The sequence below is a fragment of the Pholcus phalangioides genome, unplaced genomic scaffold, assembly GCF_987345545.1.
Source record: "Pholcus phalangioides strain wild (caught in Gottingen) unplaced genomic scaffold, Ppha-v1.0 ptg000042l_1, whole genome shotgun sequence".
Taxonomy (NCBI): Eukaryota; Metazoa; Arthropoda; class Arachnida; order Araneae; family Pholcidae; genus Pholcus; species Pholcus phalangioides.
Window position 1 is genome coordinate 36,155,143 of NW_028301628.1, and position 218,648 is coordinate 36,373,790.

General features: G+C 37.7%; 1 protein-coding gene across 1 annotated transcript; it reads left to right on the plus strand.

The window, feature by feature from the left end:
• The first annotated feature begins 9,734 nt into the window (after positions 1-9,734).
• On the plus strand, positions 9,735-200,160 carry LOC149064951 (uncharacterized). Its single transcript, XM_089254598.1, has 4 exons — positions 9,735-10,649; positions 95,535-95,651; positions 182,324-182,506; positions 198,669-200,160. The coding sequence occupies exons 1-4, from the start codon at positions 10,378-10,380 to the stop codon at positions 199,078-199,080; spliced, it is 984 nt and encodes a 327-aa protein (XP_089110724.1). The 5' UTR covers positions 9,735-10,377; the 3' UTR covers positions 199,081-200,160.
• The last annotated feature ends 18,488 nt before the right edge of the window (positions 200,161-218,648 follow it).

Below are 218,648 nucleotides of genomic sequence, written 5' to 3' on the forward strand. Positions count from 1 at the left end.
CATAATTTGTTGATTCTTTACAGAGCAATTAGTTCATCTTATATTTTTTGGAAAAAAATGTGTGGAAAATTTTAATACTCGTTCTATCTTTTAACTAGCATGAAAAAGTATTTTTTGCTTTTAAATCCGGCTTGACCATCAAAAGTAATTCACTACATCTTTGGTAATTCACTAGAAAATCCTATCCCTAAATGCTGTTTATCTTTTACGTAAGATACGAACACTTGCCAATTGCTTATTATTCACGTGCATTTTTAAGAGCAATACTGATTCGAAAAATTATAAAAATGTGACTGAACTTTCGTTAAACTTCAAAAATATGCACTTATTCTGGAATTCTTCAATTTTACACATTTCTGTGCATTAACTCTGAAAAATGGTCAAAATTTGCAGATGCATATGCACGTATGCATTCGAGTATAACCTGGGCTCTGGTTATGGAAAAAGTTATTCCAACTCACTCGATAAGTTGTCAACAAAGAGAGGATCAAATATATTAATGGCATAGTAGCTGTTTGTGAAGTATTACCGCTATAATCCGTATTAATAAAAGTTCCGTATTAATATTTATTACCGTATTAATAAAAGTAATACGTCGCTCCTACAGTTGCTTATTTAATGTTACCGTCCATTGGTTAGTTTTTTTTTATGTTCAGAATTTCAGACCAGGAGGAAAGAGGGAGTAGGATGATGACGGCGGGGGGGATCAACCACAAGGGGCAATGATCAACCAAATGACCTAGGTTGAAAAACACTGCTTTATTGTATTAAGAGATGGTATTTTTTTCGGCCCAAAATATACCGAGAAATTGAATTTTCTGAATTTTACGCCGAAACTAATATTTTGAAGAAAAAAAAAGTGATTTGTCTTCTCCAGGAATCGAACCCGAGTTCCCATGCATAGCTGTGCCTCTGGTGTAGACACTCATAGACACACAAAAGAGACAAATCACTTTTCTTTCCAAATATAACACGGCATAACATCAAGAAAATTCAATTTCTCAGTATATTTCGGGCCGAAAACATACCATCTCTTGATAGCATTGGGTGTTATTTGCATTCTATTTTTTTATTATTTCTGATTGGATAATAGGTACCCCTTCCCCCCCCCCCCTCTTCAGTACACGGTATCTGCTGTCGGTGAGCAAACAATGGTATTCTAGAAATAGATATTGTGGTTTTCTTCTTTCAGAGCTGTTTTCCCCCACTGTCTTTTTCATGTTATCCTCGGGTAAGCTGGGCCATGGTTAGAATAGCATCTGCCCTGCTTGGAGGCAACTTGGACTGGTTTGGGAATTTCGAAGGGTGTCGGTCAAAGCGTGTACAACTTGTGTGAGAAAAAACACGCTCAAACACTCTTACCAATGAAGAGATATGTGTTTCAGATTGAAAAAAAAAAACAAAACAATTCCCCTGAAAAAAAAAAAAGAAAATGATTCTGGAAACAGAAAAAGGAGGACGAAAGGACGAATTTTCCGAAACGTAGGAGGACGTTCCAAATGACACCAAAAAGGAGGACGGTTAGTAACCCTACTTAAACATCAAATTGTTACTTTGCTGCCATCTGTGTAAGCTTCCTTTTGTTTCACTGTTTTCGAAATCAGGTGATTTTCTCTGATTTTCATCTAATCATGACGCCATTGATAAACACGCTTTTGACTCTTGAGCAAGAAATCAATGCAACGCAAATTAGTCAACACTGTCCAAATTAGATTTTCTCTTTTGATCAAGCTTGAAACTTCAGTGCTTTTGCCAATCGTTTTCCTTAAACCTTTAAGTGGCACAGCAGAAATCACTAACCCCCCCCCCCACCCTTTCAGAGTGCCTTATCTTTTATTGATGAAATAGGATTTCTTCCGATTTTAAGCCAGTACAAACTAAGGGGTATAAAGAAAAGTATATTCCATCTAGAAATTACTTTAGAAAATATCTTGGCTTGTCAATGCTAAAATAAGTCTTTTGTTAAGGTAAGATGCCACTTGAATGCCGTCAATGCCGCTTGAATGGTTAATGCTTGAGAAATTCCACGCTCTTCGGAAATTTCAGTTTAAGTTTCTTTTCATTGCATCCAAAACTTTCAATTTGTTGCATGAACTCAAATCCTTTCTTTCTTCCCGTTCATTTTTTACTTATTTCTGGACATGGTTGAAGCCATTGCTTTTGTGCAGACTTTTTGAGATTTTTTTTTTTTTACTTCCATCTATGAATTTAGCGTCCTCTATTGACCAACAAGGGAACGAAAATAAAACAATTGGACGTACTCAAAACAGCTTGAACACTTCGGGCTTAAAGATCTCTCTCTTAACTAGCAATGTTATAATTTTTTAATGTCTTATATGATAAAATATTATGTATCTGATGGTTAGTATACATTTACAGTAATATAAATCATAATATTCAATCAAGTAAAAAATAATTAATGAAGAAATCAGTGTAATAATAAATTCAAATAAGTTCTACCAGAGGGTCTCACCACCCTTTAAGTGGAATTTACAATAACGACCTTCTAAAAGTATTCCTGTCAATTGCTAATAAAATACTAAAAATTTCGTGTCAATCGGTTGATTTTTCAAAATACAAGAAAGAAGTAATTAATTACAGTGTAAATGTAAACAAGAAAATACACTGCGAACGTGGTTTTCTCAGACTGTAGTTTTTAAGTTTATTCGTAAAGCCGGTAGTATTACACTACAAAAGTTTGATGAAAGATCATTTACAAAATTTGGGTAAGCATATCGGTTACATTCGCTCGTATGTAACCGATATGCTTATTGGTTACATTTTTCAAGTTTAATAAAAGAACTTTTATAAAACATGTGTAGTATAATCCCGGCCGAAAATGAAAAAAAAAATACTACAACAAAAATTCTGAAATGTGTGTGTTAGTAAAATGGATCTCGAACTCGGATGTCTGACTATTTGTTAGAATTTTAAGAATTTTTAAATTTCGAATAGTATATAAATTTCTAAATTCAACATTTTTTAAAAACACTTCCCATAAGTCAATTGCTAAATCCCCATTCAATTGCTAAATCCCATTTTACTACCATATCTCCAATAAAAATTTATGCAAAAAAAGGAAGATAGACGGCATCTTTCTCAGCCCAGTATGTTAGGGAAACAGATATTTTCTGGATATTACGGTGAGGTGAACCAGCACCTCCTAGACATAGAAAGCCTCTGCAGTCTGCTTGTGACGTCAGTAAGTAGTCCATTTTCCTTCAGAATATTCAGGGAAAAAAATTCCCTGCTCTTGCCAGTATCATCGTTGTGAGGAAAAGAAATGATCGGACTTAGAATTGGCGATTTCTATGTTCCACATCCAATCACTATGCGGTATTTGTGAGCCAATCAGGAAGATTCTACGCCAAAATAAGAAGAAACGAAATAGGATGCTGTGTTTCAAAATGTGGCAAACTTGCTAGGTAGTCTGAATGACGTTTATGGCAAACAGTGCAGAGGCCTTTAATCTCTAGGAGGTGCTGGGTGAACTCGGAATGAGAAGTAATCTGGCCTCTGCCGGGACTCGAACCCGCTTGCAAACCGGGCAAGCATGCTACCATCTACATCTCTACACTACTGTAGTGGCGGAGTAAATACGGATGAACTTTAAAACTGCAATCTGGGAAAACCACATTGAAAGTGATTTCTTCTTGTATACATTTACACTACAATTCATTTCTTCTTTTATTTTGAAAGAACAAATTTACCGAGACACGAAATTTTTAGCATTTTATTTGCAATTGAATGAAATATTTTTCGAAGTCTTTTTTGAAAATTCGACTTCAAGGGTTGTAACACCCCCTTAAGCAGTTTTACCCGCTTAAGCCTGTGTATCCGATAAAGCATGGCCGACTGTATCCATATCAATGTTCTTCAACCGCTGGTCTGTGGGAATTTCCTGCATTTTCGCGAAACATTCCGGTAAATCCTTGAAGCAACTACATGATAACGGAGCTGCGTTGCTGAGAAAGATGCTTTTGATGATTTTCTATTTATGTGATAAAGAAATTGTTCAGCCGTGTCTGTAATGAAAACTTTACAAAGGATTCGAATGGAAGTTGTTACAGTGCTTTATATCTCAAAGAAAAACAGCGCTGAAGCCATGTTTATAATTTCTATTAACAAAAAGAAAAATAATAATAATAATAAGCGGATGTCCAACCACTAAAAAATGGAACCGTGAACCTCAATTCGTTTATCGGGGGTACCATAGATGAGCGTATAATACAGGAGTATTCAACATTTCAGACACGACGGGCAAAATTGAAACTACCCACGAAGCCCGCGGGACAACAATTCATGTGGTGACATTTAAACTGAATTTAGTGGCATCTATATTAAACGGGCCGATGGGACTCCGAGTTAAAGAAGAATTAATTGAAGACTTCTCTGAAATGATTTCTTCTATTAACTACTAGTTTTGATTAGTTCTGAAACAATTTTTTTCACTAATTCCGAAAGTTTTTGATTAATTTACTGATTAAATTCATTAATTAGTAAATTAATTTTAACTTGAAATTCCTTTAAATGATTCTTGAATATTTCGATAATAATGAAATTGTTTCCCCTTCTCAATATGTCTTGAAATTTCTTTCAATAATTACGCAATTATTCTTATGTTGAGTGCGGAATAATTTCTGTCAGAAATTACGAAATCTCTTTCATTGAATTATAAATTATTTTTTCATTCATTCTGAAATTATGTGTATTATGAAATTTCTTCAGTAATTCTCACCAATTCTGAAATTATTTCTTTCATTTTTTTTGTACTTATTTCTTTCATCAATTCCGAAGTTATTTCTCTCATTACTTCTAGAATTAACTGTTTTTCAATATTTTCTGAAAATTATAGGCGGGCCACGACAAAAAGTCTGAGGGTCAAATGTGGCCCGTTGAAAACCCCCTCCTCATACCCCTCACCACCATCGTTCTGCGAATTAATTGCAGTGGTCCATTAAAATCACGGTTGTTATACGATTACGCAACCAACAAGCGCATCGGTTACGTTCGAGCGAATGTAACCAATAGGCTTAATGGTTGTTTTTTTTTTTTTAAGTTTTATAAAATAACTTTTTAAAACTTTTAGAAAGTGTGCAATCCCGGCCTTAGTGTCATCTCGCACCATCAAATGGCGAAAGTTGAGAAGAAATGAGAATTCCGACTGGGAAAACATTTAAATCCACATTAAAATCAAACCCACCTCCTCGGGAATGGAATTAAAATAACATTAAGTAATGTGAAAATGCAGGTATTGATGGTATATGAATGAGTTCGAATTCTATTCGCTTTCCAGTTCCGAAATTCTCATAAATGTTCGTTGGAATAGAAACATTTTGCGCTGGGACGCCTGCTGCCACCTATTAAATATGAATGAAACTATTTGTTGAAAATTCTTTGAATACAATTAACTGATGTTAACTTAGTTTTATACCGGCGTGCAACATGAAAATAAATAGGACACGGTATGGTGCCGCATATTGTTTGTTCTCATTCTGCATATCGATGTAAAATGCACTATAATACCGGTTACTATATTTTATTCAGGAATTATTCCTGTGATTAATTCGGAGTTTTCATCAATTCTAAATTTTTTTATACCATTTATTCTGAATTTTCATGAATTGCGGAATCATTAACTTTATTAAAAAAAAAAAAATTGTTGATTTTTATCGATTCTGGAATTAACTTTTTCATTAATTCTGAATTTAAATTGGTGCTGGGAAATATTTGTTTCAATTCCCCAAGTCTAAAATTTTCATTAGTTTCGGAGTTGGTTTCTATCATTAGTTTAAAATTACCTTCAGTGTTGAATTTTCATCGATTTTTATGTTAATTTACATTTAATTGTGTGTTCAAAATTATTTTATATGAAAGTTTCTGGGCATTCCTGTATATTCTGGGTCTCTCTGGGCGGTAAGCGGTCATGTCTGTATATTCCGGAACAATAGATGCTGATTTCCCTAACTACAAAATATATAAAATTAGGATAAGAGGGTGCCTAAACATTTTTGTCTCTCCGAAATTGTTGAGATGCACCTGGCCTCCCACGTCTGGTAAGGGTGTGGCCCTGCCTATCATTATATTTTTCCCCCGAACTGGTCATTAGGGATATGCAATTTTCGTATTAACGCATTAGATGCGCTATAAATCTGAAATTTGCCATTTTTCATGAATAAATGCAAAAATTGGATTTTTACTATTTTCCGTGAAATTTTGGTAATTCGCATTTTTTGAAGCCAAAATAGCTAGTAATTTTGCTGAGCACTTGAATTAAAGAACTTTCAAGCACAGTACTTCAATACTTGGTCCCTTAACTGAAACTATAAAATGTTTTAGTTTAGTTCGTTCATGCGAATGAATGCGAAATTTTTAATTTGAAAATTTTTTTTTACAAGTGAATGCTAAATTTTTTTATTAAAAAAAAATATATTTTTGCAGATGAAAATGCAAAATTTGTGATCCGTAATAATTTTTGGGAATGAATGCAAACTTTTTTGATTCGAAAGTTTTTTGTGAATGCAAATTTTTTTTTTTTCAAAAAGTTTAAAAATGCAGTTTTGGACTTTAGAAATATTTTTGTATATGAGTGTGAATTTTTTTTTTTTGCGGATGAACGCAAAATTTTTTGTCAAATTTTTGTTTTTACGAATGAAAACTATTTTTGCGAAAATTCGAAATTTCCGATTGAGAAATTTGGTTTTTTTGCGAATTTTGGAATTTTTATTTGTGAAATTTACATATTTCTAGCCATACACATGAACAAGGTGATTTTACTTACATTTCTCTCACCTACAAAATTTTTTTTTTTCTGATCTGATCAGACATCAACAACACATAATATTATAGAAAAACAATCCGAAAACGAAACAGAACAAATCTCTACGGATGCAGAGCATTACAGCCCTTTAATCATGAAATATTAATTTACCCCAACATGGTGGAGAGAGAAAGAGATGACTCCATACAAAACATACATACCTTATAATCCACCTCCACACAATGAAAAAAAAAATTAATCACTTTACGATCAAAGACGTAATATTGCGTTCGAACGCCAGTGGAATAAATTCAAACATGTCTCTGTGTTTTCTTTCCTCATCATCACGAAAAACTTTGTTGCAGCCCTATGAAATGAAAAATAGTTCTTTTTACCTCCGTGATGAGGAGGTAAAAAGCCTCTACTTTATGGTTAGATAGGTTCTACTATATACATGTACATAAGAGGGAATAGAGATCTGGTAGGTGAGAGTAAAAAGAGAAATATACTTCATACCCACTCCCTCTTATCTATAATACTTACAGAAAGATAAGAGAGTCAGTTTAATAATATACTGTTTTTTCTTTCATTTGTTTTTTTCTTCCTTTTTCTAACATGACATCACGTTAGAACAAAGTTATATGTAGGCACTAAAAAAGTAGTGACATATGCTCGAAAAATATGCAAATATACACTTAAAAATCCCAAAATATGCACAAAAATCCTGAAAAGTTTAATTCCGAAATATGTACCAAGTATGAGAAAATATGCATTAAAAAAAGCACCATGCAAAAAAATAAATATATATATATATTTTAAAATTTAAATTTTAAAATATATATTTTTTACTGGGATTTTTTTTCTCTCATTCATTCTGAATTTTCATCATTTTCCGAGATTTATATCTCATTAATTCTAAATTTTCACCGATTCCGACATTTTTCTCTCATTAATTTAAAATTTGCACAAGCCCTGGGGGTTTTCGGTTCATTAATTCTGAATTTTCATCGTTCTCTCAACATTCTGGATATTCATCGCTCTCTCAACATTCTGGATATTCATCGCTCTCTCAACATTCTGGATATTCATCGCTCTCTCAACATTCTGGATATTCATCGCTCTCTCAACATTCTGGATATTCATCTTCCTATCATCTCTCAATTCTGATCTTCATCTTCCTAACATCTCTCAATTCTGATCTTCATCTTCCTATCATATGTCAATATTCTGGATATTCATCTTCCTATCATCTCTCAATTCTGATCTTCATCTTCCTAACATCTCTCAATTCTGATCTTCATCTTCCTATCATATGTCAATATTCTGGATATTTATCTTCCTATCATCTCTCAATTCTGATCTTCATCTTCCTATCATCTGTCAATATTCTGGATATTCATCTTCCTATCATCTGTCAATATTCTGGATATTCATCTTCCTATCATCTGTCAATATTCTGGATATTCATCTTCCTATCATCTCTCAATTCTGATCTTCATCTTCCTATCATCTGTCAATATTCTGGATATTCATCTTCCTATCATCTCTCAATTCTGATCTTCATCTTCCTATCATCTCTCAATTCTGATCTTCATCTTCCTATCATCTCTCAATTCTGATCTTCATCTTCCTATCATCTGTCAATATTCTGGATATTCATCTTCCTATCATCTCTCAATTCTGATCTTCATCTTCCTATCATCTCTCAATTCTGATCTTCATCTTCCTATCATCTCTCAATTCTGATCTTCATCTTCCTATCATCTGTCAATATTCTGGATATTCATCTTCCTATCATCTCTCAATTCTGATCTTCATCTTCCTATCATCTCTCAATTCTGATCTTCATCTTCCTATCATCTCTCAATTCTGATCTTCATCTTCCTATCATCTGTCAATATTCTGGATATTCATCTTACTATCATCTGTCAATATTCTGGATATTCATCTTACTATCATCTGTCAATATTCTGGATATTCATCTTACTATCATCTGTCAATATTCTGGATATTCATCTTACTATCATTTCTCAATTCTGGTCTTCATCTTCCTATCATCTCTCAATTCTGATCTTCATCTCTCAATTCTGATCTCTTCATCTCCCTCTCTCTCAATTCTGATCTCTTCATCTCCCTCTCTCTCAATTCCGAGATTTTTTCTCTCATTAATTTTAAATTTTCACAAGCTGGGATTTTTTCATTTCATTAATTCTGAGAGAATTTTCATCTCTCTCTCTCAATTCTGAATATTCATCTTTCTCTCATCTCTAAATTCTGATTTTAATCTCTCTCTCAATTTCGAGATTTTTTTCCTCTCATCAATTTCGGGATTTTTTCTTTGAGTAGCTCTAAATTTTCATGGGATTTTTTTTTCTTTCACCAATTCTTAATTTCCATGGGATTTTTTTTCTTTCATGAATTCTGAACTCTCATCTCTCTCTCAATATTGAACTTCCATCTCCCTCTCGGAGTTCTGAGATTTCTCTCCCTCATTATTTCCAAATTTTCATGGGAATTTTTCTTTCATCAACTCAAAATTTCCGTCAACTCAAAATCAATTTTTTTTTCAAGCCAAATCTGAACATGAACTTTAATATACACCCCCTATCATAATTTATTTTTATCCCTGAACTGATCAAACATCAAGCTTTAATCAAACGTAATATTGTAGATAGACAAATAAATCATTCATAAACGACCGAATCGAACGCTAAAAACAAAACAGAACAAAATCTCTACGGAAGAAGAGCATGTAGTCACCCCCGATCATGCAATATTAATTCACCCCAACATGGCAGAGAGAGAGAGAGAGAGAACTCCACACATCATACATACCTTATGATCCACCTCCACAATAATGAATAAAGAACCAAAAAAAAAACCAACCGGGCTAGGCGATCGCAGTGCCCCCTGCCGGCGCGCGGCCGAATCATCATCATCATCTCTCTCTCTCTCTCTCTCTCTCCGTATGTGTGTGTAGTCCACTTCTCCACAAACACTTTCCAGACTATGATCATAACGAGTGTATGACGTTAACTAGCCGGTCACTATTTTCGTTGGGGGGTTATTATTGGCAAGGACGGGGGTCATTCGGTTTGTGACACATCTAAAGTGACCGTCAGAGAATGATATCTTGATCCAGATAAAATTATTCATCGTACTTACCTGGACATTATGTAATCACCTTCTTGGATTTGTGCCAACTTTTATTTGACAGACTACTGTGACTACTACTGTGTTGTGATTTTTTATTATTATTAGTGATTGATGATCATCACACCAGCTGTGTGTGTATATGTGTGTGAATGTGATTTCTTTGCATAGTGATCAGTGAATATCGGAGTGACACGGTGAATGTTTATTTACTGTCTAGTGTGACCTTGGAGATGTGACAGCCAGCGGCTTTCCCGCCACAATGTTTTTATAATTGACCGGAGATAGTGTCCAATTGGGAATTTTTTTTTTCATTTGTGACTTACTGGTGCCATCTAATGTGATCATCTCGTTATTTTTATGGATAGTGACAGTGCGGAGAGGATGACTATATGAATGTCTCTTTGGCGAGTGGATAATTATTTTTATTGATTGATCATTATAAAGAAACATAATAATCGAAGATGACACCTTACGTTTTAAACGAAGACGACGCAGAAGTTGCGCAGAAGCCGAAATCTATAATGGTGAATAACAATAACAGTGGTGTTGGTGGTGGCAATAATAATAATAATAACCATCACCAGAACGGTGGTGAGTTGAACGGGAACGTTAAGACGACGAACGGTGATATCGCTGACACTCCGGATAGCATTCCCTCGCGATCATCTGCGTCCAGTAAAAGCATCATCATCGTCGGCAATGGCAAGAACGGCAAGGCCGGTGCTCTCAAAAGGTAAATATAATTTTACTTTACATCCATATCTCAAATAGTGATTATCAAATATTAGATAATATTTTGTTTTGTATTCTGGGGGTTTCAGTATAGATATAGCTAATTAATTAATCGGATTTTTACGCCGACATTTCAATTTTACCGATAGGATAATTCACAGCTAGGAAAATTCGCTGACGGAAAAAACGCTGCTGAAAAATTTCATCGACAGCAGTGAGTGAGTGACCGAGTGATTGTGCAAGTGAATGAATGTGTGAGTGACAGAGGGGTTGTGCAAGTGAATGAATGAGTTGGGGAATGATCTAGTGAAGGAGTAAATAAATTTATGAGTGGAGGGGTGGGAGGCTGACAGACCGTATGTATGAATGACCGAATGAGTAACTTTCTTAGTGAGGGGGTGAGTGAGAGATTGAGCAGGTCAGTGACCGTACAAGTGAGTGTGTGAGTAACCATATGAGCGACTGACTGAGTAAGCGATTTAGTGACCGAGTCACACGCTCGTCTGCTCACTCCTGGACTCCCTTAATCAATCACTCATTTGCTCATTAACTCACTCACGTTGTCGGTGAATTTTCTCCGTGGGGTCTCTCTTGTGGTCTTATTCACTCATAACGAACACGAATATTACAAATTTTCATATGCAAGGATGGTTTTTTTTTTCCATTTTCCTTGAATTTCGTTCTGCTTATCTATATTTATCAAGCCGCTACGGATATAACGAAGATCACGTATAACAAATATTTTCGTTGTTTTTTTTTACTTCGTTATAAGTGGGATCAACTGTGAGGCCGCTAATAATTAAACAATATTTTGTGACCCATTGCGGCTGAGCCTTTCACATCTACCAATGTCCAGTCCTGACCATGAAGTATCATCAGTGTGTTTATGGACAGTGGCGTATTTATGGGGAGCTTACGGGCTATAGCCCGAGGCGGCATGTTCAGATACGAGGCAGATTTAAGGAATGAGTGGCCAAGAATATGATGAACTTTGGGGAGGGCTGCCAAATTTGGACAACCCTCAATAAATATACCTCCGCCCGGACACTAGGTCAGTGAGTGACCAAAAAAATTACCTAGAAAGTTTGCAATTACGAGAGTGAGCAAAAGAGTGACTTACAGTGTGTGCAAGTATATGAATGGCCTACAGCATGAGTAAACGCGTAAATGATCGAAAGAGTGGCCCATAAAGAAAGAAACCGTGTCAGTGAGCAACCCTGTGCCCGAGTGGCATGGTGGTAAGATGCTCGTCTACCATCGTGAAGGTTGTTGTTAGGGTCCCGGGTTCGAACCCAAGGGAGGATATAGATAAGATATTTTCCCTAACGAACTCGAGGCGACCACCGATAGACAACGCCTTCACTTCCAACCCATCTCACTAATGGCAGTAAATTGCGACATAGCGATATGGCCAGAGTTGGTGTTTGGTGAAGTAGTGAGCAACCCTGACCTAGAGCGTGTGCAAGTAGCAAAAGACCAAAACAACTTTCAAGCATGTGAGTGACATTGGTGGAGATAGGCACGAAAATGTAGGGAAGAGGGGCACGGTGGCGGCATGATAATGAGGATGTCAATTCATATATACGCATATACATTAGACCAGTCGGCTCCCCTTTGACACTGGAGGGGAGTAATGCCCACTTCCCATGCGCCCCCCCCGTATCTCATTCCTTTGGTGAGTGACCAAAACAGTGTGAAAGCATGTAAGTAATCAAAACAGTATGAAAGCACGTGAATGACTAAAAGAGTGAGCTAGAGAGTGTGTGAGCATAAAGGAGTGACCGAAAGAGTGACTCAAAGACACAGGTGCACTTGCAGGAGGAGGGAAGGCCAAGCGAGTTATAGAGTAGGGTGGCGGAGTCGAGAAAAGAGTAGTCAAAGAAAATTAAACTAGAATGGGAGAAGGGCGACAAAATTCGTGTAGCCCACAGGCAGGGCCGTAGCATACTTTCTCGGGGGCCCCGGGGCAGACATTTTCTTGGGAGCCCCTTAAAAAGGAAAAAATTACACAAAGTAAGTGTACATTTTCTGTGAGGCCCCCATTTAACTCGGGAGCCCCAGTTACCCCCATCCTACTTACGGCCCTGCCACAGACAGTAAAACCATAAATGCGCATTTGGACATTGAACACTACAATCAGTCTTCAAATTTTGATTGTAAGTTTTACGAATATGTATAATATTCATCGAGTTGCTTTTTCTTCAAAATTTTCTCATCCACTAGATGTCAAGTCTCAAGGATGTAACAAAACAACGGGAGCGACGTATACAAATACAAATACAAATACAACGCCACAACAGGCAAAATGCCCAACGAGGTGGCTGATAAAAAGATGCCCATAAAAATATGGTTGTCATATGTTTCAAAAATACAGCAACCCAATTAAAAATGCAATTAACACAAATTACAAACAATATATACACATGATAAAATATTATACAATGCCCATAAAGAATACTTATTACAACGTAATTAGACCTTCAAAAAAAACAACACAATGAGTTATTATTGACTGTTATATCCATTGCAATACCTATGAAAATGTTCGTGGTCATCCCGAGAGGGTCAAGGACCACAACGCAACCTTCATCCCAATAGGTGTATATCATGAAGATCACGAAGAACTCGAGGTTGAGAGTCCAAGGATGAAGAAGACTTAGAAATAATGGAATTACACATAAATTAATCAGTGGAATGCCCGTTGAAAATTATAGCTTACGATTTTTGAGAAATAACCGAGAATATTAAAATTGCTTGAGGGTTCCCAAATTTTTTGAATCAAATATACGAAATTCACGTTTAAGGCCGGCATCACACTATAAAAGTTTTATAAAAGTTTCTTATAAAACTTGAAAAATGTTACAATAAGCGTATCGGTTATATTGGAGTGAATGTGACCAGACGGCTTATTAGTTGTTTTTTTTTCAAGTTTTGTGAAAGATCTTTTATCAAATTTTTATGGCGTAGTTCAGGCCTAATTTTGAATTCTGCGCACTGGAAAAGCATCGTGAGAATAAATACAGATTACCCTATAAATATGTAAATAGTTTGAAAATGCATAAGGTCATGATTAGGGTATAAATGTTTGATAAAAGATCTTTTAAAAAACTTGTAAATCAACCAATAATCCCATTGGTTGCATTTTTCGAGTTTCCTAAAAGAACTTTCATAAAACAACTTCACCAATAGAGCTTTATTCACTTATGTCAACATCACAATGAAAACCTTATGCGAGTGACAGAGAAGTTCAGAAATTAGCTGTGTTAATCGTGTTCCTTGCATTTTATAGGACTCTGATTTGCATATTTTTTTTTTTTAGATTTGCTTTCGTGCAGCGCCCTCTATCGACAAAAATTCGAACTGAATATTTTAATGTAAAAAACACACACACAAGCCTTTTCAGCTGCTGGAACTAGAGAACGAGGGCCAGTGCATCGGAAGACTTCTCTTAATGAAAGGGTAGATTAGACTCTCAATCTTTTGAATCCTCCACAAGTTGTAAAGAGAACCTCAGGCATACATGCCCCTCGGAATCATCTGATGTGGCCCGCGAGAAAATATTGAACCATTCAAGTAGCTCGCGGTACATTTCCAGATCATTTAAGTGACCCCCAAGCACATTTCCAGATCATTTAAGTGACCCCAAGCACATTTCCAAATCATTTGAGCGACCCGCGGCACACCCCCCAGCCCACTGAAGTGGCTAGCGGTGCATTCGCAGTTGGCTGGCGGCACATTTCCAGATCATTCGAATGACTCGCAGCCCACTCACAGATCAGTTAAGCGGCCCGCGGCACGTTTCCAAACCAATGGAGTGGCCTGCACTCTCCTAATCGTTGAGCACATTTGACTTAGGCCGGTATTACACTATAAAAGTTTGATAAAATCCATTTTATAAAACTTGAAAAATCTAACCAATAAGGTTATTGGTTACATTCTAGAAAATGCAACCGTTGACCTTATTGGCTGCATTTTTCAAGTTTTATAATAGGACTTTTATCAAACTTTTATAGTGTAATACCGGCCTTAGGAGGAGAAGAAGCAGCTTTCTAATCGTCACCATAAATTGCATCAGCATTGCCCTTGTGGAATATGTAACATTACCGGCCACACAGCAGTATCTTGCTTTATGCAGCAGTCACGATCAAACTCTTCGGTCAGGCAATTCAAGCATACGAATTGGCAGTATCCTGGTAGGTATTTGCATCTAAAGTTGTGCCAAAAAAGTAAAAAGAATGCCGGTTGTTTTCTCGTTGAATATTTCCGTAGGATACAGAAGTGACTCGGCGAAGAGAATTGTGTTTTTAGAGTTCTATATTGGGTAAGTTTAGCTCATAGGCGGGGATAGACTTAGAAGTCTGGGGGGGGGCACGACGATGATGATGTCAATTCATATATACATTTATACATTAGATCAGTCGACTCCACCTTTGACGCTGGGGGGGGGGGGGCAGGGAGGGCCGTTGCCCCCCCCCGGAAAAAGTTGAAATCACAGCCCTGCGCTGGAGGGGGGGAGAGAGGAATGCCCCCCCCCCCCACACCTCCCCGTATCTCCGCCCATGGTTTGGCTACACAGACATATATCTACCAAGATGAAACCACCTGTGAAAAAAACACATGACGTAAATTGGACATGTTCCCATGAATTTATAGTCATTCAATATACTCTCATCATTTAACACGGGGAAAAGAAACTATCAAGTATTCGTCAATAAGCCGAGTGCGATACAATTTCGAATACACGCTCTTGTATTTCTGTGTCCATTACGTAAATGGTATTTAAATTACCTCATATAAGAAAAAAGAGTCTGTTCTATTCAAAAGAAGCCGACGAAATAAAACACTTAGGTAATTGGTATTATAATTGTAAACGACGCGTCACGTGATGTTATCGCTCACTGAAGAGCCGAGAGAGAAGTAGAATCATTTAATGAAGTGGTGAATTACGGTTAGAGATGTGGTTTAGAGATAAAGCTGGTAGGAGATTAATATAATCATTGTATTTTTCTATTTGGGATAGGGCCTAACCCGTTCTGTTAAACCCCGTTCCTCGTTTGTTTCTTGTTTCGGTCTCTCATCAAAGGAAAACACTGTAGTAGCAAGCTAATAGTGCCAAACAGCTGATGCGATGTATCAAAATCTTGGACTGCTGTTGTACGCGGGGGCGTAAAAGAAAAAAAAAAAGGGGTGTCATCGGCCTTTTTTCGGGCATCCAGCCAAGCTACTGTGCGCTCACGGAGTAGGCTTAAAATTGGAAAAAAAATTGGCGGGAAAATGATGCGCTAGGCTGGAATTCAGCCCGATGCGTAGTAACACTTCACAGGAACAAAAAAAGACGTATTATTTAAGAGAGAAATCTGTAAGGACTTTCTTTATAAAGGATGTTGAAACCTTGTTGTTTTCTTTTCGTCCTTATATCTTCAGCTTGTCAATTTCACTTCTGTCCTCATCATTCTTTATCAACACTTTTCAACTAGTTTGGAGGCCTCTCTGAGCATAAACTCTTCCTACGCGTGGATTTCACTCCTATTTTTCGGTCCTTTTTCTCATACGTTCTCTTTTTCTTTTGAATAGAGGAGGACGCATTTAGATCTTGGTCTTCTTTTGTGCCACTTTAGAGCATGTCTTTTCCATTTATCATTTATTTTATGGAATTTTTTTTTTCTTTTTGAAGCCTTTCTTTCACATTGTCTATTTCGCTGTTGTTGGCCTTGCGTTTTCCTTGTGAGGGACAATTTTCTTGTTCGAGTTTTATTTTAGGCAAGTTTGGAATATCTGCGCGATTTTTTTTTTTATACGTGGGAAAAATCCTATTCAATGTCTCCTTGGATATTTCCTAGCGACTATTTATAACATTATTGCAATTAGCGAATTAATATTCGTTATTGAGATACAGTATATGTATATCTGTCGGACGCTGAAAATACATTGACTTATAACTCGGAATTTCCGATTTTTACTGAATTTTCTCATTATAATGAAAATTTTGGAATCTATGGAATTTTTGCATTGTAGGTTAGTTAACGTGTACTTTCGCAGTGATTATTTATGTAGTAATGGTTTTAAGGACTTTTAGATGTTCTCTGATCATTAATGATTTTTATGACGATCTTTAGACACTGATATGGTCAAGAATGTTTTTTTTTTACGATTCCATTTTGTTATCACTCGCAGGGCAACAATACTATTTTTGTTATTTATCGAGGAAACAATCACTTTTAAGGTGGCTTTTAGATTACGGGCAGCGTTGATCTTCATGATAGCCTCTAGATATCAGTCCAGTGAAAAATGCTTTCCATGATGATTTTATTACTTAGTCAAATTAAGAGACTTCATCTTTCATGATGGCTTATACATATCACTTCGGGCCACAATGATTTTCCTGATGGCTATTGGACATCAATCCGGCTAAGAATGCTATTCATGGTGACTTGATGACTATTACAGTTAAAAGTGGTTTCTATGATGGGTTTAGGTCTCAATCCGGTCAAGAATGCCTTTCATGATAACTTGTATAGACGGTCAACAAAGGTTTTTATGATGACTTTTAGGTACCCGTATGATGGATATACATTTTAGGTATTTATCTATGTATGTTTTCGGACACTATGAATCCGTTACTCTATACCAGTGACTCCCAACGTGGACGTTAAGCCCCCTTGGGAGCTATGGAAAGTTCCAGGGAGAAAGATGGAAATAGATGGAGTAAAAGATGGAAAGAAAGAAATGGTAGAAGCTACGGGTATAACCACAGAGTAATGGGTATAACATAGGATCCTATGGGTTAGATTGCGGCGGGGGCGATGGGAGAAAAATATTTCTGAGGAAGGGGGGACGATGGGACAAAAAAGATTGGGAAACTATGCTTTATACCATACTCGTGAAAGATTTTGTAAAAATTATACTGCTCATATACATAGCACAATACAGTAATAATCTGTGCAAATTCTTTCAACTCTTTATTTCAAAAATCGCACGCTCTTAATTTTGTAAATCTATGCATTGAATCTCAAATGCGTGATTAAATATCAAAATTTTTAACTGAAGTAACACTTTGAAGAAAACTGTAAAGAAAATATGTATTTAAGCTACGGTATGCCAATTTCTATTAGCACGGAAACTGAGTAATATTCTTACCAAATAGCAAAGCTCCTTTTAAAAATTAAAAGGTTAGTTTAATTATAAAAAAAATACTCGCAAAAACAATCAACAGTAAAAAAAAATTCAGATCAAGGTACAAGGTATCCCACAAATTTGTAAATAGTTTAAAAATTTCTAAAAATTGAAGAAATTGGTTTAGATATGGTTTACGAAAAAGTTATTCTCACGAAGGGGGGACTTTTTTTTGGTACAGGAAAGAAATTTCAGTTCAGATTTTTGTCGATAGAGGACCAAAGAAACCAGCGCGGCAGGAATGATTCGACTTAATCCTCTTCTCAATCCCTTCCGTGTCCAAAACGTTCGTAAGACTTCAGCCGGTGATTTCATTTCTGAAGTAAAACACTTTCACCAATAGTGCTTTGTACATCCATCAATGTCAACGCCACAATGAAAAAGGCACCTTCTGTAAGCGCCAGTAACAGGAAATTTCATAAATGATCTGATCATCGTACACCCTGCATTTTACAGGGCTCTGTTTTCCAGTGATTTGTTTTCGTGCAGCGCCTACGATTGACAAAAACTGATTTTTTTCTAAACCAAAAAAAAATCCCCCTTCGTAAACATGAACGATTTCTTCAGAGCCCAAAGGGGAATGACAGCGTTATTCGCTGATGATTCTTGTGTTATCCAGGTTGAAAGAAATCCTTCAAAAAGCCCTGGATATAATTTACAATACACAATAGCTGAGGTCATAGGCGTACGCAGAATTTTCTCGGGGTGGGGGGGGATTTAAAATTTTTTCTTTTCAAGGAGGGGGAGTTAGAACCCCAACTCCCCCCCCCCCTTGCGTACGCCAATGGCTGAGGTAGAGTCATGGCGCGAAAGAAGCCGTATTGTTCTAAATCCTACAAACTTAGTATTTATGTGGGTAACCCGCGCGTCGGAATATCCTTCCCACGAACGCTCACATCACTATCGATGGAATTAACATTTTCCCGGCAACACAAACCAAATATCTCGGCTTCATAATAACCAAAAGCCAAAGCTTTCGAGCACACTGCAACAGTGTAATAAACAAAGCAAAAGTTGCTTCAGTGATGATCCGCCGAGTGTTTTTTTTTTTGCAAACCGAATTCGAACATACAAATTTCTTCAATTTTTTTAAATAAATTTTTAAACCATTTCCGCATTTAAGTGGGACACCCTGAAAATTTTCTCTTCAAAATGAACTTTTTTCTTAAATAGTTAACCAGCAGGAAAAAGTGGCACTCTCCCGAACAGGGCGTATTTTAATCCACACGTGTGCCGTCAATTTTTTTTAATATTTCTTGTCGTAAGAATTTCCACTTCCTTGACATGTACGTGGGAAGCATACGCACACATTTCGTGTCAAAGCGACGACGTACGTTTCATATGAGGAGCAAGGAAAAAAAGGATTTAAAAAAAAAAAAAAAAAAGGCAGAGACTTTTCCCATCTTGCGCTGATGAAGAAAGCTTCTACTTTGTGCAGGTTTTAAAACTACATTAAGATGCGGAAGAAATGGAAGTGAAGATGGCGTGTAATAACCAAGGAGAAAAAAAAAAAAGAGTGGTTTAAGAGGAGGCGAGTGATAATAAATCAACGTCCACACTAGAGTGGAAAATCGCGACAATTTTTCATCCGTCACCCCGACATGCCATAAGTAACACCAACATCAGATAAAGAGTAATTTCCAGGAACTGAACAGCATATGGCTATCTATATCTCCATGTTGTTTAGGCAAGTGGCTTCCCTTAAGTGTGAGAGAAAAAAAAAAAATGCAAAAAAAATATAGTTTTTTTCTTATATGTTTTCTTTTAGGAACTCTTCCAAGCTTCAATAGATCTTTGTGAAGCATTTTAAATTTAGTTTCGGTTTTGATGAGGAGCTACGCACGTGAGTTTAATGTCTGTATTGGCTTTTATGATAATAAACCAACGAGTTCAACTTGGACTTTGAAATTCCTCACGAAGAAAAAGCAGGTTGTCCTATAAATTCGCAAACACGTAGTAAAATCCTTAAAAAATTGAGATCGTTTGTATATTTGAATTCGGTATGCGGAAAAGTTCAAATTTTTGTCGATAGATGGCACTGCGGCAGGAGTGGTTGAAGTGAAAAAGACATATTTGTAGAGAGAGTTTTTTGAGCTGACATTTGTTAAAATGTTATGCAAAGGTATGTAATTTCAAGCATTCAGCTCGAAAAATTCACTCTACAAAAATTTCTTTTTCACTTTCTGTAAAAAAAAACCTGATTGGCGTTTAACGAGTTTTGCAACTGGATGACTCAGGTGTATATTACGTATAAATTGATGGAATTTATAGGGTGTCCCATAAGTTCGTAAATAATTTAAAAATTCATGAAAATCAAAGAAATTGGTATATTTGAATGCGGTTTGCGTGGAAGTTATTCTTGCGAAGGGGAAATTTTTGTGCAGAAAATAAAAGCTCAGATTTAAGTCGATAGAGAATACGTTGCATGAAAGAAAATCACTGGATATGTGCAAATCGGAGTCCTAGAAAATTGCAGGGTATATGATTAACAGCTCATTTCTCGGGCTGATATCATAAAAGGTTCTTAACTTTTTGTTGCCCATGGGCCCTTTGCACCAGTAAGGTGATTGCAATGGTTTTCATACTTACTCTAAAAACTGTTAGTATCAGATCTCATTATCATGGAGGTATCTCTCATCCTCATACAGCTCCTTCGAGCTTTGCCCGGGTAGCCGATCCTACAGCTGAGTAGCTAGCCCACCAACCTCCGGTTTCCATCCAGACAGGTCTGATTCAAGTCTCTGCAAGGCAGCATATAGTCATTCAGAATGAAAGTTCGTAAATACTGTACTTAAAAAATTCTTCAGAATTGAAGTAATTGGTATATTTGAATGCTGTGTGCGAAAACGTTTATTCCCAGGAAGGTAAAAAAAAACGTAATTCAAATTTTTGTCACCAGAAAGATCTGTACGAAACAAATCACTGGAAATATGCAAATCAGAGTGCCATAAAATACAGGGTGTACAATTAACGTCTCAATTCAATTTCAAGTAATTAATATGTTAGGTGAATGATAACAATAACGGATCATTTCGGACTTTTCCTGTTGCTGGCGCTTACATAAGGTTTTCGTTGTGGTGTTGACATTGCTGGATAAATCGCTATTGGTGAAGTTGTTTTACCGCAGTCACGAATCGCCGGCTGAAGATTTATACAAATACAAATACAACACCACAACAGGCAAAATGCTCAGCGAGGTGGCTGAGAAAAAGATGCCCATAACAAATATGGATGTCATATATTTAAAACGGTATTTGCGAACGGTACGGACACGAAAGGGATTGAAGAAGGGTTCAGGTCCAATCACTGTTACTATAGCGTCCTCTATCGACAAAAGTTTTAATTAATTTTTTTTGTCCAACAAAAAGAATCCCTGTTCGTGAAAATGACTTTTTCGCAAACCGCATTCAAATAAACTAATTCCTTTAATTTTTATGAATTTTTAAACTATTCACGAATTGATGGGACGCCCTGTCCATTTGTGAGTTGAGTTTTTGGAAAAATAGGCAGTTGTTGATATACTGGAAGCAACCAAAAAAGAAAAGCGTGGCATCGAATACCGAAAAGCTTAAATGCAGAAATAAAGTAAATGAATCATTCCATGAGCATGCAAACCAGCTGCGTACATAAATTCTCTCACTGTCTCCGAGCAAACAGTGTCGTAACGTGTTCACGCGCTGCGCTAGATGCAGTAAATTTACTTTATATTTGTTATACGCGTGACTTTCACTTTGAAGTGAATATTCAATTGTGAAATTCTGTGCAAGATGGGGGAAGCTTTACAACAACAAAAAAGAAGAAGAAACCTCACAATAGAAAAATCCTTCATGTTTTATTACTATTCTATTTTGACTCCTGAACTACATAGAGACTCCATTTTTAGATTCAGGCCATGAAGAAATAAATCTTCTGTATTTTGGCCAAGTGGCATTATTTGGTGTTTTCAATACCATTACGTACGATTAGACACGTGTTACAAAAGGGTTTGACTGCGATGTTCATAAATGGCAGCTGAGTAGTGAACACTCCTGCCTATTATTGTAGAGCTGATTCCCATCTTAAGTAAGATAGGGATTTTATTAAGGTGGTCCGTTGACCCTTTAGGGATCTTTTGTGGAAAAGCCTCAAGATATTCTTCGAAGAGAGCGAAAATTGAAAGGTAATTTTTTAAAATATATATATATATATATATATATATGTATATATGTATGTATGTATCCCCTCCTTTCGGAAGCATCTTTGTCTTACTGCTTAGATGGGCGGGAGGTGTCACACATCTTTGGTATTCTCTGTGATAGAAAAAGTGATCCTTGATTAGTGAAACTTTACCAAATACCATCGCTTTATCACCATTTACTGCCTTTGCGGAGCTATTCAAACAATATGTTTTATAAGGATCCTTTGGGGGTCAACCCTAGAACATTAAAAACTTGACTATTATTATGTTTTGACTCTAGAGCAGCGCTTCCCGAAGCGTGCGTTTGAATGGGTCCGGGGTGGGGAAAGCAGTAGAAGCTACCTATAGGTTCGCCTGAGTTGGGGGGGGGCGGCGGCGATGAAAAAAATTCTGAACGGGAGGGGGTGATGGAACAAAAAAATTGGAAGCTTTGCTCCCCCTAGCACATAGTTTCCCAAACTATCTTGTTCATCACCCCCTCCCCCCCTTCTGCTCACAAACTTTTCCCTTATCACTCCCTTCATGAAAGACCCCTTAGGATCCCATATTGTATCCGTAACTATTGCCCTCTCCCTGGGAAGGACAATGCCTACTTTGGGAAACACTGCTCTTAGAGCATGGGTTTACAACTGGTGTTCCGCGACGCACTGGGGGTTCCGTGTGATCAAACGCCACCTAACCCTTAAAAATCCCGAAATTCGGTAAGCTTTCAAAGAAGAAAACTTTCTTGTTACTAATACTCGCAAAGCTGTTCATTATTATGAATCTTAACGAGATAATGTCTCTCAAAAAAAAGATAAATATAAATCAGCAGATTGAAAGAACAACATAAATCAGGAAGAAAAAGCGTTGTCTGTTAATTTACGCTATTTTTCCCAACTTTCCTCCAGTTTTTGAAATCAAATATCTCTGCGAACATTGCTCTTGGAAACAAGGAATGTTTTTGTTGGCTTAAGACAACATCTTCTACAGCAGAAAGCCTCTGCGCGAAGCTCGTGACGTCACTGAAGTCATCCATTTCACCTACAGTCACTGGATATACTGCAAAAAAAAGGTAAAGATTTCTCGTACGTCGGACTGCTATATCCAATGGCTACAGGTGAAGTGGACGACTTCAGTGACGTCAAAGCTTCGTGCGGATATAGAAGAAGAAGAGGTTGCCTAAGGAGAGACAAGGCAACAAATTTCTAATTTGGTTTTTGGCCACAGGGTGTCCGTATAAAAAGTTATTCAGGAAGGGAAAAAACTCATCTCTGCCTAATCGCCTATTATGCATAATCGCCGATGAAAGCGTTAATGTTTTCAGTATTTATCAAATTTACCAACGACGCTTGGGTATTATGCACAATCTCCGATGGAAGTGTCAGTTAACTCGGTTATAACGATACCGAATTCCACGACTTTTTGTTGTTGAGGATGAAGTTTTCGAGACCTTGTAAGTATTTAAAATATAATCACACACAGTGGAAAATGAAATACTGTACAAGAAGCTGTTGTTTCATTATGATTAAGATAACCATATGTTAGGGAGGAAAAAATGCGGGAAATGCATAAATACGGAATATTGGCTATTATGCCGCCAAAAATATGTTAACAGTTTTAGACGAAATTGCCAATTATTGTGTATTATTAGCCCTTAGCAACTACAGCAAGTATGCATTTCATGAAAAAAATCTTGAACGTGACAAATATGAGGTATAAATATTTAGCCATATTCATTATAATATTATTCATTAATAATGTAAATTATCTCCAATTCCAATTTCAGTGACGATCGTGAATTAAAGAAAGTCTCTCATTGAAAAACGGGACGTTTTTATAAAAAGTCGGACAAAACTACGGGAAAAAAAACGTAATGTCCCGTATACGGGTCATACCAATTAGCAAGTCTAACCGTCCAACATATAACAGTTTGTTTTTTATTGTTAGGTATCTATAAAACAACAGACAAACATTCTCTCAATGTGCTTGTTGAACTCTTATTCCAGTAATTTCTGTGGTAAATACCACAAAAGCGTGAAGAAAGTGTAGTGATAGCCAAGGTCTTCGTATTTTATCGACGTTATAATGGAGTCTATTACTATTATTCTCTACGGGAACCGATCGAGACCGCCAATTTTTGACTTCATAGCCGAGTTTGACTGTAAATGAACGTCAGAAAAATCTCGAACAACTTTTATCATCATGTTCATGACCATACCGTTACCATGATTATGAGTTATCTTTCACGGCTATTTTCAGTCATTATGTAGGATGTGTTCTAACCCGAGTGGAACATTACATAAGAAAAATACGCTACACTGACATTCAAGCACTTAATGTTAAGACTGCGACGCAAAAAATATTTTTAGAAATCAATTAACACGAGATTTCATTTCCGAAACAAAACAAAAAAAAATAAGATAAAAAAAAAACCTGAAGATAAAGCATTATTATATCTTCAGTTTTCTCTTACACAACCTGACATCTGCTGTATTTGCAGAAAACTTCTTCTTGCGAAAATTATTTGCAGTGGATGTGGGAAGCTTGAAATCCAAACTAACGGCGGAAATGTCTCTTTAAAAAAAACCGCCATCAGCGTCTTAAGCTTTTCTTGACAATTCGCCAAATAAACTACTACTTCTAAAAAACATCATCTAAAAACACATCAATGTTTTATTTTCCTCTTGTGTCTTTGACAATTCAACTTCAGAATGTCGGAGAATATTTCTTTAGTTTTTTTGAAGGAAACTTATAGAAGAGCATTTTATTTCAATTCAGGATAAGTTTAGAAGTTATTTACATTCATGAAAAGATTAGAAATTTTATATACATTTGGGAAAGGGTCAGAAATTATTCACATTCGAGGAAAGTATAGAAATTATTTGCATTCAGAAAAAAGTTAGAAATTAACCTTCAGAAACATTTAATTTACTTAATGAATTTACATGAATTTACCTTCAGAAAAAATTAGAAATTATTTTCGTTCAAGAAAAGGCTAGAGATTTTTTGAATTCACTATAAGTTTAGAAATTATTTACATTCATGAAAAGATTAGAAATTATATGCATTCGGGAAAAGTTAAAAATTATATACATCTGGGAAAAGGTTAGAAATTATTAACATTGGAGGGAAGTATAGAAATTACTCACATTCGAGGAAAGTATAGAAATTATTTACATTAAGGAAAATGTTAGAAATTATTTACATTCAGGAAAATGTTAGAAATTATTTACATTCAGGAAAATGTTAGAAATTATTTACATTCAGTACACATTGTATTACATACAATGTTAGAAATTATTTACATTCAGTACACATTGTATTACATACAATGTTAGAAATTATTTACATTCAGTACACATTGTATTACATACAATGTTAGAAATTATTTACATTCAGTACACATTGTATTACATACAATGTTAGAAATTATTTACATTCAGTACACATTGTATTACATACAATGTTAGAAATTATTTACATTCAGTACACATTGTATTACATACAATGTTAGAAATTATGTATCACCATGGAAAGTTTAGAAATTCCTCACATTGAGGAAACGTTTAGAAATTGTTTACCTTCGTCGAAAGTTTAGAAATTATTCCCATTTGGGAAAATCTTCAAACATTTTTTTAATTGAAAAGAAAGTCACATTTTCTCAAGTTGTAGAATATTTTGCAATAAAGCTTAAGTGACATCTTCCATAATAAATGGAAGCTCTCCGTTTAGTACGATTTTCAAGAATAGACAATGCATAGACATAACCCAAAATGAATTGGATATTTTATTTTTAAGGCATTACACGAACAAATCCATGGGCTATTGGGAGGAGGAATAAGTTCAATATAGATAAAATATATATTTTAGTAGTCGCATGGAGTCGGCAAATAATCGGTTCTCGTGATGATGGCGATGAGGTATAGGAAGGCTTCGCGTGTTCTCTTCTCATCCGTTGACGTCCATTCAACGCGTGTCTTGACATAAAAAAAAAAGAAATGCTTTACTATTATTACAACCACATCAATTCCTTCGCACATCAAATGCTAGGCGAGACGTGAAATCCATGTACATCGAAAGCGTTGTGACACGAGACCGTATAATGACTGTTCTCTGTGTGTGCACGCGTACGCAAAAAAGATAAGCATCTCGGTGATGGTGATGGTTTAGATCAGTAAGCGTAACGTCCATCTTAAATCGACTTTTTCAAAAAAGGAACTAGTTCTTCCTTTACGTTTATTTCAAGGACGTTTTTTCTTCTTATTCTTCAGTTAAGCTCAAGGCTAATTAGCATTCGAAGGACTTCAATTTTTTCCTCTAAGAATATACAATTTTTTTAACCGTAATAATTACCTATCTTGTTTTATCTGTGGATTCAATAATCTACATCAGTGGTCTTCAACCTTCCTGACACATCGCGGGCTAAATTAAAATTGCCCACGAGGCCCACGGGCCACCAACTCATACCGAGGTAATTATAAGAAAAATCCATAGAATTATGTACAAGGGCTTATAGTGACATCTTATTGAAGAAGCCAATGCCCCCCGAGTTAAACAGGGGCAAAAATAACTGGAAATTATTTATTTTATGAATTATCAATGTTGATCAGTTCTGAAATCATTTTTTCACTGATTCTGGAAAGTTTCTGATTAATTACTCATTGCTTTTAATCTGAAATAACCTTAAATGAGAGATTCTGTAATTATTTATTTTGATTATTCTAAGATTATTTTCTTCTTGATATATCTTGAAACCATTTTTTTCAATAGTTATACAATTATTTTTCATTGATCATAAATTACGAAATTATTTCCCCATTAAATTATAATTTATTTTTTATCCACTAATTCTGAAATTATTAATTTTTTTTAATTCTGAATTCCCATCAATTCTGGAATTATTCGTCAATTCATTCTGGAATTATTTGTCAATTCATTCTGGAATTATTTGTCAATTCATTCTGGAATTATTTGTCAATTCATTCTGGAATTATTTGTCAATTCATTCTGGAATTATTTGTCAATTCATTCTGGAATTATTTGTCAATTCATTCTGGAATTATTTGTCAATTCATTCTGGAATTATTTGTCAATTCATTTTGGAATTATTTCTGTCATCAATTCTAAAACTATTTCTTTCATTAATTCCAAAATTAATCGTTATTCATTGTTTTCAACTATTTTTTGAAAATGTTCAGTGGTCCACGACAAAAAGCTCTATGGCCCGCGGACAATGCGTTGAAGACCCCTCATCCACATTAGAAAAATGTAGATTTTTTTTAGTTTGGTCCTTTTTTTTATGAAAGTTTCTTCATAATTTACGATGTTTACTGATTTTGTGTTGTATTTTTTTAACAGGATAATTTCACTATACAGTAGAACCATGAAAATAACTCGGCACTCCAAAATTATCAATGAGCATGTCAACTTAAGCGATGTCAAGTTAACGAGGTTTCATTTGATCTCTCCCTTTTAATTTTTAAACATCTTTTATGCCTTGTACTTATACATAGTTGAACAATTCCCTTCCATCATCTATAAATTAATATAAAAAGTTATCTGTAATTTTCCACGAAAACTTTCCGAATAATCCCGAAAAAAGCATGAGTGTATCTAAATATCTGTTATTTGCGAACGAAAGAGAGAGAGAGAGAGAGCAGTGCAATCTCAGTAAGTTAGGAAAAACTTTAATTTTTTTTTTTTTTTAAATTTTCGATCTAAAAATAATTTTTTTTAAATTTATCACTCATCTCTCACTCAAAAATTTCAGATATCATCCGCGTTTATTTGATTTTTGTAGCCCTCGGGTCGAGATTCCAGGCTCCAAAAAATGGAAAGTTGCCCTACCCACAAGATATGAGGAAGTACTGTATTTTCGTCCATCAAACGACAAAAACAATGAAACGGAGGAACGTACAAGGAAAATTTATTAACTGGCCGATCCACGGGAAATTTCGAAAAATTAGTTGTGGTAGCACATCGCGAATCGTAGTCGATTAAAGGGATCTCATGTACCTTTCAACATGGTAAAAAAACTACGCTGTAATAGAAATATGATTAAAAATACTATTTAACCATGGATTTATTTCAAATTTTTTACACCTGTTCTTGATTGCATGTGCTATCCTATGCTGATATGAAGTTTTACATATCTTAAATACTTGAGTTTTTGTAAATTTGAAAAAAAAAAACCCATTAAAAACAGCTTGCGTGCATGATAAAATACCACGACATCGATGTAATTGAATAAAAATTGATTCAAAATGAAGGAAACTCTGTTCAGTTCATGAAATGAAGCAAAATTTTGAGATTTCACACACACATTGACACAATCTTATTTCAAATTGAATTTTATAATTTAAGTTTTAAATTTATTTAAATTTTAAAATTTAATTTTAAGTCGGAATGAGTCTGAAATCTCAAACTTTTGCTACATTTCATGAACTGAACAGTTTCCTTTATTTTGAATCAAATTTTTATTCAGTTACACTGATGTCATGGTATTTTATTATGCATGCAAACTGTTTTTTTAATGCATTTTAATTTTTTTTAATTTATAAAAACTCAAGCATCCAAGACGTGTAAAACTTTATAACAGCATAGGATAGCGCATGCAATCAAGAACAGGTGTAAAAAATTTGAAATAAATCCATGGTTAAATAGTATTTTTAATGATATTTCTATCGGAGCGTAGTTTTTCACCACGAGATCCCTTAAGCGGAATTTAGCTATCTTGTGTCGAGTTTAACAGGTAAATTTCAGTTAAATTTTAATTTTTAGTTAAATAAGAATGAATTTCCCGATCTAGTTTTTTACTCAGTTTCTTCTAACACATGTCCCACGGTATACGCACCATATTTCCCAATCAGCTGGTACCAGATCGGACATAAATGAAGGCATTGACTTTATATAGACAAAAAACAGACTTTCACACTATATTTTTCACATATAAAAGGATTGAATAATACAAAAAAAAAAACGAGATAATTGAAATAATCGCAGCATTTCGGATAACGTTATGGTTGAATGGTGCAAATTTCTACCTTTTTTTTGTGGACAAAATGAAATTTAGAAAAAATTTGGGGAAAAACTATTTTTTGCTGATAAAATCAGTAAAAATACAGTATACAAAGGAAATTATTTACTTACGTTTTTCTTGTTTTCGGGGAATAGCAGTAATTTTTTATAGTATTTATTTTCAACAATACTTTTCTGTAATAAATTTCTTTTCAACAATAACTTTTGAATAATCATTACAAAAATATATAAATTTTTTTCAATAAACAATGATAAATACGAACAATTTCGAGTTGTTTCTAGATTTAAACATGGGCAAAACTAATGGAAAAATACGTCATCGTAACAAACATTATTTAACATCATGCTAGGTTTTCAAAGTGAAAAAAACCTCATGAAAACATTTTTTTGGCAAATAAATGAAATTCGAAATAAAATGACTATTTATTTTTATATTTTTAGTTAAAAAAATAGATTTTTTCGATCTAATTTTCGGCACATTTCCGAGGGATGTCACACGTGTTCATGCCATATTTTCCAATCCAGGTACCAGATCGGACATGAGTGGAGTCATTGACTTTATATAGACAAAAAAAGGAATAGACTTTCACGCTACAGTTTTCACATATAAAAGGATAAAGTAATACAAAAAAGCAACAGATAATTGAAATCATCTCAGCATTTCATTATGGTCGAATGGTGAAATTTCCGCCTTTTTTGGAAAAAATTGGGAAAGAAACAAATTTTTTTAGGGTAAAATCAGTAAAAAAATGATCAGAAAAGGATGTTTTTTGGTGTGAATTGAGTGAAGCTTTTCCTTGTTTTCATAGGTAACAATAATTTTTTACTCATAATATTTCTTTTCAACAATAATTTTCTATAAATTGTTTACTGTAATAATACTTTTTTTTTGAACAATGATTTTCTATAATAGCTTTTTTTCACCAATGATTTTCTGCAATAAATTTCTTTTCAATAATGATTTTCTGCAATAAATTTCTTTTCAACAATGATTTTCTGCAATAACTTTCTTTCCAACAATGATTTTCTACAATAACTTTCTTTGCAACAATGATTTTCTGCAATAACTTTCTTTTCAACAATGATTTTCTGCTATAACTTTCTTTTCAACAATGATTTTCTGCAATAACTTTCTTTTCAACAATGTATTTTTTTAATACACAAAGATGAATATACCAACATGAGTTAAACTGATGAAAAAATACATCACACCAAGTTTTCATAATGTAAAACAGTTTCCCAACTTTTTTTGTCCTATCGCCCCCCTTCTAACCCATTGAATCCTATGTAATACCCATAGCTTCTACCGCCCCCTGGAACATTCCATCCGTCCCTAGGGGGCGTTGACGCCCACGTTGGGAATCACGGGTGTAAAAGCTCAAAAAACATTTTTTAAGCAAGATCAATCAAATTTCAAATATAATAAATATTTTATTCACATTGTAGTTAAATAATAGTTCTAATTTTTCCAGATATAATTTTTTACTGTTCTTTCCAAGCAGGGAAATAACACATGTGCATACCATATTTCCTAATCAGCTGGTACCAGGTAAGAACATGAATGGAGTCATTGACTTTATATGGACGAAAAATCAGAAATAGAAATTCACATTACAGTTTTCACATATAAAAAGAATAGAGTAATACAAAAAAAAACAACGGATAATTGAAATCATCGCAGCGTTTCGGACGACGTTATGGTCGAATGGTGGAAATTTCTGCCTTTTTTTGAAAAAAAAATGAAATTTAGAAAAAAAAATTGGAGAATTTTTTTTTTTTTGGGATAAAAATCAGTAAAAAAATACGAAGGAAATGATGCTTTTTTGGCGTGAATTGTGTAAAGTTCGTCTTGTTTTGGGGGAACAAATAGAAACTAAATATCAATTCATTCTTTTTTCTCCACATATCAGTCAAAACTAACATCCGTTTTTTTTTTCGTTATTTTATAGTATTTTTACTTTTTCCTCCACTTTTTTATATATACAAATAAATTTTTATCTGCCATGTTTGTTCACCTGTTTTTATATATTTTCGTTTTTTCTCGTTCACCGATGTGACTTCCGCGTTCCGAATGCGCTATTTACGGATATCGATTACTTATTATTTTTTTTTTTTAATCTTATTTTATTGTGAAATTGATGTGGAAAAACGTTAAAGTTATCAATTTTACTGGAATCGTTTTTCGAGATGAATTTCTTTCTTTCTTGTAGTTTTACGTATAGATGTCGATATCATGGATTGCTTCCATTCTTTATCATTTTTTGTTGTTTTCAGCAGAATTTTTGGTGTCTTTTCCTGGTTTTTTTTAGTAAAAATGCATTGAAAAAAATTGGAAGTGTCTTTTTTTGTTTTGAAGATCTGGTATCTACACGCTAGTTCTCTTCCATACCGGCTTTTCATAACAATGTTTGAGCAAACAGTGCTTTTTGATAGCGTTGTTTCTCGATAAACACTGCTCTTCATAAAAAAACGTTTTTCACGGTTATTTTCTGCTTTCAGTGATAATGTGACTTTTAATCGATATCATTGTGAATGTTAATTTTTAAAACATTTACAGTATACGCTCTTCATAGCAGTGTTTCATCATGAGCGTTTCTCAGTAACGGCGATTTATAAACGATGCTTTCGTAAGAATGTTTTTCATCGTAACGATGTTTCGTAAACAGCACTTTTCATAACAATGCTTTCTGAACAGTGTTGGGATAAATATTTTTTAAAAAACGCTCTGATAACAATGATTTTCAACAATGCCTATTCATAGCAAAATTTTTTTTCATCAATACGTTTCATGACATCATTTCCCCAACAATACGTTACATTCTTTCACTTTCTTAATAAGTACGTTTCATAGTAATGTTTTCCCAATAATACATTAGCAATGCTTATTTAACAATATATTTCATAGCAATGCTTCTTCAACAATACCTATTCATAACAACATCTTAACAATACGGTTCATAGTATCGTTTTCCCCAACAATATGTTGTTTCATAACACCATTTTCCAAACAGTACGTTTCATAGAAATGTTTCTTCAACAATACGTTTTACAGCAAAGCTTTCTTTACAATTTGTTTCGAAGCAATGCTTTCTCTACAATATGAGTCACAACAATCATTTTTCCACCACAATATGTGTCATAACAATCCTTTTTCCACCACAATATGTGTCATAACAATCCTTTTTCCACCACAATATGTGTCATAACAATCCTTTTTTCACCACAATACGGGCTCATATTTTTCAAAAATACTTTTCAATGCAACCATTTTTTCAACAATATATTTCCTGACAGCGTTTTAACAATACGTTTCAGCAATGTTTTCTCTGCAATTAATTTTAGAGCAATGCTTTCTCTACAGCACGTTTCATAACAGTCCTTTTTTCTACAATACATTTCACAGCAATGCTTCTTCAACAATACATTTCATAGCGATGTTTCTTCGACAACACATTATATAGCAATATATACAAAAGTAAAAAAAAAAAAAACTACTATAATAATGATGTATGATCAAGTTATCCAAGTTAATAGCTTGAAAAAATTTATATTCTAATAAAACTAATAATTGAGATGTTGATACTTGAACTGAGATTACGATTCCGGATAAAAACCTGTAAAACAAAAAGAAAACCATTAAATTCATGGTTTCTTCTTTTACAACAAAAATCGTGAGGAATGTTTTTTTCGTGAAAATAATGAGAAAAACTCACGAAGTATTTTCTTGGTAACTTTTTTCCCTTCGAAATCAGAGGGAAAAGAAGCAAAATAAGGGCCAGAGCCAGCAGGTGTTTGATCACGAAAGGGTTCAAATGTCAGCAGGTGGTATATTCACGACGCTCCAGAAACCCGTGGCTGGTGCTAAAAAAAGTCAAGTGCAGCTCCTTGAAAACACTGGTAAGAAAAAATATTAAATGAAGAGAGAAAAAACCCCCTCCGATTTTGCAATACTGAAGGGTAAGGAAAAATAAATAAATAACCTCCTACTTAGCTGGATGCAGGAAATACTGTATATTTAAGCAAATAGCTGGCAGCGATTATTTCCGAATGAGACCTTAATTCGTATGCGGGCATTGCTGGTTAATAACGATGATTATGATAACAATACCGAACTTGTTGCGTCATAAAAACATGTCTCAAAAAAACTGGGTTATTTTTTTGTTTGAAGAGCTATTGATAACTATCCGACACTATTGTTAACTAAATACCGCGGTTGGGAAAATTGCACGTCTACCAAATCAACAATAAATTTTTTTTCTGATGTATTTTTTGCCACTGATTTCTATAAGTTTTCTGACGCAATTTCCTACTACTATACATCAATACAAGGCTAACCATATTTCCTCGAAAAAAATACGGGAAGTTGGTATTCCAAATACGGGACGTCGCCAATTGTCGCCAAAAGTAAACAAAGTTGCCAAATATTGGGGAAATTACGTTAAAATCGAAATGACGGGAAATAAAGCATTACTGCGAATTGCAGTGGATTTAAATGAATCCCACGAAATAAAACGTTCACCAAGACAAACGTGAGAGATTAATATTCTCATTTATAATTGTAATTATCATATAATTTATGAGTGGGAAAATAATTTCATTCTTTGACTTCAATAACGAATAAAAATTCTGATAAGCTTCGTGTAAAAAACGGGAAAAACCGGGACACTTTCGCTAAAAAGTCGGGACGGCCAAAAAAAACAGAAAAACCGGGACTGTCCCGGGGAATACGGGACGTGTGGTCACCCTAATCAATACCCAAATAGCGGCATCAACACTCAAAATGAATATTAATTGCCGCAACATCAACATCCAATGCTGATAAGTGGAGTATCAACACCGAAATATTGATTACCGTACGAAAGTACCCTACATGCACCACAAGCAGATACAGGCTCCTAAACAGGGAGGAGCGAGAACGAATCACTAGAAGAATGAACGGGGTTGGGGGCGAATGGCTAACTCCGCCCTAACGGAGCCAATAGTACAATTTTTTCACTGAGCAAGGTATGGGGTGATCTCCCCTGTCGTCCTCTCCGTATTCGCCAATGACCTATAGGCGCTACAATTCCAATACCAGGTATACGAACATTCATTATCCTTAAAATCAGTGGTTCTCAACCTCTGGAACCCCGCGGAACGGTTTATTTCTTTTTATGTGAGTGTAGGGCCCGGTCATACACAACTGCTGAGGGTCAAAGTCCATTGACCATTACTCACGCTTTTACTCGTTCACATCATCGTCATCATTTTACAACCGCTTTTGGTCAGAAACACAGAAACATCTCTCACTTCATCACATTTTATCTGAGCATTGCGATGCATCTCGCATTTTTAAGTTCATCAAAGCCATTGGTTTATATGACAAATTATAGTTTTTACAATCTATGTCGTTGTTTTACGTTCCATACATACTTTCACCTATTGACATGACAAGAACAAGTCTTCTCTTAGTTTTGCATGGTCATTTGTTTTGGCGCAGCTTGACTTAATTGGTCCTTTTTGCACCAGTAAAATTTAAACCCAATCCAACTGATGAGGAACAAATGGTAAAGTATGTAACAGTGGATCACTCCCGGCCCGGTTTGACTTATGTTATGGCCCAGTAGTTGAGAATCACTGCTTAAGGTAATAGGTTTCAAACTGGGATTCCACAAAAAAAAAAAACTTTTCAAGGGTTTCGCGGTAGCAGAAGCTTCTAAAAAATTATTACCAGTTTCCTAGTAGAGTAACTAATCAATCAAAACACACGTGAGTCGAATTTGTTTTTATAAAAAATAATAGGAGATGAAAACAACGAGCTACCATGTAGAGATCTTGATTATCTCATTACTTTCCTTGTAACTGCTGCTTGTTAAAATCTGTTGTCGTGATTTTTTTTTGACCCGTAAATCCGTGACCGAGTTCATTACGCACTTAATATTGTTTAGAAAATGAGCATAAACGATGTTCCGTGAAAACATTTTTCTACTTCGAATTTCTTTAAATAAACGTCCTTGAAACGCTCAAAAATTTTGATAATCAAGAGTAAGATAATTATTACAGCGCTTGTCTTCCAATTTTAAGCTGGAAATTTGTGTATTGTTCGGGTATGGTATCAAAGCATCGACCAGCGAAATCGGCAAAAATATCAACACCAAAATCATTGTCAGCAATAACACCAGAAACTAGTAGCTTGAAAACATCAATAACAAAATAACGACCACCGTATCTCTAACATTTTCTGTGACTTACAGATGAAACACTAATAGGGGGCGCGGTAGCCCAGGTCGGTAAGATACTCGCCTAATGTACCAAAGTATGTTTTGCAGGTGTCGTGAGTTCGATATCCGGTTCGTCCTTGTCAGAAAACTTTCCTCGACACAGGGGTACAACAGAAACGGCGATACGACCACAAAAAAAAAGATTGCTACCGCAGGGAGTCCCACACCGAGGGGTTAGCGCACCAACCTCTCGATGAGTATAAAAAAGGCTGCCGTGTTCAGAATCGGCAATAAATTGTAGGTCCCGGTCTAATTAGCCCTCGCGTGCAGAAAATGACAGCGGTGCGACAAAAATGATCAAAATAATCAATGAAACACCGGTATTGGTCATTAACAGCTGCAGCATCAATACTAATGCCCATAACACTTATTAAATTAATGCCTTTCTTGGACACATCAAGGAAACAAAATATAATTTGGACTTAACGACTTTTACACCTGTCCTAAGCTTTCAGAAGGTATCAATGAGACAAAAAATATATTATAGCAAATTACTATAAACTACAAAAAAATAGAACTAACAAAAACAATCGGAGAATAACAGACTAAAATCTCTCCTTTACACATTGACGTTCCCATAAAGTTAAACACATCCTACTTCTCTGTCAGTACTAGAACTTTTTTCACCACATACGTGCCTGCCACCACTGCCTTATATGTACTATTCATAAACAGCTTTCATTGACTTATATAATATTAATCTAAATTTTCTTGATTTTATTCTTTTCTCCGAGAATATAATGTTTCTTTTCCTCTCATTCGAAGTTGTGATAGCTAGTAAGAGCAATTTAGCTCCTTGGTTATTATTGTTATTGGTTTCTTCTGTATTTGTGTTTTTGAATAACTAATAAAGTGTATAATAATAATACAAAAAAAAATAGATCTATTGCATCTGTGCGGAAAAACTTCCAGCTCAGCAATTAATTTATCAGGAGGCACGCATGCTATCGGTGACCAGTCATAATTTTGGGGATTTTGACAAACCAATATTATCAAAGTAGGTTTTTTGTTGTTATTCAGTTTTTACATACAGGGTGGGCAAAAAAACCGTAGAAACTTTAAAAATTCATAAAAACCGGAAAAATAACCGAAATAAAAAACGGTTTGCAGGGTTAGTATCGCTAAGTCACGGGAATTTATTTAAGACAGGGGAATAATTAACTCAAAAAACAGCCGATAGGTGGCGCTGACTTACAGAATTTATTTAGAAAAAAGATACGCAAATAACGAACAGAATGACTCCAAATCGTTTAATACAGCAGTATATGTCCACATGACCACCACCACAGGGTTGGTTCTGGTTCACGTAAAACAACTTCACCAACAAAGCTTTATCGTTCGCACTCAGCATCCTTGTTCACATACACGGTTTACAACGGTGAACCGCTTGGGGATTAGGAGCGCAAGTTCTTATCTCATAACCGTCTCATTCGCATATTTCCACCGAAGTCGCTCGTACCAGCACCACCTATCGGCTGTTTTTTGAGTTATTTTTCCCCCTGTCATAAAAATTCCCGTGACCAAGCGATACTAACCCTGCAAACCGTTTTTATTTCTGAAATTTTTCCGGTTTTTGTGCATTTTTAAAATTTCTGTGGACTTTTTGCCCACCCTGTACAAATAAGAAGTGGTAGTTTGATTCACGACTGTCGCAGTGATTGCAAATTGGTGAGTCTATTTGATTAATTTTGTGCAGGAGTTTTTTTTTAAACATAGTCTTTTGTTGGAGCTTTGTTGGCCACCAAACGGAAGAAACAGGTTACGTACTTACGTCTTGTGAAGTAGGAGGAATATTTTGCTACAGTTGATACAATTGAGTATATTCTGCTTGTTCATCGATGGGTGGCTTATTACGTTGATCCGACGCTTTCTTTTTTTTTTTCTTTCAAACTGAGCGCAACTCCGGTCTATCTCCATGGTCAATTTACTGTCGAGTGAGTTGTGCCGGAAGCGTGAGTGTGTGTACCTAAATAGTCTGAGTGCGTATGTAGTGTTGCGTCTAGATTTTTCTGCGCTGCTGTCTGTGACGAGAGTTTTTAACGGGGAGATCGGCTCGCATTTGCACCTCGAAGTTGGTTCCCAATTTTAGCCGACCACCACTGCGGCACCGGTGGGGTTCGAACCCGGGTCCTCAACCACCACAGCGGCTGATTCCACACTGACTTACATAAACTATATACTTTCCTTAGATAAATTGTTAAATTTTTTAGCCGTGCCCATGTATGCCCTTTGTGTTACGACGGCCCTGGTTGAGTAGTTGGTACACCAACCTCCGATTTTTAGTTAGGTTCTGATTCACGTCTCGGTAAGGGATTATAGCTATTGAATGGCTATAATCTCTTTTGCTGAGACTTGAATGGATTTTAAAAATGTAGGTCTTGATTTGATAACGTCGTCGTGATATCGGCCCGAAATCGGAGAAAAGTAAAAAATTAAATATCCGAATATAAGCCTAACAACACAATTGACGTTGCCAATCTAGAACAGTTTGTTCTGATTCATAAGAAAGAAAAATGAATTAATACAATAGAAATTGGTTCATGGTGACGTTGCAATACTGCATTTGCAAACAAACTGCTTCAATATTATTATTTTTTTTTGCATTTGAAACATTGTTTTTAAAATTGTTTATGGCCTTGCAGTTGCTGGTTACGACTTGTATTGTTTGGTTGTCGGCACTCTATCCTTGCGTGCCGATGGAATAAGGGTGGAAAATCGAATTTATTTCATTCGTATAAATTGATTCTTTCCCCCCTCTCAGCTGTTGATTGATCTGATCTATCATTATTGTGATAAGAATGTATTATTTTTTTTTGTAAAGAAATTTGTTCCATCGTGACTGTCTTGCTGATACCAGAGAGCGAGATTGGTTCTCGCAATCTTGGGGAAAAAACACACACACATTAATTGATTTCTCTATTGATTAAAATATACTAGCTTCGAATCGAATCATACCTTATCATCTATGATACTGTTGTACTTATCTATACGATACAATGTCTTTTTATACTTTTCTGATTACATCAATCATTGGAACAATTGTTGCGATGTCTCGATTAATTATATTCAATTTAATTCAATCAATGGTAAAATCGCCTGAACAATCGTGTCCGAAGGTTAACTATCATCGAAGTTTACGTATTCTACCTATCCTGGTTTGATGGAAACGTAGTAGACACATAATGCTTTTATTGTACAGGGTGCCCCATGCGTTCGTAAATAATTTAAAAATTCATAAAAATTGAAGGAATCGGTATATTTTAATGCGATTTTTGAAAAGTTATTCTCACACGAATGGGAATTTTTTTTTTGCTAGTGCGAATTTTTGTAAAAGAAAACTGGTAAAGGCGAAACTGGTAAAAGACTCTTGAGTCGATAGTCAGCGGAGGGCCGATTCGAGATATAATCATAGCCGCCGGAACCTAGATGCCCCCCCCCAATAATTTAAGGAAAAAAATTCAATGTACCCTCCCCCTCTCCTGTGTGCGCACCTAAGTCGCGTAATTACAGGGCGACCAGCAACTTTGAGCCCACCAAATGCTTTCTTCTTGTCGGCACCTCTGGATATAATGCCAATATCTTATTTTCCACGGACGTGTCTCTTGCCTAGATACACATTTTAGACCTTTGGGCCAAACTTGTGTGGGCACCAGTCAGTGCTATAGCACCAAGACTGTAAACTGAATCTGTATTATAATTGTAAATGTTCATCACTGATAAATGTGTTTTGATAAATGTTCATCACTATCCCCATTAACTTCAAAATTATTTTTGCATTAGTTCTGAATTTTCATCAATTCCGAAATTATTTCTTATATTTTATTCTGAATTTTCGTTAATTTTTATTTTGTGTGTATATTTTTCGGTAGGTATTGTGAAGGTTCTACATTTTTCTATACATTGTGAAGCCCTGTTTTTGATGTCATCGTCTTCCCTCCAAAATACTGTATATAGAGTTTGGGTTCGATTGAGCCTCAAGCCCCATGAGCTTGTGGAGACGCCCCTGTTTGTACCTAGTCGATAATAACATCCGTTAACAAGGAATCCAACCTGTGAAGAAGCCCATACTGCGTCAAGGTCATGGGCATAATAACGGACACACCAGTGAGCGTTGAAAAACGCTATTCACCAGAAACCGAAACCCGAGACATTCAATCCGGAACTGTATCTGAACACCCTTAATTTTTTTTATACATGTTTCTTCACAGAATTCACTCTCGAGTGATGACGAGGAAAGTTTGGACCCAGACATTTTTCAACGGCCCACCCTAATCTCACACAAGAACCCGAGAGAAGAGGCTTTTCGAAATGCTGTGGGCGGCTACAATGCGTCACAAACTTCCACATCCGGGTCCTCCATCGGAACAAAAGACGAGACATGGCAAATACAAAATTAAAAGAAAGCCAAAAAACATGGAACGTATCCAAGTGACTCAAAGACGAAATGTTTAATTACGTTAATGGCGTGGGAAAATAATCCTTTTACGGAGGCATTTTTGGATACTACGTAAAAAAATAAATGTAGTAAATCCTTTAGACCAGGAATCTTCAACGCATGGCCCCGCGAGCCACATGTGGCCCTTGGAGCTTTTCTGTCACTGCAAGTCGGCCATTTTTTTAGAAAATACCTAGAAATGACGATTAATTGAAAATAGTTCGATGAGGACCACTGAGAGAGTTTGATTGCGTTTTGTAGGATGGTGGGGAGATGTTTTCCAGATACGCCGTGGCTTCGATGCATTTTTCAGGGCTGTCTCTACAAATTGTGGGGTGGGGGGGGGGGGTTGCCCGGAACCTAAACACTTTTTGGGGATGTTTTTATATTTTTTAGGATGGGGGGGAAAGTCAGTTATAAAATTATAAAAAGCATGCATAACTAAAGCATTTACAGATATACTGAAAAAATACGTTCCTAAATGTGATATTTTCGAAGTTTTAGAAAGAAATAATTTCAAAATTTTAGAAATAATTTCAGAACTAATGAAAGAAATCACTTCATAATGGATGGAAATTTATAATTAATGAAGAATAATTCCAATATTTTTAAATAATAATTTCAGAATTAATGAAAGAAACCATTCCATAATAAATGAAAATTTATAATTAATGGAAGAGTAATTCCATAATTTCTAAATAATTTCAGAATTAATGAAAGAAACCATTTCATAATAGATGAAAATTTATAATTAATGGGGGATTAATTCTGAAATTATATACAAATTACGGAATTACTCTTCCATTAATTATAAATTTTCATCCTCTATGGAATAGTTTCTTTCATTAATTTTGAAATTATTTTGAAATAATTATGGAATTAATGAAAGAAACCATTCCATAATAGATGAAAATTTATAATTAATGGCAGAGTAATTCCATAATTCCTAAATAATAATTTCAGAATTAATGAAAGAAACCATCCCATAGTGGATGAAAATTTATAATTGCCAGAAGAAATAATTTCAAGAATTAATAAAACAGTTAACCAAAAATCTTTTTCCATAATTGATGAAGAGAGGATTTAAAAATTTATAAAAATAGATAATTAATGAAAAAAACCATTTCAGAGTAAATAAATGTCCAAAATCATTTAGGGCCCCTGCTAATCTCGTGGGCCCGTTGGTTCACCCGTTAAGACGTCACTGTACATTACATTCACAATCTTTATGAGTCCAAGTGCGTTTACAATTCTAAACATCGCAGTATGACTTGGTGGGCCCCGTAGCGTCCGGAATGTTGAAGACTCCTGGGACAATCGCAGACTTATGTTATAAAAGTTCTGAAACAGGCACGGACGTCTGGCAACCCTGTATTTAAACGCCCATTTGAATATCCATCACGAAAACAACCGAATTTCATTATTATTAATAATCCACGATTCACGCAATTACGTAAATTTAAAGATCCAATATAAATACACACACACACTCGTTAGAACTTGTTGCTGTCGAGCCAAACCACAGGTGCTTGTCTTCACGATTCACAAACGTCTACCATCTGTCTTTGAGACCCCTTTCCAGGATATCGGACGGTGGTCAGTGTAATGTATTCGTGTCTATGATATGCCTATGCAGAGGGATGGTCAAGTTCACGGCCAAGGGTATTATATTCATTTATGACAAGAGTCTTCAACCTTTAGGAGAGCGCGGGTCACTTCGTTGGTTCCAAAACGTGTGGGTGCATTAAGTGATGTGTGGAAAAAGTGCCACGGGTCACTTGAATAATCCTGTAAATATGCTGCGGATCATTTGAGTGATCTGAAAATATGCCGCGAATCACTATCGGCCATATTCACCGACAGAGTTCAACTGCAATTGCAGGTTAAAGGATTAGAGATCGACAAGGATTGGATAAAATCCCGAATTTAACGAATCTGTTTCGATCTCTAATCCTTTAACCTGTGATTGCAGTTAAACTCTGTCGGTGAATGCAGCCGTAAGTGATCTGGAAGTGTGATGCGGGCCACTTCAGTGATCTGGAAGTGTGATGCGGGGCACTTCAGTGATCTGGAAGTGTGACGCGGGTCGCTTGAGTAATCTGGAAATGTGCCGCTTAGTTAATTTTTTACAAAATTAGATTTGAGGTCGCGGGCCCCATCAGATGACGCTAAGGGCCCATCAGTTAAGCATATATGATTTATGAGATCGCTGGTCGACTTTAAAACCCTTTCCAGGATATCGGATGGTGGCCAGGGGAATTTATACTTTTACATATGATGCACAGACACAGGGGGATGGTCAAGTTCACGGCCGAGGGTATTAGATTCATTTGTGACAAGAATGGGTCAACCTTTACGAGAGCACGGGCCACTTCATTGGTTCGTCGTGGGCGCATCAAGTGATATGGAACAGTGCCGCAAGTCACTTAACTGATATGTAAATATGCCGCGGATCACTAAGTGATCTGAAAGCGTGACGCGGGCCACTTCAGTGATCTGAACTGCACCGCAGGTCACTTAAGTGATCTGTGAATGCGCTTCCGGCCACTTAAGTGATGTGAAACTACCTCACGGTTCACTTGAGTGGTCTGAAAATGTATGGCGGTCCCCTGAGCGATCCGGAACTAGGCCGCGGGTCACTCGAGTAATCAGGGAATGTGCTGCGGGGTCTCTTAAGTAATGTGAAACCGCATCGCGAGTCACTTAAGGGACCCCGCCACACATTTACAGATTATCACAAAAATTAGAAACTTTGCCTGGTTTTAATTTATACAAAAATTGCCACGTTTTCAAGACAAATAAAATTTAATTGGACCAAATAAATTTTATTTGTCGTGAAAACGTGGCAATTTTTGTATAAATTTACAGATTACTTTAGTGGTCTCGGAAAAATGTGCCGCTTAGTTGATTTTTACAAAATTCGGTTTGAGGTCGCGGGCCACATCGCATGACTCTGAGGACCATCAGTTAGGCATGCATGATTTATGAGATCGCTGGTCGACTTCACGATCCGCAAACGTCTAGCATCTGTCTTTGCAACCCTTTTCAAGATATCGGACGGTGGTCAGTGGAATTTATGCGTGTATGTATGACACAACAGGCACGGGGGTGGGGGGGGGGGGATGGTCAAGTTCACGGTCCGAAGGTATTATATTCATTTATATAAGATCGGGCCAATCAAAAACTTGTCGTTTGCTGTTGTTTGAACATGTCTTGAATAGCGTGGGATGGAGATGATGCCACGCGGGCCACAAATGGCTCTTTTGTTCTTTTGTTTCGTCTCTTTCCTCCGATTTCAATTGCAACACATTTTTTTCTTTTTCGAAACGATACATAAAACAGGCATGTGGTCGAAAACTCGATGTCGGCACGAACTCCTCTATAAATAAATACCCGAGCATGTTCTGCGTGTGTGTATAGAAACATGTAAATACGGTATTTCGACATTTCGGTTTCTCTAAATAATGATTAGCCGTTGGTAATAGTGATTTTTCAATAGAAGTAATCCAAAATGAGATGAATGACCTTTTACTGGCCGCATTATTACTTTTTCATTGAATTCGGAAATTTTTTTCATTTAGCGCTAAATAAATTTTGAAGTTTTTTCTGAATTTTCATCCTAAGCGGCACATTAGCGGATTACTTAAGGGACGAACCACATTCCCAGATTACTCAAGTGTGATCCGCGGCATATTCCGATTTTCTGAAATTTGCTTATTTTTCATTTGCTTCTGAATTATTTCTGGAATTATTTTCCTTGTTTAGAATTTTTTTTCTTTCGTTCAATTCTGATTTTTTCATTTCATTCTAAAATTATTTTTCTGGTTTAACTTTAATTAATTTTATTTCTTTCATTAAATTGGAATTTTCATCTAATTAGTTGTGAATTTTCATCCATTCTCAATTCATTTTTTTCGTTTAGTTCCCAATTTTCACCAATTTTGAATTTTCTATTTTTCATTTATTTCTGATTTCATTCTGCAAATTTCCCTTCGTTTATTTCTGATTTTCATTCTGGCAAATTTCCCTTCGTTTATTTCTGATTTTCATTCTGGCAAATTTTCCTTCGTTTATTTCTGATTTAATTCTGAAAATTTTAATCCAACTCCATTGGTTGGAAATTGCCGTATGGCGATATGACCGAAGTTGGTGAGCTCTAAAGTAGAGGTTCAGAAATCTCGTTTTAAACGGTTTTTTATGATAATTTTTCAAGACCTGAGATATGTACCTAATTGTGTGAAATGGATCCTAGTAAAGGTATTGACCCAAACTAATTATAATTAATAAATTTATACAAATGTATTATTACTTTTTCTTTTCAAATGACATTTTGACATACAATAAGTACAAATCAATCAAAAAAAAATTTTTTTTTAATACTCAGTTTTTTCAAAAATATATTTTTTTTATAAATTCAGAATTTATAAACAAATTAATTCAAAAATCCATAAAAAAATTGAAATTTTTTTAAATAATCGAATTTTTTAAAAAGAATTTAATTCGCGAAATTAGCCGTCTATGGTCCCGTATAAACAGTGAAACCTCACTATAACGATATTCGATATATAAATCCCTCTACAACGATATCTTGGTCCACGTTATCGTTATATCGAGATTTCACTGTATTTGAATATGCAGTACATGACGAATACATTTTCAAAAAACCCATTAGATCTATATCTTTTCTCAATTTTTTTTGGTATTTTAGAAAGTATATCTTACATACGCCCATATAAGTACAATGCTTTTTTATCTAAAAACAGCTGATTCGTTGTCGGTGTCGTCATTTTTTGAGAGCTGCTGAAATATTTTAGGTGTTTAGAGATATATAAAATATTAAGATGGGGTTGGAAATAAAATTAGAGTTAAAAATTATTAAAATTTGAGAAGCAAGATTCTGTGCATTTCACCCTAAATTAAGCACTTTAGCTAATTAATGAATCCACTCTAAATAATTCAATTGTTGTGATTCTGAGTTGTCTCAATTAGAAATATGTTATTTTCAATACATTTTTATGGGGATGAATCTTAGAGGGATAATTTCACGGAAGCTTCGGAAGAAAACGGGATAGCCAAAAATACGGGGTTGTTTTAGATGTGTTATGGAAAACGTGGTGAAATCGGTTATTATACATACTCACCAATCGTTTCGGTAAGTTTGATGAATCTATCTCTTTTACCGGAGATTATGCATAAAGCTCAAGCGTCGTTGGTAAATTTGATAAATATTAAAAAGATTATCGTTTTTACTGGGCATTATGCATAATAACCAAGTGTCGTTGGTAAATTTGATAGATGCTTGAAATTTATCACCTGTTAATATGCATAATACCCTAGTGTAATTGACGAGTTTGATAAATATGAAAGAACTCCGAATGAGTTATGATCCGATGTGCTATGAATATAGCCAGGCCCAATGTAATAACTAATTTTAGGACCGTTCTTCCATAAAATGATACAATACATGTACGATTCGTCAGGCATAGCATGGCATGTAAGTACGATTTATCATGTTTACCAACGACGCGACGCTTTTGTATCATGCATAATCACCGGTAAAAGTGATTAATTTAGGGAAATTTATCAAATTTACCAACGACGTTTGGGTGCTATGCATAATCGCCGGTAAAAGTGATTAAACTTAGGGAAATTTATCAAACTCACCAAATCGCTTGGCGATTATGCATAACACCCGGATTTATAACATTTACCGAAACATATAAATGTCACATGACCATCCCAAATAGACATCCATGTTGAATTTTTCATGAATGGACTGACTTCATTTTATACGCAAATCCTTCACTTTGCTTTGCTCCTTTAAGAAGGTTGATGCATCTTTTCTGCATCGCTGCCCAAAGGAACGGCCACATTTCCGGTGTGTGGCCGGCCATCTTTGATAGAGGTTGTGGACGATGATAAGGTCGTATTACCTTCTTCTTCTTCTTCTTTTTCTTATGGCCATCTGACAAAAACCTTGAGCAGAATTTTGATGTCTGTTGGGGAAAAAGTATTTATTTATTTTCATATGAAATCCACTTAAAAGGGATCACGCGATTCTGTTGAAGGTACGAATACAAATGCCTTCACGCGTTTGTTTCTTCTAAGAGTTCATCTTGTTTTTTCATTACGTGTTTGAACTTCTTGAAGGTCATCGTGTGTCTAGTTGTAAATTTTCCTCTGACAAAAATTCTGGTCTTGTTTTCAGTATGAAAAGAAAATGGATCCATATCTTGATATGGAAGTCAACTCGTTAGGTTGACTCGAATTTCTTCAATGAAAACCAGTAGAAAATTATAATAAATTGATGAAACTCCAGTAGATAGTGTCCACTTGGTGTCCAGCAGAATATTTATACAGGGTGGGTAAAAAGTCCGTGGGAACTTTAAAAATTCATAAAAACCGGGTTGCAGGGTTAGCGTCGTGGAATTTTTTTAAGACAGGGAAATAATTAACTCAAAAAAAAAAAAAACAGCCGATAGGTGGCTCCTGGTACGAGTGACTTCGTTCGGTGGAAATATGCAAATGAGACGGTTATAAGAACTTGCGCTCCTAATCCACAATCAGTTCACCGTTTTAAACCGTGTATGTGGCACCTGCTGCACTCTGCCGTTGCTGGATTTGTGACTCGCCTGTAATGTGGTGGTGGTGATGTGGAACACACACTGCTTTAATAAACGACTTGGAGGCATTCTGTTCGTTATTTGCGTATCTTTTCTTTGACTTGCGTACGTCAGCGACACCTATCGGCTGTTTTAGTTTTTTTTTTTCCTGTCTTGGAAAACTTCCTGTGACCTAGCGTTGCTAACCCCGCAAAACCGTTTTATATTTTTCCTGTTTTTATGAATTTTTAAAGTTTCTACGGATGATTTGCCCACCCTATAGATAACTTTATTGACTCGCGACATATTTACAGATCATCACCGCACAGTTACATAGCGTTCAGCGACCCACAGAACATTAACGGATCACTCAATTGACTCGCGGCAGAATACCGTGGCCAATTTTCAAGTATCCCATGATAACTTTTCAGATCAATTAAGTGTCTTGTGACACATTCCCAGATTACTTAAGTGCCCGCGACACATTCCCAAATCACTTAAGTGCCCGCGACATATTCCTAAATCACATGAATGACCTGCGGCATAATTAGAGATCGCTTAAGTGACCCGCGGCACATTCCCAGGCTCTTTAGTGTGCCACGGGACATTTACAGGCAACTTACTCACAGATTACTTAATTGACCCACAGCATGTTTATAGAGCATTGGGGCACAGTTCCTGAGCAGTGACGTGACTCACTACTTTCAAAAAACTAATTCAAAATATATAGAAAATTAATTGATATATTGAAAACAAAAATGATTTCTTTTTTGAAAATTTCAAATTATTTTATTTTTTTTAAGGTTCTTTAAAGAATCGAGAAAGTTTTTGTGAATAAAATATCGAAAATATATAAATAAATGTTTTTTCCCTGAGAAATATAACTGGAATTTTTCTTTGAAAATTGATTATGTTTAATTATTTTTATTCAAATAATTTAATTCAAAAAAATTGCAATTAATTGAATTGATTCTCGGGTCACTTCAGTGATCTGTTAATGTGCCGCGGGTTACTTCAGTGATATGCAAAAATGCCGCTGGTCACTTGTGATCTGTTAATTTTCCGTCCGCACCCTAACTAAAGATTGAACACCCTTGATCGAAGCCAGCGGTTCTCAACCGGTGCTCCGCGGAGCTCTTGGGGCTGCGCGGCCGCTCGAGGAAAATTAAAAAAAAACAGTAAAATTAAAAAAAAATTTATTATAAATATTTCTAAATAGTAAAAATAAATCAGTAACTTTTAGTGATAATTAAAAAATGGGCCCACGGGGCTCCGCCATAGAATCTTCTTACTTGTAAGGGCTCCGCGAGTCAGAAAAGGTTGAGAACCGCTGATCTAAGCCATCGAACAGTTTCCTTCCTCCGATTGATTCGCTATTAGTTGTCGAGCACGTATAAGAAATGAGTTGAATGTCAAAATGGTTAAGCCCCCCCCCTTCATATAAACAGAGTATCGCATAAAGAGGACGTTCACACATGGAAGAATTACATCCCGGAAGTCCTTGGAAAAACCTGAATTGAAAAAAAAAAAAAGAAAACATTGTTAAAAAGTATAAAAATATACCCGTAGGAACAAGGGCCCACACGTTATATGGGCCCCATACGATAAATAGCGAGTTCGTTATTATCACTAGAAAGAAAGGGGACCATTCAGCAACGTTCCGCTCGTAATTCCACTTATGGCAGCCCCGCGGGATGCTACCGTTTTTTTGTTGGATCCGTCAACCTGTCACTCGCAGGTTCACGACCATAGAACAATCCTTGTTTTGTCCGTGACTTTTATACCCCAAGACGTTGCATTATTACAGTATTATTATTATTATTATCATCACTATTATATACGAAAGGGTATTAATAGGGCTTTATAGATAAGTTTGTTTATTGGCGATGTGTTCGAACGGATGCATGGGATGTAACATGGATCCCACGCGTAGGACTTATTGTATATGTTATTTACAAAGCCCGAAATTGGTTACTTTTGCGAAGTAGCCAGTCCAGTTGACTTCACCAATGTCCGAAGTTTGGGCTTTCGCCGGCCCCTATATATCGATCCCTATGATTCGGGTCATATTTTTTTATATGATAATTACGGCCATTGATAATTACCCATAGCTAACCATAATTATTATGGCCAGCTATGGCAACCCTAACGATCAAAGGAATCTGAATATCGATATCTTAGTGATACATATATAGGGATACTGGGGGGAGGAGGCCCCCAACTTCTCCAATGGAGCTAACTACTCGTCACCTCTTTAATTATAAAGCAAAATATTCCTCAGGCACTGCAAATGCCTGCGGAATAGTTATTCATTGCCAGTTTCCCATTCTGATTTCGATAAGCAATGCACTGCCATCGTAAATACAACAGAATACTCGATGTACCGCAATACATACGTGATACACCACGATAGACAATACAGCACAATAAGTAATGCACCACTATATGCAATGCACCACTATATGCAATGCACCACTATATGCAATGCACCACTATATGCAATGCACCACTATATGCAATGCACCACCATATCAGCAATACAGAAAATTAAGTAGTGATTCACTATATACGATGTATCACAACACGCAAAGCACCACTATCGGCAATAAAGCACAATACTCAATCCACCCCTATATGCAGTGCACCACAATACAGCACAAAACGCAATGCACCACCATCGGCAATGCAGCAATACTACAAAATAAGTAGTGTACCATGATAAGGAATGCACCACAATACGCAATACAGCGCATTGAACAAAACACAATAATACGTTATAAATAATCGTTAACATTCTACCAATGTGCTAGAATGTTAACAATGATCTTATTGGTTGCATTTTACAACTTTTATAAAAGTACTTTTATCAAACTTTTATAGTGTGACGCCGTCCTTAGGCAGGGATTACACTATAAAAGTGTTGTAAAAGTGCTTTTATAAAACTTGAAAAATGCAACCAATAAGCTTATCGGTTGCATTTGCTCGAATATAACCGATAAGCTTATTCGTTGTATTTTCCAAGTTTTATACAAACACTTTTATAAAACTTAAAAAATCCAACCAATAAAGCTCATAGGTTACATTCGAGCAAATGTAACCGATAAGCTTATTGGTTGTATTTTTCAACTTTTACAAAACTTTTAGAGTGTAATCCGGGCCTTACACCAATGTTCAATTATCTAGGGTTAATATATGACGAACGAAACTGTAGCTTTTCATGGTAGTGTTTGACGCTAATAGCTAATTAGATGAGCGCGTTTTAAGCTTTTTTTGTCGAAGGAAGTACCACCAAAAAAAAAGTTGGCAGCCTTCGCATTAACTCCTCAAAACAGCCGGGTATTATAATCACGAGATAATTTGACATTTTGGCGACAAAATTCTTATCTGAATCTCATTAAAGTCGTCGAATTTCCCCGTTTTTTCGGATAAGGGGGGAGAAAAGATTGTTTTCCTTGTAATCTTGTTGCACGTTCGCTTGTCAGCGGGGAAACACGATCAACGTTCATTAGGACGTTGCATAAAACATTAGCGGGGATAAGATATATTATAAAACTAGTTGTCGAGTGTCCCGCGATGTTGTCCTTTAAGGTTACATCCAGCACGAGTTACTCGAGCAGAACATGTTTTGATGAAAAAGATACACGTCTGAACCGTATCAGATTCAATCCCGTCTATACTGGACGGCGGCTGAGAAACACGATATCGTCCTCATGCAAATTGTGAGTAATCCTTGAAGTTTTTTTTTTCTCCCCCCAGCCAAAATCGACGGTAAACGAGAAGAAACTAGAGCAGTGGTTTTTCAAACTGTGGTCCGCGGGTCTATAAGTACAGGATTATTAAGAGATACTAACCCCCGACCCGGCAAACATAGTTCGCCATACGGGGTTCCCCGGAGGGAGCATTTATTTTCTCCACAAAAAAAAAAAATCAACTCTACATCTTACCCCAGGGAGCAACCGTTAACAACTCGCGAGCAGCAATTTAGTGTCCCCTGGGATTTATAATAATTACTTCACTTAAGTATTATATTTTACATTGTAATTATCCCACTGTAGACATACATTCACATATCATCATATGAGTCCGACAATCATTTGATCTTTCAACATAAAAAAGAGAAAAAAAAAGAAAGAAGAAAGAAAAAAAAATAGTACACGATTATTATACTGTATAATTAAAGTTCCCGTACTATGAATTGTTTTTCCTGTAAAACTACTCATATTGTTACTACTAACAATTGTAACTACTCGGTATTGTTATCCGAATACAGCCATATTTTCAGGACACCTTAATGAGACTGGGGAGGAAGAGAGATTTTAGCAATGAAAAAATAGTTCAATTTTTTCACCACCAGGTGAATAAATAGCGCTTTTTAAATTGAATTTTCTCTTTTCACACGGTCCATATAGCGCATAGTCTCCCAAACTTTTTGTTCCATCGCCCCCTTCATCAGAAATTTTTCCCTCTCATCGCCCCCCAACTCAAGTAAACCCACAGGATCCTATGTTAAATCAGTAGCTTCTATCGCCCCCTTGGACCATTCCATCGCCCACCAGGGGGCGATATTGCCCACTTTGGGAAACACTGATATAGCATATATTCCAAGTTTCAACGGAATGCGTCCTCCAGAACGGGCGCTACATCATAGATATAATATAAGTATAACCAGTTAATCTTATGTCTACGCGCTATATAGGTCTGAGTAGTGTCAGTATACTGTTACTACTCCGGCCTATATAGCGCCCGTTCTCGGGAGCTATACACGCTACATGGTCCACGGGAAAAAGGAAAATCCAATTATAAAAAAAAAAAAAAGCACCACTGTTCACCATAAAAATCTCTCCCATGGTGTTGGTATCATTAAGGCCGGTATTACACTATAAAAGTTTGGTAAAATCCCTTTTATAAAACTTGAAAAATGCAGTCAATAAAGTCACCGATTGCATTTTCTAGAATGTAACCAATAACCTTATTGGTTAGATTTTCCAAGTTTTATGAAAGGGATTTTATCAAACTTTTACAGTGTAATACCGGCCTAAGAGATATCCTAAAAATTTGGGTGTATTCGGATGAGTAGTCACTCAGATTACTCATCCGATTCGCCATTAACGAAAAATTGTTTCAATACCATATAGGCGGCAGGGCGAAAGTAGGCAACACCCCCCCCCCATCACAATGCATACCCAAGGTGAACTACATTCCCCCTCCCCTCGAAGAGCATGTATCTACTCAAAGACAACGCATGTGACGCACTGGATGGACACGAAACTGTGTAGCCGACCTCCCTCCCCCCACAAGTGTGACAGAACGGGGGGGGGGGGGGAAGTGTAGTGTTCTGAGAAGTCTAATATAGAAGGAGGTCGAAAGAGGACTTATCAATAGATGATAATGCTGGGCCGTCATTTCAATTTTTTCCGGGGGGGGGGGGAAGCACGTGTACTCAATATACCATTTTTAGTGTATTTTCAAAAGCCGGGGGGGGGGAATGACCTCCCCCTGCCCCCCCCCCCTAAATTACGGGCCTGGGATAATGTTGGTTCAGATGCCCACACGCTAGGGAAAAATGCTATTAATAATGATTAGATGCCAAAGAATAGTTCATATTTTTATAAAGGATGGTCGATGGCGTAAGCATCATCTAAACCCCCCCCCACTTCCCTTTATCACCAAAAGTGAGCAAATCCGAACGCCTCTCCCCCCCCCATCTATGCTGACGCAATACTTGAATGACCCCCAAATTTGGTAGACAGCGTTGTAATCCATTCTGCACTGAATTTGATCTGATAGCTCGAGTTTTGAAACTTGCCTCTTTTTCAGACTTTGATTGATCCCACGACGAGAGTATCGATGACCTTTTTGTTTCCGTCGTTCAAAGATGTGATAACGCTATTTTCGCAAGTTGCCCGACTATATGATGTATGCCGATTGCCACTCGTCGACTTCAATTTGCATATGCTCGCATTCAGATTGAAAATAGATTCCAGCTGTCGAATTGAACCTATTTTTTTGGCTGAGTTAATCGTTGCCGCGGGAAGTTGGGATAGCATTTCAACGCCTTCCGAAGATCGAATTCAATTGGTCGAGGTGAAAACTTGCCTCTTTTTCAAGACGTGCGTACACGTTTGGACTCGGCTTCTTTCCGGTCAAGCGCTTCTCCAATGAATTATACTAAGATGGTTCTTCTTTTTTTACTTGTCGGCCTCCCCTCTTTTTTCATAAGAATTGCCGTTGACCCGTAATTCAGTGAAGCCTGAAGGTCAAGAAAGAGAGAGAGAGAGATTACCAGTAAATGTGCCGTGTTTGTGTTATTACTTCTATTTTTTCATCGAAAGCGTTTTCATGCCTCCTGGAAAGACAATGCACGTGCTTGGGAAGGCTTCGCGATGCTGTAGCGCAAAACCTTCTGTGAAAGTGCTGGTCTGAATGAAATCCAGGTACCGCTAAATCATTAAAATGCTCGGGCAGGAGAGAATAATGTGGTTTTTCCAGCGTTTCTCTCTCTCTCTAAATCGAGGCAATTTACCGAGAGAGAGAAACACGCGTATGGGGCGAATGGAGTCTTTTACCAGCATCTTCTATAGCAGAAAGCCTCCGCGCGAAGCTCGTGACGTCACTGAAGTCGCCCATTTCACCTATAGTCATTGGATATACTGCGAGAAAAAAAAGGTAAAGATTTCGCGTATGTCGGCCTGCTATATCCAATGGCAGACGAGTATGAAATTGACGACTATATATAAATGTGTATATTTTTTCCCCATTTCTGCGTATATTTCTCATTTTTTGTGCGTTATTAGTGATTCCACGGCATATCTTTGCATATTTAAGTTAAGATTTGTCTTTTTTTGCGCAAACGTCAGCGTCTTAAGTGCATATTTCAGCGTTTTTTTACTGCATATTCTGCCGATTTTTTAGCGCATGTAATCCGGGCTCTACTTATAACGTCGATGGAACCGTAACGACCTTGGATATAACGGCACATTTTTGTCGAAATCTCTTGTTATTTATCATATTTAGGGTGATATTACGACACGCATACGGAATAATTTCGTAATTTCGCCCTTCTTGACGTTTCTTTTTTTTAATTGTTAATCGGGGGGGGGGGAATGAAGATAATTTGCATAATTTATACGGGGCGTCCACTTTCATCGTTGTCCAATGGCTGTTTCGTGAACCATTGGTTGTAGAGACAACTTTCAGGTCGAAAAAAAAATGTTTCAGATGATGTCGCTTTATCATCTTAAATCCCCGATTTTTGGGGGGGGGGGGGGTCGCGACCCCTGAACTCCATTTTTCAAATTTCCCGTAAGTCTATTATACATAATCACCGGTAAAAGCGATAAATTTCAAATTTTTCTTTAATTAACCAGGTACACTTGGGTATTATATATAATCACCCGTAAAAGTTATTTATTTTATGTTTTACCAAATTTACCAATGATGCTGGGGTATTATGCATACTCTCCGGTAAAAAGTAATAAATTTATCAAACTAATGGAGACGATTGGCGATTATGCATATAATAACCCATCACACACACACACACGCACATTTACCTAAACATTATACTGTCTACTGAAGCATTTAAAAACCCTTGATTTTTTAGTCCCACCTCGTCTCTTAGTGGCGTAATAGTGATCTTGACCAATGAGCGTAACCCCATGTTGAAATCCTATGTATAAGATGGAATAACATTGCCACTACGGAGAAGCCTGGTTCCAAGGTTGGCATGTATGATCCTGAGGAAGACACACACATCAATTCCAATAGATAATAATCAAAACACACATCTCCAAATGGTTAAGCGAATCATGCACATTGATTCAGAGGAATTTTAGCTGAAACTTTCATTTATCCAAATGTATCCTGAGTCAAAACATACATGGATCCAGCGGAATTCTCAGCAGTTAGCACCTTAACAAAAGAAATGTCTTAGGCTGGCACTGTAAAAGTTTTGTAAAAGTGCTTTGATAAAACTTGAAAAATACAACCAATAAACTGATCGGTTGGGGATAAGCTTGAATGTAACCCGTCAGCTTATTCGTTGTATTTTTCAAGTTTTATACAAGCACTTTTATAAAACTTGTATAATGTAATACCGGCCTTAAAGAAAATATGATTTTCTCTCTTCATAATGATTGCACTGCCCAACACCGATCTTGTTCTCAAAGATATTTCAGTGATTTTATCATGATTTTGGGACGCTGATTTCGAATCTGCATTGGTTTTGTCAGATTGGCTCTAGTTTTGAGATAAAGGTGAAAATTAAATTTCAATGATATAATACAAAAGCAGCATACAAATCACATTGTCGAGTATGCATTATCTAGAGCCAATTCGGCAAAACCAATACCAGATTCGAAATCAGCGCCCTAAAATGACTTTAAAATCACTGAAATACCTTTGCAATTGATTTACTATATTTATTTATAACGCTCAGTTTCAATATGATTTGCATTGCTAAAATTAAAGCTAATCTGGCAAAACCAATGCTAGATCCGGAATTTGGCAACCCCAATATACCCTAAAACTAGGGCTGGTAATCTATTAAAATTTATTCATTTTTCATTCCTACTCATCAGATATAAACAAATGTGGTAATACTTAGACTCAGAAATTAACTTAAGAAATCAATTTATCGCCCACTTTAAGCAATTTGAAATGCTTGACATATTTTGTCAAATTCTTGAGTTTTCCCCCTTAGATATTGTCTTTTTTTTTTAAAAATCGGTTATTTTAGATCAGTCACTGATTTCGAAACTACTTTCGATTATACCGTAGTCTGTTTTACTGCGTAAAAACTTCTCTAAATAGTACATGTGAGAAGAGGAGCTGATGCTGCCGAGAAAATAGGAAAAACTACTATTCACAGTTGAAACAATAAATTTTAGTTTTGAATTTTTGAATTTGAAACTGAAGTCATCAGCTTCTGAGGAATCGAACTGCATCCCCCCCATGCCAAAAAATGTGATCAAAATGTTGATTCAAATATTTTTAAATACATTGTCACTTATCCAAAATACTATATGTAGGTTCGTTAAACAAATCAAGTTAAATTTCAAACTTTCAAGTAGATTTTAATCGAATTGTTCGAGTCGATTAACTCGACTAAAATTTTCAACTGCGATTAACAATTGATCGATAAACCACCCTGATTAATCGATTAATCGGACCAGCCCTACCTAAAACCATTAAAATTTCCTTTAGGACACGAAATTTTCCTAGGCTAGAAACGGTTGAAATTCTGTACCAACAATAGTCTGAAAATGAAAGTATTATTATCACTTTTTTTTTTTTGTCTTCGAATTGCATAAGTATAGCAAGATGGTCCTACAATATTCGGCGTATCAATTGCAAAATCATTGCACACGGACAATGAAACAGCATTTTCATCTGACCCACGCGGAGGTCTCGCGAGGTTCCTCTCTATATCTCTTCCGCTTGTTAACATATTTTTGTAAAAAACAAAAGTTTTATAGAGAATAGGGGGGGGGGAAACCTTACATCACGGTTCAGGAATGCCGTATCGTACATGTCTACATCCAAATTCATATTTATACATTGAATGCGTCCGAAGACGGACAGCACCACCATCGACAGGAAACGAGCTTTAATAAGCTAGGGAGGAAGGATGGATGGATTATGGGTGATATAAGTATAATAGGAAACAAAATATGTTTTTCCGACACACTATGGTGGTTCGTATTTTATATTATTATTTCTCCTCCTTCTCTCTTTCATAATATTTTTGCGAATATATCTGGATTATGGTGGAAAAGGGGGAGTGAAAGTTATTATTTTGATAGGAATTCACGCTCGAAGGAATTCTTTTGGTGTTGTGAAGAGGAGAAAGCAACAAACTTTGTAGAAGCATTTTCCGCCATAGACCATAAGCTTTTCACAAAAGGCCGGATGCTTACGTGAAATATACTGTATATACGTGTGGATGTTGCCATCGCACGCGCATGTTTGGTTGGTTATTGGAGTCAATAGGTCTCCGAGAAAGTGACGCTTAATTGCCTTGAGATTGAACAACATCTTTAGCTTTCGAAAACCAAGCGCGGATCCTGAAGGGCGGTGATCGCCCCTCTCAGGAGCTGAATAATATAGGAGAAAAATTTCCTGTCCCGTAAAATACGGGATGATCTGACGCACCTACATAATAAGTCGCTTCTCCGACGTATCGCTTTGGATCCGTCTCTGCCTCCTCTGTCTTTGCTGCTGAAGATATCTTCGTCAGCTTCATTCGTAGCTGAAGATGCCTGTCTTCGCTCCATTCGAATTTGAAGTTGTCTGACTCTACTCCATTCACAGCTGAAGATTCCTACTTTCGGTCCATTCGAATCTGATGATGTCTGCCTTATTCTCAGATGAAGAAGGGAAGAAGCTTGTGCATATATACTGTATAAAAACAAGAAAAACCAAAGTGTCCCTGTTCAGATAGAAGAAAGTTGTCCGACAAACCCCAGCGGAAGGAATGAAAGTCGTCAAAGCGTTTCAACCAAATGAATGAAAAGTGCCCAAACACATCTCGGCAAATGAATGAATGAAACAAACGTCCCAGCGTAATGAAAAAAAAAATTGTCTGACAAGCCCTGGTGAAATGAATGAAAGTTGTCCAAACGTCCCAGCCAAATGAATGAGTTGGTCGAATGAATTTGTCCGCACAAATGAATGGCAGTTGTCCAGATGTCCAACTTGTGACATCCAACGAACGCAGACGGACCGCCACCAACGGAACTTTGATTATCGAGTCCAGACGTGCCAAGGATTTTATAATATCAATTTAGATTTCGATTCTTAGATCATGATTTATCATAATTATTCCGTTGATTTATACTCCTGTAATTGGACTTGTTATTCTGTTATACATATATATATATATATATATATATATATATATATATATATATATATATATATACGGGGTGATTATAAAAAAAACTATCCCGACATATGGGCCCCTAACTATCATACCATTCACAGAAACTGAATGAAATTTTGGCATCAGGTATTTTGATGTATGCGCTCAAGAATGATATGCACAATAAAATGCTTTATTTTATGCTGCTTCTCTGTCCTTATTCTCTTGTCCTCACTTTTAGCCTATCTACCGCCGGTGATTTTCATGCTACAATTGCCGTTCGAACGATATTTAGGGTTTTTCACAATGGAGATCACATTCCAATACAAAAAACTTGGTGTTGCCATTTGATATTTTCGAAATTTTCTCACTGTAACCGTAACTGTTAGAGTGACACTGTTGTTTTCCATATCATTCTTGAGCGCATACATCAAAATACCTTATGCCAAAATTTCATTCAGTTTCTGTGAATGGTATGATAGTTAGGGGCCCATATGTCGGGATAGTTTTTTTTATAATCACCCTGTATATATATATATATACATATTTAATAAAATTCCGGATGCACCCATCTTTCGGGAACGCTTCGATATCTTCCCTCAGATGGGAAGCGGGTTGTGTCTAGTCGTTCAATGATCAATTCAATGTCCCGTCCAAATGAAAGTTGTCCAATAAACCCCAGCGAAATAAAAAAAGAAATTGTCTAACTAATCTCAACCAAACGCATTCACGTGCGAGTGTACGTTTACTTAAAGTTCATTCCATGCGAATAAATGAAAGAAAACCCCTAGCTACACGTAATGACGCAAATGAATGAAATTTGTATGTTATTATCGCGTCTTGGCGTCGCTCAATCACTCGCTCATCAGACCACTTCTAGAAGATTTCTACGTGACCATGTCCAACACAAACATAGAACGTAATCTTCAATATTGCTTCCGGCCAAGATGTTACGCGTAACTCTTTTATAAGGTCAACCAAATCTGTATGTGGTCAGTTTTATTTTTTCTTCCTCTCTCCCTCTCTTCATTCTTATAGAATTCGAAAAAGAAACAAATGGTAATTATTGGAAATGGCCTGTTAATTACCCTGCATCACGGGTCATGCCCACACAGAAAAATAGGTAAAAATACAAATAGCCTTTGGCACCAGCGAAATAGCCTTTTGTTCACTGCGGCCAACTATCTCATCATGATCACGGGAGAACACAGAGAGAGAGAGACGACAATGATGACCAACGTTCCCAAGAAAAAAAAAAAAGAACTTGACCGCTACCTTGTATTACGCGCACATACAAAAAAAAAAAGAAACCACCGGCTATTACGGTCACGATTTCCATGGCTATTTTGGTGGAAAAAACAACAACTAATGTTAAAATGTTTTTTGTGTGTTTGTGCTATTTATAAAACTAGTTTCGGATTCTTTTTCTTAAAGGATAAGACAAAAAGAAAGAGCTCCATTGTGTGTGCTCTTTTGTGGAGCTTTTTTTTGTTTAGTGTCATTTTAACTTTGTAAACGTGTCCGAGAAACATTGTTGTTAGCACTGTGCTAGTGGTATTTGATATTTTGAAACTTTGAATGCGACCGCGTCCTATCAAGCAATTTTAAGACACAAAGCTATCCCCATTATTGGTGAGGGCTCTATCAAAATGCTTCCGCATATGGATGGGAAACCTTGCAAAGAATGTATGGAATTCCAGGGGTACGTACCGAAATAATTTTTTTTTTCCCTCCTCGTATATATTGAATCAAATATGGGAGGGTTCTGGAAAAAAATACACGATACATTTTGTTAAATCAAATGTGATGCCGTGCAACGAGGGCTGCGTATTATATCGGCATTGCGATTACATTACGCGTTCGGGAAGAGGAAGTCTTGATAAGAATCAATACGAATATGCTGTCCGACTCTAGCTGACTCTCAATCATTCAGCTTGGTCGTCGACTTTACCGAGAACTACTGGAAAATTCAGTCGTCAATCTTCTCCGTCGACCAATTCTACTGATTTGGAGTTCATTAACCATTGCACCAACAATCACGAGATGTCGTCCTACTCGATACCTTGTATTTCAGCAATTCCGCTTCCTTAAAATTCTCTTATTTCGGCAATGTCGAGCCCAGAGACCTTTGTAAGTTTTCTTCTCCTGATAACTTCCATTTCTCCCTTGCCCCATCTCCAACTTTTCAGATAAACTGCCAATAAGGGAGTCCGCTTTTGTTTGATAACATAATTTACTCTCTTTTGATTTTTTAATATACTTTTTACCATTTTGGGCCTATTGTATTTGAGAACATATTTGGCGCAGTATGATCTATGTCAGGGCCGTCTTAAGAGCATCATGGACCCCCCTGGCTAAGTGACTTTTGTTAGTCCCTACCAGGCAAATTCTCGAAAATTTCTAGCAGATCTAATTTTTGCGAGGCTTCTCTTAAGGCCCCCGTGGCCCATGCTTTAAGACGGCAATGATTTATGTAGGTCCTTTTGCCAAAGAAAACCAAAATCCAATCCATAAATACTTTCGGGCCACGCATCTATACACTTTCCTGCATGTACCAATCCGTTAGAAATTCCCCCAGGGGAATATTTGAGAGGGACATACAGGGTGATTCATTAAAACATCGCAAAAACGAAAGGGAAATTCAGACATAAGCTAGCAATCCAAAATCACGTAAGAACATGGGTGCGCAAACGCCATCCGGAGCCGCTACAGGGAGCTGCTGTTGCGTCGCACACTTATAAAACTATCCCGAACTCAGCAGGCATGAAGTCGAACTTCTGGCAACATAAACACGTTAGGGGCCCCACACACATACACTCGGAACACACATGTGCCGGTTCGTTAGAAGTTCCGCAGAGGAATATGGACGTGGCACATGTTGGGTCAAGTAGTAGCAGTAGATTCAATCCCAGTCCCTGAGTATGTTTGAGACACATGTTCGGGTAAGTGCAATCCCAGTCTCTAAGTATGTTTGTTTACCAGGGCTACCGATGCTGTTCTTTCTCGAAACATTCAACTTATTTCCTACCTTTCATATACAATGCAAACGATTCCTTAATAACAGTCATTTATGATTCTAGAAAGTTCCACTTTAACAAATTCCGATCGAAAGAGAGGTCTCGCTAAAACCTCTCAGTTGGTGAATTTGGCTACTTTGCACGTCTTGGAATGGAAATAGTGACTTGATTATTCCAAAAATATGTGTCGATATCGGAGGACTGCTTCCAGACGTAGGAGTGAGACGGTTAACCGCTAACTTCTCAATGGATCCGACGTTCGTTCTTCTGGAAATTCTAGTCACGTTTCACGCCCATTTGGTCATCCATATGTATTTTTTATGAGTGTGCGTGTGTGTGTTGCTGTTTCCACCTTCTCTCCTATGGAATCCATTCAAGCACGAACTCGGCAAGAATACAATGAGATCTGATATATAGGCAGTGTTATGTACGCATGCATACTATGTAGGATGAATCTATATGCTGTAGAGGTGAGTTGACCATGCAATTGTCGGTATTTTGCCTGGATATTGGCTCTAAATGGACGAAGCCTTTTTTATTTCTTTTCTGTGAGAGATGCGATTGTGTTATGCATTCATGCGCATACTTAGATGCATTTTCAACTCTAGATAGGACTAGTTTTTCCTTTGTTCTGGTATTCAGACACGCCTCATCAAATTCTTTTTAAGGGGTAGAGAAGTATTCGAGAGCCATCGCCATCGTAAATTCTGATCTGGAAAGTTTGAAAATTTAACGATGACATCTGAAGCATGAAATTGAATCGATAATGATAACCTGTTGCTGTTTGCGATGGGTCTTGGTCTTTGACTGAGGATACTACGAATAACATGATATGGGAATTTGTTTCATCCCATTTTTCACTGTCACGGTGATAAGTCAAGTGTTGCTGGGGTATTGACCAGGCTATTCATCTCGATTTAACCCCTAAAATTCACCGTTTTCATTCGCTGGTATTCACCCATATCATCTTAGGAGAGCTACAGTATAATGTATTATCTTTTATCGTGAAAAACACCTTCAGAAATATCTGCTATCTTGTTTCTGGCAACCACGCGCGAGGCGCATTTATCTTCCATCAGTAGGGTAATCATACAACTCGTATTGTCCTGTAATTCGAGCGTCCCGTTTTTTTCCCCCCTGTATTCTCAGCGAAAACTACTTGAATATGTGCAATCATACACCGAAATCGTGGATGAACATAAAACATTTCATAACTTATGAATTGAGGAGCTCATTTTTTTTTTGAAATGCACTTTTCAACGGTTCTGAATCTCTGGAATGAGCACTGCTCCTTTCAAAAGGTGAACATAACTACAGCCCGGAAGTTCAGGCAAAATGCCTTTTTTTGCCTATTTTCAAACTTTTTTTTTTGCAAAAATACTTTTTCTGAATTTTTCCTATCGTAAATGTGCGTATTTCGACGTTGTTTTAAGTTTATTCGTGGATTTGAGAGGCCTTACTCTGTAGAAATTAGATATTTTTAGCATTCAGAGAACTTCAAAAGAATTTTTATGTTTAAAATCTTCAACCCTTATAGAACAAATCAATTAAGGGTGCTCGGCCGTTTGCCATGAAAATGGAGGGGGTTTGAATTTTCGTGTCCCCGCCGACAGGTCGATTGCCCTGTTTGATTTTCATCGTTGTAAGTGATTAAAGGGGGTGGGGGATTTCGTAACTTCTCTAACGTTATAAAAGTGATCGCACATATGTGAAAATTATGTGCAATTTGGTTAAGTAATTGGAAGAGCGATCAATGTTCTGATTCGTGTGCCAAAGAAATGATTTTAATGGCGTCCTCTGTTGTTGACTTAAAACCCAGTTCACACTAATGTACAAGAACAAATCGGACAAAAGTGTCCGCTCCCCAATGAAAAATTGCGTGTGCGCTGCGAGGTACTTGAAGGTTTAGGGCTCTCAGGGCTAGGAAACCGATTACAGGTAACAAAGTATATTCAGGGTTAACATAAACTGAAGAGCCAAAAAAACTGGTACAAGCATGCGTATGCAAATAAAGAGATATGGGACCAATCAGAGTACGGCGCTGCGGTCGGCAACGCCTATATAACACAACAAGTGTCTGGCATAGTTGTTAGATCGGTTACTGCTGCTACATTGGCAGGTTATCGACATTTAAGTGAGTTTGAACGTGGTGTTATAGTCGGCGCACGAGAGATGGAACATAGCATCGCCGAGGTAGCGATGAAATTTGAATTTTCACGTACGACCATTTCACGAGTGTACCGTGAATATCGGGAATCCGGTAAAAAATTGAATCTACGACATCGCTGTGGCCGTCATGCAAGAACGGGGCCAACGATGACTGACGAGAATCATTAGACGTGACAGACGTGCAACCCTTCCGCAAATTGCTGCAGATTTCAATGCTGGGCCATCAACAAGTGTCAGCGTGCGAACCATTCAACGAAACATCATCGATATGGGCTTTCGGAGCCGAAGGCCCACTCGTATACCCTTGATGACTGCACGACACAAAGCTTTACGCCTCGCCTGGGCCCGACAACACCGACATTGGACTGTTGAGGACTGAAAACACGTTGCCTGATCTGACGAGTCTCGGTTCCAATTGCTTCAAGCTGATGGACGTGTACGGGTATGGAGACAACCTCATGAATCCATGGACCCTACATGTCAACAGGGGACTGTTCAAGCTGGTGGAGGCTCTGTGATGGTATGGGGCGTGTGCAGTTGGCGTGATATGATACGTCTAGATACAACTCTGACAGGTGACAGGTACGTAAGCATCCTGTCTGATCACCTGCACCCATTCATGTCCATTGTGCATTCCGACGGACTTGGACAATTTCAGCAGGACAATGCACATGTCCAGAATTGCTACAAAGTGGCTCCAGGAACACTCTTCTGACTTTAGACACTTCCGCTGGCCACCTAAATTCCCAGACATGAACATTATTGAACATATCTGGGATGCCTTGCAACGTGCTGTTCAGAAGAGATCTCCACCCCCTCTTACTCCTACGGATTTATGGACAGCCCTGCAGGATTCATGGTGTCAATTACCTCCAGCACTACTTCAGACATTAGTCGAGTCCATGCCACATCGTGTTGCGGCACTTCTGCGGGCTCGCGGGGGCCCTACACGATATTAGGCAAGTGTACCAGTTTTTTTGGTGTATATTCTTCAGTGTATATTCGTCTCACAAAATATGGACGCCCTTACCACAAGATGAAAGCTGGACATCCAGCTGATCGTCGAAAATTGGTCTCTAGCAATATGTCAACTCACTTGTCATTATCATCATAATCAACACGAAATTGTACGTAAAAAAATTTAAGACCCTCAGGCAGGGTACACACTGGACCAATACGATCATAGGCGGTGATAGACTTGAATGTCCGGGGGGGGGGGGCACGCCTGCAATTCGACACGCATTGGTCAAATAACCTGAAATTCCGGTTTTTAACCAATCCTTATCGGTTTGCGTCGCTTATCGCATCGGTCCAGTGTGTACCGGGCTTTGCCAACACATTCTAGAGCAAGGCTTCTGCTTTAGAAGGTATTGGCTTTGCCGACTGTTCGGGTCGATATATTTTCAATCATTCACTCCTCTGACCGGTAGGGGGTCACCATATTTTTAACCTACAAATTACGGATACTCCTTTCTGGCCATGTTTCATTAAGATGAAAGAGGCACAACCAGCCAATTTTTGCTAATTGGGAATAGGTTAAATCGGCGTTCTTCAACCGCTGATCCGCGGACTGATGCCGGTCCGCAAAAATTTTCTCTTGATGTATAAAGAGAGTACATAATTTTCAAATTCTATTGTGCCTAAATTTGTTTTTAATGCGGTTTTTGCCATCAGCCGGTCTGCAAGTTCTTTTTGCTATTTATATTTTGCAGTCCACAAATTATCTCTTTCCAATTTATTTATCTTTTGCCGGTCCAAAAGTTATTCTTCCAATTTTTTGGCCGGTCCGCAAATTATTTTTCGCACTTATTGTCAGCCTGCAAATAATTTCGTCAATTTTTTTAACTTTTTCCTGATCTGAAAATTATTTTCACTACTTATATTTTGCCGTTCCCCTAATTATTTCCCACTTCCGTCGGTCCGCGAAAGTGTTGGACTATTTTCACTAGTGGTTCACGGGTGTAAATTGATTGAAGAATACCAAATTGAATTACTTTTCATTGCTATCTAGACCATAATCGAAACTAAATCATGCGAAAAAAATTCTTTTAATAGCCAGGTGAGGCCAAAATTGCCCGAATGGCGCAGTGGTATAAGATACTCGTCCATCGCCATAAACGCTGCCGTCAGGTTCGCGTTTCGATCCTGGAGAATGATATAGGTAACAAGTCCTCATTTGAGGCTAGCAATTCGTACCTGAGGCGACCACTGGTAGATGGCGCCTTCATTTCCAGCCCAACTCGATTGGTGGGTAGCAAATTGCTGTGCGGGGGGCGATATGAACAGATCTGTGGTGCAATAAAATAGTGGTAGTTCAGGCCAAAAAAAAAGGGACGCATGCGTAAACTCAAGGCCGCCTCCTCTTCAGATTTACGGGCAGAAATTTAACTATCGATCACGATTCGAATTCATACACCCAAATGGCGTCGATAAGAAAAGAGTTAATTAGAATGTTGAGACTCTTTCTCAACATAATATTATTTATATCATTCAGCTTTTCATGAATATATTAAGAATAACTCAGACGCCCCCCATTCACTTATCAAGATGGCGGGATACGATTATGCAATTCCTTAAATATTTATTCACAAGGAAGATTAAGGAAACCAAGAATTAAGACATTATTTTAACTGCGTTTCATGCAGATCATAATTTGAAGCGTTTTTTGTTGCCGTTTTTTCCCAACTCCTACGCGTTTCGTGAATAACGCACCTGTTGTGATGCAGGGAAGCCATTCCGTTTCCGCCCTGGAGAAGTGTGTGCATTCGGAACAACGTCGTATCAGTTCTCGGCACCATAATTGCAGATGCGGTCACGAACCAAGCAAACGGCAGAAAATTATGATGAATCATGCATTTCGTTATGGCTGACCGGTGACTACAAAGATTTATACTGATCTGGACGCATCACATTTTGCTTCTCTTATATTTTTCTACATTCAATTGATATTGATGATGGCGGAAATGAAATCTAGGGGAATATTGATAATGGATTGGCCCTTTCCTTTATATTGAATAGTCTGGACTCTAATCAGATCTAGACGGAGACTTATGCTGATGAGGAGGGGGAGGAAGGAGATCATTGTCGGCTCGTGCCTCTCTCAATCTCACCAAAAATAGAAAATGATATTTTCCTCAAAAAAAATTGAAATATCGAAAATAAAATGCCGTTTTGGTAACTCAAAATGTTTCCGGAAGGAAATATTTTTGTCCTCCCCTATAGTTTGATCCTGTGTAATCCCTGGATCTGGTGCTTAATGAAACAGTATTGATGCTGAAGAACTTTTTAAAACTTTTCCAAGCTCAACATCCAACATGTTACTGTGTAGTTTTTCGCATCAGGCTGTTCATTCCGCATCACCTGACCCACCCTTAGTAAAGATCATAACCAACACTCAACAGATTACTCGAAGCCAGAGACACTAGGTCAAAGCCACCTATAGTTATACTACTCGAAGCCGAAAACCGAAGTGCCAGACCTTGATCTGCAGCTACTCAAATCCACTCTAACGTAACACCGGACCACCCCTGTTCGAGATCAAAACCACCACTTAGTAGCTGGTTATTGAAAGCCAGAGAACGCACGCAGCACCCCGCCGCTCCTGGAGCTTTATCCGTAACACAAGGTCGTAACAAGAGTTGGGGGGAGGTCTATACAGGTCCGATCCCCTCCGAAATGTTACAGACTGACTGATTATAAAAATATGGTGATGTCTATTGCTCTATCACTTTAGTCTCATCCCTAGCCAGTCGTCCCATTCCGAAAGAAATTTCTGTCTATTGCCCTACCGTAGCAGACCAGAGAATGTTGCACCAGACCGTCCATAGTATAAGTCATTTTTTAACCCATAGCAGATTACTCGAAACTAGAAAACGTAGCGCCAGACAGTTTTGAATTAGCACACTATTACTCAAAGCCAGATAATGCAGCACCGGATCACTCCTAATGTAGATCAAAACCACTTTTTAACTCGTAGCAAACTATTCGAAACCAGAAAACGTAGCGCTAGATTGCCGCTCGTCCAGCTCAAAACGACTATTTGAGCATAATTCTGTGGTCAGATGGCAAAATGTCATATGTCCACAGAATTATGCTCAAATAGTAGTTCTGATCTGGACGAACGGCAGTCACCTATGTGGCCTGCGAACTCAAACATAATTTTGAAAAAATGAACAAACCGACACATTTACAGACCATTCAAAAGTGAACTGCACCATTACATATCCCTCAAGTGACCCGCGGTATATTTACAGATCGCTTCAGTGATCTGTGGCATATTTGGAGATTGCTTGAGTGATTCGTTACACCATTTCAAAGCACGTAAGTGGCCTGTGGTGAAGTTTCACATCACTCAAGTTATCCGCGGAACAGTTCCAGATTAGTCAAGTGGCCCATGGCTCGTTTACAGATCACGCAAGTGGCCCGTGACCCCTTTTTCAGATCAATCAAGTGACCCGCGGCCCATTCACAGATCACCCAAGTGACCCCGCGGCTCAATTCCAGAGCACTTAAGTGGATCGCGACACGTTACAAAACCAATGAAGTGACCAACACTCTTCTAAAGGTCGAGCACCCTTTGTATAGAGATAATAGCCTCTGATTCGATTGGTTCGGTGAGCACCTAAGTGGATCGCGACGCGTTACAAAACCAATGAAGTGACCCACACGCTTCTAAAGGTTAAGCACCCTTTGTATAGATATAGCCTCTGGTTCGATTGTCTCTCGTACTCGGAATTCCAGTCCGATTCGTAAAAACTGTTGGTTCCAGTCCAATCAGGCGCCCGAGTGGCATGGTGGTAAGATGCTCGTCTACCATCGAGAAGGTTGTTGTCGAGGTTGTCGGGTTCGAACCCAAGAGAGGAAGGATATAGATAAGATATTTTCCCTAACGAACTCGAGGCGACCACCGATAGACAGCGCCTTCACTTCCAACCCATCTCACTAATGGCAGTAAATTGCAATATAGCGATATGGCCAGAGTTGGTGTTTGGTGAAGTAGTCCAATCAGGCATTTTGCTCTTACACGAAGTGACATTTTTAAGTTATGTAGTTGAGGACGCGGTCAGTAAATGAAAGGTACGTGGTCCGTTAAAATGCATGAGCGATTGTCCCAGCGTAAAACCCATCATCATGCAAAGATGAGTCTTAAAGAACGGACTTAGCTTTTAGCCATTTAGCGACGACGTTCAAATTCCGACGTTTTCTGATCGATATGGCGGTGGGTGTTGCGTCCCTTCGGGGTGTGGTTAGAATTCAACGCGTCTTTTACTTGAAAAAGACGTTATATTTTTACTGTGGATTTATTATTATTTTTCTCAGAACCTATTTCCAGCGGAAATAAATTTGGGCGTGGCTCTGTCATCCGTGAGATTGTTATTGGCGTTGTCCCTTTTCAATCAAAGATACAAAATGGCAACTCTCCCAATTGTTTGTTAACTTTTCGTATTAACACTCCGTTTGCCATTTCTTGACAAGTCTTTTTGTGTGTGAGGCAATTCATTGTCTGTATAGGTAAGGTCGTATAGTCCTTGACGCTCTCTGTCATTTTGATTTGATACATTTCGGGCAATTTCTATACAGGGTCTCCCACTTCAACATGCCAACTTCTTATTTGCCCCACAAGTTTTCTCCGCGCTTCTTTTGAAATCCCAGGCTGCGGTGTCCGGTACTTATGTGCCACTGGGCGCACGGGCAATTTTTATCCTTAGTCATTGGGCTCAGCTATCCATTATAGTCAAATGGCTTGTACGTTGCATCGAGTTGATGGCCGTCTTCATGGGGAGAACGACGCGAGTGATTCGATACTTGCGAGCGCGGGGCAATGGGCCACTGCAATACATCTTTGCTGATTTTTCCCCGACACAACCCTGCCTCTTTTGAGGTAACGGAAATAAGTTGCTTTGCATCAGTCTGTGGTTGTGAGTGATTCTATCTATCTATATAGGGCCTCCTGTAGAATTTGGAGAGTAATCCCCAAAGGAGGGAAGGACTTATACAAGGTGTCCAATAAGTGCCAATGCAGCCTTTATCTTATTAACCGTCTGTCGCAGAGGTATGGTTTCGATTCCGAAAATTCTCAAAAGGCGTTCAATAACTACCCTATACGAGTTTTTAGGGTGACAATAGTGTGTGTCACGAAATAAAAAAAAAAATCGACGTTTTTATACAATCCCTCTGTCCTCTAACTTCCAATTAGAAAACTGTTGTCCTGAGTTTTCCGAGCCCAACAAAAAAAAATCCCATGTTTGTAAATGCAGTACTGGCTGAGATATTTGTGCTCATAAATCGGAGAAAAACTTGGGAAAGGACAGCATAAATGAGGGAAATGAGCCGCGTATTGGCCGTTAGTTTTTACTGATATTTCCCAACTTTTCTCCGATTTTTCGATTGAAACATCTCAGTAAATATTGCAGTAAAAAACATTATTTTGTTGGGCTCAGAAAAGACGAAGCAACAACTTTTCACTGGAAGTTAGAGAACAAAGAGACCGTATAAAAATTTAGATTTTTTTTTATTTTGTGACACACTGTATTCTCACTCTGAAAACTCGTACAAGGTAATTTTTGAACTCCTTTTGAGCATTTTTTAAACTACAATCGTACCTGTCCGACAGACGATTGTGGTAATAAAAGCCGCATTAGCACTTACAGGACACCCCGTGTAATAACTAACGTTACGTTGGCCGATTCCATTTCCCTCTCTATTGCGTATGAGTAACTTAAGCTATAAAGTTCACTCTGGTCCTCCAAAGAGGCTCAGCCTTTAAACCAACTGGTGGCCCGCTTTAGGAGAGAGAATTCAGTGAAATATGGGCAGTATACAGCGATTGCGCTAACTACAGTAATTAAGAAGGTTTAAAAGCGGGAGCACTCGGTTCTGCAGTCTAATGACGTCATGCAAGACGTCAGCTGGTGTCGACTCCAGTCAACACCATGTATAGCAGAAAGCTTTTTCGCGGAGCTCGTGACGTCACAGAAGTAAGCCATTTCACCTGTAGACATTGGATATACTGCAAAAAATAAGTTAAGGTATCGCATGCGTCGGCTTGCTGTATCTAATAGATACAGGGGAAATGGCCTACTTCTGTGACGTCACAAGCTTCGAGCGGAGGCCTTCTGCTACTATACACGGTGTTGCTCCAGTCCTTCACGAGACAGCCCTTATTATATGGCTTCGGTAAATTGTAGCGTCAAGCCAGAACGAAAGATAACGGATCTTAGTCAGCCTGGTATTTCAAGGACCTCTAGCTTTAGGGAAAGTGGTCTTGGAAAGTGCTTCAGAAACTGATCATCGTTTGGAGTCTTCAGCGTCATTTCGACACTCAGAACACACAACTATAAAAAACCAATTGGCTTCAAGACAACGTGCTAACACGTCAATACCTCCTAGATCATTCTCAACCGCCGGTCCCTGGCATCATTCAATGATCAGCCGTTTCATTTTTCCTCATTCATTTTCCGTTAGTCTTGTGTTTGACTGAGCCTTCCACTCACAAAAATGAATGAAACCGGGCCACGGCTTGCCAAGGTTGAGAATCACTGTCCTAGATAACTTTACGAAGTATCTTATGAGTATCTATTTTTTATAGGAGATATTTGGCTATCAACCTCATGACCCCCACAAGGGGTGGGCTGACAAGGCTCCAGCCCTGGGGCCCGGGGCGATTTTCACCATATTTTGCTTTTTCACGCTATAAATTCATCATGAAGGGGCACGTGAAAGTAGTGGTCGGGGACCTCCCGCAAAAGGTCCCAGCCTAGGGGTCCTGCTGTAGGATGTGGGGGCCATGATCAACACATACATATGTCCCTTTTCTCTCCAATTACAACATAAAACACCCTCCATCCAAGGAGTCTTCTGAAGTCCAATCTACGCTAGTACCTGGACAACCATAAAACTCATTTCATTGGAGTTTGACTGAATATAATGAGTTCCCTTCTCTCATTGCACCATTAAACATAAAAAAACCAACCAGTCTGCCGCCTATCAGTTTTCACTTATAATAACTTATCTGGAAATACACTGCAAATAATGAAAGTTAAAAGTATGCCATTATAAGAACCGATCATTATTTCAATTCTTTGCTACTCAAGAATGGGTTTTCCGATAAGTAATTACACAACCGACCACATTAATAACCATAACGAGGATCGCCATTTTGTGATCGTTCGGTAGTATTCAAATATTTGATAGAAGAATATCGTTTATTATCCAACGAAAATGTAAAATCGTTTTTGCAATTCGACCGAAATGTCGGTCCGATCTCCGTGGTTCCAATATTACACGGAAGTATTTAGATTTCTGTATTTATAAAAAAAAAAAGCACGATCAAGTTACAGTATTTAGGACCACCGGCTGGTATTTGGGAAAGAAAAGGCCGCCTCGGGCAGTTTGCTCAGCTAGGTGGTCTGATGGGAAAGCAAATAATGCTTGTTGTTTGTAACAAGCATTTGGAGTGGATCAGACTACAGAGTATTCGAAAGCTGAGTGTTGGAAGATCTGTAGAATGGACGCACTGAATTGTCCCAATAATGTGCTCGAAGTTCAAATGTGATGAATTAAGGGAGCCGTGGGAGTATTTTGGGAGCGAAACTCAACCTCTTCAGGTCAATGTCAGTCTGTCCATATGGTGTGTCGCATTTCCACGCTGTAAAATTCCATAAGGACCATTCAGCGTTCATGGGTGTATATAATCTACACGGGTCTACAACGGTTATGATTGTGATCGACTTGGACGCCCCGAAGCAACCACATCGACATCGGGCTTAGCCAGAACCTCCTAGAGATAGAAGGCCTCCGCCCTCAGCTTGTGACGTCAGTAAGCAGCCCATTTTCCCTCAGAATATTCAGGGAAAAAAAATTCCCTGCTCGTGCCAGTATCGTTGTGAGGAAAAGAAATGATCGGGTTCAGAGTTGGCGATTTCTATCCAATCCAATCCAATTTCTATCCCACATACAGTCACTACGCGGTATTTGTGAGCCAATCAGGAAGATTCTACGCCAAAATAAGAAGAAGCGAAATAGGATGCTGTGTTTCAAAATGTGGCAAACTTGCTAGGTATTCTGAATGACGTTTATCGCAAACAGTGCAGAGGCCTTCTATCTCTAGGAGGTGATGACTTAACGCGGACGTTCAATCGACATAGCACTGCTAGGATCAGAACACCCAACCTCAAGCCATTCGCCAGCTCAGGCTCCCAAATTAGCTGCGTTATACGAACGCGCTACGGTTCGCAGCCGGAGCGTGGGTCACGTCTGTTTCTTGAACTGTTATGGATGATAAATGATATCCAGCACGGGTATGACTGAACCTATACGGTTCCGAAGAAACTACCACTAGTTAAATGTTCCTCCAGCAATGATTGCAAAGCAACCTGCTTTTCGAAGCTGATACGACAACGATCATCCATTTCACGTCCTTTTTAAATGTGACTCATCGAATCCAACCATTTGTCAATTCGAAGGTATCCCGTATTGGATACTGACATCCAAATTGAAGCTAATGCGCCTTCCTTATCATGGGTGTAGTTAACATCCATCTGTGCTTTGGAGTCCCATAAATTCTGTGCTCAGATGGCAAAGTTTTATAAGTCACTTTTTGAAACTTCCCGATGGCAACTTTGTAAATTATATTTTGCCAAAATGCGATACTGTGGCTTCTTGACTTATTACAATTTCCCTCCGTTATTTCCTCGTAAACTGAAAGGAGAAAGACGAAATTTTTCCACCTTCCCTAATTTTAACGAACAAAGGTGAACTCCGGAATGCGAACAACTCAGTTTTCTGGAAAAAGTGATTTTTATACCATTTTGATACTTGAGCAAAGAATTGCACTGCCGTGTCCGACAGTGCGCCTCCGTAGTTAATTTAGACAGTGGATTACTCAACTGCAGCACGTCGATCAAACCTTAAAAACCTCCGCAACAATCGAAGTTTCTCCCACGCATCAATCAATGGCATTACTTTGGTTGCCATTTGACCGGCCATGAAGTACAGGGACGAGATATCTCGGCCCTGTGTAGGTGTAAAAAAATGCATTCGAACTCCCCCCCCCACCTTCTTTCGAGACAACCCCTGTGAACGAAACTTTTTCTCCCTTTCTATCTCAGCATTATCTTTTTATCTTTTCTCTCTCACTGCGGTTTGACGAATAAAAATCAAAAAGTACCGCTGTATTTCATACATAGAAAAATGGTAGCTGTGTGTGTGGGAAGCGCAAGAACGAAAGAAAAACCAGCGTCCTCTAGAGAAGTCTGTTTTTATCCCAGGAATTTCAATTTCTATCCGCAGCTCTAATTTATTAATTTTTGCTGATAAACCGAGAATTTATCGTCCTCAAATAAGATTGTGTTTAATTCAAAATTTTCATAGGAAATTTTTTATTTTCATAGGAAAATACAACAAATTCAACGAAAGGCTCGTGTTGGTGAATATGAGAAATCGACAATTAATTACTTAATTAAATGAACATAACTATGGTCCAGGATTGTGAATTCGAATGGTTATGCTGGATTTGTTTGCTAATACGAGTGAAGAGAAAGGCAATATTATACAACACTGCTAATGTTATTATGAATATGTTTTTATCTTCTTCACCACTTACTTTAATTTTTATTGCAAAATGTGTGTGCGGTGCACGTATCATGTACGTTCAAAAATAATTAATTAGTTTAATGAAGAGGAAGAAAGGTTATAAATTTTTCCATATTTATCAGACTTTCCAACTTTATGTGGGAATTATACAAATACAAGGCCAACGATATGGCTGAGAGAAAGATGTCCACAACAAAATACGGATGTCATGTTTCTAAAATACAGCAACTCCCAATTGAAAATGCACAATTACAAAATCTAACAACTATATGTACATGATAAATACAATGCCCGTAAGCAATTGTTGTTGTGTCCCCGAAGTATGGGCAGTTTCTCGATTTACCCCAACATGTTTATCGTATTTATTTTTAAACGTTTCACAATTGTGCAAGAATTTACTACCCCCAGGTGTAGTAAATTCATTAGGTAGGTATTTCTCATTTATCAGAGTAAAAACTTCCTGCGACACCACAGCCTGTAATTCTCCTTTCATAAATAATTGCCACTGCATAATCACCGGTAAAAGTGATAAATGTAGCGAAATTTAATCAAACTTTCTTTATATCGAGACGGTTGGTGATTATGCATAGCCACCAGGTGTGTCAATTTTACAATAACATACATTTTTAACATTGAAATGTATAGGAACTAATTGCGACCGGAGAAAAACGTCGTAAAAATGCGAAAGTCGTATATATACGGTTCCACTGTATATGGTACCTCCCCATTAGCGGACAAAATTTTTGGTTCCAGTGGTGTCCGTTATCGAGAGGTTCTCCTGCATATGGTAACCATTCGCTAAACTCAATGTGCTTTTTATACTGCAGTGATTGATCCCAATGTGGCTGGAGAGGAAGGAACTAGATTAACGATGATGCAATCAAATTTAAGAGGTGATTGAATCGGAAATGGCTGATGTCCCGGAAATGACGAATGTGCAACAAGGAAAGGTCGAGAACCTTGAACGATTTGTCCCTCATTTCTACCCATGACTGGACCCCTCATTCTTGTATAATGAAAGGTAAGACCAGAATATGAAAGGGTTATGAATGAATTCGTGCTTTATCTCGACATCTACAGGGGAGACCTCTCGTGGCTTTTATATTTCTTATTATTATTTCTCTCTCTCTTTTTTTGCTCCATTCCACCAGAGATAACAGATAGAGACAACGCTTCTTTTTGTTATTATTATTCTCCAAGATTGTCACGCCTACGATTGTTCTTGATCTAATAACTCTGCGAGGAAATTTTTCTCTCTCTTCCCCCCTTTTTATTATCATTATCTTGTTCCCATTGCATTATAATAAATACTCCACAACCAGCACTTCATTCTTCTCCTCGAGGAGAGGCTCTAATAAAAGAACGTCCGCCATGTGTGTGTTGGTTTTGGAAATGAAGTGTAGGGGGGGGGGGATGAGCCGCCCCCCCCCCCCGAGTGGAACTTACGTAATTTTTTTTACCCTTCCAGACTAGTTAAATAATAGTTAGGACGAGATAATAGAGGAGGCATATTTAAGGGGGGAATAACAATGTCGTGGAGAAGATTGTTCCCGGAATAATGTTGAGAGAGAGGCGAGAGAATTGAAGGGAAATCATTCTGGGGTAAATATATGGGGCATTGTGTATGTGTGTGTGGGATTTGTTGTCACTTTTTCTAGTGCTGATTGACAGGTTACTATCCCGCGCGGTTGCAAGTAAGGTCACCGATTTGGCAATTCTCATTGACAAGCGGTTTAGGTTTTTGAACATCGTTCAGCGGTGGTCAAAACAAGCGAATAGAATGCTTAAAAAGATCTCTTCGCGTCCCCGGAAAGTCATTGTTCCGCTTTTCCGAGGCTTAGTTCGTCTTAGACTGGAGTATGAAGTGAGGTTTTGGGGACTACATCTACAGAGGGACATAGACGTGGTTGAAGGGGTGCAGAGAAGAGCTACGCGTGTCCTTATTGGCACACGGGGCTTGAGTTATCAAGAAAGACTTGATTTCTTGAATATGTTTACATTGGAGGAGCGCTGGTATCGGGAGGGGGGATATGATTCAAAATATTTTTAATTTTTTTAATTTAAAATATGTTTAAAATTTTCAACGGGATGGATAGGATTGACCACATAAGTTATTTATTTACACACCGTCAATCAACTGTTTCGACAAGGGGGCACTAGTATCGTTGAGTAAGGCACAATTCCAAGTTGTGGTGTCACAGGGAGTTTTTCTCTGATAAGCTATTCCATTTATTGGCAACCCTACTTCCGGGGTTCGTGAATTCTAACAATTGATACGTTTAAAAAAGACGTACGATAAACATATTGGGATAAATCAAGAAGCTACACATACTTAGACAAGACAACCATAACCTTTTTCTACAGGTAGTGTTTAAATATATTTATTTATTAGTTTATTCTTTCGTGATAATTATATGCTTTTACATTGGGTTGCTATATTTTGGTTATATTTGGCATCTATACTTTTTATGGGCACCTTTTTTCAGCCACATCGATGGGAAATTTGTCTGTTGTGGTCTTTATATTTGTATTTGAGGAGGTGAAAGTTGAGAAATTTCCTCATTGGCGACTAGACTTGCTAAAACCAGTGGCCGCTCACGAACGCGAGCAAAAACACAAGTACGATAATTTCAACATAGGTTGAAACACACACAGATATTACCTCCATATTAAACACATCAAACAAAGTACAAATGAAAAATTTCACTCATCTATTTTTCATCTATACGGTGATTATAGTTAAAGTTCCCGTGCACTCTGAGTAGTTTTTCCCTCAAAAAACTATTCATCCGAATACAGCCAAATTTTTAGGATACCTTAGTAAGACCATGGGAGAGAGATTCATGCAACAAAACAATACACGGTGTTTTAAAAAGAATCACCCGATTTGAAATGCGTATATTACGAAAAATATTGAACACATAGACACTTAAGATTAATTTTAGATTGCATGGCTAAAGTTTTTTACAAACAAAGTTAAAGCTGCTCAATATGTCCACCTTGGGATGCACGGCGTGTGTCCATACGGTAGTCAAATTCGTCCCAAACTTTTGCGAGCATGTTTGCATCCACTGCGAGTGGATTTCTGTGGACTGCGTGCGAAACTCTGCCGGATACGCTCCGCATTTCCGTCTAACATGCGGGGACAGCCAGGGGGATTTCCTTTTACACAGACAACCCGTATCTCGGAATTATTTATACCATCGCCTAATGCTCCGAGCGGTAGGAAGTTCAACACCAGGGTATTGGCGACGAAAAGCACGGTGAATGCTTGTTACGGACTCACGCTTCGCGAAGCTTAGAACACAAAACGATTTCTGTCGTGCAATCGCCATATTGACAAACACTGAAGTGGCGGCCAAAGGAAGAGCGTTAGCGCTACCTGTCGGCAACTGCGTGAAACTCGAGATTGCCCTCTTTCAACCTATACATTATTCGATCAAAACGGATTAAAAGCTGAATAGCTACTATTTTTTTAAATCGGGTGATTCTTTTTGAAACACCCTGTAGTTCAATTTTTTTACCACCAGTTGAATAAGTGGCGTTTTTTTTTAATTTTCTTTCTTTACATACAGCGTATATAAAAAGTTTCAATGGAATACAACCACCAGAACGCGTACGACATAGGTCCGAGTAATTCCATTAAACTGTATTATTTTTGGACTCTTTTGGTTTCATCAAATCGAGAAAAAAAATCATTAATTGCACCAATTAGATCAAAAATCGATACGATAGACGCGTGAAAATTGATATTACACCGTGAAAACAATTCATCACGCATTGATTGAACCAAAAAAAAAGATGTAATTTGGACGAGAGGATACAAACGATTTACCATTAACGGGTTGAAATGTATATCATCAAGATTTTCCCGTGTTTTATAGTGTATATTATTTCAGGGAAAGGAGGGGAACTCTTTTCCTCTCTTTCTGGTGGCATCGGCAATTTTCGGTTTCCAGGCAACTGAGAATAGAAAAATCGATCATACCAAACACCCAATTCCTACGAAAGAAGGGGAAACTCATCTCACATTTCCTTCCGTTTTGTCTATACGTAGATAGCGAGACGATGGGAAAAGGTTTTGCTTGCACATGGAAGACATTATCTTACCTTCAAGTAAATTAAATAATATACAGGGTGAACGTGACCTGTTCTGCCAAACGAAAGGGGGGTGATGATAGGCGAGCCCAAAAGGGAACTTGAAACACACTACAAACCATAAACATAAGATTGACATAAGTGCTATACTATATCTGTGCTACCAACCCTGTCCTATTTCAGACCGTTGAGTTATAGGGGATATTCAATTATGGAAGAAAAATATGTCAAGTCCGAAAAAATCCAAATTTATGAAGTTTTTGCAAAATTTTTCCTCAAACTAACCACATATTTGCAAAGAGCGGGAATAAAACCTCCCAGGTGACACCATTTTCATAAGAATATCTGGATTTATTGGCGAGCTACAAGCGCTGAAATATTGGTTATTGATCGAAATTCATAATCGAATCGTCTTAATCTCCATTTCCGCAAATATCATTCTAGCTAAAATCGGAAAAATTTACCAAAAATTTGCCCATTGCACCAGCTTTCGAAAGATTCTGCAATAAACCATATCGGTGTTATGAAAGATATTTGGCGGGAAGGTCACTTTTCTAGATCACTTAAGATACCCGCGATATATTTAGGGAAATCACTTAAGCGATTTGTGGCACAGTTCCGGAGCACTTTAGTGGCCCGCATCACATTTTCAGATCACTTGAGTTACCCGCGGCATATTTCCAAATTAGATTTATCAAATGTCCCGCGGCTCAGTTCCAGATCGCTTAAGTGACTCCGCGGTGCTGTTTCAGATAAGTTAATTAAGTATCCCGCGACATGTTTTCAAACCAATGAAGTGACACGTTCTCCTGAAGCAGTGTTTCCAAACCTTTTGAAGTTCACGGCACCCTTGGGAATAACGACAAAATTTGGGGTACCCTTCCTTGAATACAGAGTATACTACAACAAAAATCACTGAGTGAAAATACATCAATAGAGTTTTGTCCGAATAATAATTAATGTGAAACTTTTGATTGATGCTTGGAGCACTGCCTTGTAGTTGGCAACGAAACACCCATATCGTCCTCAAAGCCTTGCGGTGTATTTATTGCTTTGTATTTTATTGTCTTCATAATCAGAAAAGGCTGCTCGCATAGAATGATGATGTTTAAAACGGTGAAAGTGCGTTAATTGCTTTCTTCATTAGATTAATATACTTCTCTCTCAATCTAAGCCAAAAAACAGCCCCCGACGTCTCACTCTTGGTGAACTTACCTTTGTGTGTGGAATCAGCGTAAAGATCAACAAATTCATCTGGTTCGGCAAGCAGTGAAATATATTTTCTCCGCACTGTGTGGGTGAGACAACCCAGTCGAGATTCTCAGTGGAAAGAGATCGAAAGTACATATCTATTGCATCTTGCAATCTTGATAAGTATTGAAAAATGAAGTCTCTTTCAGCTTATCTGAAGATGACGTCACCTTCCGCTATTACTACGATGAAGGTTCCGACAGCTGGCTGATGCGAAGATAAATCCAAGAAAGAAAATTCAACTGTCTTTGAGGGAAATTGAACCTACGTCCTCTCACTTGCCGGGTGAGTGCGCTAGACTACAAAGCCAACGAATCATTTTTCCTTAGAGCTCGTGTGCTCTGAACGGGGCCTTATATGGACAGCCAGACTCAGGCAAAAGCTCACATTGCTGGCACTGCAACCATAGATGGCGACTTATCCGATTAGTCTATCATGCATGAGAGTAGTTTATGCGACTTAATTTATTTAAAGCCCTTAAGTGGACTGTAATATTTTTTTTATTTATCTCCATAATATCTCGCGGCACACCGGTTGGGAAACACTGTCCTAAAGGTTGAGCACCTTTGATTTGCAAATACCTGTACCAGTGAATGGCCCTTCACGTAATTCCCAAGTGGTACGCGTAACAAAGATTGGCACCCACCGTTAAAAGTGACTGTACCAATCCCAGAACAATCTGAGGGGGGAAATCCATTAAAAAATATAAATTTACAAACCAAATTACACGCGCGTATTATTTCCACGTAAATTTAATACTGTTGTTACGAAATCCGAAAGATTGTTATAAAAGAAGCCATTAGTGACTGGAACGTTTTTCAGTGATGGCGGGAGGTTCCGGAACGAGATACGAAATATAACTGCTTTTTTTTTTTATGATGAAAAATTCAAAAGAAAATGCCGGAACATGGAAGTTCCTGGATCCATTAGGCAATAAAATGCTCGTAGAAAATGTAAATGTGGTTTTCTTTTCCAAAATAAACTCGAAAGTTCTTCGACAGAGTTGTTAAAGTGGAGGGGGAAAAAATGGCACACGGGGAAACGTGCCACACGCCACTCTTAACAATAATAATACATGTATTATAAAAGAAGCGAAACATTTTTTTTTTTTAGAGATAACGTGTTAACAAAGAATATTCTTGATAATGCTTTCAAATGAATTTCTCAAAGTATTTTGAAGCATTTTTACAACCTTTTTTATGCTCGAGAGATCGTAAAGGTTTAAAAAGAAATCATTAATTATAACAAAATATGGATCGATCACGTAAAGTGATTTATTAATATTTAAAAATCACTTTAAATTTAACATTTAATTTTTTCACTTTAAGTTTTAATTGCGATTTTTTTTTAAATTTGCAAAAAATGCGCACACAAACACTACTTTACCGCACACCAACTCCGGTCATATATCGCCATACGGCAATTTCCAACCAGCGGAGTTGGTTGGGAAAGGAAGGCTCCATCCATCCATCGGTGGTCGCCCTAGGCTCGGTAGGTAAAGAACGTGCTTCGAATGTTCTAATGCCTGGATTCGAACCCATGGATCTTGATGGTAACCTTCATAGTGGAAGACGAGCATCTTTACCACTGCGCCACACTATTATTTCACCAAACCCCAACTCTGGCCATATCGAAATTTTCTACCATTATTGAGATGGGTTGGAATTGAAGGCGCTATCAGTGGTCTCGTTAGGGAAAATGTCCTATCTATATTCTCCCTCGGGTTTGAACCTGGGGTCGTGACAGCAACCTTCAAGGTGGTAGACGAGCATCTTACCACCACGCCACTCGAGCGCTTATCACACAAATACTGGAAAATAAGAAAAAAAGGGATATCAAAGAAAAAAAAAGGCACACATATACATGTATAACGAACATACACTATCTGCCCCCCCTCCCCCACAAGGAACATTAAGTTCGTCCAATCCAAAGAAGCCAAAAAAGGATTTGTATTATTTGTTTCGCCGCCGTTGTGATCCAAGCATGCAGTATAATATTGTTACGAAAATTATGTAAATAATCATTATTTATGTCATATTTCGCCTGTAAATAACCATTGCCCCGGAAAGTGCGAGGTTGGTGGTTCGATTCCCCACAGAGGAACGTGACTTTTCTTTCCAATTATCTTAGCTTGGTATCCAGTCATCTGTACGTAATATAATTAGCGGAAAGGTTAGTCGTTTCGTTAACCATTGACGCATTTCTCTGTAGATATCGCCAAATTTACGAAAAAACCTGGCAAGTCTGGTGACAGCTCCGATGATTTGGCGATGTCGTTGCGCCGAGAAGCGTAAAAATCCGGCGAGAATCGTGGAGGTTGTTCTGGAAGGTTTAATGTTCCTCTTGGTGCTATGGCATTGCCAAATCTTCGGATCTGTCGCCAGACTCGATAAGTTTGTCGTAAATTTGGCGAGATCTGCAGAGAAATGTGCGAATGGTTATTTACAGACATGAGTAACGACTATTTACATCAAGCCCTCTCACGTCGTAAACAAATTCACACGACTGCAAAACACCGAAAAAATAGACACCAGGGGGCACACTGGGGTTGTGAGCTAAGCGAAATGTACAAATGGCGGTATCAACTGGCGACCGATTACGAATAAAGGTCCTCTCCTTCCCGCCACCATCATAGACAGCAAAGATGAAATTTTATTGTCACGGCCAGCGATGGACATCGTGGTTTTTGAGGAAAATGGGGGGGGGGGGTTCAGGGGATATGATATCTATCCTTATATGGTGTCGGTGTGCAGAGACAAAGCACCCTCAAGAGAAACTATGTTCCGCTGGTTGGTCAAGTTCAATAGCGGACAGGAAAGTGCAGTCGTCAAACATGTGAGCACAGGACGATCTTCAACATCGCGTACCGCCTCAAATGTGGACGCTGTGACGAGTTTGATTATGGCGAACAGGCGCATAACATTTGATGAGCTTGAGAACCACACACACACCCACCCACTCCCACATTAACATTCCTACAGGAACCTCTAACGTATAAGGAGCATGTAGGAAAGCCTTCAAAACTCCCACGAAGATCCACAGCACCCCATAAGGCGTTTAGGGGAAGAGACAGAGCCCCCACGAGAGACAGAAACCCAACCCATTCCGCCATGAAGCCCACCCGGAAAGTACGGGGAGAGCAAAAGGTCCCAGATGTATAACAATAAGGGCGATAGATGTAGGTGCTGGACTTGCATCTCGCAGACCCTATCCGGAACAATAGAAGAATATTCAGGGTGCATAGCAAATAAGGAGTATGGCATTTTAATGGCGAACGTTGATCATAGCGGCAGACTTCCAATTAGAAAAGGTTTTCAAATAACGTGTAGTTCTCAGATATGTCATTCATATTTCAAGGGGTTGTATAGTTATTAAAATAAAACAACTAACTTTTTATATAGTCCCCGTGTGCCACAAAATCAAATTAAAAAGTTGTTGCCCTGTCTCTCTTGATGCCAGCAAAAAAATTACACATTTCTAAGTGCAATATTTATCCACTGAGATATTCGAATTCAAAAAACGGAGGAAATTTGGGGAAAAAAACAGCGTTAAATGCGGGTGAAACAGTTTTTTTTGCATTTAAAGGTGTTTTTCCAAAATTTCTTTAGTTTTTCGAATTTGAATATCTCGGTGAATAAAAAAACGTCACGAACTGGGTCACTTAAAAACGTGGAGTTTTTGTTGTTGGCATCAGGAGGGACAGGGCAACAACTTTCAAAATAGGTTTTGGGGCACACGAGGAACGTACAAAAAAAATTTATTTTTTTTATTTTAATAACTACAGAACCCCTTGCACCAAAAATGGCATATCTGAGTACTGCACGTTGTTTTAAAACCTTTTCTAATTGGAAGTATACCTCTAAGATCAACGGTTCACCATTAAAATGCCATACTCCCTGTTTGCTATGCACACTGTGCATTAAACATCAATATCCAAAATAATACAAGAAGATAGGCCGACAGCACCTTGGACAATGCGACATCACGATACTCAAGAGAAATACCGTTACAAACAGAATAAGAACCAAGAGAAAAAAAAGTGTGAATCAATTAGTGAAAATATAAAAGATTACAGCAGCGCATGCTCAATAAGAAAATGCTAATTTGAGGTTCGAACAAAATAAAAGCGTAAGACACAATTACATAACAAAAAGTAAAACAGGTATGAGATAATATGGCGAAAAATGAGGGAGTTCTTGCCGTCTGAGGAAAACGGAGCGCGTCAAAGCCTAAAAAGCGTAGACATACGTTAGCTTAGCATTTCCTCAATTTATAGGGTTCAACTAAAACACATATCACAGCACACAAAATAAAATTTCTGCCAGGCATTCAAGAATATTCCCACACACACCACACGATGGTGTCCTAATTCCCACGCATTCATTCCAGCGGGCCTTCAATCTGACACCAGAGGGTATTCCTGAGAGTCATTGAGCCTGTCCAAGGGGATTCGGGCAACAGGGACAGCATGTTCTGATGGATTTCGGCATCGTAAAGGCGGCGTGCACCAGATATACTCATTATCAAAAATGGACAAAATGAATTTGCACGTTTGAATCACAACGAGTTGCATCAACATCTGACGAGCTGCAGAGCGAAAGACGACTCGCTCACAAGGGTATTGCAGTCGATTATTAACAACAATTCGTGCGAGGCCAATGACAGGAGAAACTGGAGAAACCGCGAGACACCCAGGCTCTGTCGCAAGAAGCAACGTAAGCTCTTCGCCCTCCCTCCCCGAAGAGGGGAGGTCTGGGACATCTCCGTCAAAACCAATATTTATTGATACGTCAAAGATTACATACAGTGAAAGGAAATTGAAAATTATGTAAAGTGAAGAATCAAATTAATCAAGTTAAAGTCAAAGTGTAACGGGCACGGATAATAAATAATCATAGAAAGTCGTATAAAATCGTATCGCAAAAGGCGCAATCAGAAATTTGATTAAATTAATTAAATAAATAAATTTTATTCATTAAGGATTGTTTACAGAAAGGCAGAGCACCCCATTGCACTCGGGCAGTTCAGTACACTCTGTACAATTCGCTTTTGATGATTGTTGAAGATCTTTAAAATATCTCCGGGACACTTGATTACAGATTCAGGATTAATCCTGCTCCTCGCCTACAAACAGTGCCACCAGCGCACTGTCAAGGTGAAGACGCGAGGCCAGTGACTGCAATGTGACAGGGAATTGCAAGCTATTGTCCGTAGATGGTGCAACAACGCACCCACGGAATGATTCGCCCCAACCATTCTCTGAAACTCCCAACCAAATGTCAGAAATGCATAGACTTGAATGAGGGGTTTGTCTAATTAGTGTAATATACAGTTTTGTGAATAAGCTACTTTCCTCCCCGTGGCTACATTTGTGACAGTCATTTCTGTACGACCTAAATAGAAAATTCAAGACATGTTTTATAACATTTCAAAGTAAAATGACATCGAATTTTGAAGTAAAGATGGTAAATGCTTGAATTTTACCATTGTTGTGCCACTTTACTAATAATTTAATGTAATTTTACTGTAATGACACACTAAAAGATTCATTGTCATTACAGTTAGTTAGACTACTTTCTAAAATACTAAAAACAGAGAGAAAAGAAATCGGTGTAATGGGGTTTTTTTACCATGTATTTCCCATGTACAGTGAAACCTCGATATAACGTTATTCTGCGGACCAAGGAAAAATATCGTCGTAGAGAGATTATCGTTACATCGAGAAGCAACATTATCCTTACGTGTGATCAAATTTACCCTGTTTTTGTCATATTTTTCTACATCATTGTTAATACCACCGAAAAATGCTCTTGACTGCACCTTCAGAAGAACAAAAACAAGTGACGAAGTTAAAATTGAATTCAAAACGATTTTGAGTAAAACAAACAATAAAAGTATCGGTATAGAGTGAGTGATTTACATAAAGGATATCGATGCATCAAGAGGAGTTTAACATTAGATTAAAGGCAATTCCAAACAAGAATCGAAAAAAATATCGTTGTAGAAGGATTTATCGTTGTATCGACAGTGGCGTATTTACGGGGGGCTTTTTGGAGGGCTATAACCAAGGGCGGCAAGTTCAAATGGCGGCAAATTTGAGGAATGAATGGCCGAGAAAATCTGCACAATGGGAAAAGAGTGGCAAAATCATAAATCAACCTCTGTCTAGAGAATGAGTGAGTGACCTAGAGCAGGGCGTGACCAATCAAATATTTAGGCACCAATAAATTTTCTTAGGAACCAAGTTTGTTTTTTTTCACAGAAAAATCCTTTTTTCTAACTTGTCCAGGACACAGCAACCTTTTCCCGTGTTGGTAGCCACACTGACATAATTTCCAAGAGGTTTGTGTTGGCCTAACACTCCAATTTAGTAATCAAACGTGTAAAATTTTAGGCACCAATGCCAATTTTTTAGTCGCCATAGTGAACTGGCACCTGGGTTTTGTCATGCATTTTACCTAGAGCGTGTGCAAGCGCGTGATTGGCCAAAAGAGAAACCTAGAGAGCAAGACACCTGGTCAATGAGTGATCAAAATCGTGACCTAGAGCGTATGCAATCATGTGAGTGACCAGAACAGTGTGCTAGCATGTGAATGACCAAGAGGGTGACGTAGAAAGTGTGCGATGTGTGAGCATGCGAATAACCAAAAGTGTGATTGGACTAGATCAGTGATTCTCAACGTGGGCGTTAACGTCCCCTGAGGGGCGATGGAATGTTCCAGGGGGGCGGTAGAGGCTGCGGATATAACATAGGATCCTATGGATTAGATTGCGTTGGGGGGGGCGATGGGAGAAAAAAATCCCGAAGTCTAATCTTAATTTTTTTACACAAAATATATTCCGCGGATAGGGGCAGGGGTCCCCAACTTAAACAGATCCCTCCTATAGGTAAGTGGGAGGGGGGGGCGGCATGCTAATTTGAAGACCGCTGTGCGTTCTAATGATCGATTCGATCAGTCGTATTGATTTAGCGGAATTTATAGACGCGGGAAAAAAAAGAAGAGAAATGATGTGTCCGTATGAACATGTACATACTATGGCTGCGTCGCATCTGTTCACTGATCAATAAAATTGTACGTGGCCTCTGTGCGACAGATGAGTAATTTCTCTCTCTCTCCCTGGTTCTCTCTATAAATAATTGCGCCACTTCAAGATTCCCGTACATACAAGGTGAGCATAAAATGCGTCGGCATATTCGGATCATTCCCCAGCTGTTACCAATTGTCGGATCAATACCAAAATCTGTAAGTACATTACTTAAAAAAATGGCATCAACGAGAGATTCTGCATTGCCATTAAAACGGGCTCCGCGTCTGGTAACGCTGGCTCTGGGATCGACCTAATGTTGAGGGGACCACAAATACGTTATTTCTGGAGGGAAATCGGTTTAATTTTGAAGATAATACAGCGTTGTTACAAGCTATAATTGAAACAGCAGATGGAGTGAAAGCCAATTTTCGATCACTTAATATGTAGGCTGTTAATTATTTTGCATTTCTTCCTTTAATTATAAATGCCTTTTATTTTAGTGCTTATTTTAAGCATTGTTAGAGCTTTTCGCCTGCCTATTTTCATTGCCTATACTTCCGGCCGGACTCTACACTATTAGTCGCCGCTGTAGAATCTTCTGAAAAGGCGAATATATTTTATACTCACCCTGTACATGAAAGTTGTGCATGAATACTCCTAGCTATTTTTTTTTTATTCCCGTGGTTAATGTGTGGGAACGTATCCGCGCTTTATAAAGCAATAAAATGGGGTTTACGGGAGCAAAATATCGAGTAACCGAACCCAGACACGCAATGCGGTGCTTTTCCGCTCCGCAGACTTGACGCTTTAAAGATCAAAGTGTAAAGTGAATCTCCATTTCCCAGTGCCCGGCACTGACTTACTGGGGACCCTTTGCGAAGCAGACGCGGGGCCTCCCACGACAGGAGGGATATTTACGGGAGAGAGTGGAGGGAGTTACAGGTAAAGGCCGCTTACTATAATCACGGATAATTTTATCATTTGGGTATTGTTATCACTTTCGTAATGGACGAACAGAACAATATAATTTTTTGTTCTGTTCGTTCTTTCAACAGGGGAATTTTTCTTGTTGTTATCGGGACTTCGGATAATGTTATCATTTTTCCGTCGGAAGTATTTTGCGCATTCTTGAAGCTAAAGGTTCAACCAAATTTATTTCACTTATTTTACCCATAACCCGTGGGCCAAGTGTGGCCCTTGGAATCGTCTTACATGACCCACGAGGTTAAATACAAGATATATAATTTTTGTAAAAATGTACTAAATCATTGTTCATACAAATATTATTTGGTGAACCGGTGCTTATCCACGTTGCGGTTTTTCCACTGTGAATGCCAGTTCCAGATCACTTAATTGGACCATTCACAGATCACTGAAGCTGTCCGTGGCACAGTTCCCAGATCAGCTAAGCTAGCTGCCGTGGCGCAATTACTAATCACTTGCGACCTACAGTACATTTAGAGATCACGCAAATGACCTGCGGCGCAATTTCAGACGACTAAAGCAAACCACAGCACATTAACAAATCCCTGAAGTGCCCCCCGGGGTACATTTACAGATCACTCAAGCAGCCTGTAGCACAGTTCCACATCATTTATGGGCCGCGACACTCTTCCCAAACCAATAAAGTGGTCCCAGGATACGTTTCCGAACCAATGAAGTGGATATACAGTAGATATTTCCTCTCCACTTGTTAATACAAGATTTATTGTATTAACAAGACCGGGGACTCGAGCCCCGATCTCTCTCGCTTGCAGGACGAGTGCTCTACCATCTAAGCTATGGAAGCAGATGGAATATACTAGTAAACCCGCATTACGGGGACATTCCTGTATTTTTATTTTTTTTAGATATTTGTCCCGTTTTTTCAACGATGCTTACTTAAATGTGTAATGTTTGCTAAAATCGTCTGTAAACAGCGTTTCGTAATTATTATGACAATTATGGCTATAAATACAAATATCCATCTTACATAAGTGTCGGGTTCAACGTTCTTTTTCTCATTTTTTCAGTGATTTTAACTGCAATAGGTGATTTTATCGCCTTATGACAATATTTTTGATGGCAATTGGTGACGTCCCGTATTTTACCGTATTTAAAATCCCAGTTCCCCTTACATTTCTCAATAAAATATGATCATCTACTCATTTGAATGTTTTTCGTCGAGTAATTTTTTTACTGCCGCCCCTATTTTGCAGTAATTAGCCAACTTACCGTAAATTGCATCTTTTGACTTCAATTAGGGATGTCCCGTATTTAGGAAGGCTTGCAATTTCCAGCATTTTCCTTGATGATGTATGGTAAACCTAAATGTGAAGGTAAAATTTTTATGTGAACTCAATATGGATATTATTAATATCTCAATTACAACAAATGGATAATTTTTCATTCAGTTAGAATCGAATTTTCAAGTCTGCTGCGGACCATAGGTTGAGAAACACCGGAATACATGATGAATTAATGTTATTGTTCGTTTTAGGTACAGAGATCCATACAATTCACTTGATCAAAGTGAATACTCTACTCCCAAGAATTTTTACGAACAGGATGGCAACAGCTGGTGAATTTCTTAGTGTCACAATAGCCCCGTTCACATGTGCAATAAAACATATCGGGAAGTTCCCGGTAACGAGGATTTTCGCTACTAACCATTCACATGACGTTTAGTTTACGCCGGTAATCCCCCCCCCCTTCTTTCCGGAAGTCGTCACTGGTTACGTGAGTTTAACGGAAGTGGTTGATTCAAGATGGCTGACGAAGGAGCTTACAGTAGTTTTTGCTGCGCAAAGGATTATGGGAGAGAAGATCGGTGTGGACCACCAATCTACCCCAAGAAAGATGGGCTGGCTTTTTTTTTTTTATGAGCGTCTCTCCCACCTTGCCGGTAATTATCACCAAAGCAACCCCCAATCTTGCACATGTGAACGAGGCTTAAATGACATCAGGTAGTGCACCCCGGTTAACACTAAATCTACCTTGTCTTTGTTCTATAACCCAGTCTTAAATTTTTTGCTAATAGCATACGTTTTTGTCCTATTTCTCGAATTTATTTACCGAGTGTTGTTTAGAATTATTAGTCAAATATACAAGGGATGGCCTTTTAGTCACATATAGCCATGTATAAACTAAAGAAAAGAAGAAATGAAATCAGAAATCTCGAGAGAAATGTGCTGATTTAACCAATAGCGCACGTACTTGTTAGTTCCACGTTGGATAAAAATTTCCCGTTTTTTATACTAAATTGGGAATGTTCATAGTAATGTTTATGCACATTCCCAATAATATAAAAAAGGGAAATTTTTATATACTATTGGGTAATGCAAATAATATATGTGAGTAATTCAAAAATGTGAATGCCCAGCACTGTGGACGGAGGCTTTGTTTCTTCGTTTCCAGTCATAGTGGAGGCGCTGTATATATATATTTTGTATACTTATGCATTTAGACCATTCTCAAATTTCTCCCACATCAACATGCCAACTTCTTCTTACTTGCCCACAAGTCTTTTCCACACTTTTGAAATCCCAGGCTGCGGTCTCCGGCCCTTATATGCCACTGAGAGCACGTGCAATTTTTTACCCTAGTCATTGAGTCAGCTATCTATTTTAGTCAAATGTCTTGTACGTTGCATCGACTTGATGGCTGTCGTCATGGGGACAACGACGTGAGTGATTCGATACTTGTGAGCAAGGGGAGCCACCACTATAAATCTCTTCTAACTTCTCCGACACAACTCTGCCTCTTTTGAAGAAACGAAAGTAAGGTGCTTTGCATCACAGTCCGGTGTTGTGATCGGTTCTATCTATATCGTGGACGATGTCGTCCATGAGTTCAGCTGCAGCTGAACGTCATCAAGAACACGCACGTAATACATTAAATACATATTTTGTTGTTATTATTCGTCTGGCGCACGTGCCGTTCCGGATGTACATAAATATTCTGATATCGACCTTGAAAATAACAAGTCACCGCTGAAATATTTCTACAGCAGCGGCAACTACGCCATATACGACAGACAATGGCGTAAGCGTTTTTTCTAATTTTGTATTTATTTATTTTAAATACGTAGCTGTCACTTGAATAATCATATTTCCAGCTTTAAAAAAAAATAATGATTTTTCTAAAAAACATTTACCTTTTAACATTCTACCGGCAAGAATAAATATTTGAATTGATTTTCTAAACTTTTCTTGTTATTTCCTCTTCTAACCCTTTAGAGAAACCATAAAATTCATGAAAAAAAGAATTCTTGTACGTTTCCTGGACTTGACCATTAGAAACATAAAAATTTAAAACAGAAAACAATTAAATTTCATTCTCTTCCTTTAAGGTATCCGACTACGTTGAAAACGTCATTTTGGAAGAAAATATGGATTTTCATTTTTTATAAAAGCCCTATTTGTTGTGATTCCAAAACGGGCCTTGTTTTGTTTATATGATACTTAGAATCAAAGTTACGTTCACTTTAGTGTTGCGTTTTTACATAGAAGTAATACGCGAATAAAGACTTTAAAACGTGTTTTACGAAGAACGCTATTTTTGACATTTTACTTGACTTTGTGACATGATTTGTGAAAATTGATGCATTGCATCTTTACGGAATTTTAATGTGATATTTTGCCATATATTGTTGAGGTTATGAACCAAAATCTAAGGTCTATCACATATATTTTTTGAAGTACAGTGTTTTATAGACAAAATATAGGATGAAATTTCAGAAAATTCACACGTACTTAAACATATTTTGGTGTAACTTATGAACATATCATGCAATCCTTTAAATTTTGGTCCATAACCTGCAACATTACAAGCTAAATGCACTGTGGAAATCACAAAGCATTCCATTAAGAAATTTTTTTGCAATCGTGTTTCGAATATCACATGAATTTTTGCCTAAAATTTGACATAAAAACGACTTTTTCATAGAAAATATAATAGATATAGACCAAAATTTGTCACTGTTTTCACCATTTCGAGACACTTTCTATCAAAAATGCATTTGATAGTTGAATGTTTTGTCCATAGAGAACGTTGCAAAAATCACTGGGAATATCCAAGGATGATGTCACTTTCCGTTATCCATACGATACTGTAAGACCAGACGTGATCCAGGCTCTGTCCCAAGGATGATGAATACTGATCGGGCGCTCTACTTAACTCAGTGGTCATACGAAAGTTTTCAACAACTCACCGATGTGAAGATGACTTCAGGAAAGAGAGAAAATTCAACTTTCCTTGCGGGGAACCGAACCCACGTCGTCATTTTATTTCTCTCCTGAATTCATCAACATCAGCCAGTTGTTGAAAACCTTCGTATGGGTAACGGAGAGTGAGATTATCCTTGGATAAGTCGCCATCTGATGGCAATGTCAGTAATTGTGATCTTTGGCCTGAGTTAAATCCGACCGTCCATGTACGGTGGTTCTGTTCAGCGCCCACGAGATCTAAGGGAAGATGGGAGATTCGTTGCGTTTGTGGTCCAGTGAGCTCACCCGGCAAGTGAGAGCACGAGGGTTCGATTCCCCGGAAGGGCGGTTGAATTTTCTATCTTTCCTGAGTTCATCTTCGCATCAGTAAGTTGTTGAAAACCTTCGTCATTGGAAATTTGCAAATCAGAGTCCTATAAAATTCAGGGTGTACAGGATTAACAGCTCATTTCTGAATTTTCCGGTCACTGGCGCTTACGCGAGATTTTCATTGTGATTTCGACCATTAGTGGGTGAAGCACTACTGGTGAAGATGTTTTACCTCAACCGCAAATCACCGGCTGAAGCTTTACGAACGTTTCCGGCACAGAATAGATTGAGGAATGGTTCGTGGTCCAGAACTCAGTGATTATTTGTTTCCGTGTAGCGCCCTTTATTGACAAAATATTGAACTATTTTCTTCTGTACCAAAAATATTTAAAAAAAATACCCCTTCGTGAGAATAACTTCTTCGCAGACCGCATTCAAGATAAATCGTTAAACTTCAGATCATCCAACCATTGGATCCCTTGCCATTATCTATCATACAGTCACTGAAAAATATGCTCTTAAAATATTATCAATATTCATTACACTATTTTTGCCAACTGCATCTACCCAATTTTAAGGCCTGTTCATGTCAGAAACAGTTGCGGGCCATTCAAACACACCCTCACACAGTGACGAAATCGACGTAAATCGAAATAATGCTTCTGGAACATTTCCTCTCTCGAACAACACCGAACTCTCACACAACAATGAGGCTTTTGTGAGTCGCCACGAAATTTGGTTGCAGGTCCCGTTCCTCCCACGCTTCGGAATCGAATGAATTGTCCGAGAAAAGCTTTTTCATTCCAGTCACACACACACACACACACTCTCTCTCTCTCAATGAGTCCTTATATAATTCCATGTCCTCAATGACTCACCAGAGAATACAACTGTGAATGGCTAAAAGGGCATCAAAAGCCTCGATCTCTTTTATCCCCTACCCAAAGCGGGGAACTTGGACCCCCGGGTGACCTTTCACAATAAAAAAAAAATTTCCGAAATATCCCAGGGGTTCCAACAGAACAATACAAGAGACCTGATGAGGTAGAAAAACAGACAGACCGACCCTGTGGGGAGAGACTAGGACCCGGATTAATCTTGAATCCTGGACGTTATTTGAGGATAAACACTCTGACCATGGGAGGGAAATGAAATTTTAGTCATTGTGGAAATTTTTTACATGAGAATGATTCACGTGCACCTGTTTGTGAAGTTCTGTGATGACGAATTGTATGGCTTTACGGAAAATTCACTGCCGGGAAGATTCATCGATAGGAAAATTAACAGACATCAAAACCATCGCTGTGAAAATTCAGTTTAATGTTGAAAATTCAATTTCATTACTCAGTTGAAAATTCTCGTTACCAGAGAGTGAGTTACCGAGTAATTCAGAAAGTAAATGAATAAGCGAGTGAGTAATTGAGCAGGTGAATGAGTATGTGAGCGTCCAAGTGACCGCGAGTGAGTGACAGAGCGAGTGGATGTGTGAGTTACCGTGTGTACGAGTGGTCATGGAGTGATGAAGTGAGTGGTGGGTGAGCGAGCGATTGAGTGAGCCATGCTGAATGATTGACCGAATGAATGAGCAATTAAGCGAGTCACTGACCAAGTGAGTGAGTGACAGTATGTATGGGTGAGTTGCCATGTGACTGATTAACCGTATGGGTGACTCACTCATTTTCTCACCTGCTCATTCATTAGCTCATTTTCTCAATCACTAACTCCCTGATTCACTTCATTAATCACTCACTGGCTCATCACTTTGTCGGGGAATTGTGGTCGGTGAATTTTCCTAACGGTAAATTTTCCTTTCGGTGAATTGCGTGGCTGGGAATTTTTTTAGTGGTGAGTTGTTGGTGAATTTTTCACAGTGGTAAATTTTACTTTCGGTGAATTACGTGGCGATGAATTTTACTTTCGGTGAATTGCATTGCGGTGAATTTTACTTTCGGTGAATTGCATTGCGGTGAATTTTACTTTCGGTGAATTGCATGGCGGTGAATTTTTCCAGTGGTAAATTTTACTTTCGGTGATTTCGGCAAAGCGGTGGATCAGTTTACTTCCGAGGAATTGCTTTCGATGAATTTTCCCAGCAACAAATTTTCCTTTCGGTGAATTGCATGGCGGTGAACTTTACTTTCGGTGAATTGCGCGGTGTTTAATTATTAGCGATGAATATTCCGCACACGCACGTGTTACATGACAAGCCACGTGACTCGTAGGTCCGTTCGGATGATTCATCATGAAACAATGTTGGTTCATGTACAGAAACAAAACAACAAAAAAAAACTAGATGGCTATTCAGAAGAGGTTTAATAACAATTTTTTCCAGCTGACACCTTCTTTCATGAAAACCGGATATTTTCTACCTAAAATGAAATAAAAAGACCACTGAATGGACATGTTCTCTCTCTGTTGTAGTGTTTTGTTTCCTCAGCACCGTTTCATTACTGATGCGAACCCGGAAGAATTGGCTGGTTTTTTTTTGTGTCTTCTTTTGGCAAAATACCAACTCTGGAGGAAGTTGATGGAGAATTTCCTGCTCGTTATTGTGTCTCACATCACGTATTACAGTATTAATATCGAACGAACTCAGCTGCGCAGTTTCACGTTTACTCCAGTGTGGTAATCGCCAATATTGTTTGGACGTTTAGGAAACGTATTCAATACTTTGACCATCACAGGCGTATTTACAGGAAGGGTCAAATGGCTGCAGCCAATGCCTGCAAGTTCGGTGGGTCAAGAAAATCAGACCAGAACTGGAGGATGGTGGGGGAAATTTGAATAGTCCCAAGGTGACAAAACCGGCGCTGTCGTGGTCGAGTGGTCATAGTGACGGACTCGCATCGATTATTCAATCATTACACTTCTCTCATAATTAGAAAAACTGATGACAGATCGCAGCACTGCATACATAACAAGCACTGCACAGAAACAAACTTCATTCAAGTTCAAAACACGTACACACACGTTCCAGCACCAACATTTACCAATTCGTTAGAAGCTCCGCAGAGGAATGTGGTCGAGGTGCATGTGTGATTTAGTAGTAGTAATAGTAGGTGACAAAACCACATAAATTCGTTTCTGATGTGAGCAACGCATTATAATAATATTCCCAAATGTAATGCAAGCATAAAAAATAATTACACTAGCAGTACGAAAATATTGTTTTCATGAATACAACGAATACTGTAGTGATTCCACGATTAATTCAAAAAGGGTGATGGTTTCACGCAGGGCCACCACTAGTGGGGGGGGGGGGAGGTTCAAGTGGGTCAGAAGTCCGAGGTGCCAGACCAGAGGGGGAAGAGCGCAAATTTCACCCTCTAATTCCCTCCTTCAACATTACAAGGGAACGCCGAAATGCGTGGTCGTCCCAGCTGGTCAAGAATCTAGTTGCGTCCCTGGTTTCATGTGTAAGACAATCATATTATTTTTTTGAGTTATACAATCATTATATTTTCATGTGTGTGTGAATAACCATAAAAAATGTTTTCATGTTCGATGCAAATCTGGAACGTATATTTTCATGAGTAATACAGCCATTACAAAGATTTCATGAGCGATACAAACATAACAATGATTTCAGAAGCGATACGGACATATTATTTTCACGAGCAATGCAAACACAATATTTTCACGAGTAATGCAAAAACAACAGTGGCTTCACTATTAATACAAACATATAATACGTTATTATGTTATAATATTAAATACAATCTCTCCCTCTCCATAGTAATTGTACCAGTTTTTCATCAACATCAACACTTGACGGTCATTACTATTCAAATGGTATCAATGTAACAATTATTTTTTGAACGCCAATTAATGCCGTTTTAATATGCGAATGAACACCAGAACTCTGTCATCGGACTTATTCCGTTGCAGAGACCTCTTCCGGCCTAGCGGCGTGGCAAACTTTCGAACAACTGTTTTAATGCAGTATCATCTTCGAATGATATTCGTATTGTCTGGAGTAAATTTTAAACTGTTATCGAAAAATGGAAAGCCACTGTCCCTATCAAAATTACCTCTTCAAAATGTCTCCTGGATCAACCGAGATATTATCCATCTGAAAAAAGGAAAATTCACCGAGATTTTTTTATTTTCTCGTTTGGAAAATCATGATTATGTCAGAATAGTGTCACGTAAGGAAATGTTAAGTCAGAAGATGTTATTATGTATTAAAGCAGTATTTTCACATAATATATATACTATACCGACATAATCATCATTTTCCAAACAAGAAAGAAATTGTTTTGCTGACAAAAAATATATGTATATTAATGTAACAGTTGATTCTTAGGTTTTACAAAATGACAATTTCTTGACGAAATCCTTAGTTTGGGCTTCGCCGTTTCATACAATGCTATGCTAAAAAGCAAACTTTACAGAATACAATGAAACTTCTCTAAAAGAGACGTTATTACAGTTTTTGAAAATATACTGGCCCTTCGGAAAGGGGATGCTTATCAGAATTGAGCGAATGCATAAGAAATATGTTCCAGATCGGCAAAAAAATGGTAGCCCACTTTATGTAGAGGTTGCTCTTCACAGAAATTTGATTGCAATTGAATATATAGAGACTGATGTGTTGATTTTTCCTACTTTCAATGGCAATGTTACAATTTATTTCACTTTTATGTGAGTTTCACTTTTCATTGTTTTTTTTTCCTTTCCCACAGAGTATCCTTTGGAAGTTCGAAAGGCTCCATGGTCGAAACCTTGGTTTACGACCATCAGGAAGACCTCTTCACTGACCAATCAAATTTACCGTTTGTATCGCCTCCTCTCGTCAATGGGTGAGTTATAATTATCAGAAATAAATTTATTTATATTCGTTCAAATACTAATTGAAAAATTCAAGAAATCATAATAATATATTTTCCAATATTCAAGAGACTACTCATTGATTCGCAAAGCAATATGTCTCCTCCGCACATGGGTATTTTCCCACCAAAATGCAATTGTCAAAATCTTGCTTGGCTTATCAAGAAATAGGAGACACGAGTACATTTGGGTCATTCTGCTGGTAATTATAGAAACTTCACAAACAGCTCATAAGTAAAAATTGATTTTTAGGAGTTACTTAGAAGCATCAACGTTGAAAAGAGCTCCCAATATGAAATGCCTTTACTTGAAACATAAAAGAATCTCACGTTGCTTGAGAGCAACACTGCTAAATAAAGTATTAAATGCAACAATTTTTGAGCTGGAGATTACCTACTCTACTTGTTTTTCCTGATTTTTACTGTGATTTTTATGCAGCCATTTTTAAAGTTAATGAGACTCTCCATTGACATCCCTTGTTTTTTTTTTGTATTTTATCGTGATTTTTTTCAGTCAATACCAAGATTTTCCGCTCAATGGCTCGGAAAACTTTCCGGCAGTTATTTTTTCAACAAACATGCCTTCTTTTTACAATTCCAATTTTCGAAATTTATTTTGATGGCCGTGACTCACTGATATGAGTTGACGAGTCCATTTTGGTCCAGATTTCCACGGTCCCGGAGAGAGTTTGTACAGGGAAGCGGAATCCAATTTTGTACCCTGTACACGTCATCATTTAGTCGTTGATCCGAATCACGATGTTTGGAGAGGGACGAATCGGGGAGGAATAGTTTCTATAATGATGTCCTGCGGTTTTATACGAGAGGAAATTTATTATTTCCATTTTGTCACCCGACCCGTAAGAGAGTGTCAGGTGTTTGATCAGGGAAGCCTCTCGCTCTAAATATCTTGTTTTTATTTCCCCTGCGGCTACAGAACCTAAAGCACGTCGGCGTTTGCAATAAAAAATCATTGAAAACTTTGATTCTGACCATTTGTTTCGCATGAGCTCGTTGTAATCATTATGATCAAATCATTGCAGTTATGTAAACACATATAAATTAAAATTATTTCATTAGTCAAAGCATCCGCTGTAGCGTTCCCTAGCGGTGAGCGAACCTAAATTGGTATCAATCATAGACATGAGATTACGTTTAGTGAGTGATAGCTATAGTATATATCGTTAGTATTATAATTAATAATTTAAATACTTATAACTTGAATATTTGTAGTATATTATTATTAGTTGATATTAATATGCATTATTAATATATATATATATATATATTATTATTATTGGTAATTTATTTATAACTATAGTATCAATTAACAATGGCTCTTCGTTCAACGGAAGCGCATGCAATGACCTTTTTCTCATATTCGCACTAGTATGACGCCAATATTACATTTTACATCATCATAACAAAAATACGGCATCAAAAATTTTCATGCGATGTTACATTTTTCATCGGCGCAGTATCGCCACCAATTCCTTCAAAACCGGAACCAATTCGTCTCTCAAGTTTCTTGGTACCATTATTTGTCAATTTACCTGTTGTGACCCCCCCAGAATCTGTATCCGTAATAGCAAGAATTCTAATTTTCGTTTTTTTTTTCTGATTATTTTGAATTTTCAAGTACCTCTTATTCGATTCAGCTGCTCACCAAGCTTCTTTTGCTGTGGTTTTCAATCTTTTGTGCTTCAATGAAATACTTGCGTATCCCCCTTCCCCATAGCCCTACAAAAGCGAAATGCAGCTTTCCGACGTACACTTCGTATGTGACTATCATAACATCTCGAAATTCTTATGCAACGTTGGTACACGCCTGAAATACGTCTTTCCCAACAAAAAAGCGTATGTGACTTGTGGGTCTCACGAAACACGATTGTCACTTATCTGATTCCTCCCCCCTCTTCTAACATCCGTATCTGGCTTGTGAACACCCCAACCCGGAAATGCCAATACACAAAGACTAATTCCGCATAGACTTTCTTGAGCCGTCAGGTAACGTGCTCTAATCATTATCGGAACATTATAATTGCGTTATATTGAAACATTACAGTTTCATTCTTGGAGCATTAAAACAATATTGGAACATAGCAATGGAGAGCCATCTGGCTCAGCTGGGGGCTATTGTCGACATGAGTTACTGCTCAAAGCCAGGGCTGTATAGCAAGGACGGTTTCATTTCTTTGATGTTGTGTTTGGCACCTTGGCTCTGTGGGCGAGGTCTCGGAGCTACGGCGGTGCTACTTTTTACTCTCAGACGACATCAGCTTACAAAACGTACTGTATTGAAGAAGGTTATTTTGAATTTTAGTGGCTTATTTTACTGTTTTAAGTGAGTAATCGTTCATGATAATGTCACTGGTATGTGATGTCACTATATATGTGTATATATATATATATTTGTGATTCTAGTGTAGATCACACAGTGATAAACAAATATGAATTCTCGAGTTCAGAATTAAAAGTTTGAATAGGGACAAAGCGAAGAAATGGAAAAAAATCAATCTAAGAAGTAGTTGTGGTAATACTGTCTTTTGATAATTAAGCATTCAAAATAACGATAATTAAGCATTCAAAATAACGATAATTAAGCATTCAAAATAACGATAATTAAGCATTCAAAATAACGATAATTAAGCATTCAAAATAACGATAATTAAGCATTCAAAATAACGATAATTAAGCATTCAAAATAACGATAATTAAGCATTCAAAATAACGATAATTAAGCATTCAAAATAACGATAATTAAGCATTCAAAATAACGATAATTAAGCATTCAAAATAACGATAATTAAGCATTCAAAATAACGATAATAATAGCTTCAAACATTTTATATTAACATTTTCTTTTATATTTGCTTCCCATGTTTTTGTTGCAGTTATATTGGTAATAACGAAGCCCAGGGTTTTTAAAAGCTACACCTAATTCAAATGAAAGCAAAAAAAGATAATTAAAAATTATTTCAAAGTTCCGACGAATAGAAATTATCTGTTTCGAGTTGGCTTTCAGTCAACACAATAATCAGTTGGTACCGACTCCAGCACGCACCTCAAGGGACAATCCTTGTTATACGGCCCCGGTTCAAAGCGACAATACCCCCCCCCCCACCCCATGACGACGTGATGCCACTTTCCGCTATTCATGCTAAGTATTGATAGCTGGATACGATGCAGAGATGAATTTTCTTGAAAGAAATTCCATAGTCTTCTGCGTAGAATCGAACCACCAAAGACAATATTTCAATCTTATAATACCTCACGACATACACGAAACGTATTTATAGAAATACTTCGACGTTTTCGGACCACGACAAAGAAGTTCGTTCTTGTTTAGTGGCTAAAATGCGAAACGCAAACATGCCTTGTCGTATGTTATGTATAACAGCCGCCTACGTATATTCGTGAGAGAGATTACAGTTAAGTACACATGAAGCAGTTGATATTCTTTTCTCTCTCTCTCTCTCTGACAGTGTCATGTTATTTGAAGTGGCCGTTCTCTGAATAAATAAGAGGGTGAATGCACTCCACTTAGAGAAATGTTTGCTCAATGAATTACGCCACTTCTTTGTTTTACCCAATTTGCCTGAAGAAATCGTAAAAGCCTGTGAGACCACGATCCAGTTTTACCTTGAATCTGACCCGTGTTTATTACTGATAATCAATTCCCGCAGGTCAAAATTATTTATTTTGCATCAGTTGCTGACCGTAACCGTTTCTTTGTCTACGCAGGGTCGTTTTTAATATTGCCAATTAATACTTTTTTATTATTATTATTATTATATTGTTATTTCAATTACTTCCTCTTTCCGGTTTTTTCTATCGGCGTTTCCGTGTCATCTTCCGGATCATATATCCTCTGACAATCTGACTGTAGAGTCTTCCCCGCTTAATCAGATATTAGCGATTTCAGCACACAATATCCAACTATAACAGTATCATACAACTGCACTACACTTCGGCTAGTACATATGCTAAAATTGTAACGATACAGAGCGCACAATATCCGATTATGTGGGAACAATTCAATTCCCATTTTACAACGTTCGTATAGTTAGTATATTGAAAACCGATTAAGGATCAATATCAATATAGCTTCTCAGATGAACCAATCACACATCAGACGCAGCACGATTAGGTATGGAGTTGAATTCCTTAAATCAGTTTTTAAATTACTTTTAACTCTAAACAAATTTTCAGACGTAACGAGTTTTCTCGTTTGGGGGGGACGGTGTAGGCACTTTTCCTTAGTTTTTCCTAATAGCTGAATGGAAACGGAGGGAGAACAGGCACTATAAATATCCCAGGAACCCAAAGACCATATACCGCCGACAATAGCACAATAGGGTTTTGATTGTAATTGGGTGTTTTAAGGGGTGGTGGGAGGAAAAAAAAATATATCGTGATTGATTTGGGCCGTGCAAATCCAACATCTATTTTTAAAAATCTCAAATCCCTCGCCGACCCTCTTCGACAGTAAAACACCCTCACCTTGAATAGGAGGTACGTGCAATCGGGATTTGTATTCAAGCCCTCCGTAGAGCTTTTATTAAAAAGTAAGGTCTTATAATGAATGCTGAATATTGGGCTGATGCGGGAGGGGGGATGGCGCGGGCAGCTGTTGAGCTGAGTCATCCGATGCCATCTGCTGAATATAGAATGTAAAGCAGCGAGATTAGTTTAATCCTTAGATCATAAATTCTGATTAAAATACACGGTGATTGGGATGGTCTTTTTCCCCTTTGGTGAATAATTGGCTCGATACGTGCAGTGACTGTATGGAATCATACGCATTGGGTCGCATCTAGTAACATGCAGTCAGTCATTATCAAGATAATTGTACCAGCAAAAAAGTGGGGATAAAAGAGTTCATCTAAACATGAGTTATGACATAGGAGGGTGCATGTTTCTTATTGATCTTAAACGCATTGAAGAGTGTCATGTTGAGAGATTTTATTTTTCCATTTTATGCTCGGTTGATTCGTTATTCGTTATTAATAGTGCTTTGGGGGTTCCATACTCAGTCATCGAGAGATTGTGACCTTTGGTATCGATGGCTACACAACGATTTCAGTATTTTAAATCATGTGGGTCGCGACCCAAAATTGGGTTGCAGGAGACTTCTGAGATGGGTCGTTCAATTCCACTGAAAACCAGGGGCTCTTGAACTATATGTCACGACCCAAACTGGATTCGCAGGGAGCTTTTGAGACGGGTCATGCAAATCCACTCGCAGCCAGTGATCCTTGTGGGATAAGGGCGGCAAAACTATAAATGAGCCCCTGTAAAGAGTCGCCATACGACGCATATTTTATGGGTCATTCCTATATTTTTGGCTGTTTTGTTTTGTTTTTTTTAAATAAAATGTTCCGTTTAATCCCATATTTTCCACAAGGCTTATTTGAGTTTTTTAAGTCAAGAATTAAGATTATTTTCACGAATTAGAGTCATAATCACCATAATATAATTAAAATCATGGGGAATTATGGTCAAATATATTTATCTCATACATATTCATCTAACATACGCTTTTATGGCGAATTACATTTTGACTTGCGATACCCATCATTTTCCGCGATTTTCAATTTTTCAGCAATTTCAGCTATAGTTGGCAATTTAACTTTCCTTTGACAATGTTTTCGCTGCAATTGGCAATTTTATTTGCCTTTTGAGAGCTTTTTTTGGCTGTTAACTGTCAACTTCACTCATGGCTCCCACAAGGGCGAGGGCTGACAGCGCTCTAGCCCTGGGGTCCGGGGACTACTTGTATTTTCATCATTTTTTACTTTTTCACTCTATAAATTAACTATAAAAATGCCCGTGAAAAGTGTGACAGTAGGATCCGTAACAGATCTCAGCCTAGGGGCCCTGCTCCAAGTTGTGGGGGGCCATGACTTCACTTGACTCGACAAGATTTTTGGCGATATCCGTATTTTTATGGAGGAAATATGGTCAGCCTAGGTATTTTTGTCGTGTTGTGTATGCACTGTGTGTGATACTTTTCTATCGGAACTTTAGCGGATCGAGTGGAATCCATCGACTGGCCGCATTTGGCCTGCGGGCCTGAGTATGGGAACCTCTGGTTTAAAATATACTGAACAGGAACAACCCGAACGAAAAACGTGACTGTAACACTTCCGTCATTCTGTTTGCGGATATTTGTGAGCCGTTTTCCGTGAATGGGGGAAAATTATTCACTAAAATTTTTATTTAAGATGACTTTCGTGACCGTTGTGACGTCTTCTGACAACAGAAAGTCACCAAAATAAAAAATAAAAGCACCCGCCGGGGCGTGGCCCGTCACGAACCCAGGGCGCGTGCACGCTCGTGCCTTTACTACACGAGTTTTATTTTTAGAGGAACGTCACGCACCTGTCGGAACAGTTAGAATATAAATAAAGTGTTACACTTAACTTCCTGTAGTTACCAGATAAGTCGGGATCGATATTTCTTGGCGGTGTTGGTCAAGTTTTGTGGTTTTTTTTTCAATTTGGGTCAGGGTAATTGAAATCGGGTCTGTGCGGGAAATTGGTTGAAAACACCAGAAAAACAAAACGGGACGTTTTCGTAAAAAGAAAGAATATTGGGATGACCGAGGTTATGGGAAAAATTAGGGTTATGCGGTTACCTAATTCGCATGATTCGTCCAAGGAATAAAATTGAGTGGAAAGTAAAAAAAAAATGCAAAAATTTTTATAGCGCCATCTTTCAGTAGCATTTCATACTAACAACAAGGTAGTTTTCGAGATGAATTCTGTGGCCTGTCTCATAAATCTGCGGCCAGAATTAGTTTTACAACACCAAGTGTTTTCCTGATGATAATTTTTCAAAGAGCGTCGGCCCATTTCAGGGCACCATAAAATTGTCTCGCCCCCCCCCCTTCTTCCAAAAATCTGTCTTGTCGTCGTCGTCCCTTCACTCAATAGAAAACCCATAGGGTCCTATACTAAACCGAAATATTCCAATGCTTCCCTGGATCCTTCCAGCGATACTGCCCACTTTGCGAAACACTGGTATAGGTGAACGGTGTCCAACCTTAAAGAACAGTGTTCTCTAGGAGAGAGGGTGGGCCACTTCATTCAGTTAGAAGTTCTGTCGTGGGCCACTTGATTTAGTTCAAAATGCGTCGCAGGTGACTTAATCGATCTGAAAATGTGCCGTTTCAATGATGTGACACTGTGCCGCGGGCCACTGAAGTGCTCTGGAACTGTGTCGCAGGTCACATAAGGGATCTATAAAATTGCCGAAGATCACGCAGTAAGGGGATTTGCGTATGTGCCGCAGGCCACTTAAGTGGTTTTTAATAGTCGCTTAAATGCTTTGAGACAGTGCCGCATTCCACTCAAGTGATCTGTAAAATTTTCGCGAGTCACTAAAGTGATCTGGGAATGTGCCGCCGGCTATTTATGTGGGTTATAAATGCGCAGCTGGTCACTTAAATGCTCTAGAACTATGCCACAGGTCAGTCAAACGATCTGGGAACATATCGTGGGCCAGTTGTCTGACCTGTAAATGTGTCGCGAACCGCTTAAGTGATCTGGAAATGTGTCACGGGTCACTCAAGTGACGCGAAGCTGCACCCTGCGGGTCACAGAAATGATCTAAACAAACATATAAGCTGCTTCATTCTCTTTTACAAAATTATATTTGACGTCACGGGCCACATCAGATGACGCAGAAGGCCACATTTAGCCCGCTTTGAGCATGCATGATCTAGGTTGAGACTTCCCGAAGCGGAATACGTTTCTCATTGATGGCAATACACCCACTATGTGGCCACATTCAAGATGGATTGGGTCTCTTAGTAATTAAGACTGGTAATTATGTGATTGATGAACTGTTCGTCAAGGGTGGTGCACGGAGTCTATTTGTTCTCGTGTAATAAGTATAAATGGCTCCTATGATGGGAAGACTCTTGGAAATTAACTGCCGTTATTGGGAAGACAATGAGTTGTCACTGAGTTCTCGGTTATTTATAACTTTTGTCTCCCAAGATGTCATGTGTCAGATATCGCTATTGTTAATTGAATCTGACATTTCTGTGCTTCTCCCATCATTACAAGAAATTTTTCATTATAAATAAGTAGGGTGACGTCTTAACGGGTGGGCTAATGTTGCTCCGAGTCATACAAGGGAACCTGAAATTATTGATAACTTCATTTAATTCTTCATTATCATAAGTTCTAAAATCATTTCTTTGATTGACTCTGAGATTATTTCTTTCAGTGATTCTGGATTTCCAATAATTCTGTGCTATCATTAATTATGAAATTATTTCTTTGATTGACTCTGAGATTATTTCTTTCAGTAATTCTGGATTTCCATTAATTCTGTGTTCTCATCAATTCTGAAATTATTTCTTTGATTGACTCTGAGATTATTTCTTTCAGTAATTCTGGATTTCCAGTAATTCTGTGCTATCATTAATTATGAAATTATTTCTTTGATTGACTCTGAGATTATTTCTTTCAGTAATTCTGGATTTCCATTAATTCTGTGTTCTCATCAATTCTGAAATTATTTCTTTGATTGACTCTGAGATTATTTCTTTCAGTAATTCTGGATTTCCAGTAATTCTGTGCTATCATTAATTATGAAATTATTTCTTTGATTGACTCTGAGATTATTTCTTTCAGTAATTCTGGATTTCCAGTAATTCTGTGCTATCATTAATTATGAAATTATTTCTTTGATTGACTCTGAGATTATTTCTTTCAGTAATTCTGGATTTCCATTAATTCTGTGTTCTCATCAATTCTGAAATTATTTCTTTGATTGACTCTGAGATTATTTCTTTCAGTAATTCTGGATTTCCATTAATTCTGTGTTCTCATCAATTCTGAAATTATTTCTTTGATTGACTCTGAGATTATTTCTTTCAGTAATTCTGGATTTCCAGTAATTCTGTGCTATCATTAATTATGAAATTATTTCTTTGATTGACTCTGAGATTATTTCTCTCAGTAATTCTGGATTTCCATTAATTCTGTGTTCTCATCAATTCTGAAATTATTTCTTTGATTGACTCTGAGATTATTTCTTTCAGTAATTCTGGATTTCCAGTAATTCTGTGCTATCATTAATTATGAAATTATTTCTTTGATTGACTCTGAGATTATTTTTTGCAGTAATTCTGGATTTCCAATAATTCTGTGCTATCATTAATTATGACATTATTTCTTTGATTGACTCTGAGATTATTTCTTTCAGTAATTCTGGATTTCCAGTAATTCTGTGCTATCATTAATTATGACGTTATTTCTTTGATTGACTCTGAGATTATTTCTTTCAGTAATTCTGGATTTCCAGTAATTCTGTGCTATCATTAATTATGACGTTATTTCTTTGATTGACTCTGAGATTATTTCTTTCAGTAATTCTGGATTTCCATTAATTCTGTGTTCTCATCAATTCTGAAATTATTTCTTTGATTGACTCTGAGATTATTTCTTTCAGTAATTCTGGATTTCCATTAATTCTGTGTTCTCATCAATTCTGAAATTATTTCTTTGATTGACTCTGAGATTATTTCTTTCAGTAATTCTGGATTTCCAGTAATTCTGTGCTATCATTAATTATGAAATTATTTCTTTGATTGACTCTGAGATTATTTCTCTCAGTAATTCTGGATTTCCATTAATTCTGTGTTCTCATCAATTATGAAATTATTTCTTTGATTGACTCTGAGATTATTTCTTTCAGTAATTCTGGATTTCCATTAATTCTGTGTTCTCATCAATTCTGAAATTATTTCTTTGATTGACTCTGAGATTATTTCTTTCAGTAATTCTGGATTTCCAGTAATTCTGTGCTATCATTAATTATGAAATCATTTCTTTGATTGACTCTGAGATTATTTCTTTCAGTAATTCTGGATTTCCAGTAATTCTGTGTTCTCATCAATTATGAAATTATTTCTTTGATTGACTCTGAGATTATTTTTTGCAGTAATTCTGGATTTCCAATAATTCTGTGCTATCATTAATTATGACATTATTTCTTTGATTGACTCTGAGATTATTTCTTTCAGTAATTCTGGATTTCCAGTAATTCTGTGCTATCATTAATTATGACGTTATTTCTTTGATTGACTCTGAGATTATTTCTTTCAGTAATTCTGGATTTCCAGTAATTCTGTGCTATCATTAATTATGAAATCATTTCTTTGATTGACTCTGAGATTATTTCTTTCAGTAATTCTGGATTTCCAGTAATTCTGTGTTCTCATCAATTATGAAATTATTTCTTTGATTGACTCTGAGATTATTTTTTGCAGTAATTCTGGATTTCCAATAATTCTGTGCTATCATTAATTATGACATTATTTCTTTGATTGACTCTGAGATTATTTCTTTCAGTAATTCTGGATTTCCAGTAATTCTGTGCTATCATTAATTATGACGTTATTTCTTTGATTGACTCTGAGATTATTTCTTTCAATAATTCTGGATTTTCACTAATTCTGTTTTTTCGTCGATTCTGAAATTATTTCTTTGATGGATTCTAAGATTATTTTTTTCTGAAAGAGAGTTACTAACTCTGGAAGTATTTCTAACATTAATTCTGGTTTTTCAGTAACTCTACATTTTCATCAAATTTAGAATTATTAATTTTATTAATTCTGAAAATTAATAATTTCATAAATTCTGAAAATTGGGGAGGGTAGCAAGTTGGTCTGGTCTCTGGGTGCCAGACCATGGCTCAAATTTCACGCTTTAACCGCTTTTTCAACATTACAAAGGGGCACCAAAATGTTTGCTTGCCCCGCCCGACCAAGCATCTAGTTGCGGACCAGATAGATAGCTCTAGAAAGCACTAGATATATTTGGGTTCATGGGCGGAGATGCTGGGGCTGGGGCGTGGGGGGCTTCACCCCCCCCCCCCAAGCACCGAAGGTGAAGTCGACTGATTTAATACATATTTGTATTGATGAATTGACATCATCATCATCATCATGCCCCCCATCAATAATGACCGTGCCCCCCCCCAGACTTCCAAGTCTATCTCCGCCTATGATTTGGTTTCCCGACGCTCGAAACAAAGTAGATGAAAGAAGCGCAAATATTTAGGGAGGGGGCTAAACGGTGTAAAAATACTTCGAATACCTATATTTAGTTTCGGTTTCAACTGCCTAACAACGTCCTGTCTTCAATCATTTTATAGAAACAGTATAGTAAATAAAAAAAAATGTGAGCCTTATACTCCCCCCCCCTCCCCCATTTACAAACATATGCACAAATACGTATAAGAGGCCCCTACTCTTACCATGGCCCCCCCACATCCTGGAGCAGGGCCCCCCAGGCTGGGGTCTTTTGCAGGGGCCCCTTTCAGACTTTTCACGGGCCCTTCTATAGTTAATTTATAGCGTGAAAATGCAAAAAATTATGAGGACTGTCCCAGAGCCCTGTCAGCCCCGCTCATTTATTTTTCCAATAAATCTCTCTCTCTCTAGTAAAAAATTAGTTATATAAGGTTGATTCCCGGGACTTAGACGTTCTTTTTCGGGGGGGTGGGATGAGGATGCATACAGAAATTGTAGAGGGCCGAACTTTTTGCTCAAATTGCCCCAAGCCCGGTCCTGACTCGTAGAGCAGGTGTGCGGTCACGCTGGGCCCATCGTTTTGTTAGTCCCCGCACTTAAAGTAATAATAATTCATTTTATTAAATTCTGGAACTATACATTTTCATCTAGAAAGAAGTAATTCTGGAATTTTCTGAATTTCTTCATTTTGAGAATTTATAATTTTCATCAATTTTTCTGGAATTATTTATTCAATTTATTTTGAATTTTCGTGAATTTTAAAAGTATTTCATTCATTTATTCTGTATTTTCATTAATTCTAAAAGTATTATTCTTCCATTTACTCTGAATTTTCACAAATTTCGGGAATTACTTCTTCCATTTATTCTGAATGTCGACAGACGCTGGGATATATTTCTTGAATTATTATGAGTTGTCGGAATTTTCGATTCCCCTCTTCTACAGAATATATAAAATTCATGGCTAAAGCGCCATGGAATTGTCAAAACACCTCTCGACCCACTGTGCCCAACGCATGCCCCCCCCCCCACCAGGGTAGGGCTGACATAGCTCTAGCCCTGGGGCACGGGACAATTCTCGTCATTTTTCGCTTTTTCACGCTTTAAATTAACTTACTTTCTTTTACCTTTTTCCCTTTAGAAAGAAAGCTATAAATTAACTACAGAAGGGCCCGTGAAAAGTCTGACCGGGGGCCCCCGCAAAAGATCCCAGCTTAGGGGCTCTGGTCTAGGATGTGGGGGCCATGGCCAGGGCCGTCTTAAGAGCATCGTGGGCCCCCGGGCCGAATGATTTTTCCGAAGTCCTACCTAGCAAATTTTCGAATAATTCAACTACTTTTCAGTTTTCTGAGGCCCCCTCTTCTCTTGAGGCCCCCCGGGCTATGCGTTAAGACGGCACTGGCCATGGCACTACGTCTGCAGGGTGGCCCTGCTGCCTAGAACTCATTTAGACGGCTCTAAATATGTGACTTGCTATTCAAATAAAGTTCAGCTCGAAACGAGCTCCGCTGGTAAACTACTTGTATATGGTGCTGCCATCTCTTGGGATCAATCTCCACGAGTGACGAGTTCTCATACTTACATATTTAATATTTTAAGTCTAGACTTTTCAAAATTTAATTTTCATATTTTAAATTTCTTATAAATATTCAACAAAAAATTTTATAATCAATGTTAAGTTTCAATTGCTCTAAAAGAAATTTTTTATCAAAATAAATAACTTTTTTTTTAATAAAATTGTAGCTTTGTTCATTGTTTAGTATGTGTGCATGATTACGTTTAGCATGACGTTGCTATGCATGATTCTTACTTTGCAGAGGCTAGGCTAGGTCAAATCCGCTCATCACTAGGAAAGATGCTTGACTCGCAATTTAAAACTGATATCGAATATTAATAGCATAGTCTGCACCAGGATTTGAAATGGAGGTTGGTGCCCAAACACCCGACTGCAAATTGGAAGCCCCAAAGGGCCGCCCTTACCAGACGCGAAGCCCTATGCGAAAGTAAAAACTGGGCCAGAGACGTTTTAATAAATTCTGTGGGGAAAGCGGGGGGGGGGGGCAGTTCCTAAAACATTCACGCATTATAACGAAATATACAGGAATGCTGAAAAAAATTCATAAAAAAAATATAGACACTATTAAATTTGAGTTAATGAAAAAGTTAATGAAAATTTCTTATAGGAAAAAATTAATTTTATGAAAGAAATGATATCGAAACCCATTAAAATTGGAACCTAATAACAGAAATTTTATGAGAACTAATGTAAATGCAGAATCAATGTGTGTGCATAAAAATGAGAAAAATTATTAACAGAGATAAAATCCCAGCACCCATAAAAACTCAGAATAAATGAAAGAAATACTTTCAGATGATGAAAATTCAGAATACATGGAACAAATACTTCCGAAATTGATGAGAATCCAGAATTGATGAAAATTCAGAATTATTTCCGGAATTTACGAAAGAAATCATTACCGTCAGTCCAGGATCCAAGAAACGTGGGGCCCGATACGACCACACCTGTCACACTACCCCAAAGGTGGCTCTGGAAGCCACAACTGAATATTTAGCATAGTCAGACCCAAAGAGTCCCTTACAAATCTCTGCGCAGTAAAATGTATCGAACTCCACTGCCAAACTAAGAAACATTTTTAAAAATTGCCCCCTTTCCATATAAATTTTCATCTAGCAGTCCTTGTCTAAATTCCCAGAACCATTCCCAAACTGTCGTAATGGTTTAGTTTCACAAGGAATGTCGTTGTGATAAAATTAACTGTAAAAACCAGTCTAACATGGGCACTTACAGTTCCATTTAACTCTGTCCAAGTTAAGAGAGGTGTCCAAAGTGAAGACTTTGTGGACATTCTGTGTTAAAGGATTTTGGCTGGTTCCATTCAAAACCGTCCAGTGTGGGTAATTGTCCAAGTTGACAGGTTTCACTGTATAGTATAATGAAATAAATGCAGGCTCGTCAGAAGTGTTTGGAATTTCTGAGTTCTCATCTTGATCTCTACGTAGACAATTTTGATTTCTGAATCAATTATGTAGGCGCTCAGACACGTGACATAAATTACCATGGATGTTCGAGCACCCACAGCTCCGATTGATTTTCTGGTAAATTTATTAACAAAAAAATTAAGAAACATATAAAGTTTATATCGGGCCTCTAGGCTAGAGCCCTCGTAATCAGGCCCTTGCATCAAGTTGGTTTTCTGTGGTTTCCCCCAACTTTGAGGCGCAAATGCGAACCGTTCTCCCTGTTAATTAAAAAGTCTCGCCACAGAGAGCAACAGGCCTACAACGGTGCGATGATTTGCTTTCGCGCAGTGCCTTCTATCGACAGAAATTTGAATTAATTTTTTTCTGCACCAGAAGAAAAATTGAAGGAACTGGTATATATTTGAATATACAATTTGTGTAAAAGTTATTCTCACGAACAGGGATTTTTTTAACAGGAAAAAAACTTAGTTTACATTTTTGTCGATAGATAGCGCTGTATGAAAACAAATCACATAATTTTGGACCTGTATCTTTCTTCGATCTCTCCGAAACGTTCGTAAAGCTTCAGGGGAGCCGTAGATGAACCCCATGGGCAAGGGAATTGCGGGGAATAAAAGTTTGAGAACCCCTGGACTAAATAAATAAATCAATGTACTTCGAGAAATCTGTCCAAGACGTGTTTCTCTATCTCTCTCTCGTGTATTCAGACAATTATGACGATTGAACAGCTGAATATCCAGCCACCTAATTCTAAATGCATCATTAACAACGTCAAGTTCAAAATCACACGACCGTTGCCGACACAATAATTGACAACTGACGTGATAAGAATATAATTCATATTGTTTTTTGAAACATGTTTTTTTTTCTTCAACTTCCAGTCGGAAAGAATTCTTGTTTTCGATGGAAGAAAACGTGCCAGATAAGAAAGGTGCTACATCACTGTGATAAAGTCTCAGTAAAATAGTAAAAGTGGGTGAACTCGTTTCTTTTGTAGAAGGTGTTGATTGATGGCGCCCTTTTGACACGAATTTGCATCGCATTTGAATTGGCGAGGGGGAAAAAAATTACTAAATTATTATTCACAAAAAACTTTGACGTAAATAGTGATGAGTAACGATCGAAAAAGTCAATGCACCGAGGTGGAGTAATTCAGGTTCTTCCGACCGAAAAAATCCATCTCCATTGTACTACTTCCTTAGATTTAAAAGATTCATCAAATTTTCTATTCCGAGACGGCGGGGGAAAATTTGAGAAAAATTCCATAACAATCTTTCATTTTTCATCTAGTATTTTCACGATTTTAAACAAAATTATAACATCAAGGCAAGGGGTGGACAACCTCCTACCCATGGCGGCCCGTGAAAGCTGTTCCGGTAGAAAAGTACCCATACAAACACACACAACACGAAAAATAACTAGGTTGATCATATTTTTTTCATAAGCATATGAGATATCACCAAAAAAAATTGCAAAGGCAAGTAAATTTGCCAGTTACAGCCAAAACAGTTGTCAAAGGCAAATAAATGTTATTAATTGCAGCCAAAACAATTGTCAAAGTCATGTAAAGTTCCCGGTTGCAGACAAACAAAATTGTCAAAGTCAAGTAAAGTTGTTAATTATAATTGAAAAATTATCAAAGATGAGTCAAGTTCCCAGTTGCAAGCCCTTAAAAGTTGTCAAAGCCAAATGAAGTTGCCAGTTACAGCCAAACATATGTGAGACGAATATATTTATCTGACTATAATTAATCGAAGCATGTCATATAGCCACCCTCTATACAAGTTTCTGGAACGCGAGCGGTAGAAATGCCAGATATCTGGCTCCATGGCCCTTCACATCCTGGAGCGGGAATCCTAGGCTGGGACCTTTTGCGGGCCAGACATTTCACGGTAGCGAATTTATAGCGGGAAAAATTGAACAAATGATGAGAATTGTCTCGCGGGCCGCAGGGCTGGAGCCCTGTCAGCCTAACTCTTGGGAAGGCAATGTTTTGCCCGCGGACTGAAAATGTGTTGCGCACCTCTGCTCTAACCCTTTCAGAACCTGGTGTCGCAAATGTGTGTATTAGGCTGCTTTTCTCTTACTGTAGAATTTTTTTCTTTTGACCTCTGGGAGTTAAGCCTTGACTTGAAGAATTGCGTAAAGTCCTAGTTAGAAATATTGTGAGTATAAACTTTAGAGGCATCAGAGGGCAGCACTAAAAGTTGAACTTTCAGGGGAAATTTTTAAGATGGCTTTCAAGAGAAAGTGCCTCTGTGAAAATTCTGAGTTATTACTTGAAACTTAGCAATAAAATTCTGGAACAAATTGTAGGCGAAGATGAATATACCCTGTATTATCTTGGATGGAAAAAATTTGAACGAAGTGAAATCGAAAAATCGAGATTGAAAAAAAATTAAGATTTACAAATACAATATGATTTGATAATATTTATGATTTTAATGCATTTTTTGAGTATCAAAAATGCTAAAAATGTGTTAAAAATTACAAAACAATGTATCTGGATTAAAAACGCATGTATGGGTCTGAAATGGATAAGGGTTACAAATTTTTAGTTCAAGGACCGCAATTAAAGCATCTCTGGAGAGTGGTAATTTTGTGTGTGCAAAAGAGTGCATAAATTAACGTTTTATTGGGGTGTGTGTGTGAGAGAGAGAGAGAGAACAAATCAATATGCGAACACAACAACCAAGGCCACGCGAACATCGATCTCGGCAGTGTTAGGACGATTCCATTGCTTTTGGATAACGTGCCAAAATCGGAAATGGTTTTGTCCTTGGCACAGTGTCGGACAGAATTGTATAAAAAGGTGGAAGGAGAGAGAGAGGAGAAAAATGAATAAAAATGGCCGGCGTGATCCATTTAATTGCACTGCATTCGATTTTTTGTGTGTGTGCGGCCAGTTTCCGCGTTGCTATTTCAAGCAGGTAGTAGTGTTCGAAGTGTGCGGCAGTGGCGTATTCAGCTGTGCGAGCGAGGGAGCCGTTGCTAAGGTGGATACCGTCCGGCGTCTGTTTCTTCCTACTCCTTGCTCCGCACGCACACTCCCCGTACTCCTCCATTGCATGGGGCCATTGGGAGAAAATCTTTCGGCATTGGCGAAAAATAAAACACTCCACGTTCAAGGCCGCCGAATGGTTCTGGCATCCCGATTTGGTAATTTATCGCCGTCCATAAAAAGTCTTTAAATGTCTTTTCGAAGATTTTATTTGGCGTCGTTTTCTTGGGATATCAGAAGAAATATTTGTGCGGTTTTTTTTTTAGTATTCCTCTCTCTTTCACAGATTTAATTTTCTACAAATTTAATATTTCCCACCAATTTAAGTTTCCCATATAAATAAATAAATAAATAGACCTATATTTATGAAATATATGTTGTTGTTTTTCTTCATTTCACCATGTTAGGTATAACTTGATGCATGGATTTGAATTTTTTAAATATTTCAATTAGTCAAAAAAATTTAATTTTGTAATCTATAGAATTTTTTAAACAACTTTTTTTTTTATGCTTAAGTCGCTTTTTTTACTTTTTTCAGTTTTTAATTTTATTTTGTTTTTCCCCAAAATGATTTCATACTTTTTCAATTTTTTTCATATTTTAAAATTATTTAATTTCGTTTCTAATTATTGGTTTATTGTTTTTAAAATTCTTAATTATTTTTCATCATTTTTTAAAATTCTAATTATTTTTCATTATTTTTTAAAATTCTAATTATTTTTCATTATTTTTTAAAATTCTAATTATTTTTCATTATTTTTTAAAATTTCAATTATTTTTCATTATTTTTTTAAAATTTCAATTATTTTTCATTATTTTTAAAAATTCTAATTATTTTTCATTATTTTTTGATAATTTAAAAAAAAAAAATCCTCTAATTTTCTTAACTTTTTGATTTTCATTGCGAATTTAATTTTCTCGATTTTTATTATTTTATTTTTATTTCAATAAATTTAATGTTTTCAATTTTTTACATTTCATTTTCTCACACATCTTCAAGATCTCACCTTTCTAATTTTCATTTAATATTTTTCATAATTTCATCAGCTGTGAATTTTTGCTTCAAAAATTTATTTTTAAGTTTAATGGCTTTTTTCAATTTTTGAGCACAAATCCATTTTTTCCCATTTTTATGAAGTTATTAGTTTTATTTATTGACCTTCATTTTTTATGAGAATTTAATTTCTAAAATCGGTGATAATAGTAGTCATCAATTTATTTTTCTTTTTGCTGTAAATATCTGTTAATTTTCGTGATACCTTCAAATTTCTGTTCATTTGAGGGAAAATTTATGCAGAAAAATTAATCTAAACTCGCTTTTTTTTTTCCTCTATATATATTTTTTTTTTTATAAATAGTTTCCTCTAAAACTATTTTTTCCTCTCGTATCAATCTTGTATGACTTTCAATATTTATTTAAATGAAATTTCTGCAGTATTTTGCAAAAATAAATTTTTAATAGAAGAATTTTTAATAAAAAGTACAGCGTTTTTAGAAAATATTTCAATAAAGATGACAAGAGAAACTCGAGGTTTCTTGAAATATTGATAGAAGTTTAATGAAATCACGATTTCCCCATATATCAACAGTCTCTATCCAAAAACAGTGCCGTAGTATAAACAATGAACAATGACATTTTCGAAGAATAAATAGTCTGTGAATCATGGTTTTTCCATCTGACAGTTGTTTTCAATTAAATGTTTCTTGCAACACAACAGCTTTTAAACAATTTTCCAAGTGACGTGACTTTTTAACAGCGCTTCATGTAATAATCGCCTTTAAACAATGCTTCATCTAGCAACGGTTTCAGTAATAGTTAAACAATGGTTTTCTCGTAATATTTAAACAATGGTTTTCTCGTAATATTTAAACAATGATTTCAGTAATATTTAAACAATGGTTTTTCATCAATAATGAAACAATGGTTTTCAGTGATATTTAAACAATGTTTTTCATCAATAATCAAACAATTGTTTTCAGTGATATTTAAACAATGGTTTTTCAGTGATATTTTAACAATGGTTTTTCATCAATAATGCAACAATGGTTTTCAGTGATATTTAAACAATGTTTTTCATCAATAATCAAACAATGGTTTTCAGTGATATTTAAACAATGGTTTTTCAGTGATATTTTAACAATAGTTTTTCATCAATAATGCAACAATGGTTTTCAGTGATATTTAAACAATGTTTTTCATCAATAATCAAACAATGGTTTTCAGTGATATTTAAACAATGGTTTTCAGTGATATTTAAACAATGTTTTTCATCAATAATCAAACAATGGTTTTCAGTGATATTTAAACAATGTTTTTCATCAATAATCAAACAATGGTTTTTCATCAATAATGAAATAATGGTTTTCATCAATAATGAAATAATGGTTTCCAATAATATTTAAACAATGGTTTTCAATAATATTTAAACAATGGTTTTCACTAATATTTAAACAATGGTTTTCAATAATATTTAAATAGTGGTTTTTCATCAATAATGAAATGTTGGTTTTCAGTAATATTTAAACAATGGGTAACTAAACAATGGTTTCCCTAATATTTAAACAATGGTTTTCACTAATATTTAAATAGTGGTTTTTCATCAATAATGAAATGTTGGTTTTCAGTAATATTTAAACAATGGGTAACTAAACAATGGTTTTTCATCAATAATGAAATAATGGTTGTTCCATAAACCATTAAATGAGTTGAACCATTGTTTAGTTACCCACTGTTTAAATATTACTGAAAACCAACATTTCATTATTGATGAAAAACCACTATTTAAATATTATTGAAAACCATTGTTTAAATATTAGTGAAAACCATTGTTTAAATATTAAGTGAGCTCGGAAAGAAAAGTCATCACGTCTCCGCCGGGACTCGAACCCAGGCCTCAGCATAATATCCGGAAAATAACTGTTTCCTTGATATCTCTGGCTGAGAAAGAAGCCATCTATATCTCTCTAAACAATGGTTTTTCATCAATAACTAAACAATGGTTTTCCTGTAAGTCTTTTAAAAATGATTACTAAACAATGCTTACGGATACAGTATCTACAGGAGATACATTGGCCTCAGACCCAAATACTACGTTTTTGTGTAGCACAAAAAAATTTACATTTAAAAAGGCATGTACAGAATGCTGAAAAATGTACTCAAAAAAAATTAGTAAATATTTTCAATTATTCTGAGTATTTATTAGTTTTGGTGCCTCAATTTTCTTCGAAACCTCAGGCACGTTGGACCACCCTTCAAGATTCCTCCACTGCCTTTAGCGCGTAGATTAAAAGCATGGGCACATAATTCGGAATTGGCTTGAATTGTTGGCCCGGGTTTTATTATGTATTTAAAATATGAGGAACTAACTGTTACCCGTGGCTTCGCTCGCGTGGATTTGGAACGATGATTCCCTCATAGAACATTTGAAACTATCATGATCCCCTGGGGGTTGAACTTTCAGAAATCCGGTCTTAGTGGGTGTCTACATTATAAAATTAAATACTAAACTAATTTCATATTTATAGATTCAGCGGTTTCCGTACAGCACCATGATTGCTCCATATAACTTTCGAACCCCCTTATGACACCCCTTACAGGCTGAAATTTGAAAAGTCCCTCCTTAGTGAGTCTTTACATCATAAAATAAAACAACTAACCAAATTTCATATTTTTCATTTCAGCGATGTCGGCTATTAGTGATTTCTCTTTATGACCTTAGAACCCTCTTATGACACCTTAAGGGTCGAATTTTGAAAAAAAAAAAACCTCTTAGTGAGTCTTTTTACGTCATGAAATAAAACTACTGATCAAATTTCATAAATATTGCTCCAACGGTTTCGGCTCGTCGTGATTTCCCTATGTAACCTTTGAACCTTCTTATGACCCCATTATGTGCAGAATTTCGAAAAACCCCTACTCGGTGAGTCTTTACGTCATGAAATAAAACCACTGACCAAATTTCATGTTTATAGCTTCAGCTTGATGATGATGAATCAGTTAGTCGGGACATGTTATTTTATATGTATAGATATTGGAAGTATTTTTCTCATTTCAGTTCTTCTAGAAATGCTATATCATGATAAGATCCTGGCCACATGACCCTACAAGTGGCAGGCTAACAGGGATATAGCCTGGGGACTTGGGAATCGACTTTGTGCATTTTTAATTATAAATCTACTAGGAAATCCAAATAAGTGATCCGCTAAAAATAGCAATTTGGTGACCCGCTCAAGAAGGCCGTATCTTTAATCAGTCTCATCGAAATTTATTGTTTTTTTTCTGATTAGTCCAGGAGTTTTCAACCTTTCAGACATTGCGGGCCAAAAAAAATTCCCATGAAGTCGAGGGCCAACAATTCAAGCTGCGCTATCTAGATTCTCGCAGTGGCGCCTTAACGGGTGGGCCCAGGGCTGCGAATCAAACAGTGGGGTAGGGAGAATATATAATTTGAGAATTTTATATTTCTCTGAGACTCTTTTTTTTTTTTTTCATCAAATATGAATTTTCATTAATTCTGAGAGAATACCTAATCTTGAATAATATCTATTATTTATTTATTTTTTATTATTTATTCTTTGATGAGAAAATAATATTTTTTCAAATATGAATTTTCATAAATTCTGAAATTATTTTATTTTAAATTTTTCATCCTCTAAGAATTTTCATCGATTCTGAAAGCCTTTTGTTATCAAATATGAAAAACTTCATTTATACTCTGGAAATATTTTTTCATTAGTTCTGGAAATATTTTTCACTAATTCTGAAAATATTTCGTTTGATAATTCAGAGAATATTTCTTTCGGTAACTCTGAGAATATTTCTTTCGGTAACTCTGAGAATATTTCTCATAAATTTTGAAAATATTTCTTTCGATAATTTTGAGAATAATTTTCATTAATCACGAATTTTCATGAATTGCGAAATAATTTTTCTCCAACAGCCAATTCGGAAATCATTTCTTTCAATGATTATGGAATCATTTCTTTCAATGATTATGGAATCATTTCTTTCAATGACTATGAAATTATTTCTTTCAATGATTATGGAATTATTTCTTTCAATGATTATGAAATTATTTCTTTCAATGATTACGAAATTATTTCTCATTAAATCCGAAATTATTTCTTTCAATGATTACGAAATTATTTCTCATTAAATCCGAAATTATTTTTCTCATTAGTTCTGAAATGTGTTTTCTAAAAGAGATTTTGAAATTACTTCTTTCACCAATATATATTCTGGATTTTCACCAAGATTTTTCTACAGAATTCCTATATATTCTATACTACGTAAGTCATTTCGTCAGCGGGCCACCGCAAAATGTGGGCCATGAGTTGAAAACCCCTGGTTTAATCAATTCATTTTTGGGGGAACTTTCAATATCATTTGATACAGATTCGCATGTTCATGACTAGGCTCCCCAGCGAAAGAGAAAACTAAGCATTTTTAAGGGGGAAAAAAACGGAGACGCTTAGAAACACATACTATATTATGGAGACGAAGCTTTTGGCCTCGGAAAAATTCTCGGAACGTGGTTAAGAGAACATTTTTTTTTTTTACTTTATTATTGTTATTTTCTTTCCGTTATGTGAGTCAAGTTTTTACATGTTTCTAAGAATAAACTTTTAACCGCTGAGCACGTGACCGTTTCTCCCTTCCCTCATGTTGTGGTCTCTGAATTTTTCTAAATGTCGTGAACATTTTCTTTTCCTCTTGCTAATATCCATCAACAAACATTCAAGGAATTGTTATTCTTATGAACAAGTTCTTACAAAGTTTTTCTTTTTTACAATCGAGTTCTGCTACACCTCGTTGAAATTTGGAAATATTATATCCGAAAATACTGATGTGGGAAACAAATGATACAACTCGACTTGTTCTGGTTTTTTTTTTTCTCTACGAAAAAATTTATTTTACACTCGGCGCGGCTTATTATAATCACGGATAATGTTATCATTCGGGTATTATTATAATTTTTGCAAGGAACGAAACAGACCAATATTATAACATGGGGAAAATTTCGTTTATAGTTAATCAGAACTTTTCGAATACTGTTACATTTGTTGCGATGAAAGTTTTTTTTTTGCACATTCTGAAGCTAAGGTTTAACCAAACTTATTTTATTATCTGTATGTTATCGTTATCATATCATGCTGCAAGACTATGTAGGAGGCTAGAAGGTGTTCGCTCCCCCCCCCCTTGTTGACAATCATTTCCGTACTCAATGTCGTAATCGTTCCGTAGTATTCGCTTCTATGATCCATTGTACGTATGAAGCTGCTTTTGCACTGACTTCCATATAGTGAAGGCAAATGTATGAAAAAAAACCTTTTCCCGTTCAGTTCTTGATCAGTTTCTTTCAATTGACCAGATTCAAATTTACTTTTCCGAGACACTTTCTCAAGGGAATGTATGGAACATACCGTACATTATAAGAAGTATCGTGATTCATAATACGCATTAGGCCGTTATATTCTAATGGCTGACAGTGGCTGAATAAAAAAAATGCAACATCTTAATGCAAAAAAGTCCCGTTTCAAAATTTAAAAATAAAATGGAGTGATTGAACACTTTGCAACCAGTTATGTGGAAAGAAGAACAGTGTTGTCGCGTTTCACCGACACCCGTTTACCATACATCATCCCATTCTCCCAAACGGAATGCATGGCCACCGTATTGCAAACGGGAATTTTTTCGAATATAGTTATCATTCAAATTATTATCAGAAACCCCGAGTCGATTGCATTAAGCATCAAACAGCGTGGACTGTATTACCGATCTTAGTTTTTATAATGTTAATACCAGCTCCATCCATGTTCGTCGTGACGAGCTTGTTAGGCAAAATGTTTTTCGATTGTCTTTCAGCCAAATTTCATTTACACAGAATACTGTACGTGCTTTAAAAGATTTTTCAATCATTTAAGGGTCTCGTGCTGGCTCTTCCTTTAAGACAACACTGGTTGCATAATCAAACTATTCTGGTATGGATTAAAATACTTTGCGGGGGGGAGGGGTGTGCACGTGCGTACAAATGATGTATCTTGAATATTTTATACAATCATTGTAAGAAAAATAATTCATCATCGTGTTTGTGGGTTGAGAAAACGAATGAAAAGCATCATATGTATTAAAGAACATATTATATTCCATGGTATTGTCGTGTCAGAAATGAAATTAGACATTTTTTAAAGGAAAAAACTGTTACACGGTGTTTATGAAGAAAAATTGAAAGCATTATTTGAAAACATCTTGAGAAGCATTATTTGAAAAAAAATTTAAACATTTTTGGGAGAAAAATTGATCACATATATATTTTATCACTATATTTCTAGCATCAGAGGCTTTGTTGAAAAAAAATTTACAGAACTATTGCATTGTTGGTAAAAACAAGTAGAAGCATTGTTGGTAAAAAAAGAAGCATTGTTGGCAAAAACAAGCAGAAGCATTGTTGGCAAAAACAAGTAGAAGCATTGTAGGTAAAAACAAGTAGAAGCATTGTTGGTAAAAAAAGAAGCATTGTTAGTAAAAAAAGAAGCATTGTTAGTAAAAAAAAGAAGCATTGTTCCTAAAAAAAAAGAAGCACGGAAAAATAAAAAATATTATTAAAAATGCATTTGTTGAAAGAAAATGAGAAGGATTATTGCAAAAACATAAAAAATAAAAAGCATTATTGCAAAAAAATAAAAAGCATTATTGCAAAAAAATAAAAAATAAAAAGCACTATTGCAAAAAAATAAAAAGCATTATTGCAAAAAAATAAAAAATAAAAAGCACTATTGCAAAAAAATAAAAAGCATTATTGCAAAAAAATAAAAAATAAAAAGCACTATTGCAAAAAAATAAAAAGCATTATTGCAAAAAATGAAAAAAAAATATTTCAAGGGAAAAACAGTTTGTCTAAGGAAAATATTACAATATTTTTGAGAAAAAAAAAATCGAGTTTGTGGGAAAAAAATTAAAGTTGGGAAAAAATTTCAGAAATCTTCATTCAGTTAAAAAAAAAAAAACTTTGCATGTGAGAGAGAGATAGAGTTACAAAATTCTCTTCCGTTCATTTTCCCGCGGAACCACTTAAAATAAAAAATATTAAACACAAATCTAACGCCATAACAAGCCAACCCCATTAGACAGAAAAGATAAATTCTCGCCAACTCTCGGCTTTTCCAATGCCGATCACGCCTGAGAGCAACCCTACTAACCGCGCCATTCTTCCCCATTTCATGTCGTTTTGTTGTGAAGGAAGCGACCATCAGCCGGCGCTCTCTACGACGACGACTTTTCTTGTAATAATTTCCTTCGTGGAAATTTTAGTCTACAATTAATTGCATTTTTTCGACGAAAAACCCTTCATTCGCCAGTTAGAGCTTTTAGTGGATTAACTCTCATAAAGTTGAGGTAAGAATTTTCATTACATAATACATTGTTTACGTAGATTTGATGTGCGAGAGAGATTGTGGAAATATAAAAAAAAACACATTTTGTGCCCGTGAATTTTCGCCAAGCGGGAAATCTCGGGTGTGGCATTTTTATACGAAATCCGTGTTGGGTGTTTTTTTTCTTTCCTTCTATTATTATGGCTTTTGACAGCTGCTGCTCTCAGCGGCACATTATTAAAAACAATACCCGGTGGCGGGAAATTTTCAATTGGTCATTGAAATTTGAGAAGTGATATTGAATATTATCTTCAATCGATAACTCTAACATCACCAGAAATTTGTTTAAGAAGATAATTCTGTTGGTATTGCACACCCTAAGATAATTCTAATTCTGTCAGTATTGCATCTTACTGTGGTGCAATGGGATTCCCCCCAAGATAGTGTCTGTGAGAAATTCTTGAAATTTTTCGGTGAAATTTGCTGACAATGCCAGCTAGAAGTTCCTGAGAAAAATTCCTCGTGGAGGAGCGAAATTAATTTTTACGGCTGTATCCACTGTGGCCACAATAAACATGCTCAATCCATGGCCCGCGGGCCAAACGTGGCCCTCGGAGTCATTTGATGTAGCCCGTGACTTCAAACTTGGTTTTTTAAGAACTGAGTGGCACATTTCCAGATCGCTTAAATGAACCGCGATGCAGTTCCACATCACCTGATATGTCACGGGTCAATCAGATCACTTGATTGACCAGTATGTTATCAGATCACTTGATTGACCGGTATCATATCAGATCACACTTGATTGACCGGTATCATATCAGATCACACTTGATTGACCGGTATCGTATCAGATCACACTTGATTGACCGGTATCGTATCAGATCACACTTGATTGACTGGTGTCATCAGATCACTTCACGTAATATATCAGATTACTTGATTGACCCGTGACATATCTGATCACTTGATTGACCCGTGACATATCTGATCACTTGATTGACCCGTGACATATCTGATCACTTGATTGACCCGTGACATATCTGATCACTTGATTGACCCGTGACATATCTGATCACTTGATTGACCCGTGACATATCTGATCACTTGATTGACCCGTGACATATCTGATCACTTGATTGACCCGTGACATATCTGATCACTTGATTGACCCGTGACATATCTGATCACTTGATTGACCCGTGACATATCTGATCACTTGACTCCCTTGATCATTTTTGACGCACCACGGTCATTTTCTGCACACGGGGGCTAATTAGACCGGGACCTACAATTTATTGCCGATTCCGAACGGCAGGCTTGTTTTTTATATTCATCTAGGGGTTGGTGCGCTAACCCCTCCCTGCGGTAGCAATTTTTTGCTGCGGTCAAGTCGTTTTTTTTTTGTTGTTAATTGTAGACGATGAATCAGCTGGAAATTCTTGAGAGAAATTTCTCGCTAAAAAGCGAAATTAATTTTAACGCCTATCCACCCCATACGTACTCAACCCATTGCCCGCGGGCAAAATGTGGCCCGTGCCTTCACACCTGATTTTGTAAAAATTAAGCTGTACATTTCTAGATCACTATAATGACCCGTTGTTCAGTTCCATATCACTATAATGACCCGTTGTTCAGTTCCATATCACTATAATGACCCGTTGTTCAGTTCCATATCACTATAATGACCCGTTGTTCAGTTCCATATCACTATAATGACCCGTTGTTCAGTTCCATATCACTAGATTAACCCGTGACATATCAAATCACTTAAGGAGACCACGGAACATTTACAGATTCTTTTAGTGACCGACGACACATTTAAAGATCGCTTGAGTGACCAACAGTGCAGTTGCAGGCCAACTAACTGGCCCGCGGCAAGTGGCCAGATCACTTGAGTGACCTACAGCATATTTACTGATTACTTAAGCGGCCCGCGTCGTTTTCAGATCATTTAGCTGACCCGCGATGCAGTTCCACATCACTGAAGCGACATTTGCATTCTGTGGCACATTTACAGGTGTCTGAAGTGACCTGCTGCACAGTTCCATAGTACTTAAAGGGTTCACATCGCATTTACAGAAAATTCAAGCGGTAAGCGGCACATTTACGGATGGGGAGAGGCGTACCCCTCTAGTCCTTGAGTTGGGATGGGCGGTACAGGCGAAAGATACATTATACAGGATCCTCTGGGTTGACTTAATGAGACGGGCATTTAAAAGAGATTTTCAGAAAAGGGCATGGTTTGGAAACAGTACGGGCCTCAACTGGGGCAGGCATTTAATTACGCACCTTCCCTCATAATGAATCAAAAAAAGTGCTCAAAAAACGAATTTGACGACGCCTCTGATCCGAGACGACGGACTTTCCTCAACAAACTTGGATCAACCTTAAATATTCTTTTGTTACCGCATTTATGGAATATAATTTAGCAAAGCCAGTATAGGGCAATATACAATATTTAATAATATTTTACGGCTCGTCGCAGCAGCAGCAGCATCTTTCACAGCTGTAGATGTCCGGCCACATGTCGTTGGGCCTCTTCGCGTGATGAATGATTTTCGTCAATTCCTACTTATGGATTTTCATATCCATTTTGAAGTTAGAGCTCTGCAACCCTGTTTCGTATCACAGGAAAAACAACAATCGAACCTAATAAAAGAGTAGGAGCCCCAAAAGCTTTGGGCCCCTGTTGCAGCCGCACCTGTTGCATATCCTTAAGGGCGGCCACTTCAATGGAGAAAGACTTTCGAATCCAACAATTCAATTTATGAGAACCAAGGACAGTGATGGGAAAACATTTTTTTAGGAGCGGGTCAAAAAAACGGAAAGAAAACATTTTGGCGGGCATATTCAGATCGATTCATATTTGAAATTTCGATGCTTAGTAATGCAGTAGCAAACTGCTTTGTATACTTTGAAGACTGCCACGGGGTTTCATTGCAAATGAAACAGAAAGGTCCTTTGAGAGACAATTTATTCTTCACAAACTGTGAAAAAATATATTTTGATAAGTTTATGCATATTTATTGCATTTGTTCCATTTTTTGCATGTGCAAAAGTTTTTAAATCAATTTCGATTTAAATTCTCAACAAATCGAAAATTTCCATATTTTGAAATTTGCGGCAGAGGAAAACTAGAACCTCTAAGCGGGCCGCAGTTTTGTCATCACTAACCTTGGACATACACGCTCAACCTGTGGTTTTCGGGGTCATCTGATGTGGGCTCACGAACTCAAACCTTATTTTGTGAAAATGAACTAAATCGCTGTTGATGTACGCGTTGTTCGTTAGTTTTACATCACTCAAATGCCCCTCTCGCGGCACGTTTCCAGATACCTCTGTATTTACAGATCATTCTAGTGACCCGCGAGTCAGTTTCACGTCACTTAATTGGCCCGCGGCATATTTTCAGATTACTTAAGTAACCCGTAGAGCAGTTCCAGATCACTCAACTTGCCCGCAGCGCATTTCCGGAACACTGGAATGGCCCTCACTCTCCTAAAGTTTGAGCATTCTGACCTAGGACTTATTCTGCATTCGCCAGACGGGCATTTTCACATTCAAATGAAACATGAATGTTCGATTAAATTAACAAAACATCTTCAACCCTAGTCGTTTCTAGGGGCAGGTTGGGAGGGGCATTAATTCTTATTTTTTCAGAACCCCCCCCCCCCCCATCAAAGTTATCAATTAAATGGTATTCATATTTTGATAGTCAATATATTCAAGCTACACCGTTACAGGTTGGGCACCTGCATTGATTTCACACCGCAAGGGCACCTTGCATTCATTTTGGTAAATGTTTCGTGATAAAAATATTCATTTCCGGCATCCCCAGACTGTTGCTTTTGCCTTCTTCCTGAGGGGCTGGACATAAATGCCGTACTACCGATATTCCAGTACCATGTTATATTTTTACCGCATTGGAACAGGATACAGATTAATTGATCTCCGTTCGATCAGATCTTGTATCATGATGACGAGGCCCGCTCATCCTTGATGTGTGGTATATGTGATCCTTTTGTGGCATCTATTATATTGGTGCTCATAGAAGACCTATTGTCTACGAATAGGGAGAGATGATGACCCAAATATTTGTTATTGTTTCGCCGTTGACCACGCTCGATGAAAAGAAAACTTCGGCCTCTCTTATTATGTTATTATCGGTGGTGGGCTCTTAGTTATGTTGAAGCTATCGCCAAACTATTGGTGGGTCACGCGTCGGGCCGCCACTGCCGCCGGCCTGTTTGTGTTATCAATGTAATGAAAATAGTTCATCCGGCGTTTTCATTGGGTTTTTATTTTTTGGCCGCACGTGGCTACTTTTTTTTGATATGTGTATATAAATGTTTTGTGATATGTTCTCATTCATGTGAACTATTTTTAAACTGTGTATACGTCGTGTTTTCCGGTGCGTATCGCTTCTTTTATGGCGTGTTGTCCAATGGTGTATGTTGAATGACCTCGTACACCACTGCTTTAATGTAGCTTGATATTCAAAAATTGACGTTACTCAATAAACACGGAAATTATGTTGTGCCACCGGAGTGTCTTCGCATCCAGTAGCAGGGAATCTAGTCTAGGATCTTTCACTGGCCCCTTTTTAGGAAATTTAACGTGTGGAAAAAAAATCACTAACCTGGGCTCTATCAGCCTTGCCATGTGGAAATATAGGACCAGTGCTCACAGGCCGTTTATTTAAACAGTTATTAGGTGTACTGCGAAATAGTCGACGCTCCTTATAACGACCTAAGTTATACCGACCATTCTATTACAACGACCGGTAGGAAGTGTCTTCATATAATGACTGTGCTATGTTTTCCCTCCCAATATAACGTACGTTTTCAGTGGAACGGTGGGGGTCGTTATAACGAGCGTCGACTGTATATTTCCTCGAAAAAATTATCTAGGTCATTAAGACAGTGATTCCCAACCGGTGTGCCATAGCACTTCAGTATCCCGCGATATCGGGCAAAGCAACCGCATGGATGAAATACTGAATCTAGTAATTAGTACGGTTATTTCCAACATTTTATTGATGCCACTAAAATCCTGATCCATCCCCGCTCGAACACCCTTATGAATACTTAGGAATATTTCGTTATATTCCTCATGTCTAAGAGAAGCCCAACCTCCGTTCTTCAGAAAGCCGGCCCTTTGAAAGAGTGGTCCGTTAATAGTGGTAACGGCGGAAGTTCCAGATCAGAGTAAATTGATTCTTCGGAGAGTGAAACTATCCAGACAAGATCCCCATGCCAGGCATTTGACGTCTTCCCTATACTGATTTCTTTGGAAGAGATTTATGGTACAGAAAAAATAGTTTATGAAGCTTATCTATGCTTGTCAAGGTTGAAGATGTTGCCTATTAGGCCCAACAGAAAATTTAGTACAATAATTAACGTAGTTGCGTCAACGCATTTTCTTTTAAATAACACTGAAGTTATTTTTTGAATCTCTTGAAAATTTTCAATTTTTGGACGTATGTCGAAGTGTTTTTACATGCAAATCACGCGGTATTATGGCATGATGATGCAACCCGACGCTCTTCGAAGTTCGCACGCTTTTTCTAGGTGGAATGTGCATCGCTTCGAGTGCCGTGCGGAAGTTGAATTGCTGATTCGCGGGTCGTATGAATATTGAATCGCTTGTTTGTGGGTCACGTGGAAGCTGAACCATTTATTTTAGAGCCGATAAATCAATTTATGTAATGCATATATCTTTTAACCCGTTAACGCTCGCACTTTGAACTCCATTTCAATAGTGGGACATTTTTCTATTGTATATTGAAAATTTTAAAACCAAAACTTTTTTTTTTCTACATGGGACCTGTGTCTACGCTTGATGGTGGTTGAGATTCTGTCACTGCCCGATGTAATACAAAGAGCACGGGTTCAATTTTAATTCATAGTGAGACGAAAGGTCTGTGAACTTAGGTGAGAAATCCATTAGCAATTTACATTGCTATGCGCTGAACATTATTTTGTAAAGTGGTCCGTGGCTTTCATTTTATTGGCGCAGGGAGTCCGTGAACTTCATGTTGTTGGGGCAAAGAGTCTTGAATGATTAAGAAACCTCGCCAGAGTGGAAGTTGCAATTTATGGATCCCACTGTATAATCACCAGTACGTAGAAAAATACTAATCAATATTAGAGTGTGAACAATCATTCAGTACATTCTTAACAAAAAATAAGTTCGAGGGCCACGGATTGAGCACTTAATCGAGGGTTAATACGCGTTTCCTTGCAGTACTAGACGAATGAACGAATGAGAACCGATGTTCAGACGAATCGGGACGAAAAATACGTCGGGTACTTGATAAAAACTGCGTATATTCGAGGGTTTCTTGATGGGGTTATTGAACGGCATTCCTGGCTCGAAAGCCGTATTTAAGTTCGAACTATCGATGATAACTGTGACTAAACTGGTTGGAATTGTATTTCGATTGTTGGGCGTGCTTTTTGAGAAATATTCGGCTGAACCGTATTTTGAAACGCCTGTGGAAAATGGTTATATGCACACGTAATAAGAGGAAAACACTCTCATTCTGTGGAGTTTTTTTTTTTTTATCGTGGTGCTCATTTGATGTGTGTGTGAGCGGAACATAGAACAGGAAGTCTTTTGTCTCGTCTCGTGTGTAATTCAGTTGCTGCTCATGAACGTACGGAGATGCTGATGATGATGCTTCTCTGCTTGAGGGCTCTTTACCCAAGTATTGCATAATACGGCGGATAATCAACACAAAGACAGCTTCTGTGTTGGTGTAGGGTTTATTTCGTTTTATGAAATGTTCAACTGAGTACATTCCAGTTAACACATGCGTAGATCGGATCTATGTTGGAAATTGAGTTAGCTAGGATACATTTCGAATTGAATATCATTCTTGCTCATTGTTTTATTCCTACACTGGCTTCCAGGGCTATATAACAAGGGCTGTCTCGTGAGACGCTGGAGTCTGTACCAACTGACGTCATTCCCTTGCAAAACAGAATTCGCCCGCTTTGCCAAATTGTTAATTACGTTAGTTTGAACAATCGCTGCACCGCTTAATTTACTGAATTCTTTCCAAAATTTATCTTTTCGATTATTTTCATTGATATCTGTTTGTTTATTGGCTTGCTTCGTTCAACCATTTTAAACGTTTAAAATAGCAAGGTTTTGCATTTTCTTATGACGTAACTTGCACTAAAAATATTTATCTTCTATCCATTTCAGTTGAATCACGTACGTTAGTTTTTATTGGATTCATTGAAAGCTAACTCGAGACATAATTTCAATTATCTTTTGAACTTAGTAATAGTTTTTAATTATATGCCTTTTTGTTTCCATTTGAATCAGGTGTAGCTTTTAAAAACATTGGACTTCGTTATTACCAATACAACTTCAACACATGGAAAGCAAATATATAAAAAAAAAAAATCCTAGTGTAAAATGTTTGGAGTTATTAAATTTCGAATGCTATTATCAAAAGATGTTATTACTTACCACAACCGTTTCTTTGCTTTAGTCTCTTTTTGAATGCACTTTTTATTCCTATTCAAACTTTTAATTCTGGGCCCGGGATTACAATTTAAATTTTGCGAAAACTCTTCTATAAAATTTGAAAATAGCAACCAATAAACCTCTCGCACTCACCATGGAGAGGTTTAAAAATTATTTTTTGAAAACCGTTCTTCTCCGTGTCTCCGACGGAACTGTTAATCCACAAAACGATAGTGTTTATCCAAGAGAGATTTGTCCCAGAAATGTTCTTGCACGTTGCAATCGCACAACTTACGTTTATTTGCTACTCATTTAAGTCTGTGAGAAAAAGTAGCAGGGCTGAGACGTCACACAGCAGTTCCCAGACCCACTCCCACTGAGCCAAGGCGGCAAGCTCAACATCAGAGATGAAACAGCCTTTACTATATAGCCCTGCTGGCTTCCAAAAGTTGAACATACGACGTTGGAAACCTGTGCTCTATGGATTCCCAAAACTTTTACGTTGTTTGTGTGTGTGTGTGTGGCATCCTTTGGACGTAGGTGGATACAAGGACGGGGTGCCTCACTTTCTTTTTTGTAATATAGGCGCATGCGGGAAGGCGGGGATGAACATACGCCCCCCCCGTTCACCCTCAGTAATGTCTTCCCCACCTCTCCTGTTCGAGGAGCTTATAAACACTTACACCTTGGGAATCAGATTCAAATGAAAAAAATATTTCGTGTTGCATCTCTAAGGTGCTCCGGTAAGTATTTTTTTCAAGGTAGCTCTCGTTGATCTCACGGCACCCTAGAATGCCGAGGCTTACCACGTATGAATGTCTCTCCAATTTTATACACATGGCTCTAGAAGCCAAATTCAACCTATAAATTAATCAATGCGATGAATGCTATATATGATTATTCTATCTCTATTGCTGTGGACAATCAATTTATTGGAATTCACGAGAGCGCTTCCTAGAAATAGACTATTCTCTTTCATGGGGGGGGGGGAGCCCCGTGCAGCAGCCCTTTGTGCCAGAGATGATTTTTACTAATTTTTTTTTTTGAACCCCACTTTTTAACCTGCCTCGGGAGCTCGCCAAATATCACATCCCGGGGGCCCCCCCACTGCAGGATGTAAGGCCCGACGGGGGCTGTCGCTCGGGGGGAATCGGGAATCGTACTTTATAACTTTTCAAGCCATTTACTGAAAAGTCCCACCAAAAATTGGTGTTTAGTCTCCCTCAATCTAGGGTATGTGTGTGTGTGGGGGGGGGGGGGGGGGAGCAGCTGAAATTGGTAGAAACAACTGCAGAAAAAAAAAATCGCGCATCCACGAAATAACATTTCAGAGCGGGGGGGGGGGGAGAGGCTTATCCATCGAAGCGGACAATGATTTCTCCTTTTATTTTTGTGGAATTCTTTCTTTTTGTTTTGAAAGAGACTCGATTCACGTCAGCTCTTCTTCTTCCTCCTCCTCCTCTGGGATGATGCAGTTCTTCAGAGATGATAGAGACAGAATCCGTGTGCAGAAAGCTGTAGATGGTACAGTGACTCCACGAAGCGTGACACCAAATCCTACTGTGTATGTGTGCGCTATTCGTGCGAATTCTGCATTTGCCTTCTCTCCCCCCCCCCCTCCTCCCCCATTCCAAAGTGCGGCGTAGAATCGGTGCAACTGGCGCACGCTTTGCTGAATATCTCTTCAAGATCTGTTTCTTCTAGCATATTCTGGATATAGATGTCGTGTCTGTCATGTGGCTGCTGGGGTAAGACTCTCTTTCTCTGGAAAGAAAAAAAAAAAAAAGGTCATCACTTCCGTTTCAGTTCTGGGGTCAAGACGTTGATTGAAGTTGTCATATTTCCACTCTGATTACGAATCTCGTGGTGGGTTCGGATTTCATTTAAAGCCGGATTCGCAAACGGTAGGCCTTTGGGGGCCAGCCCATGTGTGTCGCAGCACCTCGACCTTGGACTCTTTACTGTTTAGTTCCATTCTCTGGGGGAATGGTTCCCAACCTTTAAGCTTCAAGTATTCATTGGAATTACATACAAAACTGGCTTAGTCCAAGAAATAGGTATGTGTGCGTACCCATTGAAATGCGTAAGAGCATTGCTTACCACTAGAAATGCATAGCAGACATGCGTCGTACCCTCTTGCGGTGTCGTAACTAACAATTTTTGTGGGGAGAAACATGATTTTGCTCTTTTCTATCACTTTCTTTCAAACCGAACACGGACCAGGCTCTATCGGCTTTAGTCAATTTTACCCATTGCCCCCGTCAACTGGTGGGACCGTGTGGAAGAAGACTTAATTAAACGCAATAAAATAAACGTACATAGAAGTTCATATATACTAAATATTATAGCACAAAAAATTAAAAAAAATGAATGAATACAAAAATATAAAAGCTATGCTAAAATATTAAAACAATGAAGAAATGCAAAAGCAATGCAAAAGTATCAAAACAATGAAGAAATGCAAAATCAATACAAAAATATCAAAACAATGAAGAAATGCAAAATCAATACAAAAATATCAAAACAATGAAGAAATGCAAAATCAATACAAAAATATTGCTGCTGTGGTGGTCGAGTGGTTATAGTGACGGACTCGCGATGCGAGGATCCGGGTTCGAACCCCACAGTGGTGGTCGGCTGAAGTTGGTTTTCTGTGGTTTCCAACTTCAAGGCGCAAATGCGAGCCGATCTCCCCGTTAAAAAGTCTCGCCACAGAGAGCAACAGTCCTACAACGATAAATCATTCAATCATAACACTTCACTCAGTTAGAAAAACTGGTGGCAGATGGCAGCACTACACATAACAAGCATTACAGAGAAACGAAAAACTTCACTTCAGGTTTCACTACATGTACACGCACAAATTATCCAATTAATTTATCCTAGATCCGTGTGAAACTACAAATTGCAACTTGATCATCCACATTGACGTAGGATAATTTTCAATTATAATTTTTTATCAGTTGCGAAACTGTTCCCCAAATTCTAATTTATAATGATCTTAATAATTTATAATGATCTTAATAATTTATAATGATCTTAATAATTTATAATGATCTTAATAATTTATAATGATCTTAATAATTTATAATGATCTTAATAATTTATAATGATCTTAATAATTTATAATCTTAATTTATAATGATCTGCATTGTTCCGCCGTCCTGGAAACGGCATCACTTGACCAAGGTCAAATCCTGATTTGCAGAAACAATTCATGATCATCCGTTATGAAACCGTTTCCCCGATTTCGCTAATCATTCTTATGCCATCAAGAAAATATACTTTCACTAACGTATTACAATTTGTACTTTCCATACTCAATGACCACAAAAACATTCAGATTTGTAATGTTACAACTTGATCCTATAGGTTGAAAAGCATAATCGGTATTAAGTGGTACACATTCTCGATGCACTCCAGCTGAACAATATTAACATGGCCATTATCAAAAAAAAAAAAGTAGTGAAAAAACAGAATTTTTAACTTTTTATTAGTCTTTAAAAATTTTTTTGTATAATAAATTGATCGGGGAAACCAAAATCTGACTACTTGTAGAATTTTTGTTAACTAAATTTGTTCAAACAAAAATCGTGATTTTTTTCCCCTCCAACTTCGAATTAAACATGAAATAAAGTAGAAAACTCAAGGAGAGTTCAAATTATCCAAATTTCTACTGTATTTCTTAAATACGGAAATTACGTATCCCTATGGATAACCAACAATTTTTTTTTGAGCAAACTGAAGAAATTAAGTCATGTCTGAAGATAGTCAGGAAGTCTTGAATGATGGCCCTGTAAACGAGAATAATATGCAAATCAGTTCTAATTCCCTTTCTCTTTTTAAATGGGTCAGCTCAAATTGTGGCTGGTCTGTCAGTTTGAGCTAGTGAAAGTGTGGAAAACCGGTTAAATCTATGTATATACCACCGGTCACACCAAAAAGATGATGTTCCAACAAACCCCCTCGAGGGGAGTTGTGTGTCAGATTTGTTTTTTACGATGTGCCACTTTATTTTGCTGCTTGTTAGGATTAAATGTCGTGCTCTCTGGGATATTGTTATTTTCTCCGGTTCGCAGCCCGAGGAGTAGAAGAAATTGGCTGTGATGGCATTTTTTTTTTTTTTTTATCGATTGGCTGTAGCATTGTAGTTGGTAGTGGCATCCATATCTTTTTTTTTTTTACGTCCAGTTTTATTATATTAATGGTATACCTTGAAGAAAGAAGAGGAAAGCGAAATATTGGCAGTACCTCTTATTACGATGTTATTGCATAAGTTGGCTGTGTAGTTAGTCGGCCGACCATTTCCCCATTATGCGTTTCATTGGATGGATAGCAAGACAGGAGTGATGTCATATTCTTCCTTGTCTTGGCACTTTTTCTTTTTAGAGAGTAATTGTCTGTGTCAAGATACATACTTCCGCGTGTTAATAACTCCCACGCTTATATGGACGTCCTTTCTTTTATAACCCCCCCCCCTCCGACACAGTTGGAGATTTCTGAGAAGAATTATGTCCTCTAATTGGGGTTTTTGTCTCCCTCGTGAGACATCAGTCAAGCTCGTTCTCATTTTTCAGTTGCCGTTTTTAGTAACTTGCGCTCATTTGTACCGGTTGGAGTGTACTGCGTGTTTGTTTGGTACGTACGCTGAAAATTCCACCTGCGCGAGATACAAAGAGCTGTCGTCCTCGCGGCAAATGTATGGCCTGATGGCATGGGTCAAAATTAGGAAGGTTTGAAATAGAACTCGAATTTTGACCGTCCCGAATTTTTTCCATAAATGTCCCGTAAATTGATAAATTGATCTTTTTTAAATCAAGATTATTCTCATGGTAAATAAATTATATTATGATAATTATGACTGCAAAAATCACAATTAATTTTTGCCATACACATCACATAATATCACATTTTTTGGTGAATAACATTTTAGTTCATTTTTGACTTCCCGCAATTTGGCAGTTTTTAAGCAACTTTATTTGCCTTTGACAATTTTTTTTTTGTTATATTCTATATTGATCCAGGTCCTATATTTTTTATGAAGGAAATATGATCAGCCTTGTACCTCTGATCTCTTCTACCGGAACACATTTCGAGGACCGGATGGAACCACTTGGCGGGCCGCAGATTTTGCAATACACAGATCCCTTCCCCCAAGTCAAGCAGAGGCCCGAAAATTATTAGCTGCCGCTCATTTTTTTTTCCTCTGAAATGTATGATATCGAGGCTGAGACCCACGTTATAACTGGCGCAGTGGAAACCACTAAATCTTCTGTAAAAGGTCACACCTTTTTATCAAGAATATTTTTTCCCAATTTTTTATAGTTGATAGTGCTCCCCGCACCCTTCCCTGCAACAACAATAAACCGAGGACGACAAATACCCTGGTTTTTTTTCTTTTTATACTGTACTGGGACTCGGTCGATTGCCCTCAAAAAAATTCAAAAGGGTTTGAATTTTCAATGTGTTCCCGCAACAGGTCGATTACCCTCAGTCTGATTTTCGTCATTATCGGTGATGGAAGCGAAATTTGAAAATTTTCATTTTCAGTAATCACACGAATAAGTTGTATGCAATTTGATTAAAAACTCGGGAGAGGAGTCGTTGCGCGTCAGAAGAAACAAAAGTTTTTACTAGCGTCCTCTGCTGTTGATTTAAAGCATTAATTTCTCTCAATAGACATTTCATAAGAATATTATATCTCCATTGTAGAGCAGAAACGCGTCGACCATTCGACCAATTAAATTTTATTTGTTTTAAAAACGTGTCAATTTTTGTACGAATAAAGGAATTGAAAGAAATAATTTCAAGATATATTGAGGAAGGAAAATAATTTCCGAATTACCGAAATTATAATAATTACAGAATCATTTTAAATGGTTTCATGTAAAAAATTTTTTCTCAGAATTGATTATTTAATCGATAATTAATCAAAAACTTTTTCAGGATTGGTGAGAAAAATTGTTTCAGAACTAATCAAAATTGTTTCAGAACTAATCAAAATTGATGCTTAATGAAACAAATAATTTTAGAGTAAATAAAAGTATTGAATTGTTTTAGTCCCTGTTCAACTCGGGGCCCCTGTTGGCCCCTTTCTATCAAGATGTCACTGAATTAACATGAGTTGGTAGCCCGAGGAAGTTTAAATTTGCCCCGCCGTGTTTTAAAGGTTGAAGACCCCTGTCGTACGTTGTTGAATTCGGACCTACGTACAAGGCAAGTTTTTGTTTTTCTTCAAGTGCCTGCTCATGTGGTCAGTAAACGACCAACACGAAGAAAAAATCGTATTAATTTCTGTTTAACGAGACTCTGGTTATCTACACCAGAGTTATTTTACCTTCGTGTGTTTTTTTTTTTAAATCTGAGTAAGAGAACAAGTTCGAAATATAGTCCAGGATGAATTAGAGGCATTTCCCTTTGGCCGGCGTGTGTAATGCTGGTTTGTTTCTACTACTGTAGTGAAGTCCGATGCACTCTTTGCGTATGAGTCACCGAGCGTAACGATGCATGAGCGAAGAAATGTCTGTCGTACTAGTGGTGGTGGTTAGAAGGAAAAACCTCTCATGCATTGCTTTAAAAAAAAACAAAAGTAAATGTGGAGAATTCATTTCTAAAGAATTTAGATTCTTACTACGGAAAGGGCCGAAGTAGCAAAGACAAGAAAAAGAACAAAAGATTTTTTTTCTTTTCTTTGAGCCATTGTCTTTGCTTTATGGAGTATACTGATGCTAAACATGTGTTTCCACTCAGTCAAACGCGTTGTTTCTCTGTATTTTCCCCACTTTTTTTTCCACCTTTCTGTATTTTCACGTGTTATTTACCCCAATTGACCAACCAATGTTTGTCGGCGGTGCTAGAAAATTGAATTCCATCGTGGTATAATAAAGAATAAGTGTTATAGTGGCTATATTCACTTCCCAAGCACATCGATGCCCTGGGAAAACGCCCCATTATCATTTTCCTGCTGTGCATTGTTTTGTCTTTTTTTTTTTTTATTTTGACACTTTCAAACAGTGAAATCTTTGGTACGCATAATAATGTTTATCATGACCATTTTCTCGCTTGTTTATGGAAATATAGGGCAGTTCATTGGAGAAAGAAATTTTTGTGTAAGATTCCAATTCCAGTCTAATTTTCGCCATTTTGTATTGGTAAATATGTGTGTCCTATTGCGGTGGTAAGATTTATTATTTAGGTGACCGTGCTTGTGAGCCAGAGTCTGGGACGGATACAATGAACTATGATTTAACGAACTTTTCGTATCTTTGTAATTACTCCTATTTGACGAATTCTGAAATAAGGCCTGAATATAACGAACTTCTATTTAACAAATTTGAAGATCGTACCCTGATATAATGAACCCCGATTTAAACAATTTCACCATCTTACCCGATACAATAAACTTCTATTTAATTAATTTTACTACCATACCCCGGTATAACAAATACCTATTCAACAAATTCTTCGATTTAACTAATTTTTAGTCAAGAAATCACGATTTTAATCTTTAAATAATGAAATTCATTAAATTAGTTCGTTGTATCGGGGTCCGATTATATTTATCACACACAGACTAGACTCATTTGACCAATGTTTAACGGCAGTGATAGAAAATTTAATTCCATAGTGATACAATAAAGTATGTGTTTATTATAGTGCTTATACTCATTCCTCAATCTCATCGATGTTCTGGGAAACGCCCCATTATCATTTTCCTGCTGTGCATTATTTTGCGTGTCTTTTCTTTGACACTTTCAACCAGTAAACTTTTTGGGACGCATAATAAATGCTTATCATGACCATTTTCTCACTTGTTTATGGAAATAAAGGGCAGTTCATTCGAAAAAGAAATTTTAACTTGAAACATTTTTGAGTAAGATTCCAATATCAGTCTAATTTTTATTTATTCTTCATATGGTTACGGTGATAATGATGCACTGTCCTATGTGTCATGGCCAATGTACGAACCCTGAACACTTTACGTGTTGGCATTAGTCATTTTGTCCGAAGCATACGAGAAGCTAACTATCCGAAGGGAGGCCAAGATTGGGTACAGTTTTGTTTGCACAGGTGATCGAGGGAGAAAGTCATCATAAGCATTCACACATTACACTTTATTGCAAGTCATGAGTCTGAAGAGGGTGTGGGGGTTTCGACCAATGGGTTGCTGATGACCCCCCCCCCCCCCACACCTTGTAAGGTTAGTGGTATTGTTAAGCCCTCCTAATATGGGGAATACAGAAGTTGTCTGAATAATACGATAAGAACTGGTATCCAAGCGTCTCGGCATTTCGTCCAAGAATATTGGAGTATTGGCGACTAGAATACCTTCGCGACCAGTTGGCTGGTGACTTCGTGTGCGACTATAATGCACCTCGTCCATATTCCTCTGTGGAACTTCTAACGAATTGGTACATGTTGGAATGTGCGTGCACGTGCTATGAGCCTGACATGAAGTTTGTTCCTGTGTGTAATGCTTGTTATATGCAGAGAGTGCCGCCATCAGCCATAAATGTAGCTAACTATGAGTGAAGAGTCATGATTGAATAATTGTACCGTTTTAGGTCTGTTGCTTTCTGTGGCGAAACTTTTTAACGGGAAGATCGACTCGCATTTGCGGCTTGAAGTTGGGAACCACAGAAAACCAACTTCATCCGACCACTACTGTGACGACGGTGGGGTTCGAACCCAGGTCCTCGCAATAAGAGTCCGTCTCTGTGACTACTCGACCACCACAGCGGCCGACTTCGTGTGCTAGTATACTCGCCACTCCAGTATCGGGATTCTGAGGTATTTCTTCATATCTGTAGGGCATTCTTTCACATGTACTGTATTCCCCTTCCCCCCCCCCCATATTAGACGGCATGCCGTAAAAATCGAGGACATCAGCTTTGTGAATGTTGGAGTCTGATACATTCCCAGCGTACTGGGAATAAACCGTTCTGGGATACATTCAGAACACTGATATCAATCATTGAATACTGAATAAATACGCGAATCGGAATAAAATAAGTTTTCACTGTAGCAAAGGAGTTTTTATCGCTCGAACCTAATAATCGACAGGGTTAATACGAGAATACAGACATGTGCACATGTGTATTGTTTTTCATATTCAGAAATTGAACAGAGTTAAGTGATAGAGGGTTAATTGTGGGGTAATTCCGGGAGAGAAATTCATTCACTAATGTGATTTGAACTGGTTTCATTTGACCGACATTTTAATTTAAGTACAGAACATGTTTTTTTCTGCGCATTTTATTTTTTCACAGCTGAGGTTATTGGTAAAGGCATGACCGCGTGGAGTATAACCTCTCGAAAACAACTAACAGTATGGGGAATTGATGGACCGTATGACGATTTTGATTATCGATCAATAATACAAAACGGAGATGCTGAATGGGAAGGGGGGGGGGAAAGGAAGAGAAATACATAATTGACCTGACATCCGATCATTCATGTTTATCGTAATCTTGGTCAGCTTCTTGATGCAGAAAGTGACCATAGGCCGCGCCTTCGTCCGCTCCATTTCATTGTCCAATCTGATAACCAGATCCATTTTTGTGTTATCCATCTTCGTTTTTATTTGCTTTCTTATCAAACATGACCGAAAACCTTGGCCAATATTTTATTTTTTTTTTTATCTACATTGAACGTTTTTTTCTGTCACCAATAACAATAAAAAAGTGTTCTTATTTTTCTCTCTGCTGTTATATATATGTAAATATCTTGGCAGGAAACGGCCTCGTCCTGGCACCATTTCCAGGTCGAAGAAAATAAGATTAAAATTGTTATTATTTTCTGTCGACTTGACGAAGTTAGAATACAATTATTGCAGTTTTAATTAGAAATTTCGAAGCGCGTGAGATTGGTTTTTTCCTGTTCGTTGCGTGTCAGCAATGCAAATGTATTAGCCAGACAAACGCCTGTTCGGGCGTAAAATTGTCATCCATTCACGTAATAGTAGTATGAGGTTTATTCTTAGCCATTAGAGTTGATTTATTTGCTGTTGAAACTTTTTCAATCGGAGACGAATTTGATTTATTTTTGTTTCGTTTCGGAAAGGAATCGAGAGTGAAATTCTTGCTGCGAATTTCAATTGATAGGATTCTTACGTAATATAAAAGATCACGAACTTCAATTGAATGTAATTTCTCCTTTCCCTTTCATATCTTTGTCAAAGATAATGCGACGAAGAACATTTTTGGAAAGAGTAATTGTTGACTCGAGCATTGTTTGGAAATAAGCTGTTGGCTAAGCATTGTTCCAAAATGTGCTGTTGGCTCGAAAACACTTCAAAAAATGTGCTTTTAGCTGGAACATACTTCAAAAATAGTTCTTTTGGCTTCAGCGTTGTATAAAAAAAGTATTGTTGCCTTGAATATTGTTAATTTTTTTCATAGCCTTGGACACAGTGACAAGTTGAAAAAGGAAATTTTAAAATTTATTTATTGTCCTGTTAAAATGTGCTGTTGGCTCAAGCACTTTTGAAAAAAATGTGCTGTTGGCTCATACATTGTTGGAAAAAAAAAGATGTTTTTGGCTTCGGCAGTGTTTGGAAAAGTAAATTGTTGACTTGAATTATTGTTGGAAAAAGTATCGTTAACTTGAATTATTGTTGGAAAAAGTATCGTTAACTTGAATTATTGTTGGAAAAAGTATCGTTAACTTGAATTATTGTTGGAAAAAGTATCGTTAACTTGAATTATTGTTGGAAAAAGTATCGTTAACTTGAATTATTGTTAGAAAAAGTATCGTTAACTTGAATTATTGTTAGAAAAAGTATCGTTAACTTGAATACTGTTAGAAAATAGTGTTGCCTTGGGGAAAATGACGAATTGAAAAAGCATTGTTTCAAAATGTATTGTTTACCAAGCAATTATTTCACTTTTAATACCAAAAAAGAGTAATATTTTTAATTATAATTACGAAATATATTTTTTATATACTGTGTTTAATACTGTGCTTTGACGAAGAAATAGATCCTTGAGGAAAAAGAAAATTGTCAATTTATCTTTTGCTGCGGTTTTTCTTCGCCATGCTCTTGTTGTCAACCCTTCCCCTTTGCATGACTTGACTATTCGATTTTCTCTGTTGTGCCATGGATCCATCATGGCTTGTTGCCAGGTCGTTCAAGCGCTTTGTGCTTGTCGTAAAAAAGTTTTTTTTTTTCTTTCGTATACGGTCGCGTCCTTGGCCCTAGCCAGTCACTCCTATCTCTGAATGCGTGCCTCTGCTGGACACTCGAAAGAATAACAAAAAAGAAATAAGAACCAGGAAAATAATTTTCGGACGATTTTTTCGCTGTCGCTTTTGTAACGGATTCGCTTTAGGACTAAAAATTGGTTTCCTGCCATTTCAAGTCTGTCTTATTCTCCTAAGGAGCTTGTTCTGTGATATTTACTTTTTGAATAAGATCCTAGTTGAGACCGAACGGCGCCGCGGCAATAGTTTTCCATTCTTCTGAGTGGAACATCAATTCATTCCCTTCTCAAGGAGGATATTGGAGTTGATTCGGCCACGCCCTGATCCATTATGTGTTGCCTTTCTACTGGATCAACTTTCTGATGATATTTTACTCATGTTAATTTAAAAAGCGAGGCTGGAGTTAGAAGGCTAAATTGGATTTGGAAGCTGACTATCACGTTCATTCCGTACAATGTTGCTTATGCAATAATTTTTTTTGCAATCGAATGGCATACAAACTGCAAATGTCCCCTAGTCACTCTATACAGAGTCAATTGTCTACAGAAGAGTATTTCTACCGCCATTCAGCTTTTTTTTATGCACTCTAGAGGAGGCTTCTCCGTGAAAGAGAGGAATTTTGTATGTGAAATTGACGCATCATTCAACGTAGAACTTCTCTTCGTGATCGTTCCCTTGAGTATATCCCGTGGATAGTCCCTTTACAGCTCTCCAGAAGTGCTTTTCAGCCGAATTGAGCCGAGCGCTGCAAAACCATAAAAAAGAACCCTACAACTTTTCAAATAGTGCGATAGTACTTAGGAAACCTGTCTGTGTCAACATCGGCGATAGATTGATGATCGCATTTGCTTGTGAAATTTCAGAAATTTTCCCGGAAAATGATGAAATAAATATAGCAGAAAGAGAAGAGAATGGTGAACTTAAAAGAAGATGCCTGAAGACTACCGAGAACCTGTCAATGCTCTTCCTTTTCTTAGCGGACTTGAAGTACCAGCCCCCAATCTATCACCGCCATCTTCTTTAGAATCTTGTAATTTATATTATTCCTAAACATTTTTCATCACATGTCTCATCAATGCACAGAACCTCTTATTCATTTGGAATGAGCCTATGTGTCGAAACGGTCTGTCCTTTAATCTCGTTTGAAAGAATCGTGCCCTTGAACCAGAGTAGATAAAAAAAATAAATCTGATTTTTATTTACATCCGATTTTTTAAATTCAAATTAAATATATTCACTCTTTAATTCAGAGTTTGAAGTGTTAACTTAGTAGGGGTATTGAATAGCTTCATATATATATATATATATATATATATATATATATATATATATATATATAATAATACAACACATATAAAATATGTGTTATAGTTCTCATTTTTTTTACTTATATACACAATAGACAATATTAAGCTCTAAAGATCTTGCTTTAAAAAAAAATCCCATTAACACACTTTACTACTAAAAATCCCATTCAGCATACCGATGGCATCTAAGCACAAATCAAAACTATTTGAAATTCGTACTCGATAAAAAAAAAAATCAAAGCAGTCATAATATGCAACTGGTATTCATTAATTTAATCAGTTTAAATATTCTGGAGTAGTATCTTTATGAAACATTGATTTTTCCGAGGCCCTTACCAAACAAATACTCGAAAATTTCAACCAGATCTCATTTTTGTGAGGCCTCTCTTCGCTTGAGACCCCCGGGCCGTGCCCTGGCGGGCCCATGCCTTAAGACGGCACTGGCGAGCACCACGGTGCTTCCTGAAACACAGAGTGCTCGATGCTCGTGTCCTATTTCGTGAGCACTTGATCAACATTCCAATGATATGCCTTGTACTAATTCCGTTATGCATTCGTATGTCGAACTTTCCGAAAAGGTTGCTTTTCTTTTGATGGACACAGGCAGTGCTCGCGACTAGAAAAAGTTTGAAGATCCCTGCTATAGATCCTATTTCCACAAAGATTGTAGTACATTCCATACCAGGTACAAAAATCTGTCAATATAGTTAATACCAGGGATTAACGTTTCTCTCAATCACGGGATTTGGTTATGGTAAATGTATGAGTAATTTGTATAAATTAAAGGGGTGATCAAGGCATTTAATAATAAAACATCAATACATAAAATATCAATATGAAATATCAATAATTATGTTTCATTTGTTATTGAAGAAAAAATTGAATAACTAATTCATTAATTTGTATAAATAATTTGTTCTCTTCTCTCACCGAAGGTTTGATTCCAAAATAAATCGTTTCTGGGATGGGAGGTTGTGTATTTATCTCGTGGATTGCTAAGAGTGCTTTAAGCCTAAAATACCATTTAGTAATGGGTGAGGTTGATAAATAATTTTTATTATTAAACTACCACATTACGATATTCTCATTAATTAGAAATATCGCAGCTTAAATTATTTTATAATATTGTTGGAAATTATTTAATTTTATAAAATATAATTGATTTTATTTCTCGAGAAAATTTTGTTTTAGAAGAAAAACTCTTTCCCCCCCCCCTTTTCGGAGTAATTTCAATGTTTGTAAAACAGTCCTTCAAACAGTAAATCAGTAAATCTTCTTGTAAAATGTCGTATTTTTCAATCGAATAGGTTTTCTTCTATTTTCAGCAGGGGCAAGCTGAGGGTAAAGGGAGAAAATATATCTTGACGAGATATCTCGACAATGCTGCTTAAAGGGTTAAATGTGCTTAGTTAATTCATTAATTTAATGTATCTGGAGTCGAATCCCGTTTTAACGAACTCCAAGAGACCGGAGGAATCACTTCGTTATAAGGGAATTCCATATTCATACACTGTTTCTATGTAAACTTATCTGGGGTATTAGAAAAGTGTTTGTTAAAACGAGATTTTCGCTATAACGGTATTCGTTAAAACGGGACTCAACTGTATTAATACAATTAATTTTATTCAAAATTTATTGATTGCGGCTTCCAAAATGCATGCTTCTCTAGTGATAAAAATTCCTTAAGCACGTCTAATTCAGGACATAATTAACCCCTTGAACTGAAATGACGAGTCCAGCTCGTCATGAATTTTCTTCAGCAAACTGACAATGATGAGCTGCACTCGCCAGGAATTATTGACTTTTGAAACTTTTTATGAGAGAAGTATATGTAAGTCATAGCGAGTCTATTGCTTTAGTGCATTTGTTTGCATGCTTCTAGTAGCAGTTTGAATGTAATTTGCGTAAATGATACCAAGTAGCACTGCATCTTCCGGAGCGTTTTGAGAAGTATCATACACTTGAAGTTTATTAGTATTTTAAAATAAACCTGAATATATGTGAGGATAAATATATACATTTACATTGTTTGAATTTGTTGCAAATGCATTAGCATTATGCTGAAACACATATTTTTTTTCTTTAACAAACTAGAACTGTAATATACTTTTGTTAAACATTATTGAAGAATATTTTGACACTAATTATATTCTATTACGTATATATAACAAGCGTTCATGTAAATATATATATATATATATATATACAAATACAATGCCACAACAGGCAAAATGCTCAACGAGGTGGCTGAGAAAAAGATGCCCATAACAAATATGGATGTCATATTTGAAAAATACACCAACCCAATTAAAAACACAATCACAAAAATTATAAATATACACACATAAAATAATATACAATGCCCATAAAGAATATTATGGTTGTCTTATTCTAAGTATGGATAGCTTCTCGACTTACCCCAACATGTTTATCGTATTTCTTTTTAAACGTGTCAATTGTGTTACAATTTACTACCTACGGGGGGTAAGCTAGCCTATTTATTAACAACCCTATTAAGAGGAAAATTCTCCGCCACACCATAACCTCGCATTGTCCCTTACCAATTGATACTAGTGTCCCCTTGCAAAAGCAGTCGATTGGCGGTGTACTAAAAGTTCATGGTTAATCCTATCCATCCCGTTGAAAATTTTAAACACTTCGATCATATCTCCTCGACACCTGCATTCATCCAATGTAAACATATTCAAGAAATGAAGTCTCTTCATAACTCAAGCCCTGTGTGTGCCAATAAGGACACTCGTAGCTCTTCTCTGCACCCCTTCAACCAAGTCTATCCCTCTGCAGGCATGGTCTCCAAAACCTTACAGCATACTCCAGTCCCGGACGAACTGAGCCTCGAAAAAGCTGAATATATATCACCATAGGTCAGAAATGTTGCACAAGACTATTTATGGTAATAACTATTGCACCTTTACATCACCGTGAGACTCAACCAATATGTCACTGCACTGCTTCCAGATTGTATGAAGCAAGTATGGTTCTTTCTAATTACAAATTATTTTAGGGGTCATTCAAGTATTACGTCAGCATCGGGGGGGGGGGAAGGGGGTTTCGGATTTCCTGACTTTTGATGACAAGGGGAGGAGAGGGATGTTTGAAGGTTGCTTACGTCATCAACCACCCTTTTTGAAGATATGAAATATTCTAAGCTGCTGACGAAATTTTGTTGACAAGGGGGGGGGGGTCAGAAATTTCTAAAAATCTTCTTACGTAATACTTGAATAGCCCCTTAGCTAGAAAACCGTAAGTTTCTATGTCAATCCCTCCTTTTGAAACGAAGGAAATTAAATTGTCTGTCTGAGCAGTGCTGCCTGAAAATAAATTGCAGTTCAAGGGGTTAACACCAACTTCACTTTCGCCATGGGTAAGAAATTTCTTGGAAGAGACTCTAGAAACCTCCTTAATCTCCTTTTAATTTTCTGAGGAAAACAATTCTGCCAACCCCTTCACCCATAAAATAAATTATTTCATCACATTTGTTTAAATATTAATTAATGTGTGAATTATTAAAATATGAACCTTGCTATCTCTTATTTACTCGTACTACATCACTCATGTTTAAAAAAATCATATTATTCAAAATTGTTTGAAATATCAAAAGCATCTGATTTAAATGATTTTTTTTTTAAATCAAGCAGACTTAAATCGAGATACCCTACTTTCAACCAGATTTATCGATTAAATAGAATTGTTTGTTCGCTTATGTGAGTTTAGTCTGAGTGAGCTGGACTGATTTTTCCTTGTTGTGTGCGTATGTACACAATTGGAGAATTAATCAGTCAAAAGAAATCTGCTGCTAATCCAATTTATCCTCCTGACGGGAGGTGTTTATTGTTGAATCCTAATTCCATCAGCTCCATGGTCAAAGGGTGTTCCGACCTTCGACCGTTGCTGGACAATATCAGCATCAATCGATGGACCTTGTGTGTGTGTGTGTGTGTCTCGCTTCGTAGTACCAGGAAGAAGACATTAGAAAAGAAAATAATATATCAGCCAGTATGTTACTAGGGGTGTGCTAGTCGTTAGTAGTAGAATCACAAAAGAACTGTACGTCATTTTGTGCGACCATTTTCTATTATTTTCCTGCGAGATTATTACGGTAGTGGCACGATTTCTTTTTGTTGCTGTCTTTTATGTATTTCTTTTTTTTATTACTTTAACGGGCGTGATGGTGATAATAATACACGGTTTCTCTTGCTGTTCACTCTCCCGTTCCTTTTTTTTTGTTCTGTTTTTTTCTTCCAAGATATCCAAAAAAAACATACTTCGACCACTCCCGTTTCTTGTAAGGACATATTCGTAACCGCCTTTCGGTTTGGCCTTTACACGTCGATGTTTTACTGTTTGGAATCCATCATGATAATAAATCTCTGACATTGATTTCATTTCTCTCCGTTCTGTTAGTTTTTCTTCTGTTTGTTTTATGACCTTATGGAATAAATTTAAAACTCAATTATGGAGAAATATCTAATTTGCATGAAACAGAATGGGAGGCCCTTTTTATTGTGTGTTTGGAAATGAACTTGACCGGGCTCCTAATGATTTTAACGGACACGGATACCTCATAATGCCTTCCTTTTTGTGTGAATATCTCATTTGAATACTGCTTTTCGAAAATTCTTAGTCTGAAATGATGTATTATGCTAATGTTATGCTTTGTTTTATCAGGAATTCTTTTCTTTTTCGGTCGTGTGATTAAAAACTATCCTTTCGATTTGAAGATGCTTTGTGTTGCCATATTTTTTTTTTACTTCGACGTGGACGATTACTGTTTTATCAATCTTCTAGACATCATGCATTAACAGTATGACCCCAGTGGAAATTATATGAAATTACTGAATAAGAATTCTTGAAAATTCCTCCTTTCACGCAGTTAGTGACGATGACTTTCTGAACAGTAATATTCCCAATGCTCTGACACTGATTTCTCAATTACGCGTTTCCAACAAACTACATTTTTAACAATGCTTCAACAAACGACTTTTAACAGTGCTTTTCTAACAACTCACTTTTTAACAATGCTTTTCCAACAAACGACTTTTAACAATGCTTTTCCAACAAACGACTTTTAACAATGCTTTTCCAACAAACGACTTTTAACAATGATTTTCCAACAACCGACTTTTAACAATGATTTTCCAACAACCGACTTTTTTTACAGTGCTATTTCAGCAAACGATTTTTTGAACAGTTACAGTTTGAACTGAGCAGGCTCCGTCACAAATGCGGTTTAAGCTCGTTGCCGCAAGGGTCGTGGTGAAAATATTCCAACATAACATATGACATTTCCGGTGCTACTTTATCAGCTCACGTGATCGGGGGGGGGGAATATCCTCCTTGAAAATAGGTGGTAATTTCTAGAACGTTTCGTGATTTCCACTGTGGCTATTATAATACGGATCAGGAAATTTAAAAAAAAATTGCTTAAAGAGTTAAACGATTTTCTCTGTCCAACAACAATGGCTGTTCGAGCAGCGCTCTTTCCAGTCACTGTTTTATTTTCTACGACACTTTTCCCAATGACTTAATGAGGGTAGAAGCCTACTCAATGAAGATCATTCTGAAAAGATGGTTTAGTTGACAGTTACTTACGTCAATTTTGAATGAAATCTGTTTTATACAGAGATGAATATAAAAGTGACTCCTCCATTTATTTCTCGTGCTAGTTTCAAAAAAACATTAAATAGACTATTTATATTAATTTTACGTGAACAAGTTTGAAAATTTCAGTTTCAGTTCGTTTTTGCTTCTCAATGTGTATCCGATTAGATGCTTCCTATTCAAAACGCTCGAGATAATACTTTCTCTGCATGCTTGAGACATGTAATAGATCTAAACGGATTGTGTTAGATACTTTATAATGAGTGCAATAATTCAGAAGCAGCAAAGAAAATTATAACTGAACTATCGCTACCAGGAATACACGCAGACGTCAACTCGCCGCCGAGAAAAAAAATTAATCACCGAACCCGATAATCATTATAATAATCACTGTAATTATTCTTTTCCATTTCTTTACTTTGTCTGGTAAATATTTTTTCTTCGGCGGTGAAAGTTGTTTAATAAATAATAGAAAATAACAATCAGAGCGAGCGAGATAACAAAACGACGCAAATTATTAAAATAGCCCCAGTGATCATTTTTCATTCAACGCCTGTTTTTAATCCTTTTTTTTTTAGTCGCCCTAATGCATGACAGGTTGATTTCTCTTCAATATTAATGGTTGGGGTTTTTACTTCTATCCGATTTAGAAGAAACGTGTTGAAAGATCATTATAATATATCTATATGCTCATGTACGTGTGCTTGGTTAGTGTGGTTAATGGTATCTAAATGCTGTCAACTGATGACCGAGCCACGAGCACCTGCTGAGTTCAGGCGTGGGCGACCCCAGTGCCTTTCCTTACATCGTCTTAAGCGTGATTTGCAAAACGGAATAATAATTAATGCACACGAGCGCTTTCTTTCAGAACTGCGCAGTAGCCTTTCTGAGACCTCCCACTGCTTTAAATAGGTTCTTTTCTGAATCCTACGTGTTATTATTGAGTGATTTTGAGGCTTGCCGCTGGTATATTAAGGCACGTTCGTAATTGAATCATATTTCATATCGTATGCACTGTTATACAATGTTTTACAGCAATTATTAGCTACTCGGGTAGAGTTGTCACAGGTTATTCTGTTATGTGACTACGGTACTGTTTCTCAACCCATGGGTCGTGAGTCCATCTTGGGTCGCAGTTCATGCAAATGTACTTACATCCAGGGATCCTTGAGATATCGGTCACAACTCAAACCTAATTCGTAGGGCTTCCGAAAGCGGTCGTACAGATCCACTTACAGCCAGAGGCGGATTTATCGGCCGGCGCGCACCGGGGCCGCCACTTTTGGAAGAGCCACGAAAAACCCCAATTTTACTTTTCTTTCTAATTAATGGGGCCCAATATTTTCTTCGGTTCCCGCCGTCGCAGCTGACCTCCGACCTTAATTCGCTTCTAGTCACTACCCAAACTAGATTCGCTAGGACTTCCAAGATTAGTAGTACAAATCCACTTAGTCTTGTTGTAAATGCATTTTTTACGTCACTGGTTTCGCTAATTTCGCAAAACAGTCCCCATGGGTCGCAAAGCTAGTCATGTTGCTGATTTTTGGTCGCAGCTGAAAAATGTCAAGACCCCCCTGTACGACACGTGGTTGCCACGAATGGTGAATATATTGAAAGGAATTTTAGTTCTCTCTCTCCTTCAGACTATGGCTTCATAGAACGGTAAAATTTAACAAATTTACAGGTTTGAAAATTTACCAACCAGCTTCCTAATAAAAATGGACGAAGCAGCGCATTGGTGTCGCTGTTTTTTAGTTAGTCTTGCACCCGCATTCGCGTAGTTATTTTCCGGACACCCTGTAGTTATTTTCCGGACACCCTGTAGTTATTTTCCGGACACCCTGTAGTTACGAGTGCGTTGGTAAACTTCCGCTTTGGAAACAAACGGTCATCCGTCACTGGTTTCGGTTGGTTACTTCTTGTTTGTATTTTGGTCAACATTTTCGGGAAATTCCTGCGTTATTCGCGTCACGATTGATTTTTTCCAAAAGTCCGCCGATTCTGCGCAAACGAGATGTTTCACTGGTGATCAATCATTTTCTCTTCAATCGTTATCATATTTGTTGCTGGTTGATATATGTATCCAGGAAATATTTTTTATCCACCATCGTTGAATAAAACTATTTGGCAACTTTTCAACACGCATGCAGAATAGAACAATGTTTTGCTTCTTTCCTTTTTTTTAACATTACTATTTAACAATTCTCTGAAAATGGCAGGTGAAAGGCCCGACGACTTTTTGTAACAAGATTTTTAGCGAATATCGTTTCACGGACGATTCCTTAGGAATAGATACTTTAACAATGTCAAGGTCGGAAATAGTGCTATACTTATAATTCGGGTCCTCGGTCAACAAGGCCCTTTCCGATAATTTTCTTGGTCCGCAGCAGCTTTTCTGACAGTCTCCCAGTCAACAATGCCTCGGGCAGCAGCTTTTCCCACAATGTCTGACAACAACGACTTCTCCCGACAATGTTTGTCAGAAATGACTTTTCGGAAGGAACTATCATCAGCTGATTTTCTGGCAATCCTCCCCCACCCCGTTCAGCCTTGTCTTTTCCGACAATTTCTCAGTCAACAGTGGCTTTTCAGACTTATGTTGTAATAATCAGTACCAGCTCTTCCGACAATTCCTCTGATTAGAGCGACTTCAACTATACGGTTTTATAACAAACGTCCTTGCAGAAATGACATTTCCTTCAAACGAGGGCTTATACAAATAACGCCGCCAGTGTTTCCCAACCTTTTGGATGATGCGGAACCCCTTTAGTGAAATTCAGTGCATCTCGGACTCGTAAAAGTAAATTCCCTGCTTCCCCCCCCCCCGCAGTGAAGGTCAATTTGTAACATCCCCCCCCCCTCGAAATCCAAAATGTTTTAGGATTTGCATACCATAAAAATTTCACTTCTAAATGTATCATTCATGCAATGGTAGCTAATGAAAATGATACCGCGGACCCCCTACAATGTACTCACGGAATCCCCCCCCCCAGAGGTTCGCGGACTGCAGGTCGAGGGAAACACTGCCATAGGCAACAATGAACAAGTGCAATAAATTTTTTCTATTCACCATACTTGAGCATTCATCAAATTAATGATATGCGTTGTAACTCTATAGATGTGCAAACTGGAGTCTGATCTGACCCCATTAGTTGTACGTTTTTGCCCCTAAAGGACACATTAAACATCAATCCCGGTGAATATTCAACAGTATTAACGTACGTCAATCAACGTTCGATTTTCCCATCAGTTCGTTGGAAAACATTCAGAGGCTTACGAAATGTGATATAACGTTAATTATTCATTTCCGTAGAGATTATTCATGGAAGGGAAGATAAACCCTCGAGATACGGCATTCGTGTGCCACTGCAGGGTCATGGAATTATCATCGCCCTGTGTGGCGATTAGGAAAATATCCCAACAACATGCTCCTCTCTTTTCTCCTACCCAGAGATAAGTCTGATTTTTTTTTCCCCCCAGCGTAGGCGTACTTATCACTTATTTCGCTATATATTTTTTTTAACTGCCATTCAAGCGTTTATATTGCAAGATTTGATCGGAAATATGTCTGGTACAGCCATCCGGTCAATCAGATAACGCCAGGGAACATTTACGCCATATTAGCTTCCAGAGAGATGAATCAACTGATTTTTTTTTATTATCATATCGTTCCGAATATGCCTTTTTTTTTCTCCATTTATGGTTCCCATCGGTCGTTTCAAACTTTGTCCGATGTCTGTTTCAGCCATCATCGTTATACTCGATCAATTTATCGTGTTTTTCACGCGACATTAGTAGCTGTCGTATATTTAATGATCCGTTAGAGCGTGATTTGATTGAATGCCTTTCTAATTTGACTGAAATATTCAACGTCTGTGCAAGTTTTCCCGTGGTGTTTGTAGTCCCATATGCTGCGTGGCAATTGCTAAGGAACAATTTCCATAACTTTTATGTTTCAAAAAAAAGTTTCCTAGCAATGCTCCCATGCAATAATGGCGTTCTATTAACGGATTCCCTTGGCAAAAATCGAGTTTTCTAACAATGTTCCTAAGAACCAATGGTGGCTTCTAACACTGCTCCTAATCAAGAATAGCGTTTTCTAATACCTTGGCAAGAATTTCGGTTTTTAACAATTCTCAGAGCAACACTGGCGTTTTCTAGCGATTCCCAGAGCAACACTGGCGTTTTCTAGCGATTCCCACAGCAACACTGGCGTTTTCTAGCGATTCCCAGAGCAACAATAGCATTTTCTAACGATTCCCTTCAGCGGCGTTTTCCGACAGTTAACCCCAGAAACAATGGCGTTTGTAACAATGCTCTGTACAACCGTGGTAAAACTAACAATGTCATAGGTGTTCACTTTGTATGTTTCATTAATACCCGAAAATTCAGAAAAGGACAAGTAAAAATTCAATTCACGGTACACATTTTCCCCTTAGTGTTAAGAATCAGATACATCCAACTACCGGGTTTCAGGAACCAATTCGTGTTGGAATAAAGTGACTTCACTGTTTCATGATATTTAATCCCGTTAGTCTGTGGGAAAAAACGAACAAAGTCCTAAAGAATTTATCCTCACGGACTCGAGTCTAAAGATATGGAGTCGCATTCTGATGAATAACAGTAACAATGCTTTTCGTACATCTGCGCTGATATTTAGCCGCTCAGAGAAGGGAAATGCGACTGTGCCTTGACTCTAGACAACTAGTGTATTTTTTTTTTCTCGCTGTTAGTACCTCGGGGACATTTTCTTAGAGAGTTTCGATTGAGCGCGTTCTCGATAGCTACGTAATCTGATGATATGCATTTTGGAAGTCACGAACGCGTCCTTGAGACACGGAAGACTCATTTAAAAGCATAATCATGAGAATAGACTGTTTTCTTTTATTTTCTGCGGATACGAACGAAATGGCACATCGATTAAAAATTACGTCCCTGTAGGGCGGGATCTATATAAATCCAGTGGCGTATCTCTCAGATGGATGCGCGTAAGGACACGCCGGTATGATGAACTTTTTCACAAACAAGAGTTTGTTTTTTTTCTTCATCGATCGTGTGTATGGAAAGGGGATACGACAGTTTCCTGTCGTAGTAACAGTGCATAATAATAATCGACTCGCTTGGTTGTTTAATGTATGAGAGTAGCGTGTCTAGCGGTAATTTCTACAAACGTCTGCACTGCTTGTAACACGACCTTGGTGGAGGAAACACTAATTTATTATTATTTTATTTTCTATCCTGTACTTCTGGCGCCGGTGTTGAAGAATATGGTGATCCCCAGTGGCACAGTTATTAAGATAATGTTTTTCCACCGATGAGTAATGTTTCGGGCTGTCTTGCAGTGGCGTAGGCTAAATAACGCAGCGTGTGGCCTCTCACAATCTTCGTTTCTTGACGAGTTTGCAGTTCGGTAATTGTCTTATGACACCGTGGATTTATTGGTTTTTCAAAACAGCTTCGTTCTTATGAAAATTTATGTTTATAATTAACTGAGAAAATATATTTTAAACACACCTAGAGGTCCTAGGAGAAAATCCCCTTATGCAGGTGTCCCATAAGTTCGTAAATACTGTAGTTTAAAAATTAACAAAAAAATAAAAGGAACTCTCTCGTATGGGTTTTTGGATGCGGTTTGCGAAAAAAGATTATTCCCACGGGAAAGGGAATTTCATTTTGTTTGTTTGATACAGAACGAAAAAATTTTTTGGTCGGTAGAGGACGTTGCGTGAAAACAAATCCGTAGAAATAAGCAAACCAGTCTCCTATAAGATGTTGGGTGTATAGAATTAACAGGTCATTTCTGAACTTTCCTGTTACTGACGCTTACGTAAGGTTTCCATTGTGATGTTGGTGGACAAAACACTATTGCTAAAGTTGTTTTGCTTCAGCCACGAATCCCCGGCTTGAAGCTTTACGAACGTTTCGGACATTGAATAGATTGAAGAAAAGTCCAGATAAGAATTCCGTGATTTGCTTACATGCAGTGCCTTCTATCAACAGAAATTCGAACTACTTTTTTTCTGCACCAAAAAAAAAACTTCACCGGAATAACTTCCTCGCAAACCGCATTCAAATGTACCAATACCTTCACATTTTATGAAATTTGTGAGAGACCCTGTGTATTGTGTAATACCCGAGCGCCAAGATTGGAAAAATCATATCCAAATTCCAATACGTATTCATGAGCTGTAGTTTCAGGAATTTTTTTTAGTCTTTGCTTAGTCCAGACCAGAATTCTCTAAACTTATTACCTTCTCGGAAATGTTTTTTTCCTCAGTGCCTAGTCTTAAGCAATTCGTAAGATCCTACGTATTATCTTAACGGAGATATCAGATTTACTTCATTCCTATAACTTTCAGACCCTGGTGCCCTGGATTGCTTTTATCTCACTGTAGAATTTTTTGTTTTGATCTCGGAGTTATATAAGTGCTGACTTGAGGGACTTTGTACGTTTCGAGTTAGAAACATGGGAGAACAGGAGTTTTTTTACATCAGCCACAAATCGATGACTGAAGCTTTACGGACGTTTCGGAGAGAGAAAGGGTTGAAGAAATTCTCTGGTCTCCAGTAAGGCAAATTGAGGATACAGGCAGCGTCTTCTATCGACAAAAATTTGAACTGAATTTTTTCTGAACCAAAAAAATCGTCTCCGTGAGAATAACCGAATTCAAATATACCAATTTCTTCAGTTTTCAAACTATTTACGAATTTATGAGACACCCTGTAAAAATGTATATGAGGGAGTTTCGGAAGGCCTCTAACTAGGATTGGCAAGTTGAGTAGAACCGAAAAAATTACTCAAATCGTGTCGGTCTAGCGTGATGTGTTGAAATTTATCGTGCATTTGGAGCATAAATGAAATCGGCATCCATAATGAAAATTGAACGCCTTTTTCCCAACTTCGAATGAAAGCTCTCTTACCAGACCAGAGGTACGTGCTGCCATCTCTGAGTGCTTCGCTCAGTTGGCGATATATCTGAGTTTCTGAAGAAAGCATAGGTGAAAGCAATCCCCCCCCCCCACCACCCCGCAGGGATTGCTTTCACTTTCATAAAGTACTGATGTTTATTTATTATAGATAACTATAGGCAAATATGTCACCGATTGCTAGGTGAATAATGAAAACTAAAACTGAATTACCTTATTCACGGCTAAGGGGCCATTCAAGTATTACGTAAGCAGATTTTCAGCCATTTTTGACCCCCCCCCCCCTGACAGAAAAGTCAGCAAAACACTGACAACCCCCCCCCCCCCCTCTCCTGTCAGCAAAATTTCGTCAGCAGCTTAGAATATTTCATATCTTCAAAAAGGGGCGGTTGGTGACGTAAGCAACCTTCAAACCACCCCCCTCCCCCTTGTCATCAAAAGTCAGCAAATCCGAAACCCCCCTCGATGCTAACGTAATACTTGAATGACCCCTAAGAGAGCCGCCTCCCCCACTTTAAATCTTGAGGATGTGGAAAAGGCCAGGGGCCGTATCAGGCTGAAGAAATTTTGAAGACCCCTCTATAGTGAATACAGTATTAGAGATGGGACGAATATTCAATCCGGCTGCTATTAGATATTCGGCTTTTTTTGCCGAACATTCGGTTTGGCCGAATGTGTAAATCTAAGTACCTCAAACCAATTTTAAAAGATTATATTGAAATTTTCCCCATAAATTTTCAAAATTTATATTTTATTGTGCGGTGTATATCCCTTTCCGTGAAAGAGATTATCACGGTGAAATCCTAGGATAAGGAAAACATGCAACTGAAAATAGAATCCTACTGCAAGGAGGTGAAGGTGAGCATGAATTTATTATACACAAGTTCATCACTGAAGGATGTACCTAGACATCCTAAGATAGGTATTGGGCTACTGAAAGAGGCAGAAAGGGGGCAAAGAAGGAAAATGAGAAATAAATTTCATGATGCATTTTCCAGTTGAGAGTTAAATATAATGGTTGACATTTTCTTAATCAGGTGTATAATTTATACATTTAAAAATACAAACTACAGGCAAAAGCCCAATTACAGTTATCATGTACGAACACAAGATGATAAAAATAAAAACGTGTATGTATAAAGTAAGATGAAAATTTAAAAATATAACATCATCATTACTACTGCATCTTAGAAATCGGTACAATGGAGAATTTTTCAAAACATTAGAACGATATGGAGGAATATAAGAAAAGTACTACGGGTTGATTCGTGGACAATAAAAAGTAATGAGGTTAAGAATATCAGGTGCATCAATATCAAAGTGAAGAATTTTCACAAAAGGGCCCCTGAGACGGCGAGTTTCAAGTGAATCATAACTGAAGGATGAGCGAAGTATTTCGTTCGATAAGTAATGGTTATATATGACTGATGTTTCTCAAAATACACATAGCGTAAAAACCTGTTTTGAACACGTTCAATTTTAACTGTATTAAATATGCCGCCTGGCAGTCGAGTGGTTAGGGAACTAGCTTCTCACTGTGCAGGTCTGGGTTCGAATCCTGGTTCGGGCATGGATGTCTACTAACACTAACAAATTCCCTGGATGGATCAGGGAATGGATCTGGAAAGATCACGTTATTTAAGAAAAAAGTACTATAGATTCTCCCCACATGATGTTGCAGTATTCCACAACAGATCTAACATCAGAAATGAAAAGCAACAACATAGTAATCTTTTTCACAGTGTTGAAACTATTACGAATTACAAAACCAAGTCTTCTGGATGCTTTAGACACAATACAATTGTAACAAGTGTTGAAAAAAAAAATGATTCTGTAAGTATAGTATTAAAATATCATTGTTGAATTTGATAGGTAGTATCTTGGCAATAATAATCTTTCACAATTACCAGTTTTTTTAATATTTAAATAATAAATTGCGTAATTAAAATTCAATATCAACCATTTAATGGTTGATTGAATTTTAATGTTAGCAATAATTTTATTTTCAATTTTAAAAAGGCACCTATTTTATTTATATTTTCAAGAAAATTTAATCGGTGAAACCTAAGCCGAGTGTTCGGTTACTCGATAAATCGCTAATCGTCCCATCTCTAGTATAAATGTCATTACAAGCCTTCCGTGCTACCGGTTTGGCTACGTCCCAAGAAATATAAAAAAATTCTATAGCCATGATTGAGGATTACTGAGATGATGGATGTGGATGGAAGGATTGTTTTTCTGCAGTTTTCCAACTTCGAGGCGTGAATGCGAGTGGGTCTCCCATTTTGAAAAGTTTTTCCGCAGGTACCAGGCAGACCTTCAACACGATACTTGCATAACTTACATAACGTAAATAATTCAAGCATTTACCATGTTCATTTCATGTAGCCAATTCATTAGAAATTCCGCAGAGGAATGTGTACGAGATGCATGTACGGTTAAGTCAGCTATCTTCAACCAATTGCTCGCGAGCACGACTGCGCTCTTTGAATGCTCGATGCTTGTGTCCGATTTCGTGCTCGCGAGCACTTGATCAACGTCTTGAGTAAAACACCTTGTTCAAATTGTATTAAAAGATTGTAATCATCCTAATATCATGCATAAACTTGCCGTGAGGGTGCTCTACTGTTGGGTACAAGCAGTGCTCGCGACGAGAAAAGGGTTGAAGACCTCTGGGGGGTTAAGTAGTAGTATAGCCATGATTTCCTTGCGATAACTAAACATTAACATTCCTTTTGAGACTAAGTCTCACTTGCCCTTGCGGAAATCAGACCCAGTCTGTAGGCTGTCTTACATTTAAGATATAACGAGGGTTAATATCGTTCGTAACAGCCACCTTATCTGTAGATATTACGGACCAGGGACTGCCAGAAAATTATTTTAAATGAATGTGAATTAAAAATTTGTGGAACAAAGACCCCCCCCCCTTTCTAATGAGGTTGAAGAACTCTTACAATGGCACCATTGCTTTAGAACAGGTGTGGGCTAATTAAAGAAAATTCGAGCGTATTTAGCTGTTCGTTACTCAAACATTTACAAGCCCAAGAACTAGTAAATTTCATTAACAAAATAAAACTACACATAAGCGTATCCGGGTTACGTATGGACTATAAAAAAGTAAAATTATTTTTCCTAGACACTATTCTCGTACTTCCTCTTTCACGAAAAAACCAGACTCGCCCACCTTCACGTTGGAAAACAAAACTGAGAAAAAGGAAAATAAATATACTACATCCTTTTAGCACTAATACAGCAACCCGTTCCGGTAGTAGTTATTTTTAATAAGCAAGAGAATAATAATAAAAAAAAAATGTAATAAAAGAAGAGATCCATTTCTTTTATTCTATTTTTTGGCGTGTTTACTCCATTAAAAGGTGAAAATGAGAAGTCAGTAGAGAAGAGGAAGTAGGTCTGGAAGAGACTTAACTTTCTTCGTGAAAGGTTAGTTTAAGGATAATGTAAGAAAAAGGTTCGTGGAAAAGATTATAGAAGGAAAAAGAGTTCTCTTGTGCAGAACTGGTTGAAGAGAAAAAGAGAGATGCTTGTTCTTCTCTCATCAAACAAAACGCGCCATACTACTTTTCCCCTCTTTTGGTTCTCTTTTCTTATGTAGTTAAGAAAGTGCTCTTTTTTTTCCTCTACATCTGAGTAGAACGTGAGCGAAATAGCTAATTTTTTTTTTATTCTGGAAGATACTGCATGAGTCACAAATACGAAGCTGTTTCTTCAAAAGAATTTTTCCGTTAAGCTTTTTGTGCTTTAATTCTGGCGTAATTTTCTGAATAAATTAAAATTGTATGGTGAAGAGAAAACAGAAAATTTCAGAGAATAATCTTTTCAAAGACATGAGACAATGAATCAAATGGAACTTCAGTGAATATCTTGAATGGATGTAACTAATGTATTATTATTATACATATTTTACAATGCCGAATAAAAGAGTAAATATATGCATTTACAGGATATTTGTAGCATTTGCACATTTATAGTTTTTTTTGTGATACATCGGTCCTGAGCATAAATTAGTATACCTTTCTTCTCTGTGCGCTAAAGTTTATTTTTGAAATGGCATTTGATTAAACGGTAATAAATGATCGGGGTTTTAAAATTCTAAATTTTTCAATACAATAGGTGTTCATGCTTCTTCCTTCCCCTTTTAATGCTACCTTTGACGCAATTGTCACGGAGGATAAATATGAAAATATGCATATGAAAATGTTCGAATATATTACATTGTCTGAGCGTTTTTGTGCTGATGCAAATTTTAGCTGCCGATGTAACTATTCGTGAATTAGAAATGGAAATTTTTTTGGCGTTATGTGGAAAAAAATAAAAAAATTTCCCAGGGTATTTAACTTCTATCCTGATCAGTGTAGCGCGAATATATTTGTAGGATGTTAAATTGGTCAGGGTGATCAAAAAATTCATTTTTTGGTATTTCATGTTTTTTTCACCTCATAAGAAGGGTAATAATGCTGTTCAAACTTCTAGAAATTTTTTTTAACTTCTGTAGAGAAGATGCTGTGAACAGGGTGTCCAAATGTGGCCCATTAAACACGTTCAAACTTACTTAAATGAATATTGTTCCAATATATTTTAATATATAATAGTATATTTCAAGTATATTTCGCTACACAAAAAAGAAAGCCGCTTTGCTAACTTTTTCCCTTAAAATGTTAAGTTTGGCTTCAAAATACAAATCAGCTATCATTTGCATTCCCATTTTGGCTCGTAAGTTTTTTTTCCAATCCAATGCTGCCCGGAAAACCGAAAATGATGGATACCTTTCCTGTAGATCAGTGGTTCTCAAACTTTTCTCACCCGTGACGCTCTCTTGCCTAACTCATAGGTTCAACTGTGGCTCCCCAGAGTAGATTATTAGATATTTTCACTTATAAAAGAATCACTTCAAAGCAAAATAAATAAATAGCCCACAAATTAACACCTCCAGCTTCGTTGTAGGTTAATCGGTAATTAAGAAAGTCCCAGTCTGAAACAGTGTTTCCCAAATTGTAGGATATTGCTTCCTTGGTATTTTGGAGCGGACCAGAACGTTGCAATAAAAGCTATTGTAGTATATAATGTAGGATTCTATGGATTACCCCAAACTGGGGACGCTCAGCAATTTAACATTTCTGAGAAGGTTATAAGTTCGAGGGACTATGGTCTGGAATATGAGGGTCAGAGTGGATCTATCGCCACGATTGACGATGGCTCTCACGTGAGAGGTTGATGGGGAACGAGAGGCCGTTTTCAAATTCTTTTTTTTTAACCACTATGCATTTACTAGGGAATGTCCAGGGGGAAAATCGGCTTAAATGACTGCCAAATATCCCCGCTTCAGAATGTGGATTTCACTGCCACAAGACGAAAAAACGGAACTCAAAACTGACAACTTACGTAATTTGTCAGAGACTACTCATACATGAACTGTAATCAGGGATTTTCAATGAAATTGTGTGAGATTGCGTACGAGGTGCACGTATGGCTAAGTAGTAGTATTATGACACTTGGATTTTCATATAATATATCGGAGGAAGCCCTATCCAGTGGGACAATCGACCCTAACGATCTAGTGGGTTACTTGCTTCTGAAACAAAACAACTTTTATTTTCGAAATTGCATGTGATAGGTTTGCATATTCTATCGCGTTCACCATAGTCAGCGCTCAATTTTGACTTGAGGGACCCCTTTCCTTCACAAAGCTGATATTGCAGACCAGACGTTCCCACAACCAGAGTCATATTATTTGCAACATTTAAAATTTTGATTCCGAATGAATGCCCCTTTTGCCCATGCCATATTCAGCAGCAGTTGCATCGTCCGATATTCATTTCTTTCATCTCTACTGAATTCTCCGAATGAAAAAAATCATTACAAAAATACTTATACGAGTATAAAAAAATATGACGGGAGCCCCCATTGATAATTGATAGTAAGACCGCCCACAACTCCGGTCCTGATGCAAAACAGTTCACTTCCTTTACCTCAAATGGAGGCAGGGTTGCATCGGAAAATTAGTGTGTGTTAAAAACGTTAGTTAAATAAAAATTTATTAGTGGTGGCCCTGTGCTCTCAAGCACCAAATCTCTCGCGTCGTTCTTCCCGGTGGACGCAACTGTCAAGTCGAAGTAAAATGAGGAAGTCATTTGACCAAAAAATGGATAGCTGTGATGAAAGCCCCGTAGTTAAAATTTTTACCCTGTTCCCCATGAGAACAACTTCAAAGTTCCCCCCTTGTCTTGAAGTTGTTGCGGAAAAAAAAGGGGGTGAAGTCTTAAACTTTCCTTCTCTTTCGCTCTATAATTATCGCAAAATATTCTGGAAAGCCCGATATTTGATTTGAAAACCAAAGAAGACAAAATATAATTGTGAAAAATATTCGCACAAAAGAATGTAATGTAGAAAAAAAGAGAGAGTTAGCTTTCGAATGTTCAACTCTTTTGTGGATGACTTTGAATGGGCGAGTAATACATTTCTCCCATAAAAAAACATTTTTATCCTCATTGGTTGTCCAATAATTTTATCGTTCACAGGATGTTGCGGTAATCTCTATTTTTAAAACAATTTTTTCTCTTTTTTTTTAATGGCGCGCAATTGTGTGAAACGAGGACGGAATACATGAAAGCGATTAGAAAAAAAAATTGCTTCACTAAAACTGACACGATGTCTGGTTTTTGTATCATCCAATCAGTCCCTTTCTGTTCGGAATGAAAAGAATAAGCTCAAGGCTGCACATGTTGACTCGATTATTATGAGTATGACGTAATCTACGAGTTTGGCGTCGTGTCTTGGCTTGAAAATCGACAATAAATGCCTATTTCAGTTAATTTATTAATTTAAATAGATTTTTTTTTCTTTCTTTACCCTTTTAGTGGCATTGGAGAGGTGTCTCGTCTCCTTAAAAGCCTTTTATTTTTGCCAGGGCTGCCCTTTCCAAACGTGGGGCCAGGTGCATCTCAACATTTTCGGGGCAGAAAATTCAGAATTAACTCCGCGCCTAACACAATTCTTTACAGAGTAACAGCAGAAAAAAAATCCCAGAATTCATTAAAGTTCAGAATTAAAACAATTCTCTCAAATTCTCGCTAGACTTGGTGAAAGCCACCCATAATTTACCGTACGAGTGGGGCCCCGGTGTGACCGCATTTGTTGCCCAGACCTATGGGCAGCTCCGATTTTATCATCGACGAGCCCAAGTATTTTGTAAAGTTTATTTCTCAATGAAACACTTTGAGCCTCACTTTGCCCTATACCCCCTTCATTTGCGCCTGCTGAAAAGTGGAAGAAAGCCTACTTCATTAAAAATGTATAGCATTTTGAAGTAGTGATTTCTTCTGTGCCGGTTAAAGGTAGTTATTGGATTTATCGACGTCTTTTTGACATGAATGTTAAATATATGTAATTAGTTCTCGAATTGATTTACGTCAGTGGTTTTTAATAGATACTTCATGGACCCTCAGGGATGCCTGAAAGGTTGCTGAAGAGGGACGCGCGCGCGCGGAATGTGTTTAAGAATAAATTAGAAATTAGAGTGAAAATATAAGGAGCGGCTATTGCATTGCTCGGGGGGTCCTCTTTATTTTTGATCAGAGCCGTGCGAATAGACGGGTGTCTTGTAGCGTGTAGCCCAGCCGGACACGTCCCAGGGACCTACGGTGAGGCCCTCCGTGATGAAATCCAACACTATTTTCTACTCTACGAAAGGTACATCCAGCTATAAAGCACCTTTACCCGAGAGGTTGCGGTTGGGGCACCAACAATGCTGTTATGATGGGTTGCATGGGGAAACGCGCCTTTTAAAGTGATCAAAAATATAAACTATATTAAATAAAATATCTTTGAGCTGTTTTAATCTACTTCAATTCAAAATGTCTCTTCACATTGGAAATTTCTCTGGGGAAAAATTCCGTGCACCCTCTTTTTCTCTCAAATCTACCAGTGTGTCCCTCTTTCCACAGGTAGTTCCTGCGTGAGCCCCCGTGTTTGACCAAGGAGGACCTCGAGTGAGCGGCAATCGCGAAAAACAAATATTCGAATGAAAAATATCAGTGAAAAGTTGAGTATTCAGTGAAACGAGTGCCACGCTGTACCGAGCAATACGGAAATATTTTTATTTTCCCTGCGTGTTATCTGTATGTTATCGTTGTTGTTTTGGCGACGAAATGGACTATTCATCAATCGCCAAATATCCCTTTCTTTTTTTTTGTTCCTTTTTTTCTGAAGCAGAAATCAGCTACACGATGAAGCCAATTGAAAAGATCGCACTTACTTCTGCGTATGGTGCTTACGCCGCTGGTGTCGCATCTTCCTTGTCGGATCTTGTGCTAACAGCACCTGATTGAATCGAATTTTCCTGTTTAGTGTAATGTGTATTTTGTGTGCGTTTGCCCTAAAAAAAAAAATAGCGTATGCGGGCATATTTTAGCTCGTTTTTCATACGTTTTGCGCGTGCGTTTGGATGTGGAATGTATAGTTTGTGAAGAAACCGCATAGTTTGTTTTTCCATCTTTTCATTGGAATTTTAAAATGGTGATAACGGCGACGGAACCGTCACTGTGCAATAGTCATGAGTGAGTGATCCCCTTTTCCTCTTTAATTTAAATTGTGTTTTTCTTTCTGTAACATCTCGAGTTTTTTCTACTCCCATCTTTGTCATAAGTATATAAATATATATATTATACTTGAGTGTATATATATTTTTGCAAACTATTTCTACAAATAATTTTTTCAAATGCAGTGGAACTTCGGTTAACGAGTGGTTCGGTTAGCGAGGAATTCGCTTAACTAGTAAAAATTTTGAAGAAAAAAAATTTGATTTTATTAACGAGCGATGATTCGCATTACGAGCAAAGATTTTGCGCTTTGTTTATTTATTGTCAAGTTTTCACAACTAAGCTGATAATTTTTCGCTTTCGTGTGCGCACACGTACTGTGGAATTGTAGGTAATATTCTCCCCTACAGTGTCCGGTCAGCTTGCCTCACTGGGAAAATTGAGTGTGGCTATTATACGAAACTGGATGCCGCATTGTAATCGCGCGTATATGCGCTTTTTTTATATATAAATTCTGCTTGGCCAGGAGGTGACCATAGACAAACTGATGGCCCTCCATTGCATGCAACAGCAAAAGCTTATATTGAAGGTATCTTTTTCTGAGAAAGAGGGAAGTCCCTCATTTTTCAAATGCGATTAGAGAGATGTGTGAAATCCGTGCGAAATTCTGTAGAAAAGTACCAATGAAATAGAAGCACAGTAAAGCAAGCAATAAATCTGTCCAACGACGATGCAGTTTCTCATCTCCGAGAAATCCTAAAAAGGGGACAAAAGCAAGTGTCATTGGATACGTTCTTTTTAAAATCACACAAAAAGAATAAGAATGCAAACAACGGTGAGTCTGTCCAACACGAGTTAGTCCTCTTCTCTCTCATTGTTTAGAGTAAGTTAATTTGTAAACATTATATATCGTATCGCATATTTATAGCGTTATTACATTCTATTTACTGTACGTATTCCACTCGAAAGCTTCAATTCTTCACCTCTTTTTCTGTGTGTGTGTGGCACCCTTCAGCACTTGTCGTGGCTCCCCTTTCCATTTGTGGCCCCCTTTTAGAGTATCCCAGGGCCACATGGCGTCAAGTTGCGAACTACTGCAGTATTATATAACATGTAGTAAAATCATTTCACTGGAACTTTTACGGTCACCTATCGAGTAAAACTGTTATAATTTTCCGACTGAAGTTGCTGACTGGCTTCTGAATAGCGTAATAAAGTAATGAAAAAATATTGTATCACATTTATAATATTTCAGAAAGCAATAATATACATAGAATTTTTAAATTTACTAAAAAATTTTATTAGGTGATTGTGTACAGTAATATGATAATAAATTTTGTCAAGCGCAGTCGTTTTTTATTTTAAGCAACCATTTCGCCATTGACTGATCAATATCTCCACCTAAGTAGAGAAACCAAGACGGAGAAGGCGAGAGCTTAGTGCTCGGTACTTCGCACCAACTAGCAACGGCGATCGATTTTCACTTTAATGATAGATTGAGATCACAGAGGACGTAAACCAGTGCCATATGACCCTCTAGCGTCGCTGGGATATTCTGGAGGGAAGCACAGGTGAAAATCAGATGAAGAGGAACCACGACAAGAGTGCTGAAGAGGGCCCTCGGAGAGATGACAGATTTCAAGTGAATTATGGTGGGAGAAAATGTTAATACTTTCTGAATCCAGCACAGCATGGAACCAGGACCATGTAAATCCGCGGGCCCGTATGCGTAGGGCCTAGGCCCTCATATCCATAGGGGGCACATGAGATCTGGTACTACAATTTCTGGATGCAATTAATATGTAAGGTATTACTTCTCTCCAGCCAAGTACGGGTGACCTCAGAACACTTTGTCAGTGTCGTCTTAATACGTGGGCCCACCCTGGAACGGCCCGGGGGCCTAAAGTTTGAAAGGGGGTGCTCGTGATAACGATATTTGGTCAAAAGTTTCGAAAGCCTCAATATGTGAATAGCATACTAGACAGGCATTTCTATCCATGTACGGGGCCTTAGAAAAATTACTGTATCCAAGGGGGGAATTCAAATGATTTTTTATTTCACATATAATCCGCGGATTATTTAGGCAGAAAAATATGGCATCATCATTATTATCCTATGATTTGTAGGGGACTTACGTACTGTGCTTATGCGCACTTACATACTCTATCCCTTTTTGACAGTCATCTCAAAAACTTCCGAAATCCTCAAATTCCGTGATTATTATATTTTTTTTTTTAAATGGGAGTTTGTTCTTGAACCCCTAGGTGTCCGTGAGATCGTTTTAATAAAGCACCATGGCGAAGTGTCTCCCTCGGGCAAAGTGATGTTCTTGGACCGATACCTTCACATACTTACTCTCGAAAAACTAAAGACCGTCGGGATGATGAGATTCGATATTATGTAGTTGAGGCCCGGGTAGCGCATGCGTTAAGACTGCCCTGAGTGTCCCTAACAATTTGTTTGGTGATGTCTGCAGTTAAAGTGAATATATAAGGTGCGGCAGAGATTACCCGAAAGGTTTTCGATTGTCTCGGTGTTTGAAGCAAGCACAACTCTGGGGAATGTAAATAAATTAGAGCCACGCCTACGCTCAGAACACATTCCGGCATGCACCAATTCATTAGAAACTCCGTAGATGAAAGATTTACATGTTCGGTCAAGTAGTGGTAGCTTTAAGGCATAACCTAGGCGTATACGGTAGGTAGCGGCAGCCTGCTAGCACAGCTTAGGGGGGGTCGTCATTCAAGTATTACGTCACCATCGAGGGGGGTTTCGGATTTGCTGACTTTTGATGACAAGGGTAGGAGGGGGGGGGTTTGCAGGTTATTACGTCATCAACCACCTCTCTTTGAAGATATGAAATATTCTACGCTGCTGACGGAGGGGGGGGGGTCAAAAATGGCTGAAAGTCTGCTTACGTAATACTTGAATGGCCCCTTAGTGGTTTCGGAGAGTGTAAAATTGCCCACGGGCGTACCGCACCACTCCGGGGTTGTTGTGAAAGCTATGACCGTAAAATATAAGATTCTATAAATCGGGGTGGCTTAAATGATGAACGCTACGTTATACGTCGAGGTGAGGTAAGTGCCTGCTGATAGGGTCATTTATGAGAGCTTTGATAAATACAGTAAAACCTGTGGGGGTGGGGGAGGCATTCCTCAGAAAAAATTGGCTTTTTGAATACGTTGCCCGTGTTCTCGTCTAGGAAGATTTAACTGTATAATAAATTTAATGCTATTAGTCCGTAGCTGTGACTGAAAGAATTCAAGGTGACCACGGACTGCCTAGTCACATAAGCTTCGTTCTTTGGTGGGGGAAGGGACTTGAATGAGAAATTTCATTAACGGGATGTGACTTTTCCTAAATTTCTATGTCAGTTATTTTCGACATGCTCTAGTTCTATTACCAGTATCCGAATGACCTCTTGCAATCAGTCATCACCCATGAAAATCGTCGTTGCTCTTATCTGCATGAGAAGTCTTACAATTCCCTGAAATGATACAAATTGTACAAAATCAATCATCGCACACCCATAAAAAAAAATATATCTTGCTGTAAGAAAATGATTTATTTCATCGATGCGCACTGATAAGTAACGGCAGGGGAGTGACATTTTTAATAGCAAAAAACTGTTTTCTTTCTCATTGATTTCTAATGACGCTCTATTTTATATATTTTACTTACTCAAGTGCAATCTTTTATTTTAAGGATGAGAGCCATCATTGGTGGTAAAAAAAAAAAAAGTACGTGTATATACTGCCATATGACGGAGTGAACGTGTAACTTGACCTACCTTGAAGCTTCTGACGGCGTTTATCATAAATTAACGTCAATCAGCCACGAGCAATTGACTTTCAAATGCCGTAATCGGACCCTTCATTCTTGTTCTTTTGGGACTTGCTTTCGCGGCCTTCTAAAAGTTTTTCGGGTTCTTCCGAGTTTTTTTCTTGGCACAAAAACAAAATTTAATGCATCGCTATTAAAGAGATTAACGTCCATAAAATGTTTTGGTGATTTATTATGGGATTTAGATGATGACATGCAAATGTTACTGATGGATATTTGATCAAGTATAGACTGTTACTCAACGGTGCATGCACCTCGTAAGCATTCCTCTGGGGAATTTCTAACGAATTATAGAACATTCGGAACGTATGTGTGTGCGCGCGTGTCCTTAACATATTTATGATGTCAACGTTGTGCTTGCTACGCGAGCAAGTGATGCTGCCACCTATTTTCCATGTTTGAGAGCAAAATGGCAGAATGCCTTCATTTTCTTGTGCAAAGCAGTGTTTCCCAACCGCCAGCCCTTACCATTGGTCAAATCGGGTCAGGAGTGATTCACTGTTTTTCCTGAATTATTTCCCATTAGTTGTGTGCGTGACCGGGCGTTCCCCACTCGCACACAAAAAGAAATCACCCAGGCCGCGGGCTTCCAAAGGTTGAGAACCACAGGTGTGAAGTGTATCGTGTTGGTCTGCCTGCTCTCAGCGGAGATTTTTTCAAGTGGGAAAACCTATTTAAAAATTTATATCATAATTATTTAATTTTTTCATAATGTGGAAAGGCATATGCTCTGCTCATAATGCGTCTAATTCACAAAAAATAATTTTAGGACGAGACGAAAGACGTTAGTTGAATTACAGTAATACTGTATTTTGATTTTCAGTAATCAACTTCCAAAATTCATAACTAGGAGTGCCGTTGATTACTGCATGTGTTTGGACGTAGTTAAATCAAGTTCTCAAACTTTTGTAATCAGCACTTGCCCTCAGAAGCGCGGAAACATCAGTAAATAGGGGTAAAGTTACCGGTCATCCCGTTTATACAGAACTCACGAGCCACGCAGGAGAAGAAAGAGGTACGCTGAAAAACTATTATTTTTATCTGGGGGAACTAAACCCTCGTGTAATCGGGGGGGGGGGGGGTACCTTCCACATAAACCCGGAGCCAGGGTTTTCCGAAAATATAATTTTTGAAGGGGCATTTTTGAAAAGGGAGGGGTAGTTTTTTGAGTGAGAAATAACTATTAAAAAAATTACCCCTAAGGTTGTATTTTCACTTCTGAACGATATTTGCAGGAGTAAAATTGAATTTTGATGCGTAAATCAAGCATCTAGATGCCTATTGGTGAATACTGCCTGCCTGGATCCTTCCGATTTCGGCGTTTATACTTAGTTACACGCGGTTCCCAAGATTTGTCTAAAACTGAAGCACGGAGCAACCATACAGTAATGCCGGCTCAATGAGACTCGCACTTTAAGAACCACTACTACTAAACCACACATCCACCTCGTCTTATTTGAGAAAATCCACTGATATATCATTATTTAAGTTGCAATAAAAAGTCCATCAGTGAGAAAAATCGCAGTGACGTACGTATGCGACTCAACATTAGTCTTAGGAAGTCTTATTTTCAGAACTGAGAAGTACCTCCGTGAAATTTTTTGTGTCGCCATCTTTTGGCACAAATTTAAACGAAACATCTATTTATAAATATGTTTTTATCCTAATTTAATAAGATTTATTGTTTGTTTAGGACTACGTATGTAAATTTTCTGTTCAGTGTGAACAAAATTTTAATTTTTGAAAGTGTTTAAGCCTGATTAGAGACTTTTTGTTCTAAATCCCGTCAGCAACATTTCCTAAATGTATTAATATAGATATATTGCTGTACTAAGTGGTTTTGTTTATTATGTTATTTACGTCATGTACAAATTTCTATCGGCTATGATAGTATAATGTATTTCATTATAACTATCCGTCCATTTTTATTAATTTTTTTTGACTATTTACGGATATATGGCGCACCCTGTACATTGATGGCATATTCAAAAAGTGAGTTGGCCGTGCGGTCTTCGAAATTTCCAAGAATGCCGCGAAAGTGAAAAGTTTGTCAATCCCTATATGCCAGGGCTGGACAAATCCCAGGCACCGGCATGTCGATTAAAAGTTGTTATTGGCGTCTAAAATTTTCTTTGTGTAGTTACTGAATTGCAGGCTGAGGGCAGACAAAATGTTTGGAATTTGTAGCAGCGTATCCGCCGACATGAAAGAGGATTACTAATTAAAGGGGGTGCTATACTAGAGGTTACTATTAAAGAGGGTACCCTGAAAAAGTCAAAACGAGCATTATTTTGGACCTTTTTCTTCGGGTAAAAATTTCTCGGCTCCTAAAAATCTTTTCTGGAGCCTAGATTTTTTTGCGATCCGTCTCAGCCCTGCACTACTACTGCACTCTACCCTTTCGTCACAAATGATTTGTTATCCTTACTTGTGATAACACTCGTCTGGATTTTCTATCAATATTTTTCTTTTCTGCCCGTAAATGAATTCGATATCTCAATGAGATAGCTATTTGTGTCTTCAGCAGACAAAATATAAAACTCGCTTGTATTCTTCCGCTACTCAGCATTGACGTTGAGTACGCGCGCACACTTCCTGCTGAATGAGACGACAACGTAGACGTCTACGACATTTGATACTCACTGCCGTACAGGTCGAATCACGTTATTTTCAGTAGAAACCCGGTGGTCATAATATAAAGGGAAGAAACAAAAACTTCAATTGTCTTTCAGAACGTGACTTTTGTTTTTATCCATTTCTCTTCCCTGTTCGTAAAAACTATGGTAGTGGTCACTGTAACTTGTCACTGATATTTTATGCGTATGGTCTGAGGGTCGCGCTAACTGGAATTTACTGACTATCCGCCTTTTTGATAATCTCTGTTGCAAAAGATTTAAAAATGCTGTTGGTATACCCCAGCCCGACCGGGAGGGATGGGGGGGGCTATGATTTTCTAGAGTATGTAAATTGGTTGGATATATATGTAGAGCAAGACGATCCACTTGTTAATAAATGCAGAAAACTGGCTGTATGAAGAAAGATTGGTATTCAGGAAAGGAAAATTCATCTCTGACCTCACGAAGACTCTGACCTCACGAAGACTCTAACCTCGGACTCTCGCATGCCAAACGAGTGCTCTACCCCTGAGCTATGAAAGCAGATATAATATTCCTTTCTTGGAGAATATATGTATGCTGAATGGCTCTTTGCGATAGATGGCACGGCCACATTCTACTAATAGCTCACAAAAGACTCTCCAAGGAGAAAATTATCCATCTGCTTTCATAGTTTAGTGGTAGAGCACTCGTCCGGTATACGATAGACCAGAATTCGAGTCCTCGCAAGGGCAGAGATGAATTTTCCTTTCCTAAACATCAATCTCTTCATACAACCCGTTTACCATTGGTTGTTTATAGTTCCAATCGGGTAAGGGTACTTCCTGAACAGCACTTTTCTAGAGAGCATTGGCTTCCATTTGCGTTGCGGACCTCCCGAGATATAGCACATACCTCAAAACAATTCGTAAAATACGTGATTTTTATGAATACGGGCCGCAGGTATGGTGCCGAGACCGGAAGAGGTGTTATGTATTTATTTATACATACAATATTGTTGATACGCACATACAGACACTTCTGGCACAACTCCCCCACCCCACGGAAGAGATTACCCCGTTACGATCACGAAATATCCCCCCCCCCCCCAGACACCAATGGAAGAAATTCAATCCACAGTTCTGTTTTCTTTCCTTTCTCCTCATCAACGCGAATCTTTATTGTAACCCTATGAACAGAAATTTTTTCCTCCATTCTTTTTATACACTCCCCACATATAAGTCCGCTTGCATGGGGAAACGGAAAATCCAGTTTCCTTCACTCCGTAATGGGGGGGAAAAGTCTCAAATTATGGGAAGAAGGGTATGCACCGCGAATATGCTCATAGAAGAGAGGGTGTAAATATTTTCTTTCTTTACTCATCTTTCCCTGCGAAAGAAAAAAGTTGTCAAGCGGGTGCCAGAAACAGGGCTATGGTCAGAACTCCCGATGCTACCGCAATATTGCGCATGCAAACGGGGCTATAATGCACCTTTCCACAGTACAGTACGTAAGAAAACACGTAGGGTGAGGGTGAAAGGAAAATCTATTATCTCCCTTATCTACTATACCGATTTCCCTCTTGCATTTCTTTATTTTTCTTTCCCCTTCTTCCATTTTCTAAAACTTACTTTTCGAAACCTAACTTCCTTTTTCTAAAATATTGCAAGGTTTCCAGTTTTGTCCCCCCCCCCCCCGTTTCGTCACCGCCTGTACATCAAGAGGTTAAAACTGGAAATTGCCCCACAATGGAGGTGCCCCGTGGCTGTGTTCGAAGTTCCTCTTAGTAACCTGTCCATTCCGGAAAAACGTGGCCCTAAATGGAAATTCTTATATTACCCAACTGGGGCAGGATATGAATCGCAATTAAAATTTGGTAACGTACCCAGAAAAGTCAAACATTTCTTCAAAAAATTCAGAATTTAAGATTCATTCACGAAATGACTGTCATGTACAAGCCACGAGAACGTACCCTATATCTTGAACAAAACTAAGAACAGAAACCATTACAGCATCACCGTGATCGATCATTTCAAGGAAAGTACTGGAATAATAAATCCAGTTTAAAAGATCCTTTTGATTCACCACCGTGGGAGGGAGGGGGGGGGGCAACATTTATTACGCTTTGAAGAAGTTCCGTACTTTAATAGCTCAATTCTAACTCCCCCAAGAAAAAGAAAAGACGCCCATTCCACAAGGGTGGGTGACCGATTCGGTGCCCGTAATCCAACGCGAAATCTTGATTCTGGTCGTTACGTAAATTTTTTTTTTGTTGTGTTCAATGATGGCGTATCCAGATAAATTGTATTCCTTTTACTTAAAAAAACTGATTTTTTTTTTTCTTTCGTTCCGCTAAATCGTCAATGATAAACAGATTAAAGTTCGTGAGAGTTTCGCTATCTGTGGAATTTTCTTTCCAGGCTATAATATAAGGATGAGCATTTTGTTTTGCTTCGGAACTCGTTCAACACGAGATCGTTTTATACTCCCCCTACCTCCGAAATCGTCTTGTAGACGATGACATGAGATTATATGGGATGTTCGTGATTTTTATGCGAATTTTTTTTTTTTTTGGTGCCATGTTTTGCCCCCTTTTTTCAGAAACTGGTTCTTTTTCGTGTTTCTCCGATCGTGAATGATAATACATACTGCCGCTGTAAGTTCGGTTTAACGATCGTGGAATCAATATAATATTTCTGCGTTGGCTATCGCATTCGGATTTTGGGAATATTCGAATGTTTTGGCGATTTTATGCTTGGGTTTTTGTCTGGTGAAGGGAATATCTTTTATGAATGGGAATTTTGTATTTAAAAAAAATGTTGTTTTTTTTTTAATAGTGATATTTGTGGCTTGCTCTCAAGCTTCGCGCAATTCGAATAAATGCAAAGTGTCTCATAAATTCGTAAATGCATAGCAGATGGGGGAAGGGGGGGACTGACCACATGATAACATCTTGTATCTATGATGTTCGAGAATGAGTATGTAAATGGATGAATTGTAACTTTCAGCTACGTACGGGAGTTCCAGATTGTCAATCTTTTTTTGTGGGAGCCCATGATGATAAAAGGGTCCTGTACGGAACCAGAATAACAGGAACTCTATTCCACACAGAGGTCCAGAGACCAGTGTCTCTCTTGGTTGAGGTTGGGGCTGCAGAAGACAGCAGTGTGGGAGGCATTGCACCCCCAGCGTCAAAGGTGGAGTCGACTGATCTAACGTATATATGAATTGACATCATCGTGCTTCCCCAGCAATAATGACCGCGCCCCCCCCCCCCGAGACTTCCAGGTCTATCTCCGCCTATTGCAGACAGGACAGAAGCCACGAGAAGAAATCGTGGTCTGAGGGGGGACCATGGGGGTGAAAAAATGTTAAGAAACACTGGCTGTCATTAATGAACTAACAATACTAATGAAAGTTTCCTATGCGGATTGTACGATATTTTATTTATGTTTTCGACGTAATGAGCATCAACGAATTTTTGCGCAGAAACTTGCGGTGATTTCGATTTCCCACAGACATTTCAAGCGGCGATATTTTTGCTGTAGCTCACTTATAAGAGCTTACTATCATCATTTTTGCTGAGTAATACATTAACTTCTCGAGAGAGAATTCTTTTCTTCGTCGTAATTCTTCGATTGAAGAGAATTCATACATTGTCTTTCGCCGCAAGCAAAAGCCAAAGCTGCTCTCTCTCTCTTAAGGATAAATGCATCTCGGTGTTTTATCACATCCATTTTTCGATACGCATCTGGTCAGGTACGGGTTTCTCTTTTCCACCAAAATGTAAGGAATCACTTTTGTTTTCGACTTTCTTTTTCCCCCCATACACACGTGCATTCCATCTGCTGAACAAAACTGAGCAGTCGTAGAAGACACTTGAAACCTCTCTTTTGTCTTGTTTCGGTCATGCGCGATATCCAATGATACAATACACGGTAAAAGACAGTGTGAGAGATACCTACGTACTCGTCTGTGTGTGTGTGTATAGGTTTTTTTTGTTTGATTTCCTCTTTCAGATCACGTTGAAAAGAAAAAGCCGGAAAAAAAGGCTAGAAAATACATATTGTGAAATCTATGTTTGCCTTTTTTTGTCTTTTTAGTATTCCGTTAAAGTTCTTGACTTATATTGTCTGGAGATATTTTCTCTCATTATCTGTTTGAAATCAGTGTTGTGTTGAATTGTGTGTCCTTGCGCAATAAAGACTTCAAATTTACTCACTCAGTGTGTGTGTGTGTGTGTGTGTGTGTTCAAGACCAGTATTCTCTTTGAGAGCAGTGATACGCAGTTGGCGCTTCTGCCAAATTCCTGCTTGGCAGCTGTGTTTGCTGTGTAGTAAGTAGTGCCAAGAATATATCCAGTGTTTGGAAACACTGCATCAGTTTTGTTTTCTCTGCTTGCTTTCCGTCGCTTTCACTACTAGGTGAGAATTGTGCCAAGGCGAAATTCGCCGCTAAAGAACAATTACTTTCAAAGTATACAGTTGGAGGAATTATGGACCCGCCACTATATATATGCTGGATTGCAACTATTTATGCCGTAATATGTATTTATTTAGTATACAGTGAAACCTCGATACAACGATATTCTGCGGACCAAGAAGAAATATCGTTCTAGAAGGGTTATCCTTATATATCGAGAGGCAATGTTTTCATCACGTGCCATCAAATTTCCGCTGTTTGGCATCTTTTCTAAATCTGCGTGTTAGTACCATCAGAAAATGCTCTTTACAGTATTTTAAGTGACGAATCAATATTCTGATTAGTTGATTGATTAAATTCATTCAGATTGTGCATTGCCCCTGTAAAGAAGGTTACCATATATCACTTTTCTGTCTTACAGGGAAAGTGGCAATACAAACAGCTTCATCAACATTTTCGGTGCAAAACACCGGTGTTTTCGTCCTTCCAAGATCTCTGATATGTGACGAAGTTAAAATTAAATTCAAGACGATTTTTAACGAAATATAAAAAAAATATTACGTTACAGCTGTTTCAAAAATTTCTTTTATAGAAAAATATCGTTATAGAGGGATTGATCGTGGCAGAAGATATCAATGTATCGAGAAGTGTTTGACATTAGACTATAGCCGATTCCAAACAAGATTTGGAAAAAATATCGTTGTAGAGCGATTTATCGTTATATCGAATATCGTTGTAGCGAAGTTTCACCGTTTAATCATGTATAATTATACTCTATTATACATTCAAGGACTAATGAACGATGACTGAGGCACAGGAATGAATTAATCCATTCGGCACTCGTTATAACGACTATGCGTTATTGCAACCGACACGATAAGTCCAAATATATATATACTATTCATCTCTTGTTGTTTCTGATACAACATAATGGCCTACAAATACCATTCAATCCAACTTTTACAAAAGAGGTCTTCAACTTTTCAAACATTGCGAGTTCGAGGACCAACAAGTCATACTGTGGTGTCTACATTCACACAGTGGCGTCTTAATGGGTTTACCCAATGGGGCTTAAGGCTCCGACGAAGTCACACATGAAGGCCTTATATTATTTGAAAATGTTATTTATTCTGAGAGATTATCATTTTTTCAATGAATATGAACTTCATCGAATTCTCTGAAACTAATTTTTTTCAACTTTTTTCCATTCAATTCAATCGATATTTAATGAAAAAAATAATTTTCATCACTTTTTTTTTTTTTAGTGAATATGAATGTTCGTCGATTCTGATATTTTCCATGAAATATGAATCCATCTTCATTAATTCTGATATTTATTTCAATATTTCTAAAAATACTTTTCATTATGCATTTTCATAAACTGTAACTTTTTTTCTGCTGAATCTGACATTATTTCTTTAAATAATTATGAAATTATTTCTCTCACTAATTCTGAAAATGCATTATTTTAATTTTCTAAAAGTAAATTTGTAAAGTAATTCTTTCACGAATACAGGAATATATATTTCGTTCAGGTTTTATTTTAGGCATTTCTATAAATTCTGCAACTATGCAAGCCTTTCCGTCGGCGGGCCATTGAGGATGTTGTAACCGACATCGAAGAACTGAAGCCAATCACGGAAGTGATCGAGACTTCCGCAATCAATTTTATCTGGTGCATGGGTAATAATCTAGTATCGTTTGGATCAGTGTTTCCCAAAGTAGGAAATATCGCCTCTTCACCCGGGGGGGGGGGGTGTCCAAGGGTGGCATAAGCTTTGGATTTACTATAGGATTGTATGAGTGGGGGGGGGCAGCGATGGAACAAAATGTTTTGGAAACTATAGATGTAGTCTCCCCCCCCCCCCCGAGCTACAAAAGGTGATAATATGGAAATGCGGTTATTTTATGTTACGCAAATAGGGAATAGTGGTCAACGAAAATCTCGTCTCAGTACATTATATTAACTATGTACCGTTTAATGAGAAATTGAATTTTCTCTGGATGTTATGCCGAGACGAATATTTTGGAAAGAAAAGTGATTTGTCTCCTCCGGGAATCGAACCTGGGTCCCCTTACATATCGGGCAAGTGCGCTAACTAATACACCAGACACACGCTTTTCACGCTAATAATGCGCGTTATTGGAGTTGAAAAGTGTGCGTCTGGTGTATTGGTTATTCTGGTACTTGTCCGGTATACAAGGGGACCCGGGTTCGATTTCCGGAGAAGACAAGCCACTTTTCTTTCCGAAATATTCGTTTCGGCATAACATCCAGAGAAAATTCAATTTCTCATATTTCGTGCCGAAAAAAGCACCACCATTATGTACTGTTTGTTTTTCATCTTTTGCGTTATGTCGGTTTTTTGTAATACAGCGCCATCTGCGAACGAAATCACGAACTTTTTTCTAAATCGATCAAAAAGAAACTACGCCGTGATAAGTGTTTTTGTACAAATCGTATTTTATGGTAATTCGTTAATTTTTTTTTCTAATGTGTTATAAACTGTTCGCTCATCCTGTATATCAATGCTTTCATTAGTGTAATGATAACCAACATGCGCACAATACATTTTTCTTCATTATTTTTAATTTACATTTGGTTTTGTGTGACTGATCATTAGCGAACATGCTTGGTTATTGAGCTCATTAACAAGAGGAACTTTCCTCTTAAGTTTTCGACCGTATCCAGCCATTTTATGGCTTAATTGGATCGCATTCGAACATGTTTACGATACATTATCTTTTGAGGAATAAAGCATGCATTAATAAAGCATAAAATATTAACGTTGTCGTTAATATTTTATGCTTTATCCACGATGGTTGCGCGCAGTTGTTTGAATAACATAAATGATTTGAAGTAATAAGTTATATTTTCCTTTATATTTTTTCTATTCCTATTGGCTCTTTTTTTATGTCTAAGAAATGTCAAAAACAGCCTTTTTTTTTTTTTCAATTCTCTTGGTAACTTGCTTACGTAGGCTTGCTTTACTTTGGACCAATTCCCACGCGTTTGACTTACGCAGACAGCTGCTGTCCTCTTCTGTCTGTCAGAACTTGTTAACTTGTCTATTTTTTCGGTACGTGTTTGAATCGCGCTTGTCTGGACCGACGTTTATTAATTTTCTTGGCCGTCGTTGGCCCACCTTCGCTCCATTTATTATCATTGTAAGCACGCACTTCGGAATACGTTCCAAGTAGGGAGGGATCGGAAAAGAACAGCTGATGAATGGGTGAATTTCTTGGAAAATTGCGTACATAATCGATAGTGTTGGGTGTGGAAATCCAATTCGATTTTCAAAACAAAAATGCTCATTTTTGCACAATATGATAGAGAGTGCTGAGCTCCCACTCTGAATCAGACCCTCCTTTAGGTGTGTGGCAAGTGAGGTAGCACCGGGTCCCTCACTCACGGTAAATCATTGGAGAATTTCACCAACTTTAGAATTATTTTCCTTTATTCTAGAATAATGAAAATTCAGAATTATTTTTCTGGTTCATTCTGAATTTTCATTAGTTCTGGAATTATTTCTTTCATTAATTTTCGTGGAAAATGTCTTTCAGCGAGTATACACTAAATCAAACTGCGTATCAAGGTGGCTATACGCGTAACTGCAAGCTTTACAAGCATGCTTGAGCGTCTGTATGAGGATTTTACGCAAGCATTTTGACTATAAAACGGCTTAAAGATAGAATGAATTTTAACAATGCACAAGCATATGCTGGAAAATTTCATCGACAACAGTTCGGCAACTTGTGAGTACGTGAGCAAGTGATCGAGTGAATAATCAATATGAGCAAATGAGTGATTGAGCAATTGAGCGAAGGATCAGTTGAGCAAATGAGTGATTGAGTGAGCTAATGGGGGGGGGATAAATAAGTCAGTGAGCAAATGAGGGTGTGTGAATGGGCAAATGGGTGACTAAAAGAGCAAATGAGTGAAAGCAATTTATCGACCAAGTGAGTGAATGAGCAAGTGTGTGACCAAATAAATGAGTTTGCGCTAGTGGTAAGTGAATGAGACGCAAATATATCATCATTAGGACGAAGCAGAAAATTTTCCAGCGACTGCTTTCTTCAATCTAATTGAGCTGAATGCGAAATGAAAGGGACCGCGCAAAACCGGCCCTCGTTCTCACTCTGTCGCTAGGTCTTTTACTCACTGACTTACCCATTAATTCACTCACTTATTTGCTTAATTGCTCACTGACTTGCTTACTCACTGATTTCCTCACTGGCTCGCCAACTTACTCGTGCCGAAATGTTTGTCGTTGACTTTTCCGTGAAATTGCTTCAGTGCACAAACTGGGGCTTGTGCAAGCATTCTTGTACCGTGTGGGTGGCAAAAGGGAAATCGTGCATGATTGTACAAAAAAGATTGAACACGCCAGCTTGTCAAACTTGCAGTTATGTGTGTAGCCGCCTTAAGTAAATAAAATTAGATGTAGGAGGGTATAAGAAAAAGAGTCTTCCAAAAAATACGGTACACGTTTCGCCATTAATTTTTTCTTATATCATTGGTCAAATTGAATTATTGCATTATTTTCTTATCTTTTTTTTGGTACGGGACAGCTTTTGTGTGTGTGTGGAGCGGGGGCGGGCTAGTGCATGTTGATCAATAATTGATAACCTTCAGCACTTACTGTGACTTCGGAAGAGATGACACCGGTCACGAATTGTTCAATAAGATATATTTACTTGTGCGTGTTACTAATGCGTTACTCTTCTGTGAGAATCTCGGCACCGGATTAGCATAGTTATTAGCATATTGGGTTCGTCTCTGATCCTTGATCTTTTTAATTCCCATTCAAATGTGATCATTTGTGGGTTTTCGTTACTGTGTTGATTAATTGATTTTCTCGTAGAAATTAATCATTGTATATCCTGTTTATCGTGGCTTTTTTGTCTCCTCCGTCAATGCAAATTATATTTTTGCCCCCAAAAGTGTTTCGAAATGCTTGTATATAATGAAGTTTATCGTGGAACCATTAATGATTTTTTTACATATGCATTAAAAACCCCGAAATCAAATCTTGCAGGGGTGGCTCGAAAGATTAGAACATTTCCAATGTAAAATAATCCCCCCCCCTTTTTTTTTTGCGGATACCTATGGGGCAGAAAAATTCGTCCTTAAAAGAGGGGTGACCGTTAATAGGAGTTTTAATGCAATTATATAATCAACCGGCACATGAGAGAGTAGTTTGCATCATAAAACGCTGGTCATTTTTGGAGAGGCCTCCGTTCACTACACATCCTCGGTGATTCGAGTGATTCCGATTCACCCACCTCGTTCTAGGAGTCTGCATCCGCTTATGTCTGAGCCTGGAGCCTACGATCTTTTGTTAGTCAGGGAATATATCTTGTTAGAATTTCGAGGGGAGTCTTTAACATTATGGGCGAATGCCCACTATCTCAACGGAAATCGGGCAATGACAATCGGTGTTCAGTTGTTCAATATTGTACAAATGGCACAACGCCATTTAATACCGTGCCCCCCCCCCCCACTGTCTCTATCAACAATTGTCAAATTTTAGCCTGGACGCGGTAGCCCAAGTCGATGAGATATTCGCCCAAAGTTCTAAAGGATGTTTAAGAGGTGTCGCGAGTTCGATACCCGGATCATCATAGTCAGAAAATTTCCTGACACACAGGTTCAACAATAAATGGCGACATGACCACAGAAAAAGATCGCTACCTCAGGGAGTCCCACACCGAGGGGTTAGCGCACCAACTTCTCGTTGAGTATAAAAAAGGCTGCCATATTCGCAATCGACAATAAATTGTAGGTCCCGGTGTAATTAGCCCTCGTGTGCAGAAAATGACAGTGGTGCGACAAAAATGATCAATTTTAGCCATTGCTCCGGATGAGAGGCTGGACGATGTCGGGGGGGGGGGGCTTTATTATGCACATAAAAAGGTAAGCCAATTCTGGTTGGCTTCACGATAATTTTTCTTTTGTCATAGACTATCCTATTTTTCATTTTCAGACTATGCCGAACATGTTATGTTTGTTCAGATGATTCTCTTCTCCCTCGTAATCCTCGATCCCGATGATCCATCATGTTATGGATGTTATGCTTCTTTCACGCGTCCATCACGAATTAAATTTCCGACGGTTTTTTGATATAAAATTCCACGTTTTTTCCTTTCCGTCGGGCGAGATTTCCTCTACGTGCTGCGAGAAGTTCTCTCTCATTTCTACGGCATAAAGGGGTTCGTTCCTTGAGATAAGTTCGTGCTCCTAACAGAAATTTCATTTTTATGAATAAAATACGAAGTTCTTTTTACGGGATATCTCGGAAACTTATTCGTAGAGATGGTGATGGCGGTAGCAATTCCGGTGTTTTTGCCGGCTTGTGTTTAGGAATGGGATAACTTCAAATCTGGTTCCTTGGATTCATTACGGAATTATATCTTCCGTTGAACGGTCAGGTTGAACTTCTCCTGTAGGGATGCCAGATGCGCAAATTCGGGCACTCGTGTCTGACCCTATTTCTTTGGGACACCCAGCGATTCGTTGCCGATTGGTAGCGACGATTATTACTGTTATCGTACAATGCAAACTCCAAGTTCCGTAGCCAGTTTGGTACGAAAAACTGGATTACAACAACTTCCGGCGTTTTTCTGTGGTTCCTATCGTTGAGGCACGTGCCAATCTCTCCGAATCTCTTCACAGAGCAGACACGGTACAAATATTCAATAATTACATTTCATTCACAATTTGAAACATAGATGGCAGTACTGAAAACTCAACACTAGATACGCAATCAAACTGTTAGGTACACGTGCATACTTCAGGTACAACTCATTTGGAAGTAAATTGGCGATAGGCTAGAGTTCTACTCGGTTTGAAAGAGTGATTTCCTGAGTGTAATCTGCCTTACGGATGATGCGGGTTTGCGATTTTGTTCATAAGTCGTATTAGGGCTCTTTGAAATTCTAGGGCGACTCATCTGCTATCTTTGAGCTGAAGTATGACGCTAGTATTATCACTATAGCCAATATCTGTTCCTTATCCTTTCTTTTTTTGGTGATTAGACGATGTCGTGCTTTGTTCCACCAAGATAAATGAAAACAGTTTGGTCCAGTACAGCACGGCGATATTTATCTTGGTCGCACAGACCATGCATCCGATTAAGCCTGGTTCACACCCACAGTGCTACGCAGCTTTGGCCATGAGGAAACCACACCTCACGACCGGTTTTTCCGTGGGCTGAAGCTGCCTTGCTATGCGGATGTGGATCCGGCTTTATGCATTCACTTGGAAAAGCAAACCAGTTTCTTGCTCAAATATGGAGGATCAGGAGGGATGAATCCGCACCCAGTTATAGGTGCCTTAACCCTGAAATGCATAGCTTGGGATTTCTGCAAAGGGTCCTTCAAACGTTCATTACTGCATCCAGTTTGAAGATAAAAATTTAGAATCGCCTTTGCGCATAAGCTGGTCATATTCTTTCCATTTAATATTTTGAATTGACTGGTAGATGTTCCAATTAACGACAACAACTCTGTTTGTTGTTGAGCATGTGCAGCTGTTATTTCGCTAATTTGTCAATGTTCAACTCGAGAAAAAAAATCATGCATTTAACCTCTTTACGATCATGGGCGTAATATTACGTCCAAACACCAGTGGAATAAATTCAAACCAGTTCTGTTATCTTTCTTCATTCTCCATCGCGAAGCTTTAGAGCAACTCTTGCTTTTTCTTTCCCTCCTAATTTTTTCCCCACGCCTATAATGTATCTTTTTATACATGTAAGAGTGAAAAAGAACTCTAAAAAATATCTTATCTATAGTAATTCTGTGGTGTTTGGTCAGAACATGATATCTCCAAAAGATAGCTTTGTGATCTAAAAGTAAGTCTTGCTAATTGTAACTAATTAGAAGTGAGATAAATGCACAAATACGCGCCCGTACGGCTAAACAACATGCTGATGTATGATATAGTCATTTGTATTTGTGTGTGTGCTTTATTTTTTGTTTCTAAATGGCAATGAAAATGCTTGAATCCCGTTATAACGAATTTCAAGAGACCGGAGAAATAACTTCGTTACAACGAAATTTCATTAGGGGCCGTTCAAGTATTACGTCGTCACCGATGGGGGGGGGGAGTTTCCGAATTGCTGATTTTTGATGACCCGGGGGGGGGGTTGGATAATGCTTAAGTCATCAACCACCCTTTATGAGAATATGAGTTAAGATTCAGAGGGGCAGAGCTAATGACGAAATTTTGCTGACAAGGGTGGGGGGGGGGTCAAAAAATGGCTACAAATTTGCTTACGTAATACTTGAACGGCCCCTTATAAAGAATTCCAGGTGTTTGAATTGTTCATGTAAACTTATCTTGGGGATTAGAAAAGTTTGTTAAAACGAGATTTTCGTTAAAACGGGATTCGACTGTATATCAAAAATGTGATTTTAGAGTTATGTTCTGACCAAACACCATTAAGCTCTATTGTTGAATCTCCCACTATCACCAGTTTTTTGTCCAATATCAAACAATATCTGTCATTTTCAATCGCATCCTCTTGTATAGGCCCCAGGGCCAACAATATTGTATAAATAAATAAATTTTTCCTTTTATGTTTCTTTCCCCCCCCGTTCTTCCTTTTTCTAACTTGCGGTTAGATTAGGACAAGGTTACCGAGTTTATCACTGATTCGTCAAAAGAAGATAATCCAAAATTTTTGCCAAAACCTTGTACGTGAATTGGTTAAGGGTTAAATCGAATCATTCGTCTGTCGGAATCAGCCAACTTGCAAGTGTCAAATGTTTGTAAGTCGGGGAGTTATGTGCTGATGAGGAAATCTTGTCGAATTAAAACAGATGCCGGTCAAAGAAAAATGTCAATTTTCTTCTACTTAAATGTATGCGCCATCTACAAATCTTTCGAAATTTAATTTTCAAAATTTAATTTTCAGAATATTCATCTCTATTCCGATCTCTCAGAGGAAAAGCTTCATACAGTATAATCCCCACAAAAAAAAAATTCATATCCGTGAGATCGCATAATCCGCGGATTACACGCAGAAAACTGCATATCTTCTCCCGATTTCTACCTGTTTGCCATTCTTATTTGAATTACAATCGAATTTCTCCATTGGAAATAGATTGATGTTCCGAAAAATAGACATCTGGTAACCCTGGTTGTTCTTTTTAATGTACGATTAGATGTTGTGCATGCGACTAACAGATTTTATTCATGTGTAGATGTATCCTCTGAAAATATTAATCGTGGTTGTTTTTGTGTTACTTGCAGAGAGGACACGCGTTTACATCCGGCAAAAGTCCGCGTCAAGTTTATCGAGAGTCAGTCCGTAGCTCAGGTCCTGAGCTGCCCTTCTTCGACCTCAACTCCTTCCTCTCCCGACGTGACCTTAGACCTCTCAGACACCACCATGACGTCACCATCAGTCGCTGACGGCTATATGCGTCAGATCAGGTAAGAAATCGTGTGCATAATCCTGTTTTGGAAATTAATAAAACTTTTATATTTTCCACGCGTAGAATGTGTTGTGCCACGCAATATGTAGACTATTAACAAAAATTGTAATACGTATTTTTTCTGAACCCGCGTTTTTTTTTAAGCCTACACACCTGTATATTAATATATGCACCCTTTTCGTAGCTCGGACCAGGGCCGTAACTAAAGGGGGCAATTGCCCAGGCATGAAAATTTAAGTAGCGGCAGTTTTGGGTGGAAACAAAACTCCGTTATGGAATTTTAAATTTATTTGGGCGGCAAAATGTTTGCCCCGGGTAGCAAAAATCCTAGTTATGGCTCTGACTCGGGGCCACATTTACCAAACACGCAGCCCCCTCCACTTTTCCGAGTCACATGGTTGTAGGGCCTTAAAGCTAATATTATTGGCTGGCAGTACTTTCGGACAAAATTTTGAGTCTTATTGGCGTTCTTTATCGAGAGTTATCACTGGGTTACATAAGCCTTTGTATTGATTTTTGTAATTATCGTAGTTGAGAAGTAGCCACTTTGCTTTATTATTTATTACAATGGATTTTTTTTCTCGGATCCCCTGGTTGCTGGGATCCGCCGAAGTGCAGGGTCCGATATGGCTGCACCTGTTGCTTACTCCTGAAGGGTGGCTCTGCTCGAGCTATATCGAAATGTATACTGTATAACAGGGCTGGACAAGTCGCTAAATGTGCCCGAAATAATTTTACCCGAAGAGAAAAGGCCCCAAATATTGTTGCTTTTCGCTTTTTCAAGGCATAGTGATCCTCTTTCATGTTGGCAGATATGCTGCTATGAATTCCAAACATTTTGTGCTGCTCTCAGCGTGCAATTAAGTAGCTACACAAAGAAAATTTTGAAAAGAAATATGGAGTTCAGGACGCCAATTCTAATATTTTCAACAATTTTACGCCCATAATCTCAATTAATTAGCGTTTTTCGTGTTTTAAAACGTTCAATGTTAATCCTATGCAGGGCCGTAGACGGAAATTTATTTTTCCGAACAAGGGAACAACTGGTATTTCGGATGGACCAAAATGATAGAACAAATACTTATCTATGTCATTCTTTCACATTCCGGGAGAACTAAGGGTCAGTTCTCCCACTCTCGTTATAACTAGTGAAGCATCATCTATGCGTGAGATGTTAAACTATTGGTTTTTTTTTTCACCTTTAATTACAGTATTTTTGTGACAAAAATTCAGAATAGTAATTTTTGAAGTATATATCAAATGAATGTTTAGGTTAGAAAAGATTACATATGAGCCCAGTGGTTCTCAACCAGAGGCCATAATGCCTTGCGATCGTGGGAGATTCTAAATGAGTCACGTTTTAAAATCACATAAAGGGGCTACAGAGCTGTGAAGAAAAAAAGCTTTCAAGAAGTGAACTATGGTGGTAGAAATTGTGACTACTTTCAGAATCCAGCAGAGGTTCATAGAACTATCTTAAACCATGGTCGCGTGCCCTCATATCCAGATAGGGCCTACACCTGTGGTCTACGAGTACTGTATATATCTTATATAGGGTTCCGCGGAATCATCTTTTTCTGACGCTACAAAGTGGTTCCGCCATAGACTTAAGATATAAATTATAGTATTATTACTCTGTGGGTTCCGCGGTCCATTGACCTGCATTACAAGGGGTTCGAGACATAAGTGTTGGGGAAACCCTTTCCTGCACGATGAGATCTGGTACTATGATTTTAAATGCGAGTATGTAAACTGCTACTCACAGCTAAGGATGGCGCCCTAGAACATCACTTTGCCCGAGGACCCACGATGTTGAAAAGACATGCATAAAAACCTCCACAAAAATGAAACTCACTGAATCCTAGGTAAGCACAGACCCATGGTGATGTGTCGGGAGGATTTATTGCTGGGTTCATTAAATCGTCCCTTATTTTACGCAGAACTATTTTTCCCATATGATTCTGCTCTTGGGAGGAATAAACACCAACCTTCTGGATCCATGCCGTTCCCGGGGTTCCAGAGATCGATCTTATTCGTAAAATTTTTGTTCCTTATAAATTTAGTTTTTATTAAATTCAATTTGATTGGTAGGATAGGGCCCCCAGATAAGACTGGAGCCAAGAGAAAAAAAAATATGGTCCAAAAGGGGCCATGGAGCTAAATATAAAGGTAAAGGTTGAGGATACACACGCACACTGTTAGACTATGAACGTCATTCTGTGGAAACAGTCGTTGTTTGTACAGTACAAAAACTAAATTTAGCGCTATAAATTCCGACTAGTCAAGAAATCCATATTTTTGCCAGTCGTAGGAGGAAAAACTCGTTAATAACTCGTTTTCGACTGGAAATGATGGCTGATGGCGAGCGCTTTCCTTGTTCCATTGAGGTTTCTTCAGAAGTGATGACAGTGAATATTATTTATAGGAGTGACGTTCTCTCGCGAGAAGTCATCCTTGCAGCCCCCCCACACCCCGTATCCTAGTCGTTAAAACGAATTTTTTTTTTTTTTTGTGGACGAACACTGGGAATCCTTGTTATAGCTGCTGCCAAATCGATTCACAAAATAAATTAAGAATTAAAAGGGGGGGTAGAGGACTAGTAACAACGTTCAAGTTCAAGATTTCCAAAATCCTCGTTTATTTATATATTTGTGTAATCTCCTTGGGACGTCGGCCAAGGTAAAGACAGTCCATAAGAAACCAACCCTTTCTTCCTTCCCATTCAGTATTTACGCAGCTGTGCTTTGATAAGAGTTAAAGGGGAAGAGATAACAACAACAACAAAAATAAAGTACCTTAAAAGAATTCATTAATTACCCTTCATCCCTCAACAACAAAAAAAAACAACACTAAAAAGTGAAGGAACTGAAAAGGTTCTTGTTTTTTCGGTTCGTTTAACGTCTTCTATTTAAGTTAGAAAGCCAGAGACATCTATCTTTTTGTCCATCAATTCCTGGAATAAACGCTTCAATGTCTCGAACAATGACGGCATGTGTGGTGTCGTTTCTGGATTCTTTAGAATATTAGAAAATATGCAAGACCCACAGACTCCAAAGCTACGGTGTCGATGTGTCTGATACTAATAATTGTAAGGACCAGGGGTTCCCGACCTGCTGAACGCGTAAAAATTATGGCGTAATTTTTGTGGCGGGGATATGCATGACACGGGGCAATCAATGATCCTTCGCATTTCTGGGAGGTAGGGGGGGGGGGGGTACGTAAGCTTCCAATGTATTCATATGAGCAAGCAAACCCTCTACGCCATTGTTTCTCAAAGTGGGCGTCGCGGCTCTTGAGGTTGTCGCACAACGTTTGTCAGGAGCCTCGCGGTGAGGTGGAGATATTGATTAGCGTGCCTATTTACGCTTTGAAGTATTTTATCATAAGTGTGAAAATTACTAAACTATTTTGGGGAGTCACAGATGAACCCATGAACTAGGCAAGGAAGCCGCGGTAGATAAAAGTTTTGAGGACCACTGTTCTACGCATTTACATGGCAAGTAAACCACCTACGCATTCCAATCGTTGAACAAGACCGTGCATTTTAGAGGGGGGAAGATACTAACTCCTACGCATTTCTATGGGGTATGCATTTCAAGCAGAGGTCTGTTTGTCCAACCAAAATTTGAGTTCGTTTTCTGGACCCTTCACAAAATTTGGCAAAAACAGAACCCTACAGAAAAGTCTGGGGATATACCCCTGTCTAAGGATTAAGTAACACTTGTCTCTTACACGTATCAGTGGTTCTCAATGTGTGCGTCACGGCGTCTAAGGATGTCGCGGCGTGGTGGCGATATTGATATGTTCCCGTTCCTAGTGCTTCGAAGTGGTTCATTTATGAATGCAGAATATCTACTTGACTATTCTGGGGAGCCGCGCATTAAATATGATTGAAGGCCGGAACACACACTACAATGAGGTGACGATTTCACGTCATGTGTGAGACGTGTGTGCATTCTGATTCGTGGAAATTCCGCGTCTAATGGGGGCGGGGGCACACAGCCGGTGATCTTCGACAGTACCCGTGCAGAAAACGGATTAGTTGCTGATATACGGTGATATTGGTCGATGAATTATCGGAAATGATCCATTTTCTGTGATCTTGACCATCTTTGTCAGTGTTGGGTGAGCATTATCGCATTTGGCTTGTTTCGCTTGCGGGGAAAAAATGATCTTACGTGAACTATGCACCTTAAAAATCGACAAAACTAATTGGTGAAAGACACGCCATCTCGTAGGAAAAGGATAATGCCTTGAGAACTAGACAGCTCTTAGCTTGTTAAGAGACGAATAAAAATGGGGGATGTGCTTTTTCTTTTATGGGTAATACTAATAATAAGCTTGAGCTCGCGTAGGAGTTTTCTCTTGGCGCAGTTTTTTTTTCTTCTTTTTTGTGTGAGGAGCCGTTTGAGGGAACTCTTTGTTAATTCTCGCACGCCAGACCGTTCCTTTGGGTAGAAGATAGAAAAACAAATATACAAAAATCGTATACCTACCCTATCTCTGGAGCTGGCAGCCAGCTCTGACGCCGCACGCAATGCGTGCGTGTCACGTGCATGTGTGTGTTTTTATTTTAATATGCGGTGATACCTCGGCTAGCGAACGTCTCGGCTTACGAATTTTTCGGTTGAAGTGATTTTTTTTTTCTGCTCGGCTTAACGGTATTTTCGTTGATATGGGATTCACGCGCCTACGTCAAACAGCTTCGTCGAGAGCTGTTTTAGCGCCAATCATCGGAATTACTGTGACTCGAGCCTAATGTCCGACTCGGAATCTTTTTTTTTCCGGATGTGCCTGCACTTTCTGAAAGTAATCATTTCATGCAAAATGATTCAGCCAATAGAAAATGCATTCAAATAAAAGAAGCCCATATTTTTAGGGCATGCGTTTTTTTAGTGCAAAATTTTGTGACAGCATCAAACTGAACACTTTGGACATTTTAGGTGTTTCTTTTCCATCTGCAGTAAAATCCATCTTAGGCCGGGATTACATTATAAAAGTTTGATAAAAGTGGAAAAATGCAACCAATAGGCGGATCAGTTAAGTTCGCTCGAATGTAACGGATGTTCTTATTGATTACATTTTTCAAGTTTTATAAAATAATTTTTATCAAACTTTTCCCTGTAATACCGGCCTTAGGTCAAGATTACACTATAAACGTTTGATAAAAGATCTACAAAAAACTTGATAAGAAAAAACAACCAATAGGCCTATTGGTCACACTCACTCGAATGTAATCGATTTACTTATAATCGATCGCTTTTTGGTTGTATTTTTAAAGTTTTATAAAAGAACATTAATAAAACTTTTATAATTTAATCCTGGCCTTAGTTGGAAATCTATTGTTTCATTTAAATCTGTCCAATTTAGAGAGGTGTCCAAGATATTCGGGTACCTACATGGGGCACGTGTTAATAAAACCGATTATAGGCAATCAAAACCGTCCAATGCAGTGATGTGTCTAAACTGACAGGTTTTACTGTATCAGATCAGGTTTAGCTGACCTATGGACTATTTTGACCTATGGACTATTTTGAAGCCTTCGGCGGTCAGTTTGTCTTTATAGCGATTTTTATTTATTATTACAGTGATTTTATTTGTCTTTTTTAGTGATCTTTAGTGTTTTGAAAAAAACTTATCCTTAAAAATTTTGGGCAGTGCCCGAAACGAATTAAACTATTTTCTTCAGAAACCTACGGGAAATCGCGTTTCGGCTAACGCAAATTTCGGATTACGGACGCGATTCCAGAACGAATTATCTTCGTTAGTCGAGGTATATACTGTACAACCCATGTCTCTGGTGACGCTAGGTAGTGATGGAGGTGGTTCGGTTCAGCTGGCGCACACGGATGTGCATGTGCGAGCGCGCGTGTCTTAATGTGAGCATGTGCATGCGTATTACAGCCCTGAGAGGAGGAATGAACATTCTCTCTCTCTTTCACAGAGGATGCTGGGAATGGGATGTTGTGGAAGAAACGGTGTGTCTGAGGAGGATCTTGGCGACTTTTTTGGTGATTTATCGGATTACTCGTTTCTCTGAAGAGAAAGGAATGAAAATTTTTTTGTATGTGTGTGGAAACATGATTCGAACGTGGGCGGTGTTTATCCTGTAACATGGTTCCTGATATCACTGAGCAAGCTTGGTTAATCTCTGGTTCATCATCTAATCATGTTGTATTGAATGTCAGCTTGGCGTGCGGTTGGTCTTATCCAGATGTTGTTACGCCTTGGTTTTCTTTTCGTAGGATTTTGTGAAGTCGACTGTAGGTCGTGAGGGTTATAGAGGCCAAATAGTAGGTTGAAACTGAATTGAAGTTTTGAACTGGATTTTTTTTTTTAAATAGATCTGGTCAAGATATTGGATAATACTCGATACGGACATTAGAATCAATTATATTTTAGTATCCAACGTTAGACCATCTTCAGATCCGGTCCTTTGAGGATGATCCTCTGGAAATGCTAGTCAGAGGACTTATTTTGGTGCTCATTCAGTTTGCATTGTGGGTCTGAACATTTCTTGAGCCGGGAGCACCGTTGATGTCTTAAATCAGAAGAAGCAGTGTCACTACATGGCAACCCAGACGTAGGCCCGAGCTAAAATCAATTGGGAGTAGGACTTCTTTTAATCAGTTAATCGGTAAAGACCTCATGGGCACAGATTCGAGTGCAATCACTTGAGTAAGGTCTACTGTGCTCGCAAGCAACAAGTCGAGAGTGCCTAGTCTGCGTCCATGATTCTTCGATCGCCAGTCACACTTTGGCTTGGAAGAAAACGGAAAGTTAGTCATTGAGACACTCTGCACTGGCTCGATTGGTTTGACACGAACCTTGGTTGACGCACGGCCGACTAGACAATCAATTTAATTGTTTAGTGGGCTATGGTTGACGGGTGTCCCGAAAACCGTAAAATCCCCTCACGTCCCCTGACTCTTCTGGTTTTTGTTCTTTTTACTCGCGGCTTGTCTGTGACTCGAGCTGAGTAACTCGCACTGGTACAAACCTGAACACGATTATCGTGGGTCCATCTTGAATATTTTGCATCAGCCGTGTCGTGTTTTGATGCCTGTAAATGATGAATAAGGCAACGATCACCGAGTAAGGAAGCTAGAAATAAATGGTAACTAAGATAAGGGATTCAAACGTAAATTATGTATGAAGCGAGATAGCCAGGGGGTAAATGTGATTACCAAGGGAAGGGAGCCTAAGGTAAATGATGGCTACGACAAGACAACTACTGGTAATGACCATTAGGGGTTAGGAGGCCATGTGGGAGGGGGGGGGAGGCAAGACATCCAGGAAACCTGAGTAAATGATGGATAAATCAAAGGAATCTAAGATAATTATAGAAATGCTTTTTTGATTTTTAAATCAAAAAGAAATTTTCTTAAACTTTTAAACAATTCTTTTCTTATGAATGGGGGTCCTGTAGGCTGTCAAACCGATATTCAGTATGGTGGGTACTCTTGAAAAAATATGTGGGTTTCTATTCAATGCGTTTCTGTTCGGCTTTTCATCTTTGGGGCATAGTTGGTGTACATCCCACGTGCACGAGATTTAGGATCGCCGGCATAGGGGGCATGCACTGTATCCATAAATTTTTGGGGGAGGAGGAGCCTCGGGTACCGGTGTCTATGCCCAGCATATGGTGTAGGTTAAGGTAAACTTCTACCGCCAATACCTACATACACAATCTGCATCACGATAACCGAATTTATGACAAAAAACAATCTGGAACTCGGAGTGACAAACCGAACATTTCCACTTAAAAAATAAGAGGACGCAGCCGAACAATATTTTGCAGGATGCTCGCGCGTGTCCCCGTAAAAGAACGTGGCATATGGTCTGCGTATTAAAATTTGAATTTATAGTGTGGCACGCACAACGAAAATAATCTTGATTGCGGCACGAATTTTGAAAAGGTTGGCCACCCTTATGTATTAAGGTAACTGGGAGATAGAAAATTACTTTCTTGGCGCCAGAATTGGCGGGAAAAGGTGGGGTAACCCTTCGTGGGATCCTCAACCCCCACCCTCTCCCTCCATAGTCGATTCCTCTCTCCCCCCCGCCCCGTAGTGTCGCAGCGCCATTGTGGTGGCGGTGACAGTTAGTGGGAGAAGGGAGAGCAGACGAGAGAGAAAGGGAGTGGAAAAAAAAAAAAAATCTCTTCAAAGGCTTCCTTGCAATGTTTCGTCTGCAGTCGGATGGGGAGGATGAAGCAGAAGACGTTCTTGTAATGGTGGAAGGAAGCAGCAGCACATCCACAGCATCCAAGGTGGTGGTGGTGAAACAGCGATGAATCGTCCTTCCATGTTTTCCCCTAGAAAGCATGACGTGATTGATTTTCGTTTGTGAATTCAATATCGTCGATGGTTACATTTTGCGAGGCAATATATCGATCTCGCGATATCCGATCTCTGCTCCGTGACTCTGCGATGGAGATCATCGTCTAAAAAAACTCAACGAGAAATGCCTTGAAGTGGTGCTTCATCGTCAACAATGTGTGGATCTTGTTCATCGTCGTCATCAAAGTGTTTGTTGTGTGGTGTGTTATTGTTGTTGATGAAGAAAAGTTCGTCGTCCTGTTGAGTCGATTTTAAAATCCAAGTATACCTGTTGTTGTTGTGGTGGTGCCTGCTCTCATGGCGACTTTGGATAATCGTTTGCATGTGTATTATGTTGTGGTGCCAGCCGAGGATAAGGACTACGGGTAAGTGTCCTCGCGCTGTGCCGATTATTTTAATATTTCTGGGAACACAGTTAAAAATAGTCCTTGGCGTCAGTGTTATCAGAGTCATGGCGGCGAGAAGTAAGCCTTCCATGCGTTTATTTCAATCGTTCCTAACAATCATATCTACTTCGGAAACCGAACGCAACTCCGAGGTTGTCACTGAAGAGTTATATAAGCTGTAAAGTTTGGGCCGGAATTTTAAATTACTAACTGTAATACCCGGCGCTGTTCGGGTTTTCTTCAATGAAGAAGTGACAAACCATTGTAAAGAGATGAACGTGTTCAAAAAACACATTGTTTGGGAACCACGGTAAACATTCCAAAAGTCATTGTTGGGGGCCCAGGAATTATTGTTGCCCAGCTCTGACAAACTTTTAAAGTAGCCTATCGTTCAAGTCTAGTCCCGTTTGGTATATATGTAAAATTTGGTGACGATCCATCTAAAATTGTAGATATGTATAGAGCACACACACACACACACACACACACACACACAGAAAATCGATTTTATATACAGTATATAGATTTCTCTCTAAATGTGTTACATATAAATATACATGAGATAAAAATGGTATAGAAGATAAACACATATTCATATAGGGATATTTATATATACAACAATTTCATATAAGGATACAACAATTTCATATAAGGATCCAACAATTTCCACATCACCGTACAGCAATATATACATTATACAAATGATCGATGTACTACATTATTCGATATACCATCAAAAACATATGGGTAAGTTTGTTGTCGGAAATTTTGAATCTCTGAAAATATGTGACGGGATGGCCCATGTTCCTTGGCCATCGTATCGAGCATAACCCGTGAGAGTAAGTCGTTTGTAAAGTGATCCATACGTAATTTTTTTTTTTGTTGAGGGCCCATTCAAGTATTACGTACGCAGATTTTCAGCCATTTTTGACCCTCCCTCCCCGTCAGCAGCTTAGAATATTCCATATCTTCAAAAAGGGGTGGTTGATGACGTAAGCAACCTTCAACCCCCCCCCCCCCCCCCCGTCATCAAAAGTCAGACCCCCACAATGCTGATGTAATACTTGAATGATCCCTGAGCGGTGGGAGATCACCCCTTTCACTTCCTTCCCCCTTTGTATCTTATGGATCCATGGCGGTGCGGGGAGGAAACCAAGTCACTAGGCCAGGGGTTCTTAACCTATTCATCACGATACAAACTTGTGTCACGGGGCTTCCGAGATTGGTCGTACAAGTTCAATTATGATCTTCAAACAAATCCATTTACGGCGCCAGTTAATTTCGGTAATTTTTCATTTCTAAATTGGCCCATGTGTTGCAAAGGTGATCGTGTTGTTGATTTGGGAGGTCGCGGCTAAAAAGGGTTAAAGACCCCAGCAATAGATTTCATAAATCTTCATGAAAACAGAAGAAATTGTCGCACGAATGTGAGGTTCGTATTGTGTTTGGATTTCTTACTGTAGGTTATCCTATTATAGAGCAGTGTTTCTACTTGTGAAATTTAGTTTTTTGTAATTACATTAATTATCCAATTTTTATAAATTCTTTTTAAATATTCCCTTTTTCGCTTAAGGTTAATAATTAGTTCTAGCTCTTTTTCAAAATTGATTCAAAAACCGAACTAAAAATCATAACATTTTTCGAAATTTTAGGAAATTGTGTTCTGCACTAATTGATTCCAAGCCGGAATAACAATATTGTATAAGTTTTTTTTAGAACTTCATAAATGTTTTGATGTTTCTTCTGAGTCTGTATCGAATCTAAGCGCAGCATGTTAGTAACATGAGATGCGAATGTAAACAAACCGCAAAATATTTTGCGTGAAGAAACAACTTTTCCAACGTGAATTTCGCATGACACATTTTTGCAAAGGAAAGATAAAAAAGGGCGCAATAGCCCAAGTCGATTAGATACTCTCCTGAAGTACCAAATGATGTTTAGAGGTGTCACGAGTTCGATACCCAGTTCATCCTTGTGCTCCTGTGTCAGGAAAGTTTAACAGATACGGCAACATGACCACAGAAAAAAAAAATTGCTACCGCAGGGAGTCCCACATCGAGGGGCTAGCGCACGAACCTCTCGGTGACTATAAAGAAAAGGCTGCCGTTCGGAATCGACAATAAACTAGGTTCCGGTCTAATTAGCCCTCTTATGTAAAAAAATGACCGTGGTGCGACAAAAATTACCAAATGGAAGCTTAAAATGAGGTGTTATAATGCCAGTATGATTCACTCTCTTCAACGAATTCAAAAAGTCAATTTCAGATTCTTCTGAGCATTTCAGTTTTCCTATTTTCCTGAAAAATAAGCCGACGTTATAATTTTTTTTTCATCGCGCACTCCCGGTTAAGAAGCACTGTTATAGAGCAGCGTTTCTCAACCTAAAATAGTCTGCGACGATGGTAAGCAGGCAGACTTGATAATTTAATTCTAACAATGAAAAATTATTCAATGGTTTCAATTGATATAATAACGCCGCGGACTCGCGGCGCCCTATCCAGTATATAATTTTTACGGCGTACCTGTTTGATTCGAGGAACACTTTTTTTTGTACATAATTTTTATGGCAGAACCTTGTAGGTCTCTTTTATTTATGTATCTATCTATCAAATTTACATAGTTATATTACTTTCCTCGAGTTGGCGCGGAGCACCGGTTGAGAGCCCTGTAATAGCGGTATGGGTTGAAACAAAAACTACACTTTCACACTTACGTTTTACCACACATCGTCGAGGAAAATGCGATCCTAAATACGGGATATCACTAAATTTTGCTAAAAAAAAAAATTCAATTTACTGCCTTAAATGCATCTTGTTAATTACTACTGCTAAAATGGCTGAAGTGTTGTGAAATAAAGACTTGCTATAAATCGCAGTAAAAAAAAATGTTTCACCAAAGAAATATTTCAAATGATCAGATGACCATATTTCATTGGGAAAAAATACGGTAAACTGGAACCTTAAATGGGGTAAAATACGGGATATCACCAGTTGTGCTCAAAAACGTCGTTAGTAGTAATCACCATTTTTTTTATTTAAAATTGCCGAAAAAAATTTGAACCTGACAAATATCTCAGGTGAATATATTTTCATAACTATTACAATTTATGAATTGAAATTTACAATTATGAAAACGCATTTGTTTGTTCTGACTTTGGTAAATATTAACAATTCAAATAAACTTGAACAAACGTGCATTGTATTAAAAAGAATAGTAACAACCCCAAAATATTACAGGAATATTTGATTTTTATGAATTTCCAAAAGTCCAGTGAATTTCGGTTCTCTCTATACTAAGTTTTTCTACCCTATCAACATATTGTTGACAGGAAGGCGGACCCTTTTTACATTCCTCTGAAACATCGTCCCAGCAAGTGGTTGTATCGAGAGTAATTGTTTGAAATCCATTTTCACATGCAAAACCTTTGTTAGTTTTTACGTCGTACTTCATACCCTTTCAGCGGTTTTTAGTTTTCCCTCATCCGCATTTTATAACTGTTCCAATAAAAATCACTAAACTTTCTAGAAATTGCCACCTATTTTCAAGAATGTTTTTTTTTTTCCTATGTGTGGGAGTTGATAAATGCTTTCCCTCCGAAACAGCGGTGGTAACCTCTTCCAGCGAAATTTCCCTTATGACTAAATTTTTCCCACGCATGAAAAAAAAAATGTGCTGCCATCTAGCGGGGAAAATACGTAATCAAGTACTGTATTTTACAATAGAAAAGTATTGCACTGCATTAATTTCTTTATTTTTGGCAAAAATTCTTTTGTTTGACGAACACTCAAAATTTCCCACAAATGCTAAGAAATTTCCCACTTGGGCAAATTTTGGCCAATTTTTCCCTCGAATTCGGGAAATTTCCCACGAGTTACCATCACTGCTCCGAAACCAAGAATAGTAATAATACAAAAAACAAGGAAGAGAAAAAACTAGTTTTCTGTTATTCATACTGTAAGCTTTTAATCGTATATACTGTCTCGAAGGAAAGGGAAAAGCATCGTCTATTTCCCCCCGCCCCCTTCCGTTATCAGACTTTGGACAAAAGATGACTCGCCCCACTGGCCATTGATTGACAGGAAGGGAAGGAAAACATGTTATCAGGAGAAGAAAACTTACAATGGTATCTGGACTACTCCGGGGGGTGCTCGTCATTTTTAAGAACCCGAGATATTTTAGGTTTCCCACACACACACACAATAAAGCGGATCAAGTCAGACGAGATATCTCGGGATTGCAGCTGTAAGGGTTTAGAACAACTACTTCAGAGGTTCTTAAACTTGAAGCTGCGAACGAAACTCAACCACGTGATCAATTTCTTAACCCGGGATCGATTTCGAATTTAAAATGTTTATTTAACCCTCTTTCATCCTCATAGAAAAACGTATTAGAAAATGGGTTTTTTTTACAAATACGGGTGTGAATAGCATATTTCTTATTGAAACAATACATCTACACGGCAATTTAGTTGAAGCGTAATTTTTTGGATTAGCTAAACGTTTAATTTAGGTTGAAATATACAGTTTGTGCCTTGATTTTAATGTTACCTATAAACAAATAAAATCTTTGCAGGGTTGAATAGTTGTTGCTTTGAGATTTATTTCCAATTCCCTCAATTTGATGGCAATATTATACATCTCCGAACACGTAAAATTTCAGCACTTCTCAAAAAATGACACCAACAAGGAATCATTTCTAGATATAGGAACTCCTTCTAGATAATAATATAAAAAAGGGTATTGTACTAATAGAGCCGCATTTTATACCGAAATGGCACTAAAGGATGTGCGTAAATACGGAAGAAATTAGGGTACAACGTGGTTTTTTTTACCATGTATATTCAAGTACACACCGGATCATACAGGGTTAAATATTCCTTCTTTACAGAATGATTGGCTTTGGAAATTATTGAAACCAACGGAGTAACAAGTGAATTTATAACAGGATTTTTGGATTTGTACGACCCATCTCGAATGTGCAACTCAAGTTCGGTTTCCGAAGGTTAAGATCCCCTGGACTACTTGTTCGAACCAGCTGCACTTTAGAAAATCTGTCACTTCACAACAACAACAAAAAAAAAAATTCCATTTTCAGTCTGGTACCCAGGCTACTCTGGGCCGAAATTTATGCTTTCACTGGTGGTAGAGTACATTTTTTGTTTCTAGTTGAAACCTTGAACGCCGATGAAAATTTGGTACATTACGGACACATCTATTTGGACTTATAATAAAGCGATAAATACCCTATTTATGTTAGTCTTCAAATTTGAGTACCATACCAGCTGTCGCTCAACTTGATGAGTTGCCAAAAACACATTCCTGCGGCCGTGTCGATAACATAACACCTCCCCCCCCCCCCCGGTTCTTTTAAATGTACACGGTACCCCATAAATTCATAATGGGGAAATTAATAAAAAATTAAAGGAATTGGTGTATTTGAATGTGGTTGGCGAAAAAGTTACTCGTGAATTATTTATCAAGGGGATTTTTTGTGGTAAAAAAAATAGTTGGTTCAAAGTTTTGTGTAATTTTTCTTTTGACCTCGGGGAGTTAAGCTCTGACTTGAGGGATTGTGCAAGTTCTGAGTTAGAAATATGGTGAATATGAACTTTATGTGTTTTCATCAGGAGGGCAGCACTTGAAGTTGAACTTTCAGGGGTTTTTAACGATATCTTCCAGGAGAAAGTGCCTACGGGAAAAGTGATTTATTACATAAAATTAAGCGATAAAATTCTAGAGAGAGAATGTATGAAGATGAATACAGTCAAACCTCGTTAGTGCGTCACCCGGTTAACACATCACTCCGCTTACCGGGTCACTTTTTGGAAGTCCCAATTGTCCTCAGGCCGGAATTGGCACAGCTATAGCTTCTAAACGATTTACGAATTTATAGAACACTTTGTGCTTAAGTTATCTTCAATAATGAAGTTATGAAAAAGAAAATTCTAACTATGTGTTACATAACATGTGTTTACATGAAATTTCATTGAAGTTGATTTCTCTATCGCAAGATTCATAAAAATTATTTGGAACTTCTCAATTTTTTTAAAATCTAACGAAAAGTATACGGTCATCAAATGAGGGAGAAAAAAGAAAATTTCTAAAAATAATAATCGGGCAGGAGATTGATTTTATAAAGTGAGCCGGAAGTTGATTGAGTTTGAGACCAATGTTCGAGCTTGACCGTTTGTGCGAAGGGCAATTTGTCACTGATCGATCTGTACTGTGACCTATCAGTTGATGATGATTTCGAATCGGTGCCGCACCATCGATTTTGTTCAGAGTTCTCTGGACTGTCAATACTGTATTGTACAGAAAGAGTAAAATCAATGTAGGATCATCTCCCAGTAGGGCCCAATTTTTTGTCCATCCCTGTATTACACTTCCTTTCCCCCTCCTCTTGGATATGTTTTTTACTGTGTTTATATTTATTAGATGCTCTTACGTGGTAAATCACCATGAATGAGAAATTTTCCTAGGGGTCGCCTTGAGAGCATCATTGGCGGTATTTCTGAGGCTCCTACCTTGCTAGAAATACCTGCCTACCAATTAACACTCTCAAAAATTGTAACCAAATCTTATTATCATGACTCCCGTTGCCGTGCCTGGGTGGGTCTATGTGTTAAGATGGCACCGAGGTGACCTCTCAAAAGGACAAATGGATTGATCTATATATAGGGACTCTGTTCTACCGGTTACTAAAGATCAGTGCTTTTCCAGTTATCTGAGAATCTCATGGCTGAACATCGGAGGGTTGGGACAAGCGGCCCCCCTGGACCGTCCCATAGCCACACGAAAATAATCAAACTAATTTTTTTTTAACTCATATATTGTGAGACCGATTTCACTCTTTGCCAAATGGTCCACGAGGCGTGTTTCAGAATAATCTCTTGCTTACCTCCTCAGGGGTACGCGGACCACCAAAAACCTCTGCCTAGACGCCGTGCCATCTTAACGCATGAACCCACTTATATCCTGATACCCCCCCCCCCCCATCACGTTTAGTAAAAAATTATATTGTTGGAAGTGGGATTCCCATCTCCCTGTACGAGGTGTCGGTATCCGCTGAATGGCACACCCGGGCCTCACCAAAATTTATATTTGCTTCGGGTAGAAATTTTCGAGAGTGAGCATGTAAATTCGCCTGGTTGGGCCTCATTAAAATCACTTTGCCCGGAGGGGGGGGGGTCTATGATTCTGTTGAGACGGCCTTGTCTAGACTTGGTCACTAATACGTATTAGAATTCAGATTTAAAATTATATTTAGGGCATTTCGTACACTAGCGAAGTAGTCATTCTGCAATGTTCTATGTATTATGTTTCACATCTATTTGGGCCCCCTCCTTTCTGAAGGACCTTCTCGGAAATGGGGTGCGGCCCCTCTTAAATAGTTTTTTTTTTTGTTCTGAATCATTTTCTTTTTTCACTTCCCAGCTCGGACAGTGGAGTCGACAACCCCTTCAGGCCGGACGGCGAGCTGAGCAGGGAAGCGGACACGATAGTGAGCCTAATAAAAGAGGGCAAGCCCATAACTCCCGTCAAGGGCGACGAGATGGACGGATCGCTGGTGGCCAACGGCCACCCGGTCTCTTCCCAGGACGGCGGCAAGACGGACTCTGTCGTGTCGGGTGGCGACAGCAGCCCCGTCCGGGAACCGGCCGCCGGCACCAACAACCTCAAGAGCAGCAACGGCAGCGGCCCGGCGGCCAACAACACCAAGAAGGGCGTCGAGCCGGGCCTGGTGGAGGTTCGCCACACCGTCATAGCTCCCCCGGCCGAGGCGCCGCCCGTCGAGCAGGTCGTCATCAAGAAAAAACCCAAGTGCAAGTGTTGTGTCATTCAGTAGATAATTATAGTAATTACATATATATATAGAAATTATATATATATAATGTACTCTATATATATATATAAAACGTGTATAAAAAGTAAATTGCGCTACGTAATTTACACTTTAACGCTTTGCGCGCTATTGTACAGCGACTGTTTGTGCGAGAACACTGTCTGTAGATTGCAAATCGGCAGCAGCTTCTTTATATACACACCTCCAGGATCACGTGACAGCTATGTGTTGTACTGCGCACGCGCAGCTGATTAGGACGGCTCTGACCCCAGAAAAAAAAAGAGCGGCACAAAACTCTCTTCATTATTGATATTATCATCGTAAGTGCAGGGACTTGTGTGAAAATTTTGTATGAAAAATGATGAAAAATACAAAATTGCTTTGCGTGAGTGTTTGTTTCCCTCCCCCCCTCTCTCTCCTCCTCCCTCCTAAATGCCTATTTAGTGAAGAAATTGTCAATGCAAATATGTAAATTTAGTTTTCTAAAAAAAAATATAAAATTTGTCACATATACTATATATATTTTCATTCAGCATATTTTTCCTAGTCTTTGGTTTCGTCAATATTTAGTGTTATTGAAATTTCGGATAGTGAGTGTACATGTGCGTTATTAGCCAAATTGCGTATTGGAAACCGCGTGGGATTATGGGATCAAACGAGACCGAATATTTTTAGTCGGTAGTCTTGCTTCGTCACCCCTCTATCCGAGTGGGAAAGAAAAATTTTCGAGTATTTTGGCTTCCCGCCAGTTTGTTTCCAGGGTGTGCAATGCCCTCTGGCGGTAGGAATCTTAAACAGAAATGAAATGCCTTTTTAATATTTTAAAATCTTAAAAAAAAATTTTTTGTTTGTTTAGCGATGGATTCTTAAAAAATTGGAATTTAATGAATTTTAGTGGCTTTTAATTTTTAAAAATTATATATATACAGTATATGTTTGTGTATGTGCTTGTATGTTCTCGAAAAATGTAGAATCAATTTCTTTTTTGAGTAAAATTGGATATTTTTAAATTTTTTTTGCAGGTTTCTATGTATTTTTTTGTTTTTTTATTTGAAATTATTAAATTCTGTTGTTCCTCTGTGACTGGGAATTTTTTGTTTTTCATTGTTATTGCGGTTGAATTTATTGCACAAATCTGAATTGAAAAGATAAAATTCAAAATAAAAGGGGACAATTTCTTAAAGAATTTGTTTCAATATTCAAATTACTTATAGACACGCCATATTGAATGACGGACCGTCACAATGATAAGACGTTTTGAACTTTTAAAGGTAACCAACAGTACTTGGAGGTTACCATATTTCATTTTTAATTCATGTATGGATCGTGAGCAGAGGAGCATTTATAGATTTGTCACCCTTTTCCCATTCTAGTCTTTCCTCGAATCGGCCACCGTGCTATTAGGGGCCGTTCAAGTATTACGTAAGCAAATTTTTAGCCATTTTTGACCCCCCCCCCCCATGTCAGCAAAATTTCGTCATCGGCTCTGCCCCTCTGAATCCTAACTCATATTTTCATAAAGGGTGGTTGCTGACGTAAGCATTATCCAAACCTCCCACCTTGTCAAAATTTAGCAAATCGGAAACCCCCTCCCCCATCGATGACGTAATACTTGAACGGCCCCTTACCTGCTTTGCCTTTCCCTACTCCCGCGTCTCCAAAGCTCCGTTCACATGGGAAATAGAAAAGCCTGTTTAAAACATGCTTCATGAATTTTCATCAATGACTGCTCTCCATTTCTTTCCTTACGAAGGAAAGTCGTCAAAAGTGGGTGCTAGAACTCCCAATACTACCGCAATATTACACATGTAAACGGGGCTTTATAGATAGAACTCCCAATGCTACCGCAATATTATACATGTGAACGGGGCTTTATAGATAGAACCGCTCACAACCCCGGACTGATGCAGAGACCTTACTTCCGTTACCTCAAAAGAGGCGAAGTTGTGTCGGAAAAGTTAGCAAAGATTTATAGTGATGACTCCCCGTGCTCGCAAGTATCCAGTCAGTCGTGTCGTTCTCCCCATGAAGACGGCCATCAACTCGATGCAACGTACACTGCCACCACCAAACCAGAACATGACTCCCACTGTCCCCAAAGGGGATATAAGCGGTTAAGGAAAAGCTTTTCAGCATCCAGGCTGGGAGTCATCACGCAGAAGTCGCAACAGCAGTAACCAACCCCCAGAGCAATCGGAAAAGCCAGTACAAAGTGGCGTCTGACATCACTTCTCCGGGGAAAGAAATAAAAACTTGTAACACATATATTTTTGCTAAAAAAATCTGAAAATTACTGCAGCGGAAAAGACTATGAACATCAAACACACATACATATTGCTACAAATGTATGGACATCATACACTATGAAACAAGCACTGAACATCGTACATATTGCTACATGACATATTTCTACAAAAATCTGAAAATTACGGCAGTGAAAAACACATCACACACACAAATGTTTGTCAATATTATATGGAGCAAAAGGTAGGATATATAACCGATATTGCATTGATACACAACAGATTTATATCGATTACAGATACTACGAAGCAATAACATTCCTCCACGAGATAAAATACAGATGGCAGAGGAAATCATTACGAATATCAGTGTCCACATCAATACGATGCGATGTGTTAGGGGCCGTTCAAGTACTATTACGTCATCATCGATCGATGGGGGGGGGGGGGGGTTTCCCCAATTTGCTTACTTTTGATGGGGTGGGGGGGGGGTTGAAAGATGCTTACGTCATCAACCACCGTTTATGAAAATTTTAAATATTTTTAATGGCATTTACTCGGGGCGACAAAAACCTTCCGATAGTTTGTGGGCACTTGAAGTAACATTCTCCCCCATTATGCCGCGGATCACTTAAATAATCTGAGAATGTATCGCGGGTAACTTGAGTGATCTAAAACTACGTCACATGTCACTCAAGGGATCACTGAATGTGCCACGTGTCGCTTAAATGATCTGGAATTGTGCTACGGGACACTTAAGCGATCTCTAAATGTGCCGCTTAGTTCATTTTTACAAAATTAGGTTTGAGGAGGGCAGGCCGCATCGGACAACCCCCAGGGCCATATTTCGTTTGCGGGCCAAGGGCCTTTATGCGATTTATCATTATATGGCTTAGAGGGTGGGGTCGCAATGAATTTATTAAAGATATAAATTTTGAGCTCATAGCCTTCAAATAATACTCAGTAGGTAGTAAATTGCCTGTGGCGATAGACATGAGTTGTGCTCGGTTTGAAAAAAAAACAACCTTCAAATAACGTTTAAATTAACAGAAATCGATTATAATAACATATAAAAGTATTTCCTTCCGAAATTTCAAACTTAAAAAAAAAAAAAATTTTGATCGTGGGAAGGGGCACGAGCCCCCCACCCCGTGTACGTCTCTGATCCCACCAATATGCGTTAGAATTCAGAGGCGCAGAGCTGATGACGAAATTTGCTGACAGGGGGGGGGGAAGAGGTCAAAAATGGCTAAAAATTTGCTTACGTAATACTTGAACGACCCCTTACACAATACTCACATGTAGGATAAAACATGTTGCAAAGAGGAAAACGATGCAACGTACAAGCTATTCGACTAAAATGGATAGCTGAACCCAATGACTACAGAGAAAAATTGCACGTGCGCCCAGTGGCACTTCAGGGCCGGAGAGCGCGGCGTGGGATTTCAAAAGAAGTGTGGAAAAGACTTGTGGGCAAGTAAGAAGTTATGTTGAAGTGGGACAGATTTGAGAATGGTCTAAATAGACAAGTATACAAAATATAAATGCAGTGCCTGTACTGTGACTGGAAACAGCCTCCGTCCACATGCTGGGCGTTCACATTTGAATTGCATATGTATACGCTGTTTTATTTACATGATATAAATTTCCCTTTTTATAATAACTGGTGATGCACATAAACATTACTATGTACAATACGGACCTTTATATGTGTTTATGGGGTTATTAGATTCTCAGAATGGGACGCATGCACGCACATCATCACAAGGATGTCAACAACAGATGGCACCACTCTACACCGACACAAAAAATTCGTTTCCGCACCAAAACAGAATCACTTCAGCGTTATTTTTTATGGGGGTGCTTTTTTCATCAGGCAATGAGTGTTATTTCTGAATGGATGACAAAAAAAAGATAAGATGAATAACAACATCTTGGGTGAGAGAATGAGATGTTCATGAGATCTCTGGTGCCACACATGATTTTGAAAAGTGTGTACATTTAGTAGCTAGTTATATGTATAGATATATAGAACCGCTCACAACTCCGGACTATATATGTATATAAATAGAAAAATGTACATTATGAAAATTACATTTTTTTTTGTCGAAACTCACACAACCAATATCAGCGCCATAGGCAGCTGCAATATGCAGTGTGTGTGTATGTATCGATGGATATATATATATAGCTACAACATATATGTCATTTCTATACAATCCCCGGAAGGAAACTCCCCCATTTAAATTGAAAATTTTAGACACGATAAATGAAAATGAAAAATCATTCTTCATTCATGTTTGTGCGCACAGCCCTGTATACAACGGTACAAATCTTCAGTCATTGCGTAGTTTGAAAAATAGGCACTATAACAAGAATTACAAAGAAACACACTTCGCGTGAGGTTTACGTAACATGTACACACACATTCCAATATGAACCGATTCGTTAGACGTTCCGCGGAGGAATATGGACGAGGTGCATGCGTGGTTTAGTAGAAGTAGTAGTAGCACACAGCTCTGTAGAATTCTAATTAAAATGTTTGACGAAATCACGTAGATGTGATTTTGATGGTATGGAGCCCTACAATCACTCAACTTTCATCGGTTTCCAAATACAGGTTTATATATCCGCAGCATAGCGTCACACATACAAACACGAGCACTGGCGTATCGTTGGGTTTTCAAAAAAAAAACCTCGAAAAATGCGAAGGTGATTGTGCAAAAATGAATAGTATATTCGTGCAGCCCCATCCCGATAACATTTTAACTAAATTTTGAAAACAACAATGTGGGGGGGGGGGATTCCGCAGAATAAAATTCTTGTCAAAGAGGGGGTTCTCGATGCAAAAAGTTCGGAAACGACTGATCCAAAGCAGTGATGGGCAAATTGTTTTTGGGAGTGGACCGAAACACTTGAAGAAAAAATTTTATCAGTTCTGACACTGATTCATAATTGGAATACTTATGATGAATATTGTTTGTTCGGGTTCGAAGACCGTCGTCCGTTTGAGTTAGTTCTCAACGTTTCCCCCAACACTAGTGGTTGGCATCATCAGGAGAATTGGTAAAACTGGATCAAAGTTTTCCGGAGTCTCAGGTTGTACTTGACTTTGATCCAGTTTTATCAATTCTCCTGATGATGCCAACCACTAGTGTTGGGGGAAACGTTGAGAACTAACTCAAACGGACGACGGTCTTCGAACCCGAACAAACAATATGCAAAAAAACTTAAGGAAAATGATTACTTTTAATGATTATGATTTTTTTTTCAAAGGCTGGTTCAGAAAGAAAAAATCGATTAAAATACGACCGGATTAAAAAGATTGTCCAGATAGTTTTCAGTACCGGTAAGAAACACAAGATGGCGTTACATGCTGCATCAAATTAATAAAGCCTGAAATGGACATTTCCTCCCGTACAGTATGGCTCTACATAGGCTGACCATATTTCTTCGAGAGAAATACGGGACATAAGGATTCCAAATACGGGAAAATACGGGACATTGCCAATTATCGCCAAAAACGATGACAAAACCAAACAAAGTTGCCAAACATTGTTGCAATTGCGGAAAAATCACAATGGCGGGAAATGATGCATTACTGCAAATTGCAGTGGATTAAAATGTATTCCACGAAAAAAAACGTTCGCCAAGGCAAATGTGGGAGATTAATATTCTCATATATAGTTATAATTATCATAAAATAATTTATGAGTTGAAGAATAATTTCAATCTTTGACTTCAATAAAGAATAAAAATTCAAGTAGGCTTCGTGTAAAATACGGGAAAAACCGGGACACTTTTGCCAAAAAGTCGGGATGGCCAAGAAAAACAGAAAATAACGGGACATATGGTCACCGTAGACTCTACACATGCATGCATGCATACACACATACATACATACATACACTACACAACTCACGCACATGCACAAACTTGTCTTTCCCCTTCACATCAGACAGCTTGCAAGGGCTAGGCGGAGACGGAAATGATCAATTCTGGTCTGGTCTCCTGTACAGTGGCACGACACACAAAGACGGAATTCAACGTATTTTTAATAACATCAAAACAGACATTAATATTTATCGCATAACAGTTTACGAATACTCAGAGCCCGACTTTGACTTGAAAGAGGCCATGGGCAAAGCACACATTGGAATCACCCTGGACTGGGTCAACAATGCGTTTGGTTGATGAAAGCAAACAGGTGCATTATTTCGATAATATTTGGGTTACCAGATTCGACAACTAAGAAAAAGGATGCTTGTGCGCGCACCCATGATAACGTCACTTTTCCCAATTTCCGCAATAGATGACGCCACTATATCAACAAAAAAAGAACACCACAATAATAATTTTTCCTAACTAAAACGGAAACGCCAAAAAAAACCAAAAATAATAATAACGATCCATCTCCTCTCGCTTATAACTAATTGTTCACACAGTCTGGTCAGTTTTATTACTTTGCCTGAAGAGGGGTTTCTTTCTCTACCTTAAGAAGATTTTTCTTTCGGGAGCCTTGCTTTTTTTCCTGGAAGTTATTTCACCATAGGAATCACCATTGAAAGTTGTTTGCATCCTATTTTCTTTACAGTACGTCTGAATGGAAGAGCTAACACTACTAGGGTCACCAGGTTCGAAAACTGAGAAAGTAGGATGCCTGGGCACACGCATAGTTAGCTCACTTTCCCCAATTTCCACAACAGATGGCGCCACTGTTGACCGATAAAACCTTCCCAACAATGGTTTATCCCCGTAAAACAACCGCAAAAACAGAAAAAAAAAATTCTGGGAATTTCGACCGCTTTTGGTCAATGGAAAAAACCCACAAAAACACTCATGTCAACGAAGAGACTTGATGTTTCAAAGAGGAAATTAAAATTTCTGATAAAAACAAAGAAAACAGTTCTGGAAACCTGAAAAGTGTGAATTGCAACTACGGGGAACTGGCGGGTCTGGTGTCCCGGGTGCTGAACCAGAAGGGGCGCCGAATCCACCCTTTAACTGGTTCTTCTACATTAAAGGGGCATCAAAATGCTGGTTTGCCCCAGGTGATAAAATCTCTAGTTGCGGCCCTGGGTGTGTACCCTAACTAATGATGACTACTATCCCCAAATCACGTAGTACAGTAGGCTCTCGATAATCCGGCCATGCGCTTGTCCGGCGTTTTTAGGCTGGTTTGCTTCGAGTCTAGAAGAGGAAAACATGCCACTGTGTGCAGGCGGAAACTAGGGGGGAGCAGGTGGGTCTGGTGCCCCGGGTGCTGAACCAGAAGGGGTGCCGAATTCACCCCTTAACTGCTTCCTCTACATGCAAGGGGCGCCAAAATTCCGGCTTCTCCCGGGTGACAAAGTATCTAGTTGCAGCCCTGACTGTGTGCATGTCTGTACCCAGAAGTATATATCACAGTGCAGAGCCATAACTAGGATTTTTGCCGCCCGGGGCAAACATTATAGTGCCGCCTAGAACTTTAAAATTCGATAATTTTGTAATGGTGTTCGTTGTTCCCACATAAAACTGCCGCTCATAGGCGGAGATTGACTTGGAAGTCTGGGGGGGGGGGGCAAGGTCGTTATTGCTGGGGGGAGGGGGCACGATGATGATGATGTCAGCCCATATATACATATATACATTAGATCAGTCGACTCCACCTTTGACGATGGAGGGGCAATGCCCCCCACGCCCTCCCCGTATCTCCGCCCATGCTGCCGCCCACTAAATTTCGCCGCCAGGAGCAGTTCCCCACCCCCAGTTGCGGCCCTATCACATTGCACGCAACCTAATATGATCACCACGGCCCTGATGTTGATGACATTAGCATTTCTTTGCATCTTTTGCATTTTTTTTCTAATTTTTTGGGCATTTTTTTGGAATTTTCACGATATTTCTTCGCCTTTAAAATTTTTTGAGAATGAAAGATTGAAAAAATTATAATAGGCATATACAGGATTTTCTCGGGGGGGGGGTTCATCTTTTGTTTTTTACCTCAAAACCCCTATTCACCCCACCCTCTCTGAGTACGCCAGTCATGGCCCTCACATCTAGCAGCAGGGCCCTCCTATCAGATTCTTCACGAACTTCTTCTCAATAGTGAATTTATGGAAAAACCTGGCCTGATAAGAATCGTCTCGGGGCCCCCAAGTTGGAGCCCTGTCAGCACCACCCTTGTAGGGGAGAGACATAATGCCAGTGTTCCTAACCGATTCGTGAATTAGGAATTATAACTCGTTCGCATTAGAAAAGTGTTATTTTTGATGAAATCTAAACGGGAGAGGAAAAAAATTTACACATGATTTTGTGATGCTCTCAAAACTTTTCCATTCGACATTCGAACATAACCGGTTTTTCAAGAAAGAGAACTTTGTTGTATTATTTTGGTGGCTTTTTTTTTTTCAATTTTTAGGGCATTTTTAGCCATTTCTAAAGATTTTTTAGGACAACAACATCCGGGCCTTGGCGATCACATTGGCACTCAACGTTTCTAATACCAATAACTGATTGATATGAAATACTAACCTCCGGCCCGGCAAACATAATTCGCCATACGGGGTTCCCCGAAGGAAACATTTATTTTCTCAGCAAAAAAAAATCAACTTTACATTTTTACCCCAGGGAGCAACCATTAACAACTCACGAGCAGCAATTTAGTGCCCCTGGGGTTTATAATAATTACTTCACTTAAGTATTACATTTTACATTGCAATTATCACACTGTATAGATATACATTCACATATCATATGAGTCCGACAATCATTTGATCTTTCAACAACATCAACAAAAAAAAATCAAATATAACTGATTGATAACTATATCCGAAAGCCCGGTTATAAGTACGATGATTATATGCCCCGTTCGCTGGAACAGGACTTGTAGAAACTGGACACGTCCGTTCTTCTTTGCAGCCTAACAGGTTTCATAGTGTTAAATCATACTTCTTTTTTCAGTTGTCAGTGCCGTCTTAAAACATGGGCCCATCGGGCACTTCCCGGGGCCTCACAAAAATGAGTTCTGGTTGGAATTTTCGAGAACATGCCTGGTAGGGCCTAGGAAAAATCACTTGGCCCGGGAGCCCCCATAATGCTCTTTAGACGGCCCTGTCATTTGTTCTGAATATTTTTCACTCCTTTAAACTCTAAAATCATTTCACTTTATTCAGAAATTGTGAGGAGTCAGAATTGTGTGAGGAACTGTGTAATGTGTATTGCGAATTACGATACTTTTCATAATGTACTACGATACGAGATAAGAGAGATATTAGAGCTCTTGTTTAGTCTTCCTGGCCAAGGAACTGTGAATGTGGTCAGTTGAAAGAAACTGACCATGAACTGGAGAAAGATACTTTTTCCCTCTTGCGTTACACATGGTTTCATAATTTGGAAAAGCTATCGTGAAAGTACCATCACACGCACCGCATGAGGGATCATAGCTGTTATTACGGTCCGATTAGGATTGGATTGGATTTTTGATTTTTTTGGCGCAAGGACCATCTACGTCAAGCTGCGCCAAAACAAATGTCCATATAAAATTGATAAAAGACTTGTTCTTTGTCATATCAAAAAAGTAAAAGTATTCATGAAACGCAACACAATGGCATAGATTGTATAAAACTATAATTTGTCGTATATAAACCAATGGCTTCGATGAATTTAAAAATGCGAGATGTATCGCAATGGTCAGATAAAATGTCGCGAAGTGAAACATGATTGCCAGGGCCGCAACTAGGAGGGGGAGCAGGCGGGTCTCGTGCCCCGGGCGCTGAACACAAGAGGGCGCAAATTCCATCCTGAAACCTCTCCTTCAACATTACAAGGTCGCGTCAAAATGCGCGCTTGCCCCGGGTGACCAAGCATCTAGTTGCGGGGCCCCCGGATGATCCTGACCAAAAGCGGTCGTAAAATGATGACGATGATGCGAACAAGTAAAAGCATGAACAATGGTCACCCGATTAGGAAATTATGAACCTGAGTACGGAAATTTTTGCCAAAATGAGGCAGTCAATGTGTGTGTGTTCACATTGATAAGGATAAGTTACAGAAAAAAAAATGATTGAATATCTCAGCTTTAAAATACGTAAAAGAAAACTTTCAACAATTGATAACATAAACCCATGATAACTAAGCATAAATTAATTTTTTCCCATGTTATATGATGATATTGGTCCGTCCCGTATTTAGTAAAAGTGATAGCAATATATATATATATATATATATATATACCCGCGCGAATGATAAGACTATCTAGAGATCTATCTAGAGAGATTCTAATAACCAGTGTCTATTATATTCACATAGAATCCGGCACACCCTGGTGAGGATTATCGAGTCTGTAATAGAAACGACTTTTGGTTATGCATAGTGTCGCCATCTACCGCTCCATATTCAAAAATAAAGATGCTTCATTGATTCGAAAAATAGTTTTTGCATTCAAAATTAATTGTTTTATTAATTTTTTTTTTCTTTATTGCGAACTCCAGTGTATGATTGAGAACGTCAACACAAACTAAATATTAGATCGGCGATTTCCAATCTGTCTGCCCTGGACGTCGTGGCCTCAACCCACATCCTGTAGCTGGAGCCCATAGGCATCTTTGGCGGAGCTCTCGGGCTAGATGTTTTACATAGGCCCCCCACCTTTATGAATTTTTAGTGTGAAAAAACACAAAAAAAATTATTAGTATCGTCCCCGCTTCCCGGGCTGGATTGCTGCAGTCCCCCTAACCTTGTAGGGACCACGACGACACCCAAAGTTGAATTGGAGGTTCTTAACCTCTTGTATTCCCCGGAGCTTTTGTGACAATCAAAGGAAGGCCATGCGCCCGATTACAAAATACAGTGATATTCAGAGTAATATGTGTAAAAAATGAAACAATTATTTTCTCATGCCAGCTCGCGGACCACTTGAAATCTCTCAAAGGACCCCTAACGTATCCGTGTAGAGATGTGAGGTGAGAATATTCTCCTGGATGTAAAAATTGGAGAATAATCGAGAATATTCATTTTTCTTTTAAATAATTTAATTTTTTTAACTAATTTTGTTTATATTGTGAAATATAAATCAGTTTTCATTGCCCTGAAACATTTACAACAAAACAATTTTTGGTATAATCACCCCCCAATGACAACTTAGTTCGGTCCTGATGAGAGGTTTTTCAAGTTTGGTTATATATAAAGATTTTAGAAACCTTTAGATTAAAACCTTAAAAAATAATTTTAAGATTAGATAAATTTTCAGAACTAAGTTCACAACACACAAAAGAAATTAAACCAAAGTTGATTGATAAAGGAAGCTATTCTTATATAATCTCACCTTCATTCTAAGAAGATACAGAACTGTTGTTTTCTTCAAGGCACATACACTTAAATTCTGTATCACTCACATTTCTTTCAAAGTTGTGCAATTCAGCTGTCGGTTTAATTTTCTTGCTTTCAAACTTTAATATTGTGGTCTACAAACTTCAATATTCCCATCTTCTTGACAGGAACAGAGAATATTCCCTCAAAGGACTACTATTATAAATTACTAGAGAATATTCTTTAGTTATTCTCAAGTTATGTATTTATCCAGATTATTATAATACATGTTATTACATATATTCTTGATAATACTCTCTGGAAAGATTTCAGTAACTGAAGAATATTCTCATAGAGGAAAATATTCGAGAATATTCTCTGGAAGGACTTTTATTAATAACTTCAGAATAATTCTTATTATTTTCTATAAGAATATTCCCCAGTAATTTATGAAAGTAGTCCTTCCAGAGAATATTCTCAAGGATATTATATGTAACTATATTATAAATAACAAGAGAATATTCTAATCAAGAACTTATAAGAATATTCTCAAGTTATTTATAATAGTAGTCCTACCAGAAAATATTCTCGAATATTCTCCTTGATGAGAATATTCTCCAAAAGATTATTCTCGAGAATTTTACATCTCTAGATACGTGGACCCATGCCCCCCCCCCCCAAAGTTGGGGGCTAACAGGGCTCCAGCCCTGCAGGCCGGCACAATTACCATCATTTTTGTTTGCTTTAGCCATCCAGTTGACTCCAACTACTTTTCGGATCTTATCCTGCGTGGGGACGCCTTCTCTGCAGTGCCGTCTTAACGCATGGACCCACCCGGGCACGGCCCGGGGGCCTCAGAAAAATAAGAAGTTGAATTTTTCGAGAATTTTGCTTGTGAGGCTTCGGAAAAATCACTTGCCACTTGGGTCCATGATGTTCTTAAGACGGTCCTGCTTCTCAGACGTTACGTGGGGGGTACCAATCCAGAATACTTATGGTCCATCTGTTGTCCTGTCTTCTTGCAATATGTCCAACTCATTTCCATTTTAAACGTTTAGTTTTTTCCACAGAAGACTGATCCTTCGTACACCCCTGTTCAGAGGGATGGACTCTTCGGTGTATTTGTAAAAATGTGATTGGCGTGCGAATACATCAAATTTTATGAATTCATTGATTAAACTTTAATTTTTTAAGCATCTGATTATTCCAATTAAAATTATCATTGTGTGCGATAATTTTATATCTTCTATTTAAATTTAAAAAATATTATTCAGACATAAAATTATTATCAAAACATCAAATTATTAAGAAATTTAATTATTATAAAATCAAACTATTCATTAAATTAACTATCAAAGCATTAAGTTTTACCATTTTAAATATTCTAATTAAAATTATCGTTGTGCGAAAAATTATTTATATAACCGTATTATATATGAATTATTTGAACAACCGTACTACTATATCAAAATTATGTGCAATTTGGTTGGAACTGAAAGAGCGATTAAAAATGTGTTGATACACCATTGATAGAAAAATGTTTTTACTAGCGTCATCTGCTGTTGATTTAAATCACTAATTTCTGAATTGATGCATGTTTTAACATTATGTGTATTTTTTTTTACAGAAATTTACATTGTGAGTTATTACAGTGAAACCCCTCTTAACGGACAGCTCTCAGATGCAGTCACCCCTCTTCCACGGACAGATTATTATTTCCCCGTATAGTAAAAATATGCATTTCAAACCCCTGATTAACGGTGTCTGCAAAAGAGAGGTTTTACTACTGCATTTTTCGATGAAATTTATCACAATTTGAGCTTAATCAGAGTGAAATTCGATGCAGTCAAATATCGATTAAAATAATTTTTATTTAATTTTTCGTGGCCTGAATCATTGAAATCGTTTCGGTTTCGTCAATTATGCGTCCTAATCAAAATTAGTTTCGGTTTCACTAAAATTAGTTTCACGAACTAAAGAAACATTTCTGTTACATTATAAGCCCTTGACCCATAATTGAAATAACGACGATAAGAAGAGAAAATTTCAATGCTTTGTTGCAAGAAATCGTAGGTTGTTTTTTTTCTCTCCTTCCATGAGTGTAAAAGAGAATTATATCTTTCTTCCAATACAAATGAGATACAGTAGGAAAAGCATCCACAAAGTAAGAAGACAATCCGGGGACAAATAATTTCAGACAATCGCACTTGCAAATATTCAATTTTTCTAAATAAAATTCCTGTGGTTTTCATTATCTCAACTCATTTCATCGTAACCTATACTCAGCCCTTCCGAAAGGCTTCAGCATAAGTCACCAGGAGATAAATCTCAGGTCAGGTTTTGTCATAAAATACGATGTTTTACACCCCAGGCCCTTTACTGATGAACCATTCATTTTATTTCAGTTTCTTCAAATAAAGTTATAAAAAATCTGCAACACAAATGGTACAAGAAAAGCTCTTTTGCTTTAAGCTTCATCTTCAACTCTCGACACATTATTAGGGGTACGAAATTGAAGCTCATTCAAAAAAGCTACAGGAAAAAAGGCAATGGCCCACCAGTGACTGTTTTTTCTCTTCCCTGATGGGTCAAATAGGAAGGCTAGTGGGGCGAAATCCCCACCAAGTTAACATGTAAAAAAAAGTTTGCGGTAATTGTTTTTTTTTCTAAGCTCACGAATCTCCTGAAACCTCTTCAAGGACCCACCGTGGACTCCTGGTTCATGATCTGTATCACCAATTCCCGACCGGTAAGGAGATATTTCAAGTATGTAAATGTACCTGTATAGTATGCATTAATTTCGAAAATGTTTCCCAATCGATTTGCTTCAGTCAGTATCACCGATATGGAACTTCAGAGGGTGGTGAAATTACCGAAGGTGATATGAGATAGATGAAATTTCAGTTACAGCACAAATAAGATTAATATCTATGTTTCCGTGCATGTTTTGTGGAGGCAGGGCGCAAGTATTGTAGCATGTTCTTGAGATAAAATAGAGGTTTTAATCCTGGAAGCGGCATCGACGAAATATGTCATCTCCTTAAAAGCATCTTATTTAGCAATCATAGCCCAGGTGCTATGTAAAGTCAACTTCTCAATGAAATACATTTCACTACACTCCTTAATTTGCACCTGCTAAAAATTGGAAAAAAAGCCTACTTCATTGGAAAAATATATGGTGTTTTGAAAGGGATTTAGTGATGTTTTCTGTGCCTCTTAAAGGGTCAATCGTGTTTAGTCGTGGTGATGAATGGCACACGATCCTACGGAAAGAAACTCAATCCGGAGACACGTTCTTAAAACCATTTATTTAATAAAAAGATCAAAATGCATGATATACAGGAATCGCTCAGTCAGCAGCTCACTAAGCAAACAGACAACATTGTAAAACACTTAGAAACTTCCTGCGGTAGCAGCAAAGCGCTCTTTTTTTCGTATACTTATATTCAGGCGTACTTAAATGTATCCTGATGAAACTCAATAATTAAACAAAAGAAAATAAGACATTCTAAAGATGACACTTTGCTGATGTAGCGTTGGTTTGGCGACGTCAGCTACACGTCTCGTAACCATTTCAGTCAAAAAAATCTCCTACAGAATCATACACATTCATGCCATTTCAGTACTCATATTCGCAAGCATTTTCATCGCTCAGATCAAACGAGATAATTTCTCATCAGTTCATGTAAATGATAAACCCTCCTTCAAATTTGCAGCATTTTTGCAAAATACCCCACGTAGGTTCACCTTTAGTGAATAGGGATAAAAAAAAAAGTTGAAACCAACAAAATCTTGTGTACATCTTGTGATGTCATTTCTGACGACTCACATTTCATATAAAACTTATGACGTCATTATTGACGAATCGCATTTCATATTAATCCTTTGACATCATTTTAAGACCAATCAAAATCTCATGCGAACACTATGGCATCATTTCTGACGAATCACATTTCATATAGATAACATGACGTCATTTCGGACGAATCACATTTCATATTGATATTATAACGTCATTTCTGACGAATCACAATTCATATACATGTTATGACGTCATTTCTGACGAATCACATTCATATAGATATTATGACGTCATTTCAAAACCCAATCAACATCTCATACAGATGTTATGTCATCATTTCATCACCAGTGACAATCACATGCGCGCATTCTTCAACCAATCAACAATCGGAAAGCGTTTCCTCATAATCAAAAGGCACATTCCCATCGTCTTTGCGCAATAAGAATTGCTCGCACAAACATCTCGTGACAGCTGTTAAATACTCAGCAATAGTGTCATCTTTTCGACTTGGCAAAGCTGGGTAAAATGTGGTAATAATAATAATAATAACTGATCAAACTTGTACATGTTAATTACAATAAACCGCGGTAATGATAATAATAAACCAGTTTTACAATGCACAAACACCAAAGGCATATTAATTACAGCTCGAGAAAAGCGCAATTTTTATTACAATCTACAGTAAGCACATCCAGAAACAACAGTTACTTGGTATACAATTATTGAGGTTGTTTATTTTATTTTCTGTTAATTTTTTTTTTTTTTTTTTTTGGTTTTGGTTTAAATTTTTTTTGCATTTTTTTGGTAATTTTTTTGGTCTCGCATATAATTATGTACAAAAGAAAAAAAAAACGTATGTAATAGTAAAGATCAAAGAAATAGTTAAACCTATTCGTTTCTCAAATATCAATGAGAATGACTTCACGTGTATATATTTATATATGTATATATATAATTATAATACAATTAATTGCTAATAAGAAATCATGACACTTACTCAAAACTTTTTTATACCTGTGACGTTTTTTTTTTTTCTCTTTTTTCACGTCTTTATGTTGTAATTTACCTAAATTGGGCTTAATGAGCTTTTTTCTTAATTATTAATCGTTTTTTTCGATATCAATTAGCACCGCAACTAATTGGTGATGAAACTCGACAAATTTACACATTAATGGTAATCGTGTACGAGTAATTGGAACTGAATTTTTTGTTTTACCAAAAAAAATGTTTGTTTCATTTTGTTGCGAATTTATGGGGAAATTTCTAATTTCTTAAAACTTATAATGATAATGCTATTTCATTGATGCAAGATTTTTTTCTATATCTTAAAAAAAATTATTCATTAGAAAAAATGCTGTAAATTATTTAAAAAATTTTAATAGTTTTAAAAATGTTCCAGAAAATATTTTTAGTTTTTGGAATTTTCATATTCCTCCAAGAACCTCTCAAAAATTTTTATAGGATCAAGAAAAAAATATTAAATATATTAAATATTTAAAACTTATCGGTACGAGTTTTAAAAAATTAAAATTGAAATAAAAATAATTACTTTCATTACAAAAATTTTACTTCGAAGAACAGAAATTTGAAATAATTTTTTTTTAGAAAATCATCTTTTTGAAAAAAAAATTGATTTTTTTGAAGGAATGCAAAATAAATCCAAGTATGGAAGTTATGGAATTTCCAAAATATTATCATTAACAAAAAAATAATTAATTTTCAACCAAACCACTTCCATAATACTTAAACGATTTATTCGAATTTTTATTTTCTTATTTTAAATTATCTTTTTGCCATCGTCAAGAAAAATACAAATTTAAAAAGAATCAATTAAATTTGTCGAGTTTCGTTCACTCGTGCTCTACAGCACCATATGAGTTAGTATACGTACGATTAGACATCACTAACATATGATTCTCCCAGATAAAAAAAAAATCGACAATTAAAAAAAAAAATTCCGAACGTTAAAGATACACCTAAGTTCAATAAATCCTAAACTTTCTGAAGTATTCAGCCAAAAAACAAAAATAATTTCTCAATAATCAAAATTTTTCATTGCAATCCAGTATATAAAATTTACGATCTAAAATTTATTGACCCATCAGCCATTATTCAAATTTCACACGAAATTCCTCGATATTCGTATCAGCCCACCCCGTACATAAACACGTTAGTTCGCTCGCATGCGTCGCATATTGATAATCATGTTATTAATAATTGTTATCTGATGTTTTCGACCGAGAATATAATAATATTTCCGAATAAGTTACCGATCAAACTACCTAAAACTGGATTACAATAATTCAAGTTACGACACAGCATTAAATCAACCGTATTTGGTGATAATCAATAACGAAACCAAATCGATCGGTTATCTAAATTGTCAATAGTAATTTTCATGTAAAACATGCAAAGCACATATGTGCCAAAGGCTTGCATGGATCCAGGACCAATAAAATAAAAAATTTACAGATCGACAGCTAATCAGGTGATAATCTATTCCCGATCCAATTGATTCTTTTAGTTATCAATTTTGCATTCGCATGAACCGAACGTCAATATACGTTTCGGGCGTTCAAATTAAGGGCTTATGACCATATAAAAGATGTTCGAAATTCGAGTAATTCGTGTCCGATAATACTATCAGCCAATGGGTCAAATAATTGGTCTGGATCCGGTTTCTATTTGCTGTGTCAGTATCAATTAATTTTTTTTTTTAATTTGGCGTCACTTTAAGTGTTTCCTACGCTCGGAATTCCAAAGAAATTACAAACACAAAACCTAAGCCTAATCTATTACACAACAATCAAAACGTACCTAAAAAATACCTCTTACCCTAATTAATAGAGAAGTTATTAAAAAAGCACCAGCTAATCTCGTAAACGTTTGTTCGAATATTAAACTAAAATGGCGGCTACATATTTTGGTTATTTTTCTTCAAAAATTGGCTTTTTTTTTCCCATTCCTTGATTTTTTTAAATTGGCAAGATATCTTTGAGCATTCTTCTGTATATATAACCATTCATTTTTTTTTTTTTAGTTGGAACATACACACACAAAATTGTAAAAAAAGAAAAATTGGCTTCCATTTTGGCTTCCTTTTTTTTTGGCTTTTTTTTACTGAAGTTTTTATAAACTATCCATTCACCATCATTCACTCGACGACACCCAGAAGGAACCATTTTTTTTTTAATCCTAAATACATATTTAGAAAAAAAACACACATTTTCGGAGGAATGAAATACACAATACTTATTTGTATGTATAAAAAAAAAATCATAGAAATTCATATATAAATAATAAAAAAAAGGTCAATAAGACCTATACAAAACAAAGACCAGGATGAGGAGAAATTGAACTCACATTTGTGCGTGAGAGAGATTTTTATTTGGCTTGAAAGGTGGCTGGCTTGGCGAAATTTTATATTAAATAGAAATATTTAATGCCATTGAATGTGATAGCAAAGAGATGAAAAACATCTTATTAAAAACAATTCTAATCTTTCTTTGGTGGCTGTTGCCGAAAGGTGTGCCGCGGTACTTTATAGTACCACAAGATATATTAACCCTTTAAGAGGTTTCTAAAATTTCACTGATCCGCATTATAACTGTCACTGTGGGAATCACTAGAGCCTCTGTAAAATAACCACAACGTTTTTCAAGAATATTTCTTTTCCCGATTTTGTGCAGGTGACACTGGCAGTTGATCTGACAGGCTATAGGAGATGAAAAACATGTTTGCGAACAAAGTCTGCCTTGCAAAGGTAGCTGGGCTTGTCATTGCCGAAATAAGAGGAGTTATCTCGTAATTGCCTAAATACACACGCGGCATCAAATCAGACAAGATATCTCGTCGATGCTGTCGTAAATGTTAAAAAGCAATAAAGACAGTCTTACCCCGAACCGGTATGATGTCTTGACACTAAGGTATACTGCAGAAAAATATTTCCAAATCTTGACGTTACTAAGGATGCCACGAATGTAAAAATGTTGGGAATCCCCCTGTCTTAAAGCCTTTGACGAACAATATTTCATGCGAAGGCTTCGAGAAGTACGCGAAGTATTCAGACCTATTGCTCTTCGACTATTTCATGAAATTTGATTGAAATCGAATGTTCCTCAAGAGCATGCTTTCGGTACTTTTTACATGGTTTATCAACTGAGAAATTTTCAAGTCTGAAAATTCAACATGATTTTTACATCACCCAATAGAAAAACGCAGTATGACCACGTTTT

What these genes read in the sequence shown, in the direction of transcription:
- LOC149064951 (XM_089254598.1), top strand. Translation starts at nt 10,378, where the DNA reads ATGACACCTTACGTTTTAAACGAAGACGACGCAGAAGTTGCGCAGAAG. An exon ending in AAGGCCGGTGCTCTCAAAAG is followed by an intron (nt 10,650 to 95,534) that starts GTAAATATAATT and finishes CCTTTCCCACAG; the next exon opens with AGTATCCTTTGGAAGTTCGA. An exon ending in GGCTATATGCGTCAGATCAG is followed by an intron (nt 182,507 to 198,668) that starts GTAAGAAATCGT and finishes TTCACTTCCCAG; the next exon opens with CTCGGACAGTGGAGTCGACA.